At 45.8% G+C, this 288,358-nt stretch overlaps 2 protein-coding genes across 2 annotated transcripts; one reads left to right on the forward strand and one right to left on the reverse strand.

The window, feature by feature from the left end:
- Positions 1 to 20,665: 20,665 nt before the first annotated feature.
- Positions 20,666 to 79,262, reverse strand: Cow (Proteoglycan Cow). The gene is made up of 11 exons (XM_065437817.2): positions 78,732 to 79,262; positions 77,936 to 78,002; positions 77,676 to 77,778; positions 68,298 to 68,647; positions 62,524 to 62,668; positions 56,957 to 57,057; positions 48,732 to 48,857; positions 45,087 to 45,293; positions 41,415 to 41,462; positions 34,560 to 34,697; positions 20,666 to 25,042 (listed from the first exon to the last, which is right to left on the reverse strand). Exons 1-11 carry the CDS (start codon positions 78,870 to 78,872, stop codon positions 24,927 to 24,929), a joined length of 1,542 nt encoding a protein of 513 aa, XP_065293889.1. The 5' UTR covers positions 78,873 to 79,262; the 3' UTR covers positions 20,666 to 24,926.
- Positions 79,263 to 120,164: 40,902 nt separating this feature from the next.
- On the forward strand, positions 120,165 to 219,270 carry LOC135906770 (uncharacterized). The gene is made up of 4 exons (XM_065438355.1): positions 120,165 to 120,193; positions 149,526 to 149,638; positions 209,574 to 210,044; positions 219,082 to 219,270. The coding sequence occupies exons 3-4, from the start codon at positions 209,682 to 209,684 to the stop codon at positions 219,268 to 219,270; spliced, it is 552 nt and encodes a 183-aa protein (XP_065294427.1). The 5' UTR covers positions 120,165 to 120,193; positions 149,526 to 149,638; positions 209,574 to 209,681.
- Positions 219,271 to 288,358: the final 69,088 nt, after the last annotated feature.

The following is a 288,358-nucleotide window of genomic DNA, read 5'->3' on the forward strand; positions in this document are numbered from 1 at the left end:
TTGTGGCCACGCCGGCGTTTTCAAGACGTGTGAGAGACTTCGGCACCGCTACTACTGGCGGGGGATGTACACCTTCGTCCGCTCTTGCCGTGAATGTCAGCAACGCCAATCTCCGCCGCACCTCCCAGCCGGTGAACTCCAACCCCTGCCATGCCCATATCAACCTTTTGATCGTGTCGGTGTCAATCAATCTTCCCATGACTACGTCCGGCGACCGGTGGATTACAGTTGCCTTCGACCACTTAACACGCTATGCGGAGACAGCTGCCTTCCCAGCTGCTACAGCGTAGGAAATACCACTTTTATACTGCGTGATTTTGTGTTTCGTCATGGAGGCCCTCGTGAACCCCTCAGCGACCGAGGCCGCGCCTTCCTGTCTGAAGTCGTTGAAAAAATGCTTGCTGAATGCACTATTGTTGATCACACATGCACCGCCTTTCACCCGCAAACCAGTGGTGCCACGGAACGCTTTAATCGCATCCTTGGTGATGTGCTCGATTGTATATCGCATCCGACCACTCCAATTCGGACCTATAGCTCTTCCATTCGTCACCTACGCCTACAATACCGCAACGCAAGCCACTACCGGTTTCTCCCCCTTCTGTCTTCTTTATGGCCGTCATCCTTCTCATACAATCGATACCATTCTGCCCTATCACCCAGATCCATCATAATGTCTGCCAATCTTGGACGCTGCTACACAAGCTGAAGAATGTCGTCAATTGGCCCACCGCGTCACTTTAGGCGATCAGAATCGCCAAACCTCAAAACACGATGCTCGCAACTCGACTCCAACTTTTCTACCCGGAACCCTCGCTTGGCTGTCTGTACCGAACTGCACACCAGGGCTCGCTTCAAAACTTCTCCCTAAACATAGAGTTTCTCACTACATTACCTAGAGGGAAATCTGGCGCTGTTGCGCTGTGGTATGCATAGAGTTTCTCACTATAACACCTAGAGGGTAATCTGGCGCCACCGTCTATAGGAGTTTCTTAAGGGGGCACCGTGCCGTCATGGGAATGACGGTATATGTGTCTGCGAGGCTCGTGTTGGCTGGTGTTGTAAGAGGCTTCGTCTAAAACGTGGATATGGCTACGCAAAGAACGCGTTCTCAAAGTAAAATCTTCATAAAATGTTTCCATTCACGCATATTACATCTTTACTCCCCCACGATGCATGACCAAGGGAAGAAAAGCAAGAACAGACGACCAACTGTTTCAAAGCGAGCGCGAACCTTGTCGTCTGTCCTCCAACTTTAACGGCCCGCTGATACTTTTTACGTAACATGTAGTCGTACACGCAATAACAAGTTCTCATAGTTAAACAAAACATGTTTTCGCGTAATAATAAAGCTAAAACAGCTTTTTACCTGCTGTTCTATAGTAGAAAATGAATCATTGTGACAGACGGAACGGTACTTGCCAAGCGCGTCTTCAAGGTGTCCTGTCTCTACGAGAACGATGGCAATCCGAATCCACAATATGCCGGCATTCCCATGCATACCACAGCGCAGCAGCGCCAGATTTCCCTCTAGGTAATGTAGTGAGAAACTCTATGGTGGTATGAAGGTATGGTGGTATCCTGAAGAAGTCGCGAATCCGCCAACCGGACCAGGAGTCACCCCGCGAAAAAGAAAAAGTTGCTGTCATACCCTACATACACCGCATGTCGCATAATTTGAAAAAGATTGCAGAGCGAGCTAACGTAAATGTCGTGTTTTCTGCCCCGTGCAAGCTCTCTAAGCTCTGTAGAATGACCAACCCTTATTCCCGCAAGGCACCGGCCTGTGCAACTAAACACGATAACAAATACGTAGATTGTCAGGCAGGAGTTGTTTATGAGATTCCTTTAGATTGTGGTAAAAAGTACGTGGGCCAAACAGAGCAGTGCCTGAATGACAGGTTGAGGCAACACAATAACAAAGTGAACAATGGGAGGGAGGGCCACCTGGCAATTCATTGTAGAAATTGCAAATGTAAACCAGACTTCCACGCCTGCGCTGTGATTGCCAGAAGCCATGACAAATGGGTTAGATTAATAATTGAGGCCAAAATAATCACTGAAGCAGCTGATAACTGCGTAAGTGTTGCATCCATATTACTGTCCCGCAAAGAACTGCTTTACCTGAACGCGAATGCGCCCTGAGAAACTGTGATTGCGCTCCTAGTATAAATCAGTGGCGTTTTTTCCTGATTAAACATTGTTGGAAGTGGCGCCCTGTGTGTGTGTGTGTGTGTTTCCTTTTTGTCCTCCGTCATTTTAGCGCCTTCACTAGATCATTGTGATGCTAAGCCTCATGAAATCAACCAGCTGATCGAAACACTGTCCGCCTCTCGATCTGACAGAAAGAAGGATATATTTGCTGTGTAGAGGGTACGAAAGTAATAGCTAGAACAACGGAGAAAGACTGCGGCTGGTAAGAAAGTAATTTTCATATTTCGTGCGCTTAACTCGATCGTTAGGCGATGCGTGATATATGCTCTTCAATGGCGAGTACCACGTGGCTGGAACTACATGCTCAAACAACACCGTTCTGGCCTAAACAAATTCATTCCCTTTTGATTCATCGATCAAATTTAGGGACAGCCCAGCAGTAAGTGTCACTGTCCAATATTAGTACAGTTCCTGCTTATGCATAAAAGTCGGACAGCTGCACTTGCAAGAAGTGGTCCTTTCTATAACAAGAACTTGCATGATCGATGCTACACACATACCTCCATGCTACACACATAGCATAGCAGTCTGCGCTTTAGCACTTTTTCGATAAGTAAGATTCCATTTAGCCGACGTTCAGTCTTCGGCATTTTTATTGCCTTTTTGACGCGCAGAGAGTATATCGTCTCATATAAATGATTTCGCTTTTCTCTTGCGAGAACTCTCTCCTCTAGGTTACATCGCGCCACTGAACACGGAAGGCATTCATCCAAATGAACTTCACACTTCATTTTCTCCTCTGTATATATATATAGTAAGCATTGTCGGATACATAGGGGGAACCCCTTTTCTCCCCTTCTCCTTTGAGGATACCCTACTCGTCCCTGGAAGAACATGCCGAAGGCTTGTGCAGGTCGTCTTGAAGGGGTGGTTGAGATAAAAGGGAAAGTAGCAAGCGCTGACTATATCTCTGACTACCAGCGCCGACTACATCTGCAGCTTCCATGAAGTTCTTTCTCTCTGTCTTCAGAGGGTTGTGCCGCAGCCAGTTTGAGCAGCACACATACATAGTTCTTCAGAGCTCGTCTGTGCATCAGCGTGTTATGACTGAAGGACGTCGGGTACGGATTCCATGCGCATCTTACAGAATAAACTCCTCGACATACTAAGGCAGCAGAGCAGGGAAGACGAGGATTCAAGAACCTTAAAAAATCACCGCCCAAGCACTCCGTACAGATGCTTAACCAGCGAAGCTGAAACGTGCGGCTCGGCGTTTATCATTGGGTTAATCCAGACAGTTCATTAAACGACGGCTAGGTAAGCTGCCGGACCTTCGGTACGCAGCTGCTGCTTGCACTCGGCTGCACGAGCCTGTTCTTGTGTCCGGACTGGAGCATCGGCACAGCATAGACGAGCTCGTTTCCGGTTCTGCTCGCGGCATTGCTGATCGAAAGCTGCCTGCTCCTCAGGAGACACGTGGCCTACCCATTTCGGAGCCGGAGAGAAACTGCTGCGTGCGCGCTCAGCTGCAACGGAGTAATGACGTCACCACTGGCGCAGCTAACCCAACGCCACCTGACAGCACAAGGTCTTTTCACTCCAATCCATGACGTGATGTTACCTGGCCCGACTGCCAGAGAATCTAATGGGGACGCTTCCGAGTAGGCAATAGGGATTTTGACGTCACCGCTTTCATCACGCCAGCCTTGTCAAATGAAATTTTGGGTCAGATAGCGTGACGTCATGGATCGGAATAAACGAAGTAAACAGGCCTTGTGCTATCTAGGTGGTGTTGGCTAATCGAGCGCCTCTTTCTCTTTCTTTTTTGCGCATGCGCATGGGGTTGCGCCGGAAGAGTTTTCGGCGTACAAGCGACCGACAGACAGACGGAGGGACGAATAGGCTAGCCATGTACAGCTTCGCTGTAAAAAGGTGTCACGGGTTCTGACAGACTCAGCCTTAGAAACGGGTGTGTGGCATTGTCTAGCTGGTGCGTGAGCATGGCAGCCCCAAACTAGGTGCCGGCTTGTTGGTGTGATGACTTCGTGCCAAATGGAACTGCGGGTATAGCAACATGCTGGCTGCTTATATTATGCTCTGGCCACGGTGGCTATGGCTTTGATGATGATGTAACTGCACATCTCTCTAGCTCGTTGAGGCTAAGGGAGAAGTCAGCCTGTAGGCGACGGAGAAAGACCTGGCCCCCTAGGGTGAATTCTTGAGGCATAAGGCAAACGGACAAACGTAAAGTTCAGTGACATCGATAAGGAGCGGCGCAAGGAGGAAAGGTGGTACCCATGCCAAGGTCAATTCAAATAGGTCGCGAAGCTTCGGGCTAAAAGCGGTTCAGTACAGATTGTCACCGACATCAGCATGGGGGGTTATGGGAGCAGCGATTGAAGCTCGACTATGTTTGGAGGGAACAAACATTGGGAAAGAAAAACGCGTTTTTTAATTCAAACGAGACACAGTTAGATTCATTCAACGAAAATAAAATTCCTAGTCAATTTTATATATTCGTGATGAGTTAAGAAAATACGTTTAATTTTATTATTATTAATAAATGCATTTCGTTTCAGCGCCCATCGCTACAGGGGGCGTTGACGCCACTATCACTCGCAGTGCAATGCACGTCTTGAAATGGGCAGAAAGGCGCACTCGTATCACCTGTTGAAATACGCCCCCCTCACAATTTGTGCTTTCTTGCTTGTCGAAGTTTGTCTGAATTTGGTGACGCGGGTAGCTTCATTGCTTCTTAATCTGTTCAGTCAAAAGTAGTGAGTTACGACCGCCAGATAATTGTGTAGTTGTTTTCGTGCGACTGCGCTGGCCGACGGGCTTGGCATCCGACAATAGGATCAGCACTCTACACCTATAGCTTTCGTCAGCCTCCAAAGAAAGTATGTTCTGTGCAGGGATGCGATTTCGACAACCGTACGGCTGGCCTTTTCCTGCATCGCTTTCCACGCTGAAAGCTCGAAACGCCCATAAAGTCGAATGGCGGGGTATTTGAATATATAACTCCAAAGGAAGAGCAACAAAACAAATTTCGCGCCTTCGAAAACAAAATGACGTCACTTCTGTTTTTAACGGACATGGCGTCACGTTATTTTTTCTTCTACCGGAAGTGTTCCCACCACATACAGATGGCGCTAAGCCCCATGAACCGGTAGTGTTCCTGCATATCCAGGAACACTAGGTCTCCCTGCCGTTGCCCTTGGAAACGCACGGATCTTGAGTTTTGCTTGTGTTTTTCTTTTTCGTTCACGCCATTTTCCTCCTGAGCATGGCTTGCTCGGCGCTTTAGCTCGGCGTAGCGAACGTTGTATGCTGTGTTTCCTGCTCTATGTGCTAGCGCTATGCCGGGCTGTTGCCCATATAACTGCAGCAAGAAGCCTGAAGATGGTTATGCCGTTTTTATGATCCCACAAGGAAAGCGTGATGGCTTGCGCAAGAAGCAGTGGCTGCATGACATTGGCCGAAATAACTTTGTTCCGACAAAGAACAGCGTTGTTTGCGAGCTGAGGCGTCTTTCTTATAGATCGTAGCAAAACATCCCCTAAATGCTGCATTTTCTTTTTCATTCTTCCGGCCTGCTCACCAGCGCTTTTGTTGCGGTTGTCCTCAGTATGCTTAATATTCTGGGGTGGCTCCATCACCTCGCACGTCGCTAACTGTTGTTATTCAGTCGTAAGTGCAGCATTATAGATTCTGCTTTGCGCCCTGAAAAAATTAGTGGCAAGTATACCCGTGGTATTGCAGGTGATGAGCGTTAGCTAGTTAACATTAAGTTTTTTTAAAGTTTGAATGCTAAAGCCTTTAGATCTCTATGTTTGAAGGTCGCGTTGTAAACTGGTAGTATCGCGTGACCCAAGGAAGGCCAGAGGTGACCCAAAGCATGTCCACCCCTGTATAAGAGAATGATTACCCAAGTTAACTAATGAATCATTAGTAATTGACATAAGGTGGATTAGGGAGGATTAAGGCTGATTAGAATGTATTAAAGAAGATTAAGGTGGATTAGAGTGCATTAAGAAGGATTAAGATGCATGAATAAAGAGTAAGGTGGGTGGAGGAGGATTAAGGTGAATTATGGTGGATTAAGGTGAATGGTCGACGAAAGGGTATTAAGACCGATAAGGGTGGATTAGGTTGCATGAACAAGGATTAAGGTGGATAAAGGAGGATTAAGATCGATTAATGTGGATTAAGATGAATTAGAGTTGATAAAAGAGAATTAAGACCGATAAGGGTATATTGACACGTGTATCTATATTTATCGGGCGACCAGGTTTCGCCGCCTAACAAATCTTATCGCTCAGCGCGGGACGCGCTTGCATGTATCCGAAGTTTCTGGAAAGTTATCGATGCTTCTATCCGCAGTCTGTTGTCGCCGAACCTTGTGTTATCTGATTTATTCGCCTGACGCGAATGATGTAGAACTTTATGGAAGGCACGCGGGTCTCAACGATTAGTCTGGAACATTCGACGATTGTGTATAAAAGCCGACGCGCTTGAACCGCTGATCAGATTTTCGACGATCGCCGACCGTGTTTGCCGCTATCGTTGTGCTATAAGTGTAGCCTGTTTTGTGGGCACAGGTTCGCCCAATAAAAGTTAGTTTTGTCTACCACAGTATTGCTACTGTGTTCTTAACGTCACCACCACGTGACATCTGGTGGAGGTGCTTTTGGTCCATGTACCGGACGCCCCCGACAAGCCGTGATCCAAGCCCGGAACGCAAAGACAACACCAACGCAGTCCCGGACCATCGAGCAAGCCGCCGTCTTCAACGACTGCCCCCGGAGCACGGACTTTTGCCTGAGACGACCAGAAAGGTTGCCACCAAGTCCACCCCAATGGCAGCCCCGACATCGCCCATCGTGCTACAGCAGCCCAGGGAGCCTCCGACGTTCCGTGGTTCAACTTTCGAGGACCCGGAAGGCTGGCTTGAGACGTACGAGAGAGTCGCTACGTTTAACAACTGGAACAGCGACGACAAACTGCGATATGTCTTCTTCGCATTGAAAGACGCGGCCAGGACGTGGTTCGAGAACCGAGAAGCCACCCTAACGACCTGGGAACTTTTCCGAAGCGGCTTCCTGAAGACATTCGCAAGCGTCGTGCGAAAAGAGCGAGCCCAAGCTCTACTGGAGACCAGAGCGCAGCTGCCGAATGAGACGATTGCGATCTTCACTGAGGAAATGACCCGTCTGTTCCGCCACGCCGACCCGGAAATGTCAGAGGAGAAGAAAGTCCGCCTACTGATGCGTGGTGTAAAGGAGGAGCTTTTTGCCGGAATGGTAAGAAGCCCACCGAAAACCGTCGACGAGTTCCTTCATGAGGCGACGAACATTGAGAAGACGCTGGAATTGCGGAACCGGCAATTCGACCGACGCACCAAACCAACAAGCTACGCCGGCGTTCAATCAGTGGACACCGACGACCTGCGCGAGACCATCCGGGCAATCGTACGAGAGGAGCTACAAAAGCTGTCCCCACCATCACAGCCACAAGTGGCTTCGATTGCCGACGCCGTGCGTGAGGAGCTCCAACAACAACTTGGAGTAGCCCCTGCATCGCCCCAGCCTGAGCCGCAAGCGATGACCTACGCCGCCGTCGCACGCCGTCAAGGTCCCTCTCCGCGACCGCGCCAGGGCCCTGTCACGCCACAGTTTCGTCGTCCGCCGCCGCCGCCGCCAGCACGACCACCCGTCGCCCAGCGCACCTACGCGAGGAAGACGGACATCTGGCGTGCTCCTGACCACCGCCCGCTCTGCTACCACTGCGGAGAAGCGGGTCACGTCTACCGACGATGTCCGTACCGGGAGATGGGACTGCGAGGTTTCGCCGTCAACGCACCGCGTCCACAGCTTGGCGAGCGCCCACGTGACATCGCCGATTACCTCGCTGCTACTCAGTGGAGCCCTCGACGGCCGTCCCGTTCGCCATCACCAGGCCGCTACCTGTCGCCGCAGCGCCGACTATACACTGGCCCAGCCCGGGGCCGGTCAGCGAGCCCATATCCGGAAAACTAAAAGCAGCAACCGATGGAGGTGCGGTTGCTGTTCGTCGAACTGACGAAGATCCTCCGCCGCCGACGAAGACGACGACGAAACGATCTCGACGACATAACAACGACACGCCGCCGTCCCGACGAAGTCATGAAGGCAAGACTACACCGAAGAACGACGACTTGACGACGCGACGTTCCAACTTCAGTTCAACACGACGCAGCCGTGATCCGACGCCACGACCTAACTGCAACGCCAGACAAAGAACCACCGACCTCGACGTGCTTCTCGACGGCCACGCAGTCACTGCCTTAGTCGACACAGGGGCTGATTACTCCGTCATGAGTGGACACATCGCCGCCCAGTTGAAGAAAGTTAAGACTACGTGGGAAGGCCCTCAAATTCGAACCGCTGGAGGACACCTCATCACGCCGTCTGGAGTCTGCACGGCAAGAATTACCGTTCATGACCGGACTTACCCTGCCACCTTCGTTATCCTCCAACAGTGTTCACGAGACGTCATTCTCGGCATGGACTTCCTGAACCAACACGGCGCAATCATCGACCTGAAGTCGAAGTCAATAACGCTGTCGGAAGATCAAGCGATACCGCCGAAGAGCCCTCGTAGTCACCACGCCTTGAGGGTGCTCGAAGATCAAGTGAGCATCCCGCCTCGCTCCAGCATTGTCATTTCGGTCGGCCCCGAAACACCCGTTGACGTAGAAGGCGTCATCGAAGGCGACCAACGTCTACTGCTCGACCGTGAAATTTGCGTCGCAAGAGGGATCGCTCGACTGCACGGAGGAAACACGAAGGTGTTGCTCACAAATTTCAGCCAGGAGTTCAAGCACATCAACAAGGGCACGACGATCGCATACATCGAGGAATTTCAGGAAACCAGCGATGCGTTTGTCCTCTCGGATTCTGTTGCATCTACCCCGACGACCGTAGTTCCCGAGCCAGACTTCGACATAAATCCAAGTCTCCCCGTGATTAAGAAGCAGCAGCTCAGAAGTCTGCTTCGACGATACAAAGACTGCTTTTCGACGTCATCGAGGATTCGACAAACCCCAGTCGCAAAGCATCGCATAATAACCGAAGAGTGCGCTCGACCACTCCGCCAGAGCCCTTACCGAGTTTCGACGCGAGAACGCGAAGCTATAAGACACCAAGTCGATGAAATGCTGCGCGACGACATTATCCAGCCGTCGAAAAGCCCGTGGGCGTCGCCAGTTGTATTAGTGAAGAAAAAGGACGGAACCCTACGTTTCTGCGTCGATTATCGTCGATTGAACAAAATCACGAAGAAAGACGTATACCCCCTCCCACGGATAGACGACGCATTGGATCGGCTCTGCAATGCTAAATACTTCTCATCGATGGACCTCAAGTCTGGCTACTGGCAAATAGAGGTCGACGAAAGGGATCGCGAAAAGACCGCCTTCATCACGCCAGACGGCCTCTACGAGTTCAAGGTTATGCCATTCGGACTGTGTTCGGCGCCTGCGACGTTCCAGCGCGTCATGGACACAGTATTAGCAGGACTGAAGTGGCAGACCTGTCTCGTTTACTTGGATGACGTCGTCGTCTTCGCCGGAAATTTCGACGATCACCTCAAGCGGCTCGCGACAGTACTAGAAGCCATCAAGTCGTCAGGGCTTACTCTGAAGCCGGAAAAATGTCGCTTCGCTTACGATGAGCTTCTGTTCCTAGGCCACGTAATCAGCAAATCTGGTGTCCGTCCAGACCCGCAAAAGACGGCTGCAATCGCACAGTTCCCGCAACCCATCAACAAGAAGGCAGTGCGTAGGTTCCTTGGCATGTGTGCCTACTATAGGCGCTTTGTCAAGGACTTTTCACGCATCGCGGAGCCGCTAACACGTCTAACCAAATGTGATGTCGAGTTCAAGTGGGAAACACCGCAGGCCGACGCATTTGAAGAACTCAAACGACGCATGCAGTCGCCGCCGGTACTTGCGCACTTCGACGAGTACGCCGATACAGAAATCCATACTGACGCCAGTAGCCTAGGCCTCGGTGCCGTTCTAGTCCAGAGGAGAAACGGAGTCGAACAGGTGATAGCTTACGCTAGCCGGTCGCTGTCAAAAGCGGAAGGCAACTATTCTACGACCGAAAAGGAATGCCTCGCCATCGTTTGGGCTACAGCTAAATTTCGCCCTTATCTTTATGGCAGGCCATTCAAAGTCGTCAGTGACCATCACGCGTTGTGTTGGCTAGCGAATATAAAGGATCCTTCAGGACGACTCGCGCGGTGGAGCCTCAGACTACAAGAATACGACATCACTGTCACCTACAAGTCCGGACGAAAACACTCCGATGCCGATTGCCTATCTCGCGCCCCCATTGACCCGCCGCCGCAAGATGACGAGGATGACGACGCCTTCCTTGGAATAATAAGCGCGGAAGACTTCGCCGAACAACAACGAGCGGACCCGGAACTTAAAGGCCTCGTCGATTATTTGGAAGGACACACCGACGTTGTCCCCAGGGCATTTAAGCGCGGATTATCTTCCTTCACGCTTCAAGACAGTCTACTCGTGAAGAAGAACTTCTCGCCAGTCCGCGCCAATTACCTTCTTGTTGTCCCGTCAGGACTTCGCCCAGAAGTATTGCATGCCCTACATGACGATCCGACCGCTGGACACCTCGGATTTTCCCGGACACTATCGAGGATACAAGAAAAGTATTATTGGCCGCGCCTGACCGCCGACGTCGCCCGTTATGTCAGAACATGCCGAGACTGTCAGCGACGCAAGACACCGCCGACAAGGCCAGCCGGATTACTACAGCCAATCGAGCCTCCTTGCCGACCATTCCAGCAGATAGGGATGGACTTGTTGGGACCCTTTCCGACGTCAACAACCGGAAATAAGTGGATCGTCGTGGCGACAGACTACCTCACCCGCTTCGCTGAAACTAAAGCACTGCCGAAAGGTAGCGCAGCCGAAGTGGCGAAATTCTTTGTCGAAAACATCCTGCTGCGACATGGTGCCCCAGAAGTCCTCATCACCGACAGAGGAACGGCCTTTACAGCGGAGCTCACCCAAGCCATTCTGAACTACAGTCAGACAAGGCACAGGAGGACAACGGCCTACCACCCGCAGACGAATGGTCTTACGGAGCGGCTGAATAAGACCCTCGCCGACATGCTAGCGATGTACGTGGACGTCGAACACAAGACGTGGGATGCCGTCCTACCGTACGTAACATTCGCTTACAACACGGCGGTGCAAGAAACAACACAGATCACGCCGTTTAAGCTGGTTTACGGCAGGAATCCGACGACGACGCTCGACGCCATGCTGCCCCACGTCACTGACGAGGAAAATCTCGACGTCGCTAGCTATCTCCAGCGCGCCGAAGAAGCCCGACAGCTCGCCCGCCTGCGGATCAAGAACCAGCAGAGGACCGACAGCCGACACTACAACCTCCGACGACGCTTTGTCGAGTACCAGCCCGGTGACCGTGTTTGGGTTTGGACCCCTATACGCCGACGAGGACTGAGCGAGAAGCTTTTGCGTCGCTATTTTGGACCGTACAAGATCATCCGACGTATTGGTGCACTGGACTACGAGGTCGTGCCAGACGGCATTTCGCTGTCACAGCGGCGCCGCTCACGACCTGAAATTGTCCACGTTGTGCGGCTCAAGCCGTACCACCAGCGTTGACGAACTTTGGGACTTCGCGTAACTGACCTTTGGACTTTATTTCTTTTCGTTGTTTTGTTACTTATGTTTAATAAGTGTCCCTTTGTGTTTCGCTCTCTTTGTAGCATCGGGACGATGCTTTTTAAGAGGGGGGTATTGACACGTGTATCTATATTTATCGGGCGACCAGGTTTCGCCGCCTAACAAATCTTATCGCTCAGCGCGGGACGCGCTTGCATGTATCCGAAGTTTCTGGAAAGTTATCGATGCTTCTATCCGCAGTCTGTTGTCGCCGAACCTTGTGTTATCTGATTTATTCGCCTGACGCGAATGATGTAGAACTTTATGGAAGGCACGCGGGTCTCAACGATTAGTCTGGAACATTCGACGATTGTGTATAAAAGCCGACGCGCTTGAACCGCTGATCAGATTTTCGACGATCGCCGACCGTGTTTGCCGCTATCGTTGTGCTATAAGTGTAGCCTGTTTTGTGGGCACAGGTTCGCCCCAATAAAAGTTAGTTTTGTCTACCACAGTATTGCTACTGTGTTCTTAACGTCACCACCACGTGACAATATTAAGGTGGATTAGGCACCGTGGAGCTGGATTAGGTTTGATAGAGGTGTATTAGGGTGTATTAAGGTAGATTGGGGCTATTAAGCAGTATTAAGCTGGATTAAGGTGCATGAATAAGGATTAGAATGGATGAAGGCGGATTATGATGGATTAGGGTTGTTAAAGGAGGATTAAGACTGTATAGGGTAGACTAAGGTGCATTAGGGGCGATGTATGTTGATTAGGTTGTATTAAAGTGGATTGGGAGTATTAAGCTGAATTAAGGTGGATGAAGGAGCATTAACGTGAATTAGGAAAGACTAATGTGAATTAGGGTTCATTGAGTATTAAGACCGATTAGTCTACAATAATCCTCCTAATGCACATTAATCCACCGAATTTATATTCATCGACCGTAATCCACCTTCATTCACTTTAATCCACCATAATCCACGAAAGTCCTCTTAAATGCACCTTAATCCACCTCCATCGACCTTAATCTACTCTAACCCTCCTTAATCACTTCAATCCTCCTTAATCAACCCTAATGCTTCCTCATTCACTTTAATCCACCCTAATCGTCCTTAATTCACGTTAATCCACATTCATCTACCTTAGTCCCCCCTAATCCTCCTTCATTCACTTTAATTTACCCTAGCCCACCACAATCATCCTTAATGCACCTTAATACTTCTTAATCCACCCTTATCCTTCTTCATGCACTTTAATCCACCCTAATCCACTATAATCGTCCTTAATTCACCTTCATCCACCCTAATTCACCTTCATCGACCTCAATCCAACCTAGTCCTCCTTTACGCACCTTCATCGACTTTAATCCACCTTAATACACCCGAATTCATCTTAATCCAATCAGTAATCAATCATTACTTTGCTAATCATTTTATACGCGGCTGCACATGCTTTGGTTCGCTTCCCGCCTTCCTTCGGTCACGAGATATTTTCTGTAGCTCACAACGGGATCTTGAAACAGAGCTCTAAGGCTTTCCCTTAAGCCACACACAAAGGGATGTGTCACAAGCAATACTAGATGAGACGCACGAAGTAAAGCATCTGATTATGTGGCAGAAAAATTGTCTGGAGTATAAAACTGGCCTCAAAGCTCACTTTACATCGGTATACGCCGTTCATACGGCTTTAAGAAAAAAACGAACCTCCTCATAAACGTTGCCTCCAGCATTATTGATGCTGTTATTAGCATTTCTCAAAATGTTCAACCCCGCTGGGCCGCGCAACTGGCCCAAAATAACACGCCTCCATAGAATCCTGCGGCCCGTCCGCGGGAGCCCAGGAGGAAAAGCGCGCCGTGCGCAGTCGGCGGGCGAGGAGAATCGAGGAGGAAGCGCCGTGAGGAGGAGAGTGTCGCTACTTTCAAATTATCAAGGGGTTTGAATAGAAAGGAGGTAGTTATATGTGGCCTTTTTAGACATTACAAGAGCCTATGACAACGTAAACCGCAACATTTTTGTGGGATATTCTGGAAGGGGAAGGCTTAGGCGACGATTGTCTACAGCTTTTGAGAGATACAGTGAAAGCTCGTTAATTCGAACTTCAATAATTCGAATTTATGGATAATTCGAACTGTACAATTTGGTCCGGCCGAGCTCCGCAGAAGTCTATGTATAAAAAAGTCCGTTAATTCGAACGCGAGAAGGTTCCCTCACGGATAATTCGAACTACGCTCGCCTGGCACACGGCCAGAGAAACGCGCCTACTGCCTACACACAAGGCTGTATTGCCTCCGAAACGGGGAGAACGGCTAGAGAAGGCAAAATCGGAAAAAATCTAACCGACGCGGGGTCAGCCAGAAGGCAACGGCGGCTGCCGCCTCTCCGTTCTACGTAACCTCCGAGACTTCTTGCCCGTTGCGAATCTCGGAGGCTTCACAAATCTTGTATAGCTGCTAATGTTGTGCGGAAATGGCACGGCAAGCGCCAAAACGCAGCGAATCAAGTACGTCGCAGCTGCGCTTGCAATCAAGAACGAACGAATCAGGGCCTTCGCCACCTTCATATGTTCGGCGTCTTTGTCTCGGCAGTCTTCATCGGTTGTGTACCTCTGTTTTCAGCATAGGAGGTATCAGCCGCCGCGTTAGCCTCGGCTAACGTTCGTTTCGGTGGACATCGGTGGTGTGGCACAGTCGGACCCAGAGCTTCGACTTGAAGATGGCGTGTGCCCGCGGCACACGCCATCACTTTCTGACTCGCCAAATTTCTGACATTCCCTACTGCTTCCCAATCGCAGTGTACTGTTGCTCTCCTTCACTTTCGTTAGTTCGAACTTTCGTTAATTCGAACTGAAGCGGCTTCCCCTTGCGGTTCGAATTAACGAGCTTTTACTGTATTTACATAGAATATACCGTTTGCGTTGAATGGGAAGGGATGAGGAGCAAGGAGAAAATTGATATCAACAAGGGACTGAGGCAGGGGTGCCCCTTATCCCCACTGCTGTTTTTAATGTACATGGTGAGGATGGAGAGGGCGCTAGAAGGAAGTAAGATAGGGTTTAATCTCTCATATAAACAGGTGGGTACAGTAGTAGAGCAGCAGTTTCCAGGTTTATTTTGTGCGGGCGACATATTGTGTTGCTAGCTAACAAGCAAAGTGATCTGCAATGTCTGGCTAATATCTGTGGACAGGAAGGCAAGGATTTAGGTTTGAAATTTAGTGTTAGAAAATCAGGTGTCATGGTATTCAATGAAAACAGTGAACAGCTAGACATGGCACTACAGGGCCTGGAAATACCTCAGGTAAGAGAATATAAATACCTTGGTATATATATGGATAAATATGAAGGCAACACAGGAAAAAACAATAACAGTGAAGGGAGAAGAGAAATGCAGCCATAATGAAACACAGCAGCGCTAGCTATGGGGATACAATCTATAGGTACGAGGTGCTCCGGTGTATGTGGAAAGTTGTAATGGTTCCAGGATTTACATCTGGAAATGCAGTTGTTTGCTTGAAGTCACAGGTACATATCAGGACTCGATGGCCACCAGGGGTCTGTGGAACGCCTCGTATTGGGCGCTCACAAATGAAGTTGTGCAAGGTGATATGGGCTGGACAACTTTTGAAGTAAGGGAAGCTCACAGTAAAATTGATTATGAAGAGCGACTGAGAAATATGGAAGAAAATAAGTAAACTGGGAGGGTGTTGAGGTATCTGTACAGGAAAAACATTGATTCACAGTGGAGAAAAAGAACTAAGAAGCTTACCAGCAAGTATACGCGGCCTGTAGGCTGGGCAACACAGCAACAAAGAATGTCAAGCGGAAAGTCAGACAGGCCGAAATAATCTCATGGGTGGCGGCAATCTGGAAAAGAAACCTGCCATGAGTAACTACTTAAGAGGAAGAAACGAAATCGGGAAAGAAACAATTTTTGATAACTCAAAGAGAAGCTCATTACTTTTCGAAGCGAGATATGGCGAGATCACGATGCCTTACACGAACTATAAGAAGGAAGAAGAAGCATCTGCTTGCTGCGGTATAAAGCTAGGGAAAGATGGAGCATGTTTTATTAGAATGTGAAGACGTCTGCCCAGCGGTCGATTTAGGCACCACTGGCCTCCTTGAAACCCTTGGGTTCAGCGAGAGCAGTGGAAAAGAAAACAAGTCCGCAATAGAGATTAGTAAGAGGCGATTGGAAGATTGGTGGAAAAAAAGTAGGGAAACAACAAAAAACGGAGACCTACAAAGGCAAAGTTCGCAATAGGGGGTCAGAAAATTTGGTGGTGGGAGTTCATAGCGGATTTTTTCCTTTTTTAACCTAGGTAGGACATTAGGCAGTATAATAGTAAGAGCTTGGCGGCGCAATTATTAACCCACCGCTCCGTTCCAAAGGGGACACGCATAACATCCATCCATCCATCCAGCATTCCAGTGACTCTATCGCCGCAGAGGCCCTCGCGCGGCGCTATGGCTGTTTATTCGTCAGTTTTTCGTTCTTTACGGTATACGCCAACGCAGCTCCTGGTGTTCCTCCACAGAACACCATGTGGGATTCCTAATCCTATTGTGAAGTCGGTGGATATTGGCCACGCTGCTTAAAGTATAATGATCTGTTCGCAGTATAAACGTTAACGCTGCGCATGCATTGCTACTCAACGCTGTGCAGGGGGACATCGACACACTTTCCCGCTTCGGTGCTGTCGCATTTAGGCCTAGCAGTCGCAGAACAACTCTGACAGTTCTAGTTTAACGTTAGCGTAATAGCGGGGTTAAGGGAAATAATGTTACCGTTCCGCAAACGAACTTTGCAGAAATAGTTGTGAGAGCGTAGTTTACGCTTTGATTTTGGCATACATAGTGCACCTAAGTGATTCTATCTATTCGCTTAAAAACACACACACACACACACACACACACACACACACACACACACACACACTTTGAGCACAGAACAAACAGGGCCGAAGGACGAGCGCTTTCTAACAACTGGTTTTATTTTCGAAGAACCATTTGCTTAAATACCCACAGATCTGTGCGATCCAGTTAACAGAACACGCCGATAACACATATAACAGCACTTTTGAACGTAGGGCAGACTACGAGATGAATTAACACGAGACTAAGGGAACACTTGTCTAGTCTTAGTATGAAAGGTCGCCCTAGTAAATGCGTACTAGGGCGACCTTTCATACTAAGACTAGACATGCATTGTCAAGAACATGTCTGCTTAACTTGTCTTAGAAGCACCGACATATTGTTTAGGCATAGAAATCAAACCGCGATAGAAATTGTGAAGCTCACTGGAATGAAAAACTAAAGGAAAAATGCATCAGCCATCCTTCCGTTTCATTGTCAGACAAAGAGAAAACGCTCCGGTCATCATATCTTTAACGCATTTTCGCCTTAAGTGCTTGTTTTATACGCTTAGCTGTTTTTATGCTGACCGGGTAGCGCTGATCCGCGGCTTTTTTAAAAAGGATCAGAAGTGCTGTTATATGCGCTATCGGCATGTTCTGTTGACTGGATCGCACAGATCTGCGAGTATTTAAGCAGATAGCTCTTCGAAAATAGAACCAGTTGTTAGAAAGCGCTCGTCCTTGTGTCGATCCTTTTCTTCGGCCCTGTTTGTTTTGCGCTCACAGTGTTTTTTAAAAATGAATCTGTTACAACTAGGCCGACTAGCAGTTTTTTTTTATTGCGATAAAGACTTGCCCTTAAGGCATAATTCTTGATGCGTATATGTGTATTATGTGTGTGCTGTGAGGCCTGTGTTGTGTATGAATTGAAGTAGTGTTTTGTGGAATCTGTTGTCATGTATCCAGCGGTCATAGCTGGTTGTCACACTGTAGCGGAGGCTGGCTTGCAGTATAGAGACGCGAGCGTTCCGATTTTAAACCAGTACATGTCCATATTAGGTGGTATGCATCTGCTTCCATCACAGGAACGGAGCAGTATGGACACGTAGCACCCAGTGGTAAATGCGACTACCAGTTCCACCTTGAGATAACAGCCGGTGTAAGGGCCACCCCGGCCCGAAGCCTCCTAAGCACTTCCTCCGCCCTAGTAAGGTGAAAGGGGAGGGAGCAGACACACTAGCAGTTATGCTTCAGTTCATCTATTCGCCAAGCTTTGTGTGTGCGTCCGGAAAGCGCGAGAGGCAGCGCAATGGCAGTTGGCAGCACGTAGTATTTGTAATTTCCATGTCAACTGATCTGCAGCGAAATCAGTACAAGCAGGAAAGTCTGTCGACCATAACCTCCGAGATATTTCGATCTCAGAGGCCATATGCCGTCTCGCTTATCTCCCAACCTCACTCTTCCTCTTTCTATTCCCCTTTCCCCCACCCCCAGTGTAGGGTAGCAAACCGGATGCTGTTCTGGTTGACCTCCCTGCCTTCCCTACCCTTGCTTTCTCTCTCTCTCTCTCTCTCCCAACTTCACCGATAGGTGGCGCTAGCATCTCAGAGATTAAGTGCCTATTTGGCCAGGTGGTAACTATGGTGGCCTATGGTGACTATTATTTGTCACCACCCTGTTTCAAAGGGGATGCCAATAAATCACCATCATCATATTTCTCTCATTGGGTCTCGATGCATTCGAAATTAGGAGCGATCTTGAAAACTCCACTAAGTTATGCATAATACTCTGTTGCAGAAGAGGCCCGACACTAAGCAAAAGCCGTCAACACAGTCATTTGCTACTATATAACGAAGTGAATTCTACAAAAGCAACGTACACCAAATTCAGTTCAAAGCGGGTGGCCAGTATCACCGCCTTGTTATACGTAAATCACATAAGGACGGTAACATTAAAACTTAGAAATAGCATGCGTACGCTAAATGCTATAGGTCGTTAGCATATTACACATGCGAATTTTGATCCTACTATTTTGGTAAACACGCCAACCTAAAACTGTCCATTCTCAGGTTCAGTGTATTTTGCTACCTGTCAGACTCTGAAATAGGGAACACTGCAGCAAGTTCGCATGACTCACTGGGCCATACAAAGGAATCGTTCTGCGTATGTGCATTTCGAACCCGCTATTATGCTAAACAAAAACTGTTGATTAATTCGCTTTGTCCTAGCGTGAGGGACTAAGTCATGGCTGCGATTATACCATTTATTTCTTGCTGTCGCGATTGACATAATAGTAATGCTAACGAATTGGGTCACGTAGCTGCATGGGCACAATCACAGTAATCGGCAGCAGCCATTCCAGCAAATTGCCGTAATCCACTAAACTCTGCACTTGCCATGGCATGCGCAGTTGTGGCAGCCGGTATTGGTATAACGGTAACGTACGTTATGTTAAAGTCATGAAGTCATACATATCCAATCATTTTCAGCTCCTGACAAGTGGAAATGCAATGGAGCATGCGGAGAACCTGCTTGCCTTCTTTTAGGCCGACAGCTTTACCTGTAATATTAATATTACTGTTTTGGATTAGCTGTAGTTACGATTTGCCTGACGAACAACTGTCCAGTGTGGCTGTAGCATGTTGCAGAGTATCCTGAATGTGTCCTGTCGAGCTGCAATTCATCCAGAGAGCGATATGTAGTATTATGGGTGTTCTGTGTGATATCATCAGTGCATACGGGACAGATACATAGAGTGCTGCAGCACTCAGTGTATATGGCACACACCAAGTTGGAGTAGGCGATGGTATCAACCCGAGCCTGCTTGGGATACTGCAAGGGTGCTTCTGTAAATGCTGCACTGTACCGAGGTCGCGATGAATGCACATGTGCATTCAAAACGTTTTTTCTTGGCTCCAGGAAACGTGTTTCATAAAGAGACGCTTCTGTTTCCATTATTTTTCTGCCTTCGTCATTGGCTCAGGTGAAGCCGCGCTGCCGTTATGCCGTTATCGGGTACTCGACGCAACGAATTATATATAATACAAGATGAGAGGGCTCGTTACGAAATACTCATGCTCACGTTATCAGCGTTTAATTAACGTACCGGGGAGCTCTTTGCAATCCTCCGATTTCGTCCCTTCGCTGCAAGCCAGTGTAAAGAAACGCTTCTTTGGCGTTCAGAAACGTGCGCTTGCGTGCACCAACACAGAGGCCTGCAGCACTCTGGTGGCACGCTAACAAAACGTTGCAAAGCCTACGATGCTTACTTGGTGTGTGCACGAATGATGGCATAAATAGATTAGCGTGTTGATAACTGCACTAGTGAAAGCAGTCATCTCGCTGACGAAAACACAGCAGAAAGTCTTTCGTGGTCCTTTGGTGAAGCTTAGCGGGCTTCGAGCTTTTGCACTGGCTTACCAAATGGTTGCTAAAAACAGAACCTTCCCTCACTTCCTGGTGGCCAATGTCAGTCGCGAAGACAGAAAACTGTTATAACAGAGTAGTGGATATAACAAACTGCGGCTCCCCGTTCAACATTGTTATATAGTATGTTTTGCTGTAGAGCATTATTACGATTTCAATCTGTCTTTGCCCTGTAATGTCCAAATCAGTGCAAAATGACTCAACACTAGCTGGCAGAGAGCCATATGCCTTTTCCTTTATTGTGAACCTGTACGAGTGCAGCTGTACAGTCGCCTGGGAGGTGCAGGTGCTCGTGACAGATAGCAGTAAGTAAACAAGTTGACAAACGTTGCACTGGTCAAATCTTATCCCTAGAAAGGAGGGCAGAGAAACAATTGCGCACCTCTATGTTGCCTCTCTATGCAGATGCCATGCTAGTGCTTATGAACAGTCTTACATTTGCACAGTGGCATACGTCTGTATACAAAGTACCGTTTATGTGTATGGACTACATATACACTAGGTCATACACTACATAATGTACGTCTCGTAGTGGTACTTTATTCATCACAGCCTACAAAAACATTGTTACATAGTGGTTACCATGACCATATGCAAGTAGTAAATACATGTGGCATAAATGCATACAGAAAAACATCGGATGGCACTTATAAGAAAAGAAGATGTTTGTACTGCTACACTTTGTTAAACAAAGATGCTAGTTATGCATTGTGGACTACCTCCCACTCGTCCCATTAAGCCCAGGACTAATCCTTGCAGTCTCTCATGTGATAAAATGTCACAGGCAACTTCCAATAAGTAGGGAAAAACAGCAATATTACTTTCAGAGTTCACTAGCTGCCTAGATGAATCATGCCAATTACAAGCAAGAGTTAACAAGGCATCGCAGAAAGTTGTCAGACAAAAGTAAAAAGGAAATGCAGTATGCTTGAGAATACTCGCAGATACCTTCGCAAGTTTCTTTGTGCAGTTTTGGCATCACAAAAAAGTCCCTCAAACAAGATTTTCGCATACATCTGACAGCTAAGCCTCAGACAAGCATTGGCATTTTAACAGCAATGTGTACGGGTCCCCTTGTTTCAGCTGACATCAGCTCGGCTACATACAGGACTTGACAGCACAACAATGATGCAATTTCCAGCTTTTTGCTTATGGTGGTTGGCAAAGATTGAAGAATTGCTGTTATGAATACTGGGCTTAAGTGGATTTTTTTTTGGCATTCTCACTTTTGAATATTGTACAGTTCAAACTTGTTATCTAGGGGTCACAAAAACAATGAGAAATACAACAGCATCTGTTTTGTCACACTATGCTCAGTTTCTGAGCAGATTGAAACACCAACACAAGACTTTTGAGAACACAATTGTACGCCTTCAAAAGTCACCCCCTTTGCCTTGGAGGGTAAGACACAGGGACAGGAAATGCAGCAAAACAGCTGCACAGAACACAAACATTCTGCACACACTAAATCCTGCACATGCGCTAATTCTGTAGGTGCTAGATTCTGTAAGTGCTAGAAACATGTGTACAGAACAGGAAGATTCCACACAAATGCTCATAGTAGTTCCTGCTTGTAGGTCACAGAACAGACAGCATGCACAAAAATGATCTCATCACCACGCCGGTTCTCAATGTTGCTGCTATGCTTCCTGGACAGAAATGAAGGAGAAGCAATATGCAGATATCAAGCCATGCCATGGAACAACAAAGAAAGGCCATAGAAAACCAACCAACAAACTATGCACTCCTACACCAACAGCAGCAGTTTTTTTAACAGCCTTCACTGGAATGTACTTCTTGCTTTCGCATGTAAAAAAAAACAGCAGCCCAAATGGCCACTGATGGTTTGTTACGCAAGCAACGGGCTTCTCAGATGCACTTTAGACATGCAAAAATGCATGAAGTTGCTGCAAAGGGTAATGACGCTGTTGTTCTCATTCATGCCTATAAATGCACTTATAGCAAGCGTCTTGCATGGCAGGTCATTTAAACGATTCAACAAGGTGAACTCAGGCCATTGACAAGGTAATGCAGATGCATCTGAAACACAGCTGTATGGTTTGAGATAATTCAAACTGTTAAACATGAAACACTTGTGCAATGGAAACTGACATTAGCAATTCCAGATGGAAAATGCTCAAGAACAATCGTGTCATGTATAAAAAAAAGGTTTCTTTCATGTTAATGGCATCACAGTGCTTTTAGGAGACTCAAATACCTAAATCTTGCATTATTACCATTAGGCTCATAATGAAACACGGTATATGATTATTAATCCAAACACAAACAGAAAAGAGAAAGAATGAGCTGATAACTGCCTCCACTTTTTTCTCTGTGCACATCATTAGACAGTGGATGTACAGACTTTCAGGCAAAGTTGTCCAGAGGCAAGAAATTGAATAATAAATATATTCATCAAATACCCCTGCACAGTCACATAATCACGATGACAGTCAAACTTGAGAGAGTTTTCACAGCCTTGTGATTAGCATGTGTTAAATGAAGCTGCACAGATTTGCTGGCGAAGCTGACTGCTGGCGTGAACCATATCTTGAGACAAAGAAAGTTGCGTACAGATACAGTTGGATGCATTGATAACAATAATGAGATTCAAACTCCGTGTAGCTTGAGCGCTTCGGGGAAAAAAAGAAAAGAAGACAAACTGACCCACAAGAATGATTCTGAATTTAAACAACAGGATATCTTGCAAGTTAGAACTTTTGTTTTACCCCTACAGACCTTGTTCTCAATAACCTTCTTGCCAAATGAGCACTGTATTGGCTTGGGAAAAATAACCACTTGAAAGTTATACTGCTTACATAAAACTTAATACATGGAAAAGAACTGCTTAGAAGAAGAAGAAGAAAAGCTTTTACATGAGTTACATTGATACATGCCAAGACCAACAGAATTGGCTGCAAGTAGCTTGTGAATTTGTCCTTGCATGGCATGCAGTCAGGAATTCCAGTATTGTCTAAACTAGTTCATCACAACGCATAACTTTTTTGCCAGATTATTAAAAGCTCTAATTTTGGGACACATACTAGAATAAATGTCAGATTCAGCAAATTGCTGTGGCGCAAGCTAGCCTATTATCACAGAAGTATTTGTACACTAAATCACTGAATTGGCCTCCTTGATGACAGCTTACTAATAAAGCTTGTGCAATCTTATAAGCCCGTTGCTGTGAAACAAATGACATTCAAAAGCAGCAAGAGCTGCATTTTCACTTCTCTTTCCTATGTCAGTTCCAATTCCTTCTAAACAATCAGGAAATGCAAACAAAACACTGCAGAAGCTTGAGACTTTAAGAACATGACCATCAATGAGAGCTATTGATGTCCTCAAAAGGTTAAAACACAAAGCTAAATAAGCACACCTTTAACAAAGATAATAGATGTGGCCCTCAACTTAAATGGAAGACTTGGATTCTGTTGGCTTTATGCAAATTCTATGAAACATAGGTTGCTAGAAGACTCACTTTTCTCCTGCAGACACAAACATAGGTGTATTTTGCCTCAGGAACATTAAAAGGCATTCAAAGAAAACAAAGAAAGCAACAATGGCACAGTATAATCACATGGCACCACAGAGTAACCAAAATAAGCTCCACGACATGACATAGTTAATTAAACCTTTTACAAAATCAGCACAACCAGCAACAACCTAAAAATTGTGACACAGTTTGTTAATATAAATAAGGTTCATGTAAGCAAGTAAAGGCAAGCATTAAACATGTGCCAGTAATTAAAACCATGCTTGCTGTATAATAAATACACCATTGGGAAATATCCACAAAACTGTAAGAGTATTCACGAAGAGCATAATATTTGTATATCCTAGCCCCAAATAGACATACTCGCAAGACATATGCTACATGCTTCATAAAAGTAAGCCTTGGTTATGCTAATAGTTTTATGTAGCCCCTAAAAATTTGTCCTTTGCTGAGGTAAAGACATAATTGAATCATGCTCTCAAATCAAGACACCGTGGTTCAGATAAACCTAAAGCAACCATTCACGAAACATGCTAGAATTGCCACAAGTGGTTGTCATGATAAATTGCCCAGTGCAAATAAAATGCACCAGCTTAACAGAATATGTCATACCCCAAAACCCCACAATTTGAACGTTTCTGTAACGGGTTGCAAAATAAAGGTAAATATATGACACTGCAACATGTTAACACACCAACAAAGCAAATAATAAAACTCTGAAGAATCTTGTACATCACATATAATAGTACTCCATGCTAGCACATTTCTTCCCTCTCAATTCTTAGTCCAAAGAAACCCACACTAAATAGTAGTGGTAAGAAATAATAAATTTTGATCAATCACTGACACAGTTGAGTTCTAATGCTGTGACTTCCTCAATGTAACAACAACAACAAAGTTCTCAGTTCCTTTGAAAAACAATGCTTGAATTGCAACAACAAAAAAACAGTGCAAATATGATGAAAGACACATCTGTGGCTTCCGAGAAGTAGAACCAATGTGTTCATATTAGAATGCCACTACTGCTGTCAGTTCCTGCTAAAATGAGACACACAAGTGTCAGGACAACTGTTGAAGACAAATGTGGTTCCTACTGGCAACCATTGCCCAATTTTTTTTTGTTCCTTGCTGTGAACCAGAACAGATGAGGCCCAGACTATTGCACTTGCTATCACCGACAGAACAAGCGGGTGCGTCAAGGAGAAACGGTGGTGAATTGTAAAGGGGCGCGAAGGGTAAAGGGGAATGGGTTGAGGCTCAAACAGCCATGTTTTGGGAAGGACGCTCAGAAGTCCTGAATGCGATCTCCCGATCCTTCGTCTTTGTCCTTAACCTCGTCACTGTCTTCTTCTGTGTCATCCTCCAGTGACTTGTCACGGTTGGTCTTGTTCATCAATGACTCTGCAAACAGACAGCTATCTTTGAGATACTGGGGCCCATTTGTTTTTCTCACTAGCCCGCTCTCTAAGTGCAGATCCCTACATATGGTGCTGCATTTTCAGTTACCACTGAAAAGTATTCCGCTCTCAGTTTCAGGAATTTAATTTCAACTCAAGCTTAACCTGAACCAAATAACCTAACAGAACACACTTTGCTAGCTTCAAAAGCTATTGAAATTTCATTAGATATATCTTGCTTTTGATATTCTTGATAATCTTGACACTTAAAAAAAAGAAAAGAAAAAATTATGGGGTTTTACGTGCCAAAACCCTGATTTTATTATTAGACACGCCATAGTGGGGGGGCTCCGGAATAATTTGGACCATGTGGGGTCCTTTAACATGCACCTAAATCTAAGTGCACACGTGTTTTTTGCTTGTCGCCCTCATCAACATGCGGCCACCATGACCGGGATTTGATCCCGTGACCTCGTGCTTAGCAGCCCAACACCATAGCCACTAAGCAACCACGGCGGGAACTTTTGACACTCTAAACCTGTGATTAACAGCTTAAGAGCCCAAGTTCTACACTACAACAATGTTTCCCTTCACATGATGCAAGTTGCTGGGCAGTTCAGACAAAAAAAATTTCAGCTTTAGGCTGTATATGAAGGAAACCCAAAAGAAACCAGAATTCTTTTCAGAAAGCTATCTATTTATTTATTTTTTACAAAACAACTTTATCACCTTCAAAGTGCTCTCCATTACACTTAATGTATATGTCCAATCTGCGATTGCATTCTTTGAAACATTTTTCAAACTTGTCTGTTTTGATGGCTGATAGCACCTTTCTCATTCCCCCCCCCCCCCTTTTTCAAATTATGGTGTATAACGTTCCACAGCAGCTCACAAGCTATGAGAGACATCAGAGCCTCTAGACTAATTTCAACCACCTGGAGTTTAACATGTATGTAAATCTAAGCATATGAGCATTTCAGCATTCTGCCTCATTGGAATGCAGCTTCCACGGCTGGTAATTGATCTTATGACCTTATGCTCATCAGCAGTACGCCACAGATGCTAAGCAACGGCAGAGGTTGGGTTGGCCAGTATATGTAGTATCAGCTTGTGTTTCCCCAGATGGAGACAAATAGAGCAACTTGTGCATATTTGGCTTACTCTGTGCCCCCTGTGTGCTAGCTATAATTAGGAATTCGGCAGAATTTAAATTTGAAAATCTTGTTATTGGCACCTTGTTCCTAAGAAGTTCTTTTTTCTAACACAACCACATGAGAGAAAACTAGTTCCAGCTGGCTAATGTTTCAACTCAGAACAGAGTTTCATAAACCTGAAACTGCACAAACATGGGTATGAGCCGAGTCCTCTGGCGCGAAAGGAGCACGACGACTTGGGTGTCACACTGTAATTCGTATGTGATATTGAAAGCTTAGGCCCGATGACAAATAAAAGTTTAGGTACAAGACGCTAGTTGCCACAGAACCATTCAGAATAATCGACATATTTTATCTTCTAGGCACCACACTGCCGCATTGCATTGTCATGCTATTGTCAGAGTGTTAAGTAACTTGCATGTAATATGCAATGTATGTATGTATGGCTACAGTGCAGTCCACTTATAACGATACCACATATAACGATATATCGGTTATAACGATGAGTTGACTTTAGAGCGTCAATTTATGCATTAGGGCTATGAGAAAAAAACCCATATATAACGATATGTTATTCACTGCATATCGGATATAATGATCGAAATTCTGCCTTTTTGGCGGCGTTTTCCATGCAGAATGGCCGTGAAATTTGCTTTGCTAAGTTCCCCTTAACCGAGACAAGGCGAAAAGTTTGCCGATGCGAGTTTGTATCTGCCGCCATTACCGCGCAGCAGGTCCTGCCAGCGCGCTGATTGCAAAAGCCACGGAGAGCATCGCAAGTTGGCGCAGCGTCCCACAAGATGACAACAGCTGCTTCGTGTCCGCATCACCGGTGAGCGCTCAGAGAAAAAAAAAAAAAAGCAGAGACCGCTTGCACTCTCTTTTTACAATCTCCCTCTCTTCCTCAGCATGCGCAGAAATGCGCAGCAGAAGCAGTGTCAGTGCATCGACAAACAGGGTTGCCAGATTGGGCTATTAATAGCCAAGTTGGGCTACCTTTTATGCGGATTGGCGTTGAAAATTGCGAGTTGGATACATGGCTATATTTGGACTATTTTCGTCTTAAGAAGTACTGAGCCCCGAGGACACGTCAACACTGACAAAATTTGCGAACGCCCGTTTATAAAACCCAAAGCTCACTGCTGCTACAAGATACATAGGTGAAATTGAAGGCTGTGTATTTAGGCAATGTTGGCGCTTGGAGAATGGTGTTGTGTCCTGGCCGCCATGTTTATACGTCATTCCAGCGCCAAGCTCTCTTCTTCTTGTTTTGGTTTCGGCCAGTAGCGTAGTAATGGGGGGGGGGCAGCAGCCCCAGCTCAGGTACCCGATGTACCAGATGTGTAATGCTGCAGAATAGTAGGCTGCAGCTTTAGCAACAGCCTACGTAATAACTGCATAAATGTGCGAGCTAAAAATGTTTATTCGCTAAGTAGTTTCTGCGTCGTCAGTATGCATACAGTGTTCCATTTATCAGTTTTGTATTATTTTTATATGAGTTCCGCAGTGCAGAATAAAAACACTGTCTCCTAGTCCTAGCTAACTGTCTCTTTATCACTTTGTTGTTGTGTGACTTCATGTCACAAATACAGTGTGTTGTTTCAGCTGCACGGAATTTTATAAAAAGGTGAATTTTGTGAGGTTATCTTGTGATATTATATCAGGTTATGTGTCTTTGTGACCCCTAGAAGCTCGGTATTGTGCAAAATATGGCAGATAATTAATCAGGATATCTTAAATTACTGCTTAATTAGCAATTATAGAGGAAACATTACAATCAGGGGACTCAAGGGCCCAAAGTCATATTGTTAACTCAACAAACCTTCTCTAAACAAAATTGTCTTGAGCGCTAGAGCCTGCAGTACTTCGGCACTGCGAACAGCCCAGTATGGCAGCACCAAAAGAAATATGAAATAGTGCACCAGTGGTGTCGATATCTCCATCCTCTTTATTGCGAGTGCATACCAAGAGTAGTGCAACCTTCTGCTGACGCAGGCTTCATTGAGGCCTTATCTCTATCTCTCTTTTTCTTTTTTTTTTCATGGGAGAAATTGGCGCGAAGCGTGCTCTATTCTGTTCCCAATCTTGGGGCAGTGCCCCAGCTCGGATGATCATGTTTGCCATTGACAGCAAAAAAAAAAAAAAAGGGGGGGGGGGGGCTTTATGGGTTAGAATGAAGAGAAGTCGTAATTGTCATAGCATTGGCATGCATGCAGCATTGAAGCAGGTGGCATTTTCTGATAGGGTGGGGAGATGAGCGTCACTGCCACGCTGTTTAATCTTAGTTTTGGTTCAGCACTGCCCACGGCCAAAATTCTGCATGCCGTAGTGCCTACGGCCATTTTTGTGAAGCTGTTGATGGTCAACACATGACTGTGGGGCTTAAGTTCAATTTCGCAAATGCAATATTGCCTCTAAAATAGCTAATTAAAACTTCATTAAAATATTTTTGTTACTTGTGAGCCATATTTTCTATAGTGCTCCATCTGTATTGGCTGCCAAGCCTTACAGTCTGAAAGCAGATGTGCCTGCATTTAAGTTATCACTGCAGCACCCTGTGTTATTTTGTGCAGAAAATAAAACAGCCTCTATACCTGGCTACATTCGCGATCTCTGGGAATGAAGTGGGGGTCCAAGGCAGCTGTGCTGGTGCTGAAACATCACCCCCGACCGCTCCCCGGAAATGTTCGATATCCTCGCCTTCCTGACTACACCCGGGTGGGGGGTGACAGAAGACTCATGGGCCTTGGGTACAAGACGACCTATCTACACCCCTGATTTCGGCGTCATCTGCAGCCGGTTCACGCCTGGTTCAGTGAGAAAAACGGTGGTACCGCCAGCTGTCGAGCACGTGTTCTGTGGCGGCTGCTATACAGCAAACTACAGTGGAACCCCGATTATATGACTTTCTCGGGACTGTGAAAAAGCGTCGTAAAATGCGGGCGTCTTAAAATCCGAACATAAATTATGCCTATAAAATACAACTTATTTCGCGCGACAGATTTACGAGAAACTTCAATGTAAACTACTAACATACTCTGCAGGGCTTGGAAACCCAAATTACCATAAAAGTAAATGCGATAAGAATTAATGCTGCAGTACAGGTACCAATCATGCTTTATTCAAACGAACCGTTACGGCACTCCACTGCCCACTGCCGCGATTCCTGCCATTCGGCACGAACTTTCAAAAAAGTTGGTAAGTTTCTTTTGGACCTTATTTGATTTGTGAACCAAGAGTTTTTGCTCGAGTTGGGCAACATCCAAAATGAGGTCCTCTGTGGCGCTGCATGAACAGATGAAGTTCCTGATGCCGTCTATGTGCCGTAGCACCTCGGCGAACGTGGCAGGCACAGGCACAGCATCTGTGGCGTCGTCGTTGTCCGATGTCGCAGCGACGTCGGCAAACTTTCCAACAACGAGCACGGGCAGCCTCTTGGAACTGTCCTTGTCAGCACAGAATAGTGCCGTCACATGCTCTTTACTACACTTGCCACCATGACAGCTGTCACCCTTAAACGCAAGGGTTAGCTCCGGCTGCATCTGGTAAAAAATACTGCTCTCATCTCCGGCGGCAACTCTATCCACTCGTTCACCGTCGAAACGTCCATGGAAGTGCTTTTTCCACAGGAGCGGCTGTACACAATCCTCTTTCATATTTTAAAGCGATCCATCCACCCATTCCATGCCTGAAAGTCGTCGATGCCCAGACACAATGCCACAAGGTCCACCTTTTCCTTTAGAATGTCGTCATCAACGTTGGTCGCAGAGCTCCGTGCTTGATACAGCCACTTGATCACTTGATGAGAACTTTTCTAACTTCTCATGCTGTCCTTCTTTTTCCGCTTTCCGCTTGAGCCCTAACTTGTTGGCATTCTACAATATCACCGCTTTGTTTGCCAGGATCATATTAAGCGAAGATTCGGGTACCTTAAGGTCCCGGGCAATACTGGCTTTCGTGGCTTCATGCCGCTTTTCTGCTTCCTTGATAATTTTCAGCTTATTGCCAAGCAACAGAAATGTCCACTTTTGGGACATCGTGCCTCGCGTTGCTCCCCACAACTCAAAACCTTTGCTGAACGCTGGTCGCTGGATTACGACGAAGAACACATACAACAAACCTAGGCTTCTCCGCGCTACCTTTTCGGTGATATGCTGCTGGTAATCTGGAAGGAGAGAAACGCTTCCCCAATGCGACGAGAGGCGACGCCACCGAGAAGAGAGGGAGAAAGTGATTGTGGAGAAGAAAAGGCGCTATTTCAGCATAACGAGCGTCATGGGCGGCTGCTGGTGGGGGAGAGAAAAACGTGAGGGTCGTTGTATAACGCGGGTCAGGCATAAAATTGCGTCGGATAACCAGGGTTTTTAATGCATTGCTTCTATGGGGCCTTTGCCGGGACTGCGCTAATGCGTTGTAAAACCCGGGTCATTGCAAAACCGGGGTTCCACTGTATTATGTAGACTTACACAACAGCTGAAGTATTTGCACGCATTTCATGGCGAGTCATTTGCGCCCGCGATCCTCAAATGTTTATCAAGGATTTCTCGAAGCCTATTGCTTGGTTTTCCTGCAAATCACCGTGTTATTTACTTACTTAGTAACTTTACGTAAAAATCCGCGAGCCGCTTTAAATGAGAAACGCTACGGTTCGAGTCTTTATGTACATGTTCAGCGAAGCGCAATATTCTCGACTGTCAGTAAAACCGAAAGATTCTGCTCTAGTATCACCAAGCCTCAGGAATACAAAAAACAGTGCCGGAAATCCAACGTTCCCTCTACTATACGAGCTTGCTTTGTCCCTACTTGCGCTGCCTCTTTCGAACGCAGCTGTCGAATGCGTGTTCAGCCAGGTTTTGTTGACAAAGAATGATTTGACAAACCTCATGTCGAATGAGACACTGCAAGCTCTCCTTCACCTTAAGTTTGGTCTGGCAGAGAGTGGACACTACTACAAAGATTTTCAGCCAGATGAACAGTTTCTGTCGCGTTTCAACTTTGCAGTTCTATATGGTCCAAGTGGCAGGGGTAGTTATTTCAAATATGGCTAGATTGTATATTTAATTCATTTGCGCAAATCTTCAGTGCTGAGAAGTATCATCTGGCACTCTATGCAATGTTTTTTTTTGTTCTTTGTTTTAGTCAAGCAGCTACGTATTACGTGAAAGTTGCGATTGTTTCATTGTACTTCTTGAATGTTGCACATTATTACAATGATAACCTCTATAAATATCTGAAACACGATGTTCATCCTCAGTGAAGATGGCAAAGGAATTGCTCACCAAAGGTCGGTGAGTGATCGCCTTGCCAACCCAACATCAGGATAATAACGGGTCAGTTTTCATACTGTACAGCCGCGACAATTTCTTTCCCTTTAAGCTTTGTACGTGCAAGTAATCACGATTGTGGCTTACCTTCTATATGCACCTACTTTACCATCATTTTAGTTTCTCTTTGTTCGTCTTAGTAGTCATTACACTATGCTTTGCTCACGCATATTTTTGAGCATTGATAAAAAAAAAAAACTATGTTCGACATACATAATAGGTGTTTGTCGTACTGTTACATCCATATTTTATTATTTTTGCCCACATCGCAGTGGTGGTTGAGCAAAGAGTTCTTGCCAATTTGCAAAGGTACATATAGTCTTCTACTTACTTTCTATTCTGATGTACAGTGCTTGAAATTGTTAGACAAAGGGGTTCATGCTGTACTTGACTTCATGACAGCCGCGCGAAACCAATAAAATAGATTTTATGTGTTCCCTAGTGGAATTACATTTCTTTTTTTCGAGCTGCACTCAAAGTAATGTACACAACTCCCCTAAAAAATTTGGCAACACATGTATTCGTGCCTGCATTCACAGAAACTTAAGTAGACGTTTTCATAATGCACGAATTTTACCAGCGAATCCCTGCTTAACTATTGCGCAGTTCAACTCTTTTTGACACTAATACCACCTCGATTATTGTCAGCACGGTAATCCGGGTTGCATTTAAAGCTATAAACTTTAATTCACCTCTTCCGTTATGGGCCAGCAGGCCGTTGTGTTTTTTCCCACTCAAAGGCGAATTGCAGTCACAACTGCCGCTTCTTCACACGAGGAAAATGCGAGAAGATTTCAAGTTTTCTCCAGAGTCCAGTGTGCCTCCAAGTGGCAGCATTTGCTAACTCAGTGTCGAGCTGCTTCCGAGTTAATTGTAAAAGAAAGAAAGAGAGTGGGAGTGAAATAACATGTTTATCTTATTAATCAAGGTTAGGAAAGGCATCCCCAATTTAGTGCCTGAAGCTCAGGCTGCCTCTTGAACACACAATCGTAAACAGCTGAAGCTGATCCTCGAGGTTGGAGCTGGCAATATTTTGCCCGACTATTGAGAAAAATGCCTCGGGTACGTGAGGCGTGAACTAACATCAACTCAGAACGTGGCTCAATAAATACCAATAATGTTATGAGTAAATTGGAAAAAAAAAAATACTTCGGTTCATGGTAACAATAAGTGGTGTCCAAATCCACGTCTGAGTGGCAGCTCCCACTAGGATTATTTACGCAGATCTTGAGGCCAGTATTGTGTTGGTTGCATGCAGCGGAAGTAATTTTGGAACCAGAAATACGCAGTGAGATTTCGACACCAACATTTGTAAGACACCTGCAGAACATCATCAAACGTTTTGGGTATGTTTTTGACTACTTCTTGCGCACAAAAAATTTGGGCTTGTCTATTTTTGGGCTACGTTTTGAGATCATTTGGCTATATTTTGTTGGGCCCATCTGGCAACTCTGCCGACAAAGCGGAAAGCTATGTCGCTTGGGACGAAGCTGCAAATTTTACAAGACTCACACAGTTGATGATATCAATGATTCTGAAAACCGCAAGTGCCACGATCATGAAGGCTAGAACCAGTGACCGTGCTGATGAATGGAAACGGTGGGCTTTGTGCACTAGGGCGAAACCCGCATGTGTGAAAACAATTAACATGGTGGCAGCCGCTGACATTGCCGAACTCTGGGAGCACGTCGCTACGGGTGATAAAATAGGTGGTGCTTCAGTGGAGGAGTTTCTGAGTGCAGATAGTGCTGCATCGTTCTGCGAAGAATCTCTGACGGGGCGATCGTTGTCGTGACAGACGGCGGCCTAGTGCGACGGAGGAGACGAGGGTGACAGTGGCCTGTCTTTGAAACCGACCCCAATGTTCACAGAAAGTGCGCTGTGATCAATAGAGTCGCTCACTGATTTCATGCATGCTAAATTATAGCGCCACTGCTCACGCAGCCACTGGACGCGATGCACACCGCAGTTGTGTAGCTGAAACTTCCGCGAAAACAAGTGCAGATTTCTGACTATTTCAGCGCACCTAACACATGACACGCTGTTTAGAGGTATGAATAAACATCTTACTTTTCACAGCCTTCTTTCTACAACGTCAATTCTTTATTGTAAGTAGCAAATTTGATTTCGAAGCTATAAAGATATGTGTGGCAGCTTCTTTTTTTTAAGGCAGTTTAGATATAGCGACAATCCGTTGTAACAATAGGATTTTTCGTTCTTCTTGACATCGTTATAAGTGGACTGCACTGTATATATATATACTTTTGGATATAACCTAAAAAGTTCCTTATGCCTTAGAGCGTTGATATTTATAGTTTATACCATGAAATTTACATATGTGTGCATAATATAATATTTTAAAAGCTATTTATTGATTTTTTTCATGTGCATGAGTCAGCATATCTGGCTGTGATGTCATATTACACATTACATGTGGTAATGCTTATACAGTCGAACCTTGATATAGTGAACAGATGAATGAATTATTGGATATAACCAAGTAAATCAAACATTTCTTGCCAATTTCAGCATGTAGTGAATATATGCTTATAACAAAAATAGAATATAACTAAGGTATTTTCATGTCAGATGCAACTTCATTATCATGCAGTTCAACTGCACCAGTTAAAAAGAGACTTAACCAAAATTTAGTCTACTGCAAGCACTTTGTAAATCTATGCCACAGTACAGAAAAGCAATTTTATGACATATGAATGGATGCTTTTTTATAGAAACATTATAGTAATGATCTATGAGCAGCTCAGCCACTGAAGAGAAAGATTCCCAAGATAGCTTGTAAGAATTACAGTGGATACAAAGAGATGCGTTACTGAACTAGAGTTAGGAGAGCCCTAAAAATTGCACCATGCCTTAGGCAGGGCACCACCAGCATTTTAGACAACACATAAACACTGGCACCAAAGGTGAAGCATATCTGGGCATATAGAAATACTTGAATGCCTCAAATCTGAAATTTCTCTATACAGCTTAACAGCACGTATTCACTTTAGAACAAACCCGATGCACTTGAGGGTGGTCTTACCGCAGTCAGGCCTATCTCTCCGGCGTGTGTTTGCGAACTCAGCACCATGACGGTCAACACACCAACACATGCCCGCACTGCTGTGGCACTGAGCTGGCAAGAAGTAACCCTCTTCATCACACTGAGGGATGTATGCCCCTGCATAATTATTGAAGAGGAACATGTCATATGAGGGTAGAGCAAAAGCTTTCTGCAACAATATCACGGTACATGGTTGGTAAGCACAGATGGTTAGCTTACTCAGCCAAGATTTATGTCAATGCTTTCCACCTGAGCTAACTCTTTTATGGACTAAATTTTGCCATGGACTAGCATATCTACATTTCTCTAACCTTTTGCTTGTGTCTGGAGTCATGTGAAAAGCAACAAAGATGCACAGTTTCTATAGAAACTGAAAAACCAATCTAGCAAATAATTTAGCAAGAAAAATAAATTAAAATAAATAAAGATTAAAAAATCAAGCTGAAACAAGAATGCGGAGGTGAACACCAAGAGGATTACAACAATAGACATATATATGGTCTGCTCAGAAAGCTTGCAAACTTTTTAAATATAAACTGCCAGAAATTACCAACTTTACCTAGGAATCAAAACTTTGCGCCCACCATGGTTGCTTAGTAGCTATGACATTGTGCTGCTCAGCACCAAGTCATAGGTTCGATTTCTTGCTGCAGCCATATTGATGGGGCAGAATACATTAACACTTGTGTACCAAGCCTGGGTATGTATTAGCCCTTTAAGTGCCGTGCCCGAGATAATTCATGAAGGTGGAACGTCTGTAGACTGATTGTGCCATCTACGCAGAAAATGGTTAATTTAACATATTACGGTACAATTTGTTTTTATACAACAGATGGCGTGACAAAGCTTATCAACTGTTGGTGCTGCTTGCGTCTCTAACTTTATGACATAGCAAACCGGCACAAAAAAGCTTGCATGATTTTTGAATTATGCAGAAATTGAAGAACATTTTATGATCTCCGATTCAGAGGACTTTGCTCTTAATTACGAGGTGTCTTCAAGGATCAATGACAGCAATGAATAAGCCACAGCACCCAGGGCTTAAAGTCTGCTTTTAGTAGAGGAGAGGGGCCTTCATAGGGGGGCGACTATAGCGTGTGCATGCTTTTACATTCGCACGCACACACACACGGGAGAACAAGGGGAATTGAGGGGCTCGATTTTGTTAATCATGACCGCATAAATCTAACAGACAATGAAAGCATCGGTGAACTTAACTGTGGTTTAAATTGGAATGTAGAAAATAATCAAGAAAAGGGAAACAAAAGTGAACGAAACGATAAGTTGTTGCCGGTGCTAGCTGAAACCACAACCTCTGCATTACGTGTGCATTTCCCTACCAACTGTGCTACGTCGATGGCTATCAATTCGACCACTAACTTGGGTATTTATGTTTACTAGATCTAGCCCTAGGAGTAATAGCCAGTGCCACTCAGAGCCAAGGTGGGTGGATGTGGAACATCCTTTTTTGCCCGACGGCATCACATTATACGTGATCTCAGGAGAGCAGATTAGATTATGGGGTTTTATGTACCAAAACCACTTTCTGATTATGAGGCACGCCGTAGAGGAGGACTCCGGAAATTTTGACCACCTGGGGTTCTTTAACGTGCACCTAAATCTAAGTACATGGGTGTTTTTGCATTTCGCCTCTATCGAAATGCGGCCGCCGTGGCCAGGATTCAATCCCGATGTCAGGAGAGCAGGCACATGGCCAACAAACCTGCGCATGCTACCTAATGACACCAAGTCTGCCAGATTCGAGACCCTTTCAATGAACAAACAAGAGAAGGGGAACTGAGGTGTTCGATTTTGTTAATCATGACCACATAAAGCCAACAGAGAATGAAGCCAAGGAAAGCATCGGGGATATTAACTGTGGTTTAAATTGGAATGTAAAAAATAATCAAGGGAAATGAACGTGTATGAAAAGATAACTTGTCGCCGGTGGTAGCTGAACCCACAACTTCCACATTGCGTGTGCATTTCACTACCAACTTTGCTAAGGCACGGCCATCAATCCGCCCACTAACTTGGGTATTTATGTTTGCTAGATCTAGCCCTAGGAGCATTAGCCAGTTCCAGAAATACATACATTATATATATATATATATATATATATATATATATATATATATATATATATATATATATATATATATATATATGAGTGAAGCATTGAATCACAGGATCTGGCAGTGAAACAGGTCAAAGAATAGAAGCACGTAGGAAAAATACCAGGATTTTATTGAAGTTTCCGCTGGGACCGGCCTTCACTCCGACCGAGGCCAGTCCCTGACTGAAAGGTCAGTGACATCCTGGTATATATTATTCTGAGTGTATTTCGGACATTTATTTATTGTGCTGATTCAATCAAGCTTTTAAAGAATTGACACATTTAAACATTTAAAAATAAAATAAATTGGGAGGTAAAGGATTAAAGATATGTGTTCTCAGAGCAAATAAGTCTAGCTGCACCACAGAACATTAGTTGCCTTGCTTTATTGACAACCTCATGCACTATAACAATATATTTTATGGTTTCACAATTACTTACCTACAAAAGTGGGCAAAATTCAAGCGTCTTTGGTATAACACAGCACTCATAATGCACAAATAAATGAATGAAACTAAACTGGTAACCTAGAGAAACCAAGGTGAAGCTTCACTAGTTCGCAAGCAGGTAGCTTCACGCTGAGGTGGCTAATGAAACAGTATGCTGGGCCAAGAATCTTAATCGAACAAGAATTGGTGACAGTTATGTGCAGTGCCTTGGGGAAGTACATGCAGCAGTACAAGGATACCTGTTTTCCTGTTTGCTCATGCCACGTAAGCCATAAAAATTGGAGTTAGAATTGCCCCGCACAAAGCACTACCGGTAATAAAATCACCTCTAGTGATAATCAAATGGATGCCACAGTGCTGTGGTTGACCCGCCAAAGAGGGGGCCAAGCTCCTCCTGAAAAAATGGAGGGGGAGCTGGGCCCCCCTGACTTTAAGCACTGATGGAACTAGAGGAATGCTAATTACCGCAATTAAGATCATTAATTAGTATGTCTTAATTTTTGTTTGAATTTTCAGACTTAATATTTCTCAAATGTTCAATATCATATTGCCAATTCACAGTATTTGAATTTAAAGCTTGATAATGTGTTACTTAGACAGAAATTTAGTTTGTTGCACTTTGGGAAAACATCTGGCACCCAAAGGGTTAACTAAAATCAATTTGGAGCCCCCAGTATGATGTCTCTCATTGTCTACATTCTGCCTTAGGATGTTGTGATCAATCAATCAATCAATCAATCAATCAATCAATCAATCAATCAATCAATCAATCAATCAATCAATCAGGGAGCTCTGTTGGCTTTCAAATACAGTATAATTCCATTAATTGAACTCTATCAATTAGATTTCTCAGTTAAATAGATCCCAACCAAAGGTTCCAGCCAGAACCCATGCATTTTTATAGGCCAAAACATTTCTTATTTCAATAATGGAATTGGTCCTTGACAGATAATTCAAACTTGACTGACTAACATGGATCTGCCTGACCACAATGGCTGTAGTGTCAATCTTTGCGGCAGTAGAGGAAAGTGAGTGCGTAGAAGAAATGCTATCTCTCATCGAAAACGCTGATTTTCGGTCTGTTCTAGGCAGTTTCAAGTGAAAATGGCAGCTCACAATGAATGATATTGTTTACTATATTTACCCAATCCTAGTGCTCCCATTTTCTCTAAGAAAATGGGCAAGAAAACTTTTGCTTTATACAATCAGATATGAAACTGAAACCGCATTAGTGGACTTAGTAACAGCCTAGTGTCACAGCCAGTGTCACCATCATTGCCATCACAAGATGGCAACTGAACAGGCTTTTGCATATGTTGGAAACAATAATGAGCTGCTTTCATTTTGAAAGCTCAATGAAAAATTATTTTTATGAGGCAATGGAGCGATGCTACCTGTTTTCAGCATGTTGTAATCCTGCATGTATGAGAAAATGGTGGAGTGGCTAGAAATGGGCCACTATCCCATTCGTAATGGCTGTGGAGTCGTAAAAAAAAAAGAGTAATGTCAACTGCAGTGAATCACACAGAAGATGACATATTGTGGCTCAATAAAGAGCTGTCCGAGAGAGATGACGATGGACATAAATAAATTTACATTCTGTGAAGCCAAACTAATGGTTTAATCTTTTTTTGATTGCCAGAATCAGAGGCATGCTAATTTTTTTGTTTTTGCAATAATTGGGTGATCATTATATTTGGATGCACGTTGCTTTTACTTTGAACCCATAAAAACTGGGCGCACCTTTAATTCGAGTGCACGTTAGATTCAGGGAAACATTGCCAAACTGATTGATTGTGATGTTCTAAAGTAACACTTGGGCCATGAGAGATGCTGTAGGGAACCGCTCCGGATAAATTTTGACCATCTGGTGTACTTCAACATACACATAAATCTAAGTATGCGAGCATTATTCTATTCCACCTACATCAAATTGCAGCTTCCGCAACCAAGATCAAACCCACAACCTCATAGTCTACAGCAAAACACCATAGCGCCACTGAGCTACTACTACAGCGGGTAATACAGCCAAATAAAGTAGTGGTATGTTAAGACATTTTTCTGTCTTTTCTATTAAGTTGACCCAACGGATAATTTGAATAAATTCCATCAATCCTCTCAAGGCTGAATTCAAGTCAATTGTAACTTCCTTCTTAGTCCATGCACTGAATGTGGCAATTCTTCCAGCAACAGAAATCTTCCTGGAGCTTCTGATTTGCAACATGGCACAGCTTTCCAGACAGGCACAGTATTAAGTGTGTGTTTCAGTGAACACTTTCATTCTCAAACATTGCGGTAGAGGTGGAGAGGTTCTTTTTTGACAACATATTCGTGCCAGCAGACACCAGAAATTGTGAAATAATTACTGCTTACCCTTAGTAGCAATCCTGGAACTAGTACTACCAATTTTGAAATGCCCATCCCTGAACTGCCGCAAGAAACATCAGTGTTCCACGTAACAATTTCCCACAAAGATTTCCTTACATTCTTACGCAGGGCATTACGTAGAATACCAAAGTAATTTGTAGCAAATTTTGAAGACAGAATATATTGAAACTGAGGCTAGTCTCAGTGTCAGGCTTGAATTCTGCACTTGCAATATGTGGCCTTGGTAAAAAATAAGAAAAAGGTTCTTGTGAATAATGTGTAGCTAATCAGATCATCAGTGATTATGACACAATATTCACTAACGTGCTTTACGTGTGACAAAGAAAAAAGAAGAAAAAAAAAAGCCCGCCATCTTTATCTCTACAGCATTGCTCTTAAGAATCACTGACAGTCATCACCGAAAAACCCAGCACAATGCCAGCAATGCTAATAAAGAAGAGAGTGCTAGATTTTCCATAGGCTACATGGCCAACAGATTTTATGGCACATTTTTTTTTCACCTTTTCAAAGCAAATTCCTGTTTCGACTAGAAGAAAGAATTCAAGTAATACCCCTGTCAAGCGGGCAAGTTAAGTGCACTTACGGGGAGTGCACTTCGAGACCTTGAGTCACACTTTAGGCAACGCGCTTCTTAACGGGAAAACAGAGTGCACTCGCAGTAAAAAAAAATGGCAACAGACTAAGAGCGCGTTTTTAAATATGTAAATTAACAAGAGAAAGCTGCTAAAAAGCGATTGTTTTAAGTAGAATTATATATAAAAATAAACTTCATCTATTTGTCTCAACAAAAAGCGAAGATGTTTTTATTATAAGTGTGTTGCAAGTCAATGCTGGCCAAGAGGAATGCCTAGCGAATTCAAAACAACATGGCGGCGTGCGGCGAGGCGGCAGTTGATCCTGCTCATGATCCTGCTAGAACAGAATATGAGCGAGTATATATGAGCAAAGACGGCGAGTTCGATATTAAGCTACACTGCAAAATGCCACGCACACGGCTCAAAGCACGACCGGCGTGGTCAGCACGCTTTCACACCAAAATAAACACGAACTGAAGGAACATGGTGGCGCCGCAGTGCCGCATCATTCTGGCGCCGTTAGTTGCGTACACGATAAATTCCTTTCTTTATTGTGCTGTTTCGCTTCTCGCTAAACACAAATTATATTGTTAAAAGCTGCTCAATAACTGAAATGAACTTTTGTGTCCTTTTTCTATGCATTATATTTTGCGTCGTTGAAAGCGTTGGTGGCGAGGCTAGGCACTCTTTCAAACCGTTGTCGGCAAGGCTACGCACTCGGCCAGCAAAGTGCGTTCCGTGAACGTACTCCGACTTGAGTGCGCTCATCTGAGAGTACACTCCGCTGCGATGTTAAGATTTGGGAAAGTGCACTTAAAAACCGAGTGCACTCGCCGTGAGTGCACTTAACTTGCCCGCTTGACAGGGGTATAAGAGTATGCCTTTAGCATAAATGCCTCGTTTATTCTTTTTATTGACTGTCTGCCATGCAGACTATGATGGAAAAGGCTGTGCAATTCAAGTTATGTCAAAGAGTTGCGTAAGATAAGTTGCCTTGCTTAGAGGTCTTTTCAAGTAAAAGAGGCATTATACATCCAGAAAAATTATGCCTGTGCAGCATACAGGCTATAAAAACAGGCGCATGCTCCATCCTACTGCAGTTGAACTTCAACATAACAAACATGGATATATAAGGAAGTAAATCTAAAAATGTTTTAGCCACTATCAGCAAGTACCAAATATATGCTTATAACGAATATTGGATATACAATAATAAAGTTATTTTTGTGTCGGGTGCAACTTTGTTATAACGAGGTTCAAGTCCAAGTAAATCTGCAGCCACATAATGGTTCAAAAAGTCACTTACCAATCAGACCGGGTGTGACACGCCTCAAAGCTGCTGCACATGGTCTTTCTGCAGTGAAAATAAGTGCTTCAGTCAGTTTCAACACAAGTGCTTGAATCTTCTGCTCTGTCTAAGCATGCTAAGCTCAGGAGAGTTTCAATGAGAACAGTGTAGTACACAAGTCTCAAACTCATGTCAGGCACATACACAATTACCCACTGCCTCCTGTGGGCCAAACCACAAAATGTAAAAGAGGGGTGCGGGTATCAAGTACGAAAACATCTCAGAATAAGGAATCATGTGTGCTTTTGCATCTCTTGCCCTTTGTCTAGGTTATATAAAAACATCCTTTTTCTGAAAATGAATGCTTAGGTGGCTTAAGAAATAGACTATATCTGTCACTGGAAACAGCAGGAAGATGCACAAAATGTATATGCAGTAGAACCTCCATTGATACGTTACCGCTACGCATGTTTTCTTGGCACCAAAGTTCGCAATCGAGATTTTAAAAAATGACCCAATAGAGTTATGCTCAATTTTTACCGGTTCATACATTCCAGGAAAACAATTTTTCGGCACCAATGTTCAGTACGTCGCCAAACTGAGATCATACGATACATTTTATGGCTGCTAGATCCCATGTAAGCAATAAAATGCATGAGGCGCGCGTGATCAAGAACAGTATATAGCTGCCCGCCGTAGCAGCTTCACCACAATACTAGCCCGCCTGTCTCACGTGGAACGCCGGCACGCACTCAATTTCTTATTTCGGTACCAGCAAATCTTCTCTGGTGTCATCGCATGCCGCATTCACAGCTATCGTAGCCAATCCTACTGAGATAAGCATCTTTGCCTATCTGTTTCACAGCCCATGGTGCTGTCGGAAGTGTACTGAACACTTTTAATAGGTGATAACTGAAACATGATACCGTTCCCTGCTGCAGACTGCGACTGTGTAGGTTTTCGGGCTGCTAGATCTAACGTGAACAAGAAAAGGCACAAGGCATGCACAATTGAGAACAGTATATAGCCGCCCATCTCATGTGAACACGATGGCGCGCAGAGTTTCTTATTCCGGTGCCAGCAAATCTCTGCCCGGGTCGTCGCACGCCGCATTCGCAGCTATCGCCGTCAATCCTATTGCGATAAGCATCTTCACCTATCTGTTTTACAGTGCGTAGTGCCATTGGTAGCGTACTGCACGCTTTTAGAACAAACCTGCCACCAGCTTCATTTCGCTTCAGTTTCCCGTCGCCCTCTTAAAACACCACACAATAGGAAAACAACAAAACGTGGCTTGGGCCACCGGAGCACCACCCGCTCGACCTGCCTCGGTTTCTTGTGCCGTAACGATTCGTGTGACGCTTTGCATTATGTAGATGTCAACAATAGTTGAGCTTGTCAAATTTTTTTTAGTTACTTCTGATCGTACGTTTTCCCGGTTATCATGTTTTTTCTAGCGTTTTTTTTCCGAGAACGTATTAACAAGGTTCTACTGTACATATAGGTCTATACAGTGAAACCTCGTTAAACCGTAGTCGGCCGGAGCTCGGAAAAAGTATGTACTAAACGATAGTACTGCTTAACCAAAATAGTGTGAGACTGCCTACTTACCTGTCAAAAAGGAACTCAGAAAGAGCGCGATGAAAGGGCAAGAAACATGCAGTATTTATTCACTTTGCGCGACAAAAGTCTGTTACTTTCGTTTGATGCCGCGGCTGCCTAGCAGCGATGACAGTAGCCTCAACCTCCTTTAAGCTGCAAGCTAGCTTTTTCGCCAGCCCCCTTTTCTCAGCAAACACCCGCATGAGGCTGACGTAATGGGTAGCTTCTGCCAGTCTGGCCTGAATCGCCTTGCCTGTGGCTTTCCATGTCGTCCTCGTCCCTGTCGTTGGGCGACACTTCGGCAATAACAGAGGCAACAATGGCGAAAAGTTGAACATTGAAAAGCTGAACCTCATAGCCGACATCTTTGCATGGTCCAAGCAGCACTGCCGAGCATATTCTTCGCATTCCAAATGCCACACACCGCAGTCAACAGTAGATCTCTCTTGTGTGCCAGCGCCTACTTCGGGCCACGTTCGATAGCACGAACGATGTCCAATTTTTCTTTTATGCTGAGCACCTGGTTTTTGTCCGAGCTTCGGCGTGATGTGAATCCTAACTTGCATGACGCCAAAATACAGGGCGCCACTAGCCAGCCACAATGCGCTCTGGCTCGGCGCCGAAATGATGGTGATGTAAATGTGGCTTCACCCTTCCAAGCGCCCTCTGTGTTTGCGCTTGGAGTCCGTTCTGATCTCTGAGGCTCATTCTTCTGCCTGGCCGACCTACCGCTGTGATTGCGCTACAAAAAGCGCAAAGACTATGTGTTAACCGATAAGTACGCAATAAGCTTGTACAGTTTATGTGGATACAAAACGCATTATGTTCCATGGCCGCTGAGTTGGGGATTTGACTTCACTACTTTTAAACTGAAAGTACTGTTTAAGTGGGTATAGTTTAACGAGGTTTTACTGTAATGTGATATGTTGTGTTACCCGCCAAACTGGTATTGTCCAAAAGCTTCTATCAACACTTTCATGCTCCCCATGCTGGCTCTTTCTCTAAGAGGGGAGGAAAACCACCAGAAAACAGCGTTCAAAGTGATTTTTGGTGATCCAGATTGAACCTTGGGCCAAGAAACAGCACTTTTTCAACACAGGACAAGAGGAGACGACAGACACCAGTGCTAGTCTCCTCTTGTCCTGCTCAAAGGTTCTGTTTCTACGTGCAAGTGTGTACAAACTGGCTGTGATGAGCACTGTTGAGAGACTGAAACAGTAGCCTCTGATTGGCCATTGCTGTCACTTGGTCTTGGCCATGCTTCATGATTGAGTGAGACTGCATGCATGAAGGTTAATCTGCTTTCATGAACTGGGACAAGCTCCATCACACTAAACAGATTTTTCTCAGTTCTCTCATTCTGTGCGTTTTCAACTTTTTGCAATAGACACTGGTGTGCAATGATGATTGTGCAATATATGGGGAGTAGTACACCACTTTGACAGGTGGAAACGGAGCCTGAACCCCTAAAAAAGGAAAAAAAAAGCTTCGCCTTTGCCAACTTTCCAAAGTGGGCCTCTCTTCAAGAACTTCTCGAAGACATCACCACACAGTGTAGCATTACAGTGCTGGAGTGATATTATCGGTAGATCATTTTTGGAGACAGTTTCACTTTTTACTTGACAGCAGAGGTGCTGGTGTGTACAGGTGACAGTGTTCCTCGCAATGCCAATGCAACTGCAAGGAATGCCGTAACTCTTTTATATAACATTTTGTGTGCTCATGTACGTGAACATGCAGTTTATTATGCTTCATCTTTGTTAACTATATGTTGAAATGTCCTGCTTGTGCACTTACTTTGTGATCTTCAGGTGATTTTCAGACAAAAGTGCTGGTAGCATTGAACTGTCCCACGAACAAGGCACCCCTTTAATAGACACAATATGTGCCTAAACTTTCCGCTCGAAAACCATACACAAGTTACAGAATTTAGTGCTGAAAACTGCATGCCTGCATGGCAATGCATGCCCATCCGAGGTTCTTGCTCTAGTGAAATTGTCTTCAACAAAGAAAGAGGAGCAGATGTCCATGTCAACAGTGATGGCACTGATACTGTGAAATTAATGTAAACAGAGACGAGACACTTACGAGACTTGTTAAAGCAAGCACACCACTCTATAGTACTGAGAAATGAGTCCCGGTTGAGGTCACAGACAGCCAGGTAAGGCTGGAGGCAGCGTTCGCGATCATCATGCTCCAGATCATACAGCTCACGCAGCGTCAACAGCAGGTTCCCGTCCGAGTCGAGATGGTGAAACATCCAGCCCACTTCTGGCTTGCACTCTGGTAAGTGATCTGAAGCACAAAAGTAATACCATTGGCCATATTAACGATATACTCTCGTGGTTCATTATCTTCAGTAAAAGGCACGGTAAATCTAACTTTGTATCACAACTGATTGGTCTATCTCTTTTTCTCAGAACAGAACGTTAATAGTACAATCTTAACGATATGGTCACACCTGATACGAATTTCAGGACAATATAAATTTTCCGAAAGCCGCGGCACAAGTCAATTATTTTACAACATGCTAAATTTCGGAGGCTGCGAACCGCTTTTCGTGCTGCGGCGGATGATGTGAACAACCAAGCCACTGAGCGATCCCTGACGGAGCTGGTGAGTGGGCCCCAACTGGCTCAAACTTTTTTGGCAAAGCGTGAGGTGCCGGCACGTCAGTAGGTACTGCCAGACACTGGTTACCCCACTCCTAGAGAGATTTAGAAACTTGCTTTGTGCCTTCCATGGGTAGCCTCATTTCTGCATTCCACACTTTCCAACATCTTCTGCGCCCGATGACAATTTGAAACTTTGCTACCTTTACACCCATCAGATCGCACGATATGAAGTAGTTCCACTGTGGCACAGTACATAGATTTCCTTATGTTGTGCAAATTATGTCTTTATCATAATCAGCCAGCAGCTAGGACGCACGAAAAAAAGCTCGAGATAACGAGGCTGATCTTGAAATGTCAGCCTCAGAATACACGAAGCGTGCAGCTAGCCGCTGCCAAAATCTGCGCAAAACAAGCGTGCCAGTGATTCAAATCCATGCCAGCCAGTAGGAGCGCTGCCTGCACCCCACATGAATGCAGTAATGAATCGCAATGCGAGTCTTCCCTTATTGCACTTGCTTTGTTCTTTTTTTTTCTTTTATTTCTGCATGGAGAAATACGGCCTTGTAGTTATCTGAAACTTCAATCTCTTGTGCTTATGGTGATGCCAAGATGGCGGCACTACGTCAACAGAAAGCTGCGTGATCAGGGGTGTGTTTTCACCTCCCAGAGCCTGAATTTTCTTCCCAATTTCGATTACAAAACACTAAAAAGATGCACTTTTCTCAAATTCTGCTGCCTATTTCTTTGTAATACCGTGCCATGAGATAATGGAAGTTCTTAGGATTGTGTAAAAAAAAATTAATGAAAAATTAAAATATTTGGAACCAGTTGGCAACATTGTAGTGCTGCATTCCCCCTTAATTTGTCAATTTATTTTTTACGTTTATCAATGATACGGATTTCAGGTGATATGTATTTTTTACCCCGCACCGAAAGATTTGTATAATCAAGATTTTACTTGATTCATCACCATTTTTCATTGGGGCCCAAACGGTTTTAACGCTGCTAAAGCTTATTTAAAAAAAATAAAGGCCATGCAAAGATGTGGCACTTTTGTTTTCCTAATAAGAAGTGTGCTGCAGTGTCCTGTCGTGTCCATTTGTTCTCGAGTTGTTTTTGTTGAAACAATGCCGAATACCAGCAGACAAAAACAACCAATCTTGCCAGGTTTTAACATTATGAACAAGGTGACAGTGTATACCAGGTGTTTTTACAAAGACTTTAGGTAATATTTAAAAACAGCAATTCCCAAATAAAAGGACAATTCCTTAGGAGACATGCCGCCAGTGGTGGCGACCATGGGGGTGATGGGTGGTATGTGGTAATTAGTTGCTAATTAACAAAAATCAGTACATAAATTTTAAACTTTCAATTTGAGCAGACTCATTATAATTCGGAATTTAAGCAAGTTTTCTGTGCAAGCCATATTAACTTTTGGTTCTAGAATAATGTGACTTCCTGCGAAAATATGGCATGATGAATTTCGGCTATAGGAGTGCGTGAAATTTAAACTGAGCGGTTGCAACGTGCATTCTTTTTATTGTTGTCCTTTTTGGGTTTTTCATTTGCAGCCCATTGCGGCAGCCTCAAGCAGATGATTGCATGAGCAAAGGCTGTTGGCGCGCACTCAGAGTGGCCAATAGATGCACCTGCTTTGCAGTTAGCGTATAAACTCAAGTCTTATATGGGGTTTGAAAGATGCCACAGGAAATTCCCGTGAGACAATTTTTTTTCAAGTGTATTAAAAAAAAAAAGTTTTGCACGCAAAGTGTTGAACGGAGGCCTTTTGGATTCGTAACTAGATTTCTAAACCACCAGACCATGAAATACGTGGAGTGACACTTTTTGGATGACTGAGCTTCTTGTGCAGCTTCTACAGCATTGCACACTAAGTATGAAATGGAGCATAGTCTTGTAGCATATAGTATATTTCGTATTATGAAAGCATAATGACAGTATGCCTGTGCAGTTGTCATTGTTTTCCTTTGTGTCCGTGTTTTCCTGTGTGTCTATTTAGCAGCAATAATGTCTCATAGCAAGTACCAACTAGGCCACAAACAAGTTGTTCTGCTGCTGAAAACTGCAGAAAACATAAGACACAAGAGAAAATGAAACTCCTGTGAGTGCAACACAGCCCTTCAGTAACAGTGCCCTGGCCAGATGTACCAGTTTTGTTGGCATTGCTGAAAGCTGTGGAGAGTGCCAGAAACTTGAGTGCAATGTATAGAAAAGTTTTGCAAGTTTTACCAATGAATAGATAGCATGCTGTTACATTTGGCATATTCACCAAAGAGTGGAGGCCAGAGTCATTGCGATACCAACGTCGAACCACATTTCACCAAGTCAACGTGGACACTTAGATCCTGACAGTGACAGCGAATCAGAGGTCGGCGTGAGAATGAGATGACTGAGGCTTTCCCAGAACTTCAGGGAAAGACGCTGACCTGGAGAAGCTTTATCTTCTGACGAGCTTGGGCCACAGACCTTTCCCCAGTTGTCAGTGAAACAATGGGTTTGGTATGCTGGTTTCCCCCTTTCCAGGATCAGCTTAGGGGTGGCGCGTGTGCTTTGTGTCAACCTTCTCCACTTCAGCGGCAGTGCGCTGTGCCGATACCAATCAGTGCCCTGGTTGATTGGAACATTACATGTTTCCCTAGAGAGTGATCTAGGGAAGACAGAGGGTTTTCCAGAGACATCCTCAGTGTGTGGAGTGTGCTCTCGCACATTGATGTAGTCTGCTGTGACATGTAGCCTGTAGCTGCATGCTACGTGTACTGCACTCGATGCTCCTGCCAGTACAAGTATCTCATACCTTTTCTTGTAAATACATTTGCCACTTTTCCCCCATGTGAATAAACCCTCTGTTCTAATCCTCCAACTTCCCGACCTCGTACTCATGACCAAGTTAGCAACTCTCGTCATTAAAGTTTGGACGATGGCGTGTGCAGGTTAGCCTCCGTGTGACACCCCAGTTGTGTAGGCCAGCTACTTGTTTCCGAGACGCACAGGTGGTGTAGGCTAGAGAGTGACCCTCAGTGCGACGCCAGACTCCGAGACCACGACTCCCAAATTCTAGAATGCATGCATGCCTAGATAAAGAGAAAGGTCAGTGACTCACAGTCAGACACTCTGTGGGTCCTCCGTCTTGTGGACACTTGTGTGCTCAGTTGGTGGTCACTCATGACCACTGAAAACCAGTCAAGCAGCCGGTCACCCATGGCCTGTAGGTCATCATTGGTGCACCCTGAGCAACACAAACAGGACAGGCAGTTTGTTTACCATAACTGCAATTAAGGAAGGAACTGCTTTCAATCACTCACCTTCCATTACCTGTTAAAGCTGCAATGACTGCCACCAACAGACATGCCAAGTTTTGACACCAGGGTTATACAGTTGTCTCATAACAAACATGGACAACATTATACAGCAACTCTGATGAAGTTTGGGTAACTGCAATGCAATTGGCTATAGAGCAGGACTGTATAAAGCGTAGCTTTTTATGATCTCCTGTTTTCCTTTCATAAAAGTAAATGTGCAGACTAGTCCACTTAAACAGAGCCTTGCAAAATGAAACTACCGGCTATGTAGCAGCTTCTCAATTACCCTTCATCGGCAGTGAGTGGGCTTCTGAATAGGGTACACAAGAAGATGAGTGAATGGTGGTAGTATTTACAGCAACAGTATTTACACAGTGATATATTACAGAGCAAGATAGCATGCTTGTGTGCAGCACATGTACAGGGCCTGATGTGATGTACTGCACCAAGCAAGTGTGCTTTTCCTGAAAAAAGCTGGCGATGCTCTGATTTATTGTGAATGGCTTTTTCGCGCTTGGAAGCTTGGACCACAGGTATGCCACAGCTAGGTCTTTGTGGCTACATTGCAATGAGTGGGTGAAGACAGCTGACACCTGCAGCAGAAAATGTGACATAACCGCGGCACCTTTATGGACAGCATGAATTATTTTCCTGCCTTCTGCATTTTATTTGAGCCTAGCAGCCCTCCTGGTTAACCTGTTCATAGTGAATGGAGCCATCAGGTGCCAATCAGCATGTGCTGAGATGTAGCTCGCGCAGCATGCACCACTTATGGGAAATAACATGCAACATGCATTTTTTTGTGTACCCAGTGGTGGTGCGCTGCTGCCGTGCCTTGAATTGATAAGGTACACCCCTGAGCAAAAGTATGCGGACCAGGGATTGCGCAATAAAACTCGTTTTCTCCTCTGCCTGTGAATGAAACTTGTAATTAGAGACTGCAGTCCAAACTTGGCCTTACAAATTTTCTAGTGCACTTGTCAGTTTTCGTTTATGTGTTTTAATTACGAAGAAATTCAGTTTTTTTGGCAACACTGTGGTCCGTATACTTTAGCTCAGGGGTGTGCACAGTCAATCAGAGCATGAGAGATGGGTGAATGATGGGAGTTGTTGGTGGCAAAACCCCTTTTGCTGCCCATTGTGGAGAGAACTCCATCAAATTCCAAGCAACCCATTCTGACATTGTGAGGGTCAGAATGGTCACACAGGCTGCATGCATAGCATAGAATCCTGCATGCATAGCATAGGATTCGAGAACAGTTGTTTGTGTCAGAGTGCAGTACCACTTACAGTACTGATGTTTGCATCTCAAATTACTAATATCAAGGCACATTCACACTTATGGCGCATATGACAGCACATTTCACAGAGCAATGCAGAAAGTATACAGTGAAATCTCGATATAACGAACTTCATGGGACCACGGTAAATTGTTCATTACATTGAAAGATTGTTATAGTGAGAGCCCCAAAATTAACCATTCCGCCAACCGACCCATCAGTTCATAAGTTGTCATCATATGAGCTAACCACGAAAACGTCGTTGTTGGCTCTCGGCACTCACTGTTGCTATTTGCCATAGATAGATTCCACCGCCTCGCACCACCAAAGCACCGTATAATAAGAGTGATGCGTGCAAAAACAGACGTTGATGCCGATGAAACTACCGACAAAAAGGCAGCTTCATGTTGCTTCCAAAGCACAATATTTCTTGCTTCTTGTTTGTTTTTCACATCTGACACTGCAACTGTCTTGCTGGAGGCGGACACCTGAACTAGGTCAAAGCGCAAGTGCCCGTAAACGACACCATCTGGAATGTGCAAAGTGTGACCATGTGGCATTCCCGAGAGCACGGAGGTTACATTTCACCGCATGCGTAGCTAGTATGGCCACAGAAAGAAGCGCAAAAGAAAGAGGCATGCATAGAAAGAAGGGTGAAAGAAGGAAGAGATGCACCTCCGTTGCTAGGCGACAGTTTTCTGGGCCGAGCATGTGCTCGCCCGTGTTTCCTTTTCTCTTAGGCGCTGTCTCAGGTTTTCTGAATCCATGCACCGCAACATCCGCTCTCTACGCCTTGTTGTCTGCTAGCCTACTGTTTCGGCTGCCATGAAGGATACATGGAAAACTAAGAGTCCCCAGATTTTGGAATATTATTTCATATTACTGAGGCGTTGTTAACACCACAAATAAACTGAATAACGATCATTATTCTGAAAAGTTTGGTATTGTGAAGTTCGTAGTACTGAAATATTTTTACATTCAAATCACAAGAAATCAGCAGGGGATTTCTTCAAAGATTGTTCATCTGAAAAGTTTGTTTATGTAGTGTTCATAGTAACGAGGTTTCACTGTAGTGGGACTGTTAATGCAGGTTTGTGGCTGTGTATCTATGCCGTTACCTATCAAGAAAGGGGTTAAGCAAGTAGACACAATCTCCCCAATGCTACTAACTGCATGCTTAGAATAAGTATTGAAGCTATTAGACTGGGAAGGCTTAGGAGTGAGGATTAACGGCGAGCACTTTAGCAACCTTTGGTTTGCAGATGACATTGTCCTGTTCAGCAACACTGGGGATGAATTACAACAAATGATTCAGGACCTTAACCGAGAAAATGTACGAGGAGGGTTGAAGATTAATAGGCAGAAAACAAAGATAATAGAGAGTTTTAGAATAGGGGCCCCAAACGTTTTCGGGCCCCAAGGAAATAGCGTCGAACACACTGCGCATGCGCGAGATGCAAACTGCATTTGGGTTTTGCGTTGGGAACGCTATTTCACTGATTTACCGGGAGCCCAAATAGCGGCTCCAAAAGCTTTGCATCAGCAAACATGGCGGCACCCATCGAAGCGACGGCTCTAACCTAGCACCAAACTGGGTTCGATTTGTGGTAACGCGTGAAGTTCGCAAGCTAGGAGAAGTGACTGTGGTTATCGCTTTCTCTCAACTAGCGTGTGTTATGAAGATTGATTCATTAGACGCCGCTGATTCTGAATTCGATTGTGGATTTTATGGCTTGTAGGCCTAACACAGCTAAGCTTGGCTGGTGAAGGCATGTACAGTTGGTTTGCTCAAAACTAAGCACAACTAATTGTTTGCTGCTTACAGAATAACCTCTAAATTGTAATTAAATGCGAATACATGCAAGTAAAAATTACTATTCTTATCATAAAATGGTATGTTTTATTTGATCATTTCTAATAGTATGTCTTTGACGCCGCAGTGGCGCTGTCAGCGCAAGGCGCTATCCGCAAACGCAAAGCCCTATCCTAAATTTGGTTAAAACATTTTGGCGGGCTAGTTGGTTAGAATCCATGGTAGAGTGTATAAGCTCGACTGAACGAGGACGTAGAAAGAAACAGATACACATACACAGCGCTGTGTCTGTGTATCTGTTTCTTTCTACGTCCTCGTTCAGTCGCGCTTATACACCCTATCCTAAAGCTCTTCACTACTGCGTGCCCCAACGCTAACACCGGCAAAGCTCTTTGGGGCTCCAAACTATTGGGGCCCCAAACTATTGGGACCCCTATTCTAAAACTCTCTATTGTTCAATAGCCTGGCAAGGGTACAAGAATTCAGGATCGCCAGTCAGCCTCTAGAATCTGTGCATGAGTATGTTTACTTATGTCAATTACTCACAGGGGGCCCTGATCATTAAAGAAAAATTATAGGTTTTATGTGCCGAAACCACGATCTGATTATGAGGCAGGCCATAGTGAGTGGCTCCTGAAGAATTTGGGCCACCTGGGGTTCTTTAACATGTACCTAAATCTAAGTACTTGGGTGTTTTCGCATTTCCCTCCATCCCCCATTCAAATGCGGCCGCCATGGACGGGATTCGATCCCACGACCTCGTGTTTAGCAGGCCAACACCATAGCCACTAAACAACTATGGCGGGTACCCTGATCATTAGAAGAAAATTTACAGAAGAATAAAAATGGGTTGGAGTGCATACGGCAGGCATTAGCAAATCCTGACTGGGAGCTTACCACTGTTGTTGAAAAGAAAAGTGTACGATCATTGCGTTCTACCGGTGCTAACACATAGGGCAGAAACTTGGAGGTTAACAAAAAAGAAAAGAAGCTTGAGAACATGTTTAAGACTGCGCAAAGAGCGATAAGACAAAAATGTTGGGCATAACGTTAGGAGACGTGAAGAGAGTGGTGTGGATCAGAGAGCAATAGGGGATAGCCCATATTCCAAAAATATGGAGCTGGGCAGGCCATGTACAGTGGAATCTCGTTGATACACTTTTCACAGGAACCAGAAAACAAAACATATTATGCAAAAATCTTATAACCAAAAGAGGTTAAAAAATGGAGAAAAAATGCATACTCCGTCAGCAACTCACTTTTATTGAGCAACATTGAATTAGCTGGTCAATTTGTGCTGCACTTTCTTCTTTTCAATGTCTAGGAGTAAATTCTTCTGAAAAGTAAAAAAAGAAGCTGCAGTTTGCTCACTCAATTCTGCATTCGCAACGAAGCTACGAAGTCTGTCCAAGTATTCGAGTGCGTCGCTTGCTGTTGAACACCTGTTGCCATGGCTCTCTCCGGCTTCTAATGTGTCGTCGTTGTCGCCACCATCATCCGCAACTGCCGCCACACTACAGGACTCCGCAATGATATCTTGCACGGTGCGCAATTCGCAGGTTGCCAAGTCATCATCTGCATACACAAAGTCTCGTGACGAAATATCCAAGTTTAACTGGTCCCATTCTGGGATTTCAAGCACAGCTTCGTCTTCTTGGTCACCCAGTGGTTGCGAGCACCAAAAAAAGTAACGTTTCTTGAAACAGTCTGCAATAGTCTCTGCTTTTAGCCGATCCCAAGACATCGCCAAAAGATGCATGGGGTCAAGAGGACTGATCCTCAAGTCTGTGTCCTTTCGCGCTATCTTGGCCAAGAGGCGATGGACCAGCAAGCTACGGAAGTGAAACTTCACATTTCTAATGATTCCTGCGTCCAGGGGCTGCAGGTGGCTGGTGATGTTTGGTGGCAGAAAAACAATGTTCACATTCAGCAGCCAGTCCACATCAACCGGATGTGCCACACAGTGGTCAACAAACAGAAGAATATTTCTGTTTTTAACGTGCATCTTGGAATCGAGTGCAGTGAGAAACTTGGAAAAGAAGGCGCCAGTCATCCAGGCCTTCTTGTTCACCTTGTACACGACCGGGAGATGCGTGCCATGTCCGAAACAGTGTGGTTTCCACTACTTACCAAGAATGGTCAGCTTAAGCTCCTCACTTCCACCTGCGTTGCATCAGAATAAAACATTCTTTGCTTTTTTTTTGCCCCCTTGGCACGTCTTGCTCTTCATGCCGAGACTTTTTCTCGGGCTGCATGTTGATGAAAACGCCTGCCTTGTCCGCAATGAAGACATCCTGCGGTCGGTACTGTGAAATCAGCACGGGTAATGTAGTAGACAACCATTCTGAGACGACGTATGCGTTGATATTTTTCACTTCGCTGAACACTGTTTTGTACGACAATCCATGTCACGTCTTAAACCAGTGAAGCCAGCTGCTGGACGCTTGAAAGTCTTCAATGCCCAAGGAAAGCGCTACGTTGCCAGCTTTCTCACGTAGGACTGACCCGTCGACGTTCACTCCTGCCGCTCTGATTACCTTAAACAATCTAATCAGGATTTCTTCTATTTACGCATGTTTCACATGTCATTTTTGTTTCACACCGGGGCCAAGAACTTACAGCTTCTTTCGAAGTTCCTCTCGCTGACCGACAATAGTGTTGAGTGTTGATACTGGTAAACCGAGCTATCGTGCCAAGTCTACATGCTTCTTTTTCAGCCTCTCTTGGAACTTGCTACAACTTTCAGTTTTTCTTTTAAACTGAGTGCCTAGCGTTTCCTCGACATTGTCACAAGCCTGGCAGCACTGCCGTGCACAGCACCAACGCAGCCAGAGGAGAAAATAAAAATAAATAATAATAAAGCGAAAGAACCACTGCAACACCACCGAACACAGCAACAAGGCACCAAGAGAACAAGGAAACAGCGCAGGAAGCACGGACGGCATGGAGCATCGCGAAAATTCGGGAAGGGAAGTGGCACTTGCCGAGAGCATTGCGCACTTTCTTCCTTGATTATGATACGTTTTGCTAGATGGCGCAGTGCATCGCCTGGCGCATCGTCATCATTTGAAGCAGTGACCGCGGCTGGCAGCAATCTTTTCGCCGCAAAACCGACGCTGCCATGGCCTCAGCGGCTCCGCAACGCGCAGATAGTGGCTTGTTGGAACGTGGTTTGAGCTAGTATACCGAAAAATAAATGTAGAATTTCTAGAAATATCGGTCAAGATCCACTTCCGCAGTCATATTATCCTATTTTGGGCAAAAATGTGATCGTATTAAACGCATGAAAATGCATTATTTCCAAGGGTTGTTGGCCGGGAATAAAAAGAAAAACGTATTAGGCCAGAAAACGTATTATGCAGGACCGTATCAACGAGATTCCACTGTAATGTGTAGGGTAGATAACCGGTGGACCATTGAATTTACAAAACGGGTGCCAAGAGAAGTGCAGTCGAGGATGGCAGAAAACTAGGTAGGGTGATGAAATTAGGAAATTTGCAGACGAAAGTTGGAATCAGCCAGCGCAAGACAGGGATGATTGGAGAACACAGGGAGAGGCCTTCGTCCTGCAGTGGACATAAAACTAGGCTGATGATGATGCTGAACCATGCCATGTGACAACAATTTGCAATTTACTTCACTCAAAACACTGAAAAAAAAAAAATTGCAAGTATACTGAAAGCGTGCACTTTTAAAGAGCAGAGTAAACGCTGCGGTAGGGCCACAAGGCTAGTCAGACTAAAAAGCTTGACCCGAAGTATAAATTGGCACGTTAGCCAAACAGCTGAGTGTCAGCAATTCTGCAAAAGTGGACTATGGATGTGCTTCTCTGAAGACAAATAGGGTGTGCAATAAATAAAATGCTAAATATATTGTGGCTGATCGTTGCGTTGTACAATATACTGTCTTCATCACATGATGTCTCTGAAAAACACCTTGAGGGTCAGTTTCTAGGAGTTTCCTCTAATTCAGATTTAGAGTCGCGAATCTATCAGCTAAGCTCAAGTATGAGGACAGAAGCCACAAGTCAAATCTCTCATTAGTGACTCAAGAAAGGGTGTCCATAAGACAAAAGAATAAATCAGTTCTTGAAAAAATTAACAAAGTGTTAAGGTAATTAATGCATGTGCTAAAAGAATCAAAGCGAGAGTTGGACAGACAAGAAGCGAGCCAGATAAAGAATGTTATTGAATGCAACTACAATGTTCAGAAAAATCTTAATAAACAGCTTTAGAGCACTGTATGCCAAACTAAAACTTGTGTCACAATAAGTGTAATATCTATAACTCCAGTGCCCCTTTTGTTGTTCAAACTTCTCGTGATGAAAGCGATATGTCTACAAAATTAACTCAATACTGATCTGAAGACCAGCTGCACAAAGAAGCAGGTATTATTCTCCTGTTGCATATTTATGTGAAAATTTATGTGAAACTGGTTAAAGCTTCAAGTTACTCTACATCTGCTGCCATAGACATGAGTGGAACTGGCTAGTACTCCCAGGAATAGAACTAGCACACGTACAAAAATACTCAATACAGTGTATGGGAGGATGGCCACTGCAGTAGGTCAATGGTAAATCACCGCACATGTAATGCGGAAGACGTGGCTTCGGCTCCCACCTGTAGTAATTCGCTTTCATCCACTTTCATTCCCACTTTTCTTACTGCTTGTATATTTCAATTAAAAAGAACAGTTAATTCCCCATATGCTTTCCCAGGCTACGTTGTCTATTAATTTCAAGTGATGGTGATGGTAACTAAAAATAAATTGAGCCCTTCGTTTCCCATATTCTTCATGTTCAATTCATGTACTCGTATGAAAAGAGCTCACTTAAAAAAAAAAAAAAGAAGTGCAACATTTGCCTCCCCCCCCCCCCCCCCACAGAACATGAATGATGAAATCAACAGTGTGGCAAACATGGTAGATGCTGTACCTTTGTCTTTGCTGACAGGAGAAGACACCTTGTTTGTCAAAACTGAATTATGGCTGTCTTTGCTGGTCCACGAGTCCTTGGAACTGAACTTGGACTTCAGCCTGAGTGGGAGGAGACAATGTTTAAAATTAAAAAACAAGATCCAATGCACATATTGAAGAGAAAAAATAGGTCACCTTTCTGGCCATCAAATGTACCTAAAAAGCAAAAAAAAAAAAAGTGGTAATATACTATATAGTCAGTGACAGGTAAAGACTGCAGCAGCAAGTGTGCCTGAAAGAAAACGTATAAATGCACTAGCGAATCACCTCGTCTATATAACCCGCCTCTCCTCTCTTATCCTTTGTATCCACGTCAGCTGTCTTTGCTTTCCTCAGATGCTTCCTTGACACGAAACTTCTTGCACTGCTGGGGGAGTTTTTCGTGCGTCAGGTGCAAATCAGACCATTCAATCTTTCATGGTATGTTGGCTGTTCATTTGTGCTGTGTGCTCACTGTTGCTGAAAAGCTAGAGCTCCTCCTTTTCGTGCCGGTGGTACTTGCAAGGGAACCATTTCTTTAAGCACGACATGTTTTTGGAAGGAACCTCTCCTGAATTCTTGATTTGTCACTAATTAGTACAGTCATGTGAAAGCAAGCTACCATAGGCAAAATTTCTAGCCATTCACATAATTTCAAGTATGAAGCACAATTGTCGACCAGGGCATCACATTAGTTCCATTTATTATAAGTACAGTGAAAGCTTGTTAATTCGAACTTCAATAATTCGAATTTATGGATAATTCGAACCGTACGATTTGGTCCGGCCAAGGTACACAGAAGTCTATGTATAAAAAAAGCCCATTAATTCGAACGCGAGAAGGTTCCCGCACGGATAATTCGAACTACGCGCCACCGTGCCAGCGGCTTGGCGCCTGGCACACGGCCAGAGAAACGCGCCTACTGCCTACACGCAAGGCTGCATCGCCTCCGGAACGAAGAGAACGGTGAGAGAAGGCAAAATCAGGACAAATCTAACCGGCGCGGGATCGACCAGAAGGCAGCGGCGGCTGCCTCCTCTCCGTTCTATGTGACCTCCGAGACTTCTTGTCCGTCGCGAATCTCGGAGGCTTTGCAAATCTTGTGTAGCTGCTAATGTTGCGGCAAGCACCAAAACACAGCGAATCAAGTGCGTCGCAGCTGCGCTTGCAATCAAGAACTGACTAATCGGGGCCTTCGCCACCTTCACATGTTCAGCGTCTTTGTCTTGGCAGTCTTCATCGGTTGTGCACGTCTGTTTTCAGCTTAGGATGTATCGGCCGTCGCAATTCTTTATGATGGTGCTGAGCCTCGGCTAACGTTCATTTCGGTGGACATCGGTGGTGTGGCACAGTCGGACCCAAAGGTGCGACTTGAAAATGGCGTGTGCCCGCAGCACACGCCATCACTTTCTGACACGTCAAATTTCTGACATGCCCTATTGCTTCCAAATTGCAGTGTACTGTTGTTCTCCTGCACTTTCGTTAGTTAGAACTTTTGTTAATTCAAACTGAAGTGGCTTCCCCTTGCGGTTCGAATTAACAAGCTTTTACTGTACATATTCTTCATGAAGGTGGCACCCAAGCATTTATTCAGCATTTTTCAACATTATCAGAATCAAAGTGATGACGCGCTACCATATATACTTGTGTAAGGGCCGCACTTTTGTTTCTAGAATCTTGGCTGGGTGCGGCCCTTACACAAATAAGGCCGATGACGGCCCGCTATAGGTTCATACTGTTTCTGCGACTGTTGCTGAGGGTAAGAGGGGCACAAATGACATAATGCTCCTGACTTTGTTAGCTCCTGAATGGAAGCTTACCATTATCATTGAAAAGGAAGGTGTACAATCAGTGGATTTTACTGGTGCTGACATATGGGGCAGAAACTTGGAGACTGACCAAGAAGCTTGAGAAAAATAAGGACCGCTCAATGAGCGATGGAACGAAGAATGCTAGGCATAACGTTAAGAGACAGAAAGAGAGCAAATGGCTATAGCCGATATTCTAATTCACATTAAGAGAAAAAAATGGAGCTGGGCCGGTAATTTATAGCGTAGGTTAGATAACCAGTGAACCATTAGGGTTACAGAATGGGTGCCAAGAGAAGGGAAGTGCAGTCGAGGACGGTGGGACGATGAAATTAGGAAATTCGCAGGCGCTAGTTGGAATCGGTTGGCGCGGGACAGGGGTAATTGGTGATCGCAGGGAGAGGCCTTCGTTCTGCAGTGGACATAAAATAGGCTGATGATGATATTGATGATGAAGTAAACAATCTCAGATGCTGGCCCATCATCCCTGACCAGCGCTGACCCAAACAGGGCTCCCATCTCTTGAGGTGAAATGCCACCTATCTGACTTTTTAAAAACACTGCCACCACAGCCGAGGTGATGCGCCACACAAAGAAATAATGGTGTGACGAAAAAACAGCTAGCATCATCTAGTGGCAATGTAACAACTTTACTTTCCGGCTGGACGTTCTGAATTTTTACCCAAAATTTTGCCCTCCAAAGTGTAGGGGCAAACTTTGGTGGGGGTCTCCGCAGCCCTTAGATGACGGCAGCCCTTACACGAGTAAATACGGTATAGATATAGTAAGTTTGACTGGTGAAGGCTTACTCAAATCATAGAACAGTTTGACAAGCGCGTACTAAAGTTCATATAACTATAGACCTGCGCAGATTTTTGCCATGCTAGTTTTGTAACTTCTTTTTGAGCCGTACCACAAGATTTTGTGCATTACGATGGTCAATTTTATCTCTGCTTGTTTGGCTTTCTTGATCAATACAGCAGCAATAGCAATCCCATGTCTTCATAAACAAGAATGTAATATGAACGTACTGATGGATTTAATGTGGCTTGTGTCATCTGACAGTAGCATTGGTCAAAGGGTAGAATGGTGCAATTAAGAGGCGCCATGTAATAAACAGTCGCCATAGTTGTAGGTCACGGAGTTCATGCAGTTGCACTGTGGTGCTTTTTTTTTTACTGAGCAGTGAATTATAAACTATAAGGAATAGTTACTTAATTATTTAAATCCAATGTCTGCAGCCACATCAGAGTTTTAGTAAACACTACAAAATTATAAATTTTGCTGACCAGGTTAAAAAAGTTGTTTCTGAGAATCTGCAGCACAATGCATTGCTGCTGCAGTTAATATGCTGGTGCATTATAACAACATGCAGTGCAGAGAAATATTACCTGGAACAGCACTGCATTTGTTGAATATCTTTGAGTCCATATTTTCCTATATACTGGTGACAGGCACAAAACTTCTAGGAGAAGGTTCACTTATTTAGCTGCCTACAGGGCAGCTTTTGCCCCTCACATACTCATGTTGTTGGAACATGGAGTAAAGAGAATTGAAGTGAATTTGAGTACTGGCCAAGTTCCAATTTTGCATTTTAAACATGGTCTCTAAAACCATTACTTAAAAGTTCACTTCTGATGTTTTATTAATTATATAGGCAGTTATCAAGAAAATTTTGATATTCACTGCTATGTAGCCTGGCCAGCAAAAATTATAATTTTGTCTCTCTTTATTTAAAGAATTTGAGAAATTCATCACTGAAATGAGCAGTACCAGTGGAACGTCTGTAGAACTTCCGTTTACAAAGACTCATTCACAAGATAGCCAAGTGGAGCATCTAGAGAAAGCGGAAAGTCATCCATGCTGTCAGAGCACAGGAATCCCTGACACTGCATGTGAAATTTATGATAAACAAAGCTTCCCTCCAAAATTACAATTCTGATAACAAAGTCTGGCTGTACATTTCCTTTTTCTTCGGAGTGAACAACCAGATATTGAAAACTATAGTACAGTCAAACCTCACTATAATGAGGCTGCATCAAACGTGAAGATACCTTTGTTATATCCGATATTTGTAATTGCATACATGAGAGAAAAAAAAAAGTGTGATGCTTCCGACGAGCCAGCAAAGGGCCTCCTACAAATTTTGATGGTCTGTTGGTGCCTTGTCGTGCCCATACATGGCATGGAAACAATAATAAATTACATACACATGCTTTGCACTGTAACTAATATGAAAATGTGATATTGCTGTGATCCCATGGAATGTCAGATGCAGTCCAACCAAGCCAAGCCGTGGGCCAAAACAAGCATGTGTGCCTAGAATGCGAGATTTCAACATCTAGAAAATTTTTGTTTCTTTTCTCCAAGCATTTTAAGTCACACTTGCCAAGTACAGCCGGTGACATTTTTTTCAGACACTGAAGGGGGCTACATGCATACCGAACTCTACCACTACAGCCGTCAGTCTAGACTGTGTGTGTGAGTGACCTCACGCTAGATTGCCGATGAGGTCTACTGGTACAAACGTATTGATGGAGAGCTACCCACAGCGGCTTGTTGCCAGCCACTCCACTGCCCATTGGCAAATTTTCATCTCAGCCATACCGCCAAGGCCGCTAAGTGTAACCAGTGCCGCTTGCATGGCAGTCAGCAGCCAAAGTTGCAATCTACATTGACATTACATCAAGGAGTTTGAAGTGCCAAAACCACAATATCAATATTAGGCACATCTCATTGGGTGACTCCGGATTGATTTTGATCACCTGAGTTTCTTTAACGTGCACCCAGTGCATGGTACATCAGTGTTTCTGCATTGCGCCCCCATCGAAATGCAGCCGCCGAGGCTGGGATTGAGCCCACAACCTAAATGCTAGCAGGAAAGTTGCAATCTTGTATCATATGGCCGTAGCGGCGACTTGGTTCACAACCGTAATGTTTGCACGATCGGGTGTGCTGATCATGTCCGAGAGGTCAAGCGGTACATCGTGCAGCGTCCAAAATGTCAGTTGCCATGGTTCTATAGGCAGGTGGCATTGCCATGGGTATGTCAGAATGAGCATGCAGTTCCAAAAGATCAGGCACCTGGAAAATCTATTAGCAATTCTACTTGAAATTTTGCTGGCAGAATATATATTTTGAGCTCCTTGAAAACAATGTTGCTTGCTATAACCCATACCATGATGGATTCTGTGCTTTTGGCTTCACTATAGCAAAACAGTGCCCCATTTAAATAAAGCATGACCAACCAAACTTCACACTTACTTCGTTATATAAAATATGTGTCCCTTATATTGAAGTTCGACGGTAATGGTAAAGTGGTATTGCTATTTGCTGTGATATGCTGCTGCAACCATCTTATAGGCTGTGAAATTTCTTCCTGTGTTTTTGGAGGCCAAAAGTAATAAAACCCAGAGTTTTGTTGTTCTTCATTAGTGTGCCAAATTTTCTCCAGGCAAATATGTTTTTCACTTTTTGGCTAAAATGGAAAAGTGGGACATAAATTTACCAATGATTTGATACAGTATTTTGCCTACACATCCTGTCAGGAATGTCTGTGCAAGAGCAGTTTACAGTCTGTGCATGGCAAAAGCAGCTTTCAGAAAGGTCTCTTGTCCCATCAAAATAGATTTTTAAAACCTGGTCAACTTCAGCATGGCGATTTCATACTGCATGCAATTAGACTTAACACCATTTTGAATGACTGCTCCTATGCATGCTCAGTAAAAAGCACACGCACCTGTTGTTGAAGGCAGTAGGCTTGCCTGTGGCATCTTTGTTGGCTTTCTTTTCTTTGTCAATGGTATTTTGTAGCTTTGCCATGTAGCGGTCCCACCGGGCCTTCTGTCTACTTTCACGCTGCTGCTCCTCCAGGCTTTTCACAGCTGTAATGAGAAAAGATACCCTGACTAAATAGTGCTTTTACTAAACTACCACAAAATTTATCAACTTATAGATAAAGCATGCAATAAAGAATTAAGCAATAAATAACACCCCAGTTTGTTCCTACCTAATGGAGTCACATGGAAGTCAGCTACTATGCTACCTTCACAAAGCTCATTAGCTCCTGTCATTCTTACATTAGCTGAAAAGACTGCAGTGACCTGCTACTGCAAATGAGTACATTTTCAATTTCATTACAGTCAAACTGTAAATGGGCCATTATAGATCTGAGCTGATCAAGAAACAGAAGTAGAACATAAAGTTGGAGGCACACAACTTTTAGGATTTGCAAGCAAGGGTCACCAAGAATAGTCTGTCTAAAAAAAATTATATATATATATATATATATATATATATATATATATATATAACACTTACATTATATAACATATTATATCATTATATATTATTATATATAACACTATATATTATATATACACTTCGAAGCAACATAAAGATGACATGCTTGAACACAAAAACAACCATAATCCTTCGTCCCCCAAATACATTTCCTAGGGTGTGCGACATGGTAATGAGACTCAAAAAAAGTCGGAGTTTCGCATGAAAAATGAAGCATCGCTTGTGATAGCAAATTAGTGGACAGCTATATGAAGTAAGGATAGTAGCTTTATTGGCAATATAAACTTGTAAACATAAGCATACTAACTAAATTAACAAGCATGGTGTCACACGTGTATAAGCAAACATGAACACATCTTGCTCGATGACTGCAGGAACTCGCTGGCTGTTAAAATGCTGGAGTGAGGATGCGCAGCAGCAGAAGCAAGCGAATTGACCTTCGTGCTGCCTCTCGCATCAACGCGAACAAAGCCGTGAAAACACAGTGCATGGCAGACTCCGTCCAGTCACAGACGGCTTTCAAGATACAGCGGCCCACAGTAGAACGCCCCTCCCCCCTCCACTCCCTGTGGACTCCACTGTGGACTTTGTCCCCGTCACAGATAGCTTTCAAGATACAGCGGCATGGGTAGGCTCACGCGGCTGCCTGGAGTAGAACGCTCCCCCCCCCCCCCCTTTCCCGGAGCCTTGTGTGTGACGAAAGACAGCGCGCTTCCTTCCTGCTTTCCTCCTTTTCGTGTGCCAGATCGAGCTGCAATCGCCGGCTCATCCTTTAGGAAAAATTGTTTACCCAAACTTTCAGACACATCAACGTGTAGTCACCTTCAAAATACTTTCCATTAGACACAATACACTGGTTCTACCTCTTTTTCCATTGCTGGAAGCACCTTTCGAAGTTCTCTTGTGGCACTTCGGCAGCGATGTCGTTTCCTTTTGCATTGTTGTCACGTCCTCAAAATGCCACCCCTGGAGTACCAGTTTGCATTTGAGGAACAAAAGAAAGTCGCAGGGGGGCTTAATGAGGAGAGCAGAGCGAGTGTTCCAGCACAGTGATGCAATTGTGTGCAAGAACTCACGCACTATCAATGGAGACTGCACAGGGGCATTGTCGTGGTGCATAATCTAGCGCCAATTGTGTGACAAATTTGGATGCTCATGGCTCACACAATCTCTCAGATGCTTCTGGGCCTCCAGCTGCATTGACAGTTTGAGCTTGACCTTCAGGTACCAGTTCGTGGTGCAACAATTCCATAGTAGTAAAAAAACATGATCAACATTACTTTAATTTTGTTTTTGTTCTGTGCTTTTTTTGGGGAGACCTTGGCTCATCCATCTTCTTCCACTCCCTGTGCTGCGACTTCAGCTCAATATCGCATTCGTAAATCTGTTTCGTCACCGGTGATGACTTTTTGCAAGAGTTCATTGGTGTTTGAAGCTTTCAATCAATGCAACATTGTTTTCGTCACAACTTTTGCTGAAAAGTTGGCAGTTTCGGCACCATCTTCACACAAACCCTTCTCATTTCTAATTTTCAGTCAAAATCTGCTGAACAGGCGAGTTTTCCAAACCACTCGCTTATGCTATCGTTATAACAGTCATTCAGCGCTCACTGAGCCCAAGAGAACGCACTCTAGTTTTCATCCTCGCATGAGGTGGACGAGTGTCCTGATTTTGCATTGTCCTTGGGGTCTTCACGGCCTTCCTGAAAATGCAGAACCTAGTTGAATACTGTTCTTTCTTTTAGGGCACCCTTTCCATACACCTTTGGCAACATTTGATGAATTTCTACACCATTCTTGTACAACTTCACAATAAATTTGATATTGATCTTTTGTTCAATCTGTTCGTTGGTCTCCATTTCAACAAAGACTAAAAATGAGTTGCACAAGAAGTGCACGCATAAAATGCTGCCTTGTCATACAGCAGTCTGGCTCATACTAGAAGTCCACCTTTTGAGTGGAGAGAGCAGCACTGCTACACCACTTCTTTGTTGACTCACCACATCAACTTTTGGGACAGACATTGTACACAACACTACCCCTTTCTTGTGGCTAGTGCAACATCAAATCGACAGCATGGTTCATCCCAACAAAAGGGTACATATGCACTGTACGGCATTAAAGGCATTGCATGGGGGACGGATGCCATCGACTGATCATTGTTGCTGGTGCTCTTGCACACCTGAGTTCAGTGCACTTGTATTTTGCACAAGTTCCCCCAGCAAATTCGTAGTGAAATCGAAGAAGTATACTGCATCGAGAAAGAGTGCGATAATTGTATCAGTAAACTTTCACTGCTCAGACAGTTTCGTCATCTGCAAAGAATTGTGTGACAGCTGCACGAATGCATGGATGATGTGTACAGATTAACATTTTTCATGTGCACATGCAGGAAATGTGTGGTTTTGCGTATACATGTATGTCTAAAGCTCACTTTTTCTTTATAGCAAATGCTTCAGCTGATGTTTAGCATTCATTCTGCCTTTCCTTTGTATTACATTCTTTTGCACTGGTTCCAAAATGCATTCAGAATCTACAAACCAACCAATGCAATAATACATGTTATCAAGGCACTGAATTCACAATTTTCCTCACTGTTGTCAACAAATCCTCTGCATCATTTTTACTCAGCTTATTAGTGCACGATAGGCTGTGAATTGTGATGGCAACAATGAAATAGTGACTGTGCAATGCAATTACGCTTGCCGCAATAATGAAAGTCATAAAAATTATTCAGTTGAAGTGACAAGCGAGGTAATCAGAAAGAGCAGAGAGCCATGTGATAGGGACTTGAATAGTTTTGATACGAGTGCGCAAAACATTACCAAACCAACTAGGAAGGAATGGAAATCGAAATTCTCCAGTAGTATGCCGAATATGATGGTTGCATAATTCCTGTGCAATATTTTGCTTTACAAACATAGAACTTGTGAAAAGGGATAAGCCAAAATGCACATCTAGTACAATTATATCATTTTTCTGCACCTCAGTACTATAAGGGGCACTTGCACTTTTGAAATAAAGAGATATTTCAAGATTTGTGATTCCACTGCTTAAATGAAACTTGGAATAAATAATTTTTCTTTCTCTGCAATTTCTGCTAAAGTGCAGCCTACCATAGTTGTAACTTCCTGTAAGTGCATCAAAATTTCTGCATAAATAAACATTTTGCAGAACTACAATGTAAGCTTTCTTTTTTGTATAATTTGCTACCAGGGAAAGTATATCATATTATATTTGAGCCATGAATTAAATGTCACGAGGGTTTCTCCCTGGTTCTGTGGAAGCTACAAAGGAAACCTATAAACATTTTCAGACAGAAGGCTCTGCAGTTAGAAGAAAAATTTGTCTCGGTACGGGGATCAAATTGGGATTAATGCCGTTCCTGGGCGGTTGCTCTACCATCTGAGCTAATTACGAACAACATACACTCAGTCAATTTCAGTGTGATGAGATTCAACTGCACAGCAGAATCTTGTTCCTCAAGGGACTGGAGAGATATGTTCTGATAAGCAGGAGTTATGTTTTTAGAAAAAGATGTGCAGGGTGCAGCAGTATATTTTATACACCCTCTTAACAGAGTTGTCGGAAATGTTGAGCGCTAAGAAGGGAATATAGCAGCTAGTTAAACAAAGGCTGACAAGGTGCTTAGCACTTATTCTGGAACCAGTACAGTTGTCAACCGATAATTTGGACTCGGCAGGGACTGCCTACAAGTCCAAATAGACGTAAGTACAAAATAACTGATTCGCCAGAACTGATTTGATTGTTCTCCAAGTGGCAATAAAAGAATAAAACAAAAAATAAAAGATTGCAAACCGTTTTGCTGCATGCACATATGCTTTCATGCGACCTTGTCAGTCTATACTTCGACCATTGTCGTGCTGTTGATACAGACAGACCAAAGTGTGGTTAATGCATGTACCAAATCTGCATTCTCTCTCGACAGACACTGGCTGCACTCTGACAGCTGAAAACCGCAGGTTTTTCGCAACAGTCATTTTCCAGTCCTTCCCTTGCTTTATTGCCACTTTTGTTGGTGCCAACATCAAGGACAAAAGCCTCACTATGTAACATGTAAAGGAAAACATTGGATGTGTGGCATGCCATCTAGTAAGAATGACTTTCTTCACAGAAGACAGGTGTTGCCAAAATATAACATCCTGGTTCTTTCTGAAAAAAAATATCCTTTTGAGCTTGATTCTGTAGTTCTGTTTATAGTGAGTTCAACATTTTGGTTCCGATTAATGCAAGTTTGTTTACATTATTTGAATACAAAACAATCAATTGAAAGCATGTTGTACTGTATAACCGGCAATTCCATCTAAGCTGTCACTGTTTACCAGAATTTTACTGCATATGAAAGGCGAAAATAATGTGAGCTAACAGTACTTACCTCGTCCTCCCTTTCACGTTCCTGTTATTAGTGCATTTACCCATTTCTAACGTGCCCTCAAGCCTAATGCGCACCCAAATTTTGTGGGTTTAAAGAAAGGAAATGAATGTGCATCTGAATTTAATGTGCTGCCAATTTATAAAAGAAAAATATAGCATGCCCCCACGTTTGGGATCAGAAAAAAATGAGATGCGGAGAATTTGCCTTTACAGAAGGGAAACATTTTTTTTGATGAGCTTTCATAATGAAAGCAGCACATTGTCGTCACCATTTCCACTTCATTCGCTTCAGATGATCCCTTTTGCGAGATTTTATGTCACTCTGTATCAGTCTTGAAGTATGTGGCTGACAGCATTCTTGGCACTGTGCGCAGATAGTGAGCTTGGTACAGTGCCAGAAATGCGGGCAGCCATATATGCAGACGCATCTGGTGCCGAGAGTCACATGAAATCTGGCGAAAGTGATAGCACCTCCAAAAGTGATTGACTGCTCCAGGTTATATTTGAGCATAAAGTGAAGCCACAGTCATGCCCACAGCAACCTTTACAAAAATGTGCTCCGTCACCATCTCGTGATGGCGATGATGCAGTGTCTGATGGCAGGCTGTTGCCACCACCGCAAAACGTTATTTTGGCATGTTTTTAGGTTTCATGTCCAATTGTAATGTGCAAGCAATTTTCGGACCCATAGTTTTCGAAAAAAGGTGTGTTAGAGGTGCGTAAATATGGTACATATGAATTTTGCTTGTCCTAGATTACCTTACTGTGAACTTGCTTACAGCCAAATTAGTGAAAGCACCTACAGTTGTGCGCTCACCTTTACAGGGGCAGAATCCCTTGCAGGAGACCTGCACTGAAGTGCGTTGGCGGCAGTTGTGGTACTGGAGCCGACACTCTGACGAATATGTTTGGTTGTCTGTGCCACACACATAGTCTGCCTTGAACACGGGGCACGGTGGGCAGCGCAGTTCCTCCTCTTGGCTGCTATCTTCTTCCAGATACTGGTCATCATCGTCGTCATCGTCTTCTGCCTCTGCACTGCTCCATGGCTTGCTAGTAGTGCTGACTGCTGCAGTGCTGCCAGCACCAGCTGCAGTCGAGGTGGGAGGCATTGTTGTGCTCTGCTTTCTGTCATAGCTGCCCCAGCTGCTGGACAGGGATGCCTTTCTGCATAGTGCAAAGTGGGCACACACACGAGATTGAGGCATGGCTGTGTGCCATCACACATGCAGAAACACGCAACCTAATTTGTAAAACAGCCCTCCCCTTAGCACTAACTCTACAAGAGAATAAGCAGTGCTGAAATGTGGTGTAAGACAGCAGAATAGTAAGACGTGATCACTGTATTTGTACGGCACTGAGCCATTCAGACAAGGTCCTGTGAAAACATGCTCAAAAAATGTTTTCATGGAGTTAAAATATTGAGCAATTGTCTCAAACATACAGTATGTGTGGCCTACACAACGCATAGGTATCGCTTGCATGGCGCTCTTCAACGTTAGAACTTCAACCCCCACTAAACACAAGAGGCATCGGGCTGCATACACCTTTGCTGTATGCAGACCCATGCTTTACAAGAGTCTTTTTATTAAAGGGTGTGTATAGTACATAAAAAGCTATGGTTCACTATGCCTATACTGAAAGGACAGAAGTGATGTCAAGAATGACTGAAACAGTGAAGTCATAAAAGCAACTTTAAAGCAAAAGCAGCTTACCATCATGTGATGGGATGCAAGATGTGCAAACAAGTTTTAAACTGTGAAATCTTCATAACTGCTTCTTTTGCACATATAGGACAAAATGCATGTTGCGAGTGAAAATGGGGACTGCACATGCTGCCTTAAAATCTTTCAAGACAATTTGCTCTGCTGAAAAATACTGTCATAAACCACCATGTCCTATCATTAAGATAATGTGAATGAAGCTTAGAATGACAAAAAGCTGAGCAAGTTGTTAGGGATTTATAGTATAGAAAGGCAGGCATGTAACACGGACACAAGTCTGTGTTTGTGTTGTTCTTTTTGTTCTTCTAATGTCCGTGTTTTTAACAAAATTAAATTATGGGGTTTTACGTGCCAAAACCACTTTCTGATTTTGAGGCATGCCGTATTGGGGGACTCCGGAAATTTCGACCACCTGGGGTCCTTTAGTGTGCACCTAAATCTAAGTACACGGGTGTTTTTGCATTTTGCCCCCATCGAAATGCAGCCGCCGTGGCTGGGATTCCATCCCGCAACCTCGTGCTCAGTAGCCCAACTCTATAGCCAGTGAGCAACCATGGCGGGCGTGTTTTTCACGGCTGCCTTTCCATACCAAGGATGTGAATGGAGCCACTTAGCAGCAATGAATTGCCTGTGAGGTACCTATCTTGATCATTGCTCTAGTGGCACAAAAAATTAGAATGACATGCAGACACAGGGGGTTATCAGCATAAGAAAACAGCATTGCAAGCATAATAACGGCAACACAACTATATATGCAGACTTGCAACATGGACAAAGCTTGTGTGGTACACTGTACACCTTTTTCGAGTGCACTCGGAAGAAGTGTGCAGATAACCACCACTGATAACGTACAGGTCCACTACCAAGGGGTACAGAGGTTTCACAAGTGCCAATGCATTCTGCATTACAAGTGCTACAAACATTTTTGCTATGAATATGCAGCAAAGCAGGGCACTCTTTTCCTCACTTTGTAGGATCAAACTGAAGTGCAGTTACCCTAACTTCTGTCAATAACTTTTCCATGCATGCAAATGTTTGACAAGGCCAGACAACACTCAAGAGTACATCACTTCATGTATTCTGTGAAATTATGAGCAAGTAGGCACATTCCAAATGGATTAATTACAAACAGGGGTTTTGGCATGACCCACAGTGACTAGTCTGTATATGTAGTGATGCGCAATGCTGGTCTAACAGTCTCTTTGTGAAATTTAATATAATTAAATGTATTGAGCAACAAACAGCAAATTTTTTTTTTACATGCTAATCAGTTTTAGTTGGATGATATAAATGTGGAAGAGGGAAGCAAACTTGTGCAAGATCTAACAAAAGGGGGAAGAAAAATGAATGATGTGCTTGTGTATCAGTAATTGTGAACGAAATATACATTAACAATTAGCCAGGCAAGGCACAGTCAATATTCTGGCTTCTAACCAATTAAAACAACAATGCTATAAATTACGCAGGATGGCTTGTGCCCATAAAGCCTAAAAGTGAAACAAAAGTATTGTAAACACAAATTGATAGTACAACAAACGTGCAAATGTAACATGAACTCTACATGCACTATGCAACATGTAATCAAACAATAGTGTGCATAGAGAGACACAAACGACCAGACCAAGCAACACCACCCACTTCCCGCTAAAAAAGGCGCGAAAAACTTTAAAAGCCAAGTGTAAGCACTATTTACGTAGCTCTCAAAATCAATGTTACTGTCCTTAGATGTTGCCAAGTGGAATGAAGCCCCACAACTTTGTGCTTAAGTGAAGTGCTCTTACTGTGTATACAAGATGTTGCAATGACTTGCCTCAAACCATTCAATAACACCTGAAAGTCAGATATCAAAACTGGAAAAAAAAAACACACAGAAATTTGTGTCTCTGCTGTTGGTGTTAGCATGATGTAGAACAATTGGAATGCAAGCTTCAGGCTTTCTGTACCAGCAATCTCATTTGAACAAAATAGACAGCCTATATGTGAAACTGGTGGAAAGACTTCATTGAATTTTGTTATGCAGGAAGCCTGCACTAAAGTTCATCACACTGGACGATGAACTTATGAGCTGTTCCACAATAGCATTGTGCCATCGCTTGTTTGGATGCACAAGTGCCCTACCCCTTCCAAAGGCATGGCTGTACATTCTCTCTTTTACCAGGCTTGGACATTCCAGAATGAAGGAGCTTGAGCACTCTTACTTCAAGGCACAGCCAAGGAGTTGTCAAGGCTGAGAACACTGAGCACAGGCATCCAATGAAACAGCTTTGCACACATTACTGCTTAGAATGCCATCTCTTTCTGTTGCCCATGCAGGTGGCATTGATAGTGAAAAGGACACCCCAAGGAGTTACATCACCTTGGGCAGCTTCAGTTTCCTACACTGCCTTTGAGCCAGTAAAGTATCGTGCGTAAATAATCACAGGTGACTTTACAATGTCTTGAATTATGAATGAAGTTGATTCCTTGGTTGATGGTTTTCTGTTAGTGGACAAAAGTGCACGACAATATAACGTGACTCCGGTGCTGACATGTAGGCTTGGGATTACAGCATGTTTACAAACCAGCTGTGCAGCATTTGCACACGAAACCCTCAAGCAATTATGCATAAAGTATATTCTGTCTCTCTCTCTCTGTGCATGTGTGAGTGCGTGCATGCGTGTGTATGTGTTTTACTGTTTGAGTTTGAATTTATGCTGCAAATACCACTGAAAATACAATAAGTTGCATGTACTGTCAAGAGATGACAGACTGTCAAATCAAGCATATTATCAAGCCATCTCAAAACCACTCCAACAGCAATGGCATATTTGCTATTTGTCAAATGTATAAATACCCCTCTCGAAAGGAAGCTCATACCCCTGCCACATAGGCACAGGAAATGACATTAACTGGCTAATGCCTTAAACTTTAATGTCATTTGCGGGGTGCCACACGGACATGCTTAATGGCATTAAAGCTTAATGCCATTCACGACGTAGTGCATTCTCGTAACTCACTTGGCCATCAAATGCGTACTCTCATTCCCAATGTCTCCCCATTCTGACGAGACTAAACGGATTCTTAGTGAATAACAATTGATATATTCTTCACTTTCTTTAAAAAAATTGCTCTTTCTCGTGGCGTAGTGCGTTCTTACAATTATTACAACTCACTTGGCCGTCGAATGTGTACTCTCGTTTCCAACGTCCCCGCGTGGCTGTGGTGACCATATTCTGACGATATTAAGCTAACTTGTAGATATAAACAACTAATATATTTTTCACTCCTTTAAAAGGAGCTCTTTGTTTTCGTAGAGATCAGCAGGCGATCTTGCCACTACGCACAGCTAGAGCACTAATTGTGAGTGCGTTAGCCAGGAGAAGCTGTTCGACTGCATGGCGGCGGCTCCATGCCTTGTTGACCTCATACTGAAGCCTTCGAATTTCTCGACTATGTTTGGCTCGAAGAAGCACATACACCAGAACAAACTGGAGCACATGACTCAAATTCTTCAGTTTACGGCTGGGTGCAACAATTACATTCCTGAAGTAAACTACAAACAATACGCCTATTAATGTTTCTCACACTATTTTTTAAACATCTGCTCCCTAGATAACTGTATTTTTTTATTGTATTACGATTGGCAAGCAAACTTAACCGTTTCACTGCAGCTATCACCATCGCAACGTTTAATGTCATTAAGTATGCGCGTGTAGCAGCGATCGAAATATAATGACATTAAGAAACTTAAGGTCTTAAATTTTTAATGACATTAACCTCGTCCATGTGGCACAGGTATTAGACTTCAGTGAATCTGCTAATAAGCCATATTTTCATACTGAGCAAATAAAATGATTTCTGGAAGATTTTCTTCTAGTCTCATAATACAATACAGCATTTTCCTTGCACTGATTTGTTTTTAAAAGTGTAGGAAGCACATTTCTCCTCAACCACAAGTTAGAACCAGGTGTGCAAAAAAAAAAAAAAAAGAAACTGTTCCAGGATTTGGCAAATGATAGTCAAAGTTATAATGGCTTAGAAACAGTCTGTAAAATATTACACGATTATAGTTTAACCATACAGGGCGGGTTCTGCATTAATGTGCAAGTTGGGAAGGCAAAAACAGTCTTACGCTGAAACTAGTTGCACCTTATTATGCACTGTAACCTTTTTTACTGTTTGCCTGCACTATACAAAGGTGCTATCTTGTACAGACACAATGACCAGTTCTGGTGAAAGATAACAAAATTCTCTTACAGTGCAAGAACTTGGGACACGGCTGCCTCCACAAGCAATGAGACTCGGTCAGAATCAGGGTGAGCACCATTTCTAGGTGTTTGTCTACTGGCTATTTATTATGCTGACACTGCCATTGTGTGGTGGCCTTTCCTCTCTTGAAATTGTTTGTGCAAATTTTCAAACCTTTTGCAACAGGTACATCCTCTTGGTTGTCTGTTCCTTCGTGTGTCTGTTCATTAGCATCACTTTAAATAATTTAACTTTACCAATTGGTCAACTTCCTGGGTAATCCCAAAATGGAAACAGTGTGGTTTGTGTAAACTTTTCCCCTACACTGAGTATGCACCTAGTGAAGTGAAGATTATTCGAAAGTTCAATAAGTCAACACAGTATTAAGGAAGGGGTCCCCAAACATTTCGGCAGCAGAGGATTCCACCATTTTTCAAGTAGTGCCGGGTAAACTGTGTCACTGCACTCCCCCATCACAAGTTATGCACACAGGGGAGAGCACAAGTGCGTGGCACCGGAACACACACAATAGAGTCCCCAATACAATGTTCATTACACAGAAACAAAGACAGCAACAACAGATATTACAGCAACAAGGGTGCTGGCATAAGGGCCAGTCACTTCTCAAGTCAGCTGCAACTTCGAGCCAGTTCTAGCACTTTTCAACTTACACGGTAATTGAGAAAGCCTGACCACAGGTATGCACTATTAGTACGTCAAAAGAAAGGATCACATAGGAAAGGTGAGAAGACCCAAAGGTTCCAAGAAACCCAGTTCTTGTAGTACTCCACTGCAGCTATACACTGCAATGGATTACTACAAATGCATGCTCTGTTACTGAGAAGAGTTTGAATTATGCTGCATCAATCAGTTTATAGCCAAACTACAAGGCACAGGGGTACAGCACATAGAAAGAATGTCTACAGAGGGGAGTGTATATATGGCAGGCACACTTCGTGAAGAAAGCTTTTAACTGTGGCTAGAAAGCATCAAACCATTTATACATATACTGGATTATACCAAACCTGCCATTCACAATTATTTTTGGGTGGAAGGCATGCCACCCAAACTACAAAAGACAACTAATGAGGGCTCACAGTACATATACACAGCAAAACCTGGTGACAGCCTAGACATGCCTGTAAAGCTACAATTAAAGTGTTTCAATATAAATTAACATGCAAAAGCTGCCTCCTGTGTCTCTGATCAGAAATTTAAATGTTTTTTCTCTATTGCCCTGCATAAATAACCAAATATTGTATTCTAGAAAAAAAAACGCAGAACACACTATATGCTTCACTTGTTTCTTCATGTTGCAGGATCCATTACTTTGTCACCAGTAGCCACAAATGAAAACACCAAATAATGAAACATGCAGATGACAAAAACAGCTATACTTTCAGTATGCAAAGGAACAACTAAAGTAAGAATTGGTGATACTAATGGAAATTTAGAAAAAACAGTTTGTCCTACAGTTTGTAGAAACTTCAGCTCTTATTCACTGTCTTTTCTTAAGTCATTAAGTTTATACACAAAACATTGAGGCACTACTGAAATGCCACATCAGATACCTGCATGCCGAGAGCTGCGATACACTATGCATAACCACAACCACTATTACTAAGCGATAGTGGTCATAGCAGTACATATCTCAAAATTTAGTGTGCAAGGTAGAGGCTCAAAAAAGAAAGCCAGCCCTCAAACAAAGCATGACATAAAATTACAGCATTAAAGACCATTTGGCTTCATGCCCGTTCATTTCCTACTAAATTTATAAGATTCAAAGGTAAAAAAATAGAAATAGACATTAAATTTAAACACTAGCACAGAAAATGGGGTACAAAATTCACCCACAGCAACGTGCCCTGCACTTTCTTCAGTTTAAACCAGAAAATATGCACCAGCCATAGCTTCACTAAAAATTTTCTCTGTGAAAGAGGTTAAAAAAAAGATGGAAAATCTGTATGCAAATACTAACACTTTCAATGCAGTCAAGGCATGATGAAAACTTGTCTGGTCGGGATTATACATAGTCAAAGGAAAAATGAACACCGACCACAGACATAAATAATGACATTTTGGCTCCCATGCGGGAATCTAGGCTGGAATAACGTAATACTATTCCAGTGTGTTTTGATTCCAAATCTGCCATTAACCCTCCGCGATACATCAGAATGACTCTGGCCCAGCCCATTTGGACGGCGCCTGAGCCATTTTGACCTATCGCAGAGGGCTAATGATGGATTTGGCATAAAAACATGCTGGAATAGTATTACGTTATTCTGGCCCTAGTAAACAATTGTGAATGAAGATTGTGAACCAAAGCTACTACATGGGAGCCGAAACGTGTTGTTATTATTTATGTTTGTGGTCAACGTCCATTTTTCCTTTGGCTATCTTCAATGCACTTTAATGTTGCCTATTGACGGTCAAGCTGATGTTATTGAGAAGTCAGAATTGAAAACAGGCTTGATAATTTGCTAAGGTTTACAGAGGGCAATGGGGCTCAAGCAGCACAGAGGATTCCATATCAAGTAACAAGCAGTGAATAACTATAAAGGAACACAGTGACGGCATGTAGCAAACTTACCCACTTGACCCCAACTTTTTCTTAAATTCCATATGAAATTAGTACTGTTGAAGTCAGGCTAGTAAAAAAATAAAATAAAATGATTTCTGCATGAACTTCATAACACTAAATTGTCTTCTTTCACTATAGGCACCTCACCATAAATTTGCCAGTGATGAAAATGAAGAGAACAAATAAGGTAAGGAGGAAAGGGGGGATACATACTTTGACAACCTGTCCAAAAATAACCAACCTCAACAATTGATTCAAGTTTTGTGTAAAACACCGCATTCATAATGCTGGATGCAATCATGATGATAACAATACTGATAAATGAAGATTGCAGAGCCAGCAATTCCAGATGCCCAAAATGATGATATGGCATGAACCCTACCAGCAGTGGATGAATAGTCTTCAGCACTGTTTCAAAAACCAGCACAGTGGCACATGCAAATATCTGCATTTAAAAACAACATTTTCTTTCACATGCTGCTTCTTATTGTTCAATGAGAAGCACTGTTAAAGCACAAAACAAAGCACCAACTCAGTTACTGATGCCAAACTTTGAGGTCCAAGTTTTCAAAGGTAATTCATTGTTAAAATATCACCCCCAAATGCTGAGGCACATATTCTAACTTCATGATTCTGTGCTGTGAAAAGTGAACTTACTTTTACTTACATCCCACTAAAGTGGATCCATAAATTACAGCATAACTCACTCATCTTTGCCAAGTGTTTAAAGCCTTTCATTCCTGTCCATTTCATGGAACGTATCCATGGTAGCAGTGAATTACGCAATTGTTGTGTATTCATCTCACAATGTTCATCACCACTTCCACTGATAATTCACTCCTCTGGCACCCTCTATTTAACAGCCTCAGTCAATGCTGAATGCCTCCAGATAAGATATGCCATTAAAATAAATATATACATTGATCTCCCATTTTTAATAATTTCAGTTCTGTAGCTGTCACTGTCCAAAACAAACCTCACCTCTAGGACTAAATGGAGCAAATAAAAAATATAGCAGGCACTTTCCCATAGTCTCCACATGATGTTTTCGTATTTCAATTCATAAACTAACTGAAGAGCAGGTTACTATGCTCACCTTCTCGTAGTATAACTTCTATCTTAGCTCTTGGTGTTTATGTACAAGAAACACTCCATAAAAAGTTTTTTTAGAGAGGTGACATCCAGATTAAGTGATTGAATAATGGCAAAAGTGTTGCATGAGAAAAATGCCATCACCATGAAAGCAAGAATTTATTAGGCTCACCTTCCTTTAATACCCTTGCAATGTTAACTTTGATTTGTCAGGTTGAAAAGAATAATCCTGCCTTCGTTTTGTTTCCAGAGGGGTGGTACCTGAACAATATAATTGGTGATACAGAAGCATAATGCATAAACGGAAGGTATATATGATATGTGCACTGGTTCTGAAGGATAGCAAATAAATATTTGTTTAAAACAGAGTATTTAGCTTTGCACCAGCCGATATAGACATTTTCATTAGTACACAATTTGCTGCTTAAAGCTGCCACTGTTCCAGTTCATCCAGTTTATAGGATTGAATTTACATAATTGACAAGAAAATACACAATATTAATATGCCCAGCAAGTAAACACACGCCATCTAGGTGATTATACAATATATTATAAGGCACAAATGTCTTACTTCATCTTCTTGACTTTCTTCGCACTGACACAGATAGCGGTGTTTTCATCTTGAATCAAGCACTCCTGTGTCGGCTTGCACTGAACGGTGCGACAGAGGTCGGCTGCAACACCATGGAGCAGAACATTAGACACAGATTTAAACACACAAAAGAGCTGCCGTTAAGCTAAACTTGCATCAAGGCTTCGTTAACTTATTGAAATAATTCCTTTTTGTTTAGGCAGTCAATCGCAAACATTTCGACAAGTTATGTTACTCACCGTCGGCGAAGGACCAAGCGTTGTATGTCGCTTTAAGATCTTTCGTGGAATCCTTCTGCGTCGAAGTCTAAAAAATCAAAATGAAGACAAACAATATAGTAAATATATTTGTGCTACCTCTTTCCTCTAGCACGAAATCCTGAGAGCAAGACATCCGATCTTGACGTCGTGGGCACTTGAAACACCCCACATACGCGCGTCTAGCTCAGTATCTGAGCGTCTTAGTTTGCACGGCGATCCGCGAGAAAATACAAACAAAATAAGTAAAAAACCGATGCGTATATTTCCTTTCGATTACCCGCAGCAACTGCGGGCGGGCCACAGAACATTTGAACGAAAACATGGTTAAAGCATCGGAAGATCGTACGCTCCATCAGGAGCAAAACAACTCCCCTCTACTATAAACGAAGGTTTGTTTTTCGCAAGCAATGTATAACTGAACACTTCTAAGCGCATAATATCTAGTACGGTCTCTTATTTCTCGTAAATACGTCATGCCCAAGATAAAACACAACCGATAATAAACGGGCTTTTATTATCGGTGGCGTTCGATACACATTCCTTTCTCATCGCTAGAGGAGGGCGACAAGTAGGATATTAGTAATTTGCTCTCACAGCAGGAACAAGCTAGCGCAACTAACGGGCCAGCACAATTATACCTGCACAAACGTCAGCGAATCGTGACAAGCAGTGGGCGCACGAGATGAGGCTGCATTTTTAAGAAATACCATCAGTGTGATCGCAAAAAAAATGAAGCGCAGGAGCAGGTCAGCGCTGCTTCCTCCGCACGACTCACCTCATCTCGAGAGTGTTCCTCGAACTCGAAGTCCCATTCCTCAGAGTCTTTAGATTTGTCTTTGATGGTAGTCGAGTACGCTGTGCAAAGAAGAGACGCCACAACAACTACCCAGAGCCACGCCTTCTTGTCGGGACGCATCGCTCCTTCCCAGCGCCGATCGGCTGCAAGTTTAGGCTTAGACCTTTCGCAACCTCACCAACACCGGATCAAAGCGGCGGATGCGAAGAGCTGCGCGCACAGACTCTCGACCTTTCACATAAGTCCGTCAGCGCGTTGCTCAATACCCTCAAAGTTTCGTGCAAATGGTTCGGACTGGTTAACGGCACCCACTGGCTTTAGCAAGAAAAAAAGGGCTGCGAAAGAAAAGAGAAACGGGCTTCGATATTACAGAGAACCCCGTCTATTTCGCGCACGGCGACTCTCCTAAAACTCAAGCTGCCAGCTCCGACCGCCGCTGCGTCGGCTCCGCTGACTCGGTTGTAGTTATCGGACTCTGTGCCAGAGGGCTCTGAAGTAGTGCGCGTCGGCTTCATCGATTCGGACGTCGGCCGTGTCCTGTTATCGTTAACAAGCGATAGGTATAGGCACGCGCACGCACGCACACGCGCACACTACCGCACGAGCGATTGCGCGTACTAAACGCACCTGGCGCGCTTCACTTTTCAGCCTTCCCGTTTTGGTTTTCTACGCGCGTGGGCGTGCGATCTGTGGACGCGAAACGATGATCTCGAAAGGGTACGCGCTTGTTAAAAGGGTTTCTCTCTTCTTTCCTTTTCTTTTATTTTTTTATTTTGTGTGGAGTGGCGGGAATCGCTTCGAACATACGGGTGGAGAAAAAAAAAAATTCAAATGAAGGGAAACTTGAGCTGGACGATTCTGACTGAAACAGAAAACCAAAAGAAAATTAGAGCTATCCTTATTTTTAGCTATCCTATCCTAAATAGAATGTGATTTTTCGTTATTTCGAAGACTTATCCGTCATTTATGATGGCGTAGTGCTAGACATAGGCGCCGACAAAGGGGGGGGGGGGGTGCTCCGGGCCCAAGCCCTCTCCGGAGTTTTCAGGCGGGGGGGGGGGGGCTGACCTCCCCCCCGGCGATGCCGCAACCTCCCTGCCCCCACCCCACCTAACGTTTCATTGCCAGAGTTTTGTGACCCACATCATTCGAGGTTTCTTTTGACTTGCCTCGACATTCTCACTTAAAATTTTATTGTGGCTAATAGCTTTTATTGGATCATTGTTGTCGCGGACGTGTACGGATTTTAATTCATACTTTGCTTTATTTCTGCAAATCACGATAATAGGAGAACAAGCGCATTAGAAGTACCAGCGGCGGCTGCCTCATGCGTACTTTCTCACTTCAACATTGTTTTGAATTTCCACTGTAAACCCCATGCACACACACAATATATTTAAATATATGCACCGGACAAAGTTTATTATATTCTTAAAGAGAAGGAGCTAGCCAATTAACAATTATGTCTAAAGGTATGGATAGCTTATGCCTAGAGAATGAATATGTTGCTGCATGTTCACCTCTCTTCAAAATGCTTTGCGGGGTTTTTTGACCTCGAAAAAAACCTGTAGACTTTAGCGACACCTTCGGCAGAGTCTTTTATAAACAGCGTGCAAACTGCATGCGAATATATGTGTCTCAGTATCAATTCTCTTTCTCGTGAGCAAAGCTAACGACTCAATAAAACTCTTCTAATAATTTACAACATTTTTAGGGATAGAAACATTGTCACTTGCACGCAGAGGTCATAAATCTACACGGTGTCCCAATTAACTATCTTGCACCAAGATTCCAGCACATTGTCCTTCCACATATTGTCTGGTAAATAAACTTGAATTTGAGTTTGATTTGAGATTAAAAAGAAAAGCAATGCGTTACTCGAAGAAAACCTAGTGCATATTGTTTCCAGTGCAGTGGAGTAGCTGCCAGTAATTCTTCCGTTACTGAGATTTAATTAGGTAATTGTAATTGATTATCTAACTCGAGACGTACAATCATAGTTATCAAAGTGTCAATGAGGCATTTGTAGGCACAGCCAAGGGACATCTAACTGCGGTATCTTCAGCGACGTACTAATTGCGTACTAAATTTTCCCGACTGATAAATAAACCCTACGAAATATGGCGAATATCACGTGACTGCGCTCTCACCCGCATCGTAAAACAGCGCCCTCAAACAGGCTCCTTCTGAGTTAGCCAGAACTAAATGAAGGAAATAAAGAATAACACATCAAAGCACTCCGTACACATGGTTAACGAGTGAAGCTGAAACGTGTGGCCCGGGTGTTTATCAGTGGGTCAATCACTAAGGTTCGTTAAACGACGGCTTGGTAGGCTCTCGGATCCTCGTGCAGTTGCTGCTTACGCTCGGCTGCACGAGCCTGTTCTTGTGTCCCGGCTGCAGCATCGGGACGGCGTAGAGGAGCTCGTTCCCGGTTCTGCTCGTAGCGTGGCTGATAAAAAGCTGCCTGCTCCTCAGGAGTACGTATGACGCGTCACCTACCCGTTTCGGAGCCGGAGAGAAACTGCGGCGCGCCCGCTTGCTTGAAAGCCTTTATTGAAAACAAAAAGAGAGGTGGAGCCCTTAAGGGGCTCCGCAATGGGTGGAGTCCCTATTCCGGGACCCCATTGGTACGAGCCGCCAGCTTAGCCCTCTGGACCAAGGCCTTCTAAGCCTGAAGGTCCGAGCAACCGAGCAGCGTTGCCTCCCACTCCTCACGGGTTGGGTTAGGGTTGAGGGAAAGAGCTGAATTTAGCTGACAAGCCCAAGCCATGAGGTAGGTGTCAGCCACTTCCCCACAGTATTGGCACTTGCCAGTGAAGGAGCAATCGAAATGTTTCAAGATTGCCGGGCACAATAAAGTGTTAGCGAAAAATCGGATCAAGATTCGTTCATTAGGCTTGCCAAGCCCTTTTGCAGGAGTTGGGCATTGGCGATGCCTATCTTTGTAAAAGGTCGCGATATCTTTGAATGCAACAAGATAGCTGCTTTCGGATTCCAGGTACTCATGGTCTAACTGGGACGCCCGGTAGATGAGTGCTCGGGTCGCCGTGTTCGCGGCTTCATTCCCTGCTAGGCCCTGGTAGCTCGGAGTCCAGACCAGGCAGTGGGGGGGTAGGATCAATTGTCCCGTTGCTATAGTTCTCCAATATTCATTCCGCTAGTGGGGTGATCCAACCAGCTTCATAATTTCGACAAGCCCCGCGCGAGTCGGTTATGATATATTGAGACCGGGGGTCAGAGGCAGCTAGGGCAATAGCTACTTCTGTATGTGTTGAGCCCGAGGCTTTGAAAGTGAGCCCATCTACTTGCTTTTCCTCGTGGATGACTGCTGCCGTATACCACCCCCCGCGGCATGGACCGGCCACAACCACGTAGAAGACTCCGCGTTTGTTGCCATAGTGGCCTTGCAAGGCGTCCGCCCTCGCCTGGCGACGACCACTATGGTCTTCCCTATCCATACTTAGGGGAGGGGTCGAACTCTGATGGCGCGTCTCCGGAGTTCGGGCACTCGGACCCGCTCCTGAATGTGAAAACTGTGTTTCAAGTGGAGCCGGTCCAGAAAATGCCTTCCCGACTTTGTCTGAGCTGGACGTGTGTATTGGCTGGTAAGGTGGGCTTCCTTGAGCTCCTGAAAGGTGTTCACTACTCCCAAAGCGAGAAGTCTCGAGTTCGAAGTTGCGACAGGGAGGTCAAGGGCCCTCTTCAACACTTTGCGGAGGATGACTTCGAGTTTGGCTTCATCATGTTTCCGCAGATGGAGATAGGGGACCGAATATAGAATTCGGCTGGTTACGAAAGCATGAGCTAGCCGCACAGCGTCCCTGCTTCGTAATCCCCCTCTCTTGTTCGATACACGCCGGACCATTCGGCCCACTTAATCCTCAACCTTACGGAGCTTTTCTAGTGTTGTGTCTACCCTTCTTTGATTGTGGATAAAGATACCGAGAATTCGGAGATTCTTGGCCTCATGTATGGGACCACTAGCCAAAGAGAGACGTATTTGTGTAGTGTCCTTAGGTGTTGGTCTAAGGTGCACAAATTCCGATTTGTTTGGTGCACACTGGAGTCCACAGCGCTCTGCGTAGCGATCCACTACGTGGGCGGATGCTTGCAGGTTTTCCTCCATATGCCCTAGGTTTCCCTCTGCGGTCCAGATGGTGATATCGTCGGCGTACAGCGCGTACCGCACGCCTTCAATACCGTTTAGGTGGGCCGGGAGATGCACCATCGCAAGGTTAAATAGCAGCGGGGAAAGCACAACGCCTTGTGGAGTCTCCCTAGTACCCATTTCGTAGGGTCCATATTCAGTGACTCGGATTCTGACGAGTGCTGCTCGATCCGTCAAGAAATCCTTGATATACTTAAATGTGTTTTTGCCACAGTGGGTCTCATTGAGGTGTGCTAAGATAGTGCTGTGTTTAACGTCGAAAGCTCCCTTTAGATCTAAGGCCAGGAAATCTTTGCCGTTGTGAGGGTGCTCCGTTGGCTGTTGTATGTCGTGATTGAGTTGTAATAATATGTATTGTGCCAACTTGTGTGGGCGGAAGCCGAACATGGTGTCTGCAAAAGTGTTACGCTTTTCAAAATATTCTGAGAGCCTATCGCGCACCATTGTCTTCATTAGTTTGCTCACACGTGTTCGATGTGAGCGAGATATGTCTCAGGTTGTCCGTGTTAATTTCCTTTCCTGCTTTAGGAATGAAAGTGACAAGGAATGTTTTCCAATCGAGGGGTATGAGAGTCTCCTCTTTCCATATGGCATTAATGTAGTCAAGAAGGGCTTCATATACGCGTGATCTGGCAGGTTGGCCAGCAGTTTCACTGTGACGTCCCGACCGGGCGCAGTGCCTCTCTTCATTGTGGCTAAGGCTGCCTTGAGGTCGTAAAGTTGGAACGACTGATCCATCTCTGGATTATCTCTGCCTGCATAGAGATATTCCTGACCTCGAGGGTCCTGTTTGGCGCAGAGATACTTGTCCCTTAAGGTCTCTGCCAGTTGTGTTGTTGTGCCCTGGAGATTGTGTAAAGCACGTTGTAAGTGTTTCTGTGTTTCTCCTCGCGATTGAGCGGGATCAATCAAGCTGTGGAAGAGCTTCCATGTATTCTTCCCTGACATCTGTCGGGCTGCCGTGTTGCAGCAATCAACCCAGTTGGAATCAACTAATTCAGAGGCCTACTCTGCAGCCTGCTGGGTCAGGTCTGTTATACGTCTTTTCAATATTTTGTTGTGTTTTTGGTGTTTCCACCTTTTCGTGAGACTGCGGTGAGCTTCCCAGAGATGGAGTAAATGATTATCCACCGATGGACAGTCCTCCGCAATCTGTATGCATGTCACATGTTTCTTGAGCGTTGTCATGAGATTTTGAGCCCACGAGCTCTACCCTTCTTCGAGAAGACTGGCCTGCGGCAGGGACTTACGGAAAGCAGTCCAGCCTGGCAATTTCGCCTGAGTTATTGGCCTTTTTAAGGGCTGGGTATGAATTAAAGTGTTAAGGATGCAGTGATCGCTTCCTAGCGTGTCTTCGGTGTTGTACCACTCAATGTGTTGTGTATGTTTGGAAAGCGTGAGATCGGGACAAGTGTACCGAGTCACGGACTTTCCAACACGTGCTGCTGCGACGGAGAACAATAACGTCACTACTGGTGCAGCTAATCGCGCGCCTCCTTTTCGCTTTTAGAGCGCAGCTCTTTGGCGTCCGTTCCTGGGTTTCGCGTCGTCGTCGGCGTCGTCGTCGACGGCGTCGGCCTCGTAACCAGCTCGCCTCCGCCGCCGCGCTCCGCCGCCGCGCATGCGCCGCTGCTCCGCCGCCGCGCATGCGCGCTGTCGGCTCTCCGGGCGAGGGAGGATGATGGAAGGGAGGAGGAGAGACTGTGGAGGAGGGCTGGCTACACAAATGGCTCTTTGGCGTCCGTTCCTGGGTTTCGCGTTGTCGTCGGCCTCATAACCAGCTCCGCCCCCCTTTCATCCCCCCAGCGCTAGCAGCGACCGACTGATACCGCTTTCGTGAGTCCGCTACCGCACTCACGAAAGACGTCGTGCACTTCCTGCAACTCGCATTAACCGTCCATCGATCCACACCGATGTTAGTAGTGGGGGACTTTAATGTTGACATAAAGACAAACAGCAATTTCCTAACACTTATGCGGGAGAACATCCCGTTCCTCTCGCTCGTAACGCGTCCCACGGCTGTGACAACCTCGCGAGGCACTTGTATAGATCTCGTCTTTGAGAATCAAGCATTGGTGTACCAAGTCGAACATATATCAGTCTATTTCTCCGACCACAAAGCTTCCTTCATGACTGTCAAGAACTGTTAATGGAGTCTTTGTTAAAGGAATACGTGTGAAAAATAAAAAAAAAATTCTGTGATAGCGCATACATGTGTTGCTCGATTTCTTTGCCTCAATCTATCGAAAAGGTGAAACAGCTTATTTGCTGCGCTCAAATTTCGCATTAGGAAGTAACGTAATCGTCGGTAATTTTTTTTTATACTTAAGCTTAAGGTTGATAAAGGGAAAATCAGACATCCACCCGTTCGTAGCAATTGCTACAAAGGAAACCCATACGGGTTCCTCGAAAGAAAAGCCTCAGAGTTGAAGAATCCACCCCTGTAGCAATTGCTACGAATGGGTGGATGTCTGATTTTCCCTTTATCAATTACTTCTCTCCACCTTGCGGGTTTCCGCTGAACTACTACGTCAAGAAGCTTAAGGTGCGCAGGCGACAGATGGATGGACGGACGGACGAATCGGCTAGCCATATACAGCTTCGCTGTAGAACATCATGATCGAGCTAATGCCTTTTCTGCCGCGCCTCGGCCAAAGTAAAACGTCGCGTTTGGTGTTAGTTTGAAACAAGGTGTGATAGCTGTTGTCTTAGTGTAGATAAAGTGCACTGATGGTTTTTTTCGCCGCAAAACCTATCACAATAAAAGCGAATTGACAACGTCAGTGCGAATGTTTAAAGGTGCGTTTTGTTTCGTCTCAGTCGCCGTGTCTTTCTATAATGAGCAGACGGTAAAAATGATCTTTGCCTTGGGAGCTGCAAATGACAACAAGATGAAGGCCAGAAATATATATCAGTCATGGAAGTGTGGCGGTAAACCAAATGCGTCGACTGTCATAAGAAATAATGAAAACTTGAGGCAAACCAGCAGTTTCAAGAAACAGCGGTTTAGGACTTCATCTTTGAGCCCTAGCCTACGCACGGATGTTCTAGCATTTACGGCCATAAATCTTCATGTTAGCGTGCGGGGACGTGGATGCCCAGGTATCACTTTCCAAGTCATCAGTTTGGAGGATTCTAAACGACGGCCTTTCACCCGTATACCTTCTTAACCAGCACCATGCTTGGAAGATAGAGACCTGTAGAATCGTCTAGATTTCTCGAAGTGGGTCGTCACAAAAGCCGATGAATCACCGGACTTTTTGAGCAACCTCATGTGCACCAATGAAGCCAATTTTCACAGAAACGCCCACGTAAATTTGCATAATGTACACTATTGGAGTGACTACAATGCACACTGGCTAAAGTGCAATCGGCACTAGTGCCAATTGTCGTTCAATGTGAGGTGCGGAATTTACGCTGGTGCTACATAACCATTTCCATCTTCTTCGATCGCACACTGACTGGACAGCATTACGTGGACGAAATCCTTGAAGGAGTGGTGGATGAGTTGCTCAGCGAAGTCCCGCTGTCACGTCTTCCACTTCTGTGGTATTAGCAAGATGGAACACCAGCACACAGCAGCAGCCGAGCACGAAACTGGCTGGATGCGACTTTTCATTCGCAGTAGATTGGAAGGCAAGGGCCTGTAAATTGGCCGGCTAGATCACCTGACCTCACTCCACTCGATTTCTTTCTTTGGGGTCATGTGAAAGATCGTGCTTGCATGATCGAGACGGATGTCAGATTAGCTCAAGATAAGGATAACGGATGTCTGCCATATAGAATTCGAGCGTCGGTCATCAAGAAAGCCACTGAAGATGTGATGAAAAGGACACAGTGTATACTGGCGTCGCTGCCAAAGGAGACCTATTCGAACACGTCCTCTAGGCAGCAGCTGGTGTTCAACGGACTTATGAATTCATAGATAATGAAGGTACACTGAAATCTGATGGTCTTTCGTTTTTGTGCAGACATCCGGATTGCCGATTCGGCTTATTTAGAAGTGGTGTATTTACTTTCTTGAACACATTGGTTCTGCCTTTTCTCTACACGTTGGTCGCTTGCCGGTCTATATCGCTTTTATTTTTTTACACGAACATGTTTTTGCAGCACGTATACACTTTCATGAAAAATGAAACGGTCAATTTAATTTGGCTTTGGTCCGAAGCAAGCTTATGGAGCGAAATATGCCTTCGAGCGCACTCTTTCGATGCGGTGCGAGCAAAGCCGGCATTTTGAAACACTCTATGCCTATTACATTGCTTTTCGCATTTCGTGCCTAGTCAGAGCGGCGCTTCCGCCGCGTTATCAAGGGCCTTTGTTATCAGTGTGATCAGGTGGCCTTGATAGACGGATAATATATGTGACGTAGAGAGGAAGGAATAGCTGCAAAGCCGCGAAACCCGCTGTTGGTGCTCCTTTCGTGCCATTATCAAGGTGATGCGCTGTCTCTTCGGGTTTGCGACAGGCAATGCAGTTGCTTTCTATCAGCTTATTTGAGGGTGCTGCTTTATGATGCAGGTGGGAAAGCAGTCAAGTGGCATTTGTCATATTTAGTGGGCTTTGTTTGCCAGTAAAAAAAAATGTATAGCACACAATTAGTACGTTGCTGAAAACACAGCAGTTAGATGTCCTTTCGGGGCGCCTGGGGTTGCTAACAAAGGCCTCATTGACACTTTTAAAATTAGGACAGTATAATTCTCGAGTTAGATAATTCATTGCAATTACCGAATTGAATCTCAGTAACGAAAGAATTACTGGCGGCTACTCCACTGTACTGGAAACAATATGCACTAGGTTTTCTTTGAGCAACGCAACTGCTATCTTTTAAGTCTTGGTCCATGATAGTTGGGGAACCCTGTGTAATTCACTCTGTAACCCCAATGAGGCCAAGCCGGATTCACTCGAAATCCGAATCAACAGCAGTCATGTGCAAGTGTGCTTATACTCGGACTCACAAAAAAAGAAAGAAAAAAGGACAGAGAGAGGCTTCAGTTTCGCCGGAAAGGCGAAGCAGTATTAGTGATAGCAAAGTATACTACAATTACACGGAGGAACATTACGCCACCGAGAGACGCGAGATTCTCGGTGGTGCTAGAGGACTCAGGCTGTGAAATTGATCGGTCTCCTACTGGGAGGCCTTGTAAATTCTCATGTAAGGCCGTCAATTCAGTGAACAATTCTACGAGGTCACACGAAGTTTCTTCAAACATATATATATATATATATACATACATATATATATATATATATATATATATATATATATATATATATATATATATATATATATATATATATATATATATATTGTAATTTTGCTGGCTAAGAAACGCAGCAGTGGTAGTCGTACAAAACTGCGCTATAATCCCCAATAATATTGTCACAGTCAGTAATGTGGCAAGAAGACGACGCTTATGGTGGTCTTAGAGAGACGAAGAAGAGTTTAGCATCATCGCTGCTCTACGCTTGTTGGCTCAGCCATTAAAAGCCACTTGTAAATAGACGAACGCTTCTTCCTTCCCGTAACATCATTGGTGGACGTGCGGGGTAATCACTTGAGCAAGACGGAGCTCCGCAGCGGACGTAACCTGGCCGCCATGTCATCCGAAGGAGAGAGTTCCACCGCGGCCCCGGCGTCGCCACCGACGGTCATCCTGGCCCAGCCTCGCGACCCAGGCATGTTTTCCGGGATTGACAACGTTGACGTTGACGACTGGTTGCAGAATTATGAACGGGTCAGCGCACACAACAGGTGGGATCACACGCTTATGCTGGCTAATATAATATTCTACCTCAAGAAAACAGCACGGGTCTGGTTCGAAACACATGAAGAAGAGATTACGAGTTGGGACCAGTGTAAAAAGAAGCTTAGAGATTTGTTCGGCAAACCCGTCGGCCGCCAACGTGCTGCGAAGAAGAACCTTGGGTCCCGTGTACAGACGTCCACTGAATCTTACGTGGCGTATATCCAGGACGTCCTCGCTCTTTGCCGCAAAGTAGATAACAATATGGCAGAGGCAGACAAGGTCAGCCACGTCTTAAAGGGCATCGCGGACGACGCGTTTAACCTGCTTGTTTATAAGAACATCACAACGGTCAATGAGATAATTCACGAATGTCGCCGCTTTGAAGACGCGAAGAGTCGCCGCATAGTTCGACAGTTTACTCGTCTACCTAATACGGCAGCTTCGTCCACGTGCGAAGACATTGGTCCACCGCGTGAGTCCACCTCCAGCGAGAACGTCGTACGTATCGTTCGGCGAGAAATCGAAGCAGCGTCTCCTTCCATGCCAGTCACGCAGTGCTTTGACGATTCCCGGCCGCTTGTGTCCCTCATTCAGACAGTCATTCGCCAAGAACTTGCCAATGTAGGTCTTCCATCGATCTGCTCCGCCAGCCGTCCTGACTTTGCTTCGTCTGCTGCCTCTGCCCCTGTTCACCGGAGCCAATACGGTCCATATCCGAGCTATCGCAACCCGGCCGAATGGCGCACCCATGACGATAGACCCATCTGCTTTTCCTGTGGACGTGTGGGCCACATCTCTCGCCACTGTCGAAGTTCCTGGCCAGCCCACTCACGACCAAGCTTTCCTGCCTACCGCCGCTCCCCACTGAATCCTCGCCCGCCATCACTCTCCACCGAGGTTGAAGACGCACCTGACAACACTCGAGCCACCGCGACCAGCCGATCGCCATCACCACATAGTCGCCGCTCCCGTTCGCCCCAGCTGCGTCGCTCTCCATCCCCAGCTTACCGTCGCCGCTCTCCGACGGGAAACTAACTGGGGCAGCTCCTGGAGGTGACGCTGCTCTAGAACACCGGCCTGAAATTCCTCTGCTGACCCTGCCTACTAATCGGAACCTTCTGGACGTGGACGTGGATGGTTTGCCCGTTACAGCACTCATCGACACTGGAGCCCAAATTTCCATCATGAGTGCGGAGCTTCGAACGCGCTTGAAAAAAGTACTTACCCCTGCTCCGACTCGACTGCTCCAGGTCGCCGATGGTGGAACTCCGGCTGTGCTTGGAATGTGTACTGCTCGTGTCAGTGTCGCCGGTCGCCACACGTCCGTTTTGTTTAGTGTGCTTGAACATTGCCCTCATAATGTGATCCTCGGACTCGACTTTTTGTCTGCCCATTCTGCTCTGATTGACTGTTCCGCCGGTGCACTACAACTTGACCTACCCCTACCTGTTCCCATTGACCTTCCGGCTCAAGCTCCAGCTCAACTTTGTTCCGCTGATTTTATACGCCTGCCGTCTCTTGCAGCAACCTTCATCCCTGTTTTAGCCAGCCCACCTGTACCTGACGGAGACTATGTCCTTACTCCCTCGACGTCAGTCCTGCTTTCTTACAATGTCTCCTTCCCACACACCATCGTTTCTGTTGCGGGCAATCAGACATGTCTTCCCATCCTAAATTTCGGACAGAGCCCACAAGTAGTTCCTCGAGGCATGTGTCTTGCCACGTTGTCACCAACGCACGAGTGCCACATTTCTGCTCTATCTGTTGCGCCGTCTTCGACCACTGCTCCTTCTGCGCCTTCTGCATCAGTACCGACCGACGACTTTGCAAAGATGATTGCACCGGACCTCTCAACCCAAGAAGCCGCACAGCTCCGTGGCCTCCTCGAGTCTTACTCCGACATTTTCGATCTCAACGATCGCCCTTTGCGCCAAACTACGGTCGTGACACATCGGATAAATACCGGCGATGCAGCACCTGTTCGCAGACGCCCATACCGGGTCTCGCCCTCTGAGCGACAAGTTATCCAGAGCGAGGTTGACAAGATGCTTGCCAAAGGGATTATTGAAAACTCTTCCAGCCCGTGGGCGTCCCGTGTTGTTCTCGTCAAAAATAAGGATAACAGCTGACGATTCTGCGTTGACTATCGTCATCTAAACACGATCACCAAGAAAGATGTGTATCCACTTCCCCGCATTGACGATGCTCTGGATTGTCTCCATGGTGCCACTTATTTTTCATCTATAGACCTTCGCTCTGGATATTGGCAAATTGCCGTGGACGAAATGGACCGTGAAAAGACCGCATTCGTCACACCAGACGGCCTATATCAGTTCCGGGTAATGCCTTTTGGCTTGTGCAATGACCCGGCGACCTTTGAACGGATGATGGACATGCTCTTGCGTGGTTTGAAATGGTCCATCCGTTTGTGCTACTTGGATGACGTCATCGTATTCTCTTCAACTTTTGCGACTCATCTTGAAAGACTTTCATCTGTTCTTCCTGTTTTTCGCACCGCTGGCTTGCAGCTCAACTCGTCCAAGTGCCACTTCGGTCACCGCCAAATAACTATGCTCGGACACCTCGTCGATTCATCAGGCATTCGCCCCGACCCTGCTAAAGTTCACGCTGTGCAGAATTTCCCCGTACCAACTTGTGCCGAAGGTGTTCGCAGCTTTATTGGCCTATGCTCGTACTTCCGCAGGTTTGTGGAAAATTTCGCCCATGTTGCCCGTCCCCTGACTGACCTCCTGAAGAAAGACGTTCCTTTCTCTTGGGGCTCTGAACAAGCGTCTGCTTTCTCGCAGCTCATCACGCTGCTCACCACACCTCCTGTTCTCGCCCATTTTGACGCCTCCGCTCCGACAGAAATCCGCACTGACGCTAGTGGCTACGGCATCGGCGCAGTTTTAGCTCAACGCCAATGTGGGCACGACCGCGTCATCGCCTACGCCAGCCGCCTCCTCTCTCCCGCAGAGCGCAATTACTCGATTACTGAGCGCGAGTGTCTCGCCCTCATTTGGGCGGTGGGCAAGTTCAGACCCTATATATATGGTCGGCCATTTACAGTTACAACCGACCACCACGCCCTTTGTTGGCTTTTCTCCCTTAAGGATCCCACCGGACGCCTCGGTCGCTGGGCCCTACGGCTGCAGGAATACACACACACTGTGGTCTACAAGTCGGGTCGTCTACATCAGGACGCCGACTGCCTGTCTCGACATCCCGTCGATGTACCGGACGGCTTAGTGGATGTCGCACCGATCTGCGTTCTTTCGCTCTCTGCCTTGCAAGACATTGGCGCTGAACAACGACGCGATGAGTCGTTACACCCAATTATCGAACGCCTGCTCTCTGATTCGTCTGACCCATCCCTTCACATGTTCGTGCTACAAAATGGCATCCTGTATCGCCGCAACATGCACCCCGACGGGCCCGAGCTCCTGACCGTCATTCCGTCTCATCTGCGACAGACTGTACTGCAGCAGCTGCACGACGTTCCCACCGCTGGACACCTTGGCGTTACGCGGACCTATGACCGAATTCGGCGACGGTTCTTCTGGCCCCGTCTCAACCGCTCCGTTCGCCGCTATGTTGCCGCGTGTGAGTCGTGTCAACGCCGGAAAAGACCAGCTGTGCCTCCTGCCGGACTGCTGCAGCCTTTGGTTATACCGGCCGACCCTTTTTTTCGCGTTGGCGTTGATCTTCTCGGACCATTCCCTATGTCGAATGACGGAAATAGGTGGATTGCCGTCGCTACGGACTATACAACTCGCTATGCCATTACTAGAGCCCTACCGACCAGCTGCGCTTCAGACGTCGCTGATTTCTTGCTTCACGACGTTATCTTGCACCACGGTGCACCTCGTCAACTTCTCACCGATCGCGGCAGATACTTTCTTTCCAAAGTAATAGACGAGTTACTTCGATCATGTGCTACTAAACACAAACTTACTACCGCTTACCATCCTCAAACTAACGGTCTTACCGAACGCCAGAAACGCACATTAACTGACATGCTCGCAATGTATGTTTCCTCCGATCATCGCGACTGGGACATTGCTCTACCATTTGTCACGTTCGCCTACAATTCCTCGCGCCAAGACACAGCTGGCTATTCCCCCTTCTATCTCCTCTTCGGCCGTGAGCCAACTTTGCCTTTCGAGACACTCCTCTCGCCCACGCTCGATTCGCCGACAGAGTACACTCGGGATGTCATAACCACAGCGACCCAAGCACGCCAGATTGCCCCCATTCGTCTTTCTGCTTCACAGACACGCCAGAAGTGCCGTTACGACCAGCGCCATCACTACGTGCATTATGAACCAGGTGCCCTTGTGCTAGTCTGGTATCCAACTCGGCATGTTGGTCTTTCGGAGAAATTCCTCTCGCGATACCATGGCCCTTACCGCATCCTTCGCCAGGTGACCCCTGTCACGTATGAAGTGTCTCCGCTGGATGCCACGGTGCCTTCACCTCTCTCTGACATCCTCCACGTCAGCCGTCTCAAACCTTACCTTTCTCGGACAGATGAGCCGCACCAATCAGGTGCTTTTTCCGACGGGGGTGATGTCACAGTCGGTAATGTGGAAAGAAGACGACGCTGATGGTGGTCTTAGAGACGACGAAGAAGAGTTTAGCATCTTCGCTGCTCTACGCTTGTTGGCTCAGCCATTAAAAGCCACTTGTAAATAGACGAACGCTTCTTCCTTCCCGTAACAATATGTATTTCTTCAGGAGCTCAATCAATTAACTCTCACATCATTAATTAACCCCATACTCACCAATTAACTCTTAAGTAACCTTATAGAGAACATATCCCAATCGCGGAATTAAGTACATCAACGCGCACGCGCAATATTCATAAGCTCATAAAGAATTGCTTTCGACTACCGCACATGCTTGAAATGTGCCATTAACGCCATTAATGTTCGCAAAAAAAGAGTTTTGTCTTTAACGCAATAATATTTGAAGGCAGTCGCCGCCCGAAACTCCGTATATGGTGCCCCCGGTCTGCCAGCGTTGGAATCCTAGCGCTGACACCCGTTGTTGCAATCGCACCGCTGGCGCGAGTTGTTGCAAATGGGTCGCAAGCCCCAAGGGTAGCGTTGGCCTGGCGGCCTGGGGCACAACTGGAAGCATCCGAAGGTCCTGGCAAAGCATGAGTCGACTGCTAACAGAACAACCTGTTTATTCTAGCATTGCAAAGAGCGGCCGGTCAGGTCGATCGAAGTGGAGAGACGGGAGAGCACACTTCTCGACGGAAGAATTCGGAGCCTCTCTCTTGGCGTCCGGGGGCAGCTGCTTTTATACTCTAGGAGTCGAGGGCGAGAAGGAAGGCCTCGTGATGAGGCCACGTGACGGCGAGGCACGGACACGCTGAGAGACATGTTGAGACGAGTGTAGTGACTCATCCGCCGGGCCGGCGCCGGTCAGACCTCCTCGCTTCACACTTGGGGAGCTCCTCTCCCCGGCTGCCGCGCTTTGACAAGCGTGGGCACACACACACACACGCACACACGAAGACACGTGGCACTGAAACATGCCTGGACGCGCTTGGCTGGGAGGCGTTGCGGCAGCTCCGAACGGGCCAAAATGTCCGCCGCTTTGAACGAAGCCCCGGCGTCCGTTGCACCCGCGCTGGCTATACCGCGCGTCGTAGGCGAAACGTAACACCAGCCAATCTCAGAAAACTGCGTTGTCTCAAATTTTAGCGTTTATTCAGAGTATATATATATATATATATATATATAAGGTTGTTGCGTATCAAAGGAGGTCAATATCAATATCAATAGGAGGTCCCCCTGACAGTTCTTGTAACTCCGGGACCTCCTTCTGTACTAATGATGAATGATGAAATAAAAAAAGTGCAAGTTTTTATTTTATTTTCTTTAAGAATACAAATGTTCTTGTACATGAAGTTAGTGGATTTGTTTGAGTTTATATGGAAAAGAGATCTTTAACAAAGTATTCGCAAACATAGTTGCGCAGTGTTATTTCTGTACTTGTTTTCTTAGAACTTTGTGACTGAGCTTTAACCGTTAAGCTTGCTGACAAACTTCAAGTGCCCGTCTATCTTTTTTCCTTCGTCCTTTCTTTCTTTCTTTCTTTCTTTCTTTCTTTCTTTCTTTCTTTCTTTCTTTCTTTCTTTCGTTGTATCTTACCATGAACATTATCGAAAACCTTTCAGAAGTCGAAAAATATACAGTTCATTAGAAACCCAAAATCAAATAATGCATGCAAGTTGATAGCGAATGCAACCACTTTCGTCTCGCATGGGAAGGGTTGTCAAAAACCGTGTCGACTGTGGTGGAAGGGCGAATCATGAGGGCGAATCAGAAAGTCCTTGCCCCTATTGTTTTAGCCAAAGTAAGGTACATACAGGTAATTACAAATATAACGCGCTATTCTACGTATCTTACACTATTTTCCCACATACTCCCCACATCGGTTCGGACATTTGTCCCATCGCAGCACTAAATTTAAGCTGCCCCTGTGCCATGTTGTCGTCAGTCAGCGATGCACGCGGCCTCCCCGAACGCTCATTGTCATGCAAGTCTTCACGGCCTTTTCCGAAGTCGCAGCACGACCACCTCACACGTCTCAAAGCGAGACACCTTTCCCCATACGTGGGCTGCATTTCCCGGTAGATTTCGATGGGCGTTCTTCCCTTGCTCCGCAGACACTTCGTTGCTCGTTCGCCGTGGACGTGTGAAGCACAACCGCGATATTCGATGATGATGATGATTATTATTATGTAATGACATCCTCTTTGAAACGGGGCAGTGAAAAATATTCACCTAGCCTTTTTGATTTAATCAGGTATGTTGCACATGTTTTTTATCTAGCATTTCTGTATACATCTCCTCTTTTCCCCCTTCAAAATCTACCTTGCACCGCTAGTCCTGATTGTACGAGATCCGGTCGTATCAGTCTATTTCCTGTTTTTTTTTACACGAATACTCAAACGTCTCTTGCTTATCTCGACGGCTGACCGGTTGATGCTTCCGTCCAGTTTAAATCCAAGCGCTTCTGGAAGGTGTACGTTACTTATATGGGTCTCACTGGGAGAATCCCATCGCATTCCGTAAGGATGTGCTGAGTGGTCTTGGGATTTTGGCTGCAGTATGGACATGCCTCATCTTGTTGCGAATGTTTGCTCCGGTATGATTTTCTCCTTAGGCAACAAGCTCGAGCCTCTAATAGCAAGGGACTTCCCTTTGTGTTATCGTATAAACTTTCCCTTCTAATTTCTTCCTTCTAATTTCCCTTCTAATCTCCATGTTCCTTTTTGTTTCCATTCTTTGCATTCAAGTCGCTGTCTCTGTTTCTCTAACTTCATTTCTGATGACCCCTGGTTGTCCATTTACACTATCAGTTACCCTACGTCAGTTGCCAACTTTCTTGTCCTCTTCCTCCATTCTGTGTCCGCGGTTTTCAGGTACATATACTTGTGCGCATTAGCAGCCCATTTATTTTAATCCATGTTCCTCAGTCTTTCTTCAAAACTAATTTTGCTGTGTTCTTCTTTGACTTCAAGAGAGCCCCAGCAGTCTCTCAGAGCCAACGGACTTACCGATCTTTGGTTAACTTCCAATCCCGACAAGATATCCAATTTTAAGCAGGGAATGGCATTTGCGAACGTTAGCGCTGGCACCATTACTCCTTTCCAGATTCCACGCACCACCTCGCAATTGTTGTGGGTCCAAAGTTCTGTATGTTTGATTATTGCTGCATTCCGCTTCCCCTTTATTTTCAGGTTATCTTGGTGGGTGCTTTAGTAAGCATTTCCTTCGTTTATATATACGCACAGGTATTTACATTGTTTGACCATGGATATGACTCGCTGTTGAATTGACACCACGTAATTACTAGTCTCTTCATTGGAGATCATAATTCCCGATTTCTCTGTGCTAAACTTAAGGCCAAGATTTGTCGTTGCGTATTCACAAATATTCGCAAGTGTCTGTAAGTCTCTTACATTGTCCGTCGTGTACGTGCTGTGAGACACTTCAACACCTTATATTGGAGTGTCCCGCATTCGTCACACAACATGCACTGCTAATTGTGGACCATTGCAAGTGCACTCCCCGTTATGCCAAGTTGTGGCCGAATGCAATGACAAAAGAGCACGTGAAATTCATGAGGCCTTTCTTATTCGCGACGCAGGTGAAAATAAATGGGTGAGGGCGCCTTCTGTTAACTTATTAGACAATGAGTATCAGTAACTCTTGAGATGATGCCTGTTCTTGCACATGTGCGTCTACGCAGTTATTTCACACCCAACTCACCCGAGGTCGCGGTTTCGCCCCTGTCCAAACGCGGTCCCCGCCGCTTGTCGGGATCGAAACCGTGACCTTGAGCAACGCCAAGGCAACTAAGCGACCGCGGCGGGCACAGAAGTTGTTTACTAGCGGGGCGGCCGCTTGCGCATGTCGTCGTGACGCTGCGGTGCCTTAACGCGGCTTTGCGTCTGCACACCCTGCGTCCGTTGTCCACAGGGACAAACTTGCACGGTGTTTATTTTTCAGAAATAAAAGAAACGTGCCCTACAGTACCTTGAATTAACATTTGCCCAGTTTGGCTGCAAGTTTAGCTATAGCCTAGTAGTAACGTTTTCTTTATCATAAGACGCCCAAATTCGCCGTGCTATCTGACGGCACCTTCCCCTCTCTCGCGATCCTCCCATGTATACAAGCTGCCACGAGCTAAGAGTGGTAGCGTTGTTATTCGTTCGTTTCGAGCCTGCGGACGCGTTAGGTGGCGGACGAACGTGTTTTTCCAAGGCTCCGTGGCGGCGACGAAAACGTTTTCTTTTTGTGCATGCTTTGAGCTTGCTCCTGTTTTTGGACTTGCTGTTTTTTTAGCCTTTAAATAGTAGTTTAGAAGCGGCAAGGCTAACAACTCTTAGATTTCTTTCTTTCTTCCTGTGTGAGTGTGTGTGTCGGGTATATTTGGTTTTGTAGGACAGTCAGAGCGTCCTCTTGTGCCACGTGTTTCAAAACTTGCGACCGTGTGGGACGTGAACTCTTTCTTTAGTTTCTTTTAGTCTTTAAATAGTAGGTTGGAAGTGGCAAGGCTATTAGCTATTAGTGTCTTTAGTGTGTGTGTATTTGTATCGGGAATACTATTGCTTTTGTAGGACTGTCAGAGCGTGGCCACATGTTTGAACACGTGTGACCGTGTGCCATCACTTAAGTGTGTTCGAGGTTTACTGCTTTTTAAAACATCGCAGATGAACAATTTGTGGCAGTTTAAGGAATTAGGTACTGTGCGTATCGGCCTTTGCATAGCCAATTGCTTTGAAAGTTCAGTTGCTAGCATTAGAGAAAGCAAAGTGCAACATATGGCAAGAAAGGCGGTAAAGCATGCACTGTGCGGAGAGCCCCTCAAGGTAGACGAGGGTCCCTCGAGGTAGACGAGGGGAACGACGAGAATGGAGCGGAAATCGAGTCGATTGGCAGATAATGTGATGTCGATGCTAGACTAAAGAAAATCGAGGATGCACAGGATGAGCTTGTGAAACGGGTCGAAGAGCTCAAAAAGGAGCTCAATATGGAGCGTGATGGACGGAAGGCGGCAGAAGAAAGACTTCGAACAGCCGAGGAAAAACTGAACAGGGCCGCCATCACGAACGAAAATGAATGGATGGATGTTATGAGCGTCCCCTTTGGAACGAGGCGGCGAGTTGCGCCACCAAGTTCTTGCTATTATACTGCCTAATGTCCTACCTAGGTTAAAAAAGAAAAAAAATCTGCTATGAACTCCCACAACCAAATTTTCTGACCCCCTATTGTGAACTTTGTTTTTGTACGTCTCCGTTTTTTGTTGTTTCCCTACTTTTCTTCCACCAATCTTCAAATCGCCTCTTACTATAATCTCTATTACGGACATGTTTACTTTCCCCTGCTCTCGCTGAACCCAAGGGCTTCAAGGAGTCCAGTGGTGCCTAAATCGACCACTGGACAGATCTTCATATTCTAATAAAACATGCTCCATCGTTTCCCCAGCTTTACCGCAGCAAGCACATGCTTCTTATTCCTTCTTATATCTCGCTTTATAGGTGCGTGTTCTAAGGCATCCCGAAATCGCTTCGAAAAGTAATGAGCTTCCCTTTGAGTGATCATAAATTGTTCCTTCCCTAATTTCGTTTTTTCCTCTTATGTACTTACTCATGGCAGGTTTCTTTTCCATAGCCGCCGCCCATGAGATTATTTCATCATCTCTGAGTTTCCGCTTGACGTTCTTTGTTGCTGTGTTGCCCATCCTACAGGCCGCATACTTGCTGGTAAGCTTCGTAGTTCTTTTCCTCCACTGTGAACCAATGTTTTTTCTGTACAAATATCTCAACACACTCCCAGCCCATTTACTTTTTTTCCATATTCCTGAGTCGTCCTTTATAATAAATTTTTTCTGTGAGCTTCCCTCACTTAAAACTTGTCCAGCCCATATCTCCCTGCACAGCTTCATTTGTAGTCTTCCCGTGAGCGCCCAATGCGAGGCGTCCTACTGACCTTTGGTTGCCATCGAGTCCTGATACTGTACCCCTGATTTCAAGCAAGCAACCGCATTTCCAAAAGTAAGTCCTGGGACCATTACACCTTTCCACATACCCCGGAGCACCTCGTACCTACTGTGTCCCTATAGCGCTCTGTAGCGCTATGGTATTGGTGATGGAACGCCGTCTACAGGTGTGACAGGACCAGAAGTGCTGACAAAGCGCGTGGAATGCGTGAAATCCGTGGAACGCGAGGTTTGGGCTGCTGGAAGGAGGGTTACCTACACTGAATCCCCACAAAGGGAAAACAAGGGATCAATGCCTCGTGTGGAATCGAAATCCTGCGAAAAGAATGACAAAAGGAGGCACGAAAAGTCCTCTTCATTGGGAGAGAGTGAAAAGGTGATAATAGCCGGTGACTCAAATTTAACTATGTGCTCAGAGACGATTGTGGAGAGGGTGAAAGGCGACAGAAGAGCGGCGGTAGAGACTTTTCCACGGCAAACATTGGGCTCTGTCAGGGAGCGAGCTAGAGAAAAGCTCGCAGAGAATGAACAGGGATGCAACCTTGTAGTAGTAGTGGGCGGCCTAAATGACGTGCTAAACAGGAAAAGGGCAGGAATAACCCCCCAGCCTTTGGCGAAGGGTGTAGACCACTTGCGCGAGTTTTCCCCTAGGGTGCAGATTGTAGTGCGCACGGTGCCGGAGGTACCATTACGCGGCACTCACGTAAAAAGAGCGGTTGCGGCCGCTAATGAGGCTAAATGGAGAGTGAGCTAAGAAAAAGGTTTCGAGGATGTGGAAGTAAACAAGGAAATGAAAAAAATATGGTGGTTTTCAACGAGCATATACCCAGGAATTAGGGACATTTCGTTCTGTTCGATTTTTTCGCCACCACGTAGCGTATCGACCTTAAAGAATTCGAAATTCCCGCCATGACGTATGCCATGACGCACAACTAAAGGAAACACAATAAAAAGACGCACATCCTAAGACTGTCGCTTCGTCTCGTCGCCTGGGAACAAGTCCGCTTATGTATCAGCGTTATCTCGAAGACGGCCAGCTGCTCTACTGGCAATTAGCCGACGATTTCGCTAGACAGCTGGCCCGACAGCGCGTTGGCATTTAGGAGAGTTGTCTGGCCGAAATAACGGCTCCCGCGAAGCTTCCGCTGAATATTTTTTTTCTTGAGCGGTTGTTTTTTGTGCACCACTATGGCCTCGGGCTTGCGTATACGTCAGTGTTCTGTTTCATGGGTTTGCTATAGAACCGGCGTGATTCATTGTTTGGGAGGAAGCTTTAGCTCCGGGCCTATCTCCGATGCCGGCTACTTAAATACATGTAAATTCTAGGAATGCTTTTGGGAGAAAGCCACTGAACCAATTGAATGAATTTTGTTGCATTTAAGAGAGAAAGATAAATTACAGTGACTACACAAATAGAATTTTGATTTAGACCGTGGAATTTTTTATAAGAAGTGCAGGAATATGGCAAACTTGAAAATAAAAGAAGGAAAAGATAGAAACTTGAAGTTTACAAATCCGCAACTCAGCCATGAAAAACAAATATCGCATTTATATAAACTGCATTTGTTGGAGCATCAACAGAAAACAAATTTAATGCATGAATTTACAACTTATCTGAATTTGTTACAATGTTTGGAAGGATTTTGCAAATGCGACATTCACAAATTAGGGATATATTTCAGGGTGGCGTATGGTATATCATTGCTGTATGGTTTAGATGTATTATTAGGTGCAGTTTACTTAATTGCGATATCGTTTTTAGTTGCTGAGGTACAGAGTTCTTTCTATACGTCAGATTGTTTTAATTTTGCTATTTTTGTTGCGATTTAAGCAAAGATAGATAGATGAGCTTTATTAAAAGAATATTGAGAAGAATCGCTAATGGTCGGGGCCCATAGTCCAGGGCTCCGCTGGCTCTTGCCATCTTCTCAGCTCTCTGCATCAGCTTGAGCTGGCCTCCGAGGGCCGAGCTGGACAGCAGTGCCTCCCATTGCTCCCTCGTGGTGTTCGTGTCGGGGTGTTCTATGTTGTGTCGAGTGCACTCCCACGTAATGTGGTATAGGGTTGGTGTGGCCCCACACCACGGGCATTCGTCCCTATGGGCTGTGGGGTGTATGCGATGTAATATGTGCAGGTTCGTGTAAGTGCTTGTCTGGAGCTTACGCCAGGCAGCGGCATCCTTTATCTTTAGATTTCGATGAGGTGGTGCAGATCGCAAGCGACTCCCTCTGTGGTAGTTCACGATGGCTGAATACTCGAGGTCGACAGGGTCCGCGCCTTCTGCAGCCGGCGTGATGAGTGCTCGGTTATGCACGAATCCTCGAGCTGCTCTGTCGGCCTGCAGGTTGCCCATGATGCCAGTGTGGCCCGGTATCCAGATGATGGTTTGGGTGGTCATGCCCTTGGAGTCCTCCTTTAGTATTTCGGCTAGGACTTGTGCAGCATGTCTTCCAATTCTTCCCTGTAGGAAGTTGCGGCAGGCCTGCTGGGAATCCGTGAGGATCGTCAGTGGTTTGTTTGCGTGTTGGCCTTCACGGATGGCTAAGGCGATGGCCAGCTCTTCGGCTTCCATGACCGTGCAGGGGCGGGTCGATGCAGCTGAGGTAACGTGGCCTCGCTGGTCGCATACCACTGCCACTGCGCCCTTGTTATTCGTCCAATACATGGCGGCGTCCGTAAAACGGGCCGGGGTAATGAACCTGAATGCTTTCTCCTTGCTGTCCTCCTGCCGGAGTGTAGGTTAGGGTCCATGTTGCGTGGTATTGGGGCAACCTGATACCTGTCCTTGACGTGACGAAGTATCGAGCAGGTTTCTTGGGTTCGTGTTGTTATAGCTTGGAACCCCAAGGTTTGTATGACCTGCCGGTCCGCGCGAGTCCGCGCAAGTCTCTGTTGTTGCGAGATGTAAACGGCTTCTGTCAGTTCGCTGAGGGTGTTGTGCAACCCTAGCGCCAATAATTTTTCAGTCGATGTACTCATCGGCAGGTGGAGAGTCGTCTTGAAAGCAATCCTCAAAAGTGTGTCGGCCTGCTTCTACTCGGACTGTGTAAGGTGGTAGTAGGGCAGACTGTATGTGATTCTGCTCACCACCAGGCTTCTGACCAGTCGGAGGGTGTCCCTTTCCTTCATGCCTCTGTTCTTGGATGTTACGGGGGAGATCATGCGTGATATCTCCTTGACACTGGTTTTGAGGAGTGTAAGGGTGTGTGTGGCCCGCTGGTTGGACTGCAGCCACATGCCCAGCACCCTGAGCAATGGCTTCTCTGGTATGAGGCCCCCGTTGAGGCGTACCTCGAGTTTTCTTGTTGGGCCTGCGGGGACTGTGTGGTTACTCCAGCCGCGCCAGACTCGTAGGAGCTCAGATTTCTCGGTGGAGCATTGTAGTCCCCGTTGGCTGACGTATTCTTGGATGAGATATTCGCTGCAGTATGCAACCGTTCTTCTTTTTCAACGACATGACACCCTGTTGTGGTCCAGAGTGTTATGTCGTCTGCGTAGATTGCGTGCCGAAGATCTGCTACGTCCTGCAGTTAGCTTGTGAGGCCGATCATGGCAACGTTGAACAGCGTGGCAGAGATGACAGCACCTTGTGGTGTCAGCACCTTGTTGGGTGGGTAGTACACTGGAGTCTGGATCTCTCCCATCTTCAGCTCTGCCGTGCGATGGCTCAGGAAGCTCTGAACATACTTGTACGTTCGCTCGCCGCAGTTGGTGTTGGCCAGCCCTCCTACGATTCCTTGGTGACTGGCGTTGTCGAAGCCCCTTTGATGTCGATTGCTAGGAGGACGTATTCGCCGCTACGCTAAGCAAAGAAAGTAGATAGCCTAAATCAAATATCGCTTTGTGAAACCACTACATTTTAACATTTTCTTCGGAATTCAACATAACTAATTAGATATTGAGCAGTGGTTGCTCTGAGAAACGACTGCCGATTTCCCATGAATGTAGATGGGAGCCCCCGAGCTAACACTTTCTCTTAAGTTCGAGTTAGAATAATATGTTTGTTGGTAGGATATGTTTGTAAAGCTGCTTGGGAAGGAAGAGGAGAAAAGAAAGAGAGAATGCAGGAATGTTATTCAGAAGAGCGTCTAGTTCGCTAAAAATTACTAAATGTATACTTCTGGAATTCTATACCAGTTAGATTAAATAATTCAGAGAAGATGCTACCTCAGTGTGCACCGGAATATTGCAAAACGCTACGTTGCAAGGCGCATTACAGACGGTTCTTTCTTCTATAATTACTATTAATATACGACTGAAATATCATCAAGATATGCCCTGGTAATGTTAGAAACGCACAGCCTGTGTGCAACCTTACAAAATCCAGCAAAATTTCCAGCGAGGCTGTTTCTGTCGAGCAGTTGCAGTAGAAATTTGAATTGCTAGTAATATTGTCACACAGCTTAAAACTTTGCCTGCATATGATTTTGCAAAGTATGCACACTTGAACCTTATTTCTTCCCCAATGAAAGCCAGTGACACGTCTCGTTCTCCCAAGACGCCTGAGAACATGAGCATAACGCTCGTAGAACTAGGGTAGTTGCTTGAGCGAGTTGGTAATTCATGATCAAAAATAACGTATAGCGCAACGGCAGCGCTGTGTACGTCGTCTTCGCAGTCCTTGTCCTTTGCGCTGTACGTTATTTTTGCTCGTAGAACGCTGTAATTAACCGATCCGAATAAAATTTGCACGCACGTATGAGGTAACGGGCGACATTAAAAAAAAAGAAGTCCTCGCCCAGTTCAGCTGACCGATGACATTGAGGATGCCCGCTACGTGCTTCGTATTACGTATGAAAATAGGGAAACAAGCACTATTCACTAATTTCTGCAAAGCTCATAATTACCCCATAGAAGGCGGAGTTATAGTCCTGCGGGGAAGCAATTGCTAATTTATTTCACTATGTTGGTGTCATTAGCGTCCACAAATTGTACGGCTATGGAATCAGTGCTTGATTTAAACGCAAAAGCCTACAGATCCCACGCCCTGTGGTAATCGATGTTGAGCGAAGCACCGACGAAACACGCAAGCAGCTATTTGATGTCTAAAAGATGTCTTCAACAGTTAATTCAAAAGTCTAGTAGCTGTCTTGATGAAGGCATTTTGTAGCCATGGATGTCTAGAAGTACTTCAGTAAGCCCTGCTAACGTTACGCTAAAAGTTGGCTAATGGACAGCTTGACAAGAACAACGGAAAGCTTCTTTTAGACACACTCAAATTTTTGCGGCAGCTGTTACAGTAACACGAGGTTTGCCCACAGTTACCATTTATTTTAAATGAAGTACGGACATCAGAAAAAAAAAGTTTATATTGTCGGATCGAGTGATGCACAGGTAGTTTTTCCAGATGTGAACCATGGGAATAGTGTATATGCCCTCATTGGTCAATTAGTGCTTTTTACCTAGACGAATCAGTTGAATGCCACCTGTCAGAATTATTTTGCAAGTAAAACAAGATCTGTATTGTATGCTGATATCATGCCAATGTTCGCCCATTGACCTAAAGGAGAACATCTCTACATGAAATACGTCATTATTGACAAAACTTCGCCCTGCTGGTTCTCCACCAAATTGAAATAGTTTCAGCAGGGAAACATTTTGTCAGTGATGCTGCAATTCAGACAAAAATTACATCCCGGTTTCAGCTGCAAGGGGCACAATAGCCTGACATCAGTATACGAAACAGAACGATGTGCTGCAATGAATTGTTAAGAAATAAAGGATAGTACACATCTGGAAAAACGCTCTGCGAACCACTCTAACTGGCATTATAAATATTTTTTCCCTGATGTCCGTGCTCCATTTAAAAGTAAATTGTAGCTTACTTTGTGGATGCCCCTTGTAAGGTAACACCACATGCTTGTACAGCATCACGCAGGAATAATGGCCAGTTCTTCGATATACCATCCATTAGCGAATTTCTTGCACGTTGTATGTTACCGGAACTGAAAGATAAATCATAATATGCTGTTATTTTTTTCATACACTGTACGATGAGTTTTTTCATGCGTAAAATATGATTGCAAACGAAAATGCAGCAAGACATCTACTTCATACCATGTCACATAGTCATACTTTATTACCTAATAAATTAGAGAAGATGCAGAAAGTGTAATTAACAAGAGTGACAAATAGCAGCAAAGGTGATCATGGATAAATCTTGAAGATGATTGCCACCACTGCCAGAGCAGGCCAGCCTTCGTAGGAGAGCACTGGCTGCCCACAAAAGCTTGCTGTCACAGGCCACGCGTGAAGGTTCTTGAAGACATAGGCAAGCAATACCTGCACAAAAGAGGGAATCAAAGGCGAGGGAGAGAAATGGGAATGTTGAAATTGGAACTTCAATTAGCAATATGTGCTAAGAAGTTTGTCTCACATTAAAAATAAATTTAAGCCCTCCTTTCTCTTAAATTACGCATATATTAAGGTATGTATGTGATGATGTTTAAAATGACTAGTATATTTCAGGACACATAGTTAATAAATTGCAAGTATTAAATTGCACAGCAGAGTCAAAGTCAGCTTTGAAATTAATATATGGTGTTTGGTGGCTAAAAAGCCACTTATCAACTTGTCAAACAAGTCTGAGAATCTTCCTGCAAAATATAATCAGTTTAAAACAGTAATACACTCTGCAGGTAAATAATGTACTAACTTAATTGAAAAGTTAACTAGCGTTGTATATTGTTAAACTAAAAGAAAGTTTGTGATTTTGCACTTCCTAGCTGTTGCCTTTTTTTAACCTAAACATGACACAATAAAGAGTAAGCAAGTATCATGCGAAGTAGGAGTGGGGATAAAGTAGTGTTCCAAAGCAACACCCCTAGCTGGATCAATCACTTTGTTGACATATTTTAATGGGACCGTAATTGGCCTAGGGCAATACCTCACACAAATGATGCATCACCTTGGATGATACGTCATACAATATTGAATGTATTTCATGATGTGATCAAACGATGATGATGATGTTTGAGGTTTAATGGCGGCCAGGCATGGCCAAAGAGCGCCATGCCAGCGGTAATGAATATGTCGTGGTCTTATGGGCTCTGTGAATTTAATGTGACTTCGCTGTAAAGGGGCCTAAAAGAATTTGAGTAAATTGCATAAAAATTAGACATAATAAAATTATGGCAATGATTAATGACATGTACTATGATCACTAAGATGCATCAAAAAGGAATGATGCATTACATAAAATATGCGAGAAGCTAAAATTGTCTAAGAGCACTACTGCCTCGCCAGAGCCCTTGAAACGCAAGGGCCGAGAGGCATGTGCTATACAAAATAGCTATCCCAGTGGCATCCTCTGGAGAGAGGAGACGCTATGAACGTATAGGGCTAATTACATGTAACACATCTTTTAGGAAGTCTAGGACTGCGTTAGTGTCAAAGAGCGGTTCTCGGCCGAGTAACATTACAGGATGAAGGGGAATGTGCTGCCGGTATGCCAATGGAAAATGTTTCTTTCTGTCAGATTCGGATTTCCGACATTCCAGGAGGACGTGGAGGACGGTCAGCCTCTCCCCGCATCTCCCACAGGTTGGGGGCTCATTTCCAGTGAGTAAAAAGTTATGCGTGCCAAAAGTGTGTCCTATTCTTAGGCGACAGAATAGGACATCTGTCCGGCGTGATTTTGTTACAGGAGGCCAGAAACCTAATTGTGGCTTTATTACATGCAGCTTATTATTTGTTTCAAGGTCCCACAAGCGTTGCCAGTAGTTTCGCAGGGAATGAAGCGGTAGAATTAACAGTGTGTGATGCAATTTATGTGGCCATTTGGTCCGCTAGAACGTTACCCTGGATGCCCCTATGTCCAGGCACCCAGCATATAATCACATGCTGGTTATATACATATGCTTTACATAGGACGGAATAGAGTTCAATTATTATAGGATTTTTGTGCTTACAGAACGATATCAAAGACTTCACAACACTTAGGGAGTACGTATATATAATTGATTTTTTGAGTTTTGATTTCCTTATATGCTTCACGGTCGACAATATTGCGTAGGCCTCAGCCGTGAAGATACTAGTTTCCGGATGCAGTAAATCGGATTCCGAGAAGGATGGACCGACGGCTGCATAGGACACCCCGTCGCGTGACTTCGATGCATATGTGTAGAACTCCGTGCAGGAGTATTTGTACTGGAGTTCCCGGAAATGCATTTGGATTTCAATCTCTGGAGCATGCTTTGTGACTTCCACGAAAGATATATCGCATTGTATGAGCTGCCACTCCCAAGGAGGAAGCAGCTTGGCTGGATGCATTAGGCGAAACTCGAGGAGTGGAACATGCATTTCCTCACAGCTCCCTCACACGCAGCGAGAAAGGCTGTCTTACAGAGGGACGATTGCGAAAGAGTGTAGCATATGTCATGTCATTAACGGTATTAAAACAGGGATGTTGAGGATTTGAGCGGACTTTCAGAAAATATGTTTGGCTGATGTATCTTCTCTGCAGATGAAGTGACCACTCATTTGATTCTGCATATAAACTTTCAATGGGACTTGTTCTGAAAGCTCCAGTGGCCAGTCGGATTCCTAGATGGTGGACCGGATCTAGCATCTTTAGCGTGCTCGGGGCTGCAGAATGATAGATCGCGGCACCGTAGTCCAAGCGTGATCGAATGAGGCTCTTGTAAAGATTCATTAAACATTTCCTGTCGCTGCCCCATGTTGTGTGGGATAACACTTTAAGTAAGTTCATTGTTTTTAAGCATTTGACCTTGAGGTATTTTATGTGTGAAATAAAAGTTAATTTAGAATCAAGTATGATGCCTAAGAACCTGTGTTCTTTGTTCACAGGAATTCGCTGACCATACATTTCGATACTGGGTTCTACAATGAGCCCTCTCTTTCTTGTGAAAAGCACACAAGAACTTTTGCTGGGGTTAACTTTAAATCCGTTTTCTTCTGCCCATTTGGACACTTTGTTCAAACCCTGTTGTACTTGCCTCTCACATACTGTAAGGTTGCAGGATTTGAAACCTATCTGTATGTCGTCTACGTAAACAGAATAAAAAAAATGGCTGGCGGTAATGAAGCACGAAGGGCATTCATTTTCATGATCAAGAGCGTGCAGCTAAGTACACCTCCTTGAGGTACACCAGTTTCCTGTATAAAAGGTCGCGACAATACATTGCCGACTTTCACGCGAAATGTATGGTTGGACAAATAGCTTTCTATTAGGACGAGCATATTGCCACGGATGCCAATTGCCGACAAGTCTCTCAAGATTCCATAGCGCCACGTGGTGTCGTACGCCTTCTCCAAATCGAGGAATACGGATAGGAAATATTGTTTATGTAGAAAGGCGTCGCGAATGCTTCCCTCAATGCGCACAAAGTGGTGGGTTGTGGACCGCCCTTCCCTGAAGCCACACTGAAAGGGATCGAGCATATTGTTGAGTTCAAGGAAATGTACAAGTCTGCGGTTAGCCATTTTTTCAAAAAGTTTACAAAGACAATTTGTAAGAGCTATCGGACGGTAACTTGCTGCCAAGGAAGGGTCTTTACCCTGCTTAAGAACAGGGACTACAATCGCTTCTTTCCATGTGGATGGGAGGTATCCCGTAGCCCAAATAGCGTTGAAAAGCGTGAGTAGTGTAAGTTTGGTGTCAGTATGTAAGTGTCTGATCATTTCGTACATGACTCTATCAGGTCCCGGTGCAGAGCTTTTTGCATGTGTTCAAAGCAGCTCTCAACTCAGCAATACTGAAAGGCCGGTTATAAGGTTCATTCTGTTTGGATTTTCGTATTATTGGCTTACATTCTTCTATTTGTTTGTATTTCAAAAAGGATTGCGAATAATGGTTTGAACTCGACACGCTCTCAAAGTGTTCCCCAAGTGAGTCTGACTGATCTTTCAGTGTTTCACCTTGTGTGTTTACCAAAGGAAGTGAATATGTTTGTCGCCCTTTTATTCTATTAACCCTGTTCCATACTTTGGCCTCATCTGTATAGGAGTTGATACCGGATAAAAACTTCTGCCAACTCTCTCTTCTGGCCTGTCAGCGGGTTCGCCTGCCTTGGGATTTTACTTTTGTAAAATTGATAAGAGTCTCCGCAGTGGGGGAGGCGCGAAGCAACCCCCACGCTTTGTTCTGTTTCTTACGGGCGATCTTACACTCGTCGTTCCACCACGGGACACGCCGTTTGCACGCCAAGCCATTTACTTGTGAAATACATTTAGTTGCAGCATCTATTATGAAGGCTGTAAAATATTCCACAGCAGCATCAATTCCTAACGAGGGCATGTCATCCCATGATATGCAAGTTAAGTTTCGGAATTTCTCCCAGTCTGCTGTGTCAATCTTCCACCTAGGAGCCTGTGGTGGATATTCGTTTTGTTTAGGTGTTCGTAGCAGTATGGGGAAGTGGTCGCTTCCGTAAGGATTGTTTGTAACTTCCCATTCGAGTTCAGGCAGAATAGAAGGAGAAACTATGCTGAGATCTATTGAAGAAAAGGTTTTGTTGGCAAGACAATAATATGTGGGTTCTTTCTTATTCAGAATGCACGCACCAGAAGAGAAAAGGAATTGTTCAACAAGTTCCTCCTCGCGCATCTATACGAGGGTCGCCCCACAGGTAGTTGTGTGCATTGAAATCGCCAAGAACAATATAAGGTTCCGGCAATTCATCTATAAAGGTCTGAAATTCATGTTTGCTAAGTTTGTAATGGGGGGGGGGTATATAAAGTGAGCAAATAGTGGTTAGTTTGTTCAGCAACACAACTCGAACCGCTACCGCTTCAAGGGCTGTTCGTAGCTGTAAATGTTGACACGCTATGTTCTTTTGAATTACAATTGCAACACCGCCCGATGATGCGATTGCATCATCGCGATCTTTGCGAAAAGTAACATGCTGTCGGAGAAAATTTGTGTCTTGTGGTTTTAGGTGTGTTTCCTGTAGACACAGCACTTTTGGATTGTGTTTGTAGATGAGTTCTTGTACATCATCGAGGTTCCTAAGAAGACCTCTGACATTCCATTGAATAATTTGTGTATCCATTTTAAAAGCAAATTGGTGCTGTGTGTATGGAAACGGAAGTGATGCCTTAGATTACAGAGCTCTTTCGAGGCCCTGTAACCGGGGTTCTGCCCTTTCTGGAGCGTTCGAGGGAGCCTCGCCGCTCCTTAGGCGCTTGGCGCCCTTTGAGGATAGGTGTAGTGTCCATTGCCTCTTGTGAGGCGCCGGACACGTGCTCTTGCGAGCGAGAAGTTACCATGGAGAGTCCCGCCTTGGAGGGCAAGACCTCTGCGCCCACCAGCCCGGAGGTCGATGGGGTTCCCTGGGGGATGTGGCTGCGCCAGCCGTTGCCAGCACTGGAAGGGACCTGGGAGGTTGAGGCAGCCTCGGCTGCGCCCACCTTCGGGGTCGATGGTCCCCTCTCCTCGGTTGACGGAGCAGCGCTAGCTGCAACCGCCGCGGGGGCAGATGGCGTAACTGCCGACTCACTGACTGTGGGTCGGACAGCCGCTGGAAGCCTTTGTGTCGCTGCCCCCTGACGCGTCACATCGGCAAAGCTTTTCTTGGGCAGGTATGAAACCCGCCTGCGTGCCTCTTTGAATGTGATATTTTCTTTTACTTTTATGGTCACTATTTCTTTTTCTTTTTTCCAAGACGGGCAGGACCGCGAGTACGTGGCATGCTCGCCATCACAGTTGACACAGTGTGGGGTATTCTGGCATGTTTCAGAGGAGTGTTCGTTTTCACTACACTTGGCACGAGTCATCCGGCCTCGACAGTTCTGTGAGCTGTGGCCGAACCTTTGACACTTGAAGCATCTCAGGGGATTTGGCACATATGGCCTAACACGAATCTTGAGGTACCCGGCCTCGATGGTGTCGGGCAGAAACCTAGAGCCGAAAGTAAGTATTAGGTGTTTTGTCTGAATTTCTTTCCCTTCCCGCCTCATCTTAATTCGTTTCACACTGATGACGTTCTGATCACTCCAGCCCTCCAGGAGTTCAGTTTCAGATAGCTCTAGCAAATCAGCATCGGAGACGACACCGCGTGTGGTATTCATGGTACGGTGTGGGGGTAACTGTAACCGGAACATCGCCAAAGGACACTAGTTTAGGTAGTTTTTCATGCTGTTTCTCATCACGAAGCTCCAGTAGGAGATCGCCGCTTGCCATTTTCGACGCTTTGTAGCCAGGTCCAAAGACTTCAGTCAGGGGTTTCGATACCAGAGAAGGTGAGATTATTCTCACCATCTTTGCAGATTGATCAGAGTGGATGACGTGAAAGCGGGGAAAGTTACATGTTCGGTTGCCCGAAAATTGAAAGACTTCGGTGCGCCCTCGTTTAGGAGGGCGATCAGGAAGTGGGGGAAAATAATTTTCCATGAATAGGCATAATAAATTCGGCAACAGCGCCGACCGCCCACCATGGAGCCCAACGAAGGGGACGCGGCAGAGCTTGCATGCAAGTCTGCACGACGCCAGTCGTACGCCGCCACTATAACCAAATATGGTGTACCCAAGATTGGATAGCCACACAGGGTTAACTCTTGCCGCCAAGAAGAAGGAAGTAAATAGAAAAGAGAAGAAGACAGGAAAGGTGGAAAGTAAGGGAAAGACGAAGGTTGTAGGAAGAGAGAGACAGGAAAAGGCGACTGCCGATTTCCTCCAGGTGGGTCAGTCTGGAGGTGCCGTCTATGTGAAGCCGAGGCCGAAGAGGTGTGTTGCCTCCACCGGGGGGCCTTAAAGGTCCAAACACCCAGCATCGGCTCAACCCCCAGGATCCCTTTTTCCCCAGACATGGCTAAGCCGTGCACGGCTATACGCGGGACGGTCCAACCCTCGTGTGCTCGGGTCCGTGGTGTCGCAACACACCAAACGCCTGCTTGCGCAGACGCCCCTGCGGGGTGATCAAACGATACATTGCCCACTGTCTTGGAAGTGTTAACATGCTGTTTGCGCGAAAAAGTGCAAAGTGATTTGTATAGGTAGCAAATTCATCCGTGCATCTATAGCCTCAGGTAATTCTGAGCATCTACGTTGACTCGCAATTGTGAAGCCACTAAATTGCCCACCTAATGAAAAGTCAAATGTTGCAGGATAATGGGCCAGGGCAAATAAATTGCTAAATTCTGATAACACCTCCAATGATATTATTGAAATAGGTGACAAAAAACAGTGCAGGCAAATTATAGTTATGACAAAATTTTAAAAGCACCTATGCAAACGGCTGGAACCCTCAGCATCATGCCTGTTCTACACGCACATCAATTGTAGCGGCAAAACATACCTTTTACAGCACACATAAATCTTAAATTAGACTGCTTGCTGACGCTGTGCAGTAAATTCCTGTAAAGAAACTAAACCATACAGAAAAGATTCAGAATACAGAACTAATCACATACTGGCTTGAATACATTTGTGCATTAGGGAAGCAAGGTGTAATGTACACTATTGTAGCAAATTTTTACTCATGTATGGAATACTCATGTGACACAACAGAGTTAATTTGTGAGTTCTTACATAGCAGTGACTACTGTTAGATATGGAGCTGGTTCCTGCGATTACTTCGAGTTCCCCCAGACCACATCGGATTGCAGCACAGCTAATTGAGGAATGCAGAAGCAGGAAAGCGCATTCCAGAGAAGCGGCCGAGCAAACAAGTTTAAGGCAACGAGTTTACATGCCAACAAGTTCGTGCGCCGCCGGGATTAGCAGGTGGGCATCCGACAATGAAGCAGGTGCAGCCCTCCCCTTCTCTTTGTTCGAAGTGCATTGCCAGTCTGCGATGCAAGACCGCAGCAAGCCGCCAGGTGTGACACCACGACACGGGCGCCTACCATTGGCTGAAAGTGGCGTCATCGGAGTGGACTCTCCCATTGGTCAAACATGACGTGACTTGCAGTGCTCGGAGGGTTTATAAGAAGCCTTCCAGAGAGACCTGAGGATTCTGGGACATGCCCTGATTCCCTGATTCACCTCTCTCGAACTTCTTGCCGCGGGCCGCAGCGTCCGAGTTGCTGCCGGCCCGTAATGACTGTACGACTGTTAAATGACTCTCACCTCTCTGTACATAATGTAGAATAAATCCTCCCAAGTTTTGGGCTTTCATCCGCGAAGTCCCGTCCTCCAAACCCTACATCTGGTGGCAGCGGTGGGATCGCCTCCGAATGCATCAGCTGGTGGCAGCGCTACGGATAAACCTTCGTCAAGAGAGATCCTAAGGAACCGGGAAGAGCGACGAAGAGAGAGCCTTCGTCGAAAGAGGTCCGAAGAAACTGGGAGTAGCGAAGAAGGAGCGAGCCTTCGACCCAGGGAGTCCGGAAGGAACCGGGAACAGCGGACAAATGAACCGGATGGCAGAGTGCTGCAACCGTAAGTGAGCGCGTGGTTTTTTTCCTTATGATTCGCCAGACTCAAAGGTTGTGTGTTCAATTTTGATAGTTCTGGGAATCGGGAATTTGTTGCATTGTGTGTTTGCACAAATTAATTAAGGAAAACAGTTTTAACCACCTGTCGGGGCAGCTGCCATGGATCTTAGAAGGTTGACGAGGTTAGACTTGTTGTTGGTGTGCGACGATTTGGGAGTTGAGGCGGACGAACGGATGGAAACTCCAGCTATCATAAAGGCGATTATCGATAGTGGCAATGATGACAAAAGCATTGAGCTTGCTTGGGAGGTGATACAGGAGCCACGGGAGCGTGTGCGTCGTATACGTTTGCGAGATCGTCGTGAACTTAGGAGTAAGCGTCAGCGTGAAGAACGCGAGAATGAACGGAAGCATGAGCTTCGAGAACTTACTCTTAGGTGTGAGCTTCACGAACGTGAGAATCAACGTAAGCTTGAGCGTGAGGAAAAGTTTGAGAGAGAGAAGGCAGCACTGATCAAAGAGATACAGTATTGTGATCAGTTATTGGCACAGAGACAACGGCTGTCTGAGAATTCTGTAGGTAGTACAGAGCGAAAGAATGAGGAAGCATCTAGCAGATTTTCGCCAGAAGCCGACGAAAAGAGTAGTGCCTGTGAGATTGGCTGCCGATTCATAAGTGAAAGGGAAAGGCTAGCTGCTAACGATGCCTTAGTGGCAACAGAGGCCGTTAAAGGCCGCAAGGAGAGCGACGAGGTGCTGTGCCAACAGATGACTGTAGAGACAGCTAGGCCAGCTGCGAACAAATTGGCACAGTTACCGAGCGTGTGCGTCGCTGGTAAGGTTAGCGAGGTTGCTAGCGAGGAAAAGGGTACTGTTGACGCGACAGACGCGAGCACCCATGTAGAGCCAGATCTGCGCGCAGAAGTGAAGTGCGAGCTGGACGATGCAGTTGAGAATAGCTCTCGGGGTGGCGAGCTCCGTAGCTCACGAGAGAACAACTGCATTGTTCAGGGATCGGTGCGGCTCTCCGCCAGTCTAGATGGCCTAGATAGGGATGATTCAGTTAATAATCATTCGGACTGTGCGCGTGAGACAGCGATCGATACCGACGGGCTGTGTGCCGATGCACAGCGTGAGCTGGGCAATGTAGTAGAGGGCAGTTCGCAAGAGTGCGAGTTGTCTAACTCGAGTAAAGCCTGATGCATTGTGCCAGAGTCGGTTGAGCTGTCCGCCAGTCGAGGCAGAGAGAGTGTTGGTTTAAGTGAGAATCACTCAGACTGTGCGGGTAAGAGACCGATCCGGGCCGACGAAATGTGTACCGGTCAGCACGAGGCACGAGGCGACATGAAAGCGAGCGCAAAGAGAAAGCGCCGTAAAAAGAAGCGCGGTAAAGACCGCAAGACGGTAATTAATGTAGTGCCGCCAAAGATGGCGAGAAACCCAAAAGGGCAGGGCGCGAGGAAGAAGGTGCGGTCGTCTAGGACGATGTTGACGCATCCAAAATGGTCGAGCCACCGGTCAAAGGGGGACCGCGAAGAATGTTCTGCGCGGACGCGGACAAAGGGCACGGGGCAGTTAATCTCCTCGTCGTTCCGTAGTTCTTTTCACAGCTCAGCGTGCAGTTCGAAGAAACGCAAGGTGGCAGGACGAGACCAGGTGGGGAGTAGCGACGCGGTCAATCGAGTTTGTGTTGAAAGCGGGGCGCGAGGACGCAAATTGGCAGGAGACCGTAACGTCTTGGGGGAGCTGATAGTGAATCAGCCCTTTTGTTGTCTCTCGGCAGCCAGAGTAGCTTTCAGACCACGTCCACCCCGCGGCCGACTCAAAGTATGAGTCAGACGGAAGCGTTTGGAAAAGGAGGCCTGGAGCGCTTCCGTAGAAATGAAGTGTCTTGTTTTATTTTTGAGCATCGGAAAATTTCGCGATTTGAGACTAGGTTTTCTTTCAATGTGTAAGGTTTGAGCTTTGTTTATGTTTTTGTTTGAGAAGCTCGAGATTTGAAAGATGCGTTTTATGTAAACATGTAGTCTCGCGAGATGCTCATTAATAAGTAGATAGGCTTTTTTTTCTGTGTGTGAGTAACCTGAGGGTCAAAGTTATCGTTCAGAGGCCTATGGTAAAGCGCGTGTGTTATTTAACCTTCTTTCTTTTTAAGTATTTTTGGAATTTTCTAAGGTTAAGCGCGTAGATTTTCAGTAAGTGCGTGATTTGCACGGAGAAGCGTTTTTAGTTCCATTAGCGCGTGTCCTGTGTGGACGGAAGGAAGCAGATTTATGAGTGGGTTGCACGTGCGTATTGAGGGCAGCCGTATTCTGACTTCGCTGATAAGTATGCGTGGAACGAGTTATTAAAAGACGCATTATTTTAAGAGTTCTGCGGAGTGTGTAAGTCCCGCAAGTTTAATTGTTCGTTTACGTCACGTGTCCTGTAGGACTTTCAGGAAAGAAACGTGAGTAAGCGTAATGAAGAGTTTGCCTACGACACAAGTATGCGTTCTGGATAGTGACCACAAGGCTAGTGCGCTTGTGATTACGTACTTGTGAGGTTGACCAGATTGTTCAGTGGCACCAATACGTGCGATAAGTACGCCACTGCGATAGATTGGAAACATGCTGTTCGTGTAGTTAGGCCACTTAAGTTATGTTCGGCTGTTTTCATTTGTTGTTTGCATCGTCAGCGACCCTTTTGTTTTGCAACAACAATAGTGCTCTGGTCTTGTCGGCATTCGGGGAGAAATGGATAGCGGTTTGGAAGGGTGGTTGGAACTGTTGTCAAAATTGGGGAACTGAAAGATCAGGGTTCATTTTGACGCAGTAATAGCCTGGCGAGTCAGGGGCGAAGAGCCTGCGCTTACACGTGGGGCAGCGCTGTGTTGTTTTGTTTGTTTGACGTTTGTTCTCCAGGGCCAAGGATCCCGAAGTTCGTCAAACGTGGCTCGACCCCAGTACCCTGCAGCTTCTATCAGCGTTCCTCATGGCCAGCGAATTGATTTCACCGGCCATTCAGAACAACCGGGGCGAGGACGAGCTGTTAGATATGGAGCTGGTTCCTGCGATTACTTCGAGTTCCCCCAGACCACATCGGATTGCAGCACAGCTAATTGAGGAATGCAGAAGCAGGAAAGCGCATTCCAGAGAAGCGGCCGAGCAAACAAGTTTAAGGCAACGAGTTTACATGCCAACAAGTTCGTGCGCCGCCGGGATTAGCAGGTGGGCATCCGACAATGAAGCAGGTGCAGCCCTCCCCTTCTCTTTGTTCGAAGTGCATTGCCAGTCTGCGATGCAAGACCGCAGCAAGCCGCCAGGTGTGACACCACGACACGGGCGCCTACCATTGGCTGAAAGTGGCGTCATCGGAGTGGACTCTCCCATTGGTCAAACATGACGTGACTTGCAGTGCTCGGAGGGTTTATAAGAAGCCTTCCAGAGAGACCTGAGGATTCTGGGACATGCCCTGATTCCCTGATTCACCTCTCTCGAACTTCTTGCCGCGGGCCGCAGCGTCCGAGTTGCTGCCGGCCCGTAATGACTGTACGACTGTTAAATGACTCTCACCTCTCTGTACATAATGCAGAATAAATCCTCCCAAGTTTTGGGCTTTCATCCGCGAAGTCCCGTCCTCCAAACCCTACACTACCTACAGGTAAATTTTGTAAGGCCTAGGGAAACTAATTACACCTGTGTATGTACACCGGCACTGAGAAATTGGTTATAATAGTGGCAGATTATGAAGGACCAGTGCAAAAAAATGCCCGTCCGTGAGACACCAACTAGCTATTTTACCACGAAGCGCTAGCTCCCTGGCCTTAACCCATATACAAAGCACTGGGAGGACCAGGGAGTGTACAGTTTATTGTCTTACACTGATCATGATGAGGTCCCGTCATCCAGCTAGCACCAAGGTACAAGATGGATGTCCAGTCGTCTATGGAGTGAAAGGAACAAAATAAGAGAGCATCAAGTCAGTTGAAAGACAGATTTATAATTACAAATGAGGTGACCCAGTCACAGTCATTCATTAATAAATGCCAAGCAGTCGTGATTTCACTCCCAGATGAAGCACCTACTAGGCTAAAAGTTTTGCTGCTTATTTAGAACAATACACAAGTGAAATTTGTACATCAGCAGACGATTGCATTTGGAATTGTTTAGATGAAGTAAACATTGCAGTTATATTTTGTTTTGCTATAAAGCGGGAACGCTACAAGCTGCATAGTCACTGACACACGCACGCGCGCACGCAACGCTGTAACCCATGCAAGAACAAAAGGACACAAAAGAGGGCGAGCTCAGTCTGGTTCAGCACTACAGCCAGCGCGTCATCTTCGAATGCATTCCCTTCGGTTGGTTCGTGCTACGTTGACCACAAAGACTGACAAGCAGGGCAAAGTTCTGACTGGTGTTGCGGGAGTCGTGGAGTGCGGTAGTGCTGAACTGCTGAACCCAAGCAGAACCCTCGTATAAAAGTAAAGATGATGAAAACCCGCAGGGCAGAAGAGCCCATCCATCAATAATTGTCGCGGGTAACATCTAAAAATATTCACATTGTTGCCGAAAAACGAAGTGCAATGTATTTCACTTACCGGAAAAAGTGTTATCCGAACGTGCAACGTACAAAGACGCACCGAGACACGAAGGCGGCGAACGCAGATCCCGCCATTGTGGTAGTAAGCCGTCGGCGAAAACACGCAATACAGCCGATGTCACGAAGTACTGATGCAAAACACACGGCAAAAAGCATCAGCACAGCTAAATGACTCCAGTTAATACCCAGTATAAATGTACAGAACGGCTTAGAATGACGCACAACTGGCATAGCGAACCCACGACCGAGACATTGCGGGTGGCAGTGGCCGTTTTTTTCAAACTTCCTGCCTCCCAGTGTTCCCATTATGGTCTGACAAATTGGGAGCGTCCCTACTTGACTGGCACCGAAGTGATCTCAGGGCGGTGGCTCTGTGACACCGCTGTGCAACACTGGCGTTTCGCCCCTGTTGCTGTCAGTACCTGCGGCGCGAGCATAGAAGAATGGTTTCCAGGCTTCGTGTGCGCGCCTCGTATGGAAAACAATAACACGCCTTTGATTGTTGAAGTTCTGGTGTGAAATTATTTAACATTAAATCTAACTGATTATGTTGCTTCCAACGAGTTCGATTTGTCTGTGGCGTCTTTTATTCGCTAACGCGACGGCCGACGGTAACCGCACTTTTAACACGTCGTTTGGCATTTTATGCACTTTTAAACAAAAAGACCTGAAAAAGTTCTTGAGTTAGACATTCTGAATGTGTTTACCAAAATGGACTCTAGTGACACCAGTAGCGGGTTTTGCCGCAGATAGAATATATACTAGCGTATTCTAAGTGCTGAGGTTATGTTTAGAAGAAATTCTATTTTCAGTCTTATCATAGACCAAGACGTTTGTGGCCGTTTCAAGAGGTTTCTAGGAGGTTCTGTGTTTCGTGGGCAGTGGTCGGGGAGCCTACCAAATTAACTAAACGACCATGAGAGCTATTGCGACTCAGGGTCAAAGGCGAGAGACGGACTCTTGTAGCTGACGAAAAGGAGACGAAAAGCTTTATACAGTATTTACATGTAGCAGGTTACAGCAGGCAAGTAGCGGAGCCGAAGAGCGCACCAGGCCGCCGGGGCGGCTAATGGCGACTCTCTCTCTAACAATGGGCCGGCTCTGCCTTAAATCCCTTTGGGAGCCCCATCGTCGACAGGAACGAGGCAGGAACGGTGGTGACGTCAACCACGTCGCTTTCCTCTTTCGTCGAAACAGGAAAAGTCCAAGCTGCATAAGACCGGTCTCCACGGCAAGGGTCAGCAGTTCTGTGGAATTCTGAAGGCTGCCAGTGATTCGTCGTGGTGCTCTGTGTCTCCGGGCTCCTCAGTTCGACCCACGGAAAGGGGTCGGCAGTTTCCTGGAACTTTGCAGGTTGTCACCACGGGCAACCACTTCAGAAGAACGAGGAGGGGGGGGGGAGGGGAGCAGCCATTGCCTCGATGTAGGCACGCAGTGTGGCACAACAGAGCACCAAGACGTAGGCTGCTGTTTCATGACCTACATGGCACGCATGCCATGACATTCATGCCATGACCTATCATTTATGTTCGTCATACACTATTGTCATACTATGCCAATTTTGGTAATACCAAGTTAACGAAACTACCATGAGAGCACCAAGACATAGGTGGCTGTTTCATGACTTGCATGAAACGTAAGTCATGACCTATCATTTATGTTCGTCATACTATGCCAATTTTGGTACATACCAAGACGCAGGCGGCTGTTTCGTCAGCTACATGACACGCATTTCTGTCACATCTTTTATTCGCAGCAGTGCTCGCAGGATTCACGTCAATAACAAGCATTCTCTGTACGCAGGTGATCACATTCCTGGGATCTTTATTGCCGCGCGCTGCAACGGGTACCACCGACGGGAGCACTGACAGCCTAAGCGATACACATCGTGTCGACACGCGGCGCAGTCCTACCCAATCGGCAAGTGGCTTGGTGCTGCGGAACGGGTGCGCCTGCGCAGAGGACGGAATTCTAGGCCACGGATAATATATAAGCCGGGATCACTCTGCTCTGACCGCAGTTTGGCAGCAGTGTTCGCAGGATTGACGTCAATAACAAGCATTCTCTGTACGCAGGTGAGGATTCATTCCTTCATCTTAATTATACTGTAGCCACTGCTGCCAAACACCATTGACCCCTTTTGTGTCTCGTAATTGCTGTTTTGTTGAAAGATGACTAAGGTGATAAAGTCTTTCAGCGAGAAATACGGAAGGAACTTCACTACATTAAGAAAAGTGTGGACTATTGTAGTTCAGTCTGTGATGACATTAAGCCGCTCACGGAAGACCTAAAGTCGTTGCGAAAAGAACTTGCAGACGCACGGAAAGCTAACGATATTCTCGCGATGGAAACAAATAAATTACGCATGAAAGTTGAAGACTTGGAGGCGTATACCAGAGCAAACAACCTTGAAATCAAGGGTGTGCCTAATCAAGGTGATCCTTCTGCAGTAGTCCAGAAAATTTGCGCAGCAGTTGGGGAACCCATCACTTCCACAGATATTGATGTTTGTCACAGAATAGGAACTAAGCACCCCGATGTGAAGAATATCATTGTACGCGTTGTTCACCGAAGAAAGTGAAATGCTATTTTCACTAAAGCCATGAGAGCACGTCTTTCTGCTAACCAAATTGGCTTCCAGTCCACCGATCCTATATTTTTCAATGAAAACCTAACTCACCTTGGGAAACAACTTCTGGGTGCTGCTATTAGCGGCGAGAATTAGGAGTGGCGCCCTCTCGCGAGTGACTTCACGGCCAGGACGCCGCTCGCTCCGTCTCGCTCGGCTGCCGCGCGCGCTTGTTCCCTTCGTGTATGCTTGAGGTATGGGTGGTTCGAGCCGTACGTATTGAAAGATACGTCGGCTTCTTTCAGCTGCCATGCCTTAACCACAGTTTCTTCTTCAAAAGGGCGTGAGTCGAGAAACTTTGCGGCTTGGATATCGCAAGCTATGTAGCGTTAAAGGGGTCTACTGGTTTTGCAATGCACATATGCGCAGTGTCTATCCGTAAATTTTGGGTAAAAAGAACGTCTGCAAATTCAACACGCGAAGTCGTGTATGATGCCTCGCTAAACATTTAACATTCCCTTAGTATTTAGCTATTAGAGACATTGCATTTTACATGGAAGAAAAATCTTGGTAATTGGCGTCAGCATGTTATCCGATGTTAGAAAGACACTGCCCAGCGAAGCTGTCATCATGATTCTCATTACTCTGGTATGTTGTTCTATTCAAATATGGCGATTCATTAATGAGTAAAAAAATAGGCGCGCATTTATGAAAACGTTTGCTGCTACATTCATCCACCTCTGAAACAGGCTTACAAAAAACGAGTTGCTCATGGCTGTTAACACGACGGCGCGTAATGTAGAGCATTTACATAGTTAATTCACAAACACCCTAGTAGCAATCACCTGAGAGAAAAGTTTCGTTGTTACGATCGAGAGCGAATCAATTGAAGGTGATGAAATGTTTTATAGTGGCCCTCACTAGCCTTTATCGACAATATGGCACACCTCTGATCACGTAACGGTAGCAATCGACTTTCGGTATGGCGAGGCACGCTATGTTCGGGAAACCCATCAGTTCACTACAACTTCGAATCAAACAATAAAGCATTTTTTACAGCGCCAACTGGAATGGCTAAGGTATTTTCGAGCTACTACAGCTCAGCTTAGATTGCCTAGAAAAGGAAAATTCAAGCACCTTTTGTCTCACCATGTCTCGACTCAGCATTCTTTAATTATTCAAACGGATAAGTATTCGCTTCGTCGGTACATAAAAGAGAACCTTGCCCAACTGCAGGCTAAATAAAGTTTGCTCTAATCCAATCGCGAACATTCATAAAGAAAGCACCACAAGCCTTGCATATACTTTCACTTGATTTCTGACCCTTCACTGGTGGCAACTCGAGATCTTCAATATGTCCCATACTACTAATGATTGACGCTTCGACTTCTTTCTGGCTGCAGCCATGCGGTCCAACAAGCATACTTCACTAAAAAAATTGGGCCGAGCAGCGTGTGTCAGTTCGCCAAACAGATTCGTCATGTATATTCCTCAAGCAACAAGCACCAGTAAATTTCTCAAGTGAGTTGAACGTGTATCACGGAAAAGGAAATATATGTGGGTACATTCCTATCTGTTTTCTGTAAATAGCTGCAAGCCTCCATTAACTTTACTTCAAATTTCTGCCGCTTAAAATAAACACGGGAAGAACCGCCTAATGTTGACAAGCAGTTAAAGAAGCAAGTGGTGCTTGTAGAGTCTAACCTCCAGTATCAGTTAAGTCCCCGTGTTACTGCCGAGCGTCTCTGTGAAGAAATGCAAAAATTCGATATTATACCATGAACTCGTTAGCAAACCTGTTTTAGCGGATTAAAATCAACGTAACTGTTGTAGAAGTCATATATAGCCAGCGTTTGTGACACACTTGTTGCACCGCGGCAGGTATGGTATCACAACTGGATTCCTGTATTCTATGTTATTGCGATTTTCCATCCACGCATGAAAAACCCACAATGGGCTCTTTTGCGCTTCTTCGGCTGGCACTGTAGCGTTGCCTTTAAGAGCTGCATTGTTGTCTAAAAAATTAGCTCTTTGAATAAATGTTCGCAAAGGAAGACGTCGTAAAAATATATTTGAGACGATCACCATAAGTATACAAGCGGAGAGAACGAGGGTGAACAAACGAAAACACTGTGCACCCGGACAACGCCCGAACTGTAGCAGACGACAGGTGCGAGTCCTTGCCCTGACGTCACGCGAGCGTTCGTTCTCGGGGCTAATAGCTAAGAAGCGTGATGTTGGATGGAAGTACGTATGGACAAACAATGGCAAAGTTCTTGCCAGGAAAACAGAATCATCGGCGGTGCTGCGAATAGCTGGACGCAATGATTTGGACAAAATGTGTCACTAAGCATCAAACTGACACTTTTAAATGGCTCAATCTGCTACGAAAGGGCTCTATTTGACAGTTGTCATTACTATGATGCGGACAGTTTTAACAAAGCAGCCGAACTTATGGGAAAGCATTTCAGTGCTTTTCATCTAAGCGTGCGCCGTATTGAAAACAAAATTTCTGATCTCAGCATGTTCCTTGATTCCTTAACTATACAATTTGATGTTATACTGCTTTCCGAAACATGGCTCACTCCGAATGACACTCCTTCACAATTAGACTATTGCACATACAATGGTGTTACCAGGACTACCAATCGTGGTGGAGGATTAGCCTTGTATGTGAAAGATTGTCTTACTCATGATGTCATCGATGAGCTAACGTTCGTGACCACTAGCCTCGAATGTATTACAATCCGATTACGAAATATTGCAGATACTGCAGTGTATCGGCCACCCACGAGCAGAAAGTCTGAATTTCTTGATACATTTGAAAGCCTTATATTTAAGTTAAACTTATTGCACGTGCTTTTATTTTTCTGATGGGTGACATAAATATCAACATGATAAGCGATGACGCAGCCACTGTGCAGTTTGAAACTATTCTGTCCACATATCATTGTTCGAACACCATTAGGCTGCCCAGCCGAATCACTCATCATAGCGCCACACTGCTGGACGTTTGCATCACAAACGCGCCAACAAACAAGATTGCTTCGGGCCTATTTTCACTCGACCTCAGTGACCACTTACCAGTCTTCGCTCTTTTCTCTACTACAACTAACAAACCCAACTACACCGACAGAACAACGTATTGAGTCATAAACCAGCTCACACTTGAGAAATTTTGCTCGGAACTAGCGCTTACGAACTGGTCTTTCTTGTATGCAGAACAGGATTCTGATCGCGCATATAGCGTTTTCTTTCGCTATCTCAAAGCATGTTACGACAGCAATTTTCCCATTGTATCGCACACATTAAACAAAAAGAAAATTCGAAAGCCACGGATCAGCACGAGCCTTCACAAAAGAATCAAAATAAAAAAAAAACAAAATGTATCATAAGATTGTTCAAATACGTGACCTAGCCGCTCTAAAAAAAGTCAAAACGTATCGCAATAAACTCAATGCAGACACACGAAAAGCTAAGAAGATATATTATGAATGCCTATTCGCCAAAATTTATAATAATCATCACAAACTACGGAATGCAGTTAATAATCTGGGACAATTTGTGGATAACAAACCGCGTTTCAACGTCAAAGCCCTCTCCCAAGATATGAGCGATGATGCAGCTATTATGGCTTTGAATGAATATTTTGCCCACTCCGGGGGGGGGGGGGGCGACTGTTTGCCGCCTTCAGAAAAGAGTACGCGGTAAAGAATCTGCCGTAGAGTAAGACAGCCTAACACAATTAGTTTAGCCCCAGTGACACCGTTTGAGGTATTAAGCTCGATAAATTTACTACGTAACAATGTCGCAACAGGTTCTGATAAATGAAGTGCGGCGCCCATGAAGTATGTTGCGGATCTCATCTCAGAGCCCCTGGCTCATATCATTAATTGTATGTTCGTTTCTGGACTTTTCCCTTCCGATCTGAAGCTTGCGCGTGTATGCACTGTGCATAAAGGCGGTGCTCTAAATGACATTTCGAATTACAGGCCAATCTATGTCTTGCTTGTTCTATCGAAGCTGTTTGAATCTGCCATAAATTGCAGACTAAGGAGAGAGAGAAAGAGAGAAAAACTTTATTGATTCTATCAAGGGGTTTAGCGGTGAGCCGTCTTGCGCTTGCTGCCTGGCTCTTCAGCACGGGTGTGCCCCTATTCCAGGGCTCCACTGAGCCTGGCCACTTCGCACGCGTGCTGCACCATTGCCCTTTGGGTGGTGAGCTCGCTGCTGGTGAGCAGGCCCTCCCATTGCTCCGCACTCGGGTTTTTATGTTTATGGAATGTGTAGTTATGCTTACATTCCCATGTTATGTGGTAAAGAGTTGGTATTTCTCCGCACCATGGGCAGGAGTTTCTGTATTGTGTCGGGTACATTTTACTTAATATGTGTAGATTATAGAAAGTTCCGGTTTGTAGCCTTCTCCAGTCGGCTGCTTCCTGTTGTGTAAGTAGTGTGTGTGGCGGAGGATATTTGATTCTCTGCCCTCTATAGTAGTTCAATATTTCCGCACACGTCGGCTCCACCGTTGTAGGGTTCTCGAGAGGCTCTATCTGTCCAGCTCGGTATGTGATCTCGCGAACTAGACTGTCTGCTCTCACTTTCCCTTCTATCCCGGTATGGGTCGGTATCCAAAAAAGTTTGTGTTTCACTTTATTTCCGAGGGTTCCTGCTCCGAGGAGGATTCGCAGGGCCTCTTTACAGACTCTCCGCTGCATGTAATGCCTGCATGCAGCTTTGGAGTCTGTTAATATGGTTAGTGATCTGTTACTTCGGTAGCCTTCGGTCGCTGCAAGCGCTATGGCGACCTCTTCCCCCTCCGCTACTGTGCGATTCCTTATGGTTGCGCAGCTGATTGTCTCTCCCATGTAGTCTACTACAGCCGTAGCTACTCTGAGTGTTCTAGTGTGCTTGTCCCACGGGTATAGCCCTGCATCCGTGTTCACCGTGTTTTCCTGTGTTGCCAGGTGGCCTTCCACGTAATCTGCCCTTGCCTGCCTTCTGGCTGCGTGTAGGTTCGCATCCATGTTGCGTAGAATTGAACTTATTCTGAGGGTTTGTCTGACTTTGTCTGGGATGTCTGCCTCTCAATCTATTGCCCCTTTCGTATTGTATCCTAGTCTCTTTAGGAGCATTCTTCCTGTAGCCGACTGCCAAAGTCTCGCTATTTGTGTGTTTAGTTGCGCTTCTGCCAGCTCGCTGAACGTGTTGTGTATTCCTAGCTGCAGTAGCTTGTCATTTGAAGTATTCCTCGGTAGGTGTAGTGCCGTTTTGTACGCCTTCCTTAGTATGGTTTCTGCTTGTTCTCTTTCTAGCTTGTTCATCAAGTGGTAAGGTAGCGAGTATGTGACTCTGCTGACCACTAAACTTTTAACCAACTTGATCGTGTCTGCCTCTTTCATGCTATGTCTTCTATTTGAAACTCTCGTAATCATCCTGCTTACTTGATCTGTCGATTTTTGGAGTAAGCTAATTGTGTGACTGCATTTTCCGCTGCTTTGCAGCCACATGATATCCTAGAACAAACATTATTCGACTACGATATACGGGGTGTTGCTCTTGAACTTATTAAAAAATTACTTATTTGCCAGAAAACAATGTGTTAAAGTCGGAAGCTTAATGTCAGCAGAAATTGAACTTAAGCAAGGCGTTCCACAAGATCGATCTTAGAACCCTTATTATTCAGTTTATATTAATGATATATGTAAGATCCCTTACACAGAAAAACTAGTTATGTATGCAGATGATGCGAATGTCTTTTTTAGTGCTGATTCAATCAACAGTCTCCAAGTTACAGTAACGAATTATTTAAGGCATTTGGAAGCGTGGCTAAATGAAAACAAACTTGCATTAAACGCACGTAAAACAAAATACGTTATTTTTAGGCCTATGAACAAACCATGTCTTAATCTGAAATTCTCCTTTCAAGGCACAACGTTAGAGTGTGTTCGCACGCAAAAATTTCTAGGTGTTTGGTTCGAGGAAAACATGTGGAATACCCACGTGTCAAGGCTTGCTTCTGAATTGGGCAAAACTGTAGGCTGTCTGTACAGGTTATCAAATCTAGTTCAATTATGGCTAAAAAAAGCTATATATTATGGCCACTTCTACTCTCGCTTGTCTTACTGCACGCGAGTATGGGCAAAAACGTCTGCTCAGAACCTAAACAGACTCGAGGTGTTGCAGAAAAAAGGTTCTGAGAATATTTGAAAATTTTTATGGGCACCCTCGTGGACTACGTACTCATCAGCTGTTCATAAATCACAATATTACTAGAGCAAGTGATCTTTATACATATAAACTACTACTTTATACAAAGAAAAACAAGCTTTATGAGCATCCATTTGATAGCTCCCCCCGATATTCTCTCCGAAATCAATGCGAACCAGGTCTTCTTTCCCGTACAAGCTACGGATAATGTCTTCTTCAATACTATATAGCAGCAATACTGAACAAATTCTTGACTTGTACCAAATTCGAACTGCCAGAATGTAAAGTCAAGAAACATGTGCGAAATACGCTTTTAAACATGTAAGAACCACTCGAACAACAGCATCCTCCTTTTGCTATCTTGATATATATTTCATTTTATCTATATGATTATTTTTGTTGCCTTTGCACAGGTGTTTACAAGGATTGTGTGACATCTGTATTACATGCAATTATTTTGTGCACTAAACGGGTTGCGTTGCGTGAAATATATTTCATGCCTACATTTTTGCACAGTGTTTCAGGTGATTATTTTTGTTATCTGCCTGCTGCTGTTTAATGGGTCCTTGGGCACTCTCAAGATGTCTGCGATATCTTTTCGCCCAAGAACATCCGACTCGGTGTCGTTGGAAATAAACTTGACTTGACCTATCATATATGTTCGTCATACACTCTTGTCATACTATGCCAATTTGCTACCTACCAAATAAATGAAACGACCATGAAAGCACCAAGACGTAGGCGGCTGTTTCATGACCTACCATGACACACATGTCATTATATTCATGTCATGACCTATCATTTATGTTCGTCATACACGCTTGTCCTACTATGCCAATTTTGGTACATACCAAGTTAACGGAATGGCCATGAGAGCAGCAAGACGTAGGTGGCTATATAGTGTTACGACTTTGCACCGCTGCCACCTCTATTACGACTTTGAGGTGGTCCCGTAGCGCTCGTCACCCGTTTCGTGACAGAGCGTTGGTAGCAAAGACTCCGAGTCAGGCGTCGGTGAGAATAACAAAAGGGACTTTATACACTATATACAAGTCATTATACAGGACAAGATCGGATCGGCACGGGGGACGAGAGCTCACAGCAAACGCGACTGTTCCCGCACGGCGACGTCCGGCGAAAACGCGTGACACATCTCACTCCACTCGAGAGCGGCACTCTGCTCCCGGTGGGTCGGCGGATCCGGTTTTCCAGGCGGCTCGTCGCGGCTTATAATGCCCCGAGAAACCATTGTCACTCAAACGGCCCAATACAAAGCCAGCACTCGACGGTCGTCCGAGAGGTCCAACCAGCGACCGCGCTGGCCCCCCCGTTTCAAAGTTGGCGGGCGCGGTGACCTCCAGGCAAAGGGAGGTACGGCGCCGGGCTGTCTGGCACTTGGTTGCACGTTTGGACATGTCGCTCGCCGATACTTCTCCGCAGGACACCGCTGCCTGACGGCTCAGCATCTTGACTTGTCAAGGGAGAATTAGGGCGCTGTGCCTTTCGGCGCAGCCCCGGGTTTGTCCAAAGGGCACTCGCAGGATAAATTCTGCATCTTGTAGATTCGGTATCCGGGCTGGTGGTAATGGCACAACAATAGATAGACACTATCAAAGTGGCAAATGTCCGCCAAGAACTGCTTCGCATTTAAAAAACGCAATAAAAACAGTTGAATAAACCCGCATCGAAGCTCAGTGCAACCATTTATATTTCAATACGTACCATCGACCGCACATCCACCGAACTTTGGTGATTATGAAATGTCTGGAAACTCTATTATAAGGGCGGACAAACATACTCGGCAATGCAAACAAAATTGTGTATAGTCATACACCGTAGTGCCGGCCTACTCAGTAAAATTGATTACATCCACCATGCCATTACCTACATATACGAGCCACATGCCACGACAGATTTCGTTGAGCCTATGCAGGTTGCGGCTGTCAGCAGCAAGTAGTACTAATCTGTCATCGGACTATTGACGCACTGTTACTGCGTCAATAACTGCCATATTTGGGTACCCTTACTGCCTTGTGTAGCGCGCACAGTTCTAGAGCGATATTTGTCAAACGATACGAAGAAGGACTATCGTATAACGAAAACGGGCAATAAAACTGAGAAGGTTGGCCCTGTTGGTGCTTGACGAAACAAGTTACTGGAGTGCTAACTTGACGAACGCAAATAAACTCGGGTACAAAAGTACAATAACATGTAGCCACACGGTTGTCTTAAAAACAAGCTTTTCTGCATATTATTTTTGTTTCACTCAAAGCACCTTTTTTTGAAATTCTTACACTGAAAAAGAGAAGTTTTGTTACTGGTTTCATGATCTCTAAAAGTGTATCAAGCATAAATTGTTACATCGTACTCAAACGTAACATATCTGGTGGAGGTGGACGTTCCCTGTACCTCGTCACGGAGCTTCGCAGTGGACGGTACGTCGAGCCTTCCTTCATGGCTCCCGGCGACGACAACCGGACTCCCCCGGCTCCGACACCTGCTGCCACTTCGACGACCTACATCACTCTCCCCGCTCCCCGTGATCCTGGCGTATTCTCGGCAAAAGATGGGGAAGACGTAGGTGACTGGATCAGCCTGTATGAACACGTCAGCCGCAATAACCAGTGGGACCCTACTATTATGCTCGCCAACGTAGTCTTTTACCTCGGTGGCACACCTAGAGTTTGGTATCGCACGCACGAAGATGAGCTCACCAGTTGGGATTCACTTAAGACACAGCTTCGAGACTTGTTCGGCAACCCCTACGGTCACCAACTTGCCGCGCAGAAGGCGCTTTCCGGCCGTGTGCCGACGTCAACAGAGCCCTATGTCACATACATTCAGGACGTCTTGGCTCTGTGCCGCAAAGTTGACACCCACATGACTGAGTCAGACAAGGTTGCCCACATCCTCAAAGGCATTGCCGATGACGCCTTCAACTTGCTCGTTTGCAACAACGTAGCGACGGTGGATGCTGTTATAAAAGAGTGCCGCCGCCTGGAACTCGCTAAAAGCCGACATATTGACCAGCAGTTTGCCCGTCTGCCCAACACCCCCGCGACATCTTCCTGTGCCGACACTCCTCGTCCCAACAACACTGCCGATGTTACCAGGATCGTCCGGCGTGAGATCGAGGCCGCCTATCCGGCTGCCTTCGACTCCAGTCCCACCAACACATCTGCAGTCACGGTCTCACTGATCCAGGCAGTTGTCCGCCAAGAGTTCGAAAACATGGGTCTTCACACCATCTGCTCGGCCCATCGTCCTGATATCCGTCCGGCTTCTTCGATTCCGCCCCGCCCCGCATCTTCTTACCCAGCACCTCCACCAGATATGTTACGTAGGAAGACGCAGACGAAAAGCTATGTACAAGTATATTTACAAGAAAATACGCTGCGCTTGGCCAAGAGGCAACAGCCCGCGCTAGCTTCGAATTGTTGTCGTCTTCACACTGCTCGACTTTTCGTGATCGCACATATTGTTCCGTAGCAATATTGACATTTAATTTTTGCATGGAAAGTGGTCATGTGATTGAGATCCCTTTTCAGGAAAGTAATGTCAAGCATGGGGGGGGGGGAATCGACAATTGCGAAACATGATAAAGCGTGGTATAACAACCGTTAGGGAGCAACGTACCACTTCCCAGCGAAATTATTAGTTTTACATCAACAATAGCTTTAACACTTTCGTGTCCATGGGAAAAGCGGTAACTTTTCGAGCGGTCTATAGTAAATATTAAATAACCCCAGCGTGGCGGATGAGAAATTTTAAAAATCCCCGCGTGAAAAAAGAAAGAACGATACTGGAGAAATACCTTTTCTTCAACCAATCAGATGGCGCTAGTTGCTTAGAAACGCTCGGAGAGCGGCAAAATACGAATTAGCAGTATCAATAACCGATTAGTGAGAAATAGGCATAGGAAAGAATAGTTGTGTTACAAAAAAGGCGGAATTATGAGCGAAATGTAAAATAATGTAAAATTGGCATGCTTCGGTTACAAAGCTGTGTAGGATCTAGTTCACCCATTTGGAACGGTGTTTTGGGACTGAATAACAAGATTGTCGCCCTGACCGTGCATGCAGCGACATTATGAAAGGAAAATAAGCAATATAACGTCTGTTTGCCTCATATATACTCTTATTTGCAAGTTTACCATTCCAGAGTAAAAAAAAAAACACATTAAGTTATGAGGGCTCATGTTACATTACTGATGCCTGCCAATTCTCCCAAATTTTTCGCAATGTTTTACGAATGTGGGCTAGATTTACAATGTTACCAATGCTCGGGGATTATATAGGAAAAATATATTCTGTTTATTTCGCTCGTCGGTGTCCGAACCTTCCATTGGAATGTTCTGAGGGTGAAGCGACGCAAGGGGGATGCGTACTTGCTTCGAGCAAATTTCTACAAACAGGTTCCTGAAGCAGGCGAAATTGACTGCAGCAATGTCACTGATAAAGCCACTGTGATCCAAACACAATGCATTCCTTGTCAGTCTTTGTTGTTTAAAGCTTACTGCTGCTGGTGTGCTGCGTCAGGAGGTGCATTATTGTTAATAAAGCACGCGTATGTATTCCCAAGAAAGCGTGTGCTCTGGGCTTGCTTTAAAGGGGCAGACAGCCACCGAGAACGTGCCATGCGATATTGATAGATATAAAAAGACCATGATTGATAGAGATAGAATCGAGTATGCTTTTGGCGATTTAAGTGGGAATTATAATTTTAAATTGGCACTGAAAATCGCAAGAAATGGTAAGTGGCGCGAACTGGATGTGAAACCTCAGTACTTGAGATTTAGACAATGAGGACTATTCCTCAAAAGGACATAGCTGCTGACGCAGCTTTTTTTCCTCACGACCTGTCCATATTCAAATGTATGCTGTTTGTGGGAAATAAAGCACTTACTTACTTACTAGGTTACTATACGTAAGATCGACTGTTGTCAAGCGCCGCCTATATGTACTACGAAGTTATATATAGATATGCAGGAAACAGACGAGGAGCTTTTTGGAACACTTCTTTACTAAACGTTTTCGGCTGGAGGACCAGCCTTCGTCAGAGTACAGTACAGTCGCCTCTTTCCTGCATATGTTACGTCGGGTCCTGCGTGCTGAACTTTGAAGAAGCCCCCCTATATATATATATATATATATATATATATATATATATATATATATATATATATATATATATATATATATATATATATATACGCTAAAGAGTAGCGCCGCTTTCGCGGCAAGAAGTGGCCTCATCTGCTCCAAGAGTCCGTCTCTCGCCTTCGACCCCAAGTCGCCTATAGTGGTACCACTATAGGCGACTCGGGGTCGAAGTCGAGAGACGGACTCTTGAAGCAGACGAAGAGAAGACGAAACGTTTTATACAGTATGTACAGATATAGCATGTAATAGCACACAAGTAGCGGTGTCGAAGAGCGCACCAGACAGACACCAGGGCTGGCGACTCTCTCTCCTAACAATGGGCCGGCTCTGCCTTAAATCCCTTTGGCGACCCATTGTCGGCAGGAACGGGGCGGGTGCTGACGTCAAGCGTGTCGCTTGCCCTTTCGTCGCTGGAGAAGTCCAAGCTTCCAAGGGGACAGCAGCTCTGTGGTATTTTGGAGGCTCGCAGTGGATTCGTCGTGGTGCTCTGTGCCCCCGGGCTTCTGAGGTCGACCCACGGAAAACGGTCGGCAGCTTCCTGGAATTTGAAGGTCGTCGTTGGGTGTTTGAAGCTCAGCACAAGGGTAACCACTTCAGAAGAACGAGGGGGGAGCACCCGTTGTCTCGTTGAAAGGCACACAGTGTGGTACAACGTCATGCAGGAGCGCCCTTCATGCCGAAATACACCTGTTTCAGCCTTGATCCGGCATGCAGGTAGTCCACGATCGTCTGGCCGTTTGAGCCCTCTGGCGGACTATTTTCTGCTGCACAATCTTAGACCCTTACAAGAAAGGTTTCTTCGTCATCTTGTACGGCGCGCGGACTGCTGAAAAAGCTTCGACTGCGGTTAAAAAGAGTTTCAACCCAGTTCCAATCAATTGTGCTCGTGTTTATTTATTGTCTCATCTCGACCGTTGAGAAGGCCCAAATGATAGACTTAGCATTTTCTTTGCTACGAAAATGCACAAATTGAACATATCTTTCCGCTCCATTGTCACTCAACACCATTCTTGGCAACATGGAGTTTCCGGTTACCTCCAAAAACACCTTCCCTCTTTGCGCATAAAAGATCCCTTTCTTATCCGTAGTTCTAGCCACGTAACTAATTAACTATTTTCTCAGAACCCTGGTTCTCATTCTGCGGTAAGGTTTGACGTAGAGGCCCTCTTTTATTCTATACCTCATGACAAGCTTATGATGTCCGTAAAACATTGCATAACCGAATGTAACGATGACATTAGGGACATTTGCATTTAGGAACAAGTGTGGTGTACAGTGGAGGCTTTCTTAGAAATTTTTTGCATCTACCTAAAAGCCACGTTCGTTACATAATATGGTACCGTACAAATTCAAAAGTCGGGCATCAGTATCGGTTCCAAGGTGACGCCTGTCTTAAGTGATATCTTCCTGTCTGCCGTGGGTCGCGCTACGCAACGTGAAGTGCAAGATTTAGTGGTATATTGAAGATTTTCTCATTTTCTATAGCATTTTTTTTGCTATCCATCATAGCGACCGGATGAATATATTAAAATGCCTTTGGTTTATCATTAAAGTGTGAACTGCCTAAGGATGGTTCTATCCAGTTTTTGGATTTGTGATAGTATATTGAGCCGGAACATGTCTGCTGATGCTTTTCCCCGCGATCTAAAAAAAATCTCTCGAGCTACTGTTCAGGGCATTCCAAGATAGTTAAGAACGGTATTGCCTACAGCTCTCTCAATTCTGCCTTAAGAAAGCCTTGCTGCCACACATTGGATCACAGCTTTCGGGAACAATTAGCTCGTCTAAAGAACGCCGGCTTTTCGGTTTCCACTTTACCGTGCGTTTTTTTTTTTGCTGCACAAATCATTGCAGCTCTCCGCATTTCGACTTTGCCCACGCGAAAGTCCCACGCCAATCCCGAAGAAATTAGCAGTAATCCCATACGTTCACGGGCTTCCACATCGGCTTAAGGAGATTACCAAGGGTATTGACGTAAACTTACCAAGGGTATTGACGTAAACATTGTTTTTTCAGCTCGGGGAAAAGTCGGAAGGTGCCACAGTAGATAGGAAAAAAACAGGCCAGTCACGGGAGAACCTGTGCTGCCTGTGCTCTGTTAACCATCGTAATCTATTTGTTAATTGTGCATGTGGAGTTGTTTACGAGATCCCACTATCGTGTGGGAGAATGTACGTTGGGCAGACTGGCACCTGCCTTAACGAAAGGTTACGCAAGCACAACAACAATTTAAAGGGAACGTCTTCATCCTATCTGTCAGACCATTGTCGTTCATGTAGCTTTAAACTCTTTTTTGAAAGAACGCATGTCATCTTCAGGCACGTGTATCAAAAAGCACGTGAAATCATTGAAACTCTCCGCATAAAGAAAAATAATGAACATTGCATTTCCGTCCCATCTATCAACCTGCACGACTGTGAAATGAGCCTCCTCGAAAGGTGTAGCACATACCAGTAGCATGAGGGTGCGCGCGCAGACGGACTGTTTGTATTTTAAAGCATGAAATGCGTTTAGCTCCCGTTTTCGGCGACTTTCAGGTGACCCTGAGCTAAAAGCCAGAGCCGTTATCCGAGCACTCAAACGAGAACATCCGGGCAAGTTGTGCGAAAAAAACCAGATCATCCGGGTAACGAGTCAAAACTTAAGGTGGTCTTTGGCACCCAACCCCTTGTACAGGACCGCATTACATACGCTAGTTACTGACAAAACAATCTACAAAAACATTGCTTTCAAGTTAACTATGTCATTCAAGCTGTAACTTCTAGTACGCTGAAGTTTTACATGTCACTTTCAATAGCAACGTTCAAAAATTTGCAGGACGCTGAAGCTTCGCCTTTAAGGGAACGCGATAGCGTTCAAAGACCTCTTACTGCTTTTCATGCTTCCCGGCAACTGCAGCTGATGTAACCGTAACGGTTACCGGGAAACGCTGGCTGCGAACGCTATGCACGAAGGCGAACTTTCTGGTAGAAACGCGGCCCGTTGCGTGAGTCGATCTGTTGTTATTATTTCGCACTTTAATATTTCACTATGAGACGAGCTAACATAAAGGACATACGCTGTCGGTGTTTTTTCCCATTAAATTTGTTTGTGGGCTGCCGTTCTCAAATTTCCGAGGAATAACTTTGTAAAGAATAAAAGGCAAGGTATGAGCAACTTTGGTGGTAGAGAAGTGGTTGGGTATACATGGTTCAGAGTTTGGTTCGAAATTATGTTTGCCGAGGCGACGCCGACACCAACGCCGGATTTAATTTACGTGTAACTGTGCCTTTCCGTGGGTATACGTGTTTATATGTTGGTGCGTGAGGACTCGGACATTACTTACGTTGAAAACGTGCTGTGTTTCGTTTCTTTCATGTTATCGTCCCGGTGGAATTGTGCCGTGATTATGACTCAGTGTTCGTATCGTCTCTTGTCGAAATAAACTTTTTCTAAACACACGCCGGATTTTCTGCGATACGGGCTTCTTAAGCTCATCCTGGCCAGTTTCCTCGACGCTAGGCGAGCCACGTTCATGTACCGCCTGGCGCGAGGGTGCCTGCAGTTGGGCTACATGCCCTTCACAGCCGTCCCGGCTAGTGGAGTGTGCCCGTTCTGTGGCGCTCGTGAGGACTCGGTTCATGCCTTTGCGCAGTGTTTGCTTCCTGCAGCTCTTCTCAGAGGATTGCTAGTCTTTTTAATCTCCCAGGCGTTCTTTATCAGACAGTTCGATTTTTGCACCCTTTGCCTAATCAGGCGGTCAACCAGTTTGTGCTTCTCCTCGCCGAGTGCTCCTACCAAGTTTGGTTGGCACGCCGCGATGCAGTTTTCGGGGGTCGGGCACCGGGCCTTCACGAAGTGATTGCGAAAGCACGGAAGGAGGTCTGGTTCTATCTCACCCGGGAGCGGCACCGCTTGGGCGAGAAGAAGTTTCTCGAAGTGTGGGCCCGTCCTGCCGTGATTTGTGATGAGACAGGTGGAAAGCTATCCATTAAGTTTTGATGCATGCTCCTGGGCTTGCTCGACTTGGCCGTGTGTGCCAGTCGATCAACGGGGTTTTCTTTGGCTCAGTGGAACCCATATCTGGAACCGGTGGGGGCGCACCCTTGGGTGGTCGCGCTGCTCCGCGGACGACTTTCGTGCTCTCCATGGTTGTATGCCCTGGCCTCTTTTTCGTCAAGGCAGCCCGAGGGTCAGTCAGGCTTGTGTCCTGTAAGACCGACATGGCTGTTTGTGTGTTGAGTGCAATAACTCTGTGTTGCTGCACCACAACAGCCCCCTTGTCCGGGAAGGACCGTTGGCCCGAACCAAAGCCCCCCGCCCAGTCAAACCGGTTTGAGGGGGGAACCGGGGTCAATGTATCGAATAATGCTGGGTTGATAAGTACATGTAAGCTCATGGACGAGGCGCCTTCAAAGGTGCCAAGTCCTGATACTTTTTGTTTGCGCACAAAAAGTATCAATATGAATATGTTCCAACTAGGCCGACTCGCAGTTATGCAGACACAGGGCACCATATATTTCATTGTTATCTTCTGGCGCTGAAACAGGGTTGTGACTACTGAACGCCAGCGGTCCGTGAGTTCTACGGCGCGGATTTTTGCGTCGCCTTGAGAAATGGCACCCCGCTGCGTGGCGTCTCCTTCAGTCGATTTGCTTCTTCTAGCTGGACAGTGCGCTCTGTCTCCCTGGCGTCTTTCGCTGCCTGTCACGCCGCCTTGAGCCGGTTTTCTTTTTCTAGCTGGGCAGCGCCCATATGAACCTGTGCAGAATGTGGCGAGGTGCGATGTGGTATGGTGAGGTGTGTCGTTGCGAACATGCACTACACCCATTTTAAGATTGGGGCTAGTAGTGGAGATCGCAGGAAGAGGCCTTCGTCCTGCTGTGGACATAAAATAGGCTGATGACAATGATCATCTCCAACCAACCTGCTTCGCCTGTTGCCATTGCATGCTTATATCTTACGTCAGAGTAAGCAATGTTTCTTTCCTTTCTGCAATTAACCAGTCAGTAGTCAGTTGTTAGTTCAGCGCCTGTCCGGTGTACTTCTGTCTTGTGTTGCCGTTCCTATTGCACTGCTTTTACTATGAAGCTTAAACAACTCGCCCAGTTTTACACTCTATTTCCCTACAACAGCGTCTGCAAAGACTCGCAGGCTTCCACTTGAAGCTTCCGCTTGCGACACAACCTTCCAGAGGGGTACCTGCACATTGTGGCATAAGAGGGAAGGAACAGACAGACGCTGAAGCAAAGGCAGCGTTACACAATGTTTCTGAAGCACGTATTTAGTTCTCACAAACCGACGCAAACGCCGAGCAGCTACTCTATAGTTGAGCACTGGGCCCAAGCAAATCGATGACACAGGCGAATGCATAAGTGGGGCGCCGAAATGAAGTTCTGCATGCCTCACAAGTTCAAATAAAATGAAACAGATGTGATTGATTGGATTCGCCCTGCTGTCGCATTCACCAGGCGTTATACACAACTCATAAGCAGTGTTGCCATTTAAGCGACTTTGTCGCTAGATTTAGAACGTCCTTTCTGTCCGTTCAGGGACAAGCTTTTCTATTTAGAGAGCGCAGACTTCTTTTAGCGATGTGACAGAAAAATTGCGGACATTTTAGCGGCTTCGAAGTTAAGAAAGTTGCAAAATGTACTTCCAAAACGAACTTTATCATTCAAAAGCTAAATGTAAGCGGCTCAAACGGGCTGTACGATGCGCGGGATCTGTTAATATAGAGAGTTTTAGCGTGTCCTGTATTCCTGTAAACGCAAACAGACTGGGCATTTTACGGGATGAGTGGAGGCGCAAACGTGAACGGCCTGCACGGTGCACCCACCTGAAGGCGCAGAGCTTAACCAGACAAACACAGAGCTAATATTGCAGTAATCAAGTGTATTCTACTTCGCAGCTGGTTTAAACTTTCGGTGGCAGCGTAATCATGTTGTAAAGAATTTACACCAGCAGTAAAATATAATGCGCTTGGTCACTGTAATATCAGCTGTGTTGGTCTGGTTGAGCTCAGCGCCACAAGGTGGCTGCACCCTGCGGGACGTTCACGTTAGCGTCTCCGCTCATCCGGTAAAACACCCAGTACGCTAGCGTTCAGCGGATTACCGGACACGCTAAGACTTTCTATAATAAAGCAATGGTTGCTTTCACATCGGTAGTGCTCAGGCTGTGCTTCACAGCAAGGTGGCTTTCACAAGATTCACAGTGGGCTCACAAAATGCATGTTAATTATTATTTTGAATTCTTTACATAACCAATTTGATCTAAATGCTCCGTGTTCCGCATTTTCATTAAATACGTTCGATTACAAGACATTTGCAAGGTAGCCGTAAATAAATGTTTCTAAACCTATTGCAATCAACATTAAGGTGAAATTTATGAGGCAGCAAGTGAATAATAAGAGGTAGACTGTCGAAAGGTGCAGACATCGGAGTGGATGGGCTCTTTCACGCAAGTCTGAACACATTGCTTCCCTTTATTATGGCTTTCGGACAAATCAGTACTGCGAAGAGTTTTCAGACAGATCAAGGGACGATAACGTAGTATTTAATCTGCATAAACTTCACGTAATTGTCATGAGCGTGTTAACATTCGACCAAGCGCGTGTAGGAGAAAATAGCTATCCTTGCAGGAGCGCCGAGAACAAGAAAGTTTGCAATGATAATGTCTTCAACCTTGACAATGTGGGACCATGTGCTTTTGCGTGCTATAAGAAGATCAGATTACTCGTGTTCTTTTTAATGGGGGTGTATTTGTAACTTCACAACCTGAAGCTTTCACCTGTCATTGTGCGTTGTTGCCTTAGTATAACAGTAAAGTAATCCACTACGCACGGCTGAAAAATTCACTGTTTATTCCTCACCTACATGGACCCTATAGCTGGCCTAGGGCCCAATTTCGCCACGTTTTATGGATGCAATCAAGCTCTCTTACCTACTTGTCAGAATGGCAGCCACAGGCGTCATTCTCCCAGCTGGTCAGCATTCATCGTCCCTCCTTACAATTGGGCTTCACACCCTCGGCACGGTCACCCTCAGCTTTGAGGTGCTTATTAAATCAACCTCAAGTGCGCCTTTCCGTTCCAGGAATAAAAAAAGAAGACTGACTTGCCTACCTTGGCCTTGAAGCAAGCAGTTCTGGATTGTTAGCAGCAGACTTTCTATATTGACCGAGTACACATTATACGGATGGTCCTCCCACGAATATCAGCTCCACCGGCGCAGTAGTTATATCATCACGATCAATAAGCGTTAGATCCAAGATTTCTCACGTCGCCACATCGACCGCTTTGGAGCTTGTTGCCCTTCGAGGTGTTGTTGATTATATTAACACCCAACCGCCTTATTGGTGGGCAATATTCTGCAACTCAAAGGTGGCCCTACAATGTCTTTTGTCAACTTTTCGTCGCGGGTACTGTGAACAACTCGTGTCGGAGATGCGAGAAACGCACTGTCATATGACCACGAAAGGACACGACGTCGTGTTTCAGTTACTGCCGGGTCACTGCACTATCTTCGGCAACGACCTCGCCAACAAAGCTGCTAGGAAAACACACGAAGGAGCAAACTTTGTTTCTGTACCTTCATCGAGGACTGACGCAGCCCAACACTTAAGCAAGCTAACGCACCGTATGATATTGGAGAAGTGGCACACACTGAATTCACCCAGCGTCGATTGCATTCTCTCGACTCACCTATGCGGCTGCGGCTGTTACTTGGGCTTCCGCGAAGTGAGAAAACAATGCTGTGCCGCTTACGCTTGGGTGTTGCATTCACCAATGCATGTACGTGTTTGAATGGAATGGCGGATAGCGCCGAGTGCAATGTATGGGGTGTCGAGAGAGAGAGAGAGAGGAAGGAAAGGCAGGGGGGCTAACCAAACGTGCGTCCGGTTTTCTACCCTTCACTGGGGGAAGTGGTAAAGGGATGAAGAGAGAGAGAGAGAGAGAGAGAGAGAGAGAGAGAGAGATAGAGAGAGGAGATAGAGAAAGCACAGCTTTCTTAAGTGTAGGTGTCGAGGAGAGTATAGAATACCTACTGTGCTACTGCCCATCTTTAGAAAACCAAAGACGCGACCTCTGCACAGCTCTAAATCAGTTAGATAGAAAACCGTTCACCTTAAACAAGATCTTGGGACCATGGCTTCGCATATCGCAGCTACAAACGACCACAAAAGCGCTGCTGCAATTTTTGAAAGCTACGCGATTGAGTGACCGTCTGTGATCCGGACTGAGGTGCCTTCAGTGATACAGAGCAGAAACTGTTACCACGTCGGCGATATCCACAGTGGACTTTCTCTTCTTCTCTTAATCTTACCTTCCCCCCTTCCCCAATGTAGGGTAGCCAACCGGGCGGAGTCCTGGTTAACCTCGCTGCCTTTCATTTATCATTTCGCTCTCTCTCTCTTTTAGATAAATAACTTACACCAAGTTAGCTTATATTTTAGTTTTCAGATATACCCACGTTTCTTAAGATTTACTCAAAAGTATCAGCAACAATTTTAGCGACAGTGCAGCAAAATTTAGCGGAAATTTACCATTTTCTCTCATTTTAGCGACACGCTTCAGAAAAACTGTGGCAATACTGCTCATAGGTTGCAGTGACACTGGTCAGAATTGCGAACGCAGTATGTATCGGTATCTGTCCCGCGTACACGCGATCACGACAGAAGTTCAGAGCCATTCCACTCTGGGAAGGTGGATGACCAGCGGAGCTGTATATATGGTGATAAATATGTTGATTGAAAATAATAGAGACATACCACAATGAATTTTGTTCTGGCACGATTTTTTGTTGTTGTATTAGACTACATACTCAGTGCTGTTTGATTGCCAACCTTCTTTTATTTGCTTTTTTGGATTTATTATTTGGTCACCAAGGTGACTGCTGCTCTATGATCGCTATTATATGCGGCCAGTAGTTCTGTGGCGACACTTTCTGGCCAATGTCACCGTTCTGTCACCACTCAACCAGACATCACTACTCTGAATCCTTAACTCCCTCTCAAACAAGAACTAATGCCTTCAAATTTTCTTTTTTCCTCCTTACTATTGAAGAATGGAACACACTACCATTATCATTCTTAAACAGCACTTACTCAATTGATCTGATTAATGTTTGATCTGTTAATTTCGCAACAGCGATGTCAGCGTTTTGTTTTCTTCTGAATGCATGTGTGATTATTTTTTTGTAATTTTACCACTCCTGCTGGGGCCCGCATAGGCCTGCAGTATTTTGTGAATAAATAAATAAATAAATAAATAAATAAATAAATAAATAAATAAATAAATATACACGACCGATGGCGCGTCGTGGGCTCACTTAGAACGACAGAACGCTGAGCTAGTCGGTAAGGATTCATTATGCAAAAAAAGAGGTGTGGGCACACTGATGTTTGTGTAACATTGAATGCCGAACCTTTCCAAGAGAAACGCCACGAACCACTTTCCCTCTGGCAGAGACACGTCTACGTTGAAATCAACCAAAGGTGCGTACGCTTGGCGTTTGCGGCACGATCTTCATACGGGCCGCCTGCCGTCGTCGCGCACATATTCCCGCTTCTGTTCACGACGGTGTTCTTCGTAGGCGCACTGTTATTCTGCAGTCCTCACCGCACGCCGCCTAGCCATTGCACGGGTGGCAGGGAACTGAGATAAGGTTACCTGGTTTGCCTGTAGGGCGCGGGCGGTTACCCTTCGACTTTTATAAGCCCGTGCGTACCCTAACCTCGCGGTTTTTCATGCCATATACCCCGAAAGATACCCCAGTGCGGACTGCCCTGCCTGTGGACTAAGGGCAACATTGGACCATGTGTTGTGGGGGTGTGAAGCCATCTGTAAATGAATGCTCGCGCCTTTGGGCTGACTCTAATTGCTGTCGCTCTTGGACGACTCCGCTAACTTTTGCTGCGTGTTAACTAAGGTGGACGGCGTCGGCCGTGCACGCAGGAGCCTCGAAGGAAGGAACTTCACTCGTTGGGATCCGTTTCGAGACTGGTTTATTTACAAAGATATTGAAGAAAGGAGAAGGGAAAGGGAGAAGAAACACAAAGTTCACGTTCTCTTTTGGCCGCGCCGAGGCCTTCGTCCTTGTCGGGGGTAAAGCACCTGCAGGGGCTTTAGTCGGGGGCGCCCGCGCCTCGCACTGAGTGGGCGGTTCGCCGAAAAGACGGTGGAACGGATCAGGTTGTTGGTAGCTGCGCCGGGTGGCACGTGCTGCAGTGGGGCCCCTCTCGTCCGTTCGCCGGCTCCCTCTTTCTCTTGTGTCGTCGGTCTCCCAACCACAGGTGCAACAATGTTAGCTGCTCGTTTGCGACTTTCAACATCCTCCCCCGCAATGAGCGCCAGCTCATTCCCGGCCACCATTGTTAGCACAGGCTGGCGCCTCACTGAGCTCGAGTGGGTACAAGGCTTGTACGGGTCGTCGCAGTTCGCTTTGGTTCGGGAGAAGGATCTTGCAAGCACGTATTCGGCCATCTCTTCCTGGAAAAGTCGATGCCTCTTCCTCTGCCTGGCTTTGTAACATGCGCTGAGCGAAGCTGCAGTAGGTATTCGCGTCTCCACCGTTTCCAGAATGAGTCAACAAGCCTGGCGCGTCTCTTCCATAGGCGTGTTAGTGTCTGTGCTGACGATTTGATTTCGGTGGTCTCTCGGAAGGGAGGCAAGCTCGTTAGCCTGCGACCGACTAGGAAATGTGCTGGAGCCAAGGGCATAAGCTCCCCCGCGTCCGAAGAGACGAAAGTCAACGGACGAGAATTTACGGTCGCCTCGACTTGGGTTAGAACCGTGGAGAGGCTGTCATGGTCAAGGCAGCTCCTTCCGAGCACTCTGCGAAGGGTGGCCTTCACGGTTCTCACCATTCTCTCCCAAAAGCCACCCCACCGCGCCGCTCTCTCAACAATAAATTTCCAACTGATATTTTGTGCACAAAAAAAGGACTGGACCTCGCTTCCCTTCATGGCGTGGAACATCTGGTTCAGATCTTTAGATGCCCGTTTAAATGTCAATGCGTTGTCGGACAGAACCGTCTTGCAGATTGCCCTCCTTGACACAAATCTCTTAAACGCCGTCAGAAATGACTTCGCCGAGAGGTCTCTAACAAGCTCCAGGTGAACGGCTCGTGTTGTCGCACAAGTAAACAAAGCAACATAAGCTTTGTGCTTGGACCCGCTATCATTGTAGAATATGGGCCCCGCAAAGTCGATACCCGTCGTCTCAAATGGCTCAGCCTGGGTCACTCTGTAGGGGGGAAGCGGGGCAGTGGGCTCTTGTGCAGCTCGGCAACTCTGCCTTGGTGTACTTTGATACCACAAAAAGCGGACAGCGTCGCGTTCACTCTCTGCAAGCTCGATTTGAAGGAAAGCCTTTTCTATATCGGACATTATGGCCACATTATGGACTCGAAATCGAATCAGGATGTCCGCTAGGTTTGGATTTAGGTTAGGTCCTGCGAAGAGGACGTCGTTCAGTGACAGCTTTCCCGCCGCTTTGGAGGAGGCATCGAATACGACTCTCAACTTGGTAGTTTCGCTACGAGGCCGGACAACACCTCGGTGTGGCATGTAGTAAATGGGCCCCAGCGGGGACTCACCCAGTTCGTTCGCTTCCTCGGTGTATCCAGCTTGCAGGTAGTTCCTGATTGCCTGATCGTAGTCTAGAATGGCTTCTTCATGTCGCAGAGGCTTCGCCGTTAGTGAGTGAAGCCTGTGCGATGCTGCGTTCTGATTGTCCGTGAAGTCTGATGCGTTCTCTTTACATGGGAGAGCTACTTGGTATCTACCGTTCTTGTGGGCAATGGTTTCTTTAAAGGCCCGCAGAACGCTGTCGTCTTTGGCGGTCAGCTGTGCATCGTCGACGATACCAAGGTGCTCCATCTCCCAGCATGATTCTAGTTGACGAGAAATTTCGTCGGGTGCTGTGGTCACACCTACCCGCATCACTCCGGTGTTCTTTAGGAAGGTTGCGGCGGGCGATGTAGAATCTGTGCCCTGCAATGTCCACCCAAACGCAGTCTCCATGGCCACGAGCTTCTTACCGAGGCGCTTGACATTTCCCGTTGCTATATCCCAGAAGTGATCGGCCCCGATAAGCAGCTCAACTCCAACACCAGGGCGGTAGCCGTCAGGTAAGGTGTCAGCAAGCTGGAGGCCTTGCTCACGAGCGATGCTAGCCGTGGAGTCGTCAGGTGGTGGGAGGAGGTCTCCACAGGTCTCGGGCACCTCTAATGCTTCGATCCGGACTCTGGTGTTGTTGCGCCAGTTTCGCAGCCAGCATTCCACGCGGTGACACCTTCTTTCTTCAGATGGTCTCTCGCTTCCGAAGGTGTAAATAGCCAGCTTCTCCCCTCCTATGACGCGAAGATTGAGGCGCCGGGAAACCTCCTGTCGTATAAATGTTCTCTGGCTGCCACCATCAAGCAGCATTCTCACCAGAGCACTCTTGTGCTGGCCTTCCGCATACGCTCGTGCAGTCTGTAGAAGCACGCGGGTCTTTCCCAGTACTGGTCCCACCTGAAGCGATGATTGTACTGCTGTCTCTGCTGGTGCAGCATCTCCGATTGAAGGAGGGCGTGTCGGTCTTTGATTAAGCTCGCAGACGCCAGTTGCGTGTCGTCCAGAGCATTTGGCACACTTCAGCCACCTTGCAGTTCTACACTCAGCGGCACGGTGCTTCTTTTTCGCACACTTGTAACAGCGCCTCTCTCTTGACATCACCTCCTTTTTCTTGGCCATGGGCACGGGGGCGACACAGTTCGCTGGTTGATGCCCTTCTGCACCACAAAATGCACATTGCGCCTCGCCATCGGTTACGCTGAGGACAGACGCCGATGGGTTTTGAGGACGAGCGTCCCCTTTGATAGGTGCTTTCTGTCTGATAGCGGCGTCCTGGTGCCCATGGCGTAGTGCACTCTGGGCTCTCTCTCTGCTCTCGACCTCCTCTCTTATGAAATCGAGGAAACCGAGAAGCTCGTCTTGGGGCGTTTCACGTGAGGCGGCCTTCCGTCGGAAGTACGCCAAGCAAAGCTCACTTGGGATGCTTTTGCGAAGGACGGTGACAAGCAGCGCGCCGTAGGTGCTCGACGACACTCCCATCGCCTCTAGACTTCGGACTCCGGAGCGGATTTCGTCGTAGAGGGTCCTCAGCCTTTCGATGTCCCGCAGATCGTGCACTGGGCGGACGTCAAGCAAGCGCGACATGTGGTCCTCAATTATTACGTCCTCCTTCCCAAATCTCTCAATGAGGGTCTTCACTGCGATGTCATAATTTCTATCGCTGATCGGCAACCCCTCTATGGCAGCGGCGGCTTTTCCAGTTAAGTAACTTGTTAGGTACTGGAACTTGGCTATTGCAGGCAGGGTGCTGTTCTTGTGTATAGTCGATTCAAATTGGTTCCAAAATTTCTGCCACGAGTGCAGGTCCCCGCTGAATTTTGCGATTTCCAACTTGGGTAATTTGGTGGTTGCTGATAGTGGCTGGGATGTCGCAGGTGGGACGGAACCAATGTGGTATACTTCCTGCTCTGATGCGTCGCCTGTCACTGACGAAGTTGTTGACCGGCTCTCGTTGGCTGTCTGACTCCTGAGAGCTCTCTTGATCTTTGTTTTTATGGAGCAGATCTTCTCCGTGTATGCAGCGCAAGCTTCTAATTCTGCATCTAATTCTTGAAGATCTATCTTCTTTTCGATGCTCTCGTTAACAGATTTCAATTCATCTGCTTGTTCAAGGAGAAGGTCGAGGCGTTCCTCAAGCTCACCGACTTTGATGGTTGGCGATTGCAGTAGGTCGCTGGCCGCTGCGATGATTTTCTCTATTGCTTGTTGCAGGGCAGCTTGCTTCTTCTGTAGTCGTTCCATAGCGCTTTCGATGTCAGCAGGCGAAGTATTCCCGGGTTTCGGCACCAAAAAATGTAAATGAATGCTCGCGCCTTTGGGCTGACTCTAATTGCTGTCGCTCTTGGACGACTCCGCTAACTTTTGCTGCGTGTTAACTAAGGTGGACGGCGTCGGCCGTGCACGCAGGAGCCTCGAAGGAAGGAACTTCACTCGTTGGGATCCGTTTCGAGACTGGTTTATTTACAAAGATATTGAAGAAAGGAGAAGGGAAAGGGAGAAGAAACACAAAGTTCACGTTCTCTTTTGGCCGCGCCGAGGCCTTCGTCCTTGTCGGGGGTAAAGCACCTGCAGGGGCTTTAGTCGGGGGCGCCCGCGCCTCGCACTGAGTGGGCGGTTCGCCGAAAAGACGGTGGAACGGATCAGGTTGTTGGTAGCTGCGCCGGGTGGCACGTGCTGCAGTGGGGCCCCTCTCGTCCGTTCGCCGGCTCCCTCTTTCTCTTGTGTCGTCGGTCTCCCAACCACAGGTGCAACAATGTTAGCTGCTCGTTTGCGACTTTCAACACCATCGGCTCCTCCTTCAGCGAGGATAGGTGGGCTGCGCTCTTGGGCAGCCCCGAACTCAGCGACCAAACCCTGGCCGTCCAGAGTGCCCGCGACCGGGCCGTCAAGCTCGGCTTGGCGGTCCCTACGTGGGACTAGCCGGGTGGCGCGGGGTCTCCCCTGCGTCTTCTCTGGACCAAAATAAAGTTACTTCACTCACTCACTCACTCACCTGGTTTGCCTGAAGAGCCCGTGACGTCAAACTGCAATTCATACTAAACAGTGTCTATTCCGGTTTTACTTTTGTTTATTACGATATTTTTTTATCGCAATATAATTTGACAATTCTCGCGATTAAATGCAGTTGGGGCATACATGGCGACACGCTTTTGCTTCATGCTTTAGCTCTTTTAGCTCTGGGGTGGCCGCCATCTTTTTTTGCCTATGCACGCAAACCGCCAGAATCCAGTGTATAACAGCTCCGCTGTAAAGACTGGTCTCTTCCAACGCGCACGTGGATAAGAGCCCTTTATCGGACAAGCTTGTTTTAGGTTCTTGGCCTGCCGTGAACAGCGCAGCCGTAGTTACAAGAGCCTAGTGGTTTGCCTAGTGGTTTGCCTAGCCTAGTGGTTTGCCTTGCTGCAAACCACTAGGCTAGACGCATGGCTTTACAGTTGCCCCAGCGGGATGGACTTGTATATATACAGAGCGGCTTCTCCTACCACCATCATCGTTCATTTTCCTCCCCGTTCCTTCTGCCCTGTGCAGAGGCCAGAGGAGGCTAGCTCAGGCCAACCTCTCTGCGTTTCTGTAAATAAATATATATCTGTCTGAGGAAAGAAAATAGGCCAACGTGCGAATGTCAAGGTTGTGTTTTCAGCTGCTACAAAATTGCAATGCCTGTGCAGACTGACCAGACCAGGCCTCTCTGACAAGCGCACGTGCAAAAAGAAACACCAGGAACCGTTTGTTGAATGTGTGGAAGAAGTGGTTTATAACCTTCCTTTAAAGTGTGGGAAAAACTACGTCGGGCAAAGCGGAAGGTGCCTCAACGAGCGTTTAAAGGAGCACCGGTACAATGTAGCAGAAAAGCGGGGCGGGTTTCTTGATGCCCACTGCAGGCATTGCAGCTACACTGTTGCCGGGGTGGATGATGGCGACCATTCGACGTGTGCTCCAGCATACAAAGACTGCTCCATTGTGGGAAAAGCCCGAGGTAGGTTAACTCGCGAAATTATAGAAGCGGAATTGATTGATAGGCTTGGCGATAACTGTGTGTCCAAACCATCCATTGCCCTTTCCCAAAAAGAGTTATCGTACCTGCGCAATAGTGTGTAAAGGTATTTTGTAAACAGCGCATGTATGATGTACGCGAAAAAGTTGTATATATGTATGGGTCCCTTGCTCGAAATAAAGATTGTTGCAAGTTAGCGCCTGTGTGTGTCACGTCTCACCTTCGTCCTTGTCTTTTTAACGCGCTATAATCCTCACAAACCGAAGCAAATGCTTGTAAAAGACAACGTGCAATGGGATTGCTGTGCCGGTTCAGTAATTAAAACACAGGTTTAAGTAGGGCTGCGTTATTTATAATTTATAAAACTTTACGTCCGCCCCATTCTCGAATTCGGCTGTGTTCTTTTTTTTGAGGATGCGCAACATATACAAGCTAAGATCTTAAATACTACTGAAATTGCGTTGCGGTTTTGTCTTGCGCTGCCAAGTATTGTGGTTTACAATGTACTTTATCTGGAGGCGGGAATTATTCCGCTTGAGTCCAGATTTAAGCAACTTACTGTCCTGAGTTTCATGAAGCTTTACGATGCATCTCTCTTCCGTTTGCAAGTCGTTTTCATCAATTCTCCTGATTCATTTTTCAAAACAAGTTGGCGGTGTTATCGACAACCACAAGTAGCTTTTGTTCAGGCACTGTTACAAGAACTTTAAGTTCGTCTACCGTGCCTGATTTCTCCAAAAACAAATTCGTTGAAGGTGAAACTAATTTTTGATTATATTTTTTTCCAAAACACGCAAAACTTCTTCCGGCACGCTTAGTTGAATGTTTCCTTCAAAATCATATTACTCAATTTCCGCCTCACTTGGTTAATTCTACGGACGCAACACAAAATTTAGAGAAGGCCGGAGTTGGCCTATTTTCAAATCAACTTAACTGGTCATTTGCTCTCTTTCCGTCTCGCTGATTACACCCGAATATTTCTTGCAGAATATCTGGCAATTATTCTGGCCATGGAAAAATTGGGTCCACAGAAATATAAAGTAATAATTGTTAAACATGCGCTTTCTGTCTGTACACAATTAACTTCTAATACTAATCGGGCACACCTGCTGAATATATTTTCGACTCTTGCCCCGGAAAATATGTATGAAGTCCGTTTTGTCTGGGTCCCCGAACACAGCGGAATCTTTTCAAACGAATCAGCTGACTCGCTCGCATCGTCGCCACTAAATGGTCCGGTCTTAAACGTTCTTCCTGATTTTTCCTTTAGAACAGAAGCTAGATTTAAATGCCTTTTATTTCTAAGTTATAATGACTCATCCCTACTTTCCGCAGACGATTTTCGACGTCTAAAATTTCCGGAGAACACGAGCAAATGCCTATCACGACAGTGCGAAGTGACGTTATCAAGCTTCCGTTGTAGAGTTCCCGGCCTGAATTTGTACCTTCATACATCTGGTTTATCCATAACTAACCTCTGCCTTTTTGTGTAATGAACCAGGAACTATGAACAACTTCTTTCTTTCTTGCTGCCATTTCTCTTACCTCCACGGGATGTTCCTCATAGTTCCGACTGGTATTCTGGGTTTAGCACTTACAACACCAAATATTTTGTCCTTTTATGCCTGTCAATCAGGCACAAGCCATGGGTCGATGTTTACTGCCCTGCACAAGTTCATTGAAGCGTCCGGAAGGTTACGCTGCTAGGGTACCGACCATGGGGCACCTTATTTTATTTTTATTTTGTCCCTATGTTTATGTATAGGTCCTCTCAAAATTTGTGTCATCATTTAATTGCCTGATACTTTGTTTTGAATGTTTGCCTTTACCCCTTTTCGTATTTTGTTGGGTGTACTTTGCAATCGATCCAGTGTGGCCAACCCCCTTGTGTGCACGAGCCATACTTCAAGACGACGGACGACGGACGACGACGACGACGACGACGACAATTGTGCAGTGGCTCGAGTGGTTGGTACTCGTGGAGGTCAGTAGATTCGGTGTTATTTGAAAGTGGTTCGGTTCGGTTATGCCAGTCAACGACGTTGGGCCCAACGTTAAAAATGCTGCTAAGTGCCGTACAGGAGGAGGATGAGGAGCAACATTTATTAAAAAGAAAGGACAAGCAGGTGTCTTTCTGCTTGTGCGGGAGGCGCCCTTAGTCCAGGGCTCCTGCGGCTCTTGCTGTCTCCCGGGCCCGCCGCACCAGTTGCTGCTGGTTACGAGGGTCCGAACTAGTCAGCACGGCCTCCCACTGCTCGGGTGTTGGGTTGGGTATTTGCGGGGCCGCCTTCACGTTGGGGCACGCCCATGTGGTGTGATATAGGGAGGCGTATTCATTACAAAGGGGACATTTGTATGAATATAGTGTAGGGTGTATTGCGTGTAGTCTGCTTAAATGGGGGTATGTGTTGGTTTGTAGTTGTCGCCATGTTACGGCATCTTCACGTGAGAGGGTCTTGTGTGGAGGCGGGTATTGTCGTCTGTTCAATCTGTCGTGTTGTAGTATGGCGTTGTATTGTAAAGGTACGGGCTCCATGGATGCGGCCGTATCCCTCTCTTGTGGCGCCCGGGAGGCATGAGCTCGGGCTACAGCGTGCGCACGCTGATTTCCACGGAGGGACTCGTGTCCTGGAGTCCACACTATTTCAACGTCCGGGAATTTGGAGGCTTGTTTGAGGAGTCGGTGGGCGATTGAAGATATTCTGCCTCTCGCGTAGCTACGGCAAGCTGCATGGGAGTCAGTAATAATTGTGACGTACTCGTTGGTTGGACTAGAGGTGATGGCCAAGGCGATGTCTGTCTCCTCCGCTACGAGGGCGCTGGCAGTGCGGACCGTCATCAAGACCACCTCTTGTAGGTTGTAGTCGACAACGCTGGCCATCATGGCTGCTTTTTGGGGGTACTGCGCGGCATCTGTGTATAGTGTGGTGGGGAGACTGCCATATTTTGTCTGTAGAGTTGCTGCTAACGCTGCTAACTGGAAGTTGTTGAAATTTGGCCCATCTTTCGAAGTATCAGTATTTTAAATATATGCATCAGTATTTCGAAGTATCATTTTTAAATATATATAGTTATAGCCAGTGCATTGCGGTCAAGTTAGAGAGGCGACCGCAGGGACAATGTGCAAAGCTCCTGTGTCTGACTGAGTATGCTCACGACACAATCGCCTGGGTTGCTGGGGCACACCATATTGCGCGTGGGCTACTTGTGTAGTCGCAGGCGTCTCAGAAGCCCTCGTACGATCGCTGCCATACGAAGGGCCTTACACTCACATTGACTGCCTCGTATTATTATGGACTCTGTCTCGACATATTGACTTATCTGAGAAGCTCTTGTGCCGGTACGACCGTCCATATACCATGTTTTGTGTCAGGTCATAGCCATGACTTATCACATTTCGCAGCTTGTATGCAGCTTCTAATCGTACTCCTACGGACACGGTTCAAGCCGCACGTCACGCCCTTCGATGTCTCATCTTGACAGACATCGGGTCCGTGTTCCCGCCCTCCGGAAGGTTGTGTCACGGGTTTATAGACGAAGATGTTGCGATGGCTTCCTCAGCTGAAGATGCAGTGAAAGATGAATCGCGTGTGGACTTGGACGCCATCTTGCTTCCCACTTAGAGTTATAACCACCTAGCGTTTGTAAATATCCGTAAATATACATTTTATCGTAACGATATCTAAGAAAGTTTGAAAGAAACGCAGTGGAACGTGCACTTTAGAACAGCCAGAGTCCTTTACGACACACGCATGCAAAAGAAAACCACGCATATACGTCTGCTCATTTGTCTTACTTTACTTTCATTTCCCCTTAAGAATATGGAGGTTATTGCCAGATTTATCTTTCATTGATATTTAATTGTACATATTTATAAAAAACTCAATTTCCCTCATGCTCTTTCTGGCTTCATTGTCTATAGGCTTCAAATGGTTGTTACTAAAAATCAAGCCCTTCGGTTCCAGTTCCCATGACTATGCTCGCTCATGGCCGATAAATGCATGTGTCGGTGATGACATTGCTTTTTTTTCATTAATAGTTTGGGGCTGTAGTTGCACACCTTGTACACCGACAACAAACGACTGGTTGTCAAGATTAACCGTGCAGCTGGGATTGTGAACTACTGGAAGGAAAACTACGGCAGGTCGTAAGGCTCTATGCCAGTGGGGCCTTGGATTAGGGGCACCACCCTGCAGGACAAACTCCGTTATTCAACCCCCCCCCCCCCACCCCCTCTGGGAGACAGGTGCAGAAGCCCGTGCGGTTTCTGTGTATAATAAAGTTTTTCTTCTTCTTCTACTACTACTACTACTACTACTACTACTACTACTACTACTACTACTACTACTACTACTACTACTACTACTACTACTATTACTACTACTACTACTACTACTACTACTACTACTACTACTACTAAGGCTCCACGAGGATCGTACTGACCAACGGGTGCAGTGAAGTGTGGAAGCGCAGACATGCCACAGAAAGTCCTTCACAATGAAAAAAAAAAGGAACTGGCGAGAATTCTTTAAACGGAATGGTTGGAGACTCGTGCGCCTGCTTTGTGTTGTATAGGAAGCGCTCGCTGGCGCTGTGATTCATCACGGCAACACTTGGCGGGTGGAGATGATTCGAAACGCAGCGCTTCTGGTGTCGACCGCTTCCTCGCGCACGAGAGCCGCATCTCGAGTCAGTCTCAGCGAAGAGAGCGGCGCGGGTTGCGCAGTCGCGGAATGCAAATGGCGGTGCGAATGATTCAATCGTGTCTTCGTTCGATAAGCGTTACGCGTTTCCCTTCAATGCCTTCGATGTGCGCCGCTCTCATTCGTGCATGGCGTTTCAAAAGTCGAGATTGACGACAAGCTTTCCCAAGAGACATGTGCCGCGGAACTTTGTTATGGTACACGAGGCGAGTGTGGAGCGAGAGGGCGAACACACGGGCTCGCGCTTATGAATTGTTTAGCGAGGTTGTAAACCTATTATTGTCTTTCTCTCCCGTTGCATTCTTTTATTTAGCGGATGACGTAATCACCGTCCTCATCATCATCGGTTTATTTTTTATACCCACTGCAGAGGACATACTCGCGGGTAATTGAAAAGAGAGAAAGAGGTGCACAAAGAATAAAAAGAAAAAAGGAAACAACAAAGTTTATAGGGGCGTAAAGGTTACTGTCGCGTCATTCGTCGCGTTCCTAGAAACCTTTAATGCATAAGCGTAATCTACAACGTTTGCCCTTTATGCATCCCTCTATACTCTACCCTGATCATCCGTTATCCATTGGTTGTCTTTCCAAAGTGAACAGTGGCAGGTCAGAGCAAGCTGGCTCAGGTCGACCTGTATTTCTTGGAGTGATTTATCTCCTTCTCACTGACAAAAGAAAATTATAGGCTATTTATCGGTGTAAAAAAAAGAAAAAAAAAACGTTAATAAAGCGAAAAACGGAGAAGAGTTTCGTAATATGTCATCTTCGGACTCAACTATAGAAACGCCTGCACACTTACCAGTATTGGTTATTCCTGCACTCGCCAAAACTAGAAATGCCCCTTATATGCAAAAAAAAGAAAAGAAGGAAAAAACAAGAATGTATGAGGAGGGAAGATAACCGATGGTCATTAAGGGTTACGTAGGGAGATACGATATCCCCAATGCTATTCACAGCATGTTTACAGGAGGTATTCAGAGGCCTGGAGTGGGAAGAATTGGGCATAAAAGTTGATGGAGAAAACCTCAGCAACTTGAGATTCGCTGATGATATTGCCTTGCTTAGTAACTCAGGAGACCAATTGCAATGCATGCTCACTGACCTGGAGAGGCAAAGCAGAAGGGTGGGTCTGAAAATTAATCTGCAGAAAACTAAAGTATTGTTTAACAGTCTCGGAAGAGAACAGCAGTTTACGATAGGTAGCGAAGCACTGGAAGTGGTAAGGGAATACATCTACTTAGGGCAGGTAGTGACCACGGATCCGGATCATGAGACTGAAATAGCCAGAAGAATAAGAATGGGTTGGGGTGCGTTTGGCAGGCATTCTCAAATCATGAACAGCAGGTTGCCATTATCCCTCAAGAGAAAAGTGTATAATAGCTGTGTCTTACCAGTGCTCACCTACGGGGCAGAAACCTGGAGGCTTACGAAAAGGGTTCTGCTGAAATTGAGGACGACGCAACGAGCTATGGAAAGAAGAATGATGGGTGTAACGTTAAGGGATAAGAAAAGAGCAGATTGGGTGAGGCAACAAACGCGGGTAAACGACATCTTAGTTGAAATCAAGAAAAAGAAATGGGCATGGGCTGGACATGTAATGAGGAGGAAAGATAACCGATGGTCACTAAGGGTTACGAACTGGATTCCAAGGGAAGGGAAGCGTAGCAGGGGGCGGCAGAAAGTTAGGTGGACGGATGACATTAAGACGTTTGCAGGGACAACATGGCCACAATTAGTACATGACCGGGGTAGTTGGAGAAGTATGGGAGAGGCCTTTGCCCTGCAGTGGGCGTAACTAGGCTGCTGCTGCTGCTGCTGATGATGATGATGACGGACTGGATCCCAAGGGAAGGGAAGCGTAGCAGGGGGCGGCAGAAAGTTAGGTGGGCGGATGAGATTAAGAAGTTTGCAGGCACGGCATGGCCACAATTAGTACATGACCGGGGTTGTTGGAGAAGTATGGGAGAGGCCTTTGCCCTGCAGTGGGCGTAACCAGGCTGATGATGATGATGATGATGTTTGCCCAATATTTCCTGAAACGCCACCCGCTCATGCGGCGCGTCACAATTCTTATGGCCATGAGGTATTCAAGATGAGAATATTTTGACACCTCCTCTGAGTGGCTGATATCATTTATGAAATGTTACGGTAGTTGTTGGACCTGCCCTGGCGCCACAAGTCTCGCAGTCGAAACTAATAGGGCTGTCACCTCTCACGGCGCGCAATTAAGTCTCCACCAAACGCCCGGCCCTGGTCACTTGGAACTTAGAGTTTAGACAGATAAAGCGTTCTTTAAAAACTCTTTTTGTGCCAACTTCGCTGCAATTGGTTAAGAATTAGAGGAGAAAGAAGTGGTCAACCTTCCATATATATTTTAACTCTAGGTAACGGTGCATCAATTTGACGTCGCGGATTTCAAAGTATTTTCCCGTATTTGGGCAGTTTCGGTGCCGTACAAGTTCTCAACACTGGCTAAGTTAATTCTCTTGCTCCTTTAGAATATGACGCAGTCCACCTTTAACGAAGAAAAACCAAATGGGCCAAATTAGACGCCGCCAGAACCCATGACGTCACGGCGAGCTGGTGCGGCAACTTCACGATGGCGTCGTCACCGGTCTTTCGTTCCTGCGTCCTTTCTGGCTTATCAAGTCTCCTGTGCCCGCTTAGAGGTGATTTCTCTTTGCATTCTTGAAGGGTAATTTGCTAATGCATTGTCCTAGTGGTAGAGCATCCGCGTCGTATGCGGGAGGTACTGGGTTCAAATCCCGGTGCAGCAGGAAGCCCAGCGGTTTTTATAATGAGTAGCGATGTAACCCGGCTTGGCGCTCGGATACCTGTTGGAGTTTGCATCTCGGAAGGGGGCCCTCTAGAGATTGCGTGCGTGGTCTATGGACGCTCCTCGTCCAACCACAGACGGCCTTGTTGAAGAGCATCTGCCGTGGCTGGGGGAGGCAGACTAGTGCTGCCGCCGGGCACCATTATGGTACCTAGTCAGGGTGCAGCTTTTTTTTCATAGTTAGCTGATACGTGTGATAAGGTCGTCTGCGTTCGATGACTGGCGCTTGTTCATGCTCTCAGTACGCAGTGTTCCAAGTAGGGCCCAGGCTTGGGAACACAACAGACACTGGCCACCCGTAATAATTCTCAAACCCTGGTGAAACAGGAGAAGTGAATAACAACCAATCGGACCAAGTTGTGTTTCATCGAACAGGTTTCCAAAATTTAGCGAGGGTTTTCTTTTGGGAAAAGTTACTTGTATTAGTGTAAACGCGTGACTTGGAAACGTATTGAACCAGTTGTAATCGAGTTTAGCTGTGTCCACAGTGCCGGAAAGCAAACTAGCGGCGCTGTGCGCAGGTCGAACGCTGTTTGCTGTTGCTTCTAGATTCAATGCGAGCAAATAAACTGATAAGTCGTCGCATTGTGAATGCGAAAACAGCATCTTCAGCTTGCACTGCTAAACTAAAGCACGCTATGAAAACGATATGTCGCCTCACGGCGTAACATATGTCATTATCCACTTCAGTATAAAATTAAATGATGAGGTATATATATATATATATATATATATATATATATATATATCATTCCTGTTACCGTGCGTGCAGACAAAAGTACATTAGCGAGAATGTCCGTGCTGCTTGAAGTGTTAGTAACACAAATCCCGGGGCAGAAAACTATGAACGAACCAAGCCATATGAAGCTTAAGGGTACATCACTATAATTTATTAAAGTACCTGTCCAACCACGATTTTAAACGCCAGCATGATATTTACAATAAACAAAAAGAAAGCAATGTTTGCAGGGAACAAAGAAGTCGTCCCGAATGATGATAGAGTGTGTGAGCTCGATTGAACGAGGACGTAGAAAGAAAGAGATACACAGAGGCAGCGCTCTATCATGGATTCAAACCAACTAGCCCGCCAACGTGTTTTAACCAAGTCCCGAATGAAGCATTTCGAACAAAACGGTACAGTATCAGTAACTTATTCTCAATGCGTAAGTTTCTTATCCAAGTCGCTCTCCGATGCGCGTTGTCTGCTTCTTTCGGGAAAAGATTAAATCATGCATTGCGGCTTTTCCACCGCGGTGACACGCATCATCATCATCATCAGCCTGGTTACGCCCACTGCAGGGCAAAGGCCTCTCCCATACTTCTCCAACAACCCCGGTCATGTACTAATTGTGACCATGCCGTGCCTGCAAACTTCTTAATCTCATCCGCCCACCTAACTTTCTGCCGCCCCTTGCTACGCTTCCCTTCCCTTGGGATCCAGTCCGTAACCCTTAATGACCATCGGTTATCTTCCCTCATCATTACATGTCCTGCCCATGCCCATTTCTTTTTCTTGATTTCAACTAAGATGTCATTAACTCGCGTTTGTTCCCTCACCCGATCTGCTATTTCTTATCCCTTAACGTTACACCTATCATTCTACTTTCCATAGCTCGTTGCGTCGTCCTCAATTTGAGTAGAACCCTTTTCGTAAGCCTCCAGGTTTCTGCCCCGTAGGTGAGTACTGGTAAGACACAGCTATTATATACTTTTCTCTTGAGGGATAATGGCAACCTACTGTTCATTATCTGAGAATGCCTGCCAAATGCACCCCAGCCCATTCTTATTCTTCTGATTATTTCCGTCTCATGATCCGGATCCGCCGTCACTACCGCATGATGACACGCATGATGGTACATAACAAAAGTCGTTCAACAACCGCCTTTTTTTTTCATTTTCGGGCTTGTGCACGGTGGCATCACGACGATTTGAAATCTGCGAGGCATTCAGCGCATGCCGTGATTGGAGACCCTCTTTCGCTTCAAGCTTGAACCTCTGGATCGGCTGTTTCTCGGCGCGGCCGCTAGGTGGCGAGCGTTTAGTTGTAGTGGCGAATAGATAAAGTTAAGTGACTCTGTTGTATATAGCTGGAAGTTTCTCCTCTATATACTCTATCCTCTCTGCTATCCTCTCTCCCTGTCCTTATGGAACCTCCGTCATTCCCCGCCCTCCTGTCGCTAGACGCAATTTCTTGCACATAGTGTGGACCATAGCGGGAATTCATGGGGCGCCAAACGTTCCGATTTTGGGCCCTTCTCAGCTGCAGTAGATAATTATTAAAAAAAAAAGATGACGGTCTTTCAATCATCACTAGCCCAGTTAGCGTGATCGCATGGCGACGTTTATGCGGGCCGTCTTGTTCGCATCTCAAAGATTCCAGCAGTTTCACCAACCTATGTGCTGTATTTGCATGCAAATAACGCGACTCCCGAATGTAACGCGACGAGGGACTTTGTCTTTCAGAAAAAATTTTTATTACAACGCGAATAGATGACGCAATGAAACAGGAAGTTACACTTAAGGACCGATGCCCACAGTATACTTTATTATTTTAGTTACTGCGAACTGCCGCCGCAAAATAATGTCAACCGACGAGCTGCACGCACAATTTACTCGCTGTCACTGCTGACATCGTCATTGTCGTTGGGAACGACGTCGTCCTCCATGCCACTAAAGTTATTCGGCAGACAACCCCCCACAAGTGCCCGTGACACAGTCAAAACGTCAAAACCTTTCACGCATTGTGCGGTGATCCACCTCGCGATTTCGAAGAGCGTGCGCAACAGCGCCGATCGTTTTGATGCAGCTTGTAATACACCGTAACTACACTAACAGCGTTATAAATCAGGAGAAAGACAGCATGATATGCACAGTGGAAACTCCAAGCTCACGCGCTGTTGCGCTTAGCAGCAGCTAGCGCTAGAGAGAGAGAGAGAGAGAGAGAGAGAGAGAGAGAGAGAGAGAACGCGCTATATTCGTGTCACGAACCCGAATATAACGCGAGGCACGCTCTGAGGCCAGAAATTCAAGAAAAAGAAACTCGCATAATATTCGTCGACATACGGTACTTCGCACTCCTGAAGTGTTTTTACCCAGCGGCGCGCCTAGAGTCTCTTCTCAGCTGCGGCATAGTTGATCAAGGGTGCAAGTCGTGAAGAGCATCGGGGGTATTGCTTTCGCCTTTGTATGCTGGAACAACGCGGTTCGGTCTTTGTGGAGCTCCAGGTCAATGGGACTATCTAGCGTCGCGTGTACTGCATGCTGCAACTATATACAGCTCCACAATCCCGAGGCACTTAGATATAGACATTCTCGTGTGTGAGAATTTTACCAGCGACTGCTTACGGCGGTGAATTCTTAGGCCGTAACTGACACGACCGCTGTGGTTCTATCACTGCAAGGCACTTCAACAGGGGAAACTTCTAAAAAAAGAAAGCTAACATTTTCGCCCGAAAGGCGAAGCATTGATTGCTATAGCAAATTATTAGACAGCAATACGAAGTAAGGTTAGCAGTTCTAGCAGCTGCATAATAATAATAATAATAATAATAATAATAATAATAATAATAATAATAATAATAATAATAATAATAATAATAATAATAATAATAATAATAATAATAATAATAATAATAATAATAATAATAATAATAATAATAATAATAATAATAATAATAATAATAATAATAATAATAATAATTTTATGTCCTTTGCAGGACGAAGGCCTCTCCCAGCGATGTCCAATAATCCCTGTCTAGCGCTAGCCGATTCCAACCTGCGCCTGCAAATTTCCTAATTTTATCACCCCACCTAAATTTCTGCCGTCCTCGACTGCGATTCCCTTCCCTTGGCATCCATTTTGTAACTCTAATGATCCACCGGTGATCTGCGCTACGCATTAATAATAAATCATAGGGTTTCACGTGCCAAAACCACTTTCTGATTATAAGCCACGCCGTAGTGAGAGACTCCGGAAATTACGGCTTCCTGGGGTTCTTTAACGTGCACCTAAGTCTAAGTACAACGGGTGTTTCCGCATTTCATCCCCATCGAAAGCCTACGAATTACTTGGCCTGCCCAGTCCAATTTTTTTCTCGTAGTGCCCACTAGAATATCGGCTATCCCCGTTTGCTCTCTGATACACACCGCTATTTTCCTTTCTCTTAACGCTGCGCCTAACATTTTATTACGATTAGCATTCTTTGCCTATACTTCAGGCGTTTTGAGACTGCCTGCCTGCCTGCCTGCCTGCCTGCCTGCCTGCCTGCCTGCCTGCCTGCCTGCCTGCCTGCCTGCCTGCCTATCTATCTATCTATCTATCTATCTATCTATCTATCTATCTATCTATCTATCTATCTATCTATCTATCTATCTATCTATCTATCTATCTATCTATCTATCTATCTATCTATCTATCTATCTATCTATCTATCTATCTATCTATCTATCTATCTATCTATCTATCTATCTATCTATCTATCTATCTATCTATCTATCTATCTATCTATCTATCTATCTATCTATCTATCTATCTATCTATCTATCTATCTATCTATCTATCTATCTATCTATCTATCTATCTATCTATCTATCTATCTATCTATCTATCTATCTATCTATCTATCTATCTATCTATCTATCTATCTATCTATCTATCTATCTATCTATCTATCTATCTATCTATCTATCTATCTATCTATCTATCTATCTATCTATCTATCTATCTATCTATCTATCTATCTATCTATCTATCTATCTATCAGTGGCGTAGCCAGAAATTTTGTTCGGGGGGGGCTACGCCACTGGCCCAAGATATATATATATATATATATAGCTGCACGTTGCAGCTCAGCCTCCTCCTTAAAGGAAGCTTTTGCTCGGGTGCTCCTATTTAAGTACATGTAGAAGGGGAATTCGTTTTTCCCTGCAATCACTTAACCAAATTTGAGGAGGTTTGTTGACTTTAAAAGAAAAAGTTTATTTGTAGTGACTATTGAATTCGAATTTTTCATTTAGGTGATCAATTATTTATTAAAAATTGGCCAAAATTGAAAATTCTGAGAAAACGAAACTATTAGGTTTAAAACTCCGTGACTCAACAACGAAAAATGATATCACAATTCTGTGAATTGCATCTAATAGTACTTCTACAGCGGACAAAACAGATATGTTACACATGAATCTCAAAAAAATCTAGTATTGTGGAAATACGGCTTTTGCAGAACCCTTGTACACAACGTAACCAATTCACGTAAGATACAAATTGACAGACAACTTGTCCGCTTTGACTGTTATAATAAATGCCGTTTACAGAACCACAATATCTGTTCTTCATGCATAGCTATTAGTTTGTAAACGTCGTGCTTCTATTTTTCAAACTTTTGAATTTTCCAAAATATTTTAAACAAAATTCAGGCCCTAAATCGAAGTTCTGTTTCCAACAGACACTAGGATTTAACTTTCTCTCTCAAATGCAACCAATTTCAATAAAAGCGATTAGCAGGATTATCTCAGAAAAGCGTTTCTGCGTTTTACAAGTATTTGAACAGGCCGCGTCGGATTGGGCCCGAGCTAAAGCTTCCTCTTGAACAATTTATCGAGGGATCAAATACATGAATAATAACTACATTGTCATTGCCAAAGACGCTGCAAATGAATTTTTGAAAGGTACGCACTGTAAATACAAGTAAAATATGTATTTTTTCATAAAATATTATACTCGTATGTGCCAAAAATTGTGCCCAACATGACTGACGTCAATGCTTCCATGTTTTTTGTCTATTTATTAAGTAAAGAAAATATCACACGAACTTTAGAACTATATCAGTTCGAAACCAGGAAAGCAGTGCATGCCGCTGATATGAAAAATTAAAAGGCAGTGAACTGAACAAGTTGAGGACAAATATGTTAATGAAACTGTCATTCAAGAACCGTGCTCACATTCTTGTATATATGCAATGGCCAGTGAAAAATCTCAATGACGCTGTCATTTGTTCCAATGTATTACGCAGGAGTAGCTGTCCCTTGTCGTGTATCGTGAGTAATTGCACCGAAGTTATAGTCGCGACAGAGAGCACGTATAAAAAGCAGGAGTTCTGCAAGATATATGAGGGCAAGTCAAATGAATGAGCCAACAACGGGGTACTTTATTTAAAAGTAGTCTTCATGAGAATTTAGACATTTGTCCTATTGACTAACGAGCTGCGTGATTCCCGTCTTATAAAACTGCTTGGGTTGCTGCTTCAAAAAGTCTGTATCTGGTTCCCTTGAGCTGTTTTTTTGGTTGCCCCAAAATGTAGAAGTCGCAAGGTGACAGGTCTGAGCTGTATGGCGGATGTTGCAGTGTTTCCCACTTGAACTTTGCCAGTTTTTTATTAACCACATAAGCGACGTGGGGACAGGCATTGTCGTGGAACAAGATGACCCCATTCGTCAATTTTCCACGTTGTTCGTTCTTGATAGCGACACGCTGCCGTTCTGGCGTTTCACAATATCGGAAACAATTGATAGCCTCTCAAGATTTAGCAAATTCTCTCAGTAATGGACCCTGTCGATCGAAAAAAAAAGTCAACAACACCTTTCCAGCGGAAATGATGGCCTTTACGTTCTTTTGGCGTGGTAAATTCGAATGTTTCCACTGTAAGCTTTGCCGTCGTGTTTCAGGCTCGTAGTAGTGGCACCAAGGTTCGTCCCCGATCACAGTTGCAAACAAGAAGTCGTCATGCTCATTGTGATACCCGATCAGATGAGTAAAGGCAGCGCGAAACTTGTCCGTCTTCTCGCGATGGATAAAAATCTTGGGGATCCATTGCGCACCAAAGCGCCGATAACCGAGAAGCTCATGAATTATGGCGTGAACCGAACCGTGACTGATGTTCAGACGGTCTGCCAGTTCATCGATGCTTATCCTCCGTTCTTGTTTCAGCAGCTCATGAACCTTTGAAATTGTGTGGGGGGTGATTGCACGATGGTTTTGGCCCGGTCTTGGAATGTCTTTGCAACGTCCTTTGAACCGTTTGCTCCAACGCTTTACAGTGGTCAATGAAATGCAGTGTTCAACGTACGCGGCAGTCATATGGTGATAAGTTTCTGTTTTGGAAACACCTTCAGCTGTCAAAAACTTCGCGACACCGAGCTGTTCAACTTTTGAAGTGTCCATTATGTGACGCAACCATATTCAACCCAGTGTATGAGAGCATTAAAGAACATTTATCTTCACACCTGCGTGTCACTTTTGTAAATGAGACATGCCGTTCTCCTGCGCGCATGCCTCGCAGATAATGAACCGAACCATTATTGCGCGGTTAGAGTAGGCTCACTTTCATTTGACTCGCCCTCGTACATTAGAAATGCAAAGATACAATGGGATATGCAAATGCGAAAATACGGCTTGATAAAGGACAAAAAAGTGTCACTGGACACAAAGTTCACTGCATGTATACACAAAACCTCGCAACAAGATAGTTAAGTATACGTATAAGTATCCAATGAGTCTATGTATGTAAGAAGAAGTAACTGTATATAATGCGTCAAACAAGGCAAATAAACATGTTGCACAATCATAGATTCACAGAATCCTAGATTCCGCCCGCATTCCATCCACTCCCCCCGATGTATTGCGCGCGACGGAAGGCGGCGCGCTTGCTCCCCGCTTTTCTCCTTTGCGCACACAAGACTGAGCCACCATTGTCGGCTCGCCCATTCCACCTCCGCTCCTACGCTTTCACTCGCACATACAGCATGCAGCGCGTGGTCACGATGTTATCACCCTTGGACATTATACGAAACATACGAAACGCATAGGAAAGTATGTTGGCCAGAACCTAATGCCTACTTCCGGCACCTAATGGGGCTACGGAAGGAATACCGAAGAAAACATGAGACCCTTGGTCCACTGAGAACCATACGCATACTGCTCAGTATCCTACAGCGGCGAAACAAGACTTTCCGGAAAGGTTCCGCTCAAGGAATGTGGTGCAATCCTTCGAGTCCCCACAGTGATGGCGGCGAGCGACCATTGTTTTTTTTTCTCGTCTGCTAGCCAGAAAGCGTCCAAAACCCTGTCCGGTGAAAATCCACTCGGCCAGAGCAAACCGAACGCGCACCGAAGTGCACCGCACGGTGGTCGGGGCCATACGAGAAAAACGTATGCGCTCTGGCTGGCTCTGGCAGCCCGCGGGTAGGGTAGCGACAACAAACAAACAAACAAAAAAAATTGAAGAGGCTCAATGTGTCCTCGCGAATAAAAGTCAAAGTAGAAAAAATAAATAAGAACGTAGTTACTTTGGCTGGCTTTAGTGTCATGTTCTGGCGTAGGTTAAAAAAGAAATGTTGATATTTTTATACGTGACATGACGGCACAAATGAACCACCCCAGCGCTTCGTCTTATTGGACCTCGCTGCCTGCTTTGTCAACTCGTCTGCTAGTGTGTTGATTTGGCTTGTCTCGTTGTATGTTCCGATGTAAGACTTTAGAAAAATCAATAGACCTTTGGCGTCAAATGTTTATAAGAACATTAAACCCACAAAGTTCCGCAATTGAAAATCTAAAGCACAACTTTGGAAATGTCAATGCACCTTTCACATCAAGAGCTTATGAGATTTATACCCATAAAGATTCGCAGTTGATATCCAGGCGCTCCATAGATTCCGTGGCCTCAGTGAGATGCCGCGGCGCACAATCAAAGCGCCCTTGAAACTTTGTGCTCGGATGGTACTGCTTGGCGTTATGTGACTCCCGGTGTATGGGCGTTGCCACGAAATCCAGCCCGAGTTTGCAATCTCCGCGGTTAAATGTCTTTTCGAGCGTCAAAAAGACATTCTAGACAAAATCCAGAGTGATTTCCGGCGCCGGGGGTCGCTCTGGTCGTCGGTGCATGGTCAGCACGAAAAAATTTCGGGGGGGGGCTGAAGCCCCATAAGCCCCCCCCCTGGCTACGCCCCTGCTATCTATCTATCTATCTATCTATCTATCTATCTATCTATCTATCTATCTATCTATCTATCTATCTATCTATCTATCTATCTATCTATCTATCTATCTATCTATCTATCTATCTATCTATCTATCTATCTATCTATCTATCTATCTATCTATCTATCTATCTATCTATCTATCTATCTATCTATCTATCTATCTATCTATCTATCTATCTATCTATCTATCCATGCATGCATGCATGCATGCATGCATGCATACATGCATACATGCATACATGCATACATACATACATACATACATACATACATACATACATACTTACGCCGACCCAGTGACCCAAGTTGTCTGCCAGCTTCGGCTATTAGGTAAATACTTGTGGTTATGACGTCATCGTGGTCGTCCCATCGACGTCATTCCGGCTGCGTCATCTGACTTTCATCTGACATTCCTCATGCCATCGTCGTCACGCCTTATACGCCGACCCAGAGGTCCAAGCTGTGTTATAGCATGGGCTAGTATAGGTATGAACTCGAAGTCGTGATGCCGTCGGGGTCATTGCATCGTCGTATGGCGCCGTCGATACCACCTTTGCCATTCCATCGACGACGTTACTTCTTCGTCATCTCATCGTTTTCAGTGCGTCGTCGTCATACCGTCTCGCTCATGGGCGACCTTGACAGGTGAGTGCCACACCAAAGGGGCCCGATACCTGTATGCCGCACATAGCCGAAGCAACGGAAGTCTCAGAATGACCACTACAGATTTTGAGTAGGCGTGACTTCAGCAATACGGTCCGTCACTACGTTGCTTGAATGCTAATCGCATTACCGTAGACAAGCATCGTGAGATGAGGTCTGCCGTATTTTTTTCGTTCCATCGCTCTTTGCGTCGTCCTTAACGCGTTCTCGAGCTTCTTTGTTAACCTCTCAGTTTCTGCTCCGTATATTAGCACCGGTAGAATACAGTGATTGTACACTTTTCTTTTCAATGACAGTGGTAAGCTCCAAGGATTTGGTAATGACTGCCGTATGCACTCCAACCCATTTTTATTCTTCTGTAATTTTTTTTCTCATGATCAGGGTTCCCTGTAACTCACCTAGATAAACGTACTCCTGTGCAGACTATAGGCTTACTGGCGATCATGAATTCTTGTTTCCTAGTCAGGCTATTCAACGTTACCTTTGTCTTCTGCATTTTAACCTTCAACCCTACTCTTCCACATTCTCGGTTAAGGTCCTCAATCAACTGTTGCAATTCATCCCCAGTGTTGTTGAACAGGAAAATGTCATCTGCAAACCGAAGGTGGCTGGGATATTCGTCGTTTATCCCCACTCCTAAGGCTTTCCAGTATAATACCATGAATACTTCTAAGCATGCAGTGAACAGTATTGGAAAGATTGTGCCTGCTTGCCTGAACCCTTTCTTGATTGGCATTCTTCCACTTTTCTTCTGGGGAATTGAGGTAGCTGTGCAGTTTTTGTAGATATTTGCCAATATATTGACGCATGTTTCCTGTGCTCCTTGACTACGCAATGCTTCCATGGCTGCTGGTATCTACACCAAATTAAATATTTTTTCATAATCTATGAAAGTCATATAGAAAGGCTGATTGTACTCCGTGTCTATAGATTTCTCAATTACCTGATTGACGACATGGACGCGATTTATTGAGCAAGATAGCCTTCCTGAAGCTAGCCTGTTCACTTGGTTGATTGAAGTCAAGTGTTGCGGCGATTTTATTGGAAATTTTCTTGGTGAATACTTCAAACAATACTCAAAGCAAGCTAACAAGCTTATAATTCTTCGATTCTTCAACGTGCCCCTTCTTATAGATTAGTATAATGATGGCATTCTTCCAGCTCTCTGGTATACTTGAAATCGTGAGGAATTGCGTATAAAGGGCCGCAAGCTTTTCAAGCATATCTGTTCCATCTTCTATTAAATCGACTGTTATTCCATCTTCTGCTGCCACTTTTCCCCGAGACATGTCTTGCACGTACCGTCTAATTTCATTTATAGTTATACAAGGAGCTTCTGTATCCTAGCTGGTTATCACTACTTCCAAGGAAGGTTGCGTAGCTACTCTGGGTACTGCACAGGTCAATATAGAATTCTTCTGCTGCTTTTACTACGTATGTTATCGAAATTGCTGATGACACAGCAAATGTAAGGCTGTGGAATTGAAGCTGGTGCTCGCAAACAAATATGCAGCTTTAGAACAGGAAGATGAAGATAACATAGAGCTAATGAAAGAAACCGTAAGTAGGAAGTGGGAGGAAGTGGGAGGAATTGAAGTGGGAGGAAAGACACCAGGGCAACCAGCTGGTAAGCTCTACCAAGTAAAAAATGACCTAATAAAGAAACGATCGACAAGGCTTGAAAATGTCGAACTCAAGAGATCATATAGAATTCGCTGAACTGTGAAAGCTGAACAAAAAACGAAAGTAAGTGACATTCGAAATTATGACGTCAGAAAGGTTGAGGAAGCAGTAAAAAATGGCCGCTGCATGAAATAAGCTATAAACATTCACTTACTAGCTAAATTAACAAGCATAGTACCGTCACGCGCGCACAGGCAAACAAGAGCATATCTCACTCGATGGCCGCGGACACTCGCTGTCTATCGATCTTTTTCTATATATCTAGTTCTGACAGCACGTCGCTGCCAGAACGCTGGCATGATTAAGAGCGGCAGCAGCGGCGAGCGAATTCCCCTTCGTGATGCCTCTTGCTTCCACGCGAACTAGGCCATTGACTAGGCGAGCGAGAACACAGCACACACGAAGCCATCAACTATTTTGGGTCGCCCAGCCTTCGAGCATTGCAGGTAGGCCCCAAGAAAGGGCGCGCGCGGCCGCGCTCAGGCCGCGTCCTGTGCAGCTGCTGTCGGAGTACAAGATGCGCTAGCCGGCTAACCTGCCACCTCTCCGGAAAAGAAAAAGGAACAGCAAGCTGGTAGCGGTGTTTTTCTTTTTACAGCGAAGTTGTTTATGCGGACCCTGTGCTTTCGTTGTTGGAGTTCGCTAAAACTATCATAATCAGCAATGGCTCGAGCGTCGTCGTCTCCTTCCACAGCTGGCTCGTTGGCGCCCCTCGGCGCTACCGCGCGAACGCCACTGCTCCCGCGTTCGTCGTCGCCTCCTTCCACAGCTGGCTGTGTTGCCACTCGTCATTCTAGCATAGAATTTCACTCCAGTCATCGTAATGGGGAGGCCGCGTTTACGGGGGTATGAGCCATTGCTTCAGGGGGTACGAGCCATTCATTGTCTTACGTGACGGACATATTTAATTTTGAACCAATTTAATTTTGAAGAATCGCAAGCGGCAGTGCCGGGCGGATGCTGCTAACCATATCACCGAGCAAACTCGAGACATCGAGCGCAAGCGACAACGGTGGACTGCGGGCATACCGTCAATGACGCCGTTCTCTCCGTCGCAGCCGAACGTGTGTGTAACCTTATTAAGAAACACAAAGACGTGAATCGTCAAACCAATCCAACCAATCGTGAAAACGATTGCGGCGCCCGCATCTGCAGTGGTAGGCCTTGCGCCCAATATTTAGGAGCTTTGGATTAGTGGTTCCACACATTCCATCCTAGCTACAACTATGGGAAGACCACGAGTAGTGCGTACTCCTGAGGAAGCTGCCTACCGCGAGCGTCAGCGAGAGTTGGCTCGTGAACGGGCTCGTTGTCGCAGGGCCTGCCTCACGCGAAAAAAAAGAGAAAAAGAAATACTGGAAGAACTGCAAAAACAAAATGCTCTTCTACAGCTTGCTCACCCGCGAAGCACGCAAAAGCAAAATTGAGGTGAAAGAATGGTGAAGCAAAAGATTTATAGACTGCAAAAGACAATATAGACTGCTTGCGAAGTTGGACTTGCATGGTGTAACACTCGGTGTAAACAACACAGCTTCGCTGTTCGACCATCTTTGCCGACTGGAAGGGGCGGGAAATTTTTTTCTTGATCTCTAGAAAAAAAGAAGAAATGACAACAGCAGACATAAAGTGGTGATGGGCAATACGCAGACCATCGAACTCTCCTCCTTTAATTCGAAATCACAGCGCCAATCACCTTACGTGCACATGGGAGCGCGCTTTGCCAAGCGCTCGCGCATTGTAGCTCACATTGAGCACAACGCTCATGTAGAGATAAAAAGAAGCCCCAATTGTTCTCGCTCACTAAAGACATTTGCCAAACACAATTCTTCAACTTCTTGCCGAATTATAGTGCTATGATAATTGTATACATGCTATGCTGTTTTTGAACTACAGTGTACTCACATTTTTTCATTACTCTAGGCACTTTATGCACACCTGTGAGAAAAAGTATACGGACCAGGAATTCTGTGATAAAATTAATTTTCGCCCCTGTCTGTGAATTCAACTTGAAATTAAAGACTGCAATCCAAACTTGGCATTACCAATTACGAAGAAATTCTGTTTTTCGGCACCCCTGTGGTTCGCATACTTTTGCTCACGGGTGTACTTTCCCGGATATGTAAAAAAAAAAAGAAAAAAAAGATGTGATGTGATTTCTCGGTCGTTGGGCACTTATATGATTATGATTATTTCTGTTGAGGTGCAGCGGTGGCGCAGAGGTAGAACACCCGCCTCGCGTGCAAAAGGTCCGTGGTTGGGATCCCGGTGCCGCGCAATTTTCCACCGGATAAAAAAAAATCCGCGTGTTTATAAACTAGAACCGGCAACGCACACCCACACCAGCGCAGGATTGGTCACCCTGGTGCAGTACTTGGCCACAACCTCCTATATGAACACAACAACCAGGCAGGATTCCGTAAAGGCTACTCAACAATAGATCATATTCACACTATCAATCAGGTGATAGAGAAATGTGCGGAATATAACCAACCATTATATATAGCTTTCATTGATTACGATAAAGCGTTTGATTCAGTCGAAACCTCAGCAGTCATGGAGGCATTGCGGAATCAGGGTGTAGACGAGCCGTATGTAAAAATACTGAAAGATATCTATAGCGGCTCCATAGCCACCGTAGTCCTCCATAAAAAAAGCAACAAAATCCCAATAAAGAAAGGCGTCAGGCAGGGAGATACGATCTCTCCAATGCTATTCACAGCGTGTTTACAGGAGGTATTCAAAGATCTGGATTGGGAAGAATTGCGGATAAGAGTAAATGGAGAATACCTTAGTAACTTGCGCTTCGCTGATGATATTGCCTTGCTTAGTGACTCAGGGGACCAACTGCAATGCATGCTCACTGACCTGGAGAGGCAAAGCAGGAGGGTGGGACTAAAAATGAATCTGCAGAAAACTACAGTGATGTTTAACAGTCTCGGAAGGGAACAGCAGTTTACTATAGGTAGCGAGGCACTGGAAGTGGTAAGGGAATACATCTACTTAGGACAGGTAGTGAATGCTGATCCGGATCATGAGAGTGAAATAATCAGAAGAATAAGAATGGGCTGGGGTGCGTTTGGCAGGCATTCTCAGATCATGAACAGCAGGTTGCCATTATCCCTCAAGAGAAAAGTGTATAACAGCTGTGTCTTACGAGTACTCACGTACGGGGCAGAAACCTGGAGGCTTACGAAAAGGGTTGTACTTAAGTTGAGGACGACGCAACGAGCTATGGAAAGAAGAATGATAAGTGTAACGTTAAGGGATAAGAAAAGAGCAGATTGGGTGAGGGAACAAACGCGAGTTAATGACATCTTAGTTGAAGTAAAAAAAAAAAAAGGAATGGGCATGGGCCGGACATGTAATGAGGAGGGAAGATAACCGATGGTCATTAAGTGTTACGGACTGGATTCCAAGGGAAGGGAAGCGTAGCAGGGGGCGACAGAACGCTAGGGGGGCAGATGAGATTAGGAAGTTTGGAGGGACAACATGGCCACAATTAGTACATGACCGGGGTAGTTGGAGAAGTATGGGAGAGGCCTTTGCCCTGCAGTAAGCGTAACCAGGCTGACGCTGCTGATGATGATGATGATTTCTGTTGATTGTTAGTTTCCTGTAATCTATCTTTTATGAATGTAAAAGTTCTCACATCTAATTTATGTTTGTTACTGGCTGCTGTATGGTTACACTTGTTTTGGGCACTTTTCGCATGGGCCCGAACTAGCAAATTATTAAGGGCCCAGATGCTTTTTTACCCGTTTTTGTACGTACCTGTTTCAAAGTAAATAAACTGCAAAAAAAGACGTTCGCTTGTAAATGCTAGACGCGCTCCATCCTAATCATACCGCGACAGCAACCATATGGCACTACAAGCGCATTTCTACCATCGCCGTGATGTTCCGCATTAAGTCCAAGGGTGATAGCATCTTCGCCGCGCGCCGTACGCTGTGCGTGCGAGTGAAAGCGTGCGAAGGTGAGCCGACGATGGCAGATTAATCTCGCTCGCGCAAGAGAGGAAAGCGGGGAGCAAACGCGCCATCTTCCGTCGCACGCAAGGCATCGGGGGAGGGGTCGTTCTACTCCGGCGGCTGCTGCGTATGGCACGGCAGCGTGCGGCCGCGCGAGCCCTGTCTGGAAAGCGACCTGCGACGGGGGACAGAGTTAGTCGAGCACTGATAACTTCGTGTCCGCCGTGTTTTCGCTGTCTTGTTTGCGTTGAAGCTGACAGGCAGGACGAACATTAATTCGCTCGCTGCTGCTACCGCGCTTCCTCATTCCAGCGTTTTGAGAGCGAGTTTCTGCGGTCATCGAGTGAGATGTGTTCGTGTTTGCTTGTGCACGTGTGACACTACGCTTGTTAATTTAGTTACTATGCCTCTGTTTACAAATTTATACGGCCGATAAACTACTATCCTCACTTCGTATAGCTGTCCACTAATTTACTATCGCAATCGATGCTTCGCCTTTTGGGCGAAATTGCGACTTTTTCATTTCCTCCATGCCTCTACCCAGTAAAGTATTTCGTCACCATGTTATATGGTACTGTTATGCTTTTATTCATCTATTGTCCTGGCTCCTTACGTACCCGTTTTTCTGTGCGTAGCCTACAGCCCTATAACTGCTGCACAGCTAGGGCGAACGTTTTATATTATACATAAAAAAAAGAACGCGAGAAACAAAGCATGAAAATGCAGACTGGGCACAGCGCTGATTAACTAAGACATTGGTAGCACGGCCGCATATTACAATTTACGCAAAGGAGTACCGAAAAGAAAAAGAAACCTTAAACTGATATTCTGTGGTTTTACGTGCCAATACCACGATATGATTATGATGCACGTCATAGTGGGAAACTCCGGAATAATTTGGACCACACGAGGTTCCTTACCGTGCACGAAGCAAAAAAGAAAAATCTGAACACACAACAGGCTAAAAAATGGTCATGCTTACGCGAAAGAGAACTTTGGAAACCGATAGCAAGCGTCCTTCTACTCAATCATAAATACCAATCAATCTATGGAGGCCAGCCAAGTTGACACATGTGACCGGGCCTTTTACAATGGCTGGTAAATACTTTTATGCATGATATCCGACTAGCGCACCGGTCTAGATGAATGTTGGATTAAATAATGGATTGCACACTCATTTGGCTTTATGGTTGGCCACATTGCTGCCTGTTTTTGAGCTCATGTTGCCTGAATGCATGTGGTTGGTTAGCGTTCTGTCCTGTCCGCTTTCTCATGTCCCGTTTATATCATATTCGCCACTCCAGCAATCCATGCGGTACCTCGCAGCAACCGCAGGAACCCTCGTAGGGAGGTCCGTAGCCTCCGTAGCAGCAGTACTGCGATCGGGTTCTCTTGTATAACGATGGAACCTTCACCTAAGAATCTGCGCACGTCCAAGAAATTTTGCTGCATTTCGCAGTTAAAGGGACACTAAAGCGAAACAATAAATCAGTTAAGACTAATGAAGCATTGTTTGAGAACCCTGCAGGCAGTCATTTCAAAAAGATAGTTTGATTATTAGATGAGAAAATGAAGGTCCAAGTATCAGTATTTGAATTTCGCTCCGAAACCCCAGCGCCGGTACGTCGTCGTGACGTCAGGGATTCCAAAGTATGTTTTCGCCTTCGGGCCGCGTTGGCTCAATAAAGGTTCCCGAAACTTGCCATGTTCAATATTTGGTTCCTTTAGAACACAATGTAGTCAATCTGTACCGCTATATATAATTAGTAGGCCCTAGAAAATGCCATCAAAATCCAAGACGTCACAGCCCCCAGGTGCGGGAACTTAAGTAGGCGTCGCCACCAGTATTTCGTTCTTGCGCTTTTTCTGGCTTACCAAACGTCTTATCGTCGTAAGAGTGGTGTTTTCGGTGTTGTAGAAAGGTAATTTACTGATGCAGAAGAAATAATTTTTCACTTTAGTGTCCTTTAAACAACAGTCAGACGGAAATACAAGTCTGTTTCCTTTCACACATTTCCCTGCATCGAAACATTGGCGCTGAAGAGCCATATGGATTGCGCATGTCCGCGTCGCAAAGCTGTGACAACGGCAACGGTTTTGTGTTCTCAGCCTTTTGCTAGAGACCGCTTTTTTTTTTCATCCAGACGAGGATCGATTTGTTCTTGAAGTGTGAAGGAAACGCGAAGCTGCTGTTTGTACGATGTTTGCAGTAATACGCGGCGGCGAACTTTAGGGACTTTGCGTTGTGGTCGTTAGCTATCGTGATAGCGTGCAGCGTATGCGTGTTGCGACGCGTGGTCTCATGTGGTTGCCGGCACGGTAATGCAGTTTGTGATGCAAATGTCTTCACGGCAATCAATCTTTCTCGTTTTTTTCTTTTTTGACCGGGGCTGTTATATTGAATACGTGCGGCACCCAACGTGGCGCCACCGCCACCGCGTATGGTACATCAACGAAAATCAGAACATTGGAGTTACTGCATGGTGCAACTGAACAACGTCGGTAAATCGTTCTGTTTATAAGCGCAACACGTACGTGCCAGCATGAGAAAAAAAAAACCCATCTTGGGTGGCATAGCAGTACGCCGTCTTTGAGGCCTGGACACGTTACCCGATTAATTAGCGTAAATTAGTAGGCACTAATTTGAATATATGTAAATATCTAAGCAAAGGTATCTCATATCAGCGGTAAGGAAATAGGCAGTTCAGAGGCGAACACAGTTTTGGTCAGATAAAATGCAAGCTAGTTCAAATATGCAGGAACATGCAGAATTTGTTCAGATGTACGAAAGAGGTGAGTTAACAGTAATTTACACAGAGACAGATTTTTCCCTTTCATTAGCTTGCAGGGCACCCAAAAACGGTGGAACGAAGAGGGCAGGGATTAATCAGTTACAATCAGGCCGTTCACCACAGGTCAAACGTGCACCTGGTGTGTATGCTTTCAATGTAAGCAGATCTCTCGGTTTCTTTTTTCTCGCTTCTACTCTCTACGAGAGAAACAGTGAACAACCTACTGCAATAACCACGGTTAACCTAAGTGGCAGTCACCGTGAGTATATTGTGTCCTCTTACGTGCGTAGTGGGTCGCCTCAACAGTATGCGGGACATCCAAGACTGGTGAAGGAGGAAGACGACGTGCGGCAGGTTAGCTGAATCTTGATAGACGCTCAGCTGATCAAGCTCGTCGCGTCCAACGTTCGTCGCGTCTAACTGTTCGTAACCTGTCAAACGCGCGGAGGGAACACTATAGCTCAGGGAGCTCAAACTTCTGGAGAAACATGCACTACATACACATAGAAGAGGTCCTCAAGCTGTGCAAAATAGTGAATTCACAGATGTCTGAGGAAGACCGAGTCGGACATCTCCTCAAAGGAATTGCAGAAGATGTCTACAATTTCCATATAGTGCGTGGGGTGTAGTGCCATTGGAAGCATACTGCATGCTTTTATTAGGCGCTATACGCTGTTGTTCCCTGTGGCAGGCGGTGCGAAGTGAACATCATGTTTCGCATTGGCAGCATCTTAGGCATCCTATTCGGGCATTGCGCATCGGGGGCGTCTTGTGCCATAATGATTTGGGCTGAGTGGGCACGCCAAAAGTTCCCGCCAAAATGCCCTGCTTGAAAAAGCTGCTTACCCAGGCTGAATTCAAGGAGCACAAATGGAAGCTTGCTGAAGCTGCAGAATCGACATCGCGCATCTCGGGCCGCTCAGGCCACACCAACTCGGCACACATCGGCAACTCGAGCTGTGACAATTCGCATTACGTAGATTTCAACTACAGTTGAGTCTGCCATATTTTTTGGTAACTTCTGATAGTAAGTTCTCCCACTTGGTACATTTTGTACTGACGTTTTTTCCCCCCAGAACTTATAAATGAGGTTCTGATGTATATAGTGCAACTTATGGTATCCTGCTTCGGACCACCATCAATTGCACTTCACTCCTCGAAGAGGCGAGGCATGTGTTGAATGAGCTGCTGAACATTACTTTGTAATGTAGTAAACATGGTTTAAATCATGCATCCAAGCATCAAAGAGGTGCAGTGTAATGTTAATGCATTTCTCTCATATATTTACCGCTATATCGCCACTGAATTTTTTAGTCTCTGTAATCACATTCTCTTGTTATGGTGTGGCCATCAATGAACTCTTCAGTGAATTTAGGGACACTGCTGATGTCATACAAATGGTATTTATTTCCTGCAGTGAATATACTGTGCGAGAGCTGATAGTGGCCCTTCTAAAGTAGTTCAAAGTAGCAGAAAATCCCCGGAAGTTTGCGCTTTATGAAAGTCAAGTCGACGAAAGCACCGGTGAAGGTAAATCATTTTAAGACTTTTAACAAGTCTCTTTTAGTTCTGGTTTTGTTTATGGTGAGAGGCAGTGCTGCTATGTCATAATAGTTGCAAATTTACCATTGAGCTAGTTTTTGCACCTTTAAACATTCTACAGACTAATTCAACTCCTGTTATTAAAATTACTGTGTTCTCATGAGAGTGATTAGTTTGTAACTTGCACAGCTAGTGATTTGCACATCAGGGCAGTAAAGCCTCGAGCCAGTAAATAGTTTCCTTGCTCTTTGTAACAAAAAATTTGTGACGTAAAATGTGACACAAAAGGTAACCTCTCCTTTTTTACTGTTTCAGTCAAACTTAGGAAACTTCAGGATACAGATAAACCTATTTGGCTTACATTGGACTGGAATAGTCGGTCTAGGCAGTTTGTTCTTCAGGAAAATGACAATAGTGATATAGAGGTAAGCATACGTGCTTATTTGTTCTTCAACCTGATAAAACAGTCTGTGGTAATAGTGAAGCCCTTGCAAGGAAGGCAGCAACACCAAAGCTGACTTGGCAGCGACGCATATAGTTTAATGTCATTATAATGAATGAATAAGTTAATCTAGAAATTGAAAAAAAAATTATATGCCAATGTTAGCAAGTGTGCTATAAATAATATTGGATATATAGAGAGTATTTTCATGTTGTATGCGACTGCATTAAACTATGACACTGCTTATAAGTTAGTTTGAATAATTAAAGCGATGTGAGCAATATGAGATGTAAGTTTCTCAGAGAGCTCAAACTTCTGGAGAAACATGCACTACATACCAGGCACGTACCCAGGGGGGGGGCCGAGGAGGGGGGCCCGGCCCCCCCCCCCCCCCCCCGAAATCAAGTGACATACCCCCCCTCCCCACCCACGCCACCACTCCTCACACATTCCTAAAGCGCCACCAGATCAATGTTGAGACTTGACAATTGTTCATCGACAGCTGTTCATGACAGCTGTTCATGCTGCCTTTTTCACTCCTTTTAGACGGCGGTAGTTATCGGCACCTCTTGTAATGTGAAGGACAGGTTTCTCATAGATTCCGCACCCGCGCGATTAACTCGAGATGCGTTCAGTTGTCGCCATCTATTCAACCGTCACGCGCATAGCTGTTGCTTTTGTTAGTTCAACCTTCTTTGTTTAGGCGGATCCTGGGACCAGGAGAGGGATGCGACTGTTACTCAGCTGGTCTGTACTCTCATGGAACGAGTTGCGGCCGTAGAAAACGCCAATTGCGTTTAACTTTTCCCCGTTGCTTCATTATTTTCTTGAGTTACGGCTCGCCGCGACGCTGGCAGATGCCCGGAACCATATACACGTGGTATGGGTCAGATAAGGTGGGAAATAAAATAATGTGAAAGAGCGTCCATCATGAAACCATGCAATAACCCTTAAACCCATAAGCAAGATTACTGTCGCCCGTTACCTCGTCTGTTTTTCCCTAACTGTACAGCACTTTTCGTGCAAAATTGGCAACTGGAAACAAAAATTGCAAGGAGTTGAGAAATTAAGCGATATACTAAGGGAGAGAGCCAAGGCAACAACCAAACTGCAAGCAAAAGTGAATAATAAAAAAGTTAAGCGTTGTTTATGAGACTATTTATGGATGAACATCTTTTTATTGAAAAAGGAAGTAGAGAAAACGCCGCCAGAAGTGGAGAACAATTACTTGTTTTGAATGACGCTTCTACAGTTATCGGTCGAACCGCCTCACGTATACCACTTCTCTGCTGTGCTTATGTGAGTGTTTTTCTAACCTTTCGCGGAGAGCGCAGTACGCCTAGAATCGCAGTCCTGCGCTCTACGCGGTTGTATGGGACTGGCGGCCGCACAGTGTTACGCAATTCGCGGAATTGTCAAAACTGATCAACGAGGCGAAAATAACTGATATTCGAAACTATAACATGAGAAACACTAAAGAAGCCGTAAAAAATGAACGCGGCCTGAAATCAGTAAAAAAGAAACCTGGCATAGGACAAACCATGATGTATGCACTAAAAGATAAAAAGGGGGATATCATCAGCAATCTCGAAGATATAGTAAAAGCAGCGGAAAAATTCTAAGCTGACCTGTATACAGTACCAAGAGGAGTCACGATACCTCACTTAGAAACAGTAATGAAGAGGATACAGAAACTACTATTTGACAGAAACCAGATTTGAAACCCACAGAAACCCAGAAACCCACATTTGACAGCTTCTCCATAGTATAAACACCTGGCATTTCCCTGGCATAGCGAATCTTGTTACACAAAGATGCTTGAGGTCTGCCTCACCAAATTACGCTGCCGCATTCCCTCCCTAAATTTCTATTTATACAGGTCGGGTTTGGTTCCCTCTCCCCTTTGTTCTTTTTGTGAGGAGGAGGAGACGATACAGCACTTTCTTCTATCTTGCCGCCGCATTGCTGCGTTAAGAAAAAGATTGTTGGAGATACCTTTTCGAAGAATTGGCCTGGACTTGACAGAACCTGCAATTCTTTCGTTCGGGGCGTCCATATTGGGATTCAGCCACAGGGATGCATGCTTCGCTGTCCAAACATTCCTTATAGAATCTAAACGAATGCCCTGCTAAATTCTATTTTTTATTACTTTTAAATTAATTATTCCTCATTCAACAGCACCTTCCTGATTTCATTTTAGCCGGTAATTCAACCCTATTCAATGCTATTCGCATATATATTAGGAAACTTATGCTCTATATTATTTTGGAATAATCCACCCATTTCTTGGCCAATCCCCCATCGTGGGTAGGAGCCACACGTGTCACAGGCTACAACAACAACAACAACAACAACAACAACAACAACAACAACAACAACAACAACAACAACAACAACAACAACAACAACAACAACAACAACAACAACAACAACAACAACAAAGGAACAAGAGATCAGGATCGCCAGTCGGCCACCAGAGACTGTGAAGGAGCACGTTTACCTAGGTCAATTATTCACAGGCAACCCTGATCATGAGAAGGACATTCACAGAATAAGAATAGGTTGGATCGTATACGGCAGACATTGCCAGCTCCTGACTGGAAGCTTACCATTATTATTGAAAAGTAAGGTTGCAATCAGTGCATTTTGCCAGTGCTGACATGTGGGGCAGAGACTTGAGAGCAAGTTAAGGACCGTGCAAAGAGCGATCGAATGAAGATTGCTAGGCATAACGTTAAGAGAGAGAAAGAGTGGTTTGGATCAGAGAGCGAACGGGTATAGACGATATTCTAATTGACATCAAGAGGAAAAAATGTAGCTGGGCAGGTCATGTAATGCGCCGGTTAGATAACCGTTGGACCATTAGGGTTACAGAATGGTTACCAAGAGAAGGAAAAGGCAATCGAGGACGACAAAAGACTAGACGGAGTGATGAAATTAGGAAATTCGCGGGCGCTAGTTGGAATCGGTTGGCGCAGGACAGGGGTAATTGGAGATCGCGATGCAGGGAGAGGCCTTCGTCCTGCAGTGGACAAAAAACAGGCTGATGATGATGATGGTGGTGGTGATGATGATGATGAAGGTGGTGAGCCCCCCCCCCCCCCCCCCGAAAAAAAATCCTGGGTACGTGCCTGCTACATACACATAGAAGAGGTCCTCAAGCTGTGCGAAATAGTGAATTCACAGATGTCTGAGGAAGACCGAGTCGGACATCTCCTCAAAGGAATTGCAGAAGATGTCTACAATTTCCTTATAAGCAGGGAACACGTTGATTCTGTATAAGATGTCGTACGTCACTGCCGTACGTCTGAGACGTTGAAGACACATACTACTGCGTCTATCGGATTCAGCTAACCAGCCGCAAGTCGTCTTCCCGCTTCATCTGTCTCGTATGCCCCGCATACTGTTGAGGCGCAAAACCCACTACGTACGTAAGAGTGTCGCAATATCTGGAACGTAAAATGGATAACAGATGTTTTCGAAACGCAAAAAGAGTAGCGGGAAAGCTTCGCCACATTCTTGTCGCGCATGCCGAACTAGGTCGCGTGACAAAGTGCAAAGCTCGCTTTTATATTCGCACGCTCTTTGGACCGCGGAGGGCGTGCAGAGTTTGCACCTTCGCCAAGGCGGTCGCTCGCCGCGCGCTGGTGCGCGTGCGCAGTGGCGACAGCTGATCGAGCTGACCGCCGCACTGCTGCGGGCCACGTTCGACGGGCTGAACTGCACAGGTCGGAAATTTTAGGCAGTCCTGGCGTCGCCGGGGCGACGTATCCGTCGACTTCGCCGGCCGCTGCCTCGCACGCCGGTTAACAGTGAATCAAAAACAGGAGGAACGTACTTGCACTTTTGACGACAATCGAGCAGTGCACACTTCGCCTCCGCGGTCAATGCGTCCCGGAATACGTCGGTGATTTCCGTCAGAATCTCGCGCGGGTCCGCAGTCGTGCCGGAGGTTTGCACACACAGCGCGATCACTTCAGCCTCCTTACCCACTGTCCCTCTCGCATACCGACTAAAACGATGGCCTCGGCGTCAACTATACCCGCTTTCAGTTCGCGAAACAGCGCGAACCCAAATCGGACCGCAAGAAAATCGTCAAGGACAGCGGCAGCGGAGATGCGGCGACCTCGCTGCATCCAACGTGCTGCACAGGGTAGCCAGACTTCGCAGGCCCCCTGATGTTCATTTTAGTCGCGATACTTTCCTTTATACTACAGCTCTCTGTGCCGTTTGTGACGCATATAATGAAATAGGTACCAGCTCGAAGAGACGAGTAATCACATGATTACTTTCGGGAGGCTGAGCGTTAATAAACGCGTGCTGCGTTGTTCAAATTCAATTAAAAAGAAGAAGTACATGAATTGACTACATTCGAAGTACTATGGGTGAACGCGATTGACCGAAAAATAAGATATTACAATCTTATGGGTAAACGGTACGCCTACCATTATACCATCCTGATTACTGGTGAGTTCTTCGATAACAAAGAAATCTGTTACCGAAAGCAATTACGAAGTAGTGCATGCAAGCAGCGCGCGTAATGCAGAAGGCATAAAAAAGCCGAATGGTTTCTTTATAACTTCTTACCGAAGTTGGAATACCTTAAACATGCGAGGAATATATATATATATACATATAAAATGCTCTGGGCCAGTATATTCTGAAGTCAATTTCATTTTACTACATCGTAAAACACGACCACGCTCGACAGACTACGCACTGAGCTGTGAAAGAGGCAGTTAAACAAGCGCGACTTTAAGCAGTCCTTTGGTCTGGCCTTAGATGGTGTGGCATCACTTTACGAGCCAAACAAATAGCGATAAAAGCTTGCAAGGCAGTGCGTTTCAGTGTTCTCGGTGAATAGGCATGCCGTGTCAACGACCTTCACAACGGAAATGTCTCTTGGGGTGCTCTTGACCACCTTTATAGTGCAGACTTGTAATGGGCGAAACCCAAGCACGAGGTAATCAAGACTAGAAAAAAAAAAGAGGAGGAGAGGACTCAGTGAATATACAATGCGGTTTACGTATGCGGCCTCGATCGAAGACTGCCAATGAAGTCCCAGTCTGACTGAAGGAATCGCTGCGATTGCAACAAGTCGGAGGTGACGCTCTAAAGCCGCGGATTGGTCATCATGCGATTCTACAGTGAAATAATAAGAAGATTATTCGCTGTCTATAAGTTTTCATCCATGCCATAACTCCTACATATGCAAATTTTCCATCCGCAAGTTTTTTTTAAGTGGACCTGTCAAGTTTCCGTTCGAAAAATCCGAGCAGTTTGTCATTTCTAAATGGTTGAACAAACTGCTGCCAACCTATCGTTAGTAAATTGTGATTATTAGCCTTATTCGCTCACCCTTTCCCTCCTACTGCTTAGCGGTGGTCTTAAAGCGCATAATATATTGCGGCATTTACCTTCGTTTTGTATGTTACTTGTATATGATTGTTTGTACAACAAACACTTATCGGGTTATACGCGCCAAAACCACGATATGATTATGAGGCACGCCGTAGTGGGGGCGACTCCGGACGACAACCTGGGATTCTCTAATGTGCACCCAATGCGCGGTACTCGGACGTTTTTGCATTTCACCTCCATTGACATATATGTATATATGTATATTTTGTGTATGCTTTATAATTAGTATAGGAGCTACTAATTTCGCACGTTCTCGTCAGGCGTTTATGACAAAAGATGCTCCGGACAATGTAACTTTGAAACTGCGATGTTCGCTAAACTCAATTTCTTGTTATTATCAGTCCTTTTGTGCTGTTAGTGAAATGAATATAACCTGAAATGTTATCGTTGTAAAAAAAAGGAAAGAAAGATAAAAACAACAATAACAACTTTGAACTCTCGAGGATAATAGCTGTAGAACTAATGGAACACGGACACAGAAGGAACGTATAGACGGGGACGCAACTGCACTGTCAACTGATTTCTTTATTGAAATTACTGCGCATTTTATTTCGTGGCCATACCTCGTCTCTTTTATCTACCTGAGGCTTCTCTCAAAAAGGTGACTTCTTTTCTTGTCGAGGCCACTGACGGTGTGCTTACAGATTGCGCTCCTGTTAACTTAACTCAAATGCCTCAAGAATCTCCCGAGTTAGCCTGTCGTCTTTCCTTTTCAGGGCTTGCACATCATGAAATTTGGGGGTACACGTGCGTATATATATACTTGGATATCTTTTCCCTCTTGTTTGTTCCGCAACGTTTGCAGTGCAAAGCTATATTGCTTGCCAGGGGTCCCTAAAAGTGATGATGCGGGCTCTCTCGTTCGTTCATTAAGGCATCTTCCTGTTTGTCCTATGTATTGTTTTCCACAAGACAGCGGAATGGTGTACATTACCCATTTCTAACAGTCGCAGTATCTGCTCTGGGACGCGAATCTGGCATTGTGGTTTTTTCTTTTCCTGGTTCACTCATGCACACATACTTTTTCCCTTGTTTGGTGCTGAGCACACTACTCAGACACCGTGTCTATTACCAATCTTGATGAGATTTTGGGTCAGTCCATGCACATACAGAATTTTCGCGCAATTATTTTTTACATCCGCAACTTCAGGCCCGCTTTTGCTTTTTTGTTTTCTTTTAATCTTCTCTACGAGGCCTTCAGCTATTCAGCATGGCATCGACACGGGGCACCCTGCCTTTTTCAGCCTGCTTAGCTGCTGCGGAAAACACGAGGTACCCTGCTCAAAATGAATCAACTAGCTCAGTTAAACACCCTTTTGAACTTTGGCCCATTCTATCTAGCTCAGCACATCTTTTTTGATGGAAATAAAATTGTATTGTATGCTGTGAGTGTGCCATGAATACGTGCGTGCAAAATTTTACGTAACATTATTCTTTTTCTCGAATACCACGTGTTTCCGCTCAATCATTATCTAGTAACTTGTTAGCAGACACCATCACGCCTTTATAAGGCCCCGATGCTCTCTCTCTCTCTCTCGTAGTAGCACCAGAACTCAGCGTGAGCTGCTCGTACTGGCCTTGAGATTCAATGAATGTTTACAGAGTGGTGGAGGCATTGCATACTTGCTTATCCTTTCGCTACTCAGACCGCAGTTCTCCTAGATGACAGCAAAAGTAGCCTTCAGTGAGAGCGCATCGGAAAGAATTCGCATTTCACATGATCGGGCATTTCGTATACGCTGAAGTTCGTGTTTGACGTACTCAATGGCGGTCTAATGGAGTTTTATATCTCGCGAAAGTGTCTGCGTGCACTGGTGCATTTTTTATTCGCGAACTCCTGCTATGTTTGCCGTATTTTTTGGTTCTGTCATTCTTTGTGTCTTTTTTTGCGGGGATGTCGTTCGCTGTAGAGCGCGCTTTTGCAATACGCTGCAGACTGTACACGTTGTTGACTTATTCAGCAGCTCGACCGACAAGTGCAGTTACGACCGTTTTTTTTGTCGGGGCCATGTCTGGAAAGTTGTATGCTTGTCCCCTTTTTTTAATTTTGCTTCATCCTTAACTTTGGTGACACGTGTTGAGCAACAGAAAGTTGTATCGGGAATTTTTCATGTTGCTCTGCAATTTTTTCATGGACACTTTTCACCTAATTAAAATATTTTAGATGCCTATTCATTAATTAACACCAATTATGCAATTAGGAAGAATGCAAAAGATAATCTGAGTATCTACAAGCGACGGCAAACAACATTACCTTGGTTATGTCCACCTACGTGGCATTTGCATATTTTTTAAATCCTGGCGCATGATAGTTGGGACACTCTGTATAGAGGCAGAAGCATTGTTCAGAAGCACAAGCAGGCAGAAGCATTGTGTCCTCAGAAGCATGAGGACACAAGGCATTGTAACACGGCGATAATAGAACGGCATCACACGCGAAAGCACTTCGCAATGTAAAAAACTAATTTTATACAAAAAGCCCATGTTCAAACGAAAGTACAAATAAAGAGAGAAATACAAAACAAGGTAAAATTGCACATGAAACTAAATACAGCAAGGAAACAAAAAACATCATGAATAAGTACATTCGGTGAGCGACGGTACTGGAGAGCCTAACGTTATTTAGGCGGGGAATGCGTGTGCAGACGATTACGAGATGCTTCGCGATCTGTAAAGGAAACAATATTGTCAGGGAGATTGTTCCGGAGTGAGATGGCATGTGGCAACGCTTAAAGACGTGTGCCTTTCCGAAGATACGCTTAATGCTTAGGTGAGTATGGAGCCGTCGAGACATGCGCAGTGGTATTTCTAAAGGTAAGGGGGAGGGCCTATAGTATAATTCACGTAACTATGGAGCAGACGGAAGAAGGAAACGTATTAGCAATGTGTCATACGTTTAACAGGGGACTTGAATTTGTAATTTAAATGCTCCCGACCAGACACGATTTGTTTCATTTGTTTCGGCAACTTAATGCGAAGAAAAGGTGTTGCGCGAGCGCGAGCGTACATAAGATAAGCGCGAGCGTACATAAGATGGACTTTGTAGGAGCGATCGCAGTGCGGAAAGGTCTGATGGGCGGGTTTGATATAAAAGACTGTGAATGCTGATTTATAGTGATGAAAGTCTGTGAAAGGTGGAAAGCACAGTTGCAAGTCTTCGTTGTCTGGACCTCGCGGCAGTCTTGTTACAAGGTTCAAGCGCACATTTAAGTTCCTCGATAGAAAATGGCTCATCCATAGTTTCGGGTTTTGTTCATTATAGTGGGAGGTGACTAGTGATTCAACTTCTGCGGCTGAGTTGTGAAACACCGTGAAATCTTGCAAAATTCTTAAGCTGTTGTCTTTTTCTGAAACTGTATTTGCTAAAGCTAATGCCCTGAATGACTGTTGCCGTGTCGCCGGCCCACTAAAGTACCTTGGAATGTTCCACAACTTCGGTCTTGGAGCTAAAGGGGTTAGTGAAGAGCAGAATCCTCTGCCTAGCTTTCTGCCTAGTTCACGGCACATCTGGGAGTATGTGTTTTGAGAGTCTAGGTGCACATCGAGTAAAACATCTTTATTAATAATATTTGAACGGCGAGAGCAGTGTGGGAGGAACCCTCAGTCCAGGGTCCCTAAGATGATTCCGGCGATGTTTCGAGCCCGTTGTATCACAGCTCGACCATCGAGACGACGCGTCCACCGGTACTTTCGCCCCGTTCTCCGTCAAATATCTCTGAGCAGTTCATTTGCTGATTCTACAGCTGCATAACCCCTTTGGAATAGGAATCATTTATGATGTGAGGTCTACGGTATTTTGAATAAATGAAGCAATATTTTCTATGTCGCTTATGGCGTCTTATTGCTGACTCATATCAAACCTGAATGCTTGCCAGTTTGTTATTTCAGTACTTCGTCATGGCGGTGGACTGCGTAAGCGGCAATGTAGGATAAGTATTGGGAAATGGTCACTACTTCTTATCTCCACGTCAGTTGTCTACTCTGTGCCGGTTGTGATATCACGTGAACATAACGTAAGGTCGAGACAGCTGGCGTAGTTGTACCCACGTAAGAACGTTACAGAGTCGTCATTTAATAGACATAGGCCACTCCTCTCGATAGCTTTCCGCGGCATGTTTATGCGGCGGTCACAGTGATTGTCTCCCCGCATAACTTTATGCGCGTTAAAATTACCACATATGATAACAGTGCGCTTACGTATGCGTAAAATCCGCATAAGGACAGAAAAGTAAACGATAGTGGATGGCTGGAAACATACACTGATTACTGATATGCTTGTGCTTCCGATTTTGACTTCGATTGCCACATATTCCGGAATATCAGAAGCAGGCGCTCCTAATTTAACCGACGGCAGGTCTTCCCGCACACAGATCATCACTATATTTAAACCAGCAAATCTAGATGATGTGTAAACAATATAGTTGGTTAAGCGATAGTCATTATACCCACCGCTGATACCGTAAGGCGCAGTCCAGGGACTGAATGCTGTCAGTTTCCGGAAATCCGCACTCTTGGACCTCAGGCTGTCAACATTGCATTCTAGCATAGCTGCGTAAGGAAGGATCTATTATGAGCCTTTGGGGACTCACAGACAGTGTTTTGCATCACGAAATGCTCCATTGACAAGATCGCGTTGATTTCAGGAAGGCTATTATATTGCGGAATTGCGGTAAGTATAGCTAATACGGCGGTGAAACGCATGGGAAGACGAGTTTCTCAATGGAAAAGGCCGAGCTCGCCTGCGTTGTCTCTCTTGCTCGTTGCACTGTTCCCTTTCTGTTCTTCCTTATAGCGCGAAACTTCGGGGTGGAATCAGTTCTCTCTTTTGCTGGTTCAAATGTTCCCTTGGGCTGTTGGCAGGCGGCAGGTAGATGTGTTGCAGAATCACTTGGCTCATATGAGTGGTCTGGGCGGGGATCTGGCCGGGGCTCTGAGGTCTGTCGCCATAACCTTAGCGTAGCTAGAGGTAGGCGCACCTTGCTGGTGGGTTTTCTCCGGACTCTCCTTTTGGCACACTGGGTTCACGGTGTCTAAGTTGGGAGGGGCAGCGTCACCGGCATGTATACGGTCATAAACAAATTCGTGTTGACGTTGATGGCTGCCTTGTTCTTTGGACAACGAGAAAACGATGCGGTGTGGGAACCATTGTAATACGCGCACTTTGGTTGTGGTACTGACTTACACTCCTTGTAAGTCAGTACCACATCCACTCCTTCTGCACATAGTTTGCAACGTCTGTCTCCTCTGCAGTTCTTTGCTAAATGGCCATATCTCCGGCAGTTGTAACAACGGATGGCTGGACCCAGATATTCCTCCACTGGGTGACTCGTAATACCGAGAAATACTCTTCCAAGCATTCGTTGATCGCAATGAAATTGGAGTATCACATTATTCAGGAGGCGTATCTCTACCGAGCCATCATCTTGTCGATAATACCACATTTGTCGCCGGGCAGAGATTATCCTCGAATCTTTCAAGTATTCCACAAGCGCTTCCTCAGACTATTCTAACGGGACGTGCTTTCTCTTTCGCACATTTCCTGTGTTAGATTCTGGTACAGATGCTTTTATAGGCAAGCCAGCTAGTTGAACAAGGGCCAATAGTCTCTTGAAGGAAAGGAGTGACCCTACATTGACCGAAAAGCTTGCATCTTTGTTCATTCTGAAGGATTGCACTTTATTTCTAGCCGCCGCAACTATCTCTAAGACGACAACATTCGGGTCTAATTTCCGAAACTTACATTCTCTTCGAGTGACTGAAAGACTACAGGAATTCCTTCCGCTTGTTTCTTCTCCTACGTCACGCGCGTGTACGTCTTGTTGTCGCCGTCGCATTTAATATATTCATCATAACTCCGTGAGTAAGTACATGTTTTCTCGTTAGCGGCGTCAGGGTTTTCATGAAACCTAACCTACTTCCCGGAGCTTGGTTCATAAGACATTTTTCTTTCTTTCTTTCTTTCTTTCTTTCTTTCTTTCTTTCTTTCTTTCTTTCTTTCTTTCTTTCTTTCTTTCTTTCTTTCTTTCTTTCTTTCTTTCTTTCTTTCTTTCTTTCTTTCTTTCTTTTTGCGAGTATCTTTTTCGGTGTAGTGCTCGCTTTCGCATTAAGCTGCAGATTACAAACGTTTTCGACTTATCAGCCCGATCGACGTGTGCTATTACGACACTTTTCTGTAGGGACCATGCATGGAAAGTTGTACGCATTTCCCCCCTTTCATTTTTGCTTCCTTCTCTACTTTGGGGACTTTTTTTCTCTTCCTTCGCAGCGATACTGATTGGCTGAAGCTTGAGACAGCTGCTTGGAATAATTACACTGGTTTTGTTCATGTACCCTAAGGGCCCTTTCGAGCTTTACGTAAGGTGGGTAGGGGGTGGCGTAAAATGCAAAGAACAGGAACAGTGGTTCCGCCTACAACGAAAGCCTAAGCAGGCAATCTTTACACGAAGTACACAGAACGCGAAGGTTACTGCTAGCATACGCTCAAGAGAATCAATTAAGTTAACGTGAAAAACAACGAAAAAAATTGGAGGACGCTTAAGCTTCGCCTTCAAGAGTGGAACGCGATAGCGTTCCCGTCGACCCGCCAATGGGTGTAAGACAATGGGCTACAGGGCAGCCATCACTTACGAGGCGCCCCGCATCAGACGCGGTGAGCGTCGAGCCATATGGTCGAGCAACGCGGCGTTCGGCGCAGCAACGAAACGTGCGCCTGAGCAAGCGGAGCGAACCAAAGAACTCGGTATCCCGGAGGGGGAAATGATGCACGCCAGCCAAACGCCGTGATCGGCACGGGCAGAAAGATAGAGAGATAGTGATCTAAAGAAAGGAAGGACGCTTGATTCTACAGAGGGCGAGGCGTTGTCAGGGGAGAGAGTCCGAGCCGCGACAGCTCCAATGCGCGCGTGGCGCGCCATCTGTCGGGGCAGCGCCGTACATGGAGAGGAGGGGGTCTTCTGTGTTTGCCGCAAGATGGCACTCCGTGTGCGGAAAGCGCAGAAGAAATGCAGCGAAACGCACTTCGCTACTCGTGTAATTGCGACTTCTGTAAGTTACATGTTCATAATTACCGATATACACCACAGTATAACTTTCCACGGCTCGTTTCGAAGGCAACACCGCATTCACTAGAGGCGCGTTTGTACCTTTTGGAAGCATCGAAATCGTGGCTGAGTGGTAGCGTCTCCGCCTCACACTCCGGAGACCCTGGTTCGATTCCCACCCAGCCCATCTTGGAAGTTGCTTTTTATTTATGGAGTGCCTGCCGTGATTTATCGCTCACGGTCAACGCCGCAAAACGCTGACGCCGACACCGACACCGACGCCGACGACACCGGCTTTTCTGCGACACGAGCTCCTTAACGCTATCGCGTTAAAAAATTCACGATTACGATACTCTCTAATGCGAAATTTTAGCGCAACTCTATACGTGTTTTCATTTCCCGATATACAGAGGCATCCGACCGATCACCGCACCGACTGGTAGGGCCGCGACGCGCGGCGACATATATAGACTGGTCACACAGTTGCCGCTTCCCAGCAACTGCAGCTTATGCAACCGTAATACTTACCGGGAAACGCTTGCTGGGAACGCTGTGCGCGAAGGCGAGCTTTCTTGATAATTTTTCCTTTCGTCAACATGGCCGGTGCCGCCGCTGCCGCGGTTGGATGGATAGATTGAAACAGGGCGGTGGGTTGGGCCACCAGGTCCTTATTATTATTTTGCGTAATGTCCTACCTATATTTAAAAATAAATAAATAAAAAAGAACAAGTAAGGAAAAAGGAAACAGAGTTCCCAGCATTATCCTTTGTTAACCACTATTGGAAACTTTGTACGCCTCCGTTGTTTGTGATCTGCATGCTTTTCTGCCACCAAACTTCCAATCACCTCTTCCTAATTTCTGTTGTGGACGTGTTTAATTTTCCTCTGCTATTGCTGAGCCCAAGGGCTTCAAGGAGGCTAGATGAGCTTAAATCGACCGCTTCCTGACAGCATTCCTGACAGGAAAGTAGCAAGCGCAGATAGATAGATAGATAGATAGATAGATAGATAGATAGATAGATAGATAGATAGATAGATAGATAGATAGATAGATAGATAGATAGATAGGTCGTAAAGGAAATGCTGGGAGGGGTTGACCAGGCTGAGCCCGGTAGGCTACCCTGCACTGGGGAAGGATAAAAGGGATTAAAAGACGAAAAGGGCGCAGCTTTAGGGCACTTAGATGAGAGGCCTTTCACAGAAGAGACAATCTTGACATCTGGGTCTCGTGCATGTGCCTGCGATATAAAACGCCACAAAATCGTTGCTGGTATACTTGAAATGCACCAGCCTCTATGACCGCTTGTGAGTGATTCCATGGTGAATGAGTTGATTGCTTGTGAATAGTGCGAAGTGTGTAGCGAGCTCGAACTTTTTTATAGAGGAAAGAAATGCAAGCCATACAAAAGACGTACATCCCAAAGGGTGTCAACTTTTTTAAATTGAATAAGGTGAACGTCTACATATATAAGTTCACCTCACGGCGCGATAATACCCCTGAGGGCTCACTACCCTGGTTAGTTTGTGATTTTTCTTTCACTGCCTTATCTCTAATTAATTTTTTGACGACATTCACGCGCACGCAGTGATCTTATTTCGTTCATTTTGGGCGCTTGCGTAGTTAGCACTGCTTGCTTTTAAGTGCTTGTTTCGTTTTTTTTTTCTTTAAGTAGTATTTGAGTTGCGGGTTAGTGCTTGTCCATGGTGTCAAATATTTATTCGTCCTGTTTGGTTACGCGTACTCTCTAGTTTCACTTTAGCCAAATGCAAATGACGTTTTTATGAAGCCGAATGTGCTCGAATGTTTCACTGGTTACATCGTCTACTGTGTTTGCTCGTTCTGTGACAGGTTAGAAGATAAATGGATGGCAGGAGCGTACGCACTTCGGCTGGTTGGTTCATGACTTGAGCGCAAGCAGCGCAAAATAACAGGACGAGAGGAAAGTACAGACAACAGCGCTTTGTCTCTCCTTTTCTCACGCACATCGTGCTATTTTGAGCTGTTTGCGTTCAAGTAAGTGGACGCCCAGGTGTTTTTACACTGAAAACAATTTCTACTGCTATGTTAAAAGCCGGCCGACCCCACGGCCTGTGGGAATCGATGTTATGCGAAGCAGCGTGCGGGGAGCCTACCACGTTAACGAAACGGCCAGGACAGCACCAAGGCGTAGGCGGCTGTTTCATGACCCACATGACACGCATGTCATGACATTCATGTCATGACCGATCATTTATGTTCGTCATACACTCTTGCCATACTCTGCCAATTTTGGTAGATACGAAGTTAACGAAGCGACTATGAGAGCACCAAGGCGTAGGCGGCTAGACAGATACTGTTAAAGTGGCAAATGTTCGCCAAGAAATGCCTCGCATTTAATAATTGTGTACGGATGTGAATGAGCGTTAGTGGCTCTCGTGAGTGTCGCACCGTTTAGTTCTTTTGAAATATTCATTTCCGGCTGGCCTCGGTTCACACCAATGAAAAGTTTTGTTAAGATCCGAGTGGTCCGAGCTGAGGACAATTTGTCACTGATGTCGTTTAAATAAATTGAGAATAAAATTGACCTTAACAAAATTTTACGCGCCAAAACCACTTTCTGATTATGAGGCACGCCGTAGTGGAGAACTCCGGAAATTTCGACCACCTGGGGTTCTTTAACGTGCACCTAAGTCTAAGTACCACGGGTGTTTCCGCATTTCGCCCCCATCGAAATGCGACCGCCGTGGCCGGGATGCGATCCCGCGACCTCGTGCTCAGCAGCCCAACACCATAGCCTAAAATTAACCTTGTAACGTTGGCATCACGGACGCCCGAATTGGCCTGTATTTGGAAGAGGAGGAGCGGGGGAGTGGGGTGGGGGTGTAGTTGTCATAAAGAATCGTCATAAAGACTAATCCAAACTGCCAATGTCAGGCGACATTAGACCATATAGTGCCTTCTCTGTTTCTCGAGTCCCTGAGTTGCAGGTGCGCGCGCACGCATGCACGCACACAAATCAAGCAAGGGAAATTCATGAAGCAATGGAAATTGACAAATGGAAAGACAGGCGCATCAGTTGTCCCTCGTTATAATTCGCTGACAAAGCGTGCCGCTATCTTGGACTGATTTTTTCTAAACTGTAAATAAAAAAAGTTCTTGTTCTTCACTCGGAATCTTGTTGACGCCTCAGTGCTGTCAGAGCCCGTGCGCTTCTGAAACGATACTACAAAAGGTGGGTTTTTGAGCAATAAAGCAGTAGCTGCAGTCTAGCGTCTGTGTATGTTCTTTTTCGTGTGTGCGTGAACGTGTCAGTTTTAAGTGCGCTGCGTCAACCTCGTAGCTTGGTGTTTGTTAGGTGGTGCGACGAAACGAGAAAATTCGCAGGCATAAGAGCGGGATCAGCTGGCGCAGGCCTGGTAGTTTGAGATTACTGGGAGATGCTTTCGTCCTGGCAGTGGACGTAAACAGGCTAGTGATGATGATAACGACGACGACAATGATGATGATGATGATATTGCGAAAGTCGGCAACGTAGCGCCACAATGGAAGTAATTCAGCACGATGTAGGATTTCTTTTTAAGCGTTATTTGGCGTTTATACAGCTGGAGAGGTTGCGCCTCTAGGGTTGAATGTAGATGAACGAGATGTCCGCGCTCAGAGGGCCGAACGGGAGAGAGAGAGAGAGAGAGCGACCATGGAATTTAAGCCTGAAGCCGTCAAGAACGCCGCCCTCCGTGCATGTGCAGAAGACGCAGGGCCGAGATCGTTCCGCACTTCTCGACCGAGCGACTCGCCATTCCAGAGGGCCGGAAGAGCATTTTTTACGACCCACCGCGGAAGAAGGGAGCCCAGGACGAATACGAAGTCTCACTCGCTAGCCCAGACACAGGCGCGCCGAATTAACCGAGCGGAACGAAGGACCGTCAGCCGACAGCTGAGAAATGTCCACCACGCCCCGGCGAGCCGCGGCGCGTGCTCAGATTCGGCGCTGGGTTCCAGCGGCGCTGCGCGGATCGCGCGAGCTCCTCCGTCATAGCTGTCACCCGCTTGAGCGCGAAGCCGAGAGGATGGAGAAGGAAGAACGGATGTGTCCACTGGAGGGCCAACGGCTTTCGTGTGAAATCGTCAAGGGAGCGAAACGTGCTGATAACAATGGGGAGCCAGCGGACGGCAGTAACGTTCGCTGTGACGGCAGATTGAAAGCGAAAGGGGTTCAAACTATCGATGAAGTGAAAGAGAGGCAAACGTGCTGTAGTTGGGAGAAATGCGACAGAGATGCGTGCTATGGGCGAGAAATGTGTGCATACGTGTGTGTTTGGCTGTGACAGACTCACACGCACACGCGCGTTTCTTCTTTTTTTTCGGGGGGGGGGGGAATTAGGGAGGGTGCTACCGCTACGGACGCGCATGCTAGTGGGCGCGATGTGGACTGGAAGGAATGCAAAATCTCAGTCTCGCTGGCCTGTGTGGTCCTTCTCGTTTTTGATGTTACTGTTTGTCTACCTTCAGGGGCTGTGTGTGGCAATATACATAACAAGCTTGTCTCCATTTTTCACCTTTCTCGATGATGCTGCACTCTTAATGTCCCATTCAAGAACTACCGCTCAAACGGAGCAATCAATTTGAAATTAGTTTTATTGCAACGGTACTGGGGCGAACGGGCAGCAGTCGGATATGTTCAGCCAAGCACAGCAGCCATGAGCTCATGCTGGTCGCGATGCCGTTTAGGCATCGGCCACTCTCCTTAGCTGCAATCAGGCTCTGCACAAAGAGACGCCATCCTGGCTGCTCAAGGCGAAGACACAAGCGATCATAGTATACCACTTGACGCCCTGGGCGTTGACAAGTTCGCGGCAGCATTGGCCCAGGTCTGTAGACGGCGAGAGTGGCTCCACGAGATAAATAACGGAGGACATTTGTTCCAGAACTTGGTAGTACCCATAATATTTAGCGACAAGTTTAGTGGAGAGGCCTGGTGGGGTAGCGAGTACCCTAAGCCACACCAAAAAGTCAGGAGAGAAAGTGTGTGAAGAACAGGCGTTAGGTATACGGGATTGCTGCTGCCACCAGCCCTCAGTACACCGTGAGAATGTTTGCACCCTTAAGGGTGTTTCCTTGTCGAACTGGTAACACCGTTGCCGTTAGGGCATTACAAATATTTCTGCAGGACGACAACGGAGCTCTCACTAGACGTGCGATGACAAAAAACGTAGTTGAGAACTATGTAGTCATTCTGACAGCCTTGGGCGCATGGAAATATCCGACAGGAGAGTTTCATATCTCTGTGAAATTCTCTTGTCGGATATTTGAGTTTCGTATCTCTCCCTGTGAAATTCTCCTGTCGGATGTTTCTGTGTGCCGAAGGCTGTCAGAATGATTACATAATTTTCAACTACATCTTTTGTCATCGCACATCTAGTTAGAGCTCCGTTGTCGGCCTCTATACATTTTTGTGAGGCCCTAACCGCAAGGGGGTTACCATTGGGACAAGGAAACACCGTTATGGGTGGGAACATTTCTACAGTGTAAAAAAAGGGCAGGCAAGCTGGCGGCATTACTCAGCATGTCGGGCAGCTTCGTACCGCGGGGTTCGATGAATATGTCGTCGCCTACGTGAGCCGCACTCTCACAAAAGCAGAATTTAATTGCACGCCTGCAGAGAAAGAATGTTTGGCCATCATCTGGGATAGGAAACTTTCGCCGTTATTTGTACTGTTGCACTTTCAATGTCATCATTGACCATCACACCCTTTTTGGCTGTCCAACCTCAAAGATCCGTCCGGCCGCGTTGGTTGCCGGGCACTGAAGCTACAGGAGCACGGCATGTGCGCTTTCTACTGGTCCTGCCGCCAGCCCACAGATGCCGACGCCCTTTCACGCTCACCGGTATCAGCTGACTGGGCTTGCCTCCCCGTCATTAAGTCCACACTTTCCTCATCTGCACTACTCAATATGGCTTCGTAGCAGCGCAAACATCCTCGGGTTAGAGCTCTTATCAGCATCCTTTCTGAGTATTCCACCTCTTCACGGAGCTCGCGCTCTCTGCCACCAGGCTGCCCCCTTTTCCATTCGTGATGAGCTTCTTCACCGCCAGAACTACGTCACTGACGGTCGCAAATGGTTGCTTGTTGAACCCCGCTCCTTCACCACTTGAAATGAGGTTTATTGCGACGGAATGCGGCCGAACGGGTCGCCATCGGATATGCTCAGTCAAGCACAGCAACCGCGAGCTCATGAAGGTGTGGAGATGTCACCCAGGCACCGGCGGCTCTTCTTCAATACAGCTTATACGTCTTATAGAAGGTGATGTGCGCCTGAAGCGAGCAATATCTTACTACAACTAACAAGGACGCTAGCAACAGTCCTCAGGTAGGCCAAGTGCAAGCAACGTGGATTAGCATGGATAAAAGCATGGGTGGCACCATTATTTGCGAATTCTCCTAGTAGATCCGGCGTAGGCTAAGGACATTCGCGCAGCGTCGACACCTTCGCGAAAGTACGACAAACGGAAACAGTGCTTTATAAGCCCTGCAGTCGATGTGTCGCTAGTGGCGCCTTCCTTGCTTAAGAGGAGCTAAGGGTACACTTGAAAATGTTGCATAAGTCAGACGGACACTGCGGGCCTTCATCGAGCGGCCAGCGCGGCCATGACTGTCTCCTGTTGGGAGCTTGCAACGTATCGTGTTCACTGGAACTAGCTGCAGGATTTCGACTGTTAGAGCGAAATATTTGTGTCGACTGTGTTGTTTATTTCAATATTGTCGTTGCAGCTAGGTTCAAGATCTTTCTGTTAGGCATCAGTTAGTGCCATCTGAGTTATGTTGTGGAACTTTATAAGAAAGCTGCTTGAGCGTATCAAGCACTGACGGTATTTAGAGAATGGGAATGGGGTTATATTAGAACACAACAGCCTAGAACATATCATAGAAGTTACGGCAGGCTTTTTTTAAAAAAGCGATATTGCTGCTGCCTTCCAGAAGAAAGCAAGCCAGGAAACTGCAATATCGCCCTTCAAGAACTCCTTTCTGCAAAGAAAATTTAAAGCATGAGTTCTCCCTCACAAGTTATCTGTTAAGGTGATGCCTACTTTTCCCAGCAACATTAACGGAATGGTCGATCGATATCTGCCTGCTGCGGCACACGCAGGAAATGCTCGGATGAAGGAGCACTCACCCAAACTTTTCCAATTGTGCTGCTTCCACGGCACGCGTCACAAGAGCCCAGGACAGTGCATTCCTCTCACATTTCGCTCTGGCAGCAAAGCACATACGGCCGGCGAATGCAGCCTCTGTGCCCGTGCAAAAGGTTGAGGTCACCGGTGATTACCTTTCCCGCCTCCATAGCCTAGCGGCATCTCATCACGTTCTGCACGTCCGATACAAAGACTTGCGGTAAGAAGATACCTTGAAGCCTGCTTATATTCCATGCGGCGGGAATGATGGATGTAGGCTAACGGTCCTGCATGATGCCCGCAACCAAACGCGGAAAACACAACCACGCTTTGCCGGCACGCGCGGAATCTAAGAGAGCATATGTCCGGACAGAGAGGATGGCATGTTTGCCGATGGCAAAAATATATAGCGCTCCTATTCCAAGCAGGCGAAAATGCCGATAAGACACTGTTTACCGCTACGCGCAACCCGCCGTGGCTGCTTAGCGGCTATGGTGTTCGGCTGCTAAGCACGAGATCGCGGGATCGAATCCCAGCCATGGCGGCCGCATTTCGATGGGGGCGAAATGCGAAAAAAGCCGTGTACCTATAGATTTAGGGGCACGTAAAAGAAACCCAAGTGGTCCAAATTTTCAGAGGCCCCCACTACGGCGTGCTTCATAATCAGAACGTGGTTTTGGCAGGTGAAACCCCATAATCTAATTTATTCTATCCGTTACGTGCTGCCACAGATGCTGCGAGAATGGGCGCATTTGCTCGACATAGAGCAAATGACGCTCGTGTAAACCACGAATGTACACAAGAAATATTAAAGGTCGCGACTGAATTGTCTTGGCACGTGTGCCTTCCGGCAATGTCTTCAAGCTTAGGCAATGTCGTAAAATGGTTTTCGCGGGACGACACGTGTCAGAATGAGATACCGCCGAATAACGACTTATTTTCTTCTGCCTGTAGGCTAAGGAGCGTAATGCTTTTACCGAAATGTCATGCGTGTTGTGATGGCCTCTTATACCAACCACCATCTAGTTATTGCTTCAGGCAGGTAACGCGGAATACGTTGAGCGCGAAGGTTGGTCGTTCAGGCAAGAATTCGCGCTTCGTCGTCCCTCTTTCTGTCGAACTTGAAGCTCCAACGTTGCGGAAACGTCTCGCTTCTGGCGGTATTAGGACGTCACGGGAGAAAAACAAACAAACAAACAAACAAACAAACAAACAAACAAACAAACAAACAAACAAACAAACAAGTGAAACGGTTATTTCACTATCGAAATTAATTTGATCGAGTACGGCGGGGCGTTGTCGCACATTTCCGGAGCCAGTTTTGCGAACTCTGCGCGTAACGGGAATCCCCACGAATTGTATTCTAGTGCACGGTACCCCTATAGTTCGCGTTGCTGCTGCCTATTTGTGCGCTCAAGGCGGCATGTGCTTGGCGCGCGCGGAGTGGCGTTGCGTGCAGGCGACAGCTGTCGCGTCGTGTCTGCTGGCGGGGAGAGCGTGGCGTCTCCCAGAATGTGGGCTTTGAAATCTCATTTGTGGCGGCGGTGGGGGTGGATTGCAGTTGCAGGTTCGTTTTAGCCTGGCGACCGAGGCCTGATGATTTCTCCGTCTGAGCGCCTATCGAAGTATCGCTGTGATATTTCTTTCAGCAAACCAGAATTAATGCAAGAAGAATACGTGAAGCTTTCTCGCAGGCTATAGTTGACCTTTATGGCAACACGAAATGTTGCAGGCACGCATGCGGAACTTCATTATTCCCTACGTTCTCAAGAAGAGCGTCTTTTTCATGGCGGAATCTTGGGCAAGACCGCAGAAAATATCGGATGCCTATTATATCGTTCGTTGCATAAATTGCGGTTTGAAGAATCGGTACGCCGCGTCTTAAATTTTCATTTACTTTTGTTTGTGGCATACAGGTGAGTACACCGGTTGCAGAATTGGTTGTCACCGCGACATACACACGGCGCGCTTGTCTGTTGTAAAATGCCCAAACATGGTGAGAGCCCTTGAACAGGGCCCACGAACAAACTCTTATTTACAGTGTGTCACCGATGAGCATATAGGAGGTATAGCAGGGGGGCGGCAGAAAGTTAGGTGGGCGGATGAGATTAAGGTTGCAGGGGCGGCATGGCCACAATTAGTATATGACCGGGGTTGTTGGAGAAGTATGGGAGAGGCCTTTGCCCTGCAGTGGGCGTAACCTGGCTGATGATGATGATGATGACTGATGAGCAAAACCCCTTAGAATGTAACGCATGAAAGCAGTGTGGGCAAATTAAAAAAAAGAAAAAAAGTTAGGGGGTTTTACGTGCCAAAACCACTCTCTGATTACGAGGCACGCCGTAGTGGAGGACTCCGGAAATTTCGACCTCCTGGGGTTCTTTAACGTGCACCTAAATCTAAGTACACGGGTGTTTTCGCATTTCGCCCCCATCGAAATGAGGCCATCATGGCCGGGATTCGATCTCGTGATCTCGTGCTCAGCAGCCCAACACCATAGCCACTGAGCAACCACGGCAGGTGTGGGCAAATTTAATCGCACTACCAGCCGCACCACATTGACAATGTGCAAAGCAGAATCTTCTGCACTTAATTTGCAAGATGAACGTAATTTTCTCTAGCAACTGTACGTTTAATGAATTCATTCGCCACGACATTTATGTATGCTTGTCGTAGCAGCTATTTGTGACAGTTAAGCAATTGACGGTAATATTCAGTCTCTCCTATCCCACCGTAGAACGAAAGTAAGTCGACGCTCCAGAGGCACGAGGATGTCCCCTTTGATTCTCTGAAAGTTACCGGGGCTTGTATCGATATTCGGAGAAGCTTAACAACCTACGGTAAAAACGCTGTAAAGGGTTCGCCGTTCTTTCCTTAAAGAAGATCGCTCACATTTTAAAGCGTAGCATGCATGTATATCAGATTGCTTCGCTGCATCAATTATTTATTCATTTGTTCATTCCATATACCCCCAAAGGCCCTCATTAAGAGGGTACTACATAGGGGGGGGGGGGTGACAGGCGTGGGTCACAGATTATACTTATACATCGTACTAATGCAAAAAAGCACAAAATAACAATAGAGAGAAAACATAGGTAATATACGAGATGAATCACAAATAATGCAGAAAAAACAGTAGTACATATTAGGAGAACATAAGGCAACTGCAACGAAATAGAAACAGCAACAGACATCGCAAGAGAGCGAGAAAATAAAAGAAGAAACGCTGCAAGGTCCCAAAATAATAATAATATTAGGTGGTAAGTCGTGAACGAACTAGGTCTTGAAGCTTAGTTAAGTCGGTTTCCGTGGCAATGTACGATGATAAGGCGTTCTATTCAGTTATTGTGCGCCGTAAAAGTGAATATGCATAATGGGATGACTGGCAGTTAATGCGTCTGACTTTATATGGATGGTCACGACGTGGAAAGATAACTGGTGGTGACTGAAAGAAATCATCGTGGAGCGAAGAATGGGGATAAAGCTTACGGAAACATGATAGGCAGGAAATTTTACGGCGAAGTGATAAGTTGTCCTACTCAGAATGCATCACTCAGCACAGTTTTACAAGGCTTCGATGTTACTGATGATATCAGTTTGTTCGGGGTCCCAAATGGCAGGCACGTATTCTTGTTTGGGACGGTTTGATGAGGTGTGCGCTAGTTCTTTAATATGCATTGGGGCGTCTTTTAAATTATGTTCAAGAAGTCCAATAGTACGGTTAGCGAAGGCAAGAGTAAGGTTAATATGATTGTTCCATGATAAGCTTGACTGAAGTTTGATACCATGGTACTTGTAAGTTGTGATGAGTTCTACAGCGTTGTTATCAAGGGAGTAGGTGTATAATATCGCTGTATATATGTCTGTGTTTGTGGATTATGTTATGTTGACTGTTCTGTTGTGACTATATGTGGTAATGCATTTACACGATCTATGTACCACCCGCTGACTAGAGACTATTATCAGTCGACAGTATCATTTGTATTTTGAGACTTCCTTCTACAGAACTGTGGAGTCATTTAACTTGTATATTGTGTGTACCATGTATTTATTACGTCATAGTGTTACTGTGAAAACATTGCCTGACAAGTCGTGGTGCTTGTATGAAAAGGTTATTTGATATGTAATCTTGAACCCTGTATGTTGTAGGCTAGACCTATTCAAGAGCTAAGGAGTAGCCGGCGCCTGATATCTTGTGGAATTCCAGACGTAACATCAGCATAACATCAGTTAGAATTTTTTACCTGAAGCAAACTGAATTTCAGATGGGAGAAAATCGGTGATCCATTGAATTATATTAGGGTGAATGTTAAGTTATAAAGGAGGAGGAGGAGGAAATAAAGAGAGAAGGCAGGGATGTTAACCAGAAATGCGTCTGGTCGGCTACCCTACTCTGGGGGACGGGAAAAAGGGAATAGAAAAATAACAGAGAAGGAGGGGAGGGGGAAGAAAGACGTGGTGAGCTCGCGCACGCACGCGGAAGGCCTGAGCGAGTCAAAGGCGTTCACATAGTCCAGTCTCTCTCAAGAAAGGCAAAAGTGCCCTTACAGCTTTGTGGGCCGACGAGCGATGGGGACGGTCTTCAGGTAGCACTTGCACAGACAACGGCTGATTTAAGTTGTGAAAGCTTAAGTAGCATCCTATGGTGTGGAATGTGATCAAATAATACATGCCTTAGAAAAATCGCAACATATTGCGTCAACATATGAAACCCAGCTTCTATCAGTACGTGTATGCTGTTTATAAATCTGGCAAGTTGGGTGTCGCATGAGTAGCCCTTGCGAAAACCGTGCTGATGCTTGAAAATAATGTTATGGTCTTCAAGGAAGTTGATGACTTAACTGTGCATGATATGTTCGAGTAATTTACAAATAGTGCTGGTTAAGGAGATCGGACGATAATTGAGCTTAGAAGCGCGATCACCTGATTTGAAAAGGGGTATTACTTTAGTTTAGTCAATAGGAATGCAACCAGTTGATAGTGATTGGGGACATAGAGCGGTTAACATGAAATAAATACTATGCGATGTATTTTAAAATTTTTTATTATTGAAGCCTAGATGATCGGCACTAGATGACATTTTAAGATTGGTGTGTAGAGGTAAAACACCAGGCTCACTGATGACTACCTCTTGCATAGCAGTTACCACTAATGCCCTTAATGTAGGCAAAGAGTTGACATTTTCATGAGTGAAAATTGTTATAAATGTATTATTAAGCAGTTGAGCGCAGTCTGAATCGGGGATAGGAATACCACTAGAATATGCAAGACTGATGTCAGCACGAATTCCAGGGTTCACCATGCGCCAAAACCGACGAGTATTATTATTTTTTAGCAAGGATGCTAAGTCGTGAGAAAAAAGTTATGGCGAGTAGATTTTAGCGATGCCTTATGAGCCTTTTTACACGCTTTGTATTCATCATTTGCACTCACCGTACCAATCAACTTTGCCTGTCTGTACAGTCTCCCCTCTTTGTGATTAAGCCAGCGAAGCTTGCTGGTAAACCAAGGATAACTGCTTTCGCAGGAAATGGATAACATAGGAATGAACTTGCCGATGAGATGTCTGAAAGTGACGTTAAAGAGGACCCAATTCTGTTCAATGGATCGGGAATGAAACTCATGCAGAAATTGTTCTAAAAAGCGGTTAATTCAGTGTTAATTGCGTGAAAATTGGCTTTACCATATCATATTATTTTATATTTGGTAGTTGCTCAAAAGGTAAGGCATTTATTGGTAACATCATGGTCAGCGATGCCTTCTTCATCTCGCGAGATATTTAAACTAGTGCTTTTTAACTTATAGTCTCGGCCTGGAACCGGTTCAACGTCCTTCTCATTAGAAAAATTAGCTATGATAGGCCTCATCTTCTCAGACGAAAAGCGGCCGATACAATCTTCTCTAGAGATTGACGTCACGGTAATTCCAAGTTTTTCGGTACAAAAATTATTTACGAGTCGTTCTGACTCTTCCCAAATTTCGGACTTCGCCGATCGTGTTATGCCATAAATTACGTCATAACCCCATATGGAGCGATTTTCCAAGTTATCAATGTTTTCTTGTACACCTAGGATACCGTTGTCACTGTTCACGATGGACTGATCGCGTAGGGCCTCTGCCAATTTCTACTCTAGATCAAGGACACGCTTTGTCAGTTTTTTAAAATCATTTATTTATCTCTACATGAATTTGAAGCACCTTGTTGACAGATTCTTGGAGTATTGAATTACCAGCTTCAACACGTAAGATAAAGCCAGCCACTAGTTGTAGCTTTTCCTCTTGAGCCTTGAACATGGGTCCCGGGTTTGGCTCGACATCGCCTCCAAGAACAAGCAGGCACACCAGATACGATACACAAGCGCTAACACTCTTTTTAAGTGAGACTGGTTTAGACGATCGCCTCTAGACGCTGTGCGAAAGCTGTGTGTGACGTGTAGTCAGTGCGAAATGTGTTTGCGCAAAAACTTTTTGTGGCAAGATTACTTTTTGCAAGGACAAGATTACTCATAGTGTAGTGCGTCTCCAGTGCGCATCCGCATATTGGACAACGTGTATATAGTATCTCATTGTACCATATCATAATCATCCCCCACCTACCTTTCCCTGTATTTCCCACTTCCCCATTCCCCAGTGAGGAGTAGCAGGCTAGAGACACGCTCTCCAGGCCGACCTCTCCTCCTTTCTCTTCATTAAAATCGACTCCTCCTCCTCTCCAAAAGATGAGGTGGCCACGACACCGCTAAAAGACAGTCATCACTGTCACGACAAGAGTAAGCGTCATAGTAGCTAACCTGTAGAAACATCAATGGTGAGCGCTGGATCGCAGTGGCGGTGCCGTGGCCCAGGGCGTCGCCGAAATGCGTGCACTTTTGCACTGCCCGCTCAGCTGACTCAGTCCCACGTTGTCAGAATGAAAAAAAAAAAAAAAACTACGGCGTCCACGCAAGAGTGGCGGAGCATCCAGGAGAGGTGAAGTGGGCAAATACGGCACTGAGTTTCCGCAGTCCGTTGACGAAAATGCGCCGCGCCAGGCGGAGCTTGTACCGTTGTGCCATTCACGCATGGGTGTCGTCGGGACAGCCGATCGAAGAACATGCCTCTCTGAAGGAGACCTGCGTCGGCATCTACTGCATAAAATTTCCACTCATAGGCGCTGTTGTCTGTACCTGTCATAAATTTTTCTGCTCGCGTCATGCGATCCAAGAAGGTGGAACATGTGTGCGTGATAGAAGCGATGCCGGTAGAAATCTTCGTGATACTAGAACTAATGCGAACGCGATCCTTCATCATTGCAGTAGGGCACCTGTCTCTGTCTCTTCGCAATGCTTGGATTGCCAGCCTTAATTTATTTTGCTTTAGTTGTCATATCGCTCCAAACAAACAAACAAACAAACAAACAAACAAACAAACAAACAAACAAACAAACAAACAAACAAACAAACAAACAAACAAACAAACAAACAAACAAACAAACAAACAAACAAACAAACAAACAAACAAACAAACAAAGAAACAAACAAACAAACAAACAAACAAACAAACAAACAAACAAAGAAACAAACAAACAAACAAACAAACAAACAAACAAACAAACAAACAAACAAACAAACAAACAAACAAACAAACAAACAAACAAACAAACAAACAAACAAACAAACAAACAAACAAACAAACAAACAAACAAACAAACAAACAAACAAACAACCCTCCACAAAAGACAAAAAAAGGACGACGTTCCGTTTGGCAATATTCCCTTTTATAGCATCAGCTATCAGCTCTGAATGTCTACCAGCTCTGAACGTAACTCTCCTCCTGAAGAAGAGCAAGTTACGTTTTCCAACCTCTCAGAGACGAGACGCATAAGCGTCAGCCTGAAATGAAAATAAAATTTCTGTAGCGTATTTCTGTAACCATTTGCCTCTACCCCGGTGTCATTCTTTCAGCGCCCATCTGGTTCTACGGAACTGTCTAGGAGCAGCATTTTCGTCTTATTGAAATTGCTGGAACCAACTGAGGCGCTTCGGGGAGTTGTTCTTTTTTTAAAAGTGAAATTGACTATAGTCAGTGACAGGTGAAAAACGCAGCGGCAAATGTCCTTCAGCGGGACGTGTTGCCTACATTTGCCGGCGAGTCCCCTCGTCTGCAGTCCCCATCTCCTTTCTTATCCTGTGTATTGATCCGTTGTCCATATCTTCGCTTTCCTCGGACCGGTCCATCCATCGCTCTACAGAAGAAGCTTTTTAGGCGTTTTCGACGAGGATATTATTTTCGACGGAGGAGCCTCTCCTTCATGCTTGACTTGTCTCTGCGAACAAACAAAGAAAATTGCGATACACGTCAATTTTCACGCACAGATCTTTCAACAGAAGGGTCAGTGTATGTGAGAGGCAGTGTACATACAAAACTCTCGGCTCGTGTTCCATCTGACTGTGTCTATGCCGATCAATTTTTGGATTAGAAAGGGCTTATTGGTCAGCGTGCACTCTCTACGCAGTATATATGAATTCAATACAACAAAGAACCGCTCCTCAACAAAAAGGCTGCAACAGTGAAAAACAGAAAAGAACCGGAGGGGCCATGCATCACATGGAGGAGTTGGGGGAGGCACGACGTTGCCCCTCCCCTCATTTCCATCCTCTGATGCTAGGGGAACATTCGATTTTGTCGTCAGGAGGAAGACCGATGTAAATTTCTTTACAAATCCCGGGTTAATATGCACTATATCTTTGTGCTATATGCGCGCGGAATGCTGACAATGGCAGCTACCTTGAGGCATTTATACAATAGACCACTGTCGGAGAACCTCTTGCTAGGCGCATGGCCACAGAGTTGGCAGACAATAGAGACAATGCGTGCTCTTTCACGTTTCTTAGGCGACACGGGCCTGGACTCACGCTTGTTATAACATTTATGCAATGTGTCCTCCACCTCGTTCCTCCCATTACCATACCCCATTGTGACACTTTTTCTTCCCCTCTTCCCCTTCCCTTACGTAGAGTAGCAGGCCAGATGCTCCATTTCCCGGCCGACCTCTCTACATTTTCGAATCATCAAACTACTTCTTCTTTGTGCTATTGCCTATGCTGCACCACGCTGTATCCACGTTGCTCGGTTCCTTGAAATACATCCAACTTTTCTCACTGTGAATGTTTTACGTCAGGCGCTTCTCTAAATCCTGTTGTTTTTATTGCCGACGTTTACAGACACGATCGGACCATTTGATGCTAACCAAGGCAGACGTGGGCGTGTTTTAAATTAAACCGGCTGTCAAATTTTTGTCACAGTGCTACCGTGCACAGAATAGTTTGTCACGGATGAATAAGGCTGCAACATTGTAAAGACTTTTGTCACTACGAGCTGATACAAAGTCTTTCTTTGAATCCAGTGTACGAGACAGCATTTGATCCTGTAGCAGCTAGTACTTTGGCAAACTTTTCATTCCAGAACTTTGCCGTTGCGAGCAGTACTTACAACGACAAGAATATGAATATTGTCCTACGTTGACAGATTTTCGTTTCTTTTAAATTTAGGATGGGTAAAAATCGGGTGTTATTTTTAAAAAGGAAAAAAAGAATAAATCGAGGTTTTTGTTGTCAAGCAGCCCAAAGTACGGGATTTTCCTGGTAACTTCCACAAACGATTAACACGGGAAATGATCTCCCTTTGGGCACAAAAATTCCGTTTAAGCAAGCGAAATCACTTGCACGAACACGTAATGGTGGACAGCTGTACGCAAGTCATCTGGCGAACTCATCTATACAAATCCTTGTTGGCAAATATTAGTTATACTTTGAAGAGAAACCCCATAAAGACGTTCAAATAGAGATGCTTCGCGGTCCCGTCTTTACACGGTCCTTTGCTATTTTATTTTAAAAAGAAGAAAAAGTACAAATAGTGCACCCAGGCATGCTTTGCAAGAGATGTGGCGGTTTTCTTTATCTTGGAAGCCATTGTTGACGAAAACATTATAATATGCATTTTGAGGACTTCTTTGTTCATCTTAAATCTGCTGGGCCTTTCATCCTTGTTGATTGACGTCCTGCTTTACTACTTCGAAGTATACAGCGTCACTACGAAATTAATTGAATACCAACTCGGCCAATCTGCCAGTCTTCTTCGAACGTATCATAGTTGGGTAAACATCCTTTAAGCGTCGCAGCTACCGTTCGCAATGCGAAGCGACCTAGTGCATTAACTTCGTTTCTTAGCGCATTACGATCGTTTACGTGCACGCGATGCGGGGAAACGCGCCAGTGTCGTATTCATCTTAACTCGGCTACTACAAAAAAGCTACAAGCTTTCGTTCACTGAAGGTCGGCACGCGTTGAGTGTATTGTATGTGCCGGATTCCGCTTGAGTTTCTAGTGAAAAAAAAAGCACATATCATAGCCATATATGAATGATAAGATGTATCTTGACAACCTTGCTCACACAGGGTATGGAGCGTTCATTGTTTCTATAACACCTGCATTTATTCTTACGCCTAACGAAAGGGCATACTTCGGGGTCAAATCGGATTTAAACTATTTTTTTTTTCGTAAAACTTGTTCGGGGTGCAAAACTTCAGAATTATTGTGTTTTACCGGAAAACGAAGAATCCTAGATATAAAGCGAAGGACTACAGGACAGGTAAAGATTGTTTAGATAACCGCGAGTTACTGCTGCAAACTCCAAGAATTTCATTTTGACAGTCATGCTGTCATTCTTTACGCATCATGTGAGCCGCAGTAAACAGCGCATATATATATATATATATATATATATATATATATATATATATATATATATATATATATATATATATATATATATGCGAAACTTTTCTTTTGCCCCTTTCGGGTGTCTCGCAGTTTGCCATTCTGCCAAGCCCTCGTAAAATGCGCTATGCCTCAGCATTTGTATGCTCACGTGAAGGTCCCGCCGCAGGTCTGGTGGAGCCTTTAGACCTAGGAGCCTTCAGGACTAGCTTCGCAATCGGAAGGTTTCTCTGACTAGTCATCCAACTTTCCTATCGAGTAAGTTGACCTCTCCCTCCCAAATACCACGCAGCAGCTGGCACTATATCAAATTCACCTTATATTCATGTGTATACCGGCAGATCATGCCAATATAATTCGTCTGCATAGAAGCTAGAACAAAAGTTTCGATTAGTCCCAGTGACATCTGCTGTTTGCAATCCTTTCTGCCTTGTGCTTCATTGTGTCCACGGAGATTGCAGAGAAATGGCTTATTTTTAGCGATTACCAAGCCGTCCTCACGCCAATGAAGAGCACAGACGCAAATATGTTGAGTACACATTTGATACATGAAATCATCGAGGAATATGCAAAAGCGAGTGCAAGAAATCACAATGATGGCGTATCAGTGAATTCCAGGACACCCAATTATTCCTCGAAACACTGCAAGGGACGCTGTTGCAAAACATGCGCAAAAAAATAAGAAAATACAATTAATTTCCATTGTATAGCCATCGGGAAACCCGCGTGTTGCTGAGCCCGATATCTTTTCGACTTAGCACAATGAACACCTTATTTGATCAAAAATCAAAGTGCCCAGACTTATTCTTTATATATATTAACATGAAATTGCCCATTCTGTCAAAATTTACCGACAATAGAGACTTTGTCACTTTTTTGCACCGTCGGCGTCTTCGGACTGCATTCACGCGTTGCTAGTTCGCCGTGCCATTGTGTCCACGCCTGACGTAGAGGTACTACACCTTCGCGAGTGTCCGCGACCCGATACCGCTAGGCCAAGGCTAGGCCAATTTAATGTTGTCAGACCGCAGACCTCTCACTCTGAAAAAGATATTTTTAGTATGAACAACAAGGAAGGAAGGAAAGAAAACGAGAGGTGAAAGGCAGATAGGTTAACCAGATTACGTGTCCAGTCAGCTAAGCTACTCTACACACGGATACGGGGTAAGGGGCAGAAAAGATAAGAAAACAAGCGAAGATTAAAAATTAAAAAAAAGGAAAGTATCAGTGCGCACATTCAATAGTTTGAGTCCTGTTTCCTTTAAAAAACACCCCAGCGCTTTTAAGGCAATTCGTGTCGACTGTCGGCTGGCACCATGGGTCCAAGAATCCTGCCTTCCGTAAGGGGACGGTTGTCAGTCCTGTCGAGTGTGGCGCCGAGGACTTTTTTTTTGTGTACTGAAAAGGCGACAATCGCACAGAAGGCGCGCTATCGTCTTTCTGCACCCGATAGCTTCCCAGTCTGGACTTGTGGCCATTCCGATGACGTATAAGAGCGACATTGATCTACCACTGGTAAAAGCTACTCTAAGCCATAGGCGACAGATGGGAGTTGCATCCCGTCGTGGTAAGCCATGTGGAATGCGGAACTTCAGATCAGGATCCAGGGAACAAGGGCGCTCGTTTTTAACGGCTTCAGAATTCCTTTAGGCCAACGTAAGCTCGTGAGCAGGCGCACGGAGCCCTCCCGTTGCGTCTATTCGTGACAGCGGGATAGCGACGCACTCGGTACTGGTATGTGAAGATGGAGTGGGTACGCCTGTTTACTCGTTTCCAAGGATATACCAAAGTGACTTGGCAACCATTGAAATACGATGTCACCTCTGTCTCAACGGTCCGATGGTAAATTTCGCGTGTGTCCGCGACAAGTCGCTCGTGGAGTCCACGGCGTAATGCAGAGAGCAAACTCTGGAGGGCGGCCTTGGAATCGCAGAAGATGGACCATTTCTGGAGCGTTTCCTGGTATATGAATTGAATTGCTGCACGTAGAGCTGAAAATTCGACAGCCGTCGTTGATGTCAAGTGTGATGGCCTGGATTTTAACACTCTAGATTTTGCCGGAATGTATACTGCAGCTGCTGTACTGCATGACCGACCCATCGGTGTAAACATGTAAGCGGTCACTGTGGATCTTCATGTAATAGCAATATGGCCAACAAGAGAGCTATTGCAATACCGCAGGTCGTATAGTGCGTTGTATGTATGTAGCTCACGTCTGGCGTTCTCCCATGTTATGTATCTTGCTACACAGATGTGAATTGAACTTTTGTGCGTGTTTTCAGACTCTTTCGTGCTCTTTTGCTTGTTTACGAAACTGCGGGTAGAACTCTTAGTCTCCTGTTACTTTCTTATGTGGATTGAACTTTGAAAATGTTCGTGCTGTTTGACTTTCGCCAGTGCATATAAATTTTGTTGTGGCTTTAGTTTTGCTTGCCCTGCGAAAAGGAGTAGGCGGCGCCAATAATGGCGCCAACATCACCTTTAGTTTCATATCATTAATCATAAATAAGTGAACGTCTTGCATATAACGCATTTTACCCTTAGATGGGCTGAGCAATCAGTGACGGTCGTAATAGGCCACGTGTCGCTCGGCCCCCTTCAACAGTATTGACACTCGCCACGCCGCTCACGCACTTATGGCCACTGCGTACGCAGAGCGTTAGTGAGCAAAAAGAAAGATAAATAAGAAAGAAAGAAAAAAGAAAGAGGAATGTCTCATGGCTGTCTAAACTTAACATTTCCGCCATTTGAGAAAAAAAGAACGGCTAATATTTGACAATTTTTGCAAATCAAAAGGCGTTATCAGTATATCACGTGCATGCAAAACATTCGAATATTTCGTACGCCAAAAGCGCGGTATCGAATCAATCAGCAAACGTGAAGGAGTGGCTTAATCAGGTTTTCAAATAAACGCGCATGTTGGAGGCTAGAGTCACCGAATGCGTCAGTGCACATCTACTCAAATGAAACGTGGGTGAACCGACAAAGGCGCAGACAAGTATAGAGTTGCACCGAAATTCGCCGATGTCATAGTTTGACCACCACTGTATTAATGGTTTCTTCTATTTTGCTTTTTTACCCATTGCATCAAAATTGTTATTTTTTTTTTGGATGTCCTTATAATGAGCCTTCAATCTCTAGGCTTAGAGCTTAGATGTTTTACCGATCCCTCTAGCTCGTTATTATTTGTTGCGCGTATCACCCAGAAGCTGCTCTGTTCGGATATATTTCATTGCCTATTAAATCATCCTGTATGTCTTGTTGGTGCATGAAACGACTTCCTGTCTGTTTTTCCCTTTACGTTTGCTCCGGTACAGTGCAGCTAACACGACATTATTGCAGTTAGTCTCCCTGCATTTCATTAATTTTTATTTTCTCCAAAGCACCTGCTTAGTAACACAGGGCGCCAACGTTTACTTACTAATGCGCTGCGTCAGTCATCGGCAACTGGTTTGCTCAGATTGTCTTTTTTAAGCATGAACACCATTGTAGTAGTTTCGCAAACTGTTATTATGTCATCCGCATTCTCATCGCAATGTACCAAGAGCATCTCCGTATAATTTGCAGTATTCTTTTTGATTAGCAGAGTTATCGCTATGCTACTAGAAACGTTAATAACGTACACCTTGTCGGTCTTTCAATAACGATAAGCTATTGAAAGAATGGAAGGATGTGGCACGAAAAGAAAGGAATCTTTGGCAATTAAGAAATTCGCTAGCACAGGTTGTGCAGTGAATCCGGCGTTCTTCTTAATGTAGATGCATAAAAAGTGGATAGCGCTGATCGTTGCAAGGATGATTTCAGTCTTCCGATGTACAGGCGCTCATTATTTCGTTGTAGCGGTAAGCTAGCGCTGGGGCGTTGCGAAGGGGCGCGAGTAGAAGTTTTTTTATATTTTTTTCGTCAAACGCAACTTGCAGCATTCGAGTTTTTCCTCTTTTCCAGGCTCTCTTTCTCTGTGCGACGCTTCCACTTCTGCGTGGGCTTCAAGCTTGGTCAAGAACTGGCCACAACAGCACTGGAGCCCCACTCACTTCAACGAACGACACGACTATGGCGCCTGCGTCATTCGAGGCCTCCCTGCCTAAAGCCCCGCTCAAAGGCCTGCCCGTAGACGAAGGACGTGACGACGTCGAAGCGAACACGAGCACATCGAGAAGGCTCCAGAACTGGGAAGCTCACCGGGGTCGCCGACTCCGACTCTTCCGCTCTAGAAAGAGAGTTGAATTGTCTTACGGCGTGCAGACGCTCGCGGCAATTCCTATTTGGGAGAAGTTTCGGTTCGCTTCCGAAGAGCCCCTCTACAATACCAGCCAGGCTCCGTTCGGGTGGCCACAATGTTGGTCCTGGCACGCGCCTGCCGAGAGCCTGGCAGCCCAAGAGAGCAGCGATGAGAGACATCGGCGCCTGTATCAGGTACGATTCGGGAGTTGTGTCCTGGGTAAGCGACCACATGCTTGCCGCGGCACCAGTATGATGCGCTCAGAAGCAAGCCCGTGAGTGGAACGTATACGAAACGCAGCCGGCTTAGAACGCTAACGCAAACCGACTGCGGAGGTTGTATGCACCTGTGGGTGCCGCGCAAAGGCTCTTGACGCTCGGGTGAATCACCCTGAGCTGTGAGAGGCTATACACTTGGAGAAGTTGGAAGTGCCGCGACGCGGTTCCCGGAAAGCGTCCTACAAGTCCGCCGCCACGACCGAGGGCGTCTCACCGTCGAGATGCGCGCCGTAAGAGGCGATACCCGTGTATCATATTACGCCGCGCTTTATTGCCTGCTCAGCCCGCACGTTTTGTTGACAGACGCTTCTCTACAGTGAACGAACAGCGTTCCACGTGCTGCAACAGGGCCCTGGGATCTTGCTGCCGCCAGGCCCACTTCTTCACTATGTAAATACTTTGTGTAGAAATTGTGTAAATTTAATTCACGTTGGACTACTTCCCGCGTAACGCTTTCTATTCCTGGAAATATATTGTTGACACCCAGTCCTTGATGGCACTCATTCTCTTGCAAAGTGCCCACGTATTTTGAAAGTGTGTTGCTGCAGCAAGATAAGGGCGCTCCTTAAATACCGAAAGGGAGACTGCGATATATAGATGGTCTGTGCAAGTCCCTTACCCGAACCGCTACAGCAGAAAGGCAAAGAGTGGTGAAGTACCTTTGATCTCTCCGCAAGAGACGGACCTTATAAATTATCCATGCGCACGCGTTTTAAAATGTGCATATTTTTGTTTGTTTAGCTGGAAGGGCACCGGTAAGTGTGGTCGATACTTCCTGCTCATGAAACGTGAGAGCATTTACTTTCAGCGGATGCTGTTCTTTCTTTCGAGAACTAAGCACCGAGCACCCTTAAAAGGACCTCGATATGAATCCACCTGTTTCATTCCGCGGCAAAGACAGAGAAGTGCGAATGGCTTTAGGATTTTCAAGTTTTAACCCTCGCGATTGAAAGGCTTGAAAGAAATGCAAATCAGCAAAATGATCCAGTTTTAATATTTTGTGCTGACGACAGGTAGAATAGGAACATTCTGGGCCAAATAAGAGTTTCAGCAACTTTTATCTAGTTTTTACTGCTTGCTTTAGAATTAAAGCAAACGATTAACGATACACGAACATACGTATATATGCGTATGCGCATACACGTATATACGTATATGGTACGCATGCGTACATGCGTTTCTTAGTCAGATATTTAATAATAGTGGAAAACGCAGCTGTTTCTGATGCACACGTGAGACATCTAGCAAACGTAATCCTCTCACATACTTAGCCCGCGCTAAAAGCGATAAGTAGAAAATGCAGCCGCACAATTACGCTGTTTGAATTGGCCTCACAGAACTGTCCAAGAAGTGTCTTCGGCGCATCGTCAGTTCACCCACTGCATTCGTTGTTGAGTGCATGCATGACAACCACGAATTAAGAGCAGCACCATGAAATACATTGTCGGGTTTGCTAAATGCCTACAAAGCACGCGTTTTTATTCGGTTAGGTAAACTATTTAGCGTCTGGAAATGTCTATACGTACGCAAGAGCAACCCTCGGTTCTAATCGCCTCCTAAACGCGGTACCGAGAAATGGACAGAAAGACGTCTTCTTCGACGCGCAATTGCGAAATCAACGGCGCTATAAACTTTTCACGTTTCCTCCGCCGAAATCTGTGATTTTCTTCAGCCTAAAATGGTGAGATCGTAATGGTTAGCACGTAAGACTCGTTGATGGAGGAGCTAACACAAATAGCGCTTTAAAGCACGCAAATAGTGCTTCTTTGCTGAAGCTTTTATTAAAGTGAGGGAAGCGTACGTATTGCCCAATAGGGACTCGCGAATCGACGTCTGTTGCAACGTCTGCCACCGATGCGTCTCTTAGGAGCGTTCTGGGAACGCAACCGTGCGCGATCGATGGAGACGCGCGCATCTTGAGGTCGAGGGGCGTGTTCCTCCCTGTGCATCCTCATTTGATGCTTACAACTTTCTTTCTCCGCTTTCAAGCGACTATAATTATGCCGTGAAATGCACGAAGAATGAGAATAATGTTTCGCATATCTTCAGCGCACAAAATTATGCCATCTTTCGCACGGATATCATGAATGTCGTCTCGCGGTGATCTCATCGTGACAATGAGTTTGACTGAGGTTATAGTAGATGCAGCCGAGGAATCTCAACTTTGGCACTAGAATTCTAGCTGCATGGTACAAACGATATCGGCTACTATATGACGCTACCCGTAGAGGCTTTGTGGTGAACTTGCATTTGGAACCTCGCACCACAGGGTCATCGCGCTTCTCAGCAAAGTTGGAAAAGAGCAAACATTGTACGTCCCCCTCTGTGATCCGCGTCAGCACTTTTGCGCGCAGAGAAGCCGTTCTGAGGACGTAGCTGTCGGTTGCGCAAGGCCTGACAGTTTCCGAAAATAAGAACGCATTGAAAATGGACGAACGCGCGCTGAATTAATTACTGTGTGATAGCGAACTGTACACTCATGTCTGGCTCATTGACTGCACATGTATACCAAGCCTAAAGAAAGAATAAAAGTGCATTCAAGGCCACCGCATTCAAAGCATTGATCTGTGCACCCTTTTAAGCGCCCCCATAGCAACCACGAGCTGGAAACAGGTGCGGTTTCTATGGGAGTGCGTTTTTTTTTTTTTCCAGACAGCTAAGCACAGAGACCATAATTAAATAAGATATCGTAGGTTATAGATCCTACACGCGTAGACGCGTAAAATATTACAGCCCCGCGTCTCACGTGAGCTGTGTTGATTTTCGCGGCTGAAAAACCTGTTCCGAACCACGTGCGAAGTTTCAAGTACGGAAGCTTATGGAAACTCGTCGAAATTTAAAGGCGCCTTTGAGCAGTGAAAAGTAATTTTAGAAGAAACTACGATGTCGATTACAATGTACTACAGGCTTTGCAACCTTCAATGACCTCGCTTTCAGCTCATTGCTACAGTGTGTCTGGGAACGACCAACAAGTTCCAAAATTGCTGCCTTGATAATAGGTTCACAAAATGAAACACAATATGAAACTCAAAATGGTAGACGTAAGACTGGGGAGCCGCCGTGGCCGAGCAGCTTCGACAAACGGGTTGATATATGTACACGAGGCACCAAATAAAACGCGCCCGACCACAGCAGCGACGCCTGCGAGCATAAAGTTACTTGCGCCTCTGTGGGCCCATGGGTCGAAGAGGGTTTTCGGCGATACACAGAGGCGTCGGCCCCAGCGGGCCGCAGTGCAATATCCCAGGGTACTTCGAGGAAGAGGGACGCCGCGTGCTTAGTTTTTATCGTTGCGACATCCCACTGCTCACTGCACGCATGCCTTGTGATACCACGGCGTGAAGGTTTGGTGCCAGGGAGGCGAAGAATGCCGAGACTGGCGCTAAATTGACAAATGACAAATGTGCACCCTTTGGGCAACCAGTTTATATTTAAAAAAAAGGTTGCAGTTTCGCTCAAAAGACGAAGCTCTGATTGCGATAGCAAATTAGTAGATAGCTATACGAAATAAGGATAGTTTTATCGGCCCTATAAACTTGTAAACATTCGCGCTTACTACATAAATTAACAAGCACGGTATCACGCGCGTACAGGTAAACATGAACACATCTCGCTCGATGAGCGCGGAAACTCGCTGTCAAAATGCCGGAGTGACGAATCGCGGCAGCAGCAGCGAGCGAATTGACCTTCGTGCATCTCTCGCTTCAACGCGAACGAAACGTGGAAATCACAGCGCATACGAAGCTACCGGCACTACGCACACTCCGCAAACGTCGCAGATCGCTTTGAAGAAGAAGCCCGCGCGGGCACGTACTTTGGCCATGTCGCAGATAAGTTTCAAGATACGGCGCCCACCTGGCCCTTGCGCCATTAAACATCAAATATTCATTCAAGATACGGCGCCCGCACGGCCGCGCCGTAAGCAGCAGCTGCCGGAGAGACCCCCTCCCTCGCCTCACCCACCTTGCCTCGCGCGCGGCAGAAGAGGGCGCGCTTCCGACTCACCTGCCTCGCTCGCGCGCGAGAGATTGAGCCGCGTTCGCCGGCTCACCCTTGCACGCTTTCACTCGCACGCACAGCATGCGGCACGCGGCGACGATTTTATTGCCCTTACTTTATGCGGAACCTCACGGCGACGCCGACGGCATAAATGCACCTGGAGTGTCCATACAATTGCTATCGCAGTAAAATGAATTGTATGCCTCATTTCGGTCGCTCTCTAGGAGTTAAGTTTCCTATTTCGATTCGTCGTGCGAGTAATGTTCGCGGTTTCGAGTAGTCAATCTCGTGGACTACAATTTCACAATCTGACCCAGACGATTTTTAGAAATTTTGTATGGTCTAAAAAAAAAACCAATTCCGGCTGCTTTGCAGCGCCGACTGTCTTTTTGTTCCGTGTGTATCTGTAGTAGCGTCAGTACTTTAGTTAGTCGTCATTAACCGCGGCGATGCTCTATGGGGTTACATATGGTTTGGTACACTTAAGCGGAATTAAAATATGCACCGTGATGGTTCGCCAGTACACTAAGATATCGCGGTAAATCGTATTCTAAGACTTGTTTTTTTTCTCTCTTTCTCCTTGTGATACGTACCTTTCTCGAACCCGCCGTGGTTGCTCAGTGGCTATGGTGTTAGGCTGCTGAGCACGAGGTCGCGGGATCGAATCCCGGCCACGGCGGCCGCATTTCGATGGGGGCGAAATGCGAAAACACCCGTGTACTTAGATTTAGGTGCACGTTAAAGAACCCCAGGTGGTCGAAATTTCCGGAGTCCCCCACTACGGCGTGCCTCATAATCAGAAAGTGGTTTTGGCACGTAAAACCCCATAATTTTTAATTTACCTTTCTCGACGGAACGTGCGAGACGGTCTGTAGGATACCTCGAATCATAATCTAGACATGGGCTGCATGCTCGATGTTTTACTGCAAAGTACGCAAAATCGATCAACACGCACCTTATGGAAAAAGATCGACATGGTCTCTGTCCTAGTGGTGGGGCTCTTGGTTCAAACCCAGCTATAGACGCGAATTTTTTTATTGGGGTGCTTATGACTCACCACACTTCTCTAATCATCATCATCATCATCATCATAATCATCATCATCATCATCATCATCCATCTCAGTACTTTCACTCCCCTTCCCTCTTCCCTAGTGCAGTGTAGCAGACTAGAGCGCACTAGCTCAGGTCGATCTCTCTGTCTTTCCTGTCAATAAATTCTATTCTATATATATTGAGATTGTAGCGTATCAATGCGGCACTGAATCTTTTTTCTTCTTTTGCCTCCACCTTGCCTCTCTGAGATCGGGGAGGGATTTAGTACTGCTGCATCTTCTTTCAGCCCGACGGCGAATCGCTCGTAGTCGCTGCAGTTCAGCATCAAATTCTTCATATTTAGGGAAAAGCTGAAAACGGCGCGTAGCCTCTTGCATGTTTTTTTGAATTTAGTGTTCCAGGATAGAATGGTTCCCTTCCTGACATACTTCCTCCATGTGTGACCGAAACGCCGACTAGTCAATTCGTTTGAGTGTCGTGGAGGAGCATTTAAATAGTCCCTTGATCTTTAGATACGTGGGAATATGGTCGCTTCCATGTGATTCGACGTCTGGGAACCATTGCACGTTTCTTTCAAGACGCCGAGAGACCAGGGTCACATCTAGGCTGCTGCTGTGTGTAAGCCCTCGTAAACTGTACTGAATCTATTTATTCTGTTTACAACAGTAAGGAAGCAGACGCTAAAGGCCATGTGGCCTGACAAAGGCTTCTGCTCCTACAAGTCAGCATGCAGGCCATACGCAGAATACAAATCATACAGACATACCAAAATCAACCGGAGTGTCGCGATACAGAATATTATTTTCTTACAAAAAAAGAATGTCTACAAGAAGTATAAAAATCGGACAGAATACACTTAAAATACATTTTGTTTCAAACTACAACTATAACCCGAAAACAGAAGAAACACTGACAATTTATACTGTGGTTCTAATCAGACAAGCTCAATATTGTACGCAATGAGAAAAGTTTCGTATTATTTATTCGAACTTTCCACAATTTCATCATCAAAATCACGTAGGCGATTTAGTAGTGTAGGTGCCTGGTAACTGGCTAGTTGTTTTCATAATTGGTTCTTATTTTAGGTGTTCTCATATTATGTTTGCGAAAGTTTTAGAGCAGATCTGTGCGTACATTCAGAATGTACCATAATTTCTTTTGTTTAATTTATTGCATCGACTTGTAGTAAAGCACCTACCTAGCCTTTAGCATAGAATTCCTTGAAAAAAATTGTTTTGGTTCTAGAATTCTGTACAAGGCCATGATATCCCTCGAATGCACGTAAGACTTTTTTTGCAGTACTATCAGTTTATTATATTTTCTTGCGCAGTAGTGCCCCAAATTAATATGCAATATGTCAATCGAGAATAAAAAAGTGCGTAGTACGATAAACTTTTGAACCAAGGAGAAACCAATATACTCAGTCTGTATAAACAACCAACAATTCTGCTTAGTTCCATAACAATTTTGTCGATGTGCGTGTTCCAGGCCAAATATTCTTGGAACCACACTCCGAGAAATTTTTGTATTTTTACTTGCTCTATGATCTGGTCGTACTACGGCCGTTGAGGTAATAAAAGTCGTGCTGTGTGGCAAAGGGTACTGGTCTCCTTACCCTGAAGTCCATCTTCAAACTCCCCCAAAGCGGATGGTGAGCATTGAAATCTCCGGTCAGAGTCGTAGGGCCGGATGTCGCTGATAACACGTCGTCCAGAGAATTCGTTCCAAGTGGATAGGCTGGCGAACTCCCCGGCTACAATTCGTGAATTGAAATTGTGTCGTAAAGTAAGTAAATAAAATGTTATTAGTGTAAGTATGTTAGTTATTCAATTAGGCATTTTGATTTCTCATTGAAGTTACGGCCGCCTCATCGAGCAGTTTAGCTCAAGGGTTAAAATTGTGCTGTCTGCCAGAGGCAATCTTTTTTAGTTTCGTGCTAGTAAACAAACAAACAAAAGGAACACACACGCACACACACTCGGCATGTAGTATTCACAAGGCCACCCAAGTGCTTACCTACTTTTTGAACGCAACTGGGCTACGTGCTTACGAGCGCTTGTGCCTATACGTGATTCAACATTCATCTGTGGGTGTGCGCACACTTTCCCTCTTTATTTTTCTTTCGGCTTCAGCACGTCATGGGCGTACTGTAGCAGAGATAGATAGATAGATAGATAGATAGATAGATAGATAGATAGATAGATAGATAGATAGATAGATAGATAGATAGATAGATAGATAGATAGATAGATAGATAGATAGAGAAAGAGAGGCGAACAGGAACGAAAAGAAGAAAGGGTGCCGCGTGTCGTCCTTTTGACTTACCCGTCCTGTGAGTGTTTCGGCGCTGTATAAAGTGAACTACACCGTGCCAACAAGGTCCATGCATCTTATACACACTCGTGAGCAACGCAACACATGCGCTCCGGCGTCTTCATGCGGCTTGTCGTGGAACGAGGATGTTTCATGCTCTCATTTCATACGCGCAAGCTTGCCCAGAGAAAGGACCGGAATAAAAGAGTAGTAGTTCTCACTAGACTTTTAGATTTCTCTAAGTGCGCATGCTCTCACGGGCAATTAGGCGCCTGGTGCTAAAGGGTGTCCATGTACACAATAGTCTGCGCGTTGCCCTGGGAGTTTGATATCTTTGTTGCGCTGGAAGATTTGGCGTTATTTGCAGCTAGTCGCATTAGACTGCTAATGGTCGATATTTCATGTGATCAGGAAAGAATGAAATTTACATTTCAGAACGTTCGGGGCAAACATTTGCTTTCGATTTATTGCAGCACGCGTTATCCATTTCCGGTCGGTAGCAAAAAGAGACCTTTTCCAACGATAATTGGAACACAACGGAAGCCATAAATAGGTATTCATTGCTTCCGAGAAAACATCGCTTACCACTTTGATGTAAACAGTATTTTTTACCCCCAAAATACAAGCTCTAACACAGCGTTACCGTCCCTATGTGTCTACTGTCAGTGGTATTACTTGTTCGCGGTTGATGCTGTCTTTCTTTTCATCCCTTTCGCTCTTTACCCTTGTGTAGGGTAGCACAACCGGACATGCGTCAACCAAAGGCACGTCTGGTTTCTTTCTCTCTCTACCGTGTTTCTTCTTGGCTACAGTTCGAACTCGATCTCGGGTAGAGTCGGCATTTTGTTACAAGTGTGGGAATTTTTTGCGTCACGTGCTAGTTAATTAACTAGCAATGAAAAGCCCCCATACTAGAGAGAAGTAGAAGACCATCTGGCAGGTATACATGTTAGTTGACTGCCGCGATATATGGGTCTGCAGCTTAAAACCTCGTGTTTCGGCCAATTCTGCCCTCGAATGGCATGCCGTGTTGTAGCCTTGTGAACTGGTCAGCGAGGGTAATTTCTGTGATAAACGTGAAGCGCCACAAATGCGACTGCCACAAATGTGCCCAAAGCCATATGCTAGAAGGAAGAATCCGGCCGATTTTTGTTACTATGTGTTCACGAATGACCACTCACTGTAATTGATTCGTAGTACGTGCTTCTTCAGAAAGACATCGCTGGTGGTGCGACGCAAGCTTAGCACAGACATCAACATAATGCTCGGCTATATACGTCACTTGGTGCCCCATTCGAAGCTTGTCCTGCGTGCACGGCAGCGGTCTACGTGAAAGCTTCTGAAGTGTTTGCTCAAGGAAATGCGTGTACAGTGACCAATGCACGCTAGCAGCGGCCAACGACGGCAGAAGACAACCAAATTACGCTCAATAACACGATGCATCAAGTACAAGGTCGCGAAGGTGGCGTGCTCAAGGTCTGTCGTTGCCCACTTTTCTTGCGGTCTATCGTGATGACAAAGAGGGCCGTACGATCGATACTGTTTGTGTCCAGGTGAGCACCAAATATGCGTTGCTCTCTGCCCAGTGGCGTCGTCACCGAAGTGACGAGGTTCCTGCGCTGGCCCCTGGAGAAACTGTTTCGGGACCGGCGACACTCACGAAGTCCACCGCTGGCGGACGATGGGAGCGGATCCTTGGCCTGCGAGACCGTAACCATAATCGTTCGTCCCGGCTGGGCGAAAAACACGCTCGATCGCTGGCTCGTGGTCATTAACACACTCTACTACGAGCAGTTGGTAACGGAAATATCGTGTAGGTAAGCTTAAAACTTACATGACAAAGTTCCTGTTCTTTTTTTATTCTCTGAAGTTCCAGGCGTCACGCTCGGAACGTCAGAAATAGAAAGGAAAGAAAAAAGCTTCACTTACTTCTCATGCCCATCAAAACGCAGTGTTCCAGATACGTTGAAAGCTTCGACAGGGAACGCAATAATAAAAGGTGCATTCACTGCACCCGAAAGCTTTCAACCTCTGCTGGAACGTACGTACGCATTTATTCGGGAGTGGAGCTTCTCCTTCTGCTAGATGCTGCGAAAACTGCTTGGGTAGAGTGCCCATAACAAGTACTACCCCCGCCCCCTGTCCTCCTGTCTCCCGCCATTTGCACCCCTTGCAAATACAAAGTAAATTGACCTTCGGATAGGGACGTTGGTAGTCGCCCGTTGGGGTCGCATTTAATAATAATAATAATACTTTATTCCACAAAGTTACAAAGAAAGCAGCGTACATATCAGGCCTGCACAGACATTCCAGGCCTGCACAGGCACTGCCGCTCAAGCCATTATTACAGTTATTACAGTTTTTCAATTGACATACTTTTCACATTTAAAGCAGTCTATGAAGGAAAAAATAAATAAAAAATAAATGAACAGTTCCCTGAGGCGACTTGTTGTCAATTTGCCTGAGTGCCTTTTTCAACTTGTATTTGGTTTGAACGCGTAAGACGATTTGAGACAACTTGTTAAAATATACAGGAAAATAGTTATCTCGTATTCTCTTGCCATATCTTGTACAACGCCTGGGTACGAGGTAAAGATTCTTAGGCCGCAAACAACGTGAGGGAACGTACTTGACCTTGAAATTACTTTCCCAGAAATGCTTTAGCACAACAGTTTCCAGCAGTAGTTGATTAAAGTCCTGCATAAATACGGTTTTGAAAACGTCACTTTTGTCACTAAGATTTAAATCATAGCTGATGTTCTTTAGAATAGAACGGAGAATAGAGTTGACCCTAGTTTGCCAACGAATTGCACAATGACCATAAACTGTTATGCTGTACCTTAATACACTATAACACAACGCATGTACAACAACTTTTCGAGCAGAGAGGGGCATATATTATCCCAAACTGTATAGCACACAAGATGCCGCACGAAGTCGTTTGCATACATAATTTAAGTGGGAGTTCCAGGAAAGTTCACTGTCGACATACAAACCGAGGTATTTTACAGAAGTCACATAATCTATAGGTTTACACAGACATGGAGAACACTTTGAATTATGTAGCACAAACGGGTAATAGTTTTTTCAGAGGATTGTGAAAACAAACAAGTTTTCTCTTTGACGTATTGATATTGATTAAGTTAGCACAAAACCAGTCCATAGCCTTAGTGGCCATTGCTTGTAAGGAAGTAATAGCATGCATAAAGTTTGTTGAATGAGCTATAATGACAGTATCATCTGCATACTGATACAATCCAACAGGCACCATATCAGCAAGGTTATTCACATAAATATTATATAACAGTGGGCTGAGTATAGACCCCTGGAGGACACCAGATTTTATTACAAAGAAATAGCTCTTAGCCTGCCCTAGTGAAACCTGCTGGCGCCTGTGATGCAGAAGGTTTTCGAGGAGGATCAAGAATGTGCCACGAAATCCTAATATGGAAAGCTTGGTTAACAGAATACCATGACTCACGCTATCGAAAGCTTTGCTGACGTCAAGGAGGACGGCACATACGATCTGACTACGTTCGAAAGACAAGTTAAACACGTCAGAGGGATCTTCAATAAGCGATTGGGTACCTTTTCCGGAAATGAAACCATACGGGGAAGAGGATAAAATTCCGTGTTTATCCAAGAAACTTGCCATTGTCAGTAATAAATGCTTTTCCAGTACATGAGATAAGCAGGGCAAGCTGCCATCGTATTTAACTGTACGAAAACCATTTGGGATGTGTAAACCAGCGTCTGTATATATGAAAGTCCTCCAAATTCCTCCACTCTAACGTCACAACTGTTGTTCGTGCAAACGCGCTACGGCGCAGGGTTTTTTTTTTCTTTTTCCTCTTCGCACCACCACACAAGTGCCCACACTACACCGACGCGACAGGTGTGTGAGAGGCGGCCGCCGGTGCGTCTGCTCGGGGAGGCACTCAAAGCCCGGAGAAAGAAGCTAGGTCCACATGATACGTCTGAGCCACGGCAATGCGATAGCATTATTAGGATCCTCTCACCAGCGCCTTTGACGGTGCTGCATCTAAGATCGTCCCACATTACTGATCACACAAAAGCCCCTTTGATTACACTTTGATTACCTTTGATTACATAAATTATCCGGGGTCTGTTCAATTTTGATTACACATTTCCTGGATCGACTCAGTTTACTATTACACTCGCTTCATTACCGGCACAGTTTACCCGGCGAGAAACGAATGCCAAACCCGGGATAAGTACCAAAGGAAGCTTTGCTTAAGAAAAAAAAAAAAATAAGAAGAAACGGCAGACTCTGGTGATTCCGCTGACTCTGTATTCATTTACCGCACATCTCTCGCAGCCGACACCGACATATTTTCAAGAACAACTGTCTTCTTTGTGATGCGCACAACGTCGTATTCGTCCACTACGGTATATTCCCTGCCGTGAATTGAGAAATATGAGCACAGACGCCATCTTCAGTGTAAGAGTTCGCGTGCTGCAGGCAATCCCACAAACCTTACCGAGCCCCAAAGCTGCGTGGGAGTACAGCCTTAGGCGAAGTAAAGAATGTGTGACAGGAATGGTAAAACACCGCCAAAAGTGCGATCGTTCTTTCGGATATCTGCCGTTTATACGTTCTAAGTGTATGCAGCTCAAGAATCACCGCCGGAATACATTTGCTTGCCTCTTTTCTTTAGTGTGCGTGTTTACAGATAGCTTCGATGCACCTACACACACACGTGGGCGCGCCCACGCACGCACAAACGTACACACGCACACGCACGCACGCGCATACACACACACACACACACACACACACACACACACACACACACACACACACACACACACACACACACACACACACACACACAAACACACGCGCGCGCGCGGCAGACGTGCCACCCTAACTCGGTATCACATTTCGTTCACTCATGACACCGAAAAAAAGCATATGCGCTATGTCTGCCTTGCACTTCCTTTCGTCCTCGTCTCTTAGGCGCATTTACACGCTTGCATATGTATAACGTCCATGTAACGTCGTAATTAACTGAGATGTACACATTATATTTTGCATAAACATCAGACACAAAGCGCCCCCAATAATTACACTAAACTTAAACGCCGTGACACTTTCGCTTCTGAAAGGAGAGCTGGCACACACTCTTCGTGCTTCGTATAACGTCTGAAAATAGAGAGCAAATCAAGGTTCGGTAATTGTATAAATTTAATTAGCGTTCAACAATTAAGCCATCAGCATCAAACTTCCGCCACACATCATCGCTAGCGCGCTTACAACGGCTGATAGTGGTTTGCAGGAGCGCTTCCACCAGCGATGTAATGCCGGCTGTTGAGAGCTCAAGTGGCGAGCACAATTTGCTGTCACAATGATTCTGCGGGGTCTCTTTTTCCCTAGAACTTGCGATAATGACAACTATTTCAATCCTAAATTGACAATCCATTTCAATCCGCACGTTATGCGGAGGCCATTTCGATCTGTAACATGGATTTTTGTGGCACGCTTCAGATCTGAGTATTGGCGGGATTGTTTGCGCAGTCGTACTCCTGACCAACCAACTCGTGCACGAAAAAGTGAGAAAGAAGCCAGTATTCAAACCTAGTTCGCAATGACATTTACAGTATAATTATGTCAGAAATATAGTGCTTTAGCCTTTAAACAATTAAATGCAACTAAATGCCCTATAAAGAACAAGGGGCGCATGCTGCACATATATATACCACAGTAACCAGCAAAAGGAAGGGCTTTCACTGTTCACATACCTATGACCATTTATGAAGCCCTGCTTTGGTCTAAAGAAACACCAGGCGGCGCCTCTATCAACGGAGCGATCAAATAATCTCATGGGTGGCGGCAATGGAAAAGAAACCTGCCATAAGTGAAACTTAAGAGGAAAAAATGAAATCAGGAAAGAAACAATTTATCATAACTCAAAGGGAACCTCATTGCTTTTCGAAGCGAGATCAGGATGCCCTAGAGCACGCACCTATAAAGCGAGATATAAGAAGGAAGAAGAAGCATGTGCTTGCTGCAGTAAAGCTAGGAAAACGATGGAGCATGTTTTATAAGAATGTGAAGAAGTCTGCCCAGCAGTCGATTTAGACACCACTGGCCTCCTCGAAGTCCTTGGGTTGAGCAAGAGCAGGAGGAAAGTAAACATATGGGCAATAGAGATTCGTAAGAGGCGATTGGAAGATTGGTGGAAGAGAAGTAGGGAAACGACAAAAAACGGAGACGTTAAAAAACAAAGTTCACAATGGGGGGTCAGAAAATTTGGTTCTGGGAATTCATCGTGGATTGCTTTTCTTTTTAAACCTCGGTACGACATTAGGCTGTACAATACCAAGACCTTAGTGGCGCAACCGACCACCCCGTTCTAAAGGGGACACTCATAACATCCATCCATCCATCCATCCATCCATCCATCCATCCGATTGTCTGTTATGCAAGCACTCGCTTATTTATTAAAACTCTCGTTGCTAAAGACTTCCCATGGAACCCTTATGCGACCTATATGCAATTTCGACAGCAATTTCACAGCTGATGAAAGTTCCTCGCAGAAGAACTTGTGGTGGAATTAGTACATGCTATGTTCGAACTGTACACGACACTCTTTCTGGACTTTCTGAGATACACGTTGCCTGTACATGGCCGACACTTGCAGGCATAGACTCCGACTACGGGAGGGGGGGGGGGGGCTGAGCCTGGCGATGCCGAAGCCCCCTCCCCCCCCCTCCCAGACACAGACACCTAAAGTGCCATTACCACAGCTTTGTCACCCACATCATTTAAGGTTTCTATCGACTTTCCTCGACCTTTTCACTTGAAATTTTACTAGGGATAATAGCTCACTGCATCATTGTTGGCGCGAACGTGCACGGCTTTTAATTCATACTTTCGCTTTATTTCTGGAAATCCTGACGATAGGAGGACACGCGCATTAGAAGCACTAGCGGCGGCTGCCTCATCTGTATTTTGCCACTTCAACATTTTCTTTTAAATTTACACTGTAAACACCATGGACATACACAATATATTTAAATATACACACAGGACAAAGCTTAATATAGGTTTGAAAGAGATGGAGGTAGCCAATAAAAATTATTTCTAAAAGTATGAGTAGCGTATGCCTAGAGAATGAATATGTTGCTGCATTTTCACCACGCTTAAAATTGCATTGCGTGCTTTTTTTGACGATGAAAAAAAAACCTATAGACTTCAGTGACCCCTTCGGCAGAGTCTTATCAATAGCGTGTGAAATGCACGTGAATGTTGTGTGTCTCAGTATCGCTTCTCTTTCCAGCAAGCAATGCTAACGACTCATGAAAAAAAAAACATTTCTAATAATTAACAACATTTGTTAGGGATGGATACATCGTCACTTGCATACAAAGGTGATAAAGATATACAGGGTGTCCCAATTAACTATCGTGCTCCAAGATTTAAAAATAGAGCAATGCGTTACCCCAACAAAACCTAGTGCATATTGATTACAGTACAGTGGAGTAGCTGCCAGTAATTTTTCGTTACTGAGATTTCTGAGATTACTGAGGTAATTGTAATTAATTATCTAATTCGAGACATGCTATCCTAATTATCAAAGTGTCAATGAGGCATTTATAGGCACAAGCAAGGGACATCTAACTGCGGTATTTTCAGCGACGTATTAACTACGTACTAATCTTTTCCGACTGATAAATAAACCCCGCGAAACACGGAGGAAGGAAACTAAGGAGAGGCCCTGACGTCACTCTTTGTGAAGCAAAAGTGAAGCCGGAAGTTGGCGTTGCTCATGGCGATGCTCCGCCTTTTGGGCCACCCTCCTCTCTTGTTTACATCTTTCGCGAAACCACGCTGCGCTGCGCGTGGTTTCGCGCGCGGAGCGCGCGCGCTCGCGCAACATCTGGCAGAGCACGGTGCAGGTAACACAGCGCAATAAGACACGGTGACTAACGCAAACCCGCCCACACAGCGCCTTTGCCACGGCACGAAACCTACCAGAGCAACACGTGTGAGCGCTCAAAAAATCAGAACAACGCCGCCATTGTGGCCCAAAAGGCGTGGCCATGCAGCAAAAAAAATAAAAATAAAAAAGCAGCAAAAAAATGAGAACCTATGCGTCATTTCCGCCACACTTTTCTCCTAGCGCGCGGAGGGGGTAGGGCCTCTCCTTAGTTTCCTTCCTCCGTGCCGCGAAATATGAATACCACGTGACTGCGCGTCCATCCGCATCATAAAGCAACGCCCTAGAACAGGCTCCCTCTGAGTTAGTCAGAACGAAATAAAGGAAATAAAGGAAAGCATTGTAATCGAGCCTTATCTGCCGCGCCCCGGCCGAAATAACACGTCGCGTTTGGTGTCAGTTGGAATCAAGCTGCGGTAACTGTTGTCTTAGCGTAAACAAAGTGCAGGAATGGTTTTTTTTTTTTGCCACGAAACCTACCACTTCAAAAGCGAATTGACAACGTTAATGCAAAGGTTTAAAGGTGCGTTTTGTTTCGTCCCAGTCGCCATGTCGTTCTCTAATGAGCAGACTGTAAACATGGTCCTTGCCTTGGGATCTGCAAATGGCAACAAGAGGAAGGCCGCAAATATAAGTCAGTCATGGAAGTGTGCCGGTAGACCAAACGCATCGACTATCATAAGAAATTATGAAAGCCTGAGACAAACCACCTGCTTCAAGAAGCAGCGGCGGAGGACTCCATTTTTGAGCCCTAGCCTACGCAAGGATGTTCTAGCATTTATGGCCTCAAACCCTCATGTTAGCGTGCGGTGACATGGCCGCTCAGGCACATATTTCCAAGTCATCAGTTTTGGAGGATTCTAAATGACGGCCTTTCAACCGTACCACCTTAACCAGCACCAATGCTTCGAAGATAGGAAGCTGTAAAATTGTCGGTATTTCTCGAATTGGGTCCTGCCAAAAGCCGATGAGTCACCGGTCTTTTTGAACAACATCATGTGCGCAGATGAAGCCAACTTTTGGAGAAACGGCCAGGTAAATTAAATAATGCACACTATTGGAGTGACACCAATCTACACTGGGTAAAGCAGACTCGGCACCAATACCGGTGGTCATTCAATGTGGGGTGCGGAATTTACGCCGGTGCTATAATCGGTCCCATCTTCTTCGATCACACTTTGACTGGATAGGGTTACGTGGACGAAGTACTTGAAGAAGTGGGGGAGGAGTTTCTCAGCGAAGTACCGCTGTCACACCTTCTACTTCTGTGGTATCAGCTGGATGGGGTGCCTGCACACAGCAGCAGCCGAGCACGAAACTGGCTGGATGCGACTTTTCATGCGCAATAGATTGGAAGGCAAGGGCCTGTAAATTGGCCGGCAAGATCACTTGACCTCACTCCACTCGATTTCTCTCTTTGAGGTTATGTGAAAGATCGTGCGTACATGATCGAGACGGACGTCAGATTAGTTCAAGGCAAGGATAACGGATGTCTGCCGTAGAATTCCGGCGTCGGTCATCAAGAAAGCCGCTGAAGGTGTGATAAACAGGACACAGTACTGTGTATCCGTAAAAGGAGACCTATTCGAACACGTCCTCTAGGCAGCAGCTGGCGTTAAACGGAGCTTACGAATTCAAAGATAATAAGGGCGCGCTGAAATCTGACGGTTTTCTTGTTCTTTTTTTTGCGTGCAGACATCGTGATTGCCAATTCGGCTCATCTAGAAGTGGTATATTTACTTTCCTGAAGGCGCCAGTTTTGCCTTTTCCCTACACGTTGGTCGCTTCCCGGACTGCTTATTTCGCTTTTATTTTTTGCCACGAAACTGTTTTTTTTTTCAACATGTGTACCCCCCCCCCCCTCTCACGAAATACAAAGTCGTCACTTAAACTTGGCTTTGGTTCGAAGCAAGTTTCTGACGCAAAATATACCTTCGCGCGCACTCTTTCGATGCGGGATGGGGGCGAAATGCGAAAACACCCGTGTGCTTAGATTTAGGTGCACGTTAAAGAACCCCAGGTGGTCAAAATTTCCGGAGTCCTCCACTACGGTGTGCCTCATAATCAGAAAGTGGTTTTGGCACGTAAAACCCCAAATATTATTATTATTACCTTTCGATGCGGTGCGAGCAATGCCGGGATTTTGAAACATCTCGTGTCTATTTCATTGCTTTTCGCATTCCGTGTGTAGTTAGAGCGGCGCTTCGGCCGCGTTATCAAGGGGGCCTTGAGACACGGATAATAAGTGTAACGTACAGATGAGAGGAAGGAATAGATGGGCGAAACGTGAAACCTGCTGTTGGTGCTCCTTCCGTACCACTATGAATGTGATGCGCTACCTCATCGGCTTTGCGACAGGCAGCGCAGTTGCTTTCAAACAGCTTATTTTAGGGTGCTGATTTATGGATGCGGGTGGGAGTGCAGTCATGTGGTACTCTTCACATTTCAGGAGGTTTGTTTGCCAGTCGGAAAAAAATTGTGCGCAATTATTTTGGGTGCCTACAAATGCCTCATTGACACTTTGAAGATTAGGACAGTAGATCTCAAAGAAGGTGCGAGAATACAGGGGCCGTGTTCTGAAACATTCGCCTTCCGCAATAGTTTCACCGCCGCTCAAGAAACCACGTGACTGCTTACCCGTGACGTCAGCGTGCGCTACCAACACGCGCTGACTAACGCTTCACATCGCATGAGAGAGCGCACCGTGCGAGTGCAGAGCGGTTCGGGTGTGTTGTTTCCGAGTGTAGTGGCCGCAGTACCGGTTCTGCCCACTGACTACAGTTGGCTACGGCCACTTTAGGTAAAATAAATTGGAAAAGGGAGTGTGAAATGTTTTATTTTAAATGAATCAACACATATCACCGTGAAACAACTCGTGTAAGACGCCACCAAAAAGACTACTATAAAATACCACCTCTCTTATCGCTACTACACTCCACCACCAACCGAAGGCCAGAAGACTTGTTCGTTTATTCAATATATGTCGAGAGCACACATGGACACCGCGAGGTTAAAATGACGTACGCCGGAACTACTGGATGCGGCTGTTTATTTTCTGGTTTTGCTAAAACAGCCAATCAAAGCACGCCGTTGTCGGAGGCGTGGTCAAGGCGATAGTTTCGCTGTAGGCGAACGTTTAAGAATACGGGCCCAACTGTAATACCAGCCAAATTATTTTTTTTCCCACAAACTGTGATAGACTGGAATTTGTTACAGGAGCAATGTGTTTCAATATCTGATAATCACAATTTTTATTCCCGTCTGTGTTTGTGACAATGCATTACTGTCTTCATTTTGTTTTAATTTTCTGTTCCACTTGAATATGTTCACTTATTGCGTGCTCCCACCTTGATGTTACCTTAATTTATACATTCCTTACTTATTTCTGTGAACGATTTATTACATCTTTTCCTAACTGTTCCCCCTGCGATGATGCCTTCGAGGCGACGTATGTTTTCTGTAAATAAATAAATAAAAAATAAATAAATCTCAGTAACAAAAGAATTACTGGCGGCTACTCCACTGTACTGGAAACAATATGCACTAGGTCTCCTTCGGGTAACGCAACTGCTCTTTGGCTTAAACTCCCCGAAAGAGTGAGAACTCTCCGCCTATGCTTGCAGGACAAATAAACCTTCGTGCATTGGTTATCCAAAACCGGGCTTTCATAGTTTGTCTTGGTTTTCCAAGACACGTGTCAACAGCGGCCACCATTTCAGCAGCTCGGGATCAGCGAATGCAAACATGCATTGCTGCGGATGTGCCGAGAGTGCACATTGGCCTCCTTGTCCGAGCCCGCTTCCAGCATCTTGCCTCGCCGACGCCATAAAAGCTGCATGGATGGATGGATGCAAAACTTTAATGAATGTCCTGAGGTACGCGACTCAGCGCGCTGCTGGCCGCTCTCACGTTGGGACAGTCAGGCCATGCCCGACCGCCGCATCGTGGGCCCTCTGGACAGACACATTTTTATTCTGCCATCTCTGCTCATTGCGCCAGCCTGCCATCGGGCTTCACCCCCGCAACTAAACCATCTCATTCCCTTTGATGTCTGGTTTGACCCCAAGAGCAGCTCATCCTACAAGTAATCAGAAAAACAAGATCTGAAATGTCATCTTATGTTCTTAAATGGTTATCTATATTCTGAATTTGTACGCGAGAGATATGCCTACCATGTTTATGTCTATACTTATGCTTCAACCACCCTCAAAGAACTGGTTGGAGCCATCGTCTTCCCCACAGGAGCCACCGCCGTTACTTTCAAGATATTTAACTCGGAAGACATCGACGGCTGCGGAACTTGCGGTTCCTTCGCGCTACACTCCGTCTCGTCAGGCAAGAACAACCCCGTAACTGGCCCTTACTCCGCGACTTGAAAGTAGCCTAGTCTTCATATTATCAGCCCCGCGACGCGGACCCCACCGCCAACTGGCGTTCAAAATTGGAGAACTCAATCGTAATTTGGCAGAGAAAGAACCTCATGTCACTTTTCAGTGGCTTCCAGGCCACTGCGGTACCTGAGGCAACGAGCACGCCGACGACGCTGCTCGGTCAGCTCGTGAATGCAGTACACAGGAATCGATCCTCAGAACACCGAGCGAGTATGGAAGACAACCATCGCGAAGCGCTTTTACTAATTGGTGTTCCCACCATGTCAGTCTTGCGTCACCAAGGGACTTAGCCAAGCCTCCTTACTTGACCGTGTTCGCACACGGTGAGTGAGGACAGAGGGCGGGGCGGCACAATGACAAGACTGTAGTCTTCCCCAACATGTTGTTTCTGCCCCGCACACGGTGATATAAAACATTACTCGCTAGAACGCGCATATCTTGTGGAACAGTGAAAGACCCTCCGTGACGGACTGAATCGTAAGGTGTCTCCGTGCGCTACGGTGGAGGAACTGATCTTCCAAGAAGGACACTGGATTTTCAGGAGAGAGGCATTTGGCCTCCTCCTGAAATTTCTTTTTTTTTTGACGATGCCGACCTATTCAACGATTGGTGAAGTTTAGCAAGTAATGCTAAGCGTCACCAATTGGTTAATGCAGCTTAGAGCCGCATCGGATACGGCGTGAACTTATAGTGCAGGACTAGCAATCTACCCCTGTATATATGCTGCGATGAACTCAGTTTATCGGGCATGCATGTTTATCCCCACTCGTTAAAAGGAGACGCTCAAGCTGCTCAATTGACGGCATGCACCTGCAAGGCTAGATTAGCCCTTAGCCAGCACCATCATCCACCTTCTACTCGTGATAGCATAAGATTGCAATGCCCATGATGTTACACTTTCCGCACGAAGCACTGTTACAATTAAGGGCAACGGAGTTGTACAAATAGCTCTGGCGTTCCCTGCTGTTAATAGTGAGTCTTAGCTGCGATCGGGTGCCTGCGCTCGGTGTCAGTCTGTTTTTCTTTTTATATTTTTGCCTCGCTATTCCGTAGCGTAAAGTATCAAACACGATTTCCTACTCCGGTTGACCTCCGCGCCTTCCCAATTTGTTTCCTCTCTGTCCCTGTTCTAAACTGAAAAAAAAAGTACTGTAAAATTATAGTCGTAAAACATCATGCCGACTCACCTTTACGTCCTCTAACCTTCAGTACCCTTTCCCCCCCCCCCCCAATTTTTTTTGTTAAGTATGGTTCATGAACTAAAGTGCGCCTTCTACTTTCCTCGCTTTCTGCGCGACGCTATAGCGCTGAGCCGAAATTTTTATTTTCTTATAGCTAGATAGTAACTTATATACGTGCGTCGTTCTAAGAAAAAGATATACACGTAAGCTACTCTTTGAAATCTTCGAGGCTGATCGCATATTAATAACAATAAAAAAAAACGCCATCTGCACACAGATGCTGCCTAAGTGCACTTTGAAGAAAGGAAGCCCCCGACGGAAAGCACAATCCAACCATGGTGAAAGAGTATAGGAACTTGGCAGCGCACTCGCGTGACAGGGCTAAAGAAGAACGTGTCTCGCCTTCGCGAAGTTCACGAAGTTGGCAGAAGCGGCTCTCCCTTTACACCTAAGTCTGCTGACTTTCGAGGGGGTATATTAGATCTCCCCCTCACAGCAGGCTCAGCTGCGGAGGCATCACTGAAAGCTGTCTGCAGCGGACAGCTGTGCTATGGCGTTCGTTTTTCGCTGTCGTCGAACAGGGTAGCAGTTTTGAAAGGATCATTTCGGGCTCTCGATACGTACCAGGGCATAGTGCTGTATTTTCTATTTATGCCCGCACTTGCCGGAGATTTGCACGAAGAAAAGGACTTGCAGGGGCAGCAACAATGACGTGGCAACTTCCCGTTCACGTTGGCATTGTTTTCTTTACGTCGGCGAAATGCAGTGCTGAAAACGTCATTCACTTTTTTACGTCGGATGACCGGAGTTGTGTTTTACGGATCTCTCCCGAAATGGCTAGACCACGTGGAGTAGCCATATTTCTCCTTCTTTGCGAGCACTAAAATTTTGGACGGGAAAGTAATATAAAAAGAGCCGCGCCCTGCAACGATTCTTGTGGCTTGTTCTAAAGCGTTGTTGGTCGACGTGGGCTAAAATTTTGGGCGGATCGAGGGCCTCATAGAGGCCGCTATGCTCAGTCGTGGTCACAACAGGACCACCTTCTACATGATGTGCCTACCAATGTACGGTAATTTTTTTTGTAGTATTATGTAGAGGGTACAACATCTTTGCAGTATTGTGCGTGGACCGAAAGCGCCACTGAAATTACATCTTTTTGTCGCGTTTTTTATGCAACTATAGCAAAATATAATCAAATAACTTTATGAAGTTTTTACATCCTTGGCCAGGTCTTTGCCATAAAGTTAGACGTAGTTTATTGTTGTTATTTCTTATTTTCACGGTACGGAAAGGATACGAAAGTGAAAATGTATCCGCCAGAGCGCGTCCTGCGACGGCAGCACTCTGAAATGCACCGGCAACGAGCGAACACAACGCGCTGATTTTGCCAGGCGGTCTCGCTCGAGCGACAGGTGCCCCGATCGTTGTTTGTGGTCGGCGCGAGTTTGTGACAGCGTGGCACCCCCACGGGTCGCCTGCATCGGCTTCACGGAGCAGCTCGCAGCATGCGCTGCCGCAATAAGCGGCACCCACGACTGACAAAAGAAAAAATAAAAAATAAATGCAGCGGGCGTCCGGCATCCCGAATGGCCACCCATTCCGACGTTTAGTCCGGGATACGATGAGCCACGGGGTTGTTCATTTGCGATGCGCGTGCGTGAGAAATCCGATGGCCGCCGGAGCACGACCTGACCACTGAGCGATATGCACGCTTTGCGCGCGCGTTCTAATTACACCAGAAGCGAAAGAAAGAGAACAAAAGAAACCCTTCGAAACGGTAACTTCGTTTATATATTAATTTTTTCAATAGCGATATGCAACTTTGTCAGAATAAAAGTTAGGACGAATTTATGTATTTAACAAATTATTGGTAATTATTATTGCTTAAACACCCAATTAAATGGCATGACAAAACACAGGCAGTGCCACAAGTTAGTGCTAACATTACCGCAATGGCTTTGAGTCCCCTCAACATAGTCTCACTTTCCCTCTTTTTTGTTTTGTTTCGCTTTCTTTAAAGCCTACCCCGAGCTGGTATGCAGCGCTCCGTGTATTCGCAAGAGAAAGGCCCGTGCGCCCTCGCAAGCATGCTCGTGCAACGGATGCACCCGACAATGTAGATCATACGAAAAAAAAAAAGAAGTGAGAGAAAAGAACGGAAAAAAGAGGTGAGTTGTGAAGAAGGATATGTCGCACGTACGTCTGTTTCCATCACTCCGTCGATAGACATAACGCGAGTAAGCCAACTAAGCGTGCTTTAAAGAGAAAAATTGGCTCCCTGGTCCTGTGAAAGCGGTTGTCCAGCGAAGCTGTTGAAAACCACCACTACAAATTCTGAAGGGGTCATGCAATGTTTTATTGCTCATTTCGTCCTCGGTTGCATTATTCGGCCACAGGAAAATGTGGACGTGTGGACTTCCCCTGTGCTGGAATTCCACGGCAATGCGACCAGCGGCAGTCACTCGCCGCCGGTCTTATTGCCGTTTCTTTTTACAGCGAAAGCTGTGTATGATTAACCTTCCGTAGTCCTTTGCGGCGTCCGGCAACAGAAAGGGACTTGCGATTTCTAACAAACCCATACACAATGGGTTTCATTGTTTACTTTGTGCGTGATCACGTACGGGTGGCAGTGCGGCGGCGCAGGTGTCAAAATGCGGAACAGATTAGAACGCTCGCGGTCAAAAATAGCGTGACGTCAAGGTTATCGCAGTGTATTAGCAGCACAAGTATCGGCGCTAAAAACAGCTACTTTATCGATGGGGTGGATACCTATAGTTCGTACTCCCGAAGAACAACATGCGCACGAGGAGCGCCGGAGGAAACAGCAGCGAGAATGTAAACGGCGCCGGCGCGAAACGACCACCGATGAAAAACGTTCCCGCAATGCTGAAGGAAAACGACACTCGCGAGCACGGGCACCCATAGCACTCTGTGAAGATGGAATGGTAGCGAAAGCACTTTGCTTTTCGTTTGAGAGCTTTGACTGTCGTCAGATTTCGCTGTCATTCCATCTTCTCAGAGTAGAATGGTTGTCGTTTTTCCTTTGCCGCTCCCCGTATTCACGCTGCTCCTCGGGAGTAACTATGCGTTGCCTACTCATAGCTTGTGCGGCAACAACAATGAAATCAGTTGCAAGGCTGGTTCTTTGGTATACTAAAGGCTACTGACGTCACTCTCCACGTCGCAAGCTGCCATCGCAGCGGCATTTTGCGCAACAGTAATCTTTACCGGGAAACATATGCGGGAAGCGCTACGTGCTACGCATTGTAATCAGGAGTGCCTTATCATCAATTATATGGGTTGGATGCATGTTTTGTGTTTGTTCCTTATTGAAACGAATGCTGCGCTATATGTTGTATGCGTGATACCAAAGAATGTATGCGTACTTCACTTCCATCGCTGAGGCTTTTTTATTTGGGGGGGGGGGGGGGGGGGGGGAGGATGACGTCGTGAAGAATACCGACCGACTGGAGGCCGACAGATCCGCTGTAATATAAAGCCCATCGCAGCAGTGCTAGGACAGCGAGGAACGCTATAATTTGCCTGAATGCTTCATCCTTGAGCCCAATAAGCACAACTGAGCCGACATCTATACAACTGCGCAACAAACATGCTACCCATCTGCACAAGAATACCACTCTCTGTAATACCATGCATCCACACCGCTGAACGTGTTCATGGAGGACACACTATTGTTACACTCGAGAAGTCTGCCTGAAATGGCGTCGCAACAAATCCTATATGCATCTGTTCGGGATAAAATGAGCTTGTTTAAAACAAACGAAAAATTATCGGTGGTATACATAAGGAATTTATTATAGGCCCGACTCCGGACTTTACAGACGCTTATATACAGTAACCCCCCCCCCCCCCTAAAAAGGAAAGAAGGAAAAGAAAGCCATTCCGCCCAGAGCTATAGCACACGGCTCCTATCAGGAGCAAAATGAAGATTCGTCATTAGGTACATGCAGTCGCTATGCTTTAAAAAATCATCAACTAATAGTACACACGTGACGATTCAATTTTTATTTCCAGAATTACAAAGTGTTCTGGTGGATACCATAGGCTAAAAGCTGTTGGAAAACAGCTTGACTAGGCCGATGGTCCATTACAAGGCATACATGGTGGTTGCATCAAAATTGTAACATTGTTAGACACTCAGAATAAATTAATTACATAAATGCACAATAGCAAGACCGAGAATTATATAAAGACTAAGAGAAAAAAAAACAGTTAATACATAATTGATACATCAGAAAAAATGGAAGTACGTGTGTAAGGGTTAATAATAAGGCTAATACAAGTCGCTCTGTTATAGAGAGTAGATAGTACTAACTAAAAAGAAAAAAACACACATTCGATACACCAGAAGATAGAATTACATGTGTATGGGTTACAATATCAGTAACGCGTACAGTTGCCTCTGAAAGAACGATAAACAATCACTGATCACATGTTTACAAAATGCATTCGCAGTTCCTTCGATGAAGAGGTATATGTACCTTTATAGTTATTTAATATATGTGGTAGATTATGTTTTAATGACTGTAGGCTATATTTATTTCGAAACCACGGGACATACCATGTATCACTATTTCTCGTATTGGAAGAATTGAATTTTGGTGTCAAAGATGCAGTAGACACTAGGAAATTTTTAAAGGCAGTATTTGAGAAATAAAATGAATTTAGAAGGCGAAACGGGTAGAAATATTCTATTTTTATAATTTTATGCTTTAAGAACGCTGGCCGCGTTGTCTCCAGATAACCCATGTTGTCAATGTGCCGAATCATTTTCTTTTGCAAAGAAAGGATTTTCATGATGTTTGTCTTTCCTGTAGTCGCCCACACTAAGCTACAGTAATTTAAATGGGAAAAAAATAAGGCATAATAAATGTTCAGTTTTGCTTTGGTTGGAAGAAGACGCCGACATCGAGACACAACGCCTATGATAGCAGACATTTTTGTGCAGATATTTTCAACATGTTTATCCCAAGTAAGGTGCGAGGAAAAAGTGACGCCTAATATTTTATGTTCATCGACAATTTGCAGTTCTTTACCCGCACACACTAAGGTTTGATTACTAGTAATAACTTTATTTTTTGCGCGAAATAACATTACTTTTGTTTTCGTAGGGTTTATTTTTAGGCAATTAGCGACTGACCATTCAGATAGTTTATTGAGTAGAAAGTTACAATAGAAAGAACGATGCTTACCGGACTCGTCACGCGGCAGCAACGACAGCGCAGCTAGAGCGGCGAACTGGCTGCGCGACACGCGATGGCGACGGGACTTTCCAGTGCCATTCTTCCTGCTTACGATCCCCCCGGCCCCCTCCCCCTCCCCCCTCCCCCTCCCCTCCCCCCCCCACGGGCTGAATTAAGGAGCCATCCTGGTGACCGACGGCGACGACGACACGATGGGCACGTAATGAGGCTTGAGCCTGTCGACATGGACAATTTCACGTCCCCGGCGATGGTGGTCACTTGGAGGCGTCAATGGCTCGACGATGTAGTTGACGGGTTAGGTTTAGGCAATGACGCGATAAGGACCATCAAATTTTGGCAGTAGTTTGGAAGCGAGGCCAGGACTCGTAGGTGGGACCGAGAGCCATACGACGGATTCAGTCGGAAAGATAAGAGCAGGTCGGCCGTCGTCACGTCGAAGCTTTCGGCGGGATCGGCCTGCGGTAGCGAGCGGGCGGGTGAGCTGCCAACAGTCCTCGGTATGCTTAGCGGGGGTGGGAACAGGAGTGCACTCTGAAGCATTCGATATTAAAAAATTGTGTCGGTGGTACAAGAAGGTCCACGGCCGTAAAAAACGGAGAGAATCCGGTTGTGGCTTGTTTGGCGGTGCTGTATGGGGGTATGTTACGAACCGCAGAACAACGTCCCAGTTGGAATGATTCGAGGCGACATACATGGACAGCACGTCGCCGAGAGTAAGATTGAACCATTCCATCAGAACATCGGTCTGGGGGTGATAGGTGGTGGTGCTGCGATGTATAATGTTGCATTGATGAAGAAGAGACTTCGCTACTTCGAGAAGAAACAGGCGCCCTCGGTCACTCAAGTGTTGACGAGGAGCGCCGCGTCGTAGAACGAGGTGATGGAGGATGAAAGAAGCGCCGTCGCGCGCTGTGGCCGCTGGGAGGGCAGCTGTTTCCACATGTTGCGTCAGGTGATCGACCACGACTACCACCCAACGATTGCCAGCAGCCGTACCTGGGAGGCGACCATACGAATATATCTCGATACGGTCAAAGGGGCGGACAAGGCAGTGGTTGCAACGGAGCAGCTGGACGAGGAGCCAATTTACGACGTCGGCAATCAGGGCATGAGCGGATGTATTTGCTGGCGTAATTATACATGTCCCGTAAGTAACTCCGAAGTCGAAGTCACGTGTAGGTCTTGGACACACCGTCGTGGCCACTCTGCGGGTCGGCGTGAAATGACGCGCAGATATCGGTATGGAGTTGGCGCGGGACCACTAGAAGTCACTTGCGGCCATCGCAATGGCAATTTCAGCTGCATAGAAGTCCATGTCGAAGTGCGAAATGTGATGCTTGATGACGGAGCGCCCGAGACACTGGTAGTCCGACAGGATTCTTTAGAAGGCTCAGAAGAGCGGCTACCCATGGTTCATTTTGCGGCTCTAAAGCCAAGTCGGTGATGTGCAAAGCTAACATAACGGGCGTCAGGGGCGAAACGCTGCCGACGTCGGGTAGAATTGGCGAACGCGATAAAGCGTCGGGGTGAGAATTTTTGCGCTCGCAGCACTAGACAAGTCTGATGTCGTATTCCTGTGGGCGTAGGGCCCATGAGTCGCGCGAGGCGGCCAGACAGGTACTTGATGGACGACAACCAACATAGCGCATGGTGGTCTGTGACGATGTCGAGAGGTCGACCGTAAAGGGAAAGCTGAAATTTAGCAAGAGCCCACGCCATGGCCTAAGCATTCCTTTTCAGTCACATAGTAGTTCGCTTCAGCTTTGGTGAGAGTTCTGTTGGCGTAGGAAACGACGTACTCGCCAAAGCCAGGTTACCGTTGCGTTCCTTGGCTGTGCCTAGGCCGACGCCGCTGACGTCGGTGTGAATTTCCGTAGGAGCATTCGAATCAAAGTGACGTAAAATTGGTGGCCAGGTAAGTAGACGACGTAAGGCGGTAAATGCGGCGTCACACTATTCTGACCAGTTGGAAAGGTCATTGGTGCCGGCAAGCAGCTGTGTCAAGGGTGCAATGATGCCAGCGATATTTCGCACACAATGGTAAAAGTATGAGCACAGCCCTATGAAGCTGCGCGGTGCCTTAAGTGCCGTTGGCTTAGAAGATGCGGGCACGGTGTGGAGCTTAGCGGGATCAGAAAGTGCGCTATGCTTGGAAACAACATGGCCCAAAACACTTTAAGTTAAGCTGCAGGCCAGCTTGCGTAAGGCAGGTCAAAACTTGTTCCAAGCGTTGAAGATGCGTTTGGAAGTCGGGCGCAAACACCCCAATGCTGTCTAAGTAACAGAGGCATGTTTGCCACTTCAGGTCCCGCAAAACAGTGTCCATCGTCAGTTCAAATCTGGCCGGCCCATTACAAAGGCCGGACGGCATAATATTGAATTCATACAAGACATTGGCTGTGACAAATTCGGTCTTAGAGAGATCAGTCTTGGCCATCGGCACCTGCCAGTATCCAGGGCGAAGGTCTAATGAAAAATATATTCGGCTCCTTGTAAGCAGTCAAGTGCGTCATCTATGCGCGGTAAAGGATCCACATCCTTTCGCGTGATGTTATTCAAACGACGATAATCGACGCGAAATAGGGTGGAACCGACTTTATTTTTAGCGCGTTCTAGCGTGCCGGTCTTCTTCTGGTTTTGAGACACGCGAAGGCGACGGGACTTTCCAGCGCCATTCATCTTCCTTGCGCGCACATCAATTTCTACGGTGCTTAGCCACGCAGCTACTGGTAACACGCATGGAAATATTAAGTACTGGTTATCGATAAATCAACTCGTTATAAAATCCTTGCATAAATGTGAGCCTACTCTTTAACCAGCGTGTCGGTTGTCACGCGAAACGTGCCGGACGCCGCTTCACGAGGCCTGAAGATAAACACGCCATATTATACGAAAAAAAAAAAAGGAGAAAGTAGTTTTTGCGGCCTAGGAAGCCCATTACCACATGACCAACTATATTCTGCCCGCGATATATGAAAAAGAAGAGAGAAAAAACAGGGCCGGACCAAAACCGAGCTCATTCAAATGTTCGCTGCCATAAGTTCAGCGTAAAATTTATAGCGCAGCAAGCAGTCGGGAGGAGTTAACGAGCAGTCTAATCATAGGCACACGCGACAGACAGCAAACGCGAAGTGCATGCTCTGCCATCAGGATAACGAGCCGCGCCGGGTGCGCAGGCATTACGCACTCATGTTTCACCGCCTTTCGCTTTTCTCGTTTCTCCAATTCTTGTGTGCGTAGAAGGAGCAGTATGCGAGAGTGACATTTATTTTGCGCTGTATTGTCGATCAAGAGAAAAGTGTATAACAGCTGTGTCTTGCCAGTACTCACAAACGGGGCCGGAACCTGGAGGCTTACGAAAAGGATTCTACTTAAATCGAGGACGACGCAATGAGCTATGGAAAGAAGAATGATAGCTTTATAACCTTAAGGGATAAGAAAAGAGCAGATTGGGTGAGGGAACAAACGCGAGTTAATGACATCTCAGTTGAAATCAAGAAAAAGAAATGGGCATGGGCAGGACTTGTAATGAGGAGGGAAGATAACCGATGGTCTTTAAGGGTTACGGTCTGGATTCTGAGAGAAGAGAAGCGTAGCAGGGGACGGAAAAAGTTAGGTGGGCGGATGAGATTAAGAAGTTTGCAGAGACAACATGGCCACAATTAGTACATGACCGGGGTAGTTGGAGAAGTATGGGAGAAGCCTTTGCCCTGCAGTGGGCGTAACCAGGCTGACGACAACGATGATGATAATGATGTTGAGAAGGAGACGTTTAAGGAAAAAAAGAAAGGAAAAATACCCTCACCACTGTTGCCCGCCGACGGGCAGGTCTTTCAATCTTTATGTACCTTGATGACATGCCGGTTTGACGTTGGCTTTATTTCATACTTTCCCGCCTTTTTTACATATGTATTTCCTATATCAACGAAATCACCACTTGGTAGTCAGCGCTTGCGTTCAGATTCTGTCTTCCTGTAGTCCTGAAGCGGGCACTGTTCTTTTTTTCTTTGAGAATGCTGCTCAACCTACTAGCCCAGCACCGCACTCTTGTAGAGAAGGAGAAATCAGCGCGTGATGCACCATGATCTATTCACCTCATGAGCAGTGCGCAATGTGAATGCTATAATTCGGCAGCTGCTATTGTCGCCGATATTATGCCGGTGCACAAGCTTGTGCGAGTTTTCTTTCTTTTTATTGCTGTTGCGAAAAATTGTGTGACTAGTTCAGAATGCGTTGTACGAAGCGTGTCAGGATGGTTAAGACAAGTCGAAAAAAATATGATAAGCGACCCTAACGTTTGACTTCGGTGTCTCTTAGTGGCACTCGCACCTCGGCGTTGGTGTTCTTATGGTTAAGCGAGTGAACATTCTTCCCCTGGCACGGTATGCAGGCGAGGAGCGAGAGAGGGCGAGGAGGAAGCGCAGCGCGTGCTACCTGGCGGGGCGTAGCCCCCTAGCGAGCGGCGCACGAAGCGCACCTTACGCGCCCACTCGGATGATGACGTCAGAGCATGTAACGAGAGCGCGCGCGCAGCTGTTGCGAGCAAGCGAGCGAGCAGGTGAGCGCCGGGACAGGAGAAGCGGGAAAAGAGGAAGTGACGTCATATTCGCTCTGCTAGGCAGATGTTCAGTCTATGACAGGCAACTGTTTTCTATTAATTAGCCTGTTATATATCATGCCACCTTATGTGTCACGTCATTAGTGACGTCATTATTTCCACTTTCTACTTCCAGGTTTCCAGGAACTTTGCCAAAGTCGTGCTCGCGTGGCGGGTCTCTAAAGTCTACGATTATGTGCTTTGGTGCGCGGTAATAAGTGATTTCTCATTGATTCTAATTATTCCAAACACTTCGGTAAGTCGACTTGTAAATAAACTTATGCTCTGATACCATATCTAGAATGAAGCCCATGAAATTTGTACTATACTATGTTTTTTCATTTTTTTCTGATTTATATTGAATTTCGTCCCCGGTTGTCTCAGGAGGTGAACCGCAAGTGCTGCGCAGGAAAAAAAGAGTGTCACTCGATGCTCGTGCCTCTAAACAGCGTGAAAACTGGGGTTTCAGTGTACGGTCGGGAACCAATTGTTGGCTACACCACCACAAAAGCTAGCACGACAGTGAAAGAACAGTGATACGGTGGTGAACAGCTATACGGTGGTGCATGCCAAACACATTAGCAAGATGCGATGCCGCGAAAAATGCCGAAAGCTCAAATGAAACTCCGCACACTGCTCTAATTCTCGAAAGAACCACTACGCCCGCTGGCAGAAACGACGTCACAGCTCTCAGCGCCAAATCACACTCGGAGCGCAAAATAACCAAAGAGAGCGCAAGAAGTGGGAAACACAGACTGTGCAAAACCACATTTGGAAATGGGCCGCTCATCAAGATGCGAAAGTAAAAAATAAAGGATGCAGGTTTCGTGACGTAAACGTTATGTGGGCCCTCGTATCCGGTATGGGAGAAAATATTTTGGGTTTTCACGAGCCAAAACCATGATCTGGTTATGAGGCACGCTGTAGTGGGGGACTCCAGCTTAGTCTTGGCCCCCTGGGTTTCTTTAACGTGCACTTAAGTACATGACGGTTTTTGCGTTTCGCCCCCATAGAAATGCGGCCGCCGCAGCAGGGATCGAACTGGGGACCTCAAGCTCAGCAACGCAACGCCATAGCCACTGGGATAGGGTGGCGGATGATATAGGAGAAGGTAGGGGAGGAATGCCACTTGCGAACACCTGTCGAGCAACGGGGGATACCATATACAGTGGGTACTGCTTTATCTCACCTCCTCCTATACATCGCCGCGCAAATTGCATTTGCTTCTGTCTCAGTTACCACTAAACATCGATGACAAAATGTGTAGGGGAGTAGAACGCTCTCTGGATGGCTCTTTGAAGCCTTCAGTGTATAACAATTACTTCTAGCGAGGCCTGGTGCGGTGTCCTTTAAAAGCCGAGTGATGCTTAAGCCACACTTATTAAGAGTTCCACTTCTAATACCGTGAAAAATTTAGTTAATATGGTTTGCTACTTTCGTATGAAAAATTTGTCAAAGTGTGACTCACGTGAACGCCGCATAAATCTCGAGGGTTTGCTTTAGTTCAATCTCACATCGAGTTACTACTACCAGAGGCCGCTTGATAACGAATGCATGTGCTTTTTTAATCCAGTGGCCCTGTCACTACTAGTGATAGCGAATACCTTACCAGCTACCTCTCATCCTACCAGAACAGACGACGTACAACATCTTGGAGTACATATATTGAAGCGGCCCCGGATAGTTTTTGGGGTACCACAGACAACAGCGAATGACTAGGTTCTGTATGAGTCCCGAGCGCTTCCTTTTGCGTCTACTTATCTTTCAGAAACTGCTGACACAATTTTGCCGATCAAGCGAGTATCCGGCTACTGGCATATCCCTGCTCCAGCGTTTCCGAAGAACAGCTAGCTGAGCCTCGGCATTTGTTGGTCTCAGTACTCGCAGAGCCCTTATCCTTTGTTTCCCCAGAAGAATATATAAACCTGAGGCGCAGCGCTCCTTTGAGTCTTTAGAGTGACTTATAAATATGTCTGTCATTACTACTAAGCGGTCTACACTTGCGACAGAAGCCAAGTCCTTGGCACTCGATCGGACAGTGATGTCATCACCTTCAAGTCTTCACTTACCAGATCTGCGGGACTAAGGGGTTCGGCCAATCGGAAGCATCCCTACTCCACTGTATTCGTACGCTGTCAGCGCGAACACCGGAGTGGCGACACAAGCTAGGACCATCAGCACCATCACATTGCTCGTTTTGTCAGGACGATGGGGACGAGAAACTATACTTGTCAGACTGCCCTGAGTTCGTCTAAGAGCGAAATACTCGCCTCGACGGGTTGAAACGAAGAGCTGCTCGGTATGCGACCACGTAGGACCCTTCCCGCAGAGACAGTGGAGTTTTTCAGGAGGGAGCTGTTCCGCCCCCTGTTGAAGTTTCTGAACGTCGCGGATTTGTATAGCCAGTGGTGACGTTTAGCAGTACTTGATAATGGCCCCCAATTGCTTGACGTAATATTAGAGTGCACTTGGTGCAGTGGAGGCATACTGTTTGGGTCCGTATGAAGTCTGTTCGTCTCTTTTAACAGCGTTAGAGACTAAGTTACATGCTCATGTTGCCATGTAACGCTGTGGCACATTTAACCCTAACAAGTTAAAATGAGACTCTCTGGAGGAAAAATTGCCAGTATGCCTTTATAAGGCTAGATCCGCGTGTAGCTAGCACGATCCTCATCCTCCGCCTTCTACTCGGTATTGTGTAAGAAAGCAATTCCCAGGAAGTCATATTTTGCGCGCAACCTAGTGAAAGCACTACGTCCAGGAGTTCACTCTAGTCACCATGCCAATATTTCTCTTTGGTAAAGGCTGCAATGAACTTGAAAATAAGGGAAGAATGCTCCTCTCTTAGCTGCATAAATGGTTTGACGTAAATTATTTAGAAATAAACGTAAAAAAAAACGAAAGGCATAGTATACAGACCAAAAATTGAATAAGTACATGACGTCACTAACCTCCTATATGGAGAGACAGTAATAGAGATGGTTTGTGGTTTTTGAAATTGGCGGGGTAACTTTTTCGTAATGTATCACTTGGAATGACAATCACCGGTAATTTTTTTCGAAAAGTTGGCCCAAGTCATTAGGATGACACGTCGGTGTAATCCACGACTCAGATTATGAGTACGAACTCGCATTTATAATTGTCTCTTCTACTCGCACCTGCCTCTTAGTGTGAGGTACCACGACATTCACCAAACATATGCAAATCACATCTCTTCTTCAAAAAAGTTTATAAGAACACTGTTTAATGTTTCGAACGACTACGATACATCTGACATATTCCCATAGGCAGATGCACTACACCTATATTTGGTACAATCTAAATATAGCCTTCAGCAGAGAATTAAGAGAAAATCGCCGATTCTTGAGCACCCTTCTGCGTTTGGACACAATGGGACGTTGTGCGCCGCCCGACATAAAGAAATTCGGAAGGTGGTTACTGCGTAAACGAATTACTCAAAAAAAAGAATGTCAAATCCACTGCCTACACCAGCCTACAATTTTGAATCAACACAATAGAACTAATATCTTAAGAACTACGCGACCAAACCTTAGAATTTATTATTTCTCGATGTAAATAAATCATTTACATTTGTGTCGTAACAAATCGACACGTTACTTGTTTCCATGTACGTGTGTTTTCGTGTCGATCTGCGCATTTTTGTTAAGCTTTTTCCTTTTATTGTTATCGGGCTGATACGTGTTTCGACATTTGGTATATAGTGTTTCGCGCATGCTGCTATCACCGAATTCATTGCACTGAGGGGGCTTCCTCTTAGGGGGTGCTTTTACCCACAGCGTCCTTCATCTTTTTGGTGGAAAAATTATGGGGTTTTACGTGCCAAAACCACTTTCTGATTATGAGGCACGCCGTAGTGGAGGACTCCGGGAATTTCGACCGCCTGGGGTTCTTAAACGTGCACCTAAATCTAAGCACACGGGTGTTTTCGCATTTCGCCCCCATCGAAATGCGGCCGCCGTGGCCGGGATTCGATCCCGCGACCTCACGCTCAGCAGCCCAACACCATAGCCACTGAGCAACCATGGTGGGTATCTTTTTGGTGGAAACAAAATATATTGTATTTATGGAAATGGGCGACGGACGCTTCGGTTGAAACCCAAAAGGGCGAGCTCAGTTGGAAGCTAAACGTTAATCTTCTTGCGGCGAGTCATCTCCGAAAACTCCAGTTGGGTTAGCGTTATCCATGAGCCAACGTAATGACTGCACTAGTCGTGAAGCCTTCTAATCCTGTAATGTTCTTATGGAAATCCTCCTCTTCCCAGAACGGACGCATCATTCTAGTATAGACTGATGACGTAGGCGACGGCATTGCTTTCTATGTGGCATCAAATCGTTCCAACTGCTGTCGTCTTCTCTTACACTTCTCACGTCCTCGTCTTTATTATTAGAGGCTAATCCTCCATTTGCAGAACCGCTTTCATGCGAAGTTAACACAGAAAAGAAGAAAAAAAAAAACTTGCGCCTACGATCCTCACGTAAGTGCCAATTATTTACAATAAAAATATTCTAATACTGTTTGAGCCAGATAAGTCCGAAAACACGTACGGAAGTCTTGCGACGCACTTCTGAAATGGTTAAAAAAAAAGTTTGACAGCCTATCTTGCCAGGAATAGCACAAGAAATTGTTCAGTTCATATAGATGTCAGCCGAGGTAACTGTGTTTCAAACAAGAAAATACAGGAAGGAAAGGTGTATCAGATGTCAGAACGGTTTCTAAAAGGGGACCCAGCTTTTTCATCGCTTAGACGTATGACAGGTAGAAAAGCAAGATGAAATCCTACAGAAGCAGACACAACTGACTGACTTCGAAGCAGAAAATATTGCATTAATGGCCTTCGGTGGCGGCAGAGCGGAAAATGAACATCCGTGCTATCATATGACACCGGTCGGTTCAAGCACCGGATCGACAATACATGGCGCATTAGGGGGGAAAAATTACTAGAGTTGTGCGCTTCAGGCAGAGAAGCAGACGATCGCACAATGCTGTTGGTAAGAAATAAAATGTCGAGAGCCGCATATATATAGCACTGAGGATGGCCGTTGGAAGCTTTGAAAGAAGAAAAAAAAGGCCAGCCATTTCAGTGGGAGGAGGGGCGAATGAGCACTGCCAGATCTGCGTCAATGGTGCGCGAGTAAATGTGTGCGGCTCACGTTTTCTTTCCTTCTTTCTTTCTTCTTATATATATATATATATATATATATATATATATATATATATATATATATATATATATATATATATACACACAGATATTTTAGTTACAGACTACGTCCCACCTCAAAATGATGGCATATGTGTATCTCTCCATAGGCCATAACCACAATCAGCAGCAGTCTGTAAAGAAGAGAAAAAAGGCACGTAGGCTGCGAGTGAAATCAATTCCGTACAATCTTCTGTGAAGAAGTCACCAAACGCGTGGGTCTAGCGCTGAAAACACGTCGTCCCGACAGCTCATCCGAGGTCCTCGGATGCGCGACTCGATGCGGACAACCCTGCGCGTGTCGCACCGTGTTGCAATGCGCACTCGCTGGAACTCTAGCGCTACGCGTTTCACTCAGTTCCCGTTAGATCTCCCCCTCCAGAGGCGCACCTATGCATATCGGCACGTGTTTCGTGCAGGTTTTCCGTAGCTACGGTTGTCGCGGCATCATTGGAATGTGGCGAACTGATGATTTTTTAAACGGGAATAGGCGCTTTTTGACATTCTTTCGCCCACTTCTGTGGTCGGACTTTCACCGCGTATACGAAGGCGCCGATGATAAGGGCACGCGCTCTTGCGCAACCCAACGCCAATTACTATAGGTCTTTGAGACGTGCTTGCTGTCGCGAGAAAGCTTCGGGGGCGTCTGTAGGTTTACAAGCTGCGCTGGGGCGCTCGAGGAGATCAGCGCTCCTGTTCTCCCGCTCCTTTCGTGCCGGCTGCGGCAGAAGGCTCCGGCGGAGGAGGACGGCAGTCTCCGCCTTCCATGCTGGCGCTGGGCGCCGCAGAACACGACACGCATATGACGAATCGACTTGTATGTACAGCCGCCTACATTATATATACTACACATGTGCTAGTTAAACGACTTTGTTCCCCCGGAATCACGCAATGAAACAACAAACGCTATCTAAGTAGCCTCAGTGCAACAAATCTACGCCCTCGAGCGCACCATTCCTGCAATACAACGGATACGATAGTAAAGGCGTTCGGCTATTCGCTTACATTGGGGATAGTCGTCCATGTAATCTGCAAAAATAATATAAAAAAAAATCCGAGGACACCTAAGCACTTCTAATGAGTTGCGAATGTCAAAGCATTAATGTCGATTTGAACGCTGCTGAGCGGTCCTTCGAGTTAAGAACTCCTCGCAGGCAAGCGAGCACGTTGAGACGCTTAGCCAACGCCTCCTAGAAAGCACAAGGCCGGTGTACTTCGATCGGTCACGTCATGCTACTTTGCCCGACTGCCATAGAATCTAACGGGGACGCTCTCGAATAAGCCGTCACCTATTTCGTCATGCCGGGCTTGGCAATGGAAGTTTCGGTCCAAGTAGCATGATGGTATAAAGCAGAGTGCGCAAGCCTCCTATCTAGGAGGTGCTGGTTTAGCCCAGTGCGCAAGATACTCGGCTTCTGAGCGTCACGTCAAAGCCAATGGGAACGTAGGTGCCGTTTCGCTGCTACAGACGCCGGCTTTTTCGCTGAAGGGGCCATTTAATGCTTTCGCATATATATATATATATATATATATATATATATATATATATATATATATATTGTTGAATGGGAAGTCCTATCAATGTCTTCGTGGAAAGATACGTGCCTAAACATTTTCGTTTCCGGAAATGTCGTACAAGGCCGTCGCAGGCGGACAAGGAGACAGATCCCTAATAAGCACCCAGAGAAAAGTAAACCAGGGCGGCTTCTGCTTGGCTGCGTTCTTTTCCCGATGCTTATAATATTTGCAAAACAAAAGAAAGCAAACACTGTTAGTATGTGTAGAATATGTGCATGTGAATACGCAAAACGGAAAACGACACGACGGACGGAGGGCAAATTAGGAAGCCTAAACCAAGCCGACAACCTGGCACATTTAGTCAGATCTCCATCACTCTTACTTCAATGAAATATCGTTGTGAGGACGCTATTACTTCCCAGGCATCTCACTCACATGGTGGTTCTCGACTTCAGTCCACAGCCCTTAGCCAAAATTTTACATACATATTAGCCAAGCCGTGCCTGACCGGCTCTGTATGCGCAGAGCGCTTGTGACACTCTTGACCACAGCTGCTTAAGAGGCCAAAACACTGCCCAAAACACTATGCACTGTGACTGGTTAGGGCTCTGAGTACACGAACGTGGGCCTCGTACAGGCGCTCTGGTCAGGTCGGCAGCTGTCGTGCGGCTTGCGTATTATTCTCAAGGAGAAAGTGAGTCGATCTTTAAGAAAAAGCTTTACTTCTGGGCCATCGCCGATTTTCCTGTTCAAACACACGTAAAACACAGAAATGCTCTCACGAGAGAACAGCTTGAGCGATTTGACTGAAATTTTGTGCATCTGAGAGAAAAAAGTCAAGTTCTAGCAACTGCAAGCAGCAGCATTTTGATTTAGGACTTCAAAAATATTTTACAGAAATTGTCGATATATATGTCAGAGCACATCAATTTTGTGCGCTTTAGCTGTCTTAATAGGCGCAGTTAACACAACTGTGATATCGCTATTTGTTACTGAGTTACAGAGTTGAAAACTAAGTACTTTAGATATTTTTTACACAATTGCAGTTTTAAAAATTTTGCTGTAAAAACTTTATGGTCTAACAAAAGAAAAAGAAAGAAAGAAAAAAAGTTTTTTTTTTTCCTTTAAATGCTACCAAGTTGAACAAGTTCGGCGCAATAGATACCAAGCAAAAGGATTTCTCCATTCCCATGTATTTAGATAAGAGCTCCCGAGCTATGAAGCTTCCTCTCAAGCCCTTCACCCCGCAGGGGTGCCTGCGTCAGTAGGCGTTTGCTGTGTTGCGACACCATTTACCCGAGCACACGAGGGTTGGACCCTCCCGCGTCTAACCGTGCGCGGCTTAGCCGTGTCCCGGGAAAAGGAGGTGGAAAAGGAGCCGAAGCCGGGTGTTTGGACCCTTACGGCCCCTCAGCGGAGGCCACACGCCCCATTGGCCTCGGCTTCTCGTAGACGGCACGCCTGGACTGACCCACCCGGGGGAAATTGGTAGTTGCCTTTTCCTGTCTCTCTCTCTCCCTCCAACCTTCTTCTTTCTCTCTCACGTTCCATCTATCCCGTGTTCTCCTGACTTCCCCTTACTTCCACTTCTTCCAGGCAGCAAAGGTGAACCTTGTGTGGGATAGCCAACCTTGGTCATAATAGATCTGGTTATAGTGGCTGTGTACAGCTGGCATTGGGAGGCCTTCTTTAAACACAAACCTGTTACGTCCCCTTGTTGCGCTTCATGGTGGGCGGTTGGCACCGCTGCCAAAAACTTCATATTACTAATGCAAAGCTCTTGCCCCCCATCCCTGATCGCCCTCAGAAACGAGGGCGCACCGAAGATGTCCTTAAAGTTTTTGGCAAAAGATGACAAAACTTCCCCCGATTCGATGTGATCCATTCTGACAAACCATAAGGGACCACGAAAATGATTTCACCTTTCCTCGTGTAGGAATTTCTCACCGAAGCTCTTGGCGCAGGCTACAAGGCATCGAAGATGGCTAGTGGAGCTCTCCTTTTGGAACTTCGCAATTCAAAACAACACGAAAGCTTCCTAACCTAGTGTCATTCGGGGATATACCAGTGGAAATATCCCAGCTCCGAACTATGAACACCAGCCACGGAGTTGTCTCCGATGATGGCCTTATGGCGCTGACAGAAGATGAATGCTGGAAGGCTGGAGCAAGCAAAATGTGATAAATGTTAGGTGAATTAGGCTGACGGCAAGGAGATAAAATTATGGGGTTTTACGTGCCAAAACAACGATTCGATCATGAGGCACGCCGTAGTGGGGGATTCCGGAAATTTGGGCCGCCTAGGGTTCTTTAACGTGCACCTAAATCTAAGTGCGCGGGTGTTTTCGCATTTCACCCCCATCGAAATGCGGCTGCCGTGGCCTAAAAAAATTTACTAATATGGAAATAGAGCATTTGCAGAACCCCTGTACACAACGTGAAAAATTCACTTAATATATAATTTGACATACTGAAGTTATCCGCTTTGAATGATTGTTAATGGACGCCATTTACAAAATCGCGATACCTGTACTTTATGGAGAGCTATTAATTTGTAAACCTCGTGCTTCTATTTTTTCGAACTTCCGAATTTTGAAAATTGTTTCAAGAAAATTCAGGCCCTAAATCGAAAATCCGCTTCCAACAGTAGTTAGAATTTACCTTCTCTCTCAACTGCAACAAATTTCATTAAAATCGGTCCAGGCGTTATCTCAGAAAAGCGGTTTCGCGTTTTACATGTATTTGAATAGGCCGCGTCGGAGTTGGACCCTAGCTACAGCATCCTCTTAAGGCGACAACCGTAAGCGGTTCATGGGTCGAAAAATCCGATGTCCGGCGTTATCGAAAAATTCACTGTCCGGCATTATGGCACCAACATTCAATGACACCAATATTGATGGGAGTGGAACTCACGACCTTTGGTGTTAATTAGGGCGACGTTAATTCAGGCACATGTAATTAAGATAGAGTTAATTAAGGTACCGAACTAACGACCTTTGGTGGGAGTGCAACACTCGACCTTTGGTGGGACCAAAATTGAATGGCACCAAATTTATGGTGCCACCATTGATGGTCGAACCTAGACCATTGGTGGGAGTCCAACCCAGCACCTTTGGTGGGAGAAAACAAGTAATAGGAAGTAACAACGCATTCGAATGAAAATGTCAAGTAATGTAATGAATGTCGTGTGAGCGCACAGGCTTTCGCCTTCATGGTCTTTAGCGTATGCTTAAGTAACTGTCAACTTTTTTCTTTTTGTAACAATGCATTTAATCTTCCATATGAACCTACAGGCTTGTACGTCGCCGTTATCGCCGGGAACAGCCACTCGGCACGACGGCTGATAAAGGAAGAATGGGAAAAATGAAATAGATGGGTACAAAATAATGTCTCCAGGTCGCCAGGACGCATCGGACCTAACTACGACACCGAAGCGCAAGAGCCATCACTATTGCGCCTGTGGCGTCCGAGGAGCAGCGTCCCAGTCAATTGCACCTGCGCGTCCGGTTTAGGGTTACGAGAGTATTGTGGTCATAAAGAAAACAGATCCGGCGAACATTCTTTCATTGTGGAATCACCTTTGCTTGGACGTCAGTTCTTTCTTCAGAGTGGTACCTGAATTGTGGTACCTGGATGTGTATCTAGACAGTGTACAGCACTCAAGCTAAGGCTCGTTGGCGCGCATTCATATCGGAACAAAGATGCGCGATACGACGGGGATGAAACACCCCGTCTCCTCTTTGGCGCTTGCTCTTCTTTTGTAGCCATCGTGTCGAGCTACTTTGCTCCTCTGTCTCCGCGCCTCGTGGCGATGTGAGGAGTCCGCCTTTATACGGCACCCACGTCAATCCGTAACGAGAGAAAGTGAGTGCGCACCAGGTTGAGAGCCAAGGCCTGAGCAGGCCACACCTCCCACGGGAACACAAAGGGAAGCAGCCTCTCGCATGCGAAGCCAGATCCGGTGTGCTGCGAACCCAACCGCTTCCTATGGCGCGGCCGAGACGAGCCCTGTCTTGAAAGCGATCTTTGATGCTGACACTCTAGGCGTCGACGCGCACCGAGGACCAATGGCTTTGTGTGCGGTATAGTACCGCACGCTTGCACATCACTCGCGTTCACCAAGTGAAATGTTGCCAACTTATTTTTTCTGTTGATCGCCCGCTAAAAAGGGCAATGCACCAAGCATCACCACCGTCACCGGCATGCCAGTGCAGACCTCATAAGCGCACTCATTTGCGTCCTTCATCCGATACGGTCGCTTACCGGCGTACACCAGCGCATATGACTCCTTGTGATCGACTGAACAATGAATCTTTGTGCGCGTGTATGTTTTTTTTGCCTACTGTGAACTTCTCCCCCTCTACTATAGTCTCATTTCCTTATTTTCCAGTGGAGAGTACCGAGCTCAACATAGTTAACAGCCCTGCCTTTCCCCTCTCACGTTCTCGCTCGCTATACCGATGAACTATGCCAGTTTCGCTCTTGGACCTCCGGGCGAATGTAGAAACGCTAACGCTTCGCTATTACTAACGCAATCATTGCGCAAATGTTTAGTTATTGAGGCTTATTTCGTAAAAAAAGAAGTGTCATAGTGAACCTTTGAACAAACACATTACTCGCAGCATTTAATCATTTTCTTTTGTTTTCTTATTTAGCAGGCGAATTCGCATGCCAATTCTTTGAAGGAGCAATATTTGTGGGGCTAAATACGGCAAAAAAACTAAGTCAGTGGTTTAAACAACGCTAACCAGTTATGGTTAGCGTTGTTTTTTTTTACCAGACAACCAATTATGGCGTTAGTGCTCTTCCAAAAAAAAAAAAGGATCAAAACGTAGCGTCAGCTTTTGTAAGAATCGTAGCAACTCCAAGTCGTTTTTATGAAGTAACAGCAAAGAAAGAGACGAAGGAGCCGATCGATGTTCGATCAATCAGTTCTTCCCGTCAAGTTCCGAGGCCTTATTAACCTGCGCATAAGTAACCGTTTGTCTGTACAGGACCCCCATTTCGACCTTCGATGGAAAAGGGAAGGCTCCACTGCCACTTATTTATCGGAAGTGCATCTGTCTATAACAAGAGGGACCGTCACCTCAAAATTGTCTGTTGAGTAGACTAAAGCGGAGCGGGATAGGTATATTGATTTATACTGGAAGGTCGTATGAAAAACCGAAGGCTGTGTTCTTATTGCAGTGCTGAAAAGGAAATAATTCAATGGGTGCGCTAGAATCAATAAAGGAACAATTTTGCATTCTCTTATGAAATACTTTGAGCGGTTGCAAAAGCGGGTAAGCCCAGATAAGTCTAGGGAACCGCGAGCTGCGTGAGCAAACGCACGTAGCTACTTTTGCTCGTTAGAAATGAACGAAAGCTTCGAAAGCTCAAGGCAGAGTGCTCTCAACACGCTAGTGTGGGGCGCGTAATTGAATCTATTCCCATTAAGTCTTGTCAGCAATGTGTTGCGGAAACAGTTACAAAAGAAAAAAAAATTGTCAACAGAATCAAATCAATACAAGGTGGCACTATTGACACCGCGCGAGGCGAGGTACCTTAACATGCACTAAACATTGCAAGCTAACATCGGTAGAGCGTCGGGTCAACGCACTACCGCAGATTTGCCTAACCAATATGCATGCGTGGTTTTGGTAAAGAACGCTGTACTACAAAGCTGTGTGTGCAGCAAACGTAACTTGTTCCACGTATAATGAGCCGACTTCTAAACGTACTACTTATAAATATTCATGCAATCCTGTGGAAGACTTTGGGCCTGCGGAAGACCCGCTACTAGTCGAGGTGGAGTGCAATTAACTCGCTGATCCGCTGGGATGCACACGAGAGCATTCGCTCGAAAGGTCGACGATAGCGGTAGCACTAATCACTTCCCGCATTTGCATTCGATACTGGGACCATGTGCTCTGACACAGCAGCGTGCTCTGTGGAGAGCTAGCTGCCTTCGACTTGGAAACTTCCTTCAGCGCATGGTGTGTCTGCTGAGTACGTTCGTTATGCTTTCCAAACATATGGGTCCTTATTGTGTCCCAGTTAACTTGGACCAAGATTAAAAAAAAAAGAACCAAGAGTTTTAGAGAAATCGTACCGACTGCATAGTAGCCGTAGTCGTGCGTACTTACAGCCAGTATCTTTTTTCATCACGAAGTATTAATTAATTGTTTTTAATGAGTGAACTTTTAAATTAATGTTTGAATCGCAAACATATCAATTGCAAAGTTGTAGGACATCTCAAATGACCTCCAAATCAGGAATTTGTTTCGTGCTCGCTTTGCCTCGTTGATTCTTCCGCGAAAAAACAAAAGCGCGCGAAACATCTAAAATACGAAATAGGTACGCGCTCGCGCGCCGCTACTCAAGGGCTCCCAAACGAATATCCACGGATTTACTAACGGCGGCAGCACGATACAGGGCTTCACGCTATGGGATGATCGCAGCATCATGAGAACACGCGGCTCACGTATTGGTAAGCGGAGCGGAGCCGTATACGGGAGGGAGGGGTTTCGAAGCCGGGAAAGCGTGACGGCGCACTTGGGACTGTAATTTTGCGCACTTATATTGTTCTGTGGATAGGCGCGCCCGGAACGTATGTTCCATTTGTTCCCTTAGGAAAAGAAAAAAAAAATTATGCCTGGCTCTGCTATCGCAAACACCAGAGACCAGCGGAGCTGGGGGAAGTTAAGAGTTCAGGAAAATTCATGCTGTCTTGCTCTGCGGAAGGTTTCCCTTGGGACGGCGCGCCATTTGAGGCGCCCGCCGCAACAGAAGAGATTTGTTGAGACGCCATATGTGTCGGTGTCGTGTGCCAGACGCTGCACCGACGCGACGCGGCGGCAATCACCGCGCTTTATCTCTGATGCATGCTAACTTCGACGCCGTGTACCTGGTAGCTTCTTGAAATCCACCGAAGTGAGCGCGTGGGTTTTTATCAAAAAGCAATGACGTCACACCACCTGTGTCCCCGCCGCGCCGCTTCTTCTCCCCCACTAGGTTCTACCCACCCTCACCGCGTCGCTATGCTCTCTCTCCCCCAGCTCGGTGGAGCTGCGAACGTCAAGAGAAACCCAGCGAAGTTCTAACAGCTCCACTGTAAGAAACCTTGCGCAGGCTATGTCCATTTAATGCGTTTTGGCGAATCTGTGCGGCCATCATATGCTGTTGTCGATTACGTAAATAATTTTTGCGTCAGTCCGTAGATAATAACGGGAGATCTCAACGGTACCACGCCGGTGACCTGCTCCTCAAGAATACAGCCATGCCCTTCACGAATGATCAGAAGGCTAAAATTATCCTGGCTCTGGGGACGGCGCACGTCAACAAAAGGAAGGCAGTCAAGCTATTCCGTATGTGGCATTGTGGAGGACGCACTAGTCCTTCAACAATGCTTAGAACGTATGAAACCCTTTGCGAGACGGGTAGCTTCACAAGAAAGCGACACAGGACTGCGATGGCAGTTCAAGAAGTGGAAACGGATATTTTGGCATTTTGGCAGGTGGAGGCCGGAACCTCAAGGTCATCAGTGTGGATGATCTTAAAAAAAAGGTCATATGCACCCGTACCATGCACATCTTCATTGACGGAAATGACTGAAATCAGACTGAAATTTTGAAAACAGAATTGACTTTGCCCGTTGGATTTTCACGAAATGTAAAGAAGAACCGGACCTTCTCACTCGCGTGCTTTGGACGGATGAGGCAAATTTCACCAAAAACGCACAAGTTAATCTTCACAACGCGCACTACTTCGCAACGCACCACCAGTACCAGTGGTCGCTTAATGTGTGGCGTGGTATTTTTGATGGCAACATCATCGGACCCATCTTTTTTGACAATACACTAACGACGCAACGCAACTGTCTTCAATGACATTCTCGCGGGCCCCGTGAACGACGTCTGTTGCAACATTCCACTTCCGCACCTTCGGAACATCTAGTTTCAACACGATGCTGCTCCTGAGCATTATAGTAGACAGTCTAGAGCGTGGCTTGACAAGCTTGTTCCTGGACAGTGTACTGGTCGGCACGGACCTGTAGCCTGGACTGCAAGGTCGCCGGACATGACACCACTGGACTACTTCTTGTGGGGCTACGTGAAAGATCGCGTGTTTAACAGCAAAACTACCGCACCGGACGCCTTAAAGGCAAAAATAAGCAGAGTCTGCCGCGAGATTCTAACGTCGTTGGTCAAAGCTGCAGCAGCACAAGTGTTGGAAAGAAGCACGTACTGGGTTGCTTCACATGGTGACCTGTTTGAGCCCATGCTATAAGTGGCAGTGGAAAATAGCCGCTCAAAACTGGAATAGAACGTGGCTGTTTACCGCACCTTCACGATGTCACCCTATCTTTATATATATAAAAAAAGCTTGCGCCAAAGAAAGAAACAGGTAAAAAACTGCTTTGTTTTGCCTCTTTTCCAGAGTTCGAGAGACAGGGTAAATGGCTAAACCAGTTGCACCTTTGTGGGCGGCTGAGACGCCTTACGTGCTTTTGGTTTATTGCTGAAATAAACTCATGAGTAGCTCTTTTCTGTTCTTCAGAGAGCTGTCTTTTCTGTTTTCTTTTTCTTGTTCTATTGCGCACTGTTTTTTTAAACTTTGGTTGAATTTCTTTTGTGGCTTTGTTTCATGATACGCGAAGGTCCCGAGTGCCTCATGATCGCGCACAACGTTCTTACATCCGCAGATGCTGACGCTTATCGCACCGCACTAGTTAGGTCGCGAAAGCTCTCGAGGCATTTTACATGACGAAGCCTTATACGATGCGGCGATAAACGAATGCAGCCGTGTGTCTTTCAAAGGTTGCTTGGCGGCGCTTGAGTAGCGGCGCGCGAGCGCGCATCTTTTCCACATTTCGCGTATTTCGCGGGCTTTTGTTTTTTCTTGGAAAAACAACCAGGCACACTTCAGCACGAAATAAATGCTTGATTCGGAGGTTATTTAAGGCGCCCTACAACTTTGTAATTTACCTGTTTGCGATTCAAGCAATAATTAAAGGTGCACTAAATTAATTAATTAATACTTCGCGATGAAAAAATATCAGCAGTGGGTACACACGACTGCCGCTACTATGCAGCCGGTACAATTTCTCTAGAGCTCTTGGCTTTTTTAAAAATCTTGGTCCAAGTTAACTGGGACACCTGGTATAGCCTTAGACGGAGTGAAAAACAAATGGAGCAATCATATACAGGGTGTCTCGCGTAACTTGAACCAAGAATTTAAAGAAAAGTGGTTAACCACAGTTGAATGAAACCAATAGCATATGGTTTGCCGTCATGCGGCGCTCCTTGGCGTATCATTATATTCCGCTTAATTACAGTGGCGTAGCCAGAAATTTCGTTCGGGGGGGGCTCACTTTGCAGCTCGGCCTGACATATATATATATATATATATATATATATATATATATATATATATATATATATATATATATAATCTGTCATTCAACAACCTTGTTTACATTTTTGTACATATGCAACGACCAGGGGAAAATCTCAATGACGTTTTCCTTTGTTAGAATGTATTGCGCAGGAGCAGCTGTCACCGGTAGTACATTGCGAGTACTTGCTCCGAAATTACAGTCGCAACAGAGAGCACATATAAAAAGCAGGAGTTCTGCAACATATACGAGGGCGAGTCAAACGAAAGTGAGCCAATGCCAATATATGACAAACGGGGTACTTTAAATAAAAGTAGTCAGCATGAGTATTTAGACACTTGTCCTACTAACGAGTCGCGTAATTCCCGTCTCATAAAACTCCTTGGGTTGCTGCCTCAAAAATCTGTAAATGACTACACGTCATTTTCCGACACGAATCTGGTTTCCTTGAGCAGTTTCTTCAAATTTCACCAAATGTGGAAGACGCAAGGCAACAGGTCTGGGCTGCATGAGGGATGTTGCAGCGTTTCCCACTTGAACTTTGCCAGTTTTGTATTAACCACATCAGCGACGCGGGAACGGGCAATGTCGTGAAGCAAGATGTCCCCAATGCTCAATTTTCCACGTCGTTTGTTCTTAATTGCGACACGCAGCCGATCCGATCTTTCACAATATCTGAAACGATTTAGAGTCTCTCCAGGTTTAGAAAATTCAATCAATAGTGGCCCCTAACGATCTAAAAAGAAGTCAACGCTTTTCCGGCATAACTGACGGCCTTTGTTTTCCTTGGGAGTGGTAGATTCAAATGTTTCCACTGTAAGATTTGCCGTAGTGTTTCAGGCTAGTAGTAGGGGCACCATGAGTCATCCCCTTCACAATTGCAGACAAAAAGTCGTCACCCTCATCTGGGGTTCTTTGACGTGCACATAAATCTAAGTACACGGGTGTTTGTCGAATTTCGCCTCCATCGAAATGCAGCCGCCGTGACCGGGATTCAATCGCGCGACCTCGTGCTCAGCAGCCATAGCCAACACCATAGCCACTGAGCAACCACGGCCTTTTTAATTGTATTGGGGGTGATTTCACGGTGACTTTGGCCCGGCCATGGATCGTCTTTGTAACTTTCATGTGCTTCTTTGAACAGTTTGCTACAACGCTTGTTAGGCACCAATGAAACGCAATGTTCAACGCATACGGCAGCCATACGGCGAATAATTTCTTTTGGGGAAACATCTTCATTTGTCAAAAACCTCACGACACCAAGCTGTTCAACTTTTGAAGTGTCCATTATGTCACGCAACCATGTTCAACCCCATGATGAGAGCTATAAATGACATTTAACATCACCTCTGCATGTCACTTGCAAATGAGATGCGTATGTGCTACGCGCATGCCTCGAAAATAATGAACCGAACCATTATTGCGCGGGTCGGGTTTTCTCACTTTCATTTGACTCGCCTTCGTACATTAGAAATGCGAAGATACAATGGAATATACAAATGTGAAGATACAGCTTGATACAGGGCAAAAAATTGTCACTGGAAACAATCTTCACTGCGCATATGCACAAAACCTCGCAACAAGATATTTAAATATACGAATGTCACCAATAAATCTACGTACCTAAGAAAAAGTCACTATATATAATGCGTCAAACAAGGCAAATAAATAGGTTGCGCAACCACAGATTCACAGATCACAGCACCTCCCCCCCCCCTTCGCTCCACTCAAAAATGTATCGCGTGCGACGGAAGGCAGCGCGCTTCCTCCCCGCTTTTCTCTCTTGAGCACCCCAGACGCAGCCACCATCGTCGGCTCACCCCCTCCCCTTCCCCCCCGCACGTTTTCACTCGCACATAGAGCATGCGGCGCGCGGTCACGATGTTATCACCCTTGGCCTTTATTTATACGGAACATGAGGGCAACGGCAGGAATGCGCCTCGAGTCTTCATAGAGCTGCCATCGCAATAATAAAATAGTATCCGGCAACTGAAGCGTCCCGTCGCCCATTACTTTCCGCAAAAGAAGTAACAAAATCGAACTTTCTTCATGCGAAAATTCGCTGCGCCGCAACAATGTCTTCTTTTTTTGTGTGTGTGGGCGGGGGGCGGCGAAATAGAATAACGCAAAGGAAAGCATGTTGGCTACAATGGAATGCCTACTTTGGGCACCTAGTGTGGCTACCGAAGGAATATCGAAGAAAACGTGTGACGCTTGGTCCACAGAAAACCATACGCGTACTGCTCGGTATCCTACAACGGCGAGACAAAATTTTCCGGAGAGGTTGCGCTCAAGCGAACGCGTTGCAATCCATCGAGTCTCCGCAGTGCTGGCGGCGAGCGACTATGCATTGTTTCTTTTTCTCGTCTGCTAGCCAGAAAGCGTCCAAAACTCTGCCAGGCGAAAATGCAGTCGGCCAGAGAAAAACAAATGCGCAGCCATGTGCGCCGCGCGGTTATCGATGCAGCACAAGAAAAACGCATGCGCTCTGGCTGAATCCGCAGCCCGGGGGTTGCAAGAACAAAAAAAAAATTAGAAAGAAATGACAAAGCGGCTCAATATATCCTCGCGAATAAAAGTCTAGGTAGAAAAATAAATAAGAACTTAGTTACAATGGTGGCTTTAGTGTCTTGACATGGATGCTTTGGCGCAGGTGAAAAAAATGTATATATTCTTTTCTGTGACTTGACGGCACAAATGAACCACCACAACGCTTTGTCTCATCGGACATCGCTGCGTGCTTTGTCAACTTGTCTGATAGTATGTTGATTTGGCTTGTCTCGTTGTATAGCCCGATGTACGACTTTAGAAAAGTCGATGCACCTTTGGCGTCAAATGTTTACAACAGCATTAAACCCAAAAAGTTCCGGAATTGAAAATCTAAAGCACGACTTTGAAAATGTCAATGGACCTTTCGCATCAAAATGTTATGAGAACTTTATACCCACAACGTTTCAGAATCGAAATCCAAGCGCTCCGTAGATTCCGCGGCCTCCGCGAGATGCCGAGACGAGCCCGCTCGCCTTCAAAACGCCCTTGAAATTTTGTGCCCGGTGGGGCTCCTTGCGTAACAATATGTGACTCCTGATGCATGGACGTTGCCCAGAAATCCAGCCCGATTTAGCAATGTTCGCGCTCAAATGTCTTTTAGAGCGTGAATTACGGACATTCTAGGCAAAATTGAGCATGATTTCTGGCGCCGGGAGTTGTTTTGGTCGGCGGCACATGACAGCACGAAAAAATTTCGGGGGGGGGCTGAAGCCCCATAAGCCCCCCCCCTGGCTACGCCCCTGCTTAATTAGTTAATTAACTAAGATGAATAACGCAAAAAATTTGGTATTCACTTAGGGCCAAGTGCGTTTCGTTGTGTGGTGCGGGTGGTTCAGAAACAACCGATCCAATTTTTTACGGCAGTGTACTACATGCTGCATGGCGATTTCTTTTGGCCTCTGAAAAAGCCCGCGAAATATGAAATAAAGCCACATGACTTCCCTCGTGGGCTATTGTAATGCAGCGCGCTCAGCCGTGCTTCGAATCTATCGTTTATCAGGGACGGCGGCGCTTCCTTTCCGTGGGCCACAGTCAAAGGTGCTGACGCACTGTGGAGCCGATGCCCAGAACAGCGGCCGCTCACTTCACCACGATCCGCGCGGACCGTTCTTGCGCACGAAGCACGGTTTGGAGTGCTGCAATAACGCATGAGCGAAGTCACGTGGTTTCATTTCATATTGCGCGGGCGTTCTTTAAACGCTGAAAAAAAAAATCGCCCCGCAGCATGTAAGTACTACGTTGCCACATAAATTGGATCGGTCGTTTCTGAATACCCTCTACAACGTAACGAAACACACTTGGCTCTACAGTGAATATTAAAAGGTTTACATAAACGATCTTAGTTCTTTTACTAATTAAGCAGAATATAAAAAATACTCTAAGGAGCGCCACATGACGGAAAACCATATTTCGTTGGTTTCGATCAGCTGCGGTCAGCCACTTTTGTTTAAAATCCTTCGTTGAAGTTACGTGAATCAACCTGTATATACAGCTACAAATGTCGCCACTACGAAGAAAGGAAAGTACAGTTTTGTGAACACCTGGAATACTGGTTGGGACCGTGCGATATGTATAGGGTCCGATTAAGTAACGGCATTCATGGGCTGTCCCATTATTAGCATACCTGGCAAATACTGGCGAAATACTGGCGGCGAGGACTTATGGAGTCGCCATCTGTCGGAAGCGCCTCGCTTGCGGGGTACGAGGGATAACACGCGGCGCGCTCCTCGTAGGTTTGGCTGTCGGCGCTCAATAGAAACACCACGCGGGAGCGCTTCTGAGCATTTCTGCAAGTGCTATCGAAGCGAAGGAAGTTTTTCACTGTCAAAATAATAATCTTGGGCAAACACAAAGCACAGAATGGTTTACAGACACTATCACTTTAACACGTACAGTGAATGCCAACATGCTAGCGGTCGCCGCGGTCGAGTCACCCGAACCGGCTTCTTGTGTGAAAGGTCGGAGTTACTGGGAACAAACGGTGAGAAATCTGTTCTTCATAACAGAATGAAGCCTCAATGCCGCGATCGCACGGGTGCGCAGCGACCGTCTACATGTATGTCCGCGCGCAATGTTTCGCTTTTGCTGCGAGCGTGTTTGAATTCACACCGTGCCATGAACTTCAGACCGCAGCATATGAGCATTTGGAAGCACACAAGCAACCATTCATACGTGAACACTATCAGAGCTCTTCAAAAATAATTTTGTCATAACTAGGGACTTCGATGCCTATGACGGTCGACTTGCTTTCTGCCGTCGCGACGATTCAATGTTTTTTTTCTTTTGTCTTGGACGTTTCAATATCATCATTTCTCAAGCGGCGTGGCACTGTACATTTATCGGTCTTCTCAGCGAGCAATTACCCGCTGCTTCTTTTTCTAAATCCCGTACATTTCATCGCTTTGGTGCTACACAAGCACCATCATATGCCATGCCTTTTTTTTCACATTCCTTTTACCGTTCCCTTTCCATTTCAGTGAACTTGTATCTAGCATCAAAAAGTTCATAGAAGAAAGCTTTATGGTATTAGCCGGGCATCGCACGCGGGCGAAAGTCTCAGTGCGCGCTTTCTGCGAACATCGCAGCCCCGTCGTCGTAGCAGAACTCTAGCTCACGGAAGTGTTAGCTGCACATCCGAGTTGTAGCCGATGGCTGCTTGCCGGTTCTAAGTTTCGCGATGGAAGCTTCGTGCAGCTTCCTGTCGAGCGGGTACGTGTGAAGGCTGGCACCGGGCTCTGTTGTGTATGTCTGGCACTGCGGCATCGAGCAACAGCCTACCATGTTGGACGCCTTCAAATCCAGCCAGTATACCTATTATAAAGCTTTCAAGTGTTGTCAAGCGTACACCCGAAGCGGGAAAACTTCCCCACCTAATTAGAACCGCAGGGTAGGTGGGACTTTAAACTTTCGCTTTCAGCTCGCTTCGGCGCTTCCGAAGCAGCCGACGCTGCCGCTCTGGCCACGTGATATCCTTCATATCACGTCACACCGACGGCGGCGCCAGCTTTTCCAGTGGTGGAGCTTGCCCCCAATAGAGAGCAGACGAGCCGGCAACGTTGCTCTGTGTTTATCGCATCTCGCACCATTGAATCGGGTGATTGCCCTCTAGGCACAAGTAACATTTTTTTGTACAAGCGTGTAGGAGATTGCCAGATGGCAGCGCTAGGAAAGCAGCGCACACAAAAAGCCACACCTTGAGGTTGGTGTCATGTGCCACCAGTGCATGACACGAACTGCTGCCGCTGTGTTTCTTTGGGGCGTTTGAATAAATCAATCAATCAATCAATCAATCAATCAATCAATCAATCAATCAATCAATCAATCAATCAATCAATCAATCAATCAATCAATCAATCAATCAATCAATCAATCAATCAATCAATCAATCCTGTTGGCTTGTACACTTTGTCTAATTTTGAGTAGCTCATTGCATATTCAGTATTCCGTGTCTCAGTCCTTGTGCTTTGGTGTATTATAGCATATTATAGCATAGGAGAATTAGTCCTGCTGCTAGTGTCCAGCGCAGTCTAAATGACGCTTGTAAACTATAAGCGGCGAGCTCCACCACTGGAAAAGCTGGCGCTGCCGTCGGCGTGACGTCGCATGAGGGGTCACTTGGACACAGCGGCCGCGTCGGCTGCTTCGGAAGCGCCGAAGCGAGCTGAAAACGTTTAAAGTCCCACCTGAACTATGGTTCTGATTCAGTGGGGAAGTTTTCCCGCTTCGTGTATCAGCTTCGCAACACTTGAAAGCACTAGAATAAGTAGTGGCTGCCATTGAAGGCGTCCAACATGGTCGGCTACTGCTCGGTGCCGCAGTGCCGGACGCACACAACGCAGCCTGGTGTCAGCCTTCACATGTACCCGCGGGACAAGAAGGTGCGCGAAGCTTGGATTGCGAAACTCAGAACCGGCAAGCAGCCATCGTGCAGAACTCGGGTGGGCAGCAAGAACTTCCGCGAGGAAGATCTCTGCTATGGCGTCGGGGCTGCGATGTTGGGTGAGTATAGCAGAAAGCGCGCACTGAGACGCTCGGCCGCGCACGCTGCCCGCCTAATGCCATGAAGCTCTGGTCTACGAACTTGTTGATGCTATAGACAGTGGCGTAGCTAGGTCGTCTGGCACCCGGGGCCCTTAGCTCTTCTGTCAACCCCCCCCCCCTTCCCCGGGTGTAGTCGAGGGAGGCGAGGATATCGACAATTTTCGGGTGTCTTCAGACGTATATGACACCCCCCCTCCCCCTACTGGCCCCGTGCACCCGGGGCCCACGGCCCCCCGGCCCCCCCTGTTGCTACGCCACTGGCTATAGATACTGGCAAGTTGACTGGAATGGAAAGGGAATGTTAAGAAGCGCATTAAAAAAATGCATGGCACGTGCTCATGTTTGCAGTAGCACCAAACAATGAATGTGCGTGATTAAGCAAAAAAAAAAAAGCGTGAAATTGCTTGCTGAGAAGACCGATACGCATACACTGCGATTCAACTTCAAAAATAATGATATTGAAATGTGCAAAAATATCCAAGAAAAAAATGATTTCATCGTCCCGACGGCATATCAAAAGTCGCCGTAGGCTTTGAAGTCCCTATAATGAAATTATATTTGAACACCTCTGATAGCGTTCACGCAACAATGGTTGCTTGGGCACTCTCAAATGCTCACATGCTGCGGCCTAAAGCTCACGGCACGGTGCGAAAACGCGCTCGCAGCTAAAGCGAAACATCGTGCTCGGACAAGCATGCATGCAGGCACGCAGTCGGTCGCTGCGAACCCGTGCGATCGCTGCCTTGAGGCTTCATTCTGTTATGCCCCATTTGGTTATACAGAAAGCCCACTATAAGAACATATTTCACATAGTTTACTTTCAGCGTTTGCCTACCTTTCACGTAAGAAGCTGGTTCGGGAGACTCCATCGCGGCGACCGCGCGTAGTGGCATTCACTTTACGTATTCGGTAAAGAGAGAGCGTCTGTAAACGATTCTGTGCTTTCAGTTTGCCCAAGATTATTATATCAACAGTCAAAAACTTCCCTCGTTTTGAGAGTACTTACAGATATGTCCAGGAGGGCTCCCGCGTGGTGTTTTTTATTGAGCGCCGACAGCCAAACCTACGAGGAGCGCACCGCGAGCGCGCCTCGTACCACGCAAGCGAGGCGCTTCCGACAGATGGCGATTCCGTAAGTCCTCGCCGCCCATAGGACTCTAGAAGTACGGACCGCTTCAAGCTCACCGAACCGATTTGGATCAGCGCTCGCTTATGCAATTGAAGCTAATATAAATATTTACAAACTTAATTGCTCGTTAAGTAGAGATCAAGGAAGCCGCCACCGTATCTGACGTCGCAGGGCATCGCAGTCGGCCCCGCGAACGTTCTCGGGACCCACATGGGACGTGCTTCCTCGTAGCTCCACATTCCGTTCACATACAAAAATTTAGGATAAAGAATAACACGAAATAAACATCGGACGTCAGTCAAAACACTGCTATTCGCCGGTACTTTCCCTGATTTAACCTGTTGCGGGGCTCCGGTAAATTAAATTTGTATTATCTGATTGATGTGCCTTCGACCGTACTGCCGAGCGCCCTGACCGTACATTGAACTTCTGCACAGCCGCCTGTAACCTGGTCACGGATTCTATCCTTACTCATTTTTTTTTTCTTCCCCTCTGGTTAAGGTTAGCTATACGCGGGTCTGAAAGTTTTGCCGCCTCCAAACAAGTGCCTGCCCTTTTTCCTTTCCCGAAAATAATCTCGGGAACGCAGGTACGCCGCCGTCTTTTGCCTATACTCGGTAAGCAGGACGTGAGAATGCCTCTCACTGCAGCGATTACCCTGGCTGCCGAGCCGAGCATGGCGGTCGGCCGTATTCTCAAGCTCGCATCACTCCCGTTACCCAGAATGTCGGCCCGTTGCGCGGCTCACGTACAGCATCAAGTATTTGTCTTGCCCGCCCGTGTATCTGCGTGACCTGGTTAAGGGCTAGAGCGAGCTTCAAATTCTTTAAGCGCCCCTGTTTCGTTCGTTCATCGTTCGCAAGTATTGGCAGTGCCCTTTCGCGAACCGAAGCTGATAACGCGCTTTGTTAGCTTTTTGCTTACCGCTAGAAATGTGCTCATTTTCGGTGCTTTTCTAACATTTTATTTCAAGACGCTGTAGTCGCAACGTATACTGCGGTACATAAAGTTATAGCCTGATCACTGGTGTTTTGAACAGATTCATAGCAATAATTGTTCAGACAATTTTTTTGAGAATTGTTATGTGAAACTTCAAAGATTGATCTCAAGAAAAACGAATGAAAGTAATACTTCGCTATCTTTAGTGTAAGTCTGAGAGTAAGAAAAAGAAATGAAATATGCAAAATAGGCACCGAGCTGATCCTTTTTCCGAAATTTTGGGAGTCAGATTACGGGAAATAAAAGAAGAAAAAAAGAAAACGAAGGAAAGAAAACCCGTAATATGAAGATTTGCTGGCATCAATACTAGCTACAGTGAGGTCCATGCTATGCTGGAAACCAGTAGCTTCGCAAATGTGTAAATGGGTACGTTCCCATTGTAGACGGAGCATTTGTGTTTACTCGTTGCGGCAGGCACCTGTTTTTGCGGCATTCTGCTCACGAAGCAATGGTTGTCAGGTTAAGGAGCGTGCAGAATTCTTCTTACTCATGATTATTGCGTTTGATGAGCTTTTCTAAGGAAGCAAGGTGGTCCAGTGTGCGTTCAACTGGCGCGGCAGCCTCTGCACACATGCTTTGTTCAATTTCTGTACAGGGCTGTACAGTAATGTGGTGTCGGACAACGTTGTACAGTCATGAATAAGGGCACTTGGACAGGTGCTGTTCAAAATGTAAAAGCTTAGACATCTAGTCAAGCTTCGGTAGACGGTCGGTCTGAAGCCGACTGCGTATTCTTGTGTGAGTGGAAACCACACACAACAGGAAGGATTGCTCCTAATAATTTGTACATATGCTGTCGAAGTGCTGATAGATAAAAGTGATTCCCGGGGTGGGGGGAGAGGGGGTGAAATAAAGTTGCACTTGATATCAGTCGAACACAATTATCAAAATAACCTGCACTCATGAGCACCTACCGTTGTTTGAGACATCGTTAAATAGCCTGTACATCGGATCGGAAAATTTGCAACCTGAGAAATGCTTCTGTGTTTTCATCGCTGCTGTCATTACAAAAATATGCTGCCGAGTCTACCAAAGCCAAAGTTTGCGTCTCTTTATCGAAGAAGTGCTAGGAGCATTAGAGCTAGTTTTGACGATATCTCCAGTGGAATTTTTACTTTTCCAGACTCCCGAACCTGCCAAAAAATGCCAAATCTGAGAGGCAGTTCAAGTTCAGTCGTCATACGGGACGGCACACGAAGTTGCTGCTAGAAGAATTCCAGCGAAAATGTTTAACAACATGTAGCAGAATTTTCGAACAAATTGATCGATTTCTATAGGCACGGTAGCGAAATAGACCGTAACTGCATGCTGCCTGGTCGAATATATTTGCGGATATGCATGGATGATACATGGTTATATGAAGGTGCCCACGAAGTGGTTCTACGAACCTTGTATGCTGACCACGTATATCCAGGTCTGTACTGTGTAAAAAAAAAAAATACTTTCTTTATTATAACCTGGGCATACAATGTCGACTCACAGGCATTTCTAAAGCACATCGATCTGTTAATGGAATGATGAATTATATTTTATAGAACCTTTGATTTACATTATTTCTTTTTATTTAGCGACTCACTATGCACGATTGGGTTCATGTGCAGGGTGATATGAGCTGGACAAGCTTTGAAGTGAGGGTAGCTGACAGTAAAATTGATTATGAAGGGCGACTGAGGAATATGTAAGAAAGTAAATGGGCTGGGAGAGTGTTGAGGCATCTGTACAGAAAGAAACATTGATTCACAGCGGAGTGAAAGAGCTAGGAAGCTTACCAGCAAGTATGCGGCCTGTAAGTAAAATAAACGTGCCGGAAGCCGACGCGTCGAAAAGCGACTAGTATTTTTCTGTTCGGTGCAGTTAACATTTTAGCCATTGCTGGTTATAGTTATGGTAATGCCCGCTTGCATGGCACCTGCGTGTACTCATAAACGAGTAAATAATCGCATAATTTACCATTTCATGCTTTCCGCACAATTTCTCGCTGCTTTGAGCCTTGAGATTGCGGCACGCAGGAGCAATGGCATGCAAACTTAGGCAGAACATACATATTTTCTTTAATCTGCAACACCCGCCGTGGTTGCTCAGTGGCTATGGTGTTGGGCTGCTGAGCACGAGGTCGCGGGACCGAATCCCGGCCACGGCGGCCGCATTTCGATGGGGGCGAAATGCGAAAACACCCGTGTACTTAGATTTAGGTGCACGTTAAAGAACCCCAGGTGGTCAAAATTTCCGGAGTCCTCCACTACGGCGTGCCTCATAATCAGAAAGTGGTTTTGGCACGTAAAACCCCAAACATTATATTTAATCTGCAAGGAAACCTTTCTTTAAAGATGTCCTGAGCCACTTTTATCGAAGTCTGGAAATGCATCTGACGTCAAAGTACACTATTCCAGAAATACCTCGCAGTAAAAAGTACTTCAATGCGTTCGTCAGAGCCGAAGTTGTCGGAAACCAAAGATCATCTGTGATTGGCCTTCGCGGTTGGTGCTCCCGGTCCTTCTTCAATGCCTTGTACGGCAAAGGCCATGGCGGAGGAGGGTGGTGGCCACAACGCTCCGCCTACTGGACGTCACGGTGGCGCGCATTTCAAATTTCAGTCCGGGTGTTCACATAGACGCCACTACTTCCGATTTCGGCGCCTTTACAAGGCGCCAAACTCACCCAACTTACGGTCGAGTTCACAGCGCCGCCTCACCGGCTTGCTGGGCTTCAGTGTAATAGTTAGTTGGGCTCGTCTATTCTCGCACCGAGTGGCACGAGTCGCATATTTCCTTTTGCACTCACCTCTACGGCAATCGCCACATTTTCGACGCTCTAACAAACTTCACCTTTGCGTTCGCTCGTGTGAATAGGTCGGCAGCACGCGCATCGACTAAGCGACGGATACTGCGCTGAAAGGATTCCTAACGCAACGAGCTTCGAGCGTGATTGCAACCCACATCGAGGGTGCGAATCACAGCTGCGTGCAACTACAGTGGCTAACTATGGACGCGAAAAAAAAAAATTAGTGTGTGCGTCGCGCCCATGTGCACCAGCCTGGCCGTTCTACGCGGCTTGAACGATGGATCGTAGCCACATTCGAATTGCGCATTTCGCTCAATCGCTCGATACAAAGCGAAGTGTGCCGACGCCTCTCGCCGAGATTAGCCGGGAGTGAGCTCGCGCTGGCAAGCGTGCGTGTGGTTTGTACTTAAACTGCGCGTGGTTCGAGGATAGTTGAGTGTTGAAACCCAATCGAGATTAGCGAGACCCGGTGGCTACGACACTGATAAGCGGCGCAAAAGAAATTGAAATCATAGTTTGGGGTTTTACGTGCCAAAACCACGATCTAATTATGAGACGCGCCGTGTTGGGGGACTCCGGGTCAATTTTTACCACCTGGGTTTCTTTTAACGTGCGCCCAATGCACGGTATACTGACGCTTTTGCATTTCACTCCCATCGAAATGCGGCCGCCACAGCCGGAATTCGATCTCGAGATATCGTGCTTAGCTATAGCCCAACGCCATAGCCGCTAAGCCGCCACAGAGGGTCTGGCAGGCATTCTGGGCAAAGTTTTATTCCTATACGCGAACGGGAGCGGCCGAGCGTTAGCGGACCATAGTCAGCAATAGTACGATAGTCGTACTTCCGGAATTGCGTAATTCTTATCGAAATTCAGAAAGCAGATTTTCGCTTACTTCAGCATATTTGTTAAGTTGCGTCAATAAATATACACACTAACAGTAGGAAGAAGTGCACTGATCCAAACATCTTTCTTGAATGATGTGAGCTATTTGCCCATGGAACCCTGCTATATGACGAAATACGGCAGCCCCGGAAAAGGATAAGGTTTCTGTTGAAAACAGACCGTTTTAGAAAAAGATGACTTTGGGCTCCGCTTGCGAGCTTTAAGCGGCGCGTGCGACTGCAAAATTTGGTTCAGATAGATATTCACAGCAGCGTATGCTATCCACGGACTGTATTTTTTCCCCAAGCCCGCGGGGAGTCGTCCAGGAGCCCTTTAAGCTTGCTGCGCCTTAGTTGAAACCTTCTTTGTGCGTTTGCACAGTTCGGTGACCCTTCACCTCAAATATTTGCTTTTGCTTTGGCATACTTATTCCTGCGAGTTAGGTTTGTTCAAAGTTAATTAACACTGGAAACGAAGACAAGCAGTGAATTGTTCTTTCTCGGCTATCGTATAATTATTATGTATAGTATAATAGTATAAGAATAAAATAGTACCATCATCATCAGCCTGGTTACGCCCACTGCAGGGCAAAGGCCTCTCCCATACTTCTCCAACTATCCCGGTCGTGTACTAATTGTGGCCATGTTGTCCCTGCAAACTTCTTAAACTCATCCGCCCACCTAACTTTCTGTCGCCCCCTGCTACGCTTCCCTTCCCTTGGAATCTAGTCCGTAACCCTTAATGACCATCGGTTATCTTCCCTCCTCATTACATATCCTGCCCATGCTCATTTCTTTTTCTTGATTTCAACCAAAATGCCATTAACTCGCGTTTGTTCCCTCACCTAATCTACTCTTTTCTTTACCCTTAACGTTACACCCATCATTCTTCTTTCCATAGCTCGTTGCGTCGTCCTCAATTTAAGCAGAGCCCTTTTCGTAAGCTTCCAGGTTTCTGCCCCGTACGTGAGTACTGGCAAGACACAGCTGTTAACACTTTTCTCTTGAGAGATAAGCAACCTGCTGTTCATGATCTGAGAATGCCTGCCAAACGCACCCCAGCCCATTCTTATTCTGATTATTTCAGTCTCATGATCCGGATCCGCGGTCACTACCTGTCCTAAGTAAATGTATTCCCTTACCACTTCCAGTGCCACGCTACTTATCGTAAACTGCCGTTCTCTTCCGAGACTGTTATACATTACTTTAGTTTTCTGCAAATTAATTTCTGCGATGCCTTATGCCTTATTCTATGCTATTCTTATCACCCACCACACACGGCCGCCTGATCCCGTTGATAATGTGGCCAGAGCGTCGCTCTGACCACTAGCCAAGCGCGATATGCCTGAAAAGGCGTAGAATCGGAAAAGGCATCGCTAGAAAATACCGGCCCTGCTTTGCCTCTCCAGGTCAGTGAGCAAGCATTGTAGTTGGTACCCTGAGTTACTAAGCAAGGCAATATCATCAGCGAATCGCAAGTTACTAAGGTATTCTCCATTAACTCTTATCCCCAATTCTTACAATCCAGGTCTCTGAATACCTCCTGTAAACACGCTGTGAATAGCATTGGAGAGATCGTATCCGCCTGCCTGACGCCATTTTTTATTGGGATTTTGTTGCTTTCTCTATGGAGGACTACGGTGGCTGTGGAGGCGCTATAGATATCTTTCAGTATTTTTACATACGGCTCGTCTACACCCTGATTCCATTGTGCCTCCATTACTGCTGAGGTTTCAACTGAATCAAACGCTTTCTCGCAATCAATGAAAGCTATGTATAAGGGTTGGTTATATTCCGCACATTTCTCTATCACTTGATTGATAGTGTGACTATGGTCAATTGTTGAGTAGTCTCGCAACGCGCCCCTTGGTTCGAGGCTGCCATGTCTACCCCGTTCGTCGGGCACTCCTGCTGCGCGCTACCGGTGCGTTCCCACAGCATGTGCTGCAGCGTCGCTCTGGCTCCGCGCGCTTTACACTCGTCGGGTGAATAAAGGTCGGGGTAGCAGAGGTGAAGGATCGGCGGGTTCGGATACGTGTCTGTCTGCAATGGTCTCCAGGCAACCGCCTGTTTCTTGTTTAGTTTGGCGTGCGGTGGTGGGTATTTGCATCTGTTCAATCTGTAGTGTTGCGTGGTGTCTCTGCAAGTGGTCCTGTTATCCGCCCGCGTCCATTCCCGCATCGCTCTCGCGGTGGGCGAGACGTCGGGATTGCCGGCGTGCGCCGCGGCTCAGCACGTAACTCCTCGAGCCGCAGCGCGGGCCGTCTCGTTGCCCAGAGCGGAGGGTCCTCGTGGGCGAGGTCCACACGAGGAAACTGTCTTGAATTTGGTGAATGCGGGCTGCTTCCCGGGAGATCAGGCCGCTAGCGCAATTGCGTATCGCTGCCTGCGAGTCGCTTATTAGACAGCTTTAGTACTGCGCCATGACGATACGTACGCAGCACGCAAGTGCTTTGCGGGACGTAGGAGCACGTGTCGCGTTAGGGCTTTTAGTACTGCGAAATGCCTACGTGCGCATGCGGGCGAGGTGTTAGACGCTGGGCGCGCGCGCGCGTCGGAGCGCATTGGCCGCGTCCGCCAGTATACGTCGAACCGTCGGTCGAACTAGACGCTGTTGATCTCGCTAACGTGATGTGACGTGTGGGCACGTTCCCGCTTCGCCGAACTATATTTAGGCTTTAAGAGACTCTACTTTTAACACGGATGAAATGCACGAATAATATAGAGAAAAATAAAAACCAAGTACTTGCTTTCTGAGGCTGGCACGGTCATTTGCGACGAACTGCGCCAAGAGAAGGTCCACCGTTTCGCGCAAACAGCACACACTGAACACTTTCTCAAGAACAAAGTTCCTATTTTTGCTATGCATCCCCACCATGCAGGATCCGTGAATGAATGGCTTCTGCGCGTTCACTTCACGCAGCAAAGCCAAATCGTAGGCCATTGAAAAGTACGGCCTTCCGCTGGTCCCCTTTCACGCAGCCATTTTGGGAAGCTCTTGTGCCTCGCGCTCTCCCGAACAAACGAGAACCACGAGAGCAGCGCGCAAGGCTCCCTACGCACGCACGCAAAAATCGGATGCGTGCGTACGCAGCGGCCGCGTACGCATCACGTACCGTTAGTGTTGCGTTCTGCACATGCGCACTTTGCAGAACGTGGCGATGGTACGTACGCAAAGGCATTGCGTACGCTACGTGCGGAGTACTAAAACTGTCTATTATCACCTCGGCGTCCGTGGTGGCTACCACTATAGGGCTGTCCCCGCTTCCTCGGCCGCCTCCGTCTCTTCCGCGCGTATAGTCGCGCTCGCGATGCAAGTTCCGCTGTGGTCCGCGATTGCGACCGCGAAACCGCTTCGCCGCTCGTAACGGGCCGCGTCTACGTAAACGATTTCTTCGCTGCTGCCGTATTTATTTTTCAGGTCTCGCGCGCGCCTGTTGCGACGGCCGACGTGATGCGTCGGGTGCATGTTCTTGGGCAACGGCGAAACGACGACGCGCTCGCGAATCGGTGTCGGTATCGCGACCTTTTTGCCGTGCTGCGTCTGGTAGCTGATGCGCAGCGTCTCGCGAGGATGTGTCGTCCGGTTCTGGTCTTTGCCAAACGCTCGTACTTTGCGACGTTTGTGGAGAAAAAATAATAATAAACGCATTTCAGAATAAATAAGCACCTACACGCCCTTTGCCACTCGCAGACCTTCAGCCATCATCTCCAAATAAGTAAAGGATCATATTGAGCAGCGAAAAATTTTTGTTTCCTCTAGCCTCATTCAAGCCGCAACAACAGTAGCGGAGCTCCGGAAAGACTCCTCGACGCATAGAAAGCCCTCGGCTGCGAGTGCCGCTATGCGGACAAGGAGCCGACCACGCTCACCACAGAACTTACACTCCCTCCGTCTGAAAAGGGATGGACGGAGCAAAAGCTGCCAGCGCGAGCAATCTCGGAGGCCATGGAGGAGCCCGGCGGCCGCGTTGCTCGGCACATGCGCATGCGCATGGGCACCAGGTAGTTTAGAAATATAATACCGGATGCATCACAAGATGCGTTTGAAATTCCATATAGAAAAGATCAGATATTTAAATTATTTCCTCTGGATTGCTTTTACCACGAAGGCATAGTTTTGAAAATGACTGGGTGTAGTTATTAGGCAAGTAGTTATGCAAATTGGACGGATAAACATTCCAATTATTAATGCCTTTAGTAGTAGAATGAGCGGCCTAGTAGGTGCGTATCAGTGCTCTCGCTGCTTGCGCCTCGTGCACCGTCGGGCAAGCGTGAAGCGAGCGAGATCGCGGTTTGATAAGAACGCCCACTTGATGCCCGCCCACTGGTGAGGCGCAAGCATTGACATCAGTGATGGACATCTGCAATGGGTGTGACACTTGCCCTCTTCGGCTGTTCAGCTTCACTTTTCTGTGTGGTTACGATCACCCATGGGCCCCGTACGCGGAGCCACGACCCTCTGCCTAGCCTACATATGTATACGGCAGGAGCTTCCCCCAAGCAGTCTCAACGACCGGGCGCCTGGCGCGGGGTATCGCTTGTACCCGTTTTGCCGGCGGGGATGGAACCACACGCCTGCTGCATGAGCTGTAATACATTCAAAAAAAAAAAAAGAAAACTCATTTTGCGTGAAATTGGTCGGAATCCATTACGCCGTAAAAAATTAACAGCGTCAACTTTTTGCATTGATCGAAACGTTTCTGAGCTCCTCGGATGGTGCGCTGCAACTTTTGAATTGGGATCAATCGCAATTGAGAATTTCCTTCCAGTGCAGCGTATCTCATAGAGTTGGTTTATAGCTTTGAGGCGTTAGACCGCATCGGTTGTTTTTATTATCGGCAATATTGACAAACTTATAGCAGGCGCCGCGGTTCTGTGTGGCAGTCGGGTCCTGCTACTTAGAACGAGCTCGGTACAGTCAGCTGACTGTATCGAGCTCGTTCATAAGGGAGGAGCTGAACTCTGGAGCCACGCGAAACTAGTTCGGTACAAGATATTAGACAAGGAGACAATTCGCTTCCACTTCTAGTCCCTCTGGATTCCGCCTCACGGTCCATGCGCAATCAAAGGGCTCAACCGCAATGAAGGCGCGCTCTTGTATACGGAATCCGGAGATCCGGACAGGATCTGCGTTTACTTCAGCCTTCTCGTTCAACACTGAGCGCACTGATTTTCCTCTCTACACAGACTGTAATCAAGGGAATCGTTGAAGAGAAGCACACGGTGCTTGCATGTAAGCGAAAAAAATGAACTATTTGACAAATCGGAGACGCGCAGATTTCCTAATGCGTGTGTGCAACGTCTGTATGTGTAGTGGTCAACAGATTATAGCACCCTTGGAAATACTCCCGCCGATTGCAGTATTTACTGTTCGGTTACGGACACCAAGCGCTCACACATGGAGCTGAAATTTCCTTTACATGAAGAGGCCAGAAGGCTTTTGGTCGTGATAAAGAAAAAAATTACGGTTCTTATAAGTGTTGGTTCCAGACTGAAATAATTAGTTTGTCAGCAAAATATAAGCTGAGTAATTAAACTGTGCTTCTACATCAAAAACCCGCAACTAACTATAGTACCGAAAACAAGAATGTGTTGTGCTAATCGAAATCCTCTGGTTGTTTAGCGCCTGCAACAGAAGCCGCAGGAAACCACCGCGCCACGCAGTAACCACGCTGCATGCGTTAAACACGCTGTGCATATGCTGTTGACAGTTGATCATAACACTGGCAAACAGGGATGGAGATCAACCTTGTTTACGAACGGCTCTTTGTCCGAGCCGTCAGTCGGCGCTGGGGTCAGGCTGTCGTGCGCTGCTTCGGGGTTGGAAAGGCGAGGGCAACAAACCTCGAAAATGTCAGCTCGTACGCTCATCCAGTTGTCAGCGCCTCTCTGCTGGCCGCGTTGTTGCCACCTTATGATGCGCCCGGTGTGTTGTTCTCGGGGAATGTCGTTAGTGCAGCGCGCCGACAGCAGGCGAGCGGTGCATTGTTGGCGCTGCGCTTAATGGAGAAGTAATCACTGCCACGTGTCGTCCCTTTCGCTCTATCATCACCTCCCTGTACCTAACACTAAAGTTATCGCTGCAAAGTGCGCTGGGCTTTGCTTTGTGCTGATTCTCAGAACAATTGTACCTCAAAAGAGGCGAGTGACCTCTCCTCTCGTAGCTGAGAACCTTCCGCGTGCGAGAGATATATATATACACTATGTGTATACGCGTGGATGGAGAATGAACGAGGGCCTCATTCTGGCTTTCTTTGTTTCCAATGCTGTTAAGCCCGCACGGGCTGTCACCGAGTGGGGGAAGAAACATTTCAAACACATCTGCACACAACGTATTTACAGCCTCTGCTGAAACATTCCGGCTGAGCGGCATCCTGTGAACACATTGGCGTCGAGTCTGTTCCATCCAACAATGGCTTGAATGAGAAATGAAAATATGGAACATGTCAACACTTGGTGTGTAAGGCTCAATGGAATGGGGGTGATTTGTACGGGATGATACTCGTGCTGGACGTCGTAGATATTCGTCTGGATCTATTTTGAAGTTTCTATTATGAAGCTCGCACAGGGAATTTAGCCGCACTATTTTTCTTCTTTGGGACAAGGGTTTTAGAGCGGTCCTGTCAAGGAGTGCAGTCGCGCATTGTTTTCTGTCGTAGCACGAGAAAATGAACCTCGCCGCTAACCTCTGGACTCTTTCGGATTTACTCATTTGGGTTGGACTGTGAGGGTCCCAAACGATACCAGCACCTTTCAGTGCTGGCTATACTGTTATATGCCGCGAATTTGACATTGAGAGTGGCATTCCGTAGACTTCTTTTTAGAAAACCAAACTTACGTTGGACGGATCCGGAAATGTTCTCAATGTGTTTGTCGCACCTCAAATTATCGGTAATAGTGACTCCGAGATATTTTACATGCTTGGAATGCTTGATTTCTCTCTCATTATGGTATATGGATATTGCAGGGGTGATTTCTTATTTGTAAGTGTCGTACAGGTAGCTCTTTCGAAATTAATATTCATGTCCCATTTAGTACATCAGTCGTTGATAACTTTCAAAGACTCACTCAAAATTATTTGGTCACTGACACTTTCCACACACACACACAAAAAAAATTCAGTCATCTGCCAACAACCTTACACCAACCATTGGATGGACACCGACTGCAATATCATTAATATACAATAAAAATAAGACAAGTCCCAAAACTGACCCTTGCGGCATACCAGACGACACGGGCAATGTAGATGAATTGCGTCCCGATATTTCAACAAATTGGTGCCGATTGTGCGAGTAGGCTTGAACCCATTTAATTATCTGAGAATCAACACCAAGGTCACACATTTTTTTTTCAATCAGCTTCACATGACACACGCTGGAAAATCCTTTGAAAAGTCTATTGCACTCATATATATTTGCTGCCGGGAGTTAATTGCTGTTGCAAAGCTATGCAGGGGTTCGAACAGTCGGGTTACTGTCGTCAGACTCTTCTAATCCGTGTTGTTTGCCGTAAAACAGGTTATTGTTTTCGAGATATACTACTAATTGCTTCGCATTCACATGTTTCCCAAATTTTACATGCCGTACAAGTGATTGAAATGGGACGACAATTATACAGAAAAACCTTTTTTTCTTGCTATGAAGACTGGTACCACTATCGCTATAGTGGCCAGTCGCGTGGTACTTTTCCTTTGTGGAGCGACAAGTAAAAAATAATAGCCAAAAAGCTTGATATGCAGTCACGGTAGCGTTTTAAGAATTCATTGGGTATCAGATCAGGACCTGAGGATTTCTTGGTGTCTAATTTGATAAGCAGTGCCATTATGCCTTCTTTCGAAATACCGAGGTTGTTTTTATCCCTCGATTGTCGAGTTAGCTCTGAAGTATTTTTTTTTTAGAATGAAAACAGAAGTGAAGAGTTGCTCAAATGTTTCTGCAACCATTTTAGGTTCGCTACACGTGTTTACATTCAAGAGTACACTTTTTACCGCACTTTTGGAATCACCCACGTACCGTGAAAACTTCTGCGGTGTCGTTGCTATGTATTCTGAGAGTATTAGTCATAAAAAAAACATGCGAGCCTTTTTTAGCTCACTGCGCTCCTGAGAACTAAAGTTTGCAATCCCTGCAGTATCTTTAGCATGTTCTTACGCGCACGGCGCATGCAGTCACCGCTTGAACACCACGAGGGAGCAATGGGAGGCACTGCTGTCCAGCTCGGCCCTCGACGACCAGCTCAAGCTGATAAAGAGAGCTGAGAAGATGGCAAGAGCCAGCGGAGCCCTGGACTAAGGGCCCCGACCATTAGCGGCTTTCTGATTATTCTTTTTATAAAGTTTATCTATCTATCTATCACCGTTTGAGATGGTTGATGTTCCGCGCTACCCACGAATTGATTTTTTTCTGAGCGCTTTGCCCTTTGAGGTACAAAACGCGATAAACAATCTTGTACGGTAGATTTGAAGTAATTACAAAGCTGGCCGATATCATTCGTTGTAGGCGTTACGTGAAGCGATATCTCTAAAACAATGTAAAATCTCATGTCTCCACTGCTGAAATTGTACACTTTTGTTGTCGGGTAGCTTACCAAACACTTGTAATTGAGTTTCAGGGTGGTTGCGATAAGTTTGTGGTCTGAGATGCCTTGTCCGACGCTTGAACTCGGTTTGGTTGGTCAACAATCTGTAATTATTGTCGCACTTCAACATTGTTTAGAACAAGCTTTCAGCATGCAATTAAAGATCCTGGAATTCTACCCTCCCTGTCCATGCAATGTAGGTTTAAATCCCCTACTAATATTATTTTACTTCTGTTGTTTGTCACATTTGATAAGTGGTCATCGAGTCTAGCAAATACCTCCATTGAGCTTCCCGGAGGCCTGTCAAGAGCGCCAACAATTTACGGTATTTCATTCATAAACAACCTGTACGACAAATTTTCACATTCGTGCAAGCTTAGTAGCGGTTCATATTTCAGAGTCTTTCCGTTTAGTAATGCGACACCACCGCCCCTCGTCTGCCTGTCGTTACGAAGTACGTTGTACGAAGCAGCAAACACATCGGTGTACGTAATATCAGGAGACAACCAGGTCTCAGTAAGGGCAATCAGATCTGGTTCATGTAGTAATACCAAGCTCTCTAATTGTTCACTTTTATTAACAACACTTCGTACATTAACATTGATTAGTGTGATCTCACACGGCTTTTGATGTCACTCAAGGTGGGAGCAAGCATCGTTATATTGCTTGCACGCTTCACTCGCGAATTGGACCGGGAGTTCCACGTGTAAGCAACGCGGTTTACATAAAGTTTGACGTAATAGTTCTGCGGATGCCCGCAAGGTGGAGAGAATTAATTAATTAAGGGAAAATGAGACATCCAGCCAACCGTAGCAATTGCTACAAAAGGAAACCCATACGGGTTCCTCGAAAGAAAAGCCTCGCAGTTGAAGAAAAATTCGTCCTGGTCAGGGACTCGAACCCGGGACCACTGCCTTTCCGGGACGGCCGCTTCACCATTTGAGCTAACCAGGCGGCTAACAGATGCCAGGGCGAAGTCGAATTTGTCAACAACTCGAATCAAATGCAAGATTTTGACGTAATGGTTATGCGGAAACCCGCAAGGTGCAAAGAAGTAATTAATTAAGGGAAAATGAGACATCCGCCCAATCGTAGCAAAGTTTGTCACGGACTAGCTTCAGCTCGGCACCACTACTTTTATTTTCCTGCGCAGAGTGCCAAAGCAACGTTTTTTGTTGAGGTGTTTCACGTGAGTAGTCGTCGGATACACTAAAATTTGTTCCTTCTAGTTTGCAGCAGTTTCTTTATACAGCTATGTTTCTTTGTAGTCGTATATCTTTTGACGAGCTTAGGGGCGTGGGCCCTCCACGGGCGCATTATACACACTTGCGCGCGCATTTCTACGACCGCGAACCAACGTCGAAGGCATGATTAAGTTTGCGAGAGCCACGGCCACATATTTCCTCCATTCGGGGCACAGGTGAATCAAGCGCACTATGGTGGTGTCGCAATACTCTGACCTACGCAATAGCGGCGCCCACCCGGGCGTGTCATAGTGAATGCCGACAATTCGTATGCCCCAGCTTTGAGTTGCACTCCGCATTCAGCCAGTTTCCTCGTGTCCGCGTAGAGAGATTAAGAGCGTCCTTAATCGACAAACGAGGAGACAAGAAGACGCGCCTGGAGGAGAATATGGCCGCAGATGTCGTGTTCTATAGCAAGAACTATGCCTTGCATTCCAGTGACGAAAGTCTCTGATTTTTTTTTTTATTGAAGTGAATGTTAGGAGAGGTTGGCGCCTTTATGTGGTGGCACCGGCTACTCCTTGTCTCTTGGCTGACGAAACAAATTTACGCAAAAAGGGAGAATAGCGACACTGAATATAACACTCCGTAGAACACCGGATCAATAAAAAATATACAGTCCAACAGTACATGAGTCGCAAAGTTCTGTGCATGAGTTCAGTCCACGTACGCATATATGAAGTCCGATGTTTTGAACAGCCAAAACACACAACAACACTTGTAATACACTCCAAGTACGGGACAGAATTATACGTATTGTGTAAAAGTTGCGATCATCACATAAACCAACTATGCACCACGAACAACGTTAATGTAACTCATTTAGTGTATTCGGATTATGCAATACTTAATATTTTCCCAAAATGTTGGTGTCCTCTAAAAACGTTTTCAGAGCAAGAAGCGCTCTTTTTTGAAGGCCCGCAGTTGGCCATGGGCCAAGTATCTTTTTTAGAGTGAATGGTCTTCTGTCTAATATAAACAAATTAGCTTGCAGTACGGTTCTTTGTGTATCGTATTTCGAGCACTCGAGAAGAAGATGATGCACATCTTCGTCTGGATGGCCACAAGAACACTGCGGACTAGAGACACGTTTTATTCTGTACAAGAAGTGTCTCGTAAATGCAGTACCAAGACGCAGCCGGTGTACCAAAGTTTCAAATTTTCTGTTGTTTCTTAGAGTTTCCGGCATTGATAAGTTTATACATGGGTCTAATGAGTATAACTCCGAGTTTTTAGTTTGCTGGTCAAACCAGGTAGTTTTGCTGAGACGACAAGAAATCTGTCTCAGGATCAGACGGACTTCACTACGCAATAGGGGAAGATTGGTGGTCTCTGCGTTATTGTGCGCTCGATTCGCAGCTGCGTCCGCTGCAGTATTGCCAGGAATATTGCAGTGCCCAGTTATCCATTGAAATGCAATTACGTGGTCCATTGCGTTTGCTTTGGTAAGTTCTTTGAGCGTCTCATACAATAGCGAAGTGTTCAAAGAATTTTTCTTATTGCTCTGTAGTAATGTGAGAGCGGCTTGCGAATCGCTAAAGATAACCCCTTTTTGCGAATGTCTTTCTGATGTTATGAAACGCAAAGCACACAGGATTGCAAATAGTGCTGCCATGGTGGAAGATGTCTCCCGGGATAATTTGAATGTTTGCTCTAGCGCTAAATGTGGAATGACGAATGCTGAAGTCGAGGAATTTTTATGACACGAACCATCTGTATAAACGTGGATGTACTGGGGATATAATGAGTAAATTTGGAAGAGTGCCAGTTGCTGTGCGGCTACTATGAACGTGTCTCTCTTTGATATAATCCCGTCAACCGATAATTCTAGTTTAGGGCATGTTAACATCCAGGGAGGGTAACTTACATCCACTTTGAATAATTCAAATCTTTAATTCAAATTTTCAAATTTAATTCAAATTATTTAATTCAAATAATTCAAATATTTAAAACAGAATGGTAAATTTTCCTGATCAAGCTTCATATAGCAGTGGCGGACATCATAATGTGTGCAATTATCCGCGATACAATTACTAACAAATTTTACTAGTTATAACTTTTAAATGACTTCAAGAGTTCGGCAGAATACCGTCTGATCAAGTAAAAGCGCTGTTAAACATGAAGCAGGTCCCTGACCAAGGTCATAATAAAAATAAAATGACGTTTCGGAACCCGTGCGCCTGCCTTGTTTGCAATAGAATGCCGGCTAAGCGGAAGGCTCTCAAGTAACGTTGAACACATGACGCAAAGTTCGGGAGCACACGTGGTTTAAAATGCCAGATGATCTATTGAGTGTGTCATTTGTTGTTTGAAGATTGGTGATTGAACCTCTTTGTCGAGTTTTTCTCTGTGGCCACGATAAGCGTGTTGTCCCAGTTTATCTCCTGACCCGTCTTCTCGGCATGCCCTGCGAGGGCATTTGTCACTGCGTGGCCTTTGGCGACATCATTCTTGCGCTGCCTGAGACGCGAGCAGAAATTTCCGCTTTCACTAATATACACCGATTCACGGAATGTTGTATAGAAATGTTGTATTCAAAGGACGCGGGTGTAACAGGACCGACACGTTACAATAATGGCAAGACACGAAGAAATTGGCATGCAAAATCAGCCACACGTAAAATACTTCTTTAGTTCTCGCCACCTATGGTCCCGCGCACGATGCAAGACGGTGTCACTACAAGACAAAAAATTAAAAGAAAGATGGGTTAATGCGCATTTTGGGTAGGCCCAGAAATGAGCGTCTTTATTAAAAGTTTTTAGACACGCATCGCTCAATTCACTATGCCAAGTTGTGACTGCTGTTAAGCTGCATAAATTGCGTATGATCAATTTCGTTTTTGTACCGAAATGAACCTTTTGTTCACGTGATACCCATCGTGGTTGCGCAGTGGTTATGGTGTTGGACTGCTAAGTACGAGGTCGCGGGATTGAATCCCGGACAAGAGGCCGCATTTCTATGGGGGCGAAATGCGAAAACACCCGTGTACTTAGAGTTAAGTGAACGTTAAAGAACTCCACGTGGTTCAAATTTGCGGAGTCTCCCACTACGGCGTGCCTCATAATCAGATCGTGACTTTGGCTCGTAAAACTCCATAATTAAAGAATTTTTTTTTCGTTCGCATGGTGGCGCGCTTTGCACTTGCAGTACAGCTTGCAATTAACATACGCCTAGAATCTTGAGTTTTATCAAGATCCCCGTTTTAGCGGAGCAGGAATGGGAAGTCAGGTGGGAAAAAGAAAAGCTTACGCATGTTCAGCTTTATTCAGCTTCTACACGAGCCAGCTATGTTTTGCGCCTTTCGTCTGGATAAACAACATAAATCTGAATTGGAGTGTGAGCATTTCACTCCGTAAGCAAGAAAATAAAGAGGAGAGAGATAGAGAATGAGCTTATACGAGAATGTCGCAACTAATGTTTTTTCCTGCCCATTACCAATCCAGTGGCTCACCGTGCTTAATCTAGCATGTTTGATGGGACGTAAATGTCCTAGAGTCGCAAATACTCTCGACTCAATCGACAGCTCACTAAACGATTCAAGAAACACGACTCGCCTTTCACAAGGAGGCATGCCGTTGCGAAAATTGGTTTATCAAGGATTTACGCCGGCGGGCTTATATATTAAAAAAGCAGCTTTAGGAAATATTCCTCGTTTCACAACTGGCACAAGTGTTGCTGAAGAGAACTGCATAATGGTAAGATGACGACATCTGCTGCCAAGCAGCAGCACGGGCAGAAATGACCGCAAATAAGAGGCAGAAAAGAGAGAGAGAAGAATACGCGGGTATTTGCCGCAACCTGTAATTGAATTTACGACCCTCGATAGACGTGTGCATACTTCGCCTGTGCTTCGATTAAACGCCTGTTATACTGTAATGTTGCCCTTCTCTAAAAATATTACTAATATTAATACGCGTGTTGAAGATACCGAAATGCAGATACATTTCTGTGTGCATCCCTATATTTGCTAATGCATTCAAATTTTTTTTTCGTGTTTTCTTTTCTTTTTTTTGCGTGTGTTATTAGATTTAACCAGCGCTTTATGAAGTTTCAAGGACTTCAGCGGGTTTATTGAATAAAGAAAAAATAACCCTCAGCTCGTTGTAGCAGCGTGACTCGAACTGACACAGCTTTTCTTCTATAATCGCTTCATAAGTATCGTTATCCAGCAAATAAGTATAAGCACTGTATGAGAGCCAAATGGTCAAAGTGGTCGTGTAGGCCGCGCCTGAGCGGATTAGACGGTCGAGGATCCAGCTATATATGGCAGAGTGGACCTCATTTCGCTAGGTAAACCACTGCGCTCGACATGTCGTTTCGCCCTACCTTTCCTATATTCATGGACTCGCCGCGCAGGGTGACAAGCGTCACAGCTTGCATCATAGCGGGAGCTTTGCGTCCCAAACGTCTGGCTGCATCGCGTGCTGGCTGATCGGGGCTGTAACTCCACTGTAATCACCCTGAATCCCGAGTGTGGGGTCAGCCCGCGGCAAGCGCTGTCGTCTGCATTCGCACGACAAAACTGTGCTTCTTCTTCGGTTCGATACTCGCGTTCTCTCTCCTAAGCCTCTGTTGATGCTCTGCTTGGCATCCATCACGGTATATACGTGTTCAGAGAACGTAGTCTGCGTAAAGCCATAGGCTATTAATATCCAGCGCAGGAAATGTTGCATCGCAATCGTCCGACCACGCGCCAGACTGTCGGACGATTATTCAGATGGTCAGACGGTTATTCGTTCTACCCGGACTTCTCACCGATTTGATATGGCTTCCGTGAGAAAGAAAATCCTGGCTTCCTTTACTGTTCTTTGCGTTTCATGTTAGCCGCGCGCAGAGCACGTCTTTGAATCAGTGAAATGTCCTACAAATCACGAGAAATTACATTTTAAATCAGCAACGGTCTCAACTAAGCTAGTTGTTACAAATTCATTTGTAAATTTGTGTTTAGCTCAGATAATAACTGCAGATAATTATCACATTATCTGAGATAGCTGCAGATAATGTGCGGGGCTTCTTTTTTCTGTGCTGCTACGGCTCTCCGTTATATTTCCTGCACGCTCTACTTCTGCGAGAAACGCCACCAACTTGCCAGGGCCTTTCTAAACAGCTAAGCACCCGCCGTGGTGGTGTAGTGACTATTGCGTTGCATTGCTAAGCCCGAGTGTGCGGGGTCGAATCCCGGCCACGGCGGCCGCACTTCTGTGGGGGCGAAATGCCAAAACACCAGTGTACCGTGCATTGGCGGCACGTTAAAGAAGCCCAGGTGGTCAAAATTAACCCGGAGTCCCCAACTATACGGCGTTGCTCATAATGTTATTGTGGTTTTGACCCGTAAAGCGTCAGAATTTATATATATTTGTAAACAGCTGAATTGTCTATGACGGACAGCCTAAATTTAGGCGTTGTCGCATCTGTACAAAATTCGCCTAATCGCGTGAAATTCATCCTATAACGTTATTTCCAACGCACAAGTCGCGACACGTCGAGGTATGCATGTCCCTAAATCTGGATGACTGTGTGAAAGTAACATTCACCGTGCGTGACTATTTTTATAGTCTAAAAAAGAACATTTTTCTGAAATCTTGTGAAGAAGGAGAAGAAGAAGAAAAAGAAACCTCAAGAACCCGTCGAATATATGGTACAAATTACAGGCCAAATGAATGTTTATTGACGTGCAACTAAATTCCTAGGCATAATTAGCTTCTAGAAGGTTAATTTAGTCTTTAGCACGGAGATTTTAGTTTCGACTACCGGCGCGGCGATCGCATTAGGTGAATGCGAGAACACTCGCCAACCGAGCAAAGAACCGGGCTTTGTAGAGGCACGTTAAACAAACGTCACAAGGTCAAGATGTTTCTGCAGCCTCGCAGCAGCAGGCGTCTCTCGCAGCTTGAGTGTCGTTCTGGGTTGTCAAACCAAATCAATCAATCTTACTGTAGGAATCCGCAAGGTCGTTCGAAGCCAGAGAAACAAAATTTAGACAAATCCATGCACCGCCCATCGCTCCCCACGCTGATTAAACAATCCATATACTGGTAGCGCACGGGGATACAAGCGTCACGTTTTCCTTCAGTATTTTTATTGTGAAAGCTCGAGTAAGGCGGCTAGCGCGTTGTTAATTTTACACGCCTTGTCTTTTTTTCGAATTTTACTCGAGCACTTCCGATTTGGTGCTTTACTCTTGGAAGATTTTGGCATTGTGAAAACTCAGCGACGTGTTACATTTCCAATGATCATCGAGAAGGCAACATTTTAACTGCGTCAAACGTTCATTTTATCTGAAAAAAAAGAACATCAACGTGAAAATCGTTTGCGAGGCGACAACTTCTGGTGGTCGACGAGCCCGTAAGTGCGTTCCAACGAAATCCAATATCAGAGCGACTAATTAGTTGAGTGCCACTCGCACGGTGTCGGCGTTTTTCAATATTTCACGGCTTACTGTCGTCCCAACTGCACGCACGCTTGTCTGAACGCGGAGGTTGTCTGGAGTTTCAGTCAGAGCTTATGCCACGTGAACGACTTGTACAAAGCGATTTATTTCCAACTGCAAGGGGTTCCTCTTACGCGCAGCATGTCGGGAAGGCGCACCTTCACTAATTGTTAGCAAACGTGCACATAACGGGATGAAAGGAAACGCTAGCAAAACGTTGCCGAGTGGAAAACGGCAATTGCGTTGCAAGTGATCGATCAATTGAGATTCGATCGGAAAGCACGCGAGACGGAGGGCGTTAATATGGTTAGGGACTTGTGTCTCAATGGGGTTCTACCTGAAAGTAAAGCCCTCTGTCTGAGCCGCTGTCTGCCTCACCGTTCGCCTTCAAGTGGGCCTAGCAAGTGCACCGGTGCAGGCCGCATGTGAACGACCTCGAGACTCGCCTGATTTGATTTACGATGACGTAATTGGGGGGGGGATTTTTACTCCCCCCCCCCCTGTGTGTGTATACAGCCGCAAATTGTTTTACGTTATCTTAGCATACCGAAAAAAAGAAGAAAAAAACAGCGAAAGTATAGACTTCATCGTATGTGTCGGTGTTAACCGCGGTGAAAGGGGTGGGTGTCAGCCAGTCTTGCTCAAACACACGGTCATCGTAAGTATCTTGGAGAGGGCCGCAGTTTCTGCTACAGACGAATGACTCTCACCTCAAAAACTAGGATTTCGAGAATGTCCTTGAACCCGACAGCATATCACTAGCCGAAGTCGTGGAGTTGTCAATTTTAAATGTGTAGTGCAGTTTCCACCAACTGCGCTGACGAACTTCAGTTTTTTGTTTACGTGGCGCGATGGGCCTTGCAGGCATGATGTTTTGTGCTCTTCAAGCGGAGTTCGCTGACTCTGCAAATTTCATCATTGTACATCGCGCGGTAGTCCACGCCCTGTACAACGCAGCTTCCCATGTCGTCTGGGCTTCTTCAGTTCTACAGCGTGCTACCAAAGTGCACCGAAGTGCCGTGGGAACTGCCTAACATAAGCAACATTGTTTTTTGTATGTGTGTGTGTGTGGTTCAGGAGCACTTCGAAGATACAGAGTGACCATCATTGATTTATCGCTTTCTCTTGCTTGCTTGCTTGCGTGCGACAGTTTGGCCATTAGTGAATGCTTCAGAGTGCATTCGTCTCCCGAGCGCTGAAAATGTCTTTGTCAATTTCTGAGTGTTCGACAATTTTTCACCTCGTGTAGAAAGCGCCCATTGCCACTCGGTGCTCTTGCGTACGATAAGAGCCGCAGTACAAGGAATTCAGATTCACGCGGTTTCCAGTTGGCAGCTGTTTAGGAAGCTCGTCTCACAAGCGCATTCAAGGAAGACTGGACGCCATTTCTTTCATTATCACGAGTGTTTTGCGCATGAAAAGTGCAGAACATGTCGTGGAAGGATTGTAAGCTCGCATTTTTCATAATGTCAAAGAAGTCCTCTACTTGTCGGCACCTAATTTTTTATCAGGTAAGGGCTGTGTGACCACATATGCCTCCACGCGTTCCCTTACCGAGTTACCTGTGATTACAAGCCTTTATTTCAACAAATTTACAGCAACTTTAGCTAAGAGTAAGCTAGAAACCTTCATATACCACTGCACCCGAATATTGAGTCTTATAATGAAAAAAACGCACCCTTTACGTACTTGAATATTTTAAAAGGTGCTTGACAGATGCATTTAAAAACTATGTTCATATAATTTTCTTATAGGTGAAGAGGTGCATTCGCCTGGCGCCTTCAATTACGCAAGAAAGAGAGAGAGAGAGAGAAAGCAAGTACAGGAAAGGCAGGGAGGTCAACCAGAAGAGTATCCGGTTTGCTACCCTACACTGGGGGTGGGGGAAAGGGGAATAGAAAGAAGAAGAAAGGGGGAGAGTAAGCACAGAGTACGTGTGGGAGGGATACTATGCACAGGGACACTATAAACGGTCTCTTAAACCGGTGTACCTCAAGTATTGCAGTAATGCACGATTCGCTTTTCGTGCCAGTGACGGGTGTGGCCACGGCCCGAGTATCTTTGACTCGGTGAAAGGTCGTAAGCCTAGTCGGTGCACAGTTTCCTGCAGAGAGAGGCGTTGTACATCGTAGCGGGTGCAGGTACACAATAGGTGCTCGATGGTCTCCTCGCACCCACAGGAATCGCACATCGGGCTCTCGGCCATTCCCAAACGAAAGGAATATGAGTTTGTGAATGCTACTCCCAGCCACAAGCGGTACAGCAAGGTTGCTTCACCGCGGGAAAGGCTAGATGGCACTTGTAGCCGTAGCGTGGGGTCCAGTGTATATAATCGGCAGTTGAAGGCACCTGAACTCCAGAGATCTTGCGACTTTTTGCGTGCATGTAGGCGAAGTTCCCTGGCAGCGTCAGACCTCGCCAAAGGTATGGAACGCGTCTGGGTATCTGCGTGGGCAGACCAGGCAGCCTTGTCTGCTAGGTTGTTGCCGACAATGCCACAGTGAGCAGGAATCCATTGAAATGTAATGGTGTGCCCTCTTTCCAGAGCATGGTGGTGTACTTCCCTGATGTCAGATATCATCTGGTCGTATATTCTGTGACGTAATGCAGACTTGATGCTGTGAAGGGCTGCCTTAGAGTCACAAAATACGACCCATTTCTCTGTGGGCTCTTCGGTGACGTACATCATAGCGGCATGGAGAGCTGCAAGTTCTGCCGATGTCGATGTAGTCGTGTGCGACAACTTGAA

Source organism: Dermacentor albipictus, chromosome 1, assembly GCF_038994185.2.
Source record: "Dermacentor albipictus isolate Rhodes 1998 colony chromosome 1, USDA_Dalb.pri_finalv2, whole genome shotgun sequence".
Classification (NCBI taxonomy): domain Eukaryota; kingdom Metazoa; phylum Arthropoda; class Arachnida; order Ixodida; family Ixodidae; genus Dermacentor; species Dermacentor albipictus.

Coding starts and splice junctions, on each gene's coding strand:
- Cow (XM_065437817.2), bottom strand. CDS start 78,872: ATGCGTCCCGACAAGAAGGCGTGGCTCTGGGTAGTTGTTGTGGCGTCT. Junction 77,779..77,935: donor CGCTTGGTCCTTCGCCGACG/GTGAGTAACATA, acceptor ATGGTGTTGCAG/CCGACCTCTGTCGCACCGTT. Junction 25,043..34,559: donor GAGAGATAGGCCTGACTGCG/GTAAGACCACCC, acceptor GTCTGTTTGCAG/AGTCATTGATGAACAAGACC.
- LOC135906770 (XM_065438355.1), top strand. CDS start 209,682: ATGGCGCCTGCGTCATTCGAGGCCTCCCTGCCTAAAGCCCCGCTCAAA. Junction 210,045..219,081: donor GACATCGGCGCCTGTATCAG/GTACGATTCGGG, acceptor CTCTCTGCCCAG/TGGCGTCGTCACCGAAGTGA.